Source organism: Callorhinchus milii, unplaced genomic scaffold (genome assembly GCF_018977255.1).
Source record: "Callorhinchus milii isolate IMCB2004 unplaced genomic scaffold, IMCB_Cmil_1.0 Scaffold5, whole genome shotgun sequence".
In the NCBI taxonomy this organism is placed as follows: Eukaryota; Metazoa; Chordata; class Chondrichthyes; order Chimaeriformes; family Callorhinchidae; genus Callorhinchus; species Callorhinchus milii.
Genome location: NW_024704746.1, coordinates 31,561,018 through 31,801,869, shown reverse-complemented (window position 1 = coordinate 31,801,869; position 240,852 = coordinate 31,561,018). Strand labels below are relative to the sequence as shown.

Sequence of the window (240,852 nt, the reverse complement as noted above, 5' to 3'; positions counted from 1 at the left end):
AGCTTGCCAGGAAAGGTGGTAGGGGCAAGGACATTAGACTCATTTAAAAAGCAATATATTTAGTGGGTGTTCTGAAGGGGTGAGATCAGATGGCTCAAAGGGCCTTCTTAATGCAGCCCAATCTTGTGATGTGACGTTCACTCTACACATGAAGTAGCTTTACTCAACATGCAGAGGGATACCTCAAGGTGATGGGAAAAACATCTACTTGCAGCTTGCCATGCTTTGAATTGTTGTCTTCACATTGCAGAGCAGCTGCACATCAATCAGCCTTGAAGGCATAGACATTCATCATCCCCGCACAAATTGCTATACTACTTTGGTACACTCCTGTTTGTATGTAGAGGATGCGGAAGTTTATTCAAATAAAGTGGTAGATCAAATTTAAGCTAAGTGAACTAATACTTGATGCCTTTATCGCATACGCAAATGACTGATACTGCAGGAAATTTTAAGGCAGATGTGAAACTATGGCATATACACTCACACACATATGAACTGTATCATGTTTCTTCGTTGTCCCAGTGAAATGCCATCAACCATTTTGATATCTTTATACAGTAATTACACCATTTGCACCCAGCTCACATCTTCCACTGCTTCTGGCAGAACTATCACATCAAAGGAATTGATTCTGAACACTGTCGCAGCGCAAATATCATTACAAACACCATACACCTCCAGGTTTCTTCAACTTATTCATTCCAATAAATATTTTCTTGTAAAAACTCGCCTCCATTTCTGACCTGCAGTCATCAAGCTCTGATCTCTCCTCGCACACAGACACCACCATCAGCTATCCTCAGTGGTCAATGAGAATCTAACTTTAATCAGTATTTGAAGTGAAAAAGAACACAGCGAAGGCCTAATGTTTGTAATTCTATCTTAAATTCCGATGGCTTTACTCAAACGGACCTCTCATTTACATCACCTGAATTCCTCCCTGGAATTTTTCCAAAATCAACTCCAGTTCCAACTCGTGTTCATTAGACCAGAAAGTCTCCATGGCCACAGCTGTACTTTGTTACAAAACAATTCGACTGCACACACTGGGTTGAAGGCAACACATTGTATTTATTTACTGCTGTAAACCTCATCTTAAGCAAATATTTACTTCTACAGCAGTCACTGATTTGTGCATACTATTTATTGATAATTATTTATAATAAAAAAACATTTCCTTATTTTATAGCGCGTTCCCACATTGAAGCAATTATCATCAACTATAGTGACCAATTTTGATGAGCAAATAAGACAGCAAAGTTCAACAAACATCCAGGTGGTGAATGGTCACTTAATCTAGATGATTGTTAACCAGGATACTGGAAGAGAATCTCTCGTCTTTTTCAATAGTAGTATGGATTCTTGACTATCCACTTGAATGGTCAGATGGCACCTCAGTTTAACACAAGGTCCATTCTTTAAAGGGGAAAGTTTATTTTATTTATTTTGTAAAAAAAAATGAAAATCCATGATTTAACATAGCCTTGGTGGCATGCAGGAAATGCATGCACTGTATTGCTCACCCAGGTTATTGTCTGTGAAATCACGAGCGCAAAAGAAGTCTAGCAAGTCCAGATCAGAGCCGAGAGGAGTCACTCACTCACACGATTAGCTGGAAAAATGCTGAGGAGAAACAATGTTCCTAAACAGATTGTGGTAGGTGACTACTGCTAATGGTGGAAGAAGTCAACCACTATTTCAGGAAGCTAACCAATAATAATAATAATAAAAATAATAAGCTCCTGATTTGTATGCTAAATTGTTTCGAAATCTGCCATACATATCTCAGCAGACCAACATGACAATAATGAGTTACAAATGCAAGGCGTACACTGAATTTGGCACAAGTTTAGGAATTTTTTTTCCTCTCGGGTTATCATGGTAAAGCCGAGAACAAACTTGACAAGCGTAACCATCTTCAAATTCCCTGAGCCGGCAATTCCATTGTCAAACAGAAACCTTTCAAAGTACCAGTTGGTGGGTCAGCAAAACAAATCCACCACTGCTGACTAAATAAATTGCGGGGGTTATTAGGCTGAGGTCTGGAGCCCAGTGTATGACTCACAAATGGTTCGAGTTCAGAGACATGAGCTTTTGGACTAAACAGGCCACAGACACACAGGAATTCCCATGCTTCAAGGTATACCGCACTGCAATCCCCAAAAGCTCCCCACAAATTGCCGCTCCAAAACTTCCAAGAAAGAGTGACTAATGTTCCCTCCCTTCCCCTATCCGCAAGTGAACAGGCAAACTGCAGAAACTGTCAGAGGTGCAGTCTTTCAGATGAGCTGTTAAACCGAGACTCTTTGTCTGTTCCGATCCCATGACACTATTGGAAATGAGAGTTGCTACCAGTGGTGTCCTGATGATGTGATGGGTTTCCTCTAGTGTCAGACATTCGGCTGACCCTAAACAAATGTTGAAAAATTTCACCATAATAGCGCATTATAACAATGCAAGTTCTTTCTTTTGATTTCATCTAATCACCTCGCAATATTACTTTGCAAATAAGGCAAATGTTAACCAATAACAATACGCTTCGAAGTGTTTTGAGATGCAAATAAGGCAAATGCAAGGATAATTATTATTATTATTACAGGCCCCCGATGGTTATACATTCCTAATGTTTTGATCCTAGAATTCAATACTTTTTCCTAGAACCTCTTTATTTGATAATTTCCAAACCATTAGTTCCAGTGATTGATGAAGGCGACCAAAGTAGTACTTATACCTAATTTAGTAACAAAAAGTCCTCATATGACAATCTGCTTTAACCTGGAATATATACAAGGCTCAGGTACAATAACCATAGATAATGGCAAGTAAATCACTGAGTAGCTCTGGGCCATTTTGTTCATGTACATCTCAAACATGAGGGAGGTTTTCCAAATGTGCCACGAATGATTTAATTTTCACAAACCACAAGTTGCTGGCACGGTATTTTGTTTAGACCAGTTGTCTATCTGGTGCCTGTTTGATGGTTTATTAATTTAAAAAGCTTACGTCATTCATTTCTATCATCACACGTTCAAATGCCTCATGTCTGAGTTTTATTTGGGCATTTAAAGATTTTAACACGTTGTAGGTACCATATGGGCAATCCCACACAAAGCCATAGTTATTTATTCCATCCATTATATGTAATATAAATCCAAAAATGCCTTTTGCGAGTGATTTTATGTCTTTCGTTGGCTTACCGTATGTTCATCTTCTGGACATCACAATAATAACAGGGATTTTGCCTCAAAGAAACTAGTTTCAGTCTCCAGTTCAGCATTATTTTATTAAGTTATATGGCGTTTCCCTGTTCATGAAATGCAATTTACTCCGCATTAGGAACTACTGTTAACATGCCTCTTTCAAACTGAGGTTACTGCTTGAGCATTCAAGCTTTTTTATATATAAAATAAGATACTGTAGTTGTAGTTTATACTCTTCACAAATAATTAGGGTAAAATAGGTTGCATTAAACACTCCCGAACTACCTAACCACTAATCACCATCTCCCCGTCTCCCTTTCCCAAGCTGTTTATTAGAACCACCAAACCACTAAATTATATACATTCCTGAAAACTGCAATAAATTGCACTTGGCAAGTATACTGTACACTTAAAAAGATACTTTGAAATAAAATAAAAATCCATACTTAGAAAAACATCAAAAGAAACTTCTGTGAAACGAAGTCAAAAAGGCTCCTAGCCAAAATGTCTTCTGACTTTATGGTCACAGTAAGTTATTGGATTTGGAATGCCTACTTACTATCAGAGCTGTGTATCCTTCAGGCTGCAGAATGCTATTGAGCTTCACCAAGATTTAGACTTCACTCCAACTTCACTGATGATTCAGCACCAAAACGATTAAAAGCAGCTGCCTCCTATTTACAACATGGCTAACAGTAACAGGGAACAGCACGCAACACAACACAACAGTAGTTTAGAGGAAATGAGGTTACGTGTCCACTCTTCACTTGCTTTCAATATCCTTGAGTGAAGTTAAACCCTTGAGATCTCTTATTGTAGCCAATCTCTCAGACAAACTGCCTGAATCATGACCAGTAAGCAGTTAGCTTCTTTTTTCTCCACATATGTAACTCATGACACAGTATGGCCCGAGTCATACCCACCCATTTAGTTCAGCAATCAGCAGGCAAGCTTTCAGCCACTTTCTTTTTGGCAGCCGGGTGTCTGTCATATGCGGAAGCCCATCACCAAGATTGTAAGTAACTAATCCAAAGTGAGAGGTCCATGCATCTCATCTACACATGGAAATTCCCGAGATATTTATTGGAATGGAATGCATACTCTCTCCCTGGGGAAATGCATCCTGTTTCCCTAATTCCAAAATGTATTAGGCGCAGGTTAGCGATATCCAAAGCCTGGGGACCCCAGGGTGTGTGTAGGGGTAGTGTTGGAGTCTAACCAACTAAAACCGCATAGCTTGCCATTGATATCACTGTCTGGCAAGCATTCTCGACAAGTGGAGGTTTGGGCACTTACCAGGTGGATGGCAGGTACTAGGAACTCCCTACGAGTTTCCTGGAGGAAAACAGCTCAGCATGAAATTGCTAGTCACTACTTTCAGTCACTATGCCCTCGCCCTCTGGAATTCTCTTGCAAAATCCCTCCACCTCATCTCCTCCTTGCTTTGAAAACCTTTGATTGCACCTTTTGCCACCTCCCCTCATCTCCCTCCTCGCTCAAGCTCCCACTTTATCTTTGCAAAGCGCTTGCGAATGGCCCAATAAGAGTGCAAATTGATGCACTTTGATGCAAATTTATTACAAAGTTACAAGAGAAATCTTTATACAAATTCTTATATAGTCGATACCATGTTTGTCAAAACTCTGCTTCACATGCCACCCACCCTGAGATAATTCACTCCACTGAATTTGGGGTGTGAGGGGAGAAAGAGATACCCGTGACGTGCACAATACAACTTCGCTTACTTTCTTATACATGCAACTGAGAAGAGGTACAATCATGTAGTTTCCAACAATAATGGGTCAGCTCCGATCTTGATTTACTGCAGGAGATGAGAAGGTAAAAGCATGTCTTAGAGGAGTTACTCTTCCCTGTTCTCTTTCTGTCTGGACCATTTGATTTCTGAGGTAAATCCTCAGCAGTGGTTTGCCTTTTAAGACAATAACTGACAGTACATTGAGCTGTGCAAGCTGTAGTTCTAGGCACCACGCCAGAAGTGTTCCAAGATTTTTTGGTGATCTTTCAAGACTTTTAGGTTGGCTTGAACTTGCTCACCAGAGTGCTTTTGCCAAGAATGTTAGTTCCAGAAAATTTGGATGTTTACAGGAACCCTGAAATTCTCAGAAAATTTAATCTCTGCATCCTTTACCCTTTCCTGTTACCTCTGTAGTAGAAAGTCCAATGGCTGGCTCAAGCATTTCCACTAAGGACTGAGGTCAGTCTTGTTCTGTAGCTGCTTTACTCTAGTGACTTGTCTGCATATCAACTTTACATAAGAAATGGAATGATATTTCTGCCTTCATTATCTAAATGTATGTTCCTATGAGCAGTGAATTTGGCTTAAAAACTCACTGCTCATTTTTGGACATAAAAATATTTGGACATAATATTTTTATGTTCAAAATTCCTTCTGAATATTATCTACTTATTCAGGCTTCTGTACAATTTGTGGAGGAATGGATGCTTTGCCCTATATGGAGATATTTTATGTGAATGCCACTTCTGTTCTATTAGAATTGTGCTCGTGGATTGCTTTATAAAGCCCACGACAAATATTATACTGTAAAAGGAAATGGTTTGTTTTACAAGTTCTGCCGACTGGTCTTGGTCGATCTGAGGACACATTGGATTGTATTCTTTCTGCTTTCCTCAGTGGATGGGATGAATTGACTTCTATCGGTGTCTTGGGATGCCATTCTGTGGTCTCAGGTAGAAACTACAGCTGTTCTGTATTGGTATGCTGTTCGTCTTACAATGTGGAGATTTTGTCATTCCTGTTGTGAAGATGAAGGTAAAGCCATATGATTTGGGACAAGTTGTGAAATGTGCGATTATAGGCATTACTGCTGATAGTGACTTGATCTGAGGGTTTACCATATCATTTACCAAGAGCTTGTAGTATTACAAGGATTTTTTTGCAGCGGTTGACCAGAGATTTGGGAGCAGACCTGAACACTTGAAAATGCATTATAAATAAAATAGTCTAAATAATTATTTTCTTTTACTATTTTACAATAATATTCCAAGATTAAATGCCATCTTCGCCAAAATATAACCACAACTTACCTTCATGATCTTCTTGTGCCTGTTTGCCTGGACAGAAAATCCAGTTTAACTTCCACAACTTGAAGATGAATAAATTAACCTTCTTTATTAGTTATATCAAAGCAGTTACTTAGCTCTTGAATATCTGTTAGAACATGAGAGGGAGTAAAAGAGATTAAAACATTCAACAGTTCTCATTTAATTGCAAAAAGGTCCAGTGGTTTTTCAATTTCTTCAGGGGCACAGCCATTTCCCATTCGTCATTTTACCAAGATTCAATAGAACAGTGGACACGACCACTGAGATGAAGCAGTTTACCAGAACAAACTCCAAGCAGTAGATGCCCGTTGACTCTGCATCACCTGCAGTACAGAGCAAGCTTTACAGAAATCCTTTAACTAAAGCACATATTTCAACTTTACTGGCCAACCGACATACAACGCTTCTACCTTCTGATTCCATTACATACAAATAACTGATTCACTCTGCAGACAAAGCCAGATGGTTTCTGTCTGGGCAGAATTTCAGTTGCCATCATTGGCCTAGTGTCTTTGCACTCGGGAGGAGATAAATCTACAAAACTGGTTTTTCCTGTTCACAATCCAATGACTCCGCCTGTGGGTACTTCAACATCGAACAACAACATAATCATTTCTTAGGTGTAATGCCCTAGGGCCTACATGATTGAATGGTGTGCTAACCCTCATGGGTGACAAAAAGCCTTGTGAATGCGGTGCAGGAAGGCTGCCTTGGAAGCATAATGTAGCTTAAAACAGCAACTTCAGGAGAATAAATTGGGACTTTTTTTTAAAAAAGGTGGAAATCAAATTTCTTAGGCCACGCCATCTCTCGCAACAAAAATGAAAAACTACATTTACTAACTGTTCGACAAATTGTGCAACTGGAAAGGAAGGGAGATTGAGCTCTGAAGAGGAAGCTTGAACCCTGTAACTGGTCAATCAAAGCCACTGGAACTGTTGCAATTGTAAACACTTTGGGTGTGGTGGTACATAATGGCTCCCATGAACGACTTCATTTAAATTGCAGGAGCTGTGCTACTAATGATAAATAGATGCACAATGCACATGTCCCATTACACTGCAGATCCACCCAAAATGATAATACAGCTGACTGCCTTGTTTTTAAGTTGTGTTCATTCAAAGAAGGGAGTTGCTCCTGGTTGCCTGGCCAACAATCCTCCAGGAAAATGATTATTCACCTTCTGGTTACTTGTGGAGCACTGCCGTGTGCAAAATTGGTTGCTGAGTTCGTCAACAAACAGTCACTTTGTTTTCAGAAAAACTCTGTGAAGCGCTTTGAGACATTGACAAAATAGGGTGAAATATCAAAATGGAAAGCTTTTGTTACAGCGCCTTTACAGTTGCTGAGTATTTTAGCATACAAATACCTCTCTGCCTCTTGAGAGCCAAGAGGTGAGAGATGGAGGTGAGAGACAGAGAGATTAAAAACAAGGAGGGAAAGAGACAAAGACACAAAGTACAACAGAAAATTCTAATATAATGAGTTAAATGTCAAGAGGCCTGGAGAGAACAGTAAATGGGGAAGAATACTGCACAGGAAGCATGAAAAAAACAGCTGAAGAATGGGAAGCAATAGCACTTTCTGCAACAATACACTGAAAAGCAGTTCCCAGCAGGATTTTTAATGCTTCAGATCTAGAAAAATGTACCTTTCACACCACTACAGGTTTCACCTTTGCTGCTCCTTCTAAAATGTGTCAATTTTACCAGCTGGATGTACTGTGAAATGCTTTTGAATTGTTTTGTACTTCAAGGTTGACTGCCTTTTTAAGAAAATTAAAGTGGTAGTTGTCAAGACAAATTAGTACTTCACCATTAGAAAGAGAGGAAAAATGTCAACACTATTGTACAGATCTTAAGTACTGAGATAAACCTGCCATTTTCTTTGTTCTCTAGCAATTTCATCCACTTTATGTGGGCACATGGATTATGAACTCTGTTACTAACTTTAAAAGCCAGCTTGATGCTGAACGTTTAAACTTGCTCTGTGCCTCATATGGCTCTTTTTGTTAACAATTAAGAAGTCAAAGCAACTCCTGCAATAACTATTCGCGAGAACAATCCTCAGTTATGAGAACTGAAGGTGCACAGAATGATGGCTGAAATTCTTTTATGGGATGAAAAGTAGCTGCCAATGGCAATTAACCACAACAGTAAAATAATAGAATAATAATTAATAATCCTTGCATTTGATATAGCACCGTATCACTTCGTCAAGACGTCTCAAAGCACTTGACAGAATATATTGTGAAGTGGATTGACTGTGTATTTATGGGCAAACGTGTGCAAAACTTTGTGCAATTAAATGCTTTGTTTTTTTTGGTGGGTTCATTTGAAAAACAAGTGCCACCTGTGAAAATTAAAAAGTAAAGAGACAAAAAGGAAAAATATGAACTGTTGATTTTTCCTCACTGAATACACCCGAGATAAAAACTATAACGCATGAGGTTAACGAAATCACTAAGATTGTTACTGTAAATTTAAACATGCACATTTCATGAAATTGTTGACATTTGCTAGCAATATAATCTTACTGCTGACTATAACTCAAGTGACAGCAAAGGTGTTCATCTTTCAGGTCTATAGATGGCACTATTGTAAAAGCAGCAATTTTATATTCTATGGAATCACTTTGGATTCCTGCCACATGGTGTATTGAAATGTCAATAAAAGCACTTACTGCAAATAAAACTCAAGAGCTCACATATCTTAAAACAATAAGAAAACAAAAACATATTTTATAAAATTTGACTTTTTGGTAAAATAGTTCAAGATATAAATCCTTAATCTGATTTCAAATTGATGGTGTTCAGGGTAAAGACCATTTCTCTTACAAATTATTATGGCATAATCTATATTTCGTTGTGTTTTTTTTACCTAATCTTTGAGCTGCTGAACTGGATATGCAAATTCCTCTGAGGATGGGCACATTATGATAAGGAAGATGGGTGTTTTCCGTACATCACCTACACGGAGATCCTTGAAAGGCCGTGTGCTTACAACGTTCCCATGGTACATGCTGTGACTATTCATGAGCAGAGAAATGGTTCAATGAAAAGGCACAAGAGAAATTTGTCTTAGATCATATGGAAACCAACTGGACTGTATTTTAAAGAAACAGGTATATCTTCTTGTGCAGAGTGGATAAGATATGTTGCACATACATTATATACCAAGATTATTAATGGTCATAACAGAATGCTAGATGAGAATTTGTTAAAAAAAGTTTATCATAGTGGAAAGGGTATTAGAATTCAAAATAAAAGACTTATGTTCTTGTTCTCATGGTCTATCAGACTTCTAAATGTAATAATCTCTTTGTAGAGCAAAGAAAATAAACCCATGGTATAGCAAAAGGAGTGGAACATTTTAAAGATTGTTCTACATAGGGTCATAGTTTAAATTCTTGCTGGAAACGCTACTTCTTGCCAGATTCTTAATGATTTTTTTTTAAAACTATATGCCCTCAGGACTGAATATTTATTGTGATAATTTAACATTTTCTACCTGTTGGTTCAGATTATTTCCAAGTCAGTCAGAGGATGTGCCTGGTGAAATGAAGAACTCTATTGTTTTCAAATCTATATCCATGTTGTAGTTTAAAATAAATCAGCGTTTCATGTAACAATGAACATATACTGTTTATGGATACAAGTGCCATAAGTGTTCAATGGCTTCTGGAAGTTATAAGACACGGGACAGGTATTCATTTAGCATTCAATTATTGTTGCCTTCTCTGACAAAACTCAATTTGCTAACTGAACAATGGGAATGCTACATTGAAAACAGGAGCATTCTTCATTTCATTTCATAGGTGTGCTTTGTGGCTAATATTATAAATGAGATGAAAGTTAATGCTGTTCCTCCTATACCAACTTCTAAGTTAAAAATGAACATCAGAAACCTTTGATTATCGCCACATTGAGAATTCACTTTGTTCAAAATCTCATGTAGATGATTATGCAGCAGGTAGATCATGTGTGGAAAATAATGATGCTTCTTCCCTTGACCCCCACCAATCCAATTGAGGAGTACATTTCACATTCTTTATTTTCAAATATCCCAAATTGGATATCTGTAAATTGGATCACATTAAAGAGATAATATACAATAATAATCCTAGCATTTGATGTAGCACCTTATCACATCGTTGAGCTGTCTCAAAGCACTTCATATGATAGAGTGTGAAGTGGAGTGGCTGTGTATTTTATGGGAATAGCAATAATACACTGCAGGGAGCCACGGAAGTAAAGTAGCAGGTCGATTGAAGGTCTTATGTTTCAGTTAGACTGTCCAAGCTAAGTTCCCAGCTATGATAAAGGCACCTATATATTATTGCTTAATAGGTGTATTGTTGCAATCAGTCATTTTCATACTAATGACAGGTCATTCCTCCTCCATTTAATTGTATGAACAGCGAATGGATTACAATAACAAAATTAAATTTTATAGCGCCTTTCACGTCAGGCAGACGTCCCAAGGCGCTGGACAGACGGACCCGAGCTGAGGGTCGGGGTGGGTGAGGGTGGAGGGCAGGGATGGAAGCAGGGAGATCGAAAGCACGGTCGAAGACGAGGGTCTTGAGGTGGGTCTTGAAGGTGGTGAGACGAAGGGACTGCGGAATGGAGTTCCAGAGGGTGGGTGCAGAGTGGCGGAAGGCCCGCCCACTGATAGTGGGGTGAGCGAGGCGGGGGACGTGAAGCAGGCCGAAGCCCACTGAGTGTAGGGAGCGAACAAGGCGGTAGGGGGTTAGGAGGTCGGAGAGGTAGGGGGTAGCAAGACTGTGGAGGGCTTTGAAGGTGAGGACCAGGATCTTCAACTGTATCCTCTGTGTGATGGGAAGTCAGTGGAGTTGGGCAAGGATGGGGGTGATAAGGGTCGCGGAGCCTAGTGCGGGAGAGGACACAGGCTGCAGAGTTCTGGATGATCTGCAGCCTGTGGAGGGAGGAGTTGGGGAGGCCGACAAGCAGTGAGTTTGCATAATCGAGCCTCGATGTTATGAAAATTAGCATAACATAACATGTAGGAGCAGGAGTAGCCCATTCGGCCCTTCGAGCCTGCCCCGCCATTCAATCATGGCTGATCATCTAATCTAACTCCAGCTAATAACCTAACCCTGCCTTATCCCCATATCCCTTAACCCCTTTTGCAATAATAAATCTATCTATCTCAGTCTTGAATATGTTCAAGGACTGAGCGTCAACAGCCCTTTGGGGTAGTGAGTTCCATCCATTCACCACCCTTTGAGTGAAGAAGTTCTTCCTCAACTCAGTGCGAAAGGGTTGGCCTCTGATTTTAAGGTTGTGACTCCTGGTTTTAGTTTCTCCAACCAGGGGAAACAATGTCCCACTATCTACTCTATCATGCCCTTTAATGATTTTATAGGTTTCTATAAGATCCCCTCTAATTCTTCTATATTCTAGAGAATATAGGCCCAAATTGGTCAGCCTGTAGGAAGATCTTGAGTGAAAATATTTAGAATGAAACAGGTTATGTAGGCGAGTTTTACATATGGCTAGAATCATTTCAGAATAAGTTAGATATATAAATTAGAAGTGGCTTGAAATGGACAAATGTATAATATTAGAGACTTGAAAACACAATGAATTAGTTGGTATTGAAACATGCACAGAGCAAATTAAACTGAAAAGCATATATTATGATGTAACTAGACCTTCTTTTCTTCCATCACCTCCCCTCCAAAAAACTAAAGGATTTCTATATTTTCTTATACTAATCTACATGAACACAAACCAAACATGAATGACACAATACAAATTGTAATGTGCTGCTGACTTTATTTTGCATAATTTTATCTACAACAGCATAAACAGCTTATAATGTACCATCCCTTATGGTGCACTAAATTAAGCTAAAACAGGATTAATGCAGGTCACAATTCTTAAGAATTTTATCTTAATAGCAATCAAAACTCATTCCCCGCATTGTATATTTACATGCTTGCCTCTATCAATTTAAAAGCTCCAGGCTTTTAATTTTCTACTGAAAAGAACACAACTGAAAACAGTTTATTTTTTAAAAAGTAAACATTTTTTTCTGTGAGATTATACGATTGTTCAATCTGGTCCAAGAACAGGTCACACGTTTAAATAAGGCATTCAATCTAAATAAAACAGGTTGATAAATTCTGATGTAGTATTCATATGCTTACAAAATGACAAACATTTAACATTGTGGATTGTTGTACGTGATATAAGTAAACATCTTCCTGCTTTTGGAATGCATTTATTCAATAAGAAAAGCTATGAAAGCAGCCAACACTATCCTGTAAATGGAATTTAGTAAAGGTCAGATTATAGTGATGGTCTGTATGCATAGGCATAGCAGATAATTTTAAGATGCATTTTTTGCTTAAGAAATTCCTATCCATACCTTCATTAAATAGGAAACTATCTTTTCTTTATATTTAACCATATGATGTTGAATACACAAAACAAGATATAATTGTATATAAATGATATACATCACATACAAGTGCAAAGATTTATCCATACTGTAAATGGAAGGCCTGCTTATTATATGAATGCTTCATATGGTTATATTTCTTGGGATCAATGCTGCCTAAACCTATTAAACTGTAAAGCAACTTTAATTTCTTAGTTTTAACCATATAATTTTGAATACACAGACAATTTCTTAAGATAGTGGTACATAAATGATCCGAGCATACACTGAAATACAAGGTTTTTAAATCCATAATTTAAATGAATGACCTGTTTACACTTACGAATATTCTAAGAAAACTTTGAAATTATCCAAAAAAATCCAAGTGTTGGTATATGAAATACTGAGACACAATTAGCCACTAATTCAAAATGTTCATGGTTAACAATGGTTAACAGTTCTTATAGTAGAAGCACAACACTCCCAGGCAAGAGTAGTGTGAACTCGGAAGGATTTTTCTTCAAAAGTCTGTGCTTTTTCAAAGCTAATTCTGGGATAATAAAATCCACATTATCAGTTAAACTTACTTGTACGAAGTACAGTAGAAATGACTTGCATCAATAGCTTCTACCTGGTTAACTGTCCGACAACTTTCAAAAGGGTCTTGTTCTCTTGTTTCAGTTGATCATTTTCATCTTCTATTTCATCCAAATCCTTTTTGGGTGGGTGGAGAAAGCATAATACATTTTTATACTCGCAATTCAAAGCATTAGTGAACTAAAGGAATTTGCTTCCTGTATGCAGACTAATAAGTGACTACATTGTAATTTGAGCAGTAGCTTTACTGTTTTATTTACAAGTTAATTGTACAGATAATATGGGCTCGTCACTCCCTAATGTTACTCAACTGCAAATCCTCTAAAATTTCAACACACACAGCAATAGTAAGAGGAGGAGGAATGTTAGATTAATTACTTCTGCCCTCTCAATCTTTAATTAAACTTCAATCTCCACTACTCATATTATGATATGAGAACATTACAATTCAGCAAAGTGCTTCCCTCACTTTCAACTGAATATATATATATTATTCTAAACCCCTCTTCAGATCTTTAAGGGGGTGGTAGCACTAATAATACTATTACAGCAGGAGCATTGGAACCTAATACAATGAAAATATGTAGATCCAAATCCTGCCAAATCAGAGAAAATAAGAGACAGACAGAGGGAGCTTTATATGTGGAGAATGAAACCAGAAGCCAAGGCATATATCATACCTGCTGGAACTCAACTAGACAATCTACCTGAATTCAGTTTTGCTTCTGAACTGAGAAGATTAATTTGTTCAGTACCAAGGAATGTGCTGTCAGAGGCAATGAATGCTAGCTGATAATCAGGGTGCGCTGGTTATTTTGCCTGGAATTAATCTCATCAAATGTTGGACTAGTCTGAACCCACTAAGTTCACTAATTTCTGATCGATGCCTTCTCTTTGGTCACTCAAACAGACATATAATAAGTTTTATCAGTTCAGCTTTAACAAAATGATCTTGTGAATGTTTTCTTTTGTGTTTAATTTCATGCTTAATCTGTGGGGGCAGGAGGAATGTTTCTGTGCTGAGCTGCACTCCAAGGTCTGTCCATATTGAGACTAAACAAAAGCATCAACATTCTTACAGCCAGGATCACTTTCCCATGAATGAGTTGTTTGTGTCAAGTTCTTTTATTCAGCCTAAAGCATTGCAAAATTGCTGAAACAGAAGACACTGCAGCCAGGTGTCCTTTGGAGGAATATGTGGCACTCCAAGGCAAGTTTTAAAACCAGGAGCTAGGATCAGCCGAACAGCGTCTGCACCATTTAGACTTCATCAGTGCATTTCATGGCAATTGTGCTGCTTGATTCACAGTACTTGCTCAGCTATTATTACTTGCCCAGCTGGGACCAGTGTACTCTGCCCATTATAACGTTGGTTGTAGGCTGTGGGACATATCTTCACCTTCAAGACTAGATCAACAATGTTTAGACAATTACTGACCTTGGAAGCAATTATTCCCCTCTCCCGCAAAGATGACCTTTCCTTTTTTTAAAAAAAAGACAATCTACCCTTTTATCCCATTTTGAAAGGACAAATGGCTGAATGGTTCCACTGGAACTTAAGCACAGGATGGGCCAAATAGCAACATTCTTATGGATCTATATGGCACTGTACTTTAAGTCCATGGTGCTGTAATATAAGAGCAAAGTAAAAAGCAGATGGTCTAAGGGAAGCCAATCACCTTTTCTGGTTGGCCAATAAAACGATTGTTTCTTGATTGAATATTTCTTGATTTATGGCATAAATCTATGCTAGTTTGTTATTTCTATGATTATTTAATTGGCCAAGCNAAAAAAAGGTTGGTCCACAGTGATCTGAAGTTTATAAATCGCTTTAACCTTTTTACTGATAAAAATAACCTTTTTACTGGTTCTGATAAAATTTGAAGGTTCTTATAATTAAAGAGATCAATCATTTACTAGATGCTATACTGGGCATTGAAATCCTGCCATGGTTAAAACAATACTATTTAATGGCGGTGCCAAATGCATAACAGGAATCCACTAATTGCAATTGGGTTAACCAATTGCATGGCTCAATGATAAATTCAGCTTAGGAAAAACCTACAAGTAAGTCGAAAAGAGCTCCTGTGCTATTCTCTGAAGTATAGATTTTCATTCTGATATAGATTGAAGGGTTCCTCTCAGGAGTAGCTGATGCACAGACCTATCAATCTGCACAATTGGAAATGGGCAAAGGGAAGAGTTATTTTGGACCCTACTTACAAGTTGGCAATTAAGACATAGTTCAGAGATTGAGGTTAGATCAATTTTGACAAGTGAGGAGGAATCGCAGGCTCTTATGAACTCCTGGCACCCATCACTGTACCTCCCTGAAGGGCTGTGTGGTTTTAATCTCAAGTAGGTATGATAAATGGTCATTAAACTCATAAAAATTCCATTGATCTGTATCAACAAAGTCATCGTATTGATCTAACTTTAAATTACCAGAATTCTCTAGCACTTTTCTCAATTTGCAACTCAAAGGGAGAAACTCACTAAGTACTGAAATGTGGTTAAAGTACAATTTCTAACTGTTGCAGACACAATTATGCACAGTAAGAAATTAGGATTGATCAATAGTACAGAAGGATGGATGCCTGACCAGTTACTGTACAAAGACAGCATATCTAACTTTATCTGCAAACCTCCAGATAGCCCTGTGAGACTAAAAATAAATCATATCTTTCACCCCTGCATAATTCTAGAGAAGTCAATTATAGGGAATATGCATGAGGTTTCTGCAAACTATCAATCTGAAATGGGAAATATTCATTTTTACCAGATGTAAATTTATAATTAACTCTTCAGTAGGTATACTGATGGTTAAACTTTCAGTGCCAAGTACTGTAGTAACAGACCTGCTGAACTTTGCTTGAGATCCCAGTGTTTTTTTAAAGAGGATTTTTTCATGGATTTTTTAGACTGAATTGAGACAAATAATTAACTTCCCAAAACCATGCTTGAATCTTTTTGCAGACACAGTGTACTGAAGCCACTTAACATAAATGATGGGAGAGACAAACCTAGCAATTATGGGCCTGAGATGTAGGAAGGAAAAGCAGCACTTGAAAACAATATTTTAGGGCTATGGCATAAGGCAATTTGTAGACATAAACTTCTCCATACAGCTGAAGTTTTGCAGCATCCTTACATGATCAAACTGAGATTACAGACAGGAAGTGAAGCATGCTTAAAAGATCAGAAATTGCCAGTCTCTGTGGTTCTCCAGACATTCCAGGACAGAATTTGGCCACTGAACAAACAAGATCTGGAATTCCACAGAATATACCTCATAACCTTTTACTATTCATTAACAATTTAACCGTACAGCTAATGTTTAGCTTTGTCTCATCATTCAGAAGAAAAGGTTGTTAAAAAAGAAAATGCATATAAACCTTAAGGTGAAGCATTTAAAAGCATTTCCAAATTGCACACATTTCCATAAGCCATTAGTGTTTTAGCAAACATGCGAACCTATCCCCAGTCACGTGGGCTAATTAACTTGACACACAGAACAAAACAATGAACAAAGCAAAAATAATCATGAAAGGTGCTAAATGTTACATTTTAAAAATGTGAAAGATGTCATGTGCCCCACAATCATCAAAACATATTCAATTAACAGACTCAAGAGTATACATTTGTACCTTTGATACTGAAAAATAACAGGATACTAGTGATTTGATGTTTAGGTAAAGAAATATTTATTGATGTTTAATTATACTTGGCTGTTTTTGTTAAAAATAATTTTGTATCCGCAAAATGTATGTTTTTGAAAAAGACTAATGTAATGCTTTCTCAGCTTGAGACAGTTTCAGCTCTGTTGTCTAGAAAAAGATTAATCTTAGGCTGTTAGTCACACCTCTCTCATCTACCCTTTGAAAAAAGTGTAAGCTTGGAGTCTGAACATCATTTAAACCATTTAAACACTTGTTTTTTAAAAAAAACAGATGTACTGAGAACAGTACACCCTCAATATTAATGTTGCACTACCAATGATAACAAATATAAAGTTTAGTGCCTCTCTAAAAACAAGCTTCATACACGTTTTAGTACTTTCATGAATGGTTTCAATATAAGTGGCTCTTACTCTGTTAAGCAGGTCAATTTCTTCTCTCAGCTTTCCAATAAGGTCATCTCTGTCCTGTAGTAGCTTGACTAGTTTCTGATTTTCTTGTCTCTCCTTGGTGAGTTCCTGATAAAAAAAACAGAACTAATAATGTCTCCAAATTGATACATAATAAACTTACTTACAATCTAAGATAAAATCCAGAAATACTACATAAGACAACTTTTTTAACATCTTCATAGTCTTGTGAGAGCCAAATGATTTCCTCCCATTCCAGCACTATATACATATAAATATTTATTTTCTGGTTAAAAATTGTAAAGTTCATAAAGAACACAGAAATGGATACACATGGCTGCTTACATATTCATTCTAAAGCAACCAAATTCAGTGCAATAGGCTGAATTTATTTATTGTGAACAATAACACATTCCACAACACATTTGGCAACAGGACTTTTCCAAATAAGCTTACCTATTATCTATTTTATTTAGGTAAAATAGCCCCGAGCAAATGGGCTCAAAAATGTCACAAGAGTTTTTGAAGGACAAGGTTCAGATTCAAATTGCCCAGCAATCTTTGTTGGCAAGCAATGACATGATCTAGAGGTGTTTCCTTTCCCCAGCTAATGTCACTGCCTGGGAGACATGAACTCAGGTATGAAAAAACCCTTGGAACAACAGTGAAGTAATTAGAAGCTAGAAAATGTCATTGAAAATACATGGAATGATTCTATTGTCGCATTTGAATTTCTCCAGAAACTGCACCACAAAATCGCATGCATTTGAGATTCTTTTTATATGTAAAATGTTGTATAAATGTTGACCATCTACTACATTGTTCCCCAGACGTGTTAACAAATCCCTCTTCTGACTCAAAATGCTTATTCCTCTTTGGCCTGAAAACTATTTCTGAAAAAGAGCTCCCTTTCACAGAAGTTGTATAGTGGAAAACAAGTGAAGCATGACAAAATCTGAAGAATTTGAAGTTTATTGTAAGGGTGGACTGAAAGTCCTCTTCCAATCTGATAGAAAGCAGGTTTAAAAGAAAACCCATTGATAGCTTGGCCCATCAGTTGGACACTGCATTGGTTCAAGTTGCTAATAAGAGTTATGTTGTAGGATACAGGCTTGGCTTGAAACAAAGAGCTTGTTTGAATTATAGGTTTATGAAACATATTCTTCAGAAAACTTTCCAATATGAAAACGCAAAGACGAGAAATCAGCATATCCGAAAGCTTGAAATGGGCAACTCTCAACACGCATAATCATCATTCTAGAGATTTTAATCAGGAAAATGATAGAGTTTCTCTTGGTTGCACACTTGCAAAGACATATTATACTTGTTCTTGATTTTTCTAAATCTATTTTGTACCTTTTCGAGTTCTTCTAGTTTCTTCTCTAATGTACTGCCAAAGGCAGGACTCACAGAAGTGTTTCCAAAGCGGTTGTAGCCAGGCCTCTCTCCTCGGCCAGAATACCGACTGCTGGATGAATACATTGCAGCATCATCTTCAGGTGCAGTGCTACAGTGAACATGTAAACACAAGTATTATGAGAAAAAGCACTTTCCTGTAAAGTGTAATTTCAATACAGAATAAAAAATTGCACAGAATTGAAGGCGTAGCTTATGGGGTTAAATTAGCTTTAATGGATAAATATATGATCCAATATACAAGCAGTGCTCCGCCATTGTCAAGCGCTCTGGGAAGTTACCCTGCGTAAGGGGCGCGATATAAATGCAAATTGTTGTTGTTTTAGTTTTTAACCTTTAACTATATTTATCCAAGTTTTCTCCTTTTTACTGCTTCCTAGTTTAAACTACTTATATTCTTAGGTTAGAAGGCAGATTGGGCTATGTGGTAGTGTTGAAGGTAGATGAAACTAAAGCACAATCCTATGTGAAACTCTTCCCAAATCCACCTTTTTGTTGCCAGCCAGTGATGACCTTGATTCCATTCAGCACTTCAGCTCTGGTAACTTGTCATCTGAATGGAGGGGGAGGGGAAAAAGTGCGGAACAGTCTCAATAGGAATTCAACTTCCCTGAGGCTTGAAATCTTAATCCACAGGACTGTTCAGTACAGGTTTACAGCATTGGACTACCCTGTATTTAGAGGTTTAAACGTGGAATTTGCAGGGCTCAAATAAAACAAGTGTTTGTTAACGTTTTGTTTACCTTTTCCATCGTCCTGTCACAGTTCGAGAAGTTTCCTAAAAGGGAACAAACATTTTAATCACATACTTTACAGAAAACAGTTCATACCCATTCCAAATATTTCAATATAGAGCCCCAGAATGGCCTAGCCCCCTTCAGAAAAAAGTGTGTTGATTCAAAAAGGCTTAACATTATTAAAGTTATTCACTTCAATAACTGCTTCAGGCATTTCTTTATATCTGAACATAGCACTCACTGAGCTTCAGCTCCCAATAGTTTAATTTTCATTTAAAAAAGGACAGTCTCAAGCAGGTTCTGTGGGCAGATGCTTACAGCAAAAAAATGGGTTAATTGCGCGCAAGTGCTTGTATATTGTTCTGGGCTTATGCCAGAAGACATGGATCTTAACTCTGCAGATGGTAATGCTACACCTGCTTTGGAAAGCTTGATGAATACCTATAATGATAAAAGTGTTTAATTCTTGGTGAAAATATCCTCCACTTAATAAAATCTAAATTCATTATGCAAACAATAATAAAAGGGAAATGATGGTTCAATTGAGGCATATCATGTGGGGCTGCGGCAATTTTGAAGTCAACTTTGATGTATGATTTGTCAACCAGCATTAGTATACTCAAACTTCATTATTACAATTCCATATGGTTTTCAAAGTAATTGACATCAGCGTTCATTTCAACCCTTCTTGCGACTGAACTTCAACTGAAAGCTGGGAAAGCATTTTATTTAAGGCTTTGTTGTATCATCCTGATGCAAAACTTCATTTAATTTGTTTTCAAAAACCTCTGAATTTCACAGATGTATCACGAGCACCAGATTCTCACCTGCAAGGATCTTTAATTATTCTGTCTAAGAGAATAATAAAGTATTTTAATTATCACTGTACTTCTTGAACTTCAGGGTGGAAATCAGATAGCAAATAAATTAAATAGGTACAAGTTTATCACATGCATTTGTTTTAGCATCCACACTGTGTAAAATAAGAAGAAACTGATCCAATGGACCAAATGCTTGTTTTTGCATTTCTTTCATATCTTAACACACAAATAAAGAAAATGGTTGTACAAAACATAACCCAGGAATGATTCAGGAGAACTGGATAGCCTTGAACAGGAAAACAAATGAGGCTCAAGATTAGATCACAGGTCAAGTTGTTTCCAGCTAAAGTTTGTGATTTTCACTAAAAATACCCAGATTTTCAAATATTTCCCTAATAGTTTTATTAATTCAGATATTGAGCGTCTCATCATATCCGGTATTTTAATAGCACACTGATGTAGCATTTAGTGTAGCCTTGCTGATTAACTGATCTCAACTATAATCTGTTAAAACACAAGCGATGCAAATCAAATTATTGCTTACCGATATTAAAGAGTTTCTTTTTCTAGATAATGCTTTAATCACAGTATTCAGGGGGAATTTAAGGTATAAATTTAATTAAATACTCTTCAGCAGAACTGCAATTCATAGAATTCCTTTCGATTGAATTATGGATGCACAATTCCCTCCCAGATATTGATTTAAAAAATGACGTATAGAACTTCCTGACCATCAATACATAAATGTTTTGAAAAACAAGAATTTTACAATGTTTCTTCTTCATGTGTGAATATCACCATTGATCAAAGTCGTGGATCACATAAGCAGTTGAAACCTGTCAAGACAAGACTGGAACAAAATCTGACCAAGTGCAACAAATCCTTTCATAAGATGTAAGCATATCTCTAATAAACAATAGCAGACAACAGAAAGTGATGGCAGTTGTAATATAATGTCTGGTTCAGGGGAGTTATCAGTATCTAATTTAGATTGTATCATTGGGGATGGAACCAGGGGGTGGAGAGGGGGACTTAATGCCCTCCCAATGAAAACGTTGGGGGGGGTGAAAGTATGTTTCCACCCCGCCAAAGTAAAAAGCTACCATTAAATACAGTTTGCACATTCAGCCCAGTTCGAGAAGGGTTTGAACTCAGCCTCGTGAGGCTGTCACATGTGAACTTCCCATGCTCACTGGTAAGGATTTTAAAATCTTTGTATGGGAGGGGTGGGCAAAATTGACTGGAGCTTGACACTAAACAGCGGATATGGAGGAACGGATGAATATTCTGCAGTTTTGGTTGAATACCTTTGACGATTAGGGAGTTTTTTTTTCCTGAAGGGATTAGGGTGGATTGTAGTCTGTGGAATATTGACAGAATGACATTTTTATTTCCATACTTCTTTCTTCTCTAAAAGGAAGGTGCAATGTTTTTCTTAGGTTAGGAAGGCTCACTGTGACAACGTTTGAGAACCCATGGTCAAGAGAACCCAATCTCTGAGCCGGTCTAACTCATTGCAAGTGTCGTGCAGCCAGTTTATAAACCTTCCGTGCCACATTTCTGTAACTGCTGTTTATTTGGGATGATTTAGCTTTAGCCTAGGCGAGGCAGGAGTCCCTGGGGTCGATTTCACATCGAACATGCCGCCATTGATGGTGAGGATGGACACGTCAAAGGAACACGTCATTCACGCTTGTGTCTCTGGTCGTGATTTCTTAACCCCAGTTTACAGCTCCCCCCATTCTAAAAATCTTCCACCACCAATGGAAGTTTTTTTTACAATGAATTGGGGGCAAGAAATGATATCTTGAATGATTTCCACTGCAATCATTCTCATGTATCCATTACTCTGGGTACAATATAAGCTCATACGACATGTGAACTTTTAAATTGACTGAACATCTGGGGATTGAAAGCTCATAATATTTTACAAAATAACATTGGGAAGAAATTTGTGGAGCCAAAAAAGTTTCATAAAAATGTCCCCTGAGAGTTTGAAATTTACCACTGCTACATTTAGGATAGTTGATGAAACAGAATTGCTTATAACACTGATTACCTCCCAAACCATCATGATCTTGTGAAATGTACTTCAGTAAAGATCCATTTTATACTATATACAATATATAATATGAGAGACCCAATAACACAGCCAGTTCTGTACCATAAATTCAAAATCTCTCCAAGCTGCACCTAACATACTATCATGAATGAAAATAATAATACACATTAGTAAGAAAAATAAAAAAAATTCACTATAGATATATTATCCACCATTATAGATGCCATTAAATGAATACAGGATAATCCAATGATTTTTTCCAGATGATTTTCTGGATGAGGAAAATAGACTAAACAAAGTTTACTGCTGAACGGATAAAGGGTGTACTAGCTTGAGAAAGTGTTTGGAAAATCTTTTTTCTTAGTTTATAGAGAAATAATTACTGATTCAGTTGCAGGTGACATTAAGTTAGTAGTCCCATAAATCATACTGAAACAGAAACAGATCCTGGGTCACTTGAATTTGAGAGTGTGCTAATGCAAAATGACGATCGACTCTTTCTGCTTTGCAAAACAAACAATACTGGCAAACACTTTCTAGAATGCAATGAAATTGTGATTGAATTATTGCCTCATAATTCACCAAGAGTTAATATCTTTCAAGGGGAAAGTCCACCTCTGCTAATCACAGCTCAGGTTAAAACCCTTCTTCTCACAAGGTCTGTAGAACCTCTTTCAGATCCCAGCTGGGCTCTTTTCTCAAACAAAAGGCAAACTATTCAAACTCTTCCTTCTCTGGTCAGTCACCCATCATTTCTATCATAAAATAATCTCCGCTTCCCCACCACAATCTGCCTTAATTGTAATGTTAAGCCATTTGAAAATATAACTGGGCACACGTTACAGACAGAAACAAAGATATATATATAAGGAGCAGAACAGAGCAGTAATAGGACGAGTAATTTCAAAATCTCTCCAGCTCAATATTGATTCTAAAATGGACTTAAAAGGTCCATGTACTGCTCCACAATCTCTCTCTCTCTCTCTCTCTCTCTCTCTCTCCCCTCCCATCCCCAACACCCCTAACCCTCGGATAACTCTCTTTTCTATTGGGACTATGCCATTGCTATTAAAAACTAGAACACCACTAAGGTTTTTTTCCATTCCTAACCAATAACAAAGGTCTTACTCAAACATTTAATTTGAAACATTGAAATTCAAAGTAAAGGGGCATTATTAGAACATTAAGAAACTCTTTCTGCAAAACATCTTTCCATTATTAGACATCTTCCCAGCTTGTTTGGCCACACAAGGCCCAGTATAAAGTATAAAAAAAGGATAAAAAAGTAAAAAATAAAGTAAGGGAAAAAGTAAAGGAGACAAAACAGGAAAAAAGTCAGTCATTACATCCCATAAACTCTGGAACTCTGCCTCAATCTCTCCACCTTATTAATAATAATAATAAGTGCTGTATAAAGAAAGAAGTATAAAGTGAATAGGAACAAAAACTGACATACAAATAGACAGAAAAATAAAGGACCAACTGTCAAAATTGAATGACTGCAGCATTACTGAAACTAAAGTCTGTATTTCAGGTTAAAACAAATCGTGCATGAATACAAGAGTTCATACAAAGTACTGTATGGGTTCCTATATCCTGGTGTACTTTTAAAATATTTGACTGATGCCAATTTTCTAATTTATTGTTTCTGGGAACAGAATGTGCAGAACCGAACAGGTGATGAAAAGAATTGGATAAAAAATTCTTCAACCAATTGCAAAATTATGAAGATCTTTGAAATTGAAATGAGATCCCACTTCATGGTTGATATAAATTATGATCTAGATAATAAGTTGTACTCCAGTCTATTATTTACTTTTCTCAATAAAAAATATTGAACACAGATGATATACTGGAATGTTTTCCATTCACCACTGTTACATATGTAGTGCAAAATGTTTTCCAGATTTAAATACATGGTGTTTTTCCAGGTTATATAACAGAGATCATGTCAACCAACATGCAAATTCCAAATTGCACAGGAAGTAAAGACGATCTTGTACTGATGAAGTACACAAAAATAAGATGTCGGAAGCCATGACAAATAGTAGGAAAAGTATAAAGAAGGTTTCAGCATAAAGAGCCATAAGTCCTTTCTTTCAATTGTAATATTAAAAAACAATAAAATATATTTTAAAAATATTTTAAAAACTGAACACTTTCCCACTCTATTTTCTATTTGGTCTTTTTTAAACAAAGACATTTCTTTTTATAGTATCAAATGCATCAAGCAATTATTGTGCAAAATAGTAAACGTTTTGCATTTTCTTACTACTCCAAACTTTTTCTTCCAATTTCCAACAACAATAAAACGTAAAGCTCTCCTAACTGCTTCCAGCTTCCACCATCCATTCTGGAAGATTGGAGCAATTTAGAAAAAAAAGCACTTTCCATTGGTGTGAGTATCAGAGTTTTGCAGCCAATGGAAAGTTATTCATGGAAACTTGATAGGTGCACATGTGACTTGATAAACCCAAAAAGCAGTTTGCACATAAAAATCAGGAAACGTGGGGGGAAAAGGAGAAGGAGAAGAGGAGGAACATGACAAACAAATAGATTTATCAGCGGCCTCCATAAATCAAATGTGTCCTGATGTCCTCACCTGTGATATTCCAAGGATTAAATTCAATTGGTCCAAATTGCCCAGGTGGGCACTTTCTCTCTGAGAGCATCCAACCTCTATAAACCAAATCTGTCACCATATGGACACTGTCCAGTTATTCCTGCACCATTCTTGGAAATCAAATTTCTTACTTAGAAAAATTCCATGATCTTTTTCAGTAAAGACAGATGTCAAATACTAAATAACTGCTAATTCTTTCTCCCCAAATTCCAGCTTCTCTCAATCAATTTTATAACGCATATTTGAGAAACCCCATTCCTTGGGATGTTCTCAGCAATCTCTTAGAATTTCTCTTGGTTCTCGAATTCTTTTTGTTTTACCTATTACAAACTACAGTGTTAGCTGTTAAGATCTGCAAAGTGAAAAAACACATTTGTTCTTTCTATTTAGTTTGCACATAAATTACCATTGTGTGACACAGTAAACTTGGCTCTAATTCCAGAGCACTTGGCGTGCGCGCAAAACAAAAGCATAAAGCTCTGGGGAGGTCAGTACTGACTGCCATTCAGATCTGTTTACTGACCAGAAGCCATTTACCACATCAATTCCTCACATTCCAGACAAGTTTGTTGGGGGGAGGGGGGGGCATTCTTCCTTCCATGTACGATTCAGCTATCTCAACAGAAAGCCAGCTTTATCATTTTAAAGTGACACAGAAATGAGAGGTATATTTGACTGAGTTCCTCCATAATCATTCACAGTTATGAATGGTGATAATTGAACACTTTATTGGGGAACCTCAACATCCTTCAGCTGAATGTCGACAAAACCCAAGCAATCCTCTTTGGCTCATGCCTGTGTCTCCTCAGCTCATGTTCTGATTGAGTCTACTTCCTTGGATGCAAAGAGCCAATGCATAATCCTGGCATGTTGTTCCCCCCTAAGCCTTTGATCTGGTCTTGACCAAGCCGATTTTCCTCCATCACTGCACATGCCTTCTTCACACCCAGACTCAATAACTCCAACACACTCCTGCCACGCTATCTAACTCAACCAGATCATCTGGAACATTGCAGCCCATATACTTTCTCCTATTACCCCATAACGTGGCCTTCTCCCCAGTGGATTCACTGAGTTCCTTGTTCTAACTTTCAAAGGCCTCCACGCCCTTGCCCCTCCCCATAAAATACAACAATTAATTTTGCCAAACGGACGTTACTAATGCGTTTGCTACGGAATACATTTAAAAGGAAGCTTCATATTTGACTACAAAACGTAGAGACAAAAAAAGAGAGCCTTACAGGTGAAGTTCGAACTACAATCAAAGAATGATTTAGATCGCTGAAACAGCAGATGAGTTAATGCATAGGTTCCCAATTATATTAATTTACCTCAAAGAACTCTTTGTCTGAGATCTAATAAAAATCCTCTGGTAGATAGAACATGTAAGGGCTCGATAAACCACTTTTGCAGTCTGTTTCCAAATTGTGATTCACCACTCAGGAATCCCTGATTTACTATCAATTGTTCAGCTCGTCACTTTTGTTATTTTTCCTCCTCTTCACTAACTCTGAATTTTTTTTAGTTTTTCATAATTATTTATCTAGTGAACTGTTTTTCTCCCCTTGCTCAGTCTGACCCATTTCTCATACTGATCACACGTCCTTTGCTCCTTTTGATTATTGTTATTTCATACTTTGATTATTTTTTTTTCTGGCATGCCTCTTCCCTATGTCAAGATACGGAAGATGTTTCCACTTGTGGAGGCCATCAATATAAAATAGTCACAAATAGATCAAATAGGGAAGTTAGAAGAAATTTCTTCAGAGAGTAGTGGGAATACGGAACATGCTACCACAGGGAGTTGTTGAGGCAAATAGCATAGATGTCTTTAAGAGAAAGCTAGATAGTTACATGAGGGAGAAAGGAATAGGTTATGCTTGAAGGCTCAGTTGAGGAAGGGCAGGAGGAGGCTCATGTGGAGCATAAACACGGGCATAGACCAGGTTGGTCCGAGTGGCCTGTTTCTGTGCTGCATATTTTAATGTATTCTAATGTATTCTCTTTGCTTATTATTTGTTCCCAGTCACTCTTATTATTATCCTTGGGTCCACTCTGTTTCACCTCTATCCTTCACTTTCTCTGCGTTACCTCCAGACAATCACGTCTCACCCTCTCACACTGCGCCCATGCTCACCCTCTCTCAGGCCTCTCTTTGCCCATTCCTTTCTCGTTCTCAGAGGTGTCCCTTCCTTGTTCCTGGAATTAAAACTCCTCTGCCCTACTCCTGCTGATTCCATCTTCCTGCTGTTAAACTTTTGCTACTTCCCTTGAGGCATTTTCCCACACAGTCCTGCTCAATCCACGTCATCATGTAAAGAAACAACTTAGGTTGAGCAGATTGCTATCAGAAAACTAGTTTTCAGTCTCACTTGAAATTTCACCCACCAATTTTTATTCAGCGTGTCCATACACCTACCTACATCAACCAGTTACAGTACAGTATGTATCATGTGAGTGCTTTAATTTCACATTGAAGCATTGTCCCAACAAAATTCATATTGATTTAATCAGACTAAAATCACAAAAAAAAATTTGGATATAGAATATTTCAGGAAAAATTAAATGCTAAAAAAACTGAGGTAGATAATAAATGCTATAAATGCTTACAGAAAATGTAGTGTTTGCATCTGACACAATCGACTCATTCTGGAGAGTATTTTGTTGAGTAACGACATCCTCCCTCTGCCGATCCTTTTGTTGTGAGCGGTCATCATCATCATCAGGACTCTGAAGAAAAAAACAGTGGAGACAGTTTAAGACAATTTTCCACAAAAAACTCAAAGTCAGATGATGTCAGTCCTGGAAAAAAAAAGGATTTTTACACTCTGCTCTGAGAGCTGGTCCAGACTCAAGCTGAATGGCTTCCTTCTACGATTCTATGACTCTAGCCACACAGCAAAGAGCATTCCTACTGAGCCCACGACAGCCAGAGCAAACTTCTCGAGTCCCATTCAGTTCCCTATCAAACCACTTAGATTTCTTTGCACTACTCATATTAATCACCTCCTAACTCGTAACACTGCTCCCCTACATTACTCACTCATGTTGGTACCGGCTGCATTGAATCGTGGGAAATGACGTCCCGACTACTCGATGCATGAGCCCTTGCTGGTCGGCCGCAATGAATTGTGTACGCGTAGTGTAGATCAAGTCAGATTTTATACGACTTATAGTTTGCCTGCAAATCAGACTTTGCGTAAGTCATATTAAATGTTATGGTCCTGACTGATACGACACACCTGAATTTTATTGTATTTCATTTTATTGGGCAAAAACAAAAACGGTATTTTAAGATCACGTGTGGAAAACATGAATTTATATTTTTGGGGCATTTTGATGACAATGTTAATACTCTGTGCAATCTTCTGTATTGTTAAAGTGGAAAAGAAATTTGACACCAGAACATTTTCTAATAATTTGTGGAGAACATTTTGTTTTGTAAAACAGTACAAACTTTATTGATACCCATTTCTAAACAGGCTTAAATAGATTTACTTTTCAAACAGAACCACATCTAATACAGTTTTCATGGGATCTTTTAGCTATTTCACAATCTCTTATGAAATCACATTATGGCACACAAGCTGCTCTGATGTCTCAATGTTTCCCCTAGGACATAAACAAGCAGTTTAAAATCCTTCACGATTTCCCTCTTCCCACTCAACAACTCCTAAAATACACTTCTAATTCATGTAAACGGTTTCCATACCAAATAAATGACTAGCTATCAGGGGATATATTATGATGTGTTTTAGTTATGACGATTGCTTTAGAAATTTATTCATGCAAAAGATACTATTTCACAATTCCTATATAAATTACAGAATTCTCTTGCATGCATAAAAAGCATTTAATGCTTTACCACTTAACTATTTTTACGAAATCTGCCTAGTTTAATTGGTAGCTTCTGAATGAGAAGGATGTTAGTTCAAGCCCCACATTGGGACTTTTGAACTCACAGTTCAGGTGATAATACAGTCACTGCACTTTATAGTCAATTTTATGAAGTGCTTCGACACATTTCAACAATGTGATAAGGTGCTATATCAAATGTAAGGATTGTTATTAAAATTTGTAATAATGCTTGCATTTGATATACTGACTTTTCACATCAGAATGACAGTCCTCCTGACGTGAAAGGCGCTTTATAAATGGAATCTTGTTGTTGTTGTTGTTGTTGTTGACAGCTCAAAATCCTTCACAGGATTTACTGTAAAGTTGAGTGATTGTGTATTTTGTAGGCAGAAAAATTGTGCACGGCAATATCCCACAAACAGCCAAGGTGTGAGCGATTGATTTTATTAGGGGGATTATTCGCCAGGACACCAAGAAAAACTCCCTTCTCTTTTTGAATAGTGCCATGGGATCTTTAACGTCCACCTCGGTTTAACGTCTCATCTGAAGGACGGGCAGTTTAAGAAAACTATAGATGCAGATGATCAAACACTGAACAAATTATGATTCCTGTGCCTCAGGTGTCATTAGTCATTTTGTAGAATGCGACAGGTCACTGCCCTTCCTATAAATCTTCAGCCCTAGAAATTTCATGGGGTGAGCAGCGGGGTGGAGGGGGGCTGAAGATATGAAGTGAGGCTGAAGAGACGGACTGAGAAAGAGCCAAATAGATAAGCTACCCCTTTAAGAAAAATCACACCAAACATCACACTAGTGTCAGGTTGTTGCCCAGGCTTTGCTGTTTTATACTTTGTCTCACTTTGAAGAAATTTCTCAATTAGTTTATTTTTTTAAAAAGGGTTTAGAAACCAGAGAGGGAGAGTTCAAGGTGGAAGAATATATGGAAGTAATTCCAGAGAGCGGATCACCTTAAATGGAAATGTGAAAATTCAAAGGAACAGTGTTCCCATTGGATGGAAGGATTTCTATATGATGTTTTAATCAATGAGGAAGAACTGACCATTCTTCACTAAATCAATTTTCACGTACAATTTGAACAAATGCCAGATCAGGACAAAAAACTCTGGAGGTGAGTGTCTGTGGACTTGCGTCTTTCAGCCAGTGTGGAGCACAGCAGTGCCAAAGTGTTCATCATCCTCAGTAGACAGGTCAAGACAATAATTATTTTGAAAAAGGGTGACAAATTTCTAGAAGCTACTTTACAGCTAGGCTCCCCAGAAATCCAGTGTACACTGTTCCGAAGAGTTCAATGAGCAACCTAATTAAGTGGCTAGAGCTCAAACCTCCTCTGCCTGGAGTCAAAACAAAATAATCACTCCACACTGCTATTTATTAAACATGGTTTAGTAATACGTTTTCTGAATGTATTGTTTCAGCTGCCTGCAATAGGAAAAATCATTCTCCCACTTAAAGAATAGAGAATTTCCATTTTCATAGCTCCTTATCACATTAAACTTAGTGATTCACACGTAATTACTGTCAAGTGCAAAGGGTGCATTTGAAGGTAAAATGCGGACAGACAAAGAGCCAGTAGAATAAGTAATGAATTGATCTAGAGGAATGCAGGAAAACATACAATAATATAATAATAATAATAAACAGCGATCTCTGTTAATGGGATCTTGGGTCCGCTTGGCTCAACAGATAATCTTGCCGCCGGGTCACAAGTTTTTGTGTCAAATGTCCGTGGGTTCAAGCCGTATTTTATGAGTTGAAATCGTAGTCTAGGTTTGACACTCAGTGTAGTCCTGGAGGACCAATGCATTGCCAGAGGGTCAGTCATTCAACAAAACATTCAGGTGAAGTTTATCTACATAAAGTCGCTAAAATGAGAGTAATTATCCGGGAAGTACTTTTGAGGTGTAATAAGGCATTATAAATTGAAAATGAATTTTCCATTAATGCTCAACTGAGTTTAATGTCACTTCTAAAACTGGGTAACTCCGACACAGCAGGACGCCCCCCAAACTGAAATCTAGATGAAAGATTTAACAAGATTACTGAAATATGGTAACTGGATAAACCTTCTCTTCGTAAGCTGGTAAGCTCAGTACTAAGAGCTTGAATGTTAGCATGTGATCATTTATCACACTTGCAACACAACTACTGAAAGAGCTACCAGAATTAAAAAGAGAATCCAAAGACATACAAAATGTCATCACAGAATGTATCTTTTACGAATATTATAAATAATGTAACATCTTATTTCTATTAGCCTCAAATATTTTATTTGGGGGCTTATCACACAGTGAACACCGATAGCCCACATTAAGTGATCTCTCTCTCTTATGAATTGATACACTATTAAAATCACTGAGAATTTCAGTCCATTTCCAGTATTTTCTGTTATTTTATTTTGCAGTTTTTCTTTTTATGTTTTCTGCATTTTTCTGCTAGTATTTTAAATCAACAGTATTCATCTGCAACTTGGTGTAACAGCAGACTTTGAAAAATGTTAATCTTCTTAAACAGACTCCTCTCGTTATATGCTACTGGCACACTACAATACCTAACCTGTCTGCCACTGAAGTACTTATATTCTATTGAAAGGAAAAATGTCTCGATTTTCTCCTTTCTACCCTGAACACAGCAACACTTATTGAGGCCCGATTTGATGGGCCTCAGTAGACTACGGCACTTCAACATAAGGGACGAAAGCCAGTGAACCACGACAGTCAACCTTGATTTAGGTTGAGAGAAAGAGCAAAAATAGAGCTACGGTGCAGAACCCAATGTGCTTCTTAGTTTAGGCCCCTACACATACATTTTCCATTAGTTTAGTTTTGATTATGGTAATCAGGAATAGGAATCTCAAGCATTTTGAGACATCTCAGAGATGTGATAAGGCGCTGTTTCAAACGCAAGGATTATTATTATCATCTCCAAATGTTTTTCCCTTCTAGCCTGAAAAATAATAAGGTTAACTGTAGTGGCCCATTACCTCAGTTGACATCATCTAACTCAACAGGAACTGGAGATGAAACCTGGTAACCAGACACCACATGGTGCAGCTATTTATTAATTGCTGTTACACAAGAAATGGAATACTCTGGGTTGCAAATCATGTCTCCAAAAGAATACATACTAACGGGATCCGTTACTGTAAAGCGCTCTGAGACGTCGTCCGGCGTGGAAGGCGATATATAAATCCAAGTTGTTGTTGTTGTAAAATGATGCCACCAGATTAGAATTCCTTTAGTGGTATTGCTATTACATATTTTATCTATAAAGACTCCATTTGGAACCGACTGAAAGTCTTACTCCCATAACTTTAAACGGCACAGGTGAACGCTAGTAGTGGCAATGAGCTGAAACGATCAGATACTTCACATTAAGCTTTAACGAATTGGCTTAAGAGAGTATAAGTGAAAATAACACGGTAAATTGTTGCTACATTATCTTTTTTTTCAAAAATTGATCAAAAAGGTCAATATGCGGAAAGGTCCTGTGGAATGAAGCCCTATTTTTATGAGTTGAAATCATAGATTTGGTGTCCATTTGCAAAGCCTATAACAGATCAGGAACTCTGTCTCAAATAACATTTTGTAGCGACTTCTGAAATACATTATATCCGATATGTTAGGAAGATCTGGATGCGATTGAATTCTTATTACTTGTGTAGAATTACATAGAATGTTACAGCACAGAAACAGGCTGTTCGACCCAACTATTCTGATCCAGTGTTAATACTCCACATGCCCTCTGCCCCTCCAAACCCCTTTATCATCCTTTTCTGCCCTTCTCCTTCATGTATCCCTGAAGTTTCCTCTTAATACACTGATGGTTTTTGCTTCAACCACAGCTCGTGATAAGTGGACAACTTCTAGAACTCACTCATGTGTCTGCCATAAACTCAAGTGTCAGATTTCGTCTGTCCAGACTAATGGATTAATGTGGGTTTCTGACACAACTGGTTGGTTTCTTTCATTGCTTTCTATTCAGATTGCTGTTTTTCTGTAATATTCAAACTCGCTTTGGGAAATCTGTTAAATCTAAATGTTTAACAAACCAATGTTAAACAAAACTATGAAAAACTTGCAGCCAAACTTAGATGGAATGGAAGAATTTTTCCCAAATTCTATACAATATTAAAATTTAAAACAATGGTCTTAACAGTAGACCATGAGAAATTTCAGAACTCAGGTTTCGTGCCTTTGTTCATATTATTCTTCAAAGAGAAATTCTGGCAGTTCCAGTGCTACTTTATATAACATTTGACCCATTTACACACTGGGCTGGATACCACAAAAAAGCATCAATACTCAAACAAGTGAATCAGCTGTATATTTAAAAATTGTAAGTCTAGCTTCAGAAGCTATTCATAACAGTATAAAGCTCTCCTGTTGTTTGACTACCTTTATTTTTAAATTTGTTTTTTTCAGGGCTCAAAACTTATAAAAGCTATTTCTATGTAGTCATTATAGCCTTTTCGGTAACAGTCTGAACATTTTCGTGGAACACACCCACATATTGCCAATAAGTTCACCCAAACATTTCTCTTTCCAGCTTTGTAAATGGGGCACCAAACAACTATATAAAGGGCAATTTTCATATTTCCTAAAACTACATGGTTCTTTACCTTCTATGGTCATAGGTCACTTGGAATGAGAGACTGGCAAACTTGGTGCACTTTTAATAAATCAGTGTCAAATTTGCATTCTTTTAGTTTTCTAACAGATTAAAGCCGACAGGGGTCACAGCAGAACAGACTTACTGAATCAAGATTCTTACAAATGCTGAAAGTATTCAGAGCTCTGAAAATGTTTAACAACCAAACCTAATTAATGAACAAATTAGGCAGTCATCTGAACTGAGGAAGGGGGGAGCACGGAGGGATCAACGTTTTAAAAAGTCTGCTGTTAGTTTGGTCACGTGGTCATTGTTTGTCCAAGTAAGTTGCGACTCAACATTGGAAAACTATTTTAGTGACAATTTCCCACCTCAAATTCTCTCCTTTTACTCCTAGTCATATAATGTCAACTCAAAATATAACTGCACAAGCATCAGTGGTTCTGCAAAATCTCTACTGTAAGACCATTCTTCATGTGCAGACCTCAACAGACAATGTGCCCCACGACTATGTGGTTAGCAAAACCCTCTCCTCAACAACACATATGTTTTTCTATAAAGGGGGCTTTTGTTATGTATTGGTATATTTCTTTGTGTTAAAAGTGGGGAGAAATGCAAGTTGATTTCTATGCTAGGAGATTGAGGTATCCATATTATAGATCTACGTGCATATTTAAAAGGGAAGCAGCTTGCACCACTGACAAGCCTTCTTTGATCACTGCATTAAACGATATAGGTCATATAAACATATCCTATTAAATTGTGGCAAAGTAGCTTTTGAATCACAGGTCAACATCCTCCATTAAAGGAGTAGAATCAATGTATATACATTTATATCAAACCTCTGGTTTTGAAGATTAGGAGTATTTTTTATTAATTTATTGAGATATTGGAAGGGGAGAAAGAGAGAAAAAGAGGCACTTCTCTGTAGTTTTAGTCCCATTTTACAATGAGACAATAAAACGTACCATCTCACCCATAACAGAATTACTAATATTCAGTTTGCTTCCTAGCTGGCAAGTTTAAGGCTTTTATTATCGTCTTGACAAATCAGACTTAATTTCAGGCAAAACTTGCCTGAGCAGTCAAAAACGAGACTGCTTCCAGTCAGCCCTCTGAGCGAACTATGTTGCAAACAAGTAGTGACAGGAGTAATACCAAATGATGCCACGGCAGATCTGTGTGAAAGGTCGTTTCATTGTCACTTTTGCTCATCTTCATTAAACTAATTGGTGTATGGTGTCTAGTATCGCATTTTTCTACAAGCCATTGCAATCTAACAATAATAGGATGGAAGCTTGCCTTTTATGACTTCCCGAAAATCATGTTCTTTTCTACCGCCTGTTCCATTTTCAACATTCGCCTCTTACATGTTGAACATTAGTATTGTTTTCCATCTACACTGATCTACAGAATCAGATGAATCAGCTGCAGCTAAACTACGGCAGTCATCAAATGAATAGCCCTCAAAAGCCCTTGGATTAAATATTCACATTGCATTCGGGTTAGAGTTAAATACGGGTGCAATCAAATTGAATAAGTTGCTGATTCCTCAGATCTAGTGGAAAACTGCATGCATCCTGAAATCGTAATAAACAGGGCTTTGCAATAAAAAGTGGTTAAAATGAATAAAATTCAGGCACTAATCACAATAAGTAAAATTGGCTTCAGGGTTTCTGGTCTAATAAAGATACTGATCTCAAAGTCACTGGCCAGCAAACCATGCAATAACTATACCTAAGCAAGTTTAATTGTCTCTTACCAAAATAAAATTAACAATGGTACACAGTATTACAAATGCCTACAATTGTTTTTGCTGCCAAAATGCTTCTTTTGAGTCTCAGATCACAGAAATGATAACAATTTAGTAATAAGCCATAAAACATAAATTCAAAGATGTAAGTGTAAGTCAGCTCAGCAAAAGAACAGACAACTGGGAGAGACAACTATTGTTTAAAAAAGTTGTAAAAGTTTAGCTGTTATTTACTGACCCTGTATGGTGGTGGGGTGGGTGAAGGGGGGAAAAGAGATGAGAGATGTCTTCCTGATATGAAAGGCACAGTATCAAATGCTAGGATTAATATTTTTATTAAATACAGAATGTATGCTTTTATCCCAATCTGTACTATAAAATATGCCTTTTTATTTATTGGGTTTGTAGAAACTTCAGGCAAAGTGTAAACATTCAAATGTGTATATTATATGCTATTTGGAAAGAATTACAAGTACCCTTCATTATGTAATTAACAACCAACTATTAATTGGCGAATTAAGCGGACATAAATACCTTCTTTACACATGTTTACACATAGGTCTATACATAATAGACCCACCTTATACAGTCTCTGGCTTTTACCGTACCGTAATATGCCTAATTAACCATTCACACTTCCACAAATAGGCTGAATCCGAAACTACAGTAGGTTCAAAGCCATTATGATTTTACTTCTATTTTAATACATTTAATAGTTCTTCTGTCTGATCCCAAAGAATGCCCTCTAAATAACAACAACTTGGATTTATATAGCGCCCTCCACGCCGGACGGCGTCTCAGAGCACTTTACAGTAACGGATCCCGGGACGAGCCAGGGAGAGGGGGAGGAAGGTGACCAAAGGCGCGGTCGAAAAGAAAGGCCTTCAGCAGAGACCTGAAAATGGGAAGGGAGGGAGCGAGACGAAGGGAGTGAGGAAGGCAGTTCCAGAGCCTCGGGGCATAGTGGCTGAAGGCACGGCCGCCGAGGGTGGAGCAGAGGACTCAAGGGACGAGGAGGAGGCCAGACCCGGAGAACGGAGGCAACCGGTACTGTTTTGAGGAGAGAGGAGGTCAGAGAGGTCGGGGGGTGCAGAGGAGTGCAAGGACTTGAATACAAGGGTGAGGATCTTGAAATCGATCCTCTCTGGGATAGGCAGCAGTGCAGTCTGGCAAGGACTGGGGTGATCGGGGAGCGGAGTTTCGTGCGGGTGAGAATACGGGTGCAGAATTTTGAATGATTTGGATTTTATGGATGGTAGTGGATGGGAGACCGGCGAGGAGGGCGTTAGAGTAGTCCAGCCGAGAGGTGACAAAGGCATGGACCATAAACATTTCCTAAATGTTCTTTCTTCACAACTTGTGTAATTTTCACTAGTTTTGGATTTCTGCAGTGTCTACTTCTGCTCCAGTTTTGCTGTACAAATGCAAAAAATTTGCATCTGTAATCCTTTGAGGTGACCTGCAGCTGAAAGCAAATTGCTAACCACGACCATCTGCAAGGAAATATTTCCATCAATCAGCATGTGATAACAATTTGGCACAGACACACATTCCTGAGAGGATTCCAATTAATTTGCAGAACAGTAAAACCTACATTATGGTCATTCACCTATTACAAGCAGCCATTTCCCAAATCCCAGTACTTCTCAGTCTAACCTGAAAATTGCATTTACCCATTTCCTTCTGTCATAGAATCATAGAATTATACAGCACAGAAGGAGGCCATTCGGCCCATCGTGTCTGTGCCGGCTCTTTGAAAAGAGCTATCTAAATCAATCCCACTCCCCTGTTTTCTCCCCATAGCTCTGCAAACTTGTCCTCCCCAAATAATTAGCTACTTCTCTGTTAAAGTTATAAGTTACGCCTAATAATAATCCCTCCAAAACTAAAAACAATAATAAATTGGTCATTTTCAATCCACGACTGTTTGTGGGACATTGCTGTGCGCAATTGGCTGCCGCGTTCGCCCACAAATATATGCTCAATTCACTTTACAGTGTATTCTGTGAAGCTCTTTGGGACGTCCTCCCGACGTGAAAAGCGCTATATCAAATGCAAGGATTATTATTATTATTATAATCAAATCGGCTTCCACCACCCTTTCAGGTAATGCATTCCAGATCCGAACTCGCTGTGTGAAAAAGTCATGAGCTATGTAGTTTATGTATTGCAGATCCTAAGACTATTGTCATATCATGCTGAAAAGTATTTGATTTTTAATGAAAACTCTATTCAGCCTACGGTTAGCGTGTTTTACAGCTACATTTTCCTGGTTAAGCCACAAAAGATGTTAAGAGTTCTCTCCAGCCGCATTTGGAAATTCTCAGGCTGGATCTGTTACTATAACGACCAGGAACTGCCTATTCCAAATAAAACCCTATCAAGTTGGTTGTCATGAACTTAATGCTGCAACACAAATGTCTGCCAAGTGCCTTGAGCTTTGGTCATTGTCACACTATAGAGTGAATCTCTCACTTGCTGTTTTACAGCTTGAGGTTTGAAACTGAAAGCGCCTTTCACGTCGGCAGGATGTCCCAAGTTGCTGGACAGTCAGGGATTTGGACCCAAGTTGGGGGTCGGGGAGGGTGGAGGGTGGCCAAAGGCTCGGTCGAAGAGGAAGGTTTTGAGACACGCCTTGAAGGAGGCATGGGAGGGAGCGAGGTGAAGGGAATGTGAGATGGAGTTCCATAAGGTGGGGGCAGAAAGGCTGAAGGCCCAGCTGCCGATAGTGGAGCAGGCCGGGTGGGGGATGTGAATCAGGCCAGAGCTGGCTCAGCAGAGGGAGTGGACAGATGATTGAACACCTTCAGCAATCAACTGTTCTCCATTAATTAAGATTACAAGCCTAAAAAAAATTAAAACTATTTTTGTATTGAATATTCTAAATGAAGACCTTTGTAAAGTGATTAAAATTGACATACAAGAACCATGGATGGGCTACTTAATGGACTAAAATTGAAATTCAGGCACAACTGAAAAGCGCCTGTTATAAGAACATAAGAATTTGCTTGGCGAAAGAAGATCAAGGTCCATCCAGTTCGCCTTCCACCATCCTGGCAGTCGCATGTCTTGCCCCAAAATATATATTGTATCCCACGATATTGTTTCCTATCAGAAATCTATCTGATTTGTTCTTGGATTTATGCATAAGGGCCATGTCCATGTGCCTTATACATAAACCCAATCTCACTGGCTTTTGTCAGTTCAGAGAAATACTGAGTTGGAGAAAAAATAGCAAGGTATTCTAAGGAACATAAAATGGGAACACATCTGCACACAATTAAATGGTAAGCAGCATTCTTTCTCCTTCAAATAGCATCTTTCACAGGCAGATATTTCTAAATAAATTCCTAATGCAATATGTTTGGAAGAGAGCATGACAAATGAGAAAGCTCCTATGGAGGGAAGCTCATTGACCCTGATGAACAGACATTGTTTTTTTAAAAAAGGCTAAAAATACCTCTGCAACACATTCCTCAATGTGACCTGATTGGCAAGGTTAAGATTCAATAGGGTGAAACAAGTCTGCAGGGTGGAATTGTCACAAACATTTCTAACAGTGGAACAATAGCTTTTTTTTTTGCGAAATGTCTCCCCTTCTACTCTTCTGAAGTGACTAATTATGAATGAGTACAAAGTGATTGGCAGACTAGTTGACTGTGAAGTGCATCATGGCTGAGCTCGATTTTCTTCTCAAGCTGTCCACTTTCAAGCAGGGTGACTGGGTAGTGATCAGAATTGAAAAACAATTACTGATTTTTTTTCTAAAAGTATGGCACGATAGCTAAATGCATCACCAAGTATTCCCCCCAGCTGAGAGCAGATAACTCAGCAGAAAAAAGCAGTCGACCACAGTTGAAAGAACAGAGTACAAACAGAGACAAGAACTGAAGCAGATTGCAGAAGTAGGTAGGGTGGGGTGAAGTTCAGGTGGAGAATCTTGAAGTCAATCCACTGCAGTAATGGAGCCACTGAAGCCTGGCAAGGGTAGGGTAAAGATGAATGTGTGGAGGAGAGGATATGAGCTTCAGAGTTTAAACCAAAATGCAGTGGAGAATAAGGGGGCTTGGAAGGAGAGCTTTGGAAAAGTTTAATCCTGAGGTGATGAAAACATGTTTGAGTTTTTTTGCGGGGAGGCTTCTGCTGTGAAATGGTGAGATAAAAAGAAAAATTACAGAAATGGAAGAACACAACTGATTCAAAAATAAACTATGCAAAGAGGGGTCCTTTTTGAGGGCAAGATTAAAAATTATATAATTTACACATGAAAAGAGAAACAGAAATAAACTTGGGAAGTAAATCGAGTGGGAGGGGGCTTCTGCACAATTTGTTTCTGCATTTGCCTACAAACAAAATCACTACACTTGACAGGAATTACTTGTAAAGTGATTTAAGAAACTGAGTTGATAAAAGTGCTGAAAACAAAACACGTTCTTTAACTCTATACAATAAGTAGGCAGCTCAGAAGATGCAAGAGATTCTTGTTTCATTTATTAATTTGGAGGATAATCATAGAATTAATGTAGATCCGCACATATATATTCTATCAGGTTGAGCCCCAAACTGGAATTTTAGGGACAGCGAGTTAGGGTAAACTTCTGAATTAAATGCATCAAAGTGAATCAGGTGTGAAGCAGAGAATCCACATCCTGTATCATTTCAAAAGGATTAAATAGAGTCAGCAAGAATCTCAAGATTTTGAGACCAACAACAACAGAATTACATTTGTATCGCGCCTTTCACGTTAGGAGAATGTCCTGGATAGTCAGTGTTTCGCACCCGACCTGGGGGTCGGGACTGGGGAGGGTGCTGGGCAGGAGGCTGATCGAAAGCAGTCGAAGAGGAGGGTCTTGAGATGGGTCTTGAAGGAGACAAAGGTGGGAGTGAGGCAAAGGTACTGCTGGGTGGAGTTCCAGAGGGTGGGGGCAGAGTGGCAGAAGGCACGCCAGCCAATGGTCGAGGGGGGAAACGGGGGACATGAAGCAGGCCAGAGCCAGCTGAGCGGAGGGAGTGGGCAGGAAGGTAGGGGGTTAGGACGTCACAAAGTTAGGGAGGAGCAAGGCAATGGAGGGCTTTGAAGGTGGGGAACCAGAATCTTGAACTGTATCCTCTGTGTGATGGGAAGCCAGTGTAGTTGGGCGAGGATGGGGGTGATAGGGTCAAGGAACTGTTGCCTTAAAAGGTTAAAGGTTGTTCTCCCAGAAGATTTCCTTCTGAGCAAAGTTCAGAATTTCAGCTTCTTCCTTCATACCACCATGGAGTGGTTGGAGTGCTCAACCAGTGCTCTTAAAATAGAATAGTGCTGTGACTAACATGTCCTCCTAAGAATTGCTCAGTCACTTAATAATAATAATCCTTGCATTTGATATAGCGCTTTTCACATCTTCTAGACGTCCCAAAGCGCTTCACAGAATATACTGTAAAGTGAATTGACTGTATATTTGTGGGCAAACGCGGCAGCCAATTGCGCACAGTAGCGTCCCACAAACAGTCATGGATTGAAAATGACCAATTTATTATTGTTTTTTTTTGGAGGGATTATTATTAGGCACTGTGTGGAGTAAGGAAACTTGCCCAAGGTTTCGCCCTCTGCCTGGAATTGAACTCAGGTCTCTCACTTGCAAAGCGAGTGCTCTAACCACTGAGCTACAGGACTCCACTTCCACCTCTAGTTCTTTTCAACCGTTTCAGTCAAGTCTTTTCTCAGAGACAATACATCTGAGGCTGAAGATATCTAACTGCTCACCCAACCCAGGAATTTAAAAAGTGCGGCATTGTTTGCGTCAACAAGAAGTCAAGGAAATTTGTCAGAAGCAGAACAATTGCTGAGGCCATTAGTAATGGAAATGAGCAAGGAGTAGTTTGAAATGAGTAAGTTGGATCAAATAGAAACCGAGTGACCCAGTCAGTGAGAAAGGGCTGAGTAAATTCATAGGAAAAATATTGTTGAAATTGTTTCGTCAAATATTGCAGTGTGCAAAACATAATTGTAATATTTTTGAACCAGCATACATTGCTTAGGAATCTGCAAATAGTATCTATCACTAGTGTTATTGATTACTACAAGATAACATGAACATTTGGAACCTTTCTTATCTCATACTGATACTGTTTGATAAGAACAGAATGTCTGGCACACCTTTATTGCGTTTACCATCTGGTGTAACTTAACGGTAAGCTTTGGGAATATTTTGAAATTGACACTGTAAAAACTTCAGTGCCACTGGCTCAGCATTATATTCAAATATTTTAAGTTGAAAAATATGCAAGTCTTTATCTTGAACCCAGCAAACATTAAATAGGCCTACAAACTGAGCACGCAATGTTTTGATCAATTTTATTGAGATATTGAATTCTTTTTTTTATTTTTTACATTTTCTATTAAAAGAAAATGTTTCTGCCAAAACCCTCATACACGCCTTCATTACATTGAGGCTCGACTATGCAAACTCACTGCTTGTCGGCCTCCCCAACTCCTCGCTCCATAGGCTGCAGATCATCCAGAACTCTGCAGCCTGTGTCCACTCCCACGCTAGGCTCCGCGACCCTATCACCCCCCATCCTTGCCCAACTCCACTGGCTTCCCATCACACAGAGGATACAGTTCAAGATCCTGGTCCTCACCTTCAAAGCCCTCCACGGTCTTGCTCCCCCCTACCTCTCCGACCTCCTAAACCCTACCACCGTGTTCGCTCCCTACACTCAGCAGGCTCCTGTCTCTTTCACATCCCCAGCCTTGCTCACCCCACTGTCAGTGGGCGGGCCTTCCGCCACTCTGCACCCACCATCTGAAACTCCATCCCACAGTCCCTCCGTCTCGCCCCCTCCAAGACCCACCTCAAGACCCTCCCATTTGACAGTGCTCTCGATCTCCCTGCTTCACCCCCCCGCCCTCCACCCTCCCCCACCCTGACCCTCAGCTCGAGTCCGTAACTCTGTCTGTCCAGCGCCTTGGGACATCCTCCCGACGTGAAAGGCGCTATACAAATGTAATTTTGTTGTTGTTATTTTTATATTTGTCTGATCAAACAACACTTATCCAGAATCAAAACAAAAACACAACCATACATTGACTCGGCAAACATTTATTGCAGAAACCATTAATCTAGACAACTGGGAATAAATCCAATTTGCTGGGTTTCACTTACTTTTATCAGAACCAAATTCAATGCAGTTCCATTGCACAAAATTAGGTATGAATAACCAATATCATCTGCACACAGGGAAAAAATAGGCCATGGAGGGATTCAAGTTGAACACTAATATGTCCTGCCAAATGAGGCTTGTGCCATCTTTGTGGCATTTTGTTGTGCATTCTAGATGGATTTTAATACCGTAGTTGGAAATGTGGTTACACACATTCTGATGACATTTGACACGACAGCATTAGCATTGACAAACATCTTAAAACCATTTTCCTAGCATTAAGCAATGCCTGGTGTCATAATTTGCTCTCAAATAGACATTTCTAAACATAGAAAATTGAATAATTAATGCTAATGCTTTTATATCAATCATCATAAAATGCTTCAATGCTGAAAATGGTTCTCATGATCATTCCTTCATTTCTACCCGAACTATTCAAATTGATAATTACAACATTGCAAAATCATGACAGATTCTGTAAAGTTATAATGATAATACTTGCATTTGATACAGCGCCTTTTCACATTGTCAAGACGTCTCAAAGTGCTTCACAGGATATATACTCTAAAGTGTAGCGACCGTGTGTTTTGTGTGAGAAAAGCAGCAGCCAATTGCACACAGCAGTGTTTCCAATATTTAAAAGACTGTGTACTACTTTATCCATATGTTGAAAACATACTTTTCATGGGTGTAAAACGTATCCTTTTATTCCCATAAATACTGTAAATGATGATGAAAGTCTTTCACAAAAGATTTCTGTCACGCGAGGACCAGTATCTTACATTCTGCCGCGTTTCACCCACAAATATACAGTCAATTCACTTTACAGTATATTCTGTGAAGCGCTTTGAGATGTCTAGAAGATGTGAAAAGTGCTACATCAAATGCAAGGATTATTATTCTCTACATCTGAACTGTTGCCTTTGTAGGATATTCCTTAGTGATGTTTGCTAAGATATTAATATACCAGAACGCAAAATATTGCAAGTCTGGAACTGACAAAGGTCATGGACCAGAAACATTGACTCACTTTCCTTTCTCCATAGATGCTGCCTGACCTGCTGAGTGTTCCTAGGAACTTCTGATTTTGTTTTTTATTAATATACCAGGTTATATTACCTTCAGGAATGGGATGTAACTTAAGTGCAACGTGTATCATAAGATCATTATACGAGGAAAGCTTGTAAGCAGGGAACTGTCTGAAAAACTCAAAAGTAATAGATTACTATAGGACACCCGATATGTAGTGTCTTTCACTTCAACGTGGGCTACAGATAGGCATACATTCCTGCACAGCAAGATGAGTCTGTTAACGGCCAATTTCAACACATCTAATTCACTACTGAACTGTGACAATGACATTTTAACATCTCTTTGCAAACTGCTCCTAGAGGAAAAGTTTGACGACGCATAACAAAACAAAGCTTGACCGATCACCAAGGAAAGGAAGGATGTGGGTTTTATCTTGCTGTTTCCCACAATAAGGTCTCAATTTCAACCATGGAGAGGGGAGAGAAACCATCAAGCAGTAGTCAGAGGGCAAAAGGAGAGAATGGGATGGGGGAGACATACACTTGTGATTTATGTTGCTGAAAATGGGTAGCAGAATTATACACAAATTGTGTATTTGAAGCCCCTACCATGGATGACGACTTTATAGATTGAAAATTCAAACTATTTAATAATCTAAGAAGCAAGCAAATATTGCAAATTGGAAATTCATTATTGAACAATTTTCTAAAAGCTTTGATTTTTCTCTCTTTTGAAAAGAAAGTTGAATGCATTCTCCAATGAGACTCCTCTATCATCAAAATAAAACATACTGTGTTGGTGTTCTCAAACATTCCAGCAGCGGTAAACAAGCCAATGATAGCCAATCTTAGTTTTGCTTTCCATCTTATTTTTCCAATTTGACTCATTATACGACCAATTTAAACCTTGAAGTTATGAACAGAAACCTTTTTGTATCACGACAGCTGAATATGCTTGACGGGTTTTATGAGCTGTTAACCACAATCGGAGAGCTGAAGTAGACAACTTCAAATCTTGTCTGGTTCAGAAAATAATCACGCTTCAGACATGTACAGCTCCTAGCACGCCCAATTTTGAAAGAACTAGGTAAATTAAAGGAAAGAGGTCACTTAAGAAATGAACTTGAAAATCTACCAAGGTTTTCCAAGATGAAAAGAACTGAATGCTGAAAATCTGAAATAAAAGCAGACTCATTAGAACTATATGTATTGCCATTTTGAAAAGGATTAGATAAAGTTTGGAAAAGCATTTAAAAAAAGCATTCCTTTTGGAAGAGACAAGATAACTTGTAACTTTTACTATGCAAAACCTAGTTCTTGTTAATTTGAGCCTTGTAAACTAATGTGTCTAATGTAAAATGTTCCCCTATTAGCAATGTAATGATATATAGAATTTACTTCTAAATAGCTGTATGCTCCTTCTGACGTGATACACCGCTATACCAAATGCAAAGATTATTATTATTATTTGCACCACTGAAACAGTAGCCATTGTATCAAAGTATCTGCTTAATTATACCACATATGCACATTGGATATGTGCAGCCACCATCTTGAATCCGGTGCTGTTTATGACTCCCAATTCAGGTAATGAGGGCAATGTTGTAAACTATTCTTCTTTGTTCATATGTTAAAAAAAACTTACCCTCAGCAGAAAATTATTTATCTTGTTCATGCCCAGATTTCTCCAATTATAATTTGTTCTACATTAATAAATACTTGGCTGGTTGTATACTACTATTCCATGAAAGTTGGCAGGTGGCTCGTTACATTACACAACATATTAGAATATTTTGTGACCTTCTGCTGGATTCTAAACTTAATTGAATGCTAAAATCACATACTCATTTTTTAAAGGAGACACAACCAGAATTCCATATTCACAAAAGTACAATCATGACCGAACAGGTGAATGAGCTCACAAGATCCACTTTTTCTGCTTATGTGTTTATGGGAGGAAATTGAACAGACTTTATTACCTCTTAGGTTTGCAAGATTCAGAGATGGAAGCCTACATGACTCACTTCGGGCAAGATTGAATCACATTGGATATGAATCACTGCAAAGTTTAGTATCTCATATCCAAGAGGCACCACAACATTAGTCCACAAAACACACAATCAATCCACTTTACACTATATCCTGTCAAGCATTTTGGGATGTCCTCTAAACATGAAAGGCGCAATACCAAATGTAATGATTATTGTATTATCATTATAATCATATGTGTGGGGAGAGGGACTGTAGCTAGATTCAATCTAATCTTTTCGGTGAATTATACACATATTCCAGAATTCTTTTAGTTTGATAGCACTATTGTATTACTACAACAAAAACAAAACTGAACTACTATTTCCCCTCCTCCTCTGTCATGGAGGCAGTTGATTGCTCAAAAATTGCTGGCGGTCATTCACACGGAAGCCAAAACAAACTAAACTGCAGTAAAACTCAAATACTGAACCAGAATTCTGAACTCAAAATTCGATTTTGTTTTAGTGTGCAATCCTAGCAGAATGCAACAAAAATAGTACTGTTGTAGTGAAATTGAATGTTGAAAAAAACAATTACATTCTCTGAAAAGAAGAAACCAGGTAACGTTTTCACTTTGTGCAAGAAGAAAACTGATCACATTCAATTTCTAAATCATTATCTTGTTATAGTACAGCAGGTCACAAGCTACAGTGATTCCTCAACAGTTGATTTGCTTCCAATACAAGCCTGCAATGAAGTTCAACGAAGTAAGTGAGACATTTAAAGATGTGCAATTAGTTTTTAATCGAATTGCACCTAACCCTAAACATTTCACAACTAAGTATTTTGTCATGTTTTTCATTACAAGTTGTCTATTTCAAAAGATAAGTTTTCAAACAAATGCACATCTGACCCTTAACACAATACTCTTCTCCGGTTGTATGCTCCCTTTGAAGTTCGAATGTCAGATTTCTGGCATGAAAAGTTCAAAAGAACAGGATCCAACTACCAATAGAGATTGAGCCAAGATAGTGCAGGCCAGCACACTGAAAAACATTTTTAAAAAGCACATTCTTCAGCAGAGCAATCTTCTCCTAATAACACCATACTGATTCAAGTTTAAAAAGGGTAATGCAGTCACATTGTATCACGTTGATACCGCAAGGCATAGATAATAATTTTTAAAAATGTAACTTTTCGGATGAATTAATTTACAGCTGTAAATTTTTTTTGGGAGGACACTGAGAGATTACAGCTATATCCATTGTTTATTTTTTCCTCCCCACAAATAAGCATGGAACAACATCAACTTGCATTTATGTAGCACAGTTCACACAGGGTAGTACCTCTTAACAGCGCTTAACAGTGGCGGAGCCCAAAGCCAAGCCAGGGGAAGGTGACCATAAGCACGGTCAAGCCTGCAATCTCGAATTTAAGCACTGGATTCTAGTTTGAAAGAGAAATCATTTATATAATCAGAAAAAACAAGAGCTGAGAGACAGATTAATGCTGGGAGATACTGTGTTCAATAGTAAAAAGAGAGGCCCTGTGAGTGTTGATAAATACTAGAGCTTTGGCAAACATACTTTTCCTGTTCATTCCAATTTTGAAACGAAATCATAGGCTGCTAATTAAAATAATCTGTAGAATAACAACAAATAAAAGTTTTATTTGGATATCATAGAATGTAAACTTGAAATGACAGATTATGTAAAATATAAATGACACACACCTAAATATGAATAAATTCCAACTAGATACCAATTGGTTTGGCACAGTTTTAATAAAGCTAGAAAAGAAACTGCAGGCCAAATAAGGAAAAATAAGTTTGTAGTCTTTGTACTTTAAGTGTCAGTGCCAAATTTTAAACTACATATTCACTGAACTGGCCCCAAAATAAATCAATTTCCTGTAAATTTTAGAGAGAATTATAGCATCGAGATCCATTCACGACATATTAAAAAACTCAAAAAATGTCCAATGTATTTTTCCCTAAAGGTTTGAAAACTACAAAGAGTACTTACCAGTCTCAGCAGTATGTATCCAAGTTGATACACCAAGAACTTGGGACTTTCTGAGCAAGTTAGGACATGGCTGTTTGTAAATAGTTAGATTAGGGCATTCAACAAGTGCTCTTAAATTATCTTTCAGGCTTATGCACACAATTTATAATATGAAAAATATTACTTAACTTGTGATTAGTTATTAATAAACTCCTGATGCACTTTGGAATCTCTCTACTCAGACTTGATTGTCAATCATGTCCATTGTTATAACAAAAAGCAATAAAAAAAATCAGCATTTTAACTCCATTTTTTAAAAAATATAACTATTTTTATTCTTGTACTTTGCACACAGTTTGAGATTTGCGCCACGAGCACTTTCTGCATTAGATCATAAATCATTTCTGAACTGTATCTGGCTGCCTTTGAGTGTTAAAGGTCAGTTCGGGATTGGTGTACTAGAAACGCATACTATAAATTTATATTGTGTATATAAAAAAAGAAAATTTAAAAAGAAACTTGGGAATGTTGGAATTCTGAAATAAGTTTAAAAAAATCATGCAAGTAAACAAATCACACTCTGAAAGACATAATATTTTCAAGTGAAACCCATTATTAAGGGTCAAGCCCAAATTTTTAATCTACCTTTCTCTTTCAGTTCATAACAAATCTGCCATAAATTACAGGCATTTTGGATTTCCAGTTTTGAAAAAAATACTTATAACATAATTTGGAAGAGAAAAACTAGTATTCCTATCTAATGAAATGACTTACCACATTGATTTAATACATTTTTGTATATTCAAATTATTCAATCTTTGTGAAACGCTATTGGTTAAGATTGAAATATCACAATTCAAGGCAATCTTGATGTGTCAGTGAATAAATGCACCGCTTTATGTGACCAAACAGATTAGGAAGATCCTAGTCTTAATCCTTGGTTTAGCTACCTTGTTTGCCGACATGCAACATCCACTTCATTTCTAACAAATCTCATTTGGTAAAGTACTTTTAAACTTTTTACACAAAAGCTACAATATAAATGTAAATTATTATTGCAGTTATTTGTTTTAAATTAACTGATCTAACCTGGGTAACAATTGGACTAGTTATCCTCATAATTTTAAAGACCTCTATCAGGTCTCCCCTCAGCATTCTCTGTGCCAACAACAATAAGGCCAGTTCCATTAGTTTCTGTTCATACATCAAACCACTCGTTCCAACAGTTTACATTGGTTCTATTACCACAAGGCCTTTGCAAATCCTGTTTTTGCACACCACGAAATGAGTGATGGTGCATCTTGGCTTTACCAGATATTTAATTGTCCTTCCATATATGGGGAAGTACCCGACCTCCACTTGACACTTCTCTCTGATTGTTTATTGAGGGCAACAAATTGCCACGCGGGCAAGTGTCTGCATCCCACATCTCTGACACTACATGCCAATGATCCATGGTTGACAGCTATACATAGTCTTCAAATGCTCAATATACAATGACAGACCTGTTGGTGGTGGCAAATCCACTTTGAAGAGAGACTTTCTGACCATTTGCCTGTGCCATTTGTATTTGTAAAATGTATTATTTTTAAAAAGGAAACATCTTTTCGTGGCATACCTGATTTTATACATTTTGGTGACCAAATGTTCCGAGTGTGTAAATCAAATGAGGATTGATATTATAGGATTGGCCTCTGGAAGCTCAGGGTTTAAATACCAACTCCTGATGATAACCAGAGATGCAGCAAGCGATTCCAAAAGAACTCCGCAATTTGTTTCTGAGCACATCAGAATGGAGTTCCTGTGGGTTCCAGTTCGTGGAAGAAGCTTCTACTTTTGACTAGAAGTTACTATTAGCAAATCCCACATTTTTATCTGATATGGAAGCCGTTTCTGTAAATTGTCATTGAACCTTTAACTGATGCACACTGCTTTAACAATGAAGCGTCTGGGAGGGCGCGTGCAAGTTGTTGTTGTTCAGTGCCCAGCTCCTTAGGTTACTGCACCCCATTACACACAGATGATGATGATGTTGCATGAGAAAAAATACATTGAAGCAGCTGCTCATGTCTCTCTTGTCATGTAAGATTAATCCGGTTAGTGCAGATAAGATAATAAATTATCTTTGTTAATTAATGCAATTTAATTGCAAGTAATACATACTTAAGAAAATGTCAACCCGGTAGATTATAAGTCCATGATGTTACAGGTAGTAAGTTTAACAAACCCACAAAAGTGCATGCAACAGTACTGCCTTGTAGCACACATGAGGATACAATAACATAAACTGTGTATAAACATACTCCATTGCAGATTCAACATGGAATCTTGTGTTCCAGATTTTGTACCAGCTTAATGACTTGATAGCTATACTTTGTTTTTCCTTCAGTTAATTAGATTCTTTATTGTGGAACAAAACAAAGAACTGAAATTGGTTTACCATCAAAAGACTTTTGGAAAATCGATCATCTTGACAGCAAGCAATTAGGAAGGCTAATGGTATGTTGACATTTGTTACAAAAGGGTTAGAATATAAGAGTAGGCAAGTCTTGCTGCAACTGTATAGGACCCTGGTGAGACCGCACCTGGAGTATTGTGTGCAGTTTTAGTCTCCTTATTTAAGAATGGATGTACTCGCCTTGGAGGGGGTACAACGTAGATTCACGAGGTTGGTACCTGGGATGAGGGGGATGAGTTATGGGAATAGGTTGAGCAATTTAAGTCTATATTCTCTAGAATATAGAAGAATGAGAGGTGATCTTATAGAAACCTATAAGATTATTAAGGGGCACGACAGAATAGATAGTGGGAGACTTTTTCCCTGGTTGGAGAAACTATAGTCACAGTCTTAAAATTAGGGGTACGCCCTTTCGCACTGAGTTGAGGAAAAACTTCTTCACTCAGAGGGTAGTGAATTTATGGAATTCTCTAACCCAAAGGGCTGTAGATGCTCAGTCCTTGAACATATTCAAGACTGAGATTGATAGATTTCTTGTGGATAAAGGGATTAAGGGATATGGGGATAAGGCGGGTAGGTGGATTTAGAATAGATCAGCCATGATCTTATTGAATGGCGGGGTAGGCTCGAGGGGCCAAATGGCCTTCTCCTACTCCTAATTCTTATGTTCTTTCTTATGTTCTGTTATGTTCTTCTTGTACGAGTTTTCACTACAGTACTGTAATTCTATAAAATAGATTCTAACCGACTACCACATTATCTTAAGAATTATTCAGAGTAAACAGCAACATGGTGTGCTTCAATTTTCATCTTGGTAGAACTAAGCAATGTTTACAAAGCAGCAGACCAGATTTGCCAGCATTGACTTATAATAAAACAGGAGAAATTCCAATGTATTGATGTCACATCAGCACTCAGGTTATCTTGCTGCTCAGAAACTCACAGCCTAACCTCAAAGTGCTTTGATGCAATTCTACAAATACCCTGAATAGGGTGGTGGCTGGATGGTGGCTTTGACCCAAAGGCATACTTAAAGCACCTATAGGAGAGACTTCTGTTTACTTTTGTAGAGAAAACATAAATGAGGGCTTCCTTTAGATATGCGGAAGAACAATAAAGCAATATTATTTGAGCATTAAGAAGTACACCGCTGAACATCAAATTTGTTTCAGGTGAGAAGTAAATTCCTCTGTAAATAGGCACAATCAAAGGCGAATACAAATATAGGTCTTTCAACTAGATTTTCAAACGCAACTCACTAGTCTTTTAGCTGAGGACTTTTAAAAACAGAGATCATCAAGCTCAGGAACCCGATATTAGAAGAGATCGCATGAGGTTTTGTTTAAAAAAGGATTACATTTAAAGTTATGCATGTGACTAACATTCCATGACCAAAAATGTTCTCGCTTCTACAATATCACATTCACATGAAATTCCAATCAAACTTATCAAAGTCATTAATGAAAAAATATAAACTGCAATTCTATAGTAGTATCCAATGATACCACTAAAGAAGTTAACCAATGTGTTTGTACAAACATCATGCTAAAATTAGTTCAGTAAAACACAGGTGTTAGATAAGACAGAAGCAAGAGGCTTTTTGCCTGTAAGCTGATCTTCCGATAGGGAAGAAAGGAATGGTTACACATACTGAAAAAAGCCTGAAGAATTTTAAATGGAAGCCTTCAACCTCACGTTGTTTCTTTGCTCCTGTATAAATACTTTTTATTTGGTAAATTCAAATAGTCTCTACCAAAAAAGACAATTTAAACCAAATTTTAATTATTACATTGAAGTTCAAAAAGCTGTGTTTTATCTTATCTGAAGTGACATGTTCTTAGATCATTTATAATAGAAGTTGTTACATTTGATATAGTTCATTTCATGTTAGGAGGACGACACAAAGTGCATCACAGGTGTAGGGTACTGTGAACTGTAGTAATTGTTTTTTTGTGTGAATTTTTGTTTGCACCCAACTTGTGCACCAGTAATGTCCCAAAACAACTGCCAGTTGGTGGAATATTATCCTGAAGTATCTTCTAAGAGGTTTGACAATAACAATTTTGGAGACTTACACACAACATTCACAATTTGTAGGATAAGCTGATATATACAGTTGATACAAACATAATCCAAAACCAGAATTTTATAACCAGCCCAATATATACAATAACTAAAATATATTTAATTTCTCCATCTTTTCTCAATTAATACCTTACTTCCCAAGTAGCAATTTCCTTTTAAACAGCCCAAACACCCACGTGTAGTCTTCTGGGGCAGTGCATTCCACAATCCTTTGCGCGAAGAATTGTTTTCCATTTCCCTTGTAACCTTTTTAAACTCTAGATTTGTAGATGTCAGCCTGGCTGACTTGGTAGCACTCTCGCCTCTGAATTAGAAAGCTGTGGGTTCAAACTTCACCTTGGGACTTTTAACGCATTGTCTAGAATGACACTCCAATGTGTCATAAGACTGACACTATGCAAAGAGATAAGCTTCTAATGGTGCCTTCCGGATACAAATTGATCAGTCATTTGCTGTGCACAAATTGGCTGCCACGTTTGCCTACAAATACACAATCATTGCACTTTAAAAGTAAAAATGATGCTTTGAGATGTTTCAACATTATGATAAAACACAACATGGAATGCAAGGATTATTGTTTATCCAATTTTAAGTTTTAATTCTTCTTGTTTTAAAACCCTCTACCAAGAGGAAGAGCTGATTACCCACCTCCCCCCCCCCCTTTTTGCTATTAACCCTTATTATTGTAAACACTTCAGACAAATCACTCCTTAAGATCCCCAGCTCTACAGAATATAATCCAAATTGAAGATTTATTAAATTTTCATTCCACTGTCTCCCAAAATAAAATGGAGGGCACTATCAACATGCAGCATATACATGCAGACAGAGGCATATCACTAAAAACTGCATTCTCCTTCGAACTAAAAATACAAATGAGATGTTATGGTTTTAAAACATCTCTACCAACATGGACGAACAGTACAAAATCTCACATTACTGGCTGATTTAACCCAACTATATTTAGCACTTAAGTTTTAAAAAAAAGTTTTTATTGGCAATAAGATGTTAAATATTTGGCATAATATATTACATATTTGGCATTACACAATAAAATCTATTTATTCATCCCACCGTGGTTCTGTTGTACAAAGAGAAAGCCATAAAGTTCATTTCTGATATTGTAATTATGAAATTTCTGCCAAGTTATCTGTTTGGGTGATTTACAGGCTAAATCTTGAAATAATCTACTCTGCTACAAAAGAGTGACCACTATAACAGAAGTCCCATTCTAGAAATCAGTTCCAATGAAAGTTGAATGATTATTTTTGATACCTTCTTCATTGTTTGGTTGAAATTAACTTCTTCACAGCATCTAGATCTATTGGGGGGAGGGGGAAATCATATGATATATAAACATTATCACATTAACCCCAGTTCCTAAAGTTTGAATATTTTGAGCAGTTATTTCATGGATATCACAATATGTCTAATTCAACCCCACCTCTCTCTATACTGATATACCAAAATTGTACAGAATTTTTTCTCCCATGCATTGTGTTTTCATTTATGTGGCATATTCATATTTTTATGCTCCCTGTAGATAGCCCTTTCCAAGCTGTTTCTTGCCATTTTTCTACTACAACTATTATCTGTTTGATTCTTTGTTTCTCACTCAGTCCCAGCTTTATTTTCGCGCACTTCCTAGCACCCTATGTTGGTATCGGAGATGTGTATTTCTGTCCAGCATGCAAATTGGAACATCCTTGAAGGAGCTGCAGATTATACATGCATCGTCATCGCAGAGGCTACTATTGTGCTACTAGATATTGAGGTTATAGCATGAATGCTAATCAAAAATAATCATCTTTGCATTTGATATAGTACCTTATCTCGTCATAAAAACATCTCAAAATACTTCACAGGATTTACTGTAGCATGCAGTGACTGTATTTTGTAGGCGATATCACTAAGTGATAGGAAAAAAAATCTTACACCCTAATGAAATTAGGTACATCAAGTGGTACACAAATTGGGTAAAGGAAGAAAATAAAGAAAACATTTGGCTCTAACAGTAACTTTGAGAAAAGTTGTTACACTACATTATAAAGGAGCTGACTTAATAACAGTGAAAATAATAATAAGTTATTGACCTAAAGAAACTTGTTTCAAATGAACACATGAATTTATCACATTATCAAAATACTTCCCTCTGATAATCTATTAAAGAAAGTTCTGATACAGAAAACATAATATCTATCCTATTTATGAGTTATGTTTTAAAAAAATATTTTTATTGTAGTACATATGGTCCAAACGATAAAAACAAAGTTCAGGCGTATTTTATGTAGTTGGAAGAAAGGTCCTCTGGGCATATTTCACCATGGATATTATAGTAAATCGATCTGTTAAATTGCACAAACTATGGCTACAGTATAACTTGTTAAGCATATTCCTATTTCTGTTAGTGATATGGAAAGTAATTATTGGATACAAGACCGGGTACTCCTGCTATTGCAGGAGTTATAATACAGTATTTATGAATCAATTACTCCAAAGTGTTAGTTTGCTACTTGTATAATTTATGCTCATACACAGTTTCCCTCCCTATCTGCTCTGCCACTGGCAGGTGCGCTTTCAACCTTTCTGCCCCACTCTTTGAAACTCTATCTGAAGTCTCTCTGAACCCCTCCTTCCCTCCCCACATTCAGAGCCCATCTGAGACTTACCGCTTTGTCCATACTTTTGGTCATCCTTCCCCTCCCCACCCTCTTCGGTTCCCACACCCCGGCTTGGGTGAGTAGTAAGCAGTGTGAAGTGCTTTGAGATACCCTCCATTGAGGTGAATGGCAGTACAAAAATGCAAATCATATTGTAATTCACTGTCACGCTCTGAGCAACTGCCCTTCTTAAAACATCTAAAATACTATCAGAAAAGCAATTTCAGCAATACATGCATGGCTGTACACAACCACTCAAAACTAAACCAGAAATGGCAAGACAAAACAAAAATCCTCTTAGGCAGGGATTGCCAACAGGCTCAGATCTGAGGCTGAACATTTTCCTGTCATTAAAACACTTTTCCTGACTCCATTTTGCCCACACAATCATTAGCGATTCTGAAACAACAGTAGATCCCAGGAGAAGGGAATAAGCAGATACACAAGAGTTTATCTGAATTTCTCAATGGGAGAAATTCTGCAATAGTTTTACCTGGTGGAAGGCGGTTCAAACTCTGCATTGTAAACCTTGTATAACTGCCCACAGTGTGAGCTAACTTCATTCTCCCATCTGCAGGGGGTAAATGGAAGAAATGGGGGAATTGGGGGGAGATTAGACAGCAGGTGGATCAAGACAAACAGTTGCCTTGTTTTCCTCACTGAAAAATGCAACCTTGCTCAAAGAGAAGGAATACAATTTTTTCTTTAGTTTCATAAAGTTTATGTTTCTTTTAAGAAAAAGTTCTATTTGGCAGATTGTTAGATATGGAGTATCACTATCAGGAACTCGACCAACAAGTCCCTTAAAAAAATATTAAAACCTAAGACTGAAATGACCAAGAACATCCAGGATCAATATCACCATTTTATATAACCTAATCTGAGCGAAGGTTTTAAAGAATTACTTCAATAATATTGATATTCATTTTGAATCCTGTAACTAAAGGTTACAACTGCAAGCTTCCCTGCCCCCCCCCCCACCCTACTCCCATTTCCGCATTCCTTAGAGGTTCTCAATCAGCACACGCCTCAGCTGAAAAGCATTGAATTCTAAGGAAAACCTAATATGGAAAGCTTTCAGGCAAGAACATTTGAGAACAGTGACTGAAGGTTTTTCAAGTTTACCCATCCCCATTCCCCGAATCACAAAAACATGTTTTTTATCCCTTGCAGTTACATAGTTAACAGTTCATTTTTAAGCAGGTATATGCATTCCATGAAAAGGATATATGTATTTTGATTTGTTTCCTGTCATTAAAATATAATACTGAACATAAGTTTGCTTTTGCAAGGAGATTGTAATCTTGCAATCATTTAAGGAGAGATTACAAATGATACATAAACACCTTTTGTTAGGTAATGTGGTCAACTTTAAAAAAACACATTTGAATGCACCTCCACACGATAAAAGTATTCAAAATTATTCATATTTAAGTTGGTTTAGCACATAAGTTTCTTTATTATATTAGAATTAGACTATTCTACACACTATGGGGTTCCTATCTGTAGCATCAATGAAACTGGGTTTCTTCAGAGCACTGCGCTACACTATCCTGAATCCATATTAACAATTATCAAAAGGTTGCTTTTGGGCATGTGAATATTGATTTAGCTGGTAGAACATTTTAAATAAGCAAAGCTTTAACACTAAAGAAAAACATGCATTTACTTGTACCAGAATAGGCAACAAAATATAGAGATGAAAAATTGCAATACTGAAGATTTTTTTTTGCATTTGGTACATTAGATGCAGGCTAAAGATCCAACATCACAGTGTAACATGTAGCTATCTTTTTGTTACATCTTTATAATGGAATTTTACATGATATATAAAAAGGCTCATTTTTATACAATGAGATCAGGAAGTTCCCAAACCAGTGTTTCACAACTGCATGATATTTATGTTTAAAATACAAAAAATCCATACTTAAAAACTTTCAAAAAAGGTTAATCCACAACTCAGTCCACAAACTTCCCTTAAGTTAGTTATTTCCCATTTACTGTACTTATTTATATTCAAAACCTGTTCAACACAAAAAAGCACCAAAATATTCACTAGTTAAAACAGTTAAATCTAGTTAAAACTAGATTTGACTTTTACAGTAATGGAATATAGTTTTTATTTGGTATTAATTAAATGATGTTCAGATTTAACAAGTATTATCTGTATTAACATCATCTATTAATATGTTCAAATAACTGCAATTTGACAGCTCCATCCAAAGTAAAGGTTGAGACATATGGTTCCAATAAACACATCAGAATCAAGATGTTAAAACTCCATGATGCTGCTCCTTTGCTATTCCATTCCCTCTGCAACAATCATCAGTCATGTTACACTGCAATACTGACACAAAACCATCATTAGCAAGGCAAATTACATTGGCCCTTTCAGGAAGTGGAAATTATAACTTTCTTTGCAGTAAATGTGTTTTAACAAACCAAACAAAAATATAATCATTCAGAATTTCTCATGTTCTTTGGTATCTGAAATCTCATTTCCATGACCAAATGATAGTGTAATCCTGACCCCTGACTGTCCAGCGCCTTGGGACGTCCTCCCGACATGAAAGGCGCTCTATAAATGTAATTTTGTTGTTGTTGTAATAGAAAGAGTCCACAATTCCACACCTACAAGGTTGGGTACAAGCTAATTTGAATGGGAGAGCAGATAATGGAGACTGCTGCGTGCTAACAGAGCAGGTTGGTATAGAAACATATTTATATGGATAAGGAAAACAACCCACCAAGAGGAAAACGTTTCCCTTAATCAGCAGTTACATTTCAAGGCTGGCCCTTTCTAACAGCCTTATGCAGATACCTTTGAAACAAAAGTTGGAGGAAAACACCTAATGAGGAGCACTTACAAACTGAAAACAATGATAAACATCCCACAACTATTACTTTAAAAGGCTTGAAACACTGCACTTTTTGTATAGGAGTTGTCAAATTTGACTATTTTTTCATTTAAATCCCAATTCATTCTTCTCATCTGGAAAAAAAGACTGATAAATAGTAAACTAACAAGTTTGCAGATTATAATGTGTAGCTAAGAATTATCCACCGAAAAGAACTGTAATAGCTCACAATCCTCAAACAACGTTTTTCTTCTGGTGGGGTGGGGGGAGGAGGCAAAAAAGAAAGAAAAGTAGAGAGGAATTGACCATTATTGTTTCAAACTCGATGTCAAAACATACCTGTTTTTTAATCTTAATAATTCAAATTATAAATAATTCAAATTATCAAAAAGAAAAAAAACACGCTTTGGAAATTTTACTTATAACCTTGTAAAATCCCACAGCACGTTGGGTCTTGATGCTTATGTTTAACACATGTCTTAATATGCATTGTTGTATTCACAAATTGATACTGTCTTCCACCTAATTTCATTATCCCTGCAGCCAAAAGGCAGACAAGCAAACTGGTTCCAAGGTGTTTGCCAACCAGTTTTGCATAATGAAGCATTGAGAGGTCTTCCAGTTAAATCGACCTGCAATTTTTTTCAGGGGGAGAAGAGTGAATATAAAGTCACAATTGAATAAACATCATTCTATCAGAGTCCAATGTTAAAAAGAATCAGATTAGGGATCCATATACTACTCCCAGGGAGTGTACCATGCTTGAGAATGAATCACTTTGGAACCAAACAATTATATTTACTTAATTACATTTTACTCAAAACTGGACGATTTTGCAAAGCTAAGCATTACACAGAAGCAGTCACAAACACCTTTAAAAATGTGAATCTTGGTTGCACAGCTAATGAATGAAACAAGTAAATAGCAGCATTCGTTTTAATTCTGCCTCAATCTATCACTGTCCAATACGAAATTAAAAACAAATTCACATGTATATTTTACTGTAATAAACAATGGCTGGTTCCGTGATGAGCTCATTTATTGCTGATACATTTCTGTTCATCGCTCTAACTTATCTATATACACAACCCTCCATTCATGTCAAATGTTATACTGTAACCATGAACAGTACAAAACATTCACTTTCGCCTCTTATTGTTTATTTATGCACGGTAAAGATGCAAAGAAATAACGTCAAACTACTGCATTATTTTTAAAAACGGTTTCCATCCAGAGTTAACTCAACAGGTGGAACTGAATAACTTGACAAAGGATTTCCAAAATAAAAAATTGTGCAGTTTGGAAATAAAACTGCCTTCGCCTTTCGGGCGGTGTGGGGTGTGTGTGTGTGTGGGGGGGGGGGGGGGGGGAGCTAATGACATCCTGAAAGCTGAAGATAAAACACGATACGATTTATCACAATATTACAGAACTATCAAAAGCCCTCCTGCAGATGCTGAAACTGTTTACACAACCATCTGATCTGACCTAAAAACGTGGGAGCGTGAGCAGAAAACAGTGCGAAAGTTAAAAGTACACCATTGCGATTGGGTGTAACGTTGGTAACATTATCTATCAGTGAAGCACTGTCGTTAGTTAATTAATCTGTAGATAGCTTTCTCTCTCTCTCTCTCTCTCTCCCTCTATCTCTATTCGAAGAAGTTTTTAATCCAATCCAATCCTATCCAGCCTTGTAAAATGAACAGGAACATGTGGGAAGGCTACAGAGCTAAGCGTACAAACTCTCTCTCTATTAACAAAAAATGGTTTGGGATGGCAGTGGACGTTGGAGCTAAAGTCAACGATAATAATAATAATAATAATAATAATTCACTATGTTTTCATTTCAGCCCCAATTCATTCTTCTCGTCTGGTAAAAAGGTGCTGTGGGGGTGGGGGGGGGAATAAAATGACTTGTTAGGCAAATAATTCAACTCAGAAAGTTGGCAGATGATAATGTGCATTTGAGGTGACGCAGCGCTTTGATCACATCGTTGAGACGTCTCAAACACTTTGGGGTTTTTGGTTGCAATATAATAATAATAATAATATATATATTAAAAAAAAGTTTGTGACTTAAAAGTGGCTTCATCCCAGTCCAGTCCAGTCCAGTCAAGTCAGTCAGTGCCGGAGAGAGAGAGAGAGCTGACAAACCCAAGTGTCTTCTATAATAAACATTGCGATGCCGGTCGTCGCACAGCGTCGAGGGCAGAGAGAGAGAGGAGAGAGAGAGGAGAGAAAGAGAGGGGAAGGAGGGAGAGAGAAAGAGAGAAGAAGGAGAGAGAATTCAGCTGTTGTCCGAACACGTTTCACCGATCACAAACGCGGCGAATCCGGGATGAAAACGAAAGTGCTGCGTTATTTTTGTTTTTATTTTTTGTTTTGTGTCGTGTGTCTCGGTTTCTCGAGAGCGCTCACCTCTGCCGACGGGATGTTGACGACACCTGTCGACCTCCTCTTCTCCCTGAGTTTTCTCTTCTCGATCTGCCCTTTGCCCTTCCTGGCGCTGGGTCCCGACCCTTTGCCTTTGCTCTTGCTGTTGCCGCCGCCGCTGGACGGAGAAGCCTCCTCTCCCTCGGGACCCGCCGGCACCTTCCCGTCACAGCAGCCGTCGGCGGCGGAGGCGGCGATGGCGGCGGCCTCGGTTCCCGGGGGAAGCGCCGGCTTCTCGGTGGCGGGGGGGGTGGTGGTGATGATGGCGGCGGCGGCGGCGGCGGGAGGACCCTCTTCCTCACAGCGCTTGGGAGGGGGTGCGGGAGGAGGGGGTCTGTTGCCGCCGCCAGCGGCTGAGGGAGTCGCCGTGGCCGCCGTGGCTGTGGCCGCCGGTAGCCGCTCGCCGCCGCCGCCGCTGTTGCTACTGCTGTTGTTGTTGTTGTTGTGCTCGATGGCGCCGCCGTTACGGCTCGGAGCCGCTTCGCTCAGGTGGTTGTTGTTGTTGTTGTTGGAGGTGGTGGTGGTGGAGGAGGAGGAGGAGGAGGCCGGTATGGCCGCGTAGCGCGCTCTCATCTTCTCCCGCTTGGCTTTCCATTCCTCCAGGAAGTCGGTGGTGTTGCCGCCGGGTCGGTAGCCGCCTGTCGCCATGATCGCCCTGGGGTGGCCGGGGGAGGAGCAGCAGCTTTCCGGGACTCTGCGCACACTCCCTCCCTCTCTCCCTCTCTCTCACACTCACTCCCTCCCTCTCACACTCACTCCCTCCCTCCCTCTCTCTCCCCGCCTCACACTCGCAGCCTCTCGCACTCACACTCCCCGCATTCCTCAGGTGCTCAGATCTGCCCCGCGCGCCCCGCCCCCCCCACCGCGCGCCCCGCCCCCCCCCCCCGCGCGCCCCGCCCCCCCCCCCCGCGCCCCGCCCCCCCCGCGCCCCGCCCCCCCCCGCGCGCCTCCCCCCGCGCGCCCTGAGCCTCACCCCCCCCACCCCACCACCGCTCACCGTCACCGCCCCCGCGCGAGCTCCACCCCCGCGCGAGCTCTCCCCCCCCCCCCGACCAACTGCCATCCCACAGCAGCCAATCACACACACACACTAACACACAGACTCACACTAACACTGAGACACAGACTCACACTGAGACACAGACTCACACTAACACTGAGACACACACACACAAACAGAGAGCCTTATACACTGACATACACACTGAGAAAGACTTACACTAACATTGAGACACACATACACTGAGAGGCCTTACACACTAACACTGAGACACACACACACACACACTGAGAGACTCACACACTAATACTGAGACACACACACACACAGAGAGAGACTCACACACAGATTTACACTAACACTGAGAGACACACTTAACACTGAGATACACTGAAACACTCACATTAACACTGAGACACACACAGTGAGACACGCTAACACTGAGGGAGACTCACATACACTCACACTGAGAGACACTCACATACACTCACACTGAGAGACACATACACTCACACTGAGACACACGCACTAACTGTGAGACACACACACACTAAGAGAGATACACACACTAACACAGAGTCACACACACTCACAAGCACTAACAGCGAGACATGCACTAACACCGAGAGACGCTCACACAGAGATACAAGCAAACGCACACACTAACATACAAGGAAGCAGACACTAACACACACTAACATACAAGCACACAGACACTAACACGCACTAACATACAAACACACACACTAACATACAAACACACTAACACGCACTAACATACACACAGACACACACTCAGAGAGATACTAACATACAAAGAAAGACACTAACACACAATAACATACAAACACAGACACTAACACACATTAACATACAAACACTCAGACACTCACACAGAGATACACACTAACATACAACCATTAAGTGAGAGATACATCCCAATATACAAACACAGACACGAACACACAGTAACATTCAAATACTAAGAGAGAGACACACACACACAGATACACATAAACAAAGACACTAACACACTAACATATAAACAGACACGCACTCACAGAGATACACACTAACACATTAACAGATCAAACCACACATACGAACCACACATACGCTAACTTACAAATACACAGACACTAACAGACACGCACTAACATACAAACACTGACACTAACAGAGAGGACACACACTAACATAAACACTGATACTAACTCAGAGAGAGAGACACACATATACAGAGAAACACACTAACATAGAAAGAGAGACACATAGATATACTAACTGACTAACAGAGAGAGGGACAATAACAACAACAACAAGATTCCATTTATAGAGCGCCTTTCACGTTGGGAGGACGTCCCGAGGCGCTGTACAGTTGGGTCAGGACCCGAGCATTGGGGGGAAATGGTCAGGGTGAGGGGAGGGAAGGGAGGGAGCGAGGAGGGGGAAGAGAGTCGAGAGGGGAGCTGAAGGCTGAAGGTCAAAGAGAAAGGTCTTGAGACCGGCCTTGAAGGAGGAAAGGGAGGAGGCGGCGAAGGCACTGGGGGATGGAGTTCCAGAGCCTCGGGGCTGAGAGGCTGAAGGCCCGACCACCGATGGTAGGGCGGTTGGGGCGGGGGGTGTGGAGCAGACCGGAGCCAGAGGAACGGAGGGTACGGGCAGGACACACAGACACTTAACACAGGGATAGATAATAACAGAGACTAACAGACAGAGAGAGACACAGACTAACAGAGAGAGATATACACAGAAATAGACACAAACACAGGCAGAGAGACACAAATAAAGATACAAGAACACATAGAGAGGGAGAGAGACATATATGCAGATAATAATGTAATCCTTAAATTTGATGGAGCACTTTATTATGTCCTTGAGATACACTGTAAAGAGTGTGTCTGTGTGTATTCAGTGAGCAGAAGAGACAGAGACATAGAAAAAGACATAGGGAGAGGTGTGTACCCAAGCAGTTACATGGACACGCACATACACACACACACACACAGAAACAGAGATGCACAGATAAAGATACAGAGACAATCCTTGGAAGCTACCATTTGTGAAATGGGATGCACCTTGCTTACCTATTTTTGGAGAGTATTAGGTGGGCAAGAGCCGAGTACATAAGGGTACTGCTGGAGTTTATCTAGTGAAAACCACATAGCTTGCCAATGAAAGAACAGTCCAGCTAGGACCACCTCAATTAGGGCTTTGACTATCAGGGTTAATGTTCGCAATTAATGCTCAACATGCAGCATAAGCAGAATTCATTCAGACCCATGATAGAGGGTTCATATCCTTCCATTCTGTTATTTAGGCTTTCAATGTCACAGAACAATCAAATGCACCTTAGCTGATCTTGAATGAGTTAGCAAGTCAGCCAGATGACTGAATATCTGATTTAATTATTTTTCATCNTTTTTTTCCTCGTGATAACAAATTAATGCTTCAAGAATAAACAAAATGTTTGCTGAAACAGAGTGGTTCTGTGTAAACTGACCATCCATTTCTCTACAGATATAATTCATAGGCTATTTCTTTCTTGTGCCATTTGACCGATGACTGTGACCCCTTGAACATCAGCCTTTTACATAACAGTAAGGATTTTTTTTAAAAAAAACTTATAATGCCACCTTTAATGGGAAAATAATTAATAACATACAATCATACGTATTTTTACTGTTATGTTGAAAAAAGATATTCACAAAAAAAAGGTTTTAAGTTGTTTTGAATTTGTATAACTGCAGCTTTTCCAAGGATCAACATAAATCAGTGACTAACAGAAGCATCAACCACTGCTAAAAATGGTGTTAATAAGCAGCTATGCCAACATTCTGTCAATTAGACAAAGGATGATGGAGTTTCTCCAAGGCATTGACCCCATCGTTTGTCAATTTGCATTTATATATTATATATAAAAATAACTCATAATTCAAGTTAAAAGTTCAATTGACCTTTGAACACAAAGCTTGATGTGTGGGTTTTCATAGGTCGTGTGCTGTATATGTTGTGCTTCTGATCGAGGACATTAAGTGTTCACTCCCAAATCCTTTGTGCATAGATTCTGTAAACTGATGCAGTAAACTAATGACTTTTTTTTTATATATATATACACAACTAAAACCCTTATCTTGTTCAATTCCCTTGACAATCAAACTCCTCCCTATTTATGCAATTTATTTCAGCCAGATTCTCCTAGATATATTTTCTGCTCTTCCAATTGTCTTGCGTTGCCCATTCCTCATTATCTCTGTACTACCATCGGTGGCCAAGCTTTCAGCTACAATGCCCCTGGCCTCTGAAACTCTTCTAAAATCTGTTTGTCTTACTTTTTCTCTCCTCTTCAAAGCCAGTGATCCTCGCTGGCAACGCAGTGGAACACTTGCCAGACAATGATCTCAATGGCATGTTTTGCAGATTTAGCTAGTTTAACCTCCAGCAGTATCCCAACACACACTCCGAGTCCCCCAAACCTTGGCTCTTACCTACTTAATAATAATAATAATCCTTGCATTTGATATAGCGCTTTTCACGTCGGGAGGACGTCCCAAAGCGCTTCACAGAACACACTGTAAAGTGAATTGACTGTATATTTGTGGGCGAACGCGGCAGCCAATTGTGCACAGCAATGTCCCACAAACAGTCGTGGATTGAAAATGACCAATTTATTATTGTTTTTGGTTTTGGAGGGATTATTATTAGGCTCTGTGTGGAGTAAGGAAACTTGCCTAAGGTTTCGCCCTCTGCCTGGAATTGAACTCAGGTCTCTCACTTGCAAAGCGAGTGCTCTAACCACTGAGCTACAGGACTCCACGACTCTCCTATCCAGAATTAGGTAAGCAAGGTGCATCCCTCCAGGGAGTAAGAACACACTTATTGTATATATATATATATATGTGAACTGTTGGTTTCTTTATTCTTAAGCATGGTGATAGATGATCGAAGGAAAATTCTCTTCAAAGGCCAAGATATTTAATTTTCCCTGCCTGGTGCTTCCCATCATATCTGTTAAACATATCAAGAGGTTTATCCTAAGTGAAAGGCACCATAAAATGCATTTTGTACTGTAATTTATATATTAAATAAATTCTACAAAAACAATAAGATAGAATTTGCACAAGAGTCCACCCGTTAAGACCACATTGAGGAGGTGATTTCGTAGCACATTGAGTTTCCAGCCCCACCTCCACTAAATTCAATTTCTTAAAATTCACTATTCACATCGGACTGCTTCTGCCCAAATGATTTCCACATTTTGTGAGAAGCCCTTCATGCAGTTGTAACTAGTACAATGTCAGGCTATCTGTACAATCCAAAATAAAAATCCTTCAGTGTACATCTCTAAATCTGATAACTTTTTTTTAAAAAGATCACAGGAACATGTTCCTTTTTGAAATCCTTTATTGGTTCTTGTTAGCTCTCTTTTTACCCCCAAAAATTCTCCTGCACTTCCTTTTCTATTTTTGTCCTTATTTGCCTGATGAGAATTATCAAATTAGCTGCTCGTTTATTGCCACAGGGCAAGTCCCTCCGAAATTAATTTGTAAATAAAATGAAAATTAATTTCCAAGTTTGAACTTCACTAAACTGAAAAATCACAAATCTGCAGCTACCTGATTTTTTAAATCCCCAAATTGCATACCCTTCTTGTAATTCATTATGTTTGTGTTTGATTAGAAATGCATTAATTTTTAACAGCTCTTGTAAAAGCTTTTTGGATCCAAGTGTCCTTAAAATAAGTGATCGTTGAAGGATCAAACCCAAATTTCTACACCCATTTACTATCTGTTTCAAAAACAAATTACAACAACTTGCATTTATATAGAGCCCTTCACGCCGGGTAGCGTCCCGGAGCGCTTAACAGTGGCGGAGTCTGACCCCGAGCCAGGGGAGTCGACCGTAAGCATGACCAAAAAGTAAAGTCTTTAGGTGTGATTTGAAAGTGGGAAGGGAGGGGACAAGACGGAGGGATTGGGGGAGAGAGTTCCAGAGCTTTGGGGCGTAGTGACTGAAAGCACAGTCGTCGATGGTATAGCGGAGGGGGAGAGGGACAAAATAAGCTTCTTGTTGACATTTCAGTATGTAACATTGTAATGTAAAAAAAACAAATCCCCAAGGTTTGATTACTTCAATACATAGTTTTCTTTGTAAGCAAAAATATGGAGCAAACTGTTTAAGTGACACTATGTGCCATTTAAACAACATATTTGGTAATACAAGACTAACTTTGCTGTTAAATATGTGGCTGCTTCTTCAGTGAGTCATGTTCCAGGTCAACACTAAAATTAACAAATATTTACAGAATTGTTCACTTCTGTCATTTAGCATTGTTGCTCTCAGCAGCATTCCATTTCTGTTCAGTATAAACAGGATGAATGATACATTAACAAGACCTCAATTTACTTTCCCCCCCCCCCCTCAAGTAACATAGTTACAATAGAAATTGCAGTAGAAATTGCAGACAAAAACAAAAAGCACAGAATTGTTACTTCAGCCTTTTGGGATACCAAGAACACATCCTGCAGGTCAATGACAGTACTATTCACTCAGAGTTACAAGAACATTCAAAGAGCTCGCAGAACATTCAAAGAGCTACAAGAACCTTTTTGGCATTTAGCAATGGGCTGGATACCAAAAATACGCTGGCGTATTCAGTGAAGCGTCAGACCCCATATTATTCGTTGTGAGCCTTGTGCATTACACAACATCGTTTATAGAACTTCGGTGGTCCAGAGTTCTTGCGACTGGTTTCATTTCATTCCCCACATTTTTTAAATAAAAAAATCCCTTTATGTTCTCTCCCAGCACTAGACACCAGTCTCCAGCCAAGAGTGTTGGCAGGCAACCTACTCCAAATTCATTACAATGCTAATCTGTAGCTGAGTGTATGAGTGTGTTGGGAACAGAGTAGGCCATTCATCCCCTCGAGCCTGTTCCACCATTCTATCAGATCATTGCTGATCTGTACTTCAACTCCATTTACCTCTTTGCGCCATAACCCTCAATAGCTTTACCTAACAAATATCCATCCACCTCAGTCTTCAAAATTTTAATTGATCCAAAACCCACAGCCTTTTGGGGGAGAAATCTCTAGATTTCCACCAACCATTGTGTGAAAATGGGCTTCCACATTTCACTCCTGAATGGCCTATCTCTAATTCTAAGATGATGCCCCCACTAGAGAAAATAGTTGCTCTGTATCTACCCCATTGGATCCCTTCTCACTTTAAACACTTCGACCAGATCAACCCTCAACTTTTGTCAAGTTTATGTAACCATTCTCGTAATTTATTCCTTTAAGCCCCAGTATAATTCTGGTGAATCTGCACTGGAGCCCCTCCAGGACCAATATATCTTTCCTGAGTGTAATAACAAGTGCTGGTTGATTTTATATACTAATGATTATTCCAAGAACAGGCTGGTTGAGTTTCAGAAATCAACATGCAGGGAGCTCTCGGTTTAGAGCAATGAAGAATGGCCATTGGAGGGCTGCTGGAGCCTATAGAGCCAATTTGTCACAAAATCTATATTATCCGCAGACATTCAATCTTCCCCAACATACACTTTCCTCATCTATTTAATGTTCTGAAGAATATTGTACATGTACTGATAACCAGAAGTTTGTGGGTTCAAGCCCCATATCAGGACTTTGAACTCGCATTATCTCGGCTAACGTTCCAGTGCAGTGCTATATTGTTGGAGGTGCCATCCATCGGACGAGATGTTTCACTTAAGTCCCGCCTGCCTGGTCAGGTAATGTTAAAGATGATATTAATTGAAAGACTTTTTTAGGGTGTTTTGGCCAAGAATCCCCCAAATAACATTGGCCATTCACTTCAAGACTGTTTGTAGCACATTGCTGTGCACAAATGGGCTCCTAATATAATCACATTTTATAGTATATTCTTTGAAGCATTTTGAGACATTCTCCTGCCATGAAAGGTGTTATATCAAATGCAAGGATTATTATTAAGTTTGGTGCACCAAACTTCACAATGTAAGAGAGCTACTATCCATGGATTAGTGAACAAAATTGTATGAAGAATTTTCTTTCCCTGAATGGCTTAACAGTCCACGTACAAAATGTGTGGGGTGGGGTGGATTAACTACATGTAAAGATTATAGCGATGCTCTCAAATATGTAACTAACAGTCAATGTAAAGGATTACAGAATTACATGCAATCTTTTCACTGGTTATCACCTAATTAAGGATCTGAAATTCCTTCTGTACACATGCAAATGGTTAATCAAACCACACATTTGGCATACTAGGATAATCCTCAGATTTGGTCCAAATATTCACCATTCTTGTTGAAAGGGTGAAATGTATTATTCAGCCAACCTTTCCCAAGTGAGGTCAGATTTATGACATCTACCATTTCCTCCAACACCAGGCTGAGAATTGAGCAATAAAGGAAGATTGCTTCAAAAGACCTTCCATCAGAGAAACCAGTGGAACACATCCTTTGGTGGGTAAATGTAATTAACTGTGTGGCTTACAATGATTTCCTGCAGATAATGCAAAATATAAAAGCCAATAACTCATGAAAAATTCAAAATACTTATTTTAATCATGAGGGTAACAATAGTTATGTATATGCAATGTTCAATTAAAATGAATTGAAGCAGGTATGTGAAAGCAAATATCTTACAGGACACAGTAAGGGAAAATCTTACAGCTTCAAGATTTAAAAATTCTAGATGCAGGGATCAGATTATTCTCTTTTTTGGAAATCTCATCCTTTTCCCTGCTTTGTGACAAACAACTGAAAAGTATCTGGACCATTTAAACAATAAGCTTTAATGCATGAGAGATTGTTCTAATGCTTTTGAGTTCAAGTTGTATTTATTGTATTTAATTGCTGAGTTTACAATGAAATAATTATCACACAGGCCAACATTTTAATTTTTATTTGTATATGTCAAAATACAATTTTCTTAAAATAGCTGTTTTTTGCAATCAGATTTGTGCAGATACAAGGTCTGCTCAGTACTACCAATAAAACTGACATAGCACACTAGCCATATCATTTATTCAGATATAAAGAATAAATAACCTAAATATAAAACACTAAAATATTAGAAACATCTACGTTAATTTTGCACATGCACCCAACTTAGCGGAACATATTCCACAATCTGCTAGTTATCAGTCACACAATATGACAATTGCTGTTATCCAGCAGGCCACTACATTCAATCAAACCTCTGGCATCTCCATTTATGTATAGAATACCACAGTAAGATGTCACCACTGAGTATCTCAACCCAACAATCACTTAGTCCAAATACCACTTTAATGTGAAAACCCGAGTTCTCTTGGTACCTTAATAAAATCAAGACTCCTGAGAGTGGTAGTAAGAACATGACCTTGCACCTGCAGAGATCCGATTCACAGAAACAAGACACAAGGACATTATGCCTCCTTTACCAGAAAACTACAAGCAATGCAACACAATGACCTTGTTTTTTATGAAGGGGTATAAATTCACATTTAATATATTTAATGATAATACAATAACTACCACAAGCTTTACAATGTACATTGACTTTGCATGTTTGAACTCTTCAGTGGTTTTATTTGACATAATACGGCCGTATGAAGTCGTACGGATGTTTAAATATATTCAAAATAAACTAGGGGTAATGCAAATATTGATTTAAAATAAAGAGTGTTCACTGAAGACATTTTAAAGGGCCACCAAAATGTACAACTTAATATCTGATTTCAGGACTTCATACAATAATGGTGTTGAGCCTTTTAATTATTCTTCACGTGGCCTCATTACCCCCAATAGATTTAGAAGCAGGTGAGGGGCACAAGTTAGCTTTCCCAGACAAATGCCGTTTTAGTGATATTACTTCAGCTAATACTATTGGCCTGGATGCGGTGCTCAGAATGCAAAACGCAGTGAGAATGTCTCTAGTTATTTACTTTGATGCACATTTTGCAGCTGTGAACACTTAAATCTCAAATCATCAGCAAAAGAACTGTTTTCATTTCAGACACCCAACTTTACCAAGAAATCATTCCATGTATACATGCACTTTTTAGCAATAAAATCTCAAGTTTCTTTAAAAAAAAATGCACCTTTTTGGCGCAATCTGTTTTCTGTAGCCATTATGTAAATGTGGTGCTCTGAAACTTAAAACAGTACATATACATATACAACAGTACCTGCTAAAATGAAAGTGGAGATTACAGATTTCCTACAAACTTACACTACAACTTAAAAATGGTGACAATGAAGGCCAACAAAATGTTCATAAAAAACTGCTTCAACTGACTTGTTAAAGCGTCTTAGAAGAAATGCATATTGCACATACAGTGAAAGCAAATGTTCCACCAAGTCTATCTTATCTGCTCAATACGGAGGGCAAATTTTAATTTGAAACTACCTCCTTTATCTGGCTTGGACGCACTGTCCCCCAAACTTGATAGTTCTTCGAACACAGTCGAACTTAAACTGGCACATGGGTGGTTAGCACACATTTCAAACACTTCTAAGCTTGTAAAGAAAGGAAAAGAACACAATTCTGTGGCACAATAAAATGTGTTGCATTCTTAACTGTCTTTGATGTGACATTTTGAAAGCTGCTTGTTGAGCAAGTGTTTATGTACAGGTAAGGCGTATTGGTTTAATATCCGAGGCGTCTCTGGCCTTAAACACTTTCCTCATATTGTAAACAAGATTTTTCAGTTGTTCCATTTCTTCAGCAGTTGTAGCTTCTGTTAAAATAATGACCGTATATATTTTATTTATTTTATCATAATATATAGTCATTAAAACAGGTGCAGGAAAGAGGATTCTCTCAAAAGGTGGTAGGCCCGGGCGACCGAATGTTACAATCTCCTTTTGCTGAACGAACGAATGCAATAAGAATCCATCAGAGCTGAGTGATCAGTTAACAATCATGCAGTGGCAATAACAGCGGGTTTAATCCGGTTTACTTGGAAAGTTTGCTGATGACCCTGATCAAGGCTCCGTTTTCATCTTTCAGCCTCTGGTTATCTGCTTTCAGGTCTGGTAACATCTGTAGTGAATACACAGACTGTATTGGATATACGTAGAAAAAAGTTAACAAAATAGTAATTACCTATTATATCCCATAAATTGAAATGTAACTAGAATGTGGAAGGAATATGCAATTTCCACCATTCATTTTTAGCTTTTAAAGTACACAGGACACAACAACAAAACATATTAAAAAGAGGTTGTATAAATAGGCTGTCTAAAGTTCCAACTGCATTTTGGTAACCTTCAGAATTCTGAAGTGTTATAATGACCTGGGATAAGTTAGGGAAAAAATACAGAATGACTACAGTAAGCGTGTTACATCTGATCTTCACTATTACTTAAGAGCCAAATCCAACCATCCTAAATACACACTGAGCATTTCAAACTACATTGCAACGCATGCAGAGAATTACATCCCATCAAATGGGACGGTTAGGAGTCAAAATGGAATTCTCTATTCCTCCCACCAGCCACCACAAATCAGTAAAAAAAACTACAGCTTGCTGTGCAGACATTTCATGCTTATTTTAATTACACTGAATTGTCACAATTTTGACATATTTATTAATTCATACAGTAGCAGCAATATAATTTCTCCCTCTTCTAATAAATTAGCCCGATGCACACTGATCACCCAGACTACCAATACTTAGCTCACTTTTTTTGGAACAGATCAAGAAGGTAATCATCTTAATTTTCTAACCAACTCTGGATCAGTACTGTGATTTGACAAGCACACCTCGCCTGAAACGGCTTTAAAGGCAGTGATCAGTGTAAAATGGGCTAATTTATTAGAAGACGGAAACAAATATATTACTGCTACAGTATAAATTAATAAGTCAAAATTGTGACAATTCAATCATATTGAAAAGTCTTGCACTTGTATTGCAAGATCTAATTAAACATTTCCCGCACAATATACAATCCATTAAGAAACACACAATTGCAAATAATATCTACTGTTCAGTTGTTAAAGGAAATATTGTAAAAATGGAATATAAAGACTATTTATGACTAATACACAAGATATTCCACACTGCATCAATATCTCACCCATCCCAAAACATACCCAATTGATAATTTACATAAATCAATCAACTCATAACTGACCAGGACTCAACATTTTTACAGCAATGTCCATTTGACTCGTAAAGTAAGCTTCATAACATTATTACATTACGCTCGTATTCCTATGTCTATATAAGTGTGAATAAGCTGAAAATACAATAAATATTTGCTTGTAAGAAAAATTCGCTGAGCCCTTCACAATTTTAACCACATTGAAAACAACAAGCTTGGAAAACTCTAACCCTAATTTTAAACAACCACAACTGAATGTTCCACAAAAATAAGATGGCAATTTAAATGTTACAGACATAGCAATTCCAGTGAAATTAAAAGCCATGCATTTTGTCTTGGCCTTGTACAATCACCACTGATCAACGCAATACAACTATAAGATTTGTGGCTAGATTTTACTTACTATTCAACCTTATGTTGCGTTCCTGGATTAACTCGGGCAAGTTTACTTACCAAAATAAAATGAACCACATTGGAGTACTGGGATAGGTAGGAAATCACATTAGGAGCAAAAATGTACAAGTTATGTATAACTGCCCAACTCACAAAGAAGCAAGACATGCACAAAGCAGAGTTTTAGATGAAGCACTGTAGCAAAGAAAAAAAGCAGTCCTCACCCAAAGGGAACAAAGGTGGGACCAGAAAGCTAACTGAAGGTAACACCTGCCTGGCTGTGAAGGGAAGCAGTAATGAAGTAAAGGAAAGGAGCTACAAGTCCACAGCATGGAGCTGCCTATAGGACTCAGAAAGCTTGGTAACCACTCTGGTCAGAGCCCTATTCTCAGCCAGCAGCCGTTCATTTAACTGCTTCAAAGTCTGAATCTGCTTTACTTGACGCAGGTTCTGCAGGGATCAAAACAGAGGGAGAAGAAATAGAATTGGAAAGCAGAATGAAAAGCAGGCATAAAGAAAAAGGATTCAGAATAAAATGATACTTGAGGCCCGATTTTCCATGTGGCACAATGTCACGCATGCAGTTTCGCATAAATAGTGGCAAAAACATTCTTACAAGAGATTTTCAAGTCGTGATTGGAATTTGTAATGTGATCCCGGATTATATACTATACCACTTTATAATCTAAGGTTTCCCTGCATACCTGAAGTTTGGGTCTTCTGTCCATTTGGATTCATAAATATCTCCTTGGTATAATAGTCACTGCTTGTGAAATTGGAATGCAACCACTCCAATTCAGTTATCACCATTGTTATTTAACGGGTTTGGGGGGTAATAATTATGAGTTAAATTGAGGAAGAACACAATGCTACATTCAAACACAGGTTAGATAAGTTTTCTTTTAGGAAATATCAGTATGGGATACAGTACATAGGTAGTTTGGGGCATATGTACATGCGACTGCTAGGAAGGTGGAAGGCAAACTAGATGGACCTTGGTCTTTTTTCGTCTAGCATTTCTTATGAGTGATAGTGATGTATTGTTTTCAGAGGAAAGGGTTCACAATCATTTAAATGTACAAAAATGATCAAGTGGTTACCTTAGTTCTTAACAGATTATACATAAAACCACAGCAGTATGAGGTGCATGGACTTTCCTCTTGTCTGCTGATTACTAATAAATATGTGGAGTCCTGTATCCTAGTGATTAGAGCACTCTCGCAAGCGAGACGACCTGGGTTTGATTCCCGGGCAGGGCGAAACATTGGGCAAATTTCCTTACTCCACACGGCTCTGTTTACCTAACAGTAAATGGGAATCCGGTTGTTAGACGATTGACGGATCGCTTTTCCGGGGGTAATAATCACTTCTAATTTTTTTTTAGCACAATTGGCTGCAGTGTTTCGCTCACAAAATATAGTCAGTTCACTTTACAGTATATTCTGTGAAGTACTTCGAGACGTCTCGAAGACGTAATAAGGCACTGCATCAAAATGCAAGGATTATTATTATTATAAATGATTGATAAGCACTGGCTGGCATTTTTATATTGATCTTTCATAGACTCTCGACAAAACTGAATCCACATTCCTACATACTCTGGTTCTCTACAGACAAAAGAGTGTCAGCCTAGCTCGGTTGGTAGCACTCTCTCTGAGTCCGAAGCGTTGCCCCACATCAGAACTTTGAAATCATCATAGACACCCCCAAGCAGTGCTGTGGCTGTGCTGCAATGTCAGGGATACCATCCTCCAAAAGACATTAAACCAAGATCCCATCTGCCTGTTCAGAAGGATATTAAGGCACAAAGTACTATCAAAAAGAGAACAGAGTTTATCCCAACCATCTCCCAGATAGAATTGATCATTCGCTTCAAGGCTGCTTAAGGGATATTGCTGTGTGCAAATTGGCTGTGGTTTTCACCTACAAAATAGTCACTATGTTTTTGGAAATCCAGCGGTTTGCTTTGTCACTTTGCCTCAAGTGCTTTGAGACATCCTCTCAAATGAGGCGCTATATTAAAAACAGGGTTATTATTAGTATTAATAAAACATGTTCTGTGCTCATTAAAGGTATTTTTCAGGTTAAACAGGATAATAATGCAGTCAAATGTCTTTGGATAGGTAAAAAAACAAACATTTAAATCTTAGATAAGACATGAGATAAGGTCCCATACTCCCCCTAAAAAATACTGCAGATGCAAAAGCTTATATGTTTTGTGTGTTTTGCTAATTTTTTCACTGACATGAAAAGAATCAGGAGCAGTCATCCAAGAAAGATACTTAGGGCCAGACATCAATTGGTTACCATAACCACCTTTTGGATATTTTGTTTCTTGGATATGCATTAATAGCCCAAAGTCACATAATTGACTGATGTATGTCAAAGCACTGGTTGGCTCGCAATGTACTGTGAGAAATTTCATTGATGGATGGCTTGCTTGATCCTATCAAAACACTGAAACCCTAAGAATAGAAATGCGATAGAATTCAGAGGGCAGAGCAACCACGTAAAAGTTGACCAAAATGTTTTCTTTTTGCAAAATGCCAGGAGCTGTGGATTTTTTTTAAAGCTCCCAAGGCTTGACCAGCATGCATCTGGAAGCAATCAGCAGTAAAAAAAAGATCAAAGCAGTTTGATCATTTCAAATGAAGCAGCTTTCATATGCAGTAGAAGAAATCTATGGTATGGTTATTATTAGTATACTCTACTACGATATGGTAACCTATCAAGTGTTTTGGGATGCTACTCTGCGTGAAGAGGGCAGTATACATTCCAGTTGTTATTGCTGAAAGCCGCAGGTGAATCCCAGCATCCAAAAGAATGGATATGTTTATGCAAGAGAGAAAGAGTTCTCTCTCTTTGTCTTAAACCATTAATTGTAACACTTTTTGCAAGTCTCAAGGAGATCCTCAGTCACTTTATAGACACTGAAACAACTGCAACAGGAAAAACCTAGCATAGCTCAGCAGACTCGGTGCGAAATGCCTTTTAATATGTGAATGAAAATTTGGTAGCTATATAATCATTCTGTTGAGTACTAGTTCTCAGACCTGTAAGAAGGGGATGAGAGAAAGAGAAATTCCACCTGGGTCCAGAACTTTTTTCAGAGGTGTAAATTTTGAACAATTTTTAATTTCAGTCAAGTTTGAAACTAGTTTGTGTAGGTTTTTAAACAGCTCAATTAATCAACAAAATAACTCAGTAGCCAAAACCAGATCAAAGTAGTTCAATCATTTCTAGAGATAAAAAGCTTTCATAACAGATAGAAGAAAGCAGCTGGTGGAAATTTCTAACAGCTAAGGTATTGTTTATACCCTTTATACCTTTTACACCGAAAGCAATCACTGTTCGTCTTAAAAAAAACGTTTGTGAAACTGACTTGAAGATGCCTCCTCATTTAGAGTCTCACTTATAGGAAGAAATCTTCCAGATGTATGCTGGTCAAGCCAAACATTCTGTCGAAGACCTCGAGTTACTAGTATTATGAAATGGATCAGAAATCCCTTTCTCTATTTGACCAAGATGAAGGGATTACCTTAAATAAACAGCATGGTGTTGCACAGAGGGGACAAGACAACTGTTGAATAATTATTCTCCAAATGGACAAATTGTGCTGAAAAAACCCTCACTTTACTTTTAAATGGGATTCCAAATCTTGTCAAATCCAGAGTTCAGAAAAACTTTGAATTGTAGCTTGCACTAAATATTCCTTGGTAGACAGTACGGCTACTAGACGAAATCAGCTCAATTGAGTTACATAAAAATGGTTGTGGCTTATTGTGCTGTGCTGACAGAGGAAAATCAGGGCTCAATTCTGAATGCATTACAAAGCAGCTGGTTTTTATCTAAACATAATAGAAATAATTAATGGATTGATGCTTACTTCAAGATCAAACAAGGGGATTATAAAATTCCCGAGTTAATAACAAACCGACCACTTTATTAAATATCATGACAGTAATGATATTTAGCACAGTGGTTGGTTTATTATTAATTCAGGAATTGTATAATCCTTCAGAGTAAGAATACGTTTTTTATTACACTAATGAGCATGGTTTTACAATCCCAGCAAACTGTTTAGTCTGCCATTCAGCGAGTCCCAGGATAACTAATGTTCCTTAATTTTAAGACGATTAATAGTTTTTTTTTAATAACCTCCCACATCACCTTCTCAGAAGCTAAAGCAAGAGAGTCCTGCAACAGCCCTCTGATGTTTCGGCTCCATAAAAACACAACAAGCTTTATAATGGGGCTTCCCCCAATACAAATGACCAACTTCCAGTCATCAGGTCTTCACTAGCGTCACTGCTGCAGGAAACAGCAAACACCCAATAATCTAGAACTTGAATTGATGTTTTGAAGTGGAACAGCAAGATTTGAAGTGAGTCAGGCAGTTTTCTGCATATATTTCATTTTTTTTGGTCAGTAAATATTGGGGTGCACTTTGCTTTCATGCTTTCAGCAAATTTGTGTTATACCAAAGCTCACTATAATGGGGTATCTTATTTTGCTTACATTATTACACCCAGGGAATTACGCAATTATGCGCTCACGTTTCATTTGTAGGTGCATATTATTGCATAATATGGCCGAATCTCATCATACATCCCACTCCACATCTCTTCCTGTTACTTTCTGCACTTCCAACGGAGGCAGCTAATATCTCCTGCTTCATATTCTCTTCTGGGCTACAACAGTGTTATTTTGTATTTAAATTGTAAAAAAGTGTAATTATGCATAATTTTCATTTTTTGCTTGCAGAATTTTTATTTTTCTGTGCATAATTCCTGGAGTATACATTATATTTCTGCAAATGAAAACCAGTTTCCTTTTCATTTTGCTTAGTGCCAATCTAAACTTACTTTAACACAAGAAGCCTTCGACAGGCTTTTTACAAGACATAATTATCATTCGTAATTAACCTATTTTTCATGCATTAAGTTTTGTTATAAAGAGAACATTTATCAAGAGGAACAAGTGTTTACCTTGAGCTCCTCTTCCATTTCAGATATCTTCCTTTCTAAAGCTCTTCTTTCCTGCTTAACAATAGCAAAATTGTTACACAATTTGTACTTTACATTTGAAAATACATTTAAGGCTACTTAGTCGAAAAAAAAATCTTCGGAAACAATTTTTATAAAGAGTTGCAACCCCAGCAAACATAAAGTAGTTTTTAAACAAGCTTCACGCAATGTAGAATATCACAACATAAATTGAATGAGAACATTGGAGTGCACATTTGGAGAATGTGAAAGAAAAGATTTATTTTCATCTCTTCCAATTGTAACCTTCTGAAGACATCGACTTTTGGTGGGATACAATTTTATGGATATTTCCCACGCTACAGTATCTCATCTAAATAGTTAATCTTCAAGTGTGCACCAAAACAATGTTAAAGTTCAAAAAATTTCAGCAGACTTAACAACAAATACAATCTCCAACATGTTTACTTACCAGCAGAGTCACAATATATAGAGAAGAGGAACTCTAGGATAATTTTCCCTTTTCAAGCAGATGGGGGGCTGAGGCCAATTGTACCAACCTTAACCAACAACTGCATGACTGAGATCGCCTCACTCAGTATGGAATGGGAATCAAACTGCAGCCTTCCTAATCTGTATGATTCAGTTTGGCACTATCAGCATCTTTATTAACCATTTTTTTACAAAAAATTCCCAGTTAGGCATTCGCTACAGATCCATCACTCTTGCTCTCATCTATGTCACAGACATCTATCTATCTGAGGTCTCGAAAGATGTTATTACTGCAAGGATGCAATGTTCATTTAAGCCATAATGATAGGCTACTTGGTAGCTTACCAACTGGCAAATGGTTCGTATTTTTATGCTTTCCTAAGATTGAATAATGGGAGGGGGAGGGAAACAACAGCAGCTGCTAAACTGAGGTGAAACTCTATGATATTCCATTTTTTGAGCAAAGTGATTATCTTTGCTTAAGAAACCAAAAAGGAGTGATTTGGCTCTCTTTAGGTTATTCTAACCCACATAGTTTATATGCAACTTGCTTCGTCAGTTCTCTTTCAAGCCTCTGGCTGAGTTAATTTTCCATATTCAAGGGTGTATGCCTACAAGTTTGAAATTTTGATGGCATTACTGTGATCCAGATTAAAAGATTAGAATCAAGGACAGGGAAAATTACTCCTGGAAAGGTTTCAAAGTTGACTTTAAAGTTCAAAGCCAAGTGAAAAAAATCATGACTTTTGAGACTTCATTACACTACAGCGAACAAGCCAACTTCTCTCCCACCCCCAAAAAAGGGAAAAACAGAAAAACAAAAGTAAGATGGCTAACACTTAAGTTTCTTCAAGCTTACTCAGTTAACTTGTCAACAATATTAGGTATAATTCAATCTCCAAAACGTATTATTTGGAAGGATAAAAATAAAGTCACAGTTTGGCACATACAACTACTGTATTTTAGAAATATTTGAGATTGATGATCATTCAAACAAGAAACAGAATTCTGGATTGGGCTGTATACAAAAAATAAAAAGATTTTCAGAGAACTTTGATTGCTCAGCTGGTAAAGTTATTGCCCAGTTTGAAAAAAATGCATGGAGATCCCAGAGTTAGTAGCACTCACAATGTCTCCTAATGTCACATTCCCTCTTAATACTCATGTCCAATCTCGTGCATAATGAATAGCCACTTTGCTGAGGTACTGGAGGGTAGTTGGTGCTTGTACAACCACACCCCTGCTTGGATGGATAAGCTGCTCAAGCAGGCTTTGATTATATCAAAAACATTTTTATGTAAGTATACCACTACATGGAGGGAGGAGGAAGACTAAAATTCATTAAGATCATAAAAATAGCATATGCAGATGCGGATTTCAAGTATTTTACATTCTTTTTTCAAACCTGTAACTACAATTTATTCCTAATAGCACATCTGGTCATTGCTAAATTTGCACAATAGAATGATCAGGTGAAGTAGAAGTTAAATGTACAGCAGGTAACTCATATGCTAAGAATCAACAATAATAATTTACACTCAATTTACATCAGGAGGCATTGTGAGATCTACTTACATACCACAAACCACAAAGACTCAGCATGAGCCCGACTGGAAAAGATCTAAGAAAATCACATTTTAAATTGTGCTATCAAGTAAATATCGGATTGCAAAGTTAACCTTTTGAAACTATACAATTATTCAAAACGAGTTCAATCGATTCACTTCAATTTTATTTTTATTTAATAATGTGAAGTCAATCAAAAGGAATCTGATCTAATCAATAGCATAGGAACAATTTGGTAAATCAACTTAATTGTCTATGCAACAAAGTTTAAAAAAGTCTGTTAAATTACATTTCAGTGATATCAGCATATCTAATATAACTATTACAACATTTTTGGTACAAAACATACCCTTTTCTCCATCTCTAGCAGTGATCGATCAGCTATTCTTTCGTGCCTCTGTAAAACAGTTATTAGATCACAAGTTTCCATTACCTCAATAGCTCAGGTGATGAAGCCACTGCCTCTAGTAGAGACATTCACATTGGAGAAGTCTAACAATCAATCCCAGATTGTAGTCCCATTTCCAAAACCTGCCCAGTGAACCCTGTTGCAAAGTGCACATCAAGTAAGGACTTTCCTCAAACTCATCAGATGAAGGGTGTCAAGCTTGTAAAGTAAAACAATTCCTACCGCACTGATTTATTATTCAGTAATAATTAATACAAGTTCCAGTTTAAAACTAAAGGCAGTTTACGGAGACTTTGGTATAGTGCCCAATGGTATTGTGGTACCTCACTTCAGGTTAAATTAGCTATTGTTTGCACTTCACTTATAATGAAGCTATTGGAACCAGACTGCATTATAACAAGCTTATTCTGTATCAATATTGAAGTCAGCGTGATGCTAGACTCGCAGCTAAAGAAACTAAGAACCTGAGGAGATTTTAAGTTTAGTGAAACATCTGATAAGATGAAAAGTTAAGTGTTCTAGCACTGAATGTTCATAGATACAATGATTTCATGAGTCTATTTTGGAAATAAAACTGATAATGAAATCATTTAAATTATTAAGATGCATCATTTCTTAAACACAAGTCAAACAATCAGATTTGTTCAATATCATTTTTACAAGGGCATCAGTCATGAGGGAAAAACAATTTCTGATTTAAGTTATAATTTATAGCAGTGAGAAATTAGTGTTCACAGGCAAGCAGGAAGCATCAGAATATAATGTGGAAAAAGCTTCCAACCGTCCAGCACCTGATAAACATCACTTTGATGTTCACAAATAACCATAATTTTCTCTTGGCATAAATGATATCACCGATGAAAATCTCATCATGTTAGACATTTTGATTTCTCCTCATCATTGAGGTCTAATTTACAGGTTAACATGTGTAAAATTTCACACAGACACATTGAGAGAAAGAACAGTCAGAACGAGGTAAAGACTCAGAAAGAAAAACAATGAGACAGAGACCAAGAAAAAAAATTGGAGAAAAAGAGAAAGGCAGAGAAAATAAAGTTGGCATAGTGTGGTACTACAGTGACAGTATAACACTCAATGGAAAAATTGTTTGGTTAACAATCTAGCCAATTTATTTTTGTCTGATGATTAACTAACCACAGTTTACTTATCCACAATGGCTCCTAATTAGGCTCTACTGTATTTGCAATTGTGATACAATGCTCATTTAAATGATACTTAGGAAAATTACTTTTGTTCTACCTTACAGAGGCATAACTTTTTACAGGTTGATTAAAAGTGAAAAAATCATGCTTTATAAAGGGAGATAATCCAGGTACCTGAGTAGCCTTCTCCAATTGCACTTTCAACTCGGTCAATTCTAAGTTTGTGTCATGTAGCTTAGCCTTCAGCTTCTCATTTTCACTCAGGAACTGTTCATAAAGCTGTGAAACACAGTAAATTTCAATCAATGCTAAACCTAGAACAGCAAAACCAATGGTTCAAATTCAAAATCTCAAGCATTGTTCCTTCCAATAATCTCACAAACAAAAACACTAATGACATTTCTCCACCAAAGGCTTAAAGAGTACGTGCAGTATGTTGAAAGATTTCAGAGATAGTGCTGCATTATCAGATTTGAATCTTAAGACTATTCAAATACAGCACTATTGTAACAGTTTAATGCAGAATAAACCATTTCAAATGGGTACCTTTTTATAATCCAACGTATCATCTTTTTCTGCCCTGCTCTGTGATGAAAGCCTTCCCTCTCTGTAAGAATATGAAGTTGCTCGACCAACCAACAGATCAGATCCATCATTATGTCCCGTGCTAGAGTATCCTGTATGAAACCTGAAAGACAGGCAGTTATTTGATAATTAGACTTTATTAAAATAATACTTTTTGGTGAATTTTTCTTCCTTTCCTGAAGGTGCTTTATCAGAATTGTTCTAATGAAGGGTCATCTACAAAATGTTAATCTAAGAATTGAGTATACTGATTGACTTAAGAATGGAGTATGCTGATTTCCAACTGTGGATCTGCAACAGGTTGTGTTCAGGTTTCAGAATGCCTTTGGGAACTATCTTCAATTGGTTGGGATGTGTATCCAAGCTATGGGCAGAAAGATGGTGGCCATGCTCTCACGCATTTCATGCTGAGCTGTCCATGCTGAGCTGCCCATCAGGAAGCTTGCAGAGAGCTCCTGGTTTCTGCCATCCACCTGCACTTGTCGGATGTCAAATGATCAACTATGGGGCAGGGGAAGAAGAGGTAAGCAGGCACTCCCTGGAGCTGAAACAGCCCCAAGGCGACATGCCTGGCAACGGAATTTCAAAATCCAGTCTCCTCTGTGGCAGGAAATAGCATAAAATATTGCAGAGACTAAATACAAACACTCAGCGACTCCTCCCAACACGAAATGTGTTGTATAAATGTAAATTGCAATGCACAATATATTGTACAACAAAATTAAAAGACACATACCTTGAAAGTCTGTCATTCTGGAAGGAGAAAAAAAATGGAATATTACAATTACAGGAAACAATTTAAATACATTCATTACCAAAAAAAAAGCTTTTGGAGGAGACTTGGGAAACAAGTGTTCACAATAGCAAATTACATGGTTTCACCTGGTTAATTTACAGCAAAGAAGCCCAACGCATATTCTGAAGTCACCAAGCCTAAGCTCTTGCTAACCTATACTTAATACTATGAGATTAGTTTAGTAAGATGCACCTCTTTGAGGGATGAGTGCATATTCTGTTCCAGAGGAAGGGGAATGTCCATGCATATGGTTCATTCTGGTGTTGTTAATTCCAGGCACAGTTAAACACTCGGCCAATCAATCAAAAAAATAACATTTAAGATAATTTCCACCATAATTTGGAGCGCTTAATACTAACCACAGAATATGAAGTGGTTTGAAATTTTAGCTGGTTAGAAATAGTGTGCAAACATCTAACCGAGAAATAATGAATGATTGAGTTTCAAATAAAAATATAGCAACCATAAAAATAAGCATATTTTATGCTAAACTACAAACATAACTTAAATACTAAGCAAAAAATAGCACAATTCCAATGTGATTGTACAATGGTAAATGATTACTTGCACCAAATCCATCATAATTCACCCGTTAGTGATGGTTGATTTAGCATGGATTTTCAGGTAAATTAATTAGCATGGTCATTGTACGTTTTGCAGATGTTATTCTTCTACCGTGCCCCATTTCCATCAAAATTCAAATGTTTTATCGCATTAGCCTGTTATAGAAAGATTAATATCCATTCCCACAAAATATTAATGAAGAAACTAGCTGAGTACTTGTCTTTATAGGGTGAGATAAGGTCAAATTTTATGAACACATCTTTTTCAGTCAAATTAGGTACATTTTAAATACTTAAGAATTGTCAGAATTTTTTGGATTGAACCTTCTAGAAGTTAACTCAAAATATTTTCATATTCTCACAGTTGTAAAGCAAAATTTTTCCTACACTTTTGGTTTGAAAACATCTTTAGACAATTACTTGAGATGTGAAGCTTTCCAATGTCTCTATTCCAGCTCAGTGACATCTGCCTGGAAATTAATGGGCAGTGATGCTGTCAAATTCTTACTAGTCTGGACTTCTGCTGAGGCACAGTTCTATGGATGGAAGGGATTAAAAGCCGACTTTCTATTTTGCCACAGGCGTCAAGGTAGCTTCCAATCTCATTATTCCACCCTATGTGTCGCTTTTCTCAGATTCAGAGCTCAGATTCTTGAGCATATGCCAAGACCATCAGTCACTGACTTAGCTGATGTCATAACCCATTAAAATCAAACTAATCTTCCTGAACTATTTAAGAACTAAAATCTGCAAAAGAAAATGGCCTGAAAGATCATTTCATTCCTACAATGCAACAATCAGTGGTTTCACTTTAATCAAAAAGAAAATCGTAGTGATCCAATACGATGATCAGAACAACATGTAAATTGGNAAAAACATCCTGCAAATTGGTCAATCAGTTTACAGGAATCAGCAGTTCAACACAGTAATAAACTGGCAACAATGACATAAACACATATCCCATTGCAGTAACAGTTTAATTAATCCAATTTAAAATCTGCCACCATTAAAAGCAATGCTGGCAAAGGACAGAATGGAATAGGTATAATGAAAGCCAAACCACAATAAATTTGCATAATATTAAACCACATTACTCTGAACCCTTACGATTATAGTAAATTTAGCATAAGATTTCCATCAGAAATTCTGGAGAACCTTCAAAGTAATCATTTTGAGGAATCAATATTCCTCCAAATTGTGCCATTTCACTGTGAGTATAAAGAATATCCATAAAGGTTTTTTAAACCATAGAGGCAACTTATTGAAATCTACTGGCAACCCAGTGAGATTACATTAATGGAAATTTGCTGATATGATTTGGCAGATTTCTATTCAACCACTTAAACAAATGCTGCATATTGCAAAAATGCTGGATATTGCAAAAATATTCACAACTTGAAAAAGAAATGTAGTTAGTGTAGGAGTCCAAATAACACTAGCTCCAAAATAACCCATCCCCCAAATAAACATACAAGTTAACCCAGAGGGCTATGTTGATTTATGCATTCCAAAATTTGTTTCCATTCCAAAATAAACAATTCAAGGCCTACAGCATGGAAGAAAAAATTACCTGACTCTCTTTGCTTGTTCTATCGTCTGTATCAGACTGCTGTTCTTGATCATTCTCATCACTCTGAACAAAACAAAATTAAAGTTAGGAAATATTTTAAAAGATTTATAAAGATTGTTATGTACTACAAAGGAGCAATACAACGAATGTACTTTGATATTGCGCAATGTGTTCCTTTACTATAGCCCTACAATTCATTAACTGATGGTGAATTGTGAGCTTCGGTGAACCAACCTACAAATGGAGGAAAAACTATAGTACAACTGAAGTATATGTAATACGTTTTAAAACTGGACTAAAACATATGGAAACTACATGAATAAATAATTGAGCAACAAGACATTTTAAAAAACAACAACAACAAGATTGCATTTATAGAGCGTCTTTCACGTCGGGAGGACGTCCCAAGGTGCCGGACAGTTGGGTCGGGACCCGAGCAGGGGGGAAATGGTCAGGGTGAGGAGAGGGAAGGGAGGGAGCGAGGAGGGGGTAGAGAGTCGAGAGGGGAGATGAAGGCACGGTTGAAGAGAAAGGTCTTGAGACCAGCCTTGAAGGAGGAAAGGGAGGAAGCGGCAAAGGCACTGGGGGATGGAGTTCCAGAGCCTGGGGGCTGAGAGGCTGAAGGCCCGACCACCGATGGTAGGGCGGTTAGGGCGGGGAATGTGGAGCAGACCGGAGCCAGAGGAACGGAGGGTACGGGCAGGTAGGTAGGGGGATAGTAGGTCGGAGAGGTAGGAGGGAGCGAGGCCGTGCATGGCCTTGTAGGTGAGGATGAGGGTCTTGAATTCGATCCTCTGGGGGATGGGGAGCCAGTGGAGGCGAGCGAGGGTGGAGTGATGTGGTCCCGAAGCCTGGTGCGGGACAGTACACGAGCTGCAGAGTTCTGATTGACCTGCAGCTTGTGGAGGGAGGGCCGGGAAGGCCGGCGAGGAGAGAGTTCCCATAGTCCAGCCTTGAGGTGATAATGGCGTGGACCAGAGTTTCAGCAGCGCGAGGGGTGAGGTAGTGCCATAGTCTGGCGATGTTCTGGAGGTGGTGGAAGGCAGTGCCAGTTGTGGCGCGGATGTGGGGAAGAAAGGACAGCTCAGGGTCGAACAGAACACCAAGGTTCCTGACTGGCTTTGAGAGGTGGGGAGTGCAGCCTTGGATGCTGATGCTGTCAGGTGATGCACGTCTTACAAAACTTGATTGTAAGACGTGCATCATCTTTAGCGATGTCTGCCACTAATGGGATTTCCCCTATAAATGCAAATCGCCAAAGGCTCGGCAAGAAATAAGAACTTTCTGTGTGGAGGTTACAGTAAGAACTGGTGCTAACTAGAGAAGAAATATGCAGGTTTGTTTCAGAAGGAAGCGCGTATTTGAATATTCATGAGTATATTGCTGTAAAAGTTTCATGAACACATAAAGCACTTACATCCTGAGTCCAATAAGAAACTCCTGTAGATCTCCGTTTTTCCCTTGGCCGCCGCCGATCTCTTATTGATGGTTTGTTTTGTGACCTCTCATCCAATCTCTCTTCTCCGTCTTTCTCATCTTCCTTCCTCTCTCCTTCTAGTGAATAATGATTGATATTTGTCTATGTGAATTACTGTATGTGTATAAACTCCATTTCCACATCCATCGAATTAAAATAAAAAGGTGAATCAACGCATGTTAGCAATGCTGTCAAGTTTTATAAAGGGACTGATCCACATCCAATTGATTTCTCGATTTAAACTACTGTCGTATTAAGTATTATTTCTGACACTTGAATACACTTTTACAGCCAAAACACTGATTAAGGAACTGGGTTTATGGGAAAAATTATCGAAACAAGAATTGGGTTCCTGCTAACATGGGACATTCAGATGTCATCTCTGGCTGGGATTGAACAGGCCCTAAAGAGACATACCTAGAACAAAGGAGCGAAAGCTACAACAGGTAGGGTAATCCTTGGTGGACAAAATACTGTGTTAATAAATTACTTATTGTTGCAAAAAAAGAAAGTGCTATTGAAAGTAGGGCCTTGTATTCACATTATAGTCACCTGTAATGGTTGTTTTAAAGAATACACACAAACTGCTGGATGTTACCTTTATCAATATCTCGAGAGCTCCGGGAGTATGGCGAGTAAGCTGACGTAATACCAATAAGACTGTTGGGTCTATTTATCTGAGACACTGAATATATGGAGCTGCTGGTAGTAGAAACTGGGGCAGTTGAGGATGATGTAGTAATCGGTCTGATGCGTTGATAAGGCTTAAAACAAATAGAAAAAGATTGGATTGTGCAACTATTTTACATTTACATTTTTTTTACTTGTTTATACTTATTAAAATCTATTTTTAAAGCAGCTTTTAAATGTTATTTCTCACTTATTCATGGATATTATTGACATTTTGATTCAGAATCTCAATTTATTCATGGTACTAATTTTCACTCCAAATGTTTCATTCCAAACATTATGCAATGACTGAAAAAAAAACTGATACATCTTCAATGGTTCTGTGGCTGAATCCACCTAAATGTACAAGGTCACAAGAGAGATTCAGACAAATAATAATTATTCAAATAATTTGATCTCATTGTTCCAGAACACCCACCCTACTGCCTTCCGATTATACAAATTGGTTAATGAATCCAACATCCTATCTTCAATCACCCTTCCGAGTAATCTGCTCCACTGTTGTCTGAGACAAAGACCACAAAGATTCCGTGGTTTGACCTCCACGGTTTTCTGAGTTCGCTGAACCTAAATCATGATAGGAGCACCGTAACAGGCCAGAGCTGCTGGATGGAGCAGGCGAGGACAGACTTGGATTCAGTTGCAAAGCCCCACAGTTGCACATAGGCTACTAGTGCTCAACGTTCTGAGCTCACATATGAAAAATATATCAATGGCAAGCATACAGATGTAATCCAGCACGAGTCTGTATAAGCAAACAAGATTTTGAGGGGATGGGGGAGAAACTTTGTTTTTTATATTAAAAATACCTCTTCAAAATTTCTAGTGAACCTTTGCCTATCATCTCGTGACTCCATTTCTTTCTTGTCTTCCTGCTTTTCTCGGTCTTGTTTTTCCTTCTCCTCCTTTTCTTTCTCCTCTTGTTCTCGAGTTCGACGATCTACACGGCTCCTACCTATTGATTTTTCAGCTTCTTGTAGGTCTGTCAGCGTTACACCCTGCAATAATTTGTATTCACCATTCACTCTTAGGTCATAGCATTTTTTTTTAAACAATGCAATTAACATTCAATTCTAAATGAACAAATCATTTTTAAGTGCCAAGTCTTTTAGCAATGAATGTAATTTTAAAAAAAAACTTTTTTTGATAGAATTTTACATCAGATGCACACCAAAGTACGCAGACCAGACTTTTTCATGCAACAGCAAGAGCGTTGAGTCACCAGATTGAATGAACATATTTGAGCACATCAGCAATAGGAATTTTCAATATCACAATATGCGTGCAGTAGTGCTTGAGATTTAAAATTTGAATGAATACTGAACCTCAGACAAAAATCCAGTTTCATCATAATCCTATTTGATACAGAACCTTTCTTTATATATAACCTATGAATTGTAATCCAAGTGAAAAAAGTGAGCAATGAAAACTTGCCTGAGTTGATCTTCTTGACTGCCTTGCTTGCCTGGATCTGGCTTTCCTTTGCGATTCAGACTCTTCATCTCGGACAGGGGTTAAATATGACCTATTATATTTTAATTTTAAAAGGTCAGAGAATAAGATGTACGGTGCTTAAAATATTGAAAGTTAGTCAAACATTCTATATATTTGCTTAATTTACTGTTGTAACAAGTGCAAAGAAAGTTCCAATTTCAGGCTTTTTTTTGAAATGTGAAATCAACTTTTCCTGTTAAAACTTAAAAAATATATTCCATCTCACAGGTAGTTAGACACTCATAACAAAATGTTTCTACTCAATATCTAAAAAACTGTGTGACAGTCAACTACCCTTGAGAATTAGACTAACATGTAATATGCAGATCATCTGAAGGTGATGGTGACCATTTATTTGCCTTGATAACTGGTCAAAATTACAAGAGAAATTCAGATAATACTGCTCCTCTTATTACATGAAAACTGAAATAAGTTGCTTCTATGCATAGCATTTATGATGAGTCACTGAAGATTGTAGTGTACTCAGACTGTTCACTATGGCAAAAAGCTTTGATTTAAACGTTCATTAGACATGTGGTTGGACCTATAAACTATGCTATACCAGGTGGTCCTAGTTTAAGGAATTAACATTGTATTCTTCATTGACATTCCAACGAACTTGCTGCCGTTGCCTTCCTTTGTCTGCAACAAAACTATTTTGTACATGCCCTATTGAGGAATGTGGGCTTAACATGTAAAGAGGAAATAATTGGAATCTCTGAGAGAACTAGAAACACACAAGCAATCATTCAAAATTAAAAAAGACAGGCTATTTTTTTAGGTGTCCTCCTCATCAGACAATTCAAGAAGTCAGATAAATAAATAATAATCCTTGCATTTGGTAAAGGTAAAGGATCATACACGCAAAACCATCATTTTCTTTCAGATGACCTGCTGTGCGATTCCAGCATTTCCTGGGGTTATTTCAGATTTTCAGCATTTCTATTTTTCTCATCTGTAATAAACTTTATTCCACTATTTTCTACTGTCTTCCATTGTACAGAGACTGAGAGAATTATAAAGAAAGTAAGTTATAAAGTAAATGTTATCCTATTATATCTCAAATCTATCATATTGTTCCCTCACCTAAATACCGTGAATGAAGGTTACATAAAGATCAGCAGGCTAAAGGGCAATATGCAAATGGGAACGCTCCCAAAGACAAATAGGGTACTTACGTGTTATACAATGGTCTTGTTCAAATCTTACATTTTCTAGGTTCAGATGACTTATCATCTGAGCCTTACAAGCAGGTTAGAACCTTGTTAAGTCACAAACAATGATATTCTTATATTGAACACAAAAAGATTGACCTTTTTGGTCAATCTTTTTATTTTCTTCAACTCCCCAATTTAATTTCATGCAAAAACTTCCAAGATCAAATGCAACAAAATTAAATAGGCCACAACAAATACTAGTTATGCAGCATATTATCACTGAAAGAATATCAAACTCCCCACTTTTCCCTGAAGCTGTGTGAACAGTCTTAAACTGCATTGTAATATACAATGACTCAATTCCTAGAAAGATTGGTTCCTTGATAAAGCTTGAATGATTGAATCAGACATCAATCCTTCAGTGAAGTCCTTGGACACCCTTCAACTGGAGTAAAACAGACTCAAAAGGGTATATTTCCAGAGATTGCAAAGAATGTAAGTACTCCAGAAAACTGCAAATTTCGAAAATAAGACAGAAAGTAAGAAATTTGCAAAATTCTGCAGAATCTTAATTTTTTTTTAAAAATTTAAAATCTTATAACCACGAGAACTTTTGTGCCTCTGATGATGTGGGACATTATCCAAATATTGCAAATTACACCTTTGTGTTCCCTCTTGAGCGTGCCACTATTCTAAATTTTTCTGTATACAAATTGTAAAGCGTACTTATTAATTTGGGAACACAGAAAGTTTCTAAATTTTGCAACCAAGCTCCTGAAGCTGAGTAACAATGTTAGCAGCAAGACTACACACCTGCGTCTCTCCCTGACCTCTGTTGTTGACCCAGTGCCAGTTGAAGCAAGCGCTGAAGGAACACTTTCTTTTTCTCTTTCAGCATTGTCCCCCGTCGAAAACCGATTTGAGGTACTACAGCACATTAAGCAGCAACACAAACAAGAAAATAAGCAAAGCTCAACAAACATGAAATTAAAACAAACCAAAGCAATGAAACAAAACTTTGTATGACTTAAGGATTGGGTTTGAACATTACCATCTCTCACTGATCAATGAAGCTTGGTTGCCAAAATTTAAAATTTCTGGAAACCAATAATATTTTCCAGCATATATTTGAAGTCCTTTCAATTATATTAACTAAAGTGTTCTTTTTGAGGGTGGGGTGAAAGAAAAAAATCAGTCAAATAAATGTATTTACTGAGACATGATAAAGTGCTAGGAAACTAGACTGATTAATTTCTCCAGTTTATTTAATTGAACAGCCCTATAAGTTTTCATTCAGTATTTAGAATAAACATTGTTTTTTAAAAATATCAAATTGTAACTGGAGAATTCCAATTGTAAAGCTGCTTCAGTGGTCCCTGCTAGTCTCTTCTTTCCCTCTTCCCTCCACCAAACTTTATAATGTCCGCTATTTCTTTCTCTAGTTTGAGGCATTTTATGTAGGATGTATGTTACAGGAGCTTTACTTGTAGTGGAGAGGAAGTTACTATCCAATAAAAAGTCTGTAATAGGATGCTTATCTAATTAGTGTGCCCTGTTTCCTGTGCTCACCAATCAGGAAAGAATTGCAAGTTGTGGAATTTGTGTGGATGCAATGTATTTCGTACATCTTTCTGATTCAGGTCTCATTTGTTGCTACAAGTCACGAGGGCTCACCATCACATTCTAAGCTACTGCTTCCCTTAGGTAGTAACCGAGGCCTTTTCAAAACCCACTGCAGTTTTTTTTTCTCACAGTCCACCATCATGGAAATAATGCACATAGTGTTGTACTTGTGTACAGTATTGTGCTTGGAGCACAAAGCACCTGGAGAGATGAATGTCTAGCAGCTGGAAGGCAAACTCAGCTCAACGTCTAAATGATATGCTTCCTCCAGGACTCACCAATGTCCTGAATGTTTTAACATTCCTTCCATTAGAACTGTCTCTCCATATTTGGGCAAGTCCTGGAAATTTGGTTCAGATCTTCGTAATACAAATCTGAACTATATAACAACCAGTCATTGGTATTTAATTTGGATGCAAGAGTTAACAAGGAAGAGTCCAAGTGTACAATGAATTAAGTCCCCGCATCCTTATGGCATACAAAGAAAAAGCATAAAAACACAAAAAAAATGCAAAGCCTAAAACTTTGTTTGAATGTTTACCTGCTAAGTGACGTGGTGGCAGGAGTCTTTGTGGAAGTGGTAGATTGCAGGCTGTTTGATGAGGTAACAGTTGTTAGTGTTGTAGCTGAAGTTTTGTTACTTGGAATAGGACCGATGAGATCTTCTTTCCGTTTACCAAAAGAGCTACTGAAGAAAAAGAAAGCACATCAACAAAACATTTGTTTTAATGACACCAACAATTTAAAAGACTAATCTCCAAAGATAGAGTACTTTTAAAGCTTTTGTTGCGCTATTAAAGATTTTGCTGTATAACTATGCTGTATTCAAATGTTTTATGAGGAGTATTGTTCACCTGTGCCATAGATCATGAACGGCAGGAATAACTGATTGTTTGGGCATCATCTCTATGGAGAAGTTGTGTGTGAAACATAACTTTCCAGAAAAAGTTTTTATTTCCTCTAGTTTTAAGCCAAGAACATTTTCTCGAGTTCATTAGTCAACATGCTCCCCCCAAAAAACAGCTCACTAGAAGAGTGAACGATACTTATACAAATTGCGGACGAAGTTCACTAGTAGTGGAATGGAAGTGGAATTAAACAATTCAAATATATTGAGCAGGAAACATTTGCAAAAGTGCAAATATTACTTTCAACAAGAAAACCAGTGTCACTCTCTTCTCTCATGTAAATCTGCTTTGGTTGAGAAAGTTTCAACAAAGCCGCTTTCTCTCTCCACAAATCCGCCTCCTCCCAGCCCTTGGTAACCTCATTATGAAACATGGAATAATGCATCAACCCCAGTGGAACATCTATAGCTAATGGCCAGAATCCAAAGCACATTGCCGGACAAATACTCTCAGTCATGAATCAGTAGACAATTCACCAGGACCAGGTTATAAAGACAACAAACCTGGGCCAATGTGACTGAAGCATTCTCAATATACCTTACTCAGACAGGTATTACAAGAGCTTAGAAATCCCAAAATAAATAATTGTTTTCTTCTCCAATGAGTAAAGAACAAAACTAAATGTTTGTCAGAGTACACTTTTCTTACCGTATCAATTTTAACCGAGAAGACTTAAACGATGGTAGGTATAACTGACACTGTGCCAAAATATTACTTGAAAATACTAGCAATACAGAAAGCAATGCTTTATCTGAGACCAAGCTGATGATGGTTATTCTGTATCTTAGTCAAAACAGAAGCAAAGATAACACAATATTCTGAAAGAGAACACAAACAACCACACACATGCACCATAAAGCAGGAAGCACTCTTGCAAAAGTAAGAAAACTGCCTTTTCAAAGAGGCTGGGATGATACCTTTTGTAGATGTTGTAAGATGAATAGTGAGCTGACGGTGGGTGCCTAGATTTAAAATTAGTAGAATCCAAGCTGATGGCTGAGGACGAGTTGGCTGGCAGATCTCTGGCACTGCTACTTCTGCCTATTGCTAGCAGGTACGAATTACTGCATGCATACCAAGCAAGAGAGCACATCATCAAAACAAAAAAAAATGAGCAAAAGAGAACAAAAGCATTAGAAACACATGCTATCATGCGCACAACTGAAAAAACACACAGAAACGCAAACCAAAAATTGTATGCAAGCATTCAAGTTAAACAAATGCTAAATACTAAACAAGTGCTTTTCAATATTTGACTATGAATGCCAATATGCAAAATCAACAGTGTGTTCCAAATGCTGCCACAGAGCTTTTGGTAATATAAATTACTTAATGCAAATCCACTGTTATCAAAATCAACTAAATTCTCTCTCCAATATTGGGATGTCCTCCTGACGTAAAAGGCATTATAAAAATGTAATTTTGTTGTTGTTGTGGTTGAAAGACATGCCAGCATTCTAGCATTAGATGGTGACACATGTGTTCTGAAAATTTGCATAGTAAACTTGAAAATTTCTACAGACTTTCAGCTGTTAACTGATGAAAAGTTGGCGTTTCTTTCTTTGCTTGCTACATAACACAAATCTGATTTAGAACTAGCATTTGGTGCTGTCAGATATTGTTACTTCTTATTAGAAATCTGATTTCTACTGTAAGTTATTATATTTAAGTTCCTTTCCTTGAGAATTTGCCAGGTCAACTTTAACAGAATCATGGTTTACGATAACATTAACCATTGCTCTATTTTCTTCAAACTATACCACTTAAGTTTACAAGTAGTTCAAGACAATGCAAGACATCGGACATAAAGCAGAAGCCATGCATTTAGGAGCAAGATGCAACTGTACACAGAATATTGCCCATCAGAGGTACTTGGCTAAGAACATCCAAATTCCTTGAAAATCACATCTAATATAAAACACATTAAGATTTTCAAATTACAGAATGACTTCTTTGCTTATACAATAGCATTTTACATTTATATAGCACTTTTCACGTTATGAGGGTCTTGATCCTTCCATCACCTCCGGAATATCGCCAGACTACGGCACTACCTCACCCCTCACGCTGCTGAAACTCGTCCACGCCTTTATCACCTCAAGGCTGGACTATGGGAACTCTCTCCTCGCCGGCCTTCCCGGCACCTCCTTCCAGAAGCTGCAGGTCATTCAGAACTCTGCAGCTCATGTACTGCCCCGCACCAGGCTTCACGACCACATCACTCCCACCCTTGCTCGCCTCCACTGGCTCCTCATTCCCCAGAGGATCGAATTCAAGATCCTCATCCTCACCTACAAGGCCATTCACGGCCTTGCTCCCTCCTACCTCTCCGACTTACTATTCCCCTACCTAGCTGCCCGTACCCTCCGTTCCTCCGGCTCCGGTCTGCTCCACGTCCCCTCACCCTGACCATTTCCCCCCAATGCTCGGGTCCTGACCTATTTTCACATCCTCCCGACGTGAAAGGCGCTCTATAAATGAAATGTTGTTGTTGTTGATGTCTCTTAAAAGTCTCTTTAATGCAAGCTTGCTAGCGTTAGCCTACAGTACGTGGGACTAGGATAAATTGACACTAGGCTTTACAATTAAAATTTTTGGAAGAGTATAAAAGAGAAATCTAGAACACTTCAAAAAGACTCTGAGAAGGAGAAATCTAGCACATAAAAGTTTCAATATGCCCATGACTGAGTTAGTCTTTTAGATGCACGTTGCATTTCACCCCCACAAAATGCAGTCGCTTCACGTTACAACATATTCTGGGAACGCTTTATGAGACGTCTCAACGACGTGGTACGGTGCTATATCAAATGCAAGGATTATTTTTTATTATTATTATAGTAAGAATACTCAAAATAGATGTCAATTCATCACTGAACTCAAAAAACACACAGGAATTGTTGACACAAATGCCAAGAAAGCATTTCATCATCCAAGGGAGTAAATGGAAGACCCAATGATACACTTTGGTCTCTTTCTGTTGAGCAATGGGCTCATTCAAATTCATATGGAGAGAAGAATTAAGTACATTATCACTTCATAGGTTCATGATCCTGGCCTATAATCTAACAGTAGCCCCCAAAATATCTTTAATCAAGACAAATGGAACTCACAAGTGGCTCAGTCAGAGCACCACTAGAAGCAATTTGTGATGGGATGGGAGGAAATGAAAAAATAGTTTATTCATTTTAGTGCATTAAAATTGTAAGCTTTACCTATTCTTCCTTCCATATCAACAAAACCCATATAAATCAAACAGCTAGACACGATTCTCACATTGACAGCTTCCAATTACCTTCTTTGATAACTAGGCACTACAGGTAAATTGGTAAAAGCAGCATTTTGTGATGTAGATCCTTCAGGGGTAGAAGTATGATTTACTTCTTTCTTCTTCAAATCATCTTCCCACCGTCGCCTTGTGTAAGACCCACATCGCGTCAGAATAGTAGCAGAATCTCTGTGGAGCAATCATGATTTGAGTATTCACGGAAATAAATACTTTAAATGAACAATACAATGACCAAGTTTAACAGGATGTCACCTGGTTTCTCGATCATCAACATCAGATGTACTGGCCAGTCTTCTTGATGGGATCGTAGGTGCAATATATGCAAATTTGGTTCCTTTCTGATCCTTCTCCTTGGGAAAAAGATGGAAATGAAAATGTGTGACTGCTTAGATCTGTAAAGCATTTCTACTGTGCATTGGTGACATTAATAGAAATTGTTTCAGTTTAGTTGGCATTTTTGGTCCTTAGTACAAATTGGTCTTCAGATCGTCTGGTCTCAGTCTTTTCCCTCCGCCTTGGCTCCTCTTCCACCCCCCCCCAAAAAAAACACTCCTCAATCTTGTCAATCTGAGGAGTGAGCAAGTCTCCAATAGAGGAGAGTAGAACATATTGCTACTCTGGTAGTGGCTTGGAACTTTCCAGAGGTCTTAAATATTTTTTTTTAAAAACTTCAAATATTTTTGCATTATGGATTCAGATTTAATTATTTGGGTATGAAGAGGGGACTGAATCCAACTTTCATACTTCACCTCATTTGTTCATTTAAGATCCCACTTTCCTCTGGTAACTCAATACCAAACCGAACGGACTACAACATATTCTATTAGATAACATATACGCTAGTTACCTTATCTTTGTTATCTAAACTGGATGAGAGTCGTGGACTTGAGGCTGAACGCATCACACCTACAGGGTCTCTCTCTTTCTGTCCCTCTTTAGAAGCACTAATCTCAGCCAATGCACCATAGCTCCCAGTCTTCCGCAGCCCTGACCGCCACGATGCTGGAGATGCATCTTTTTTCTCTTCATCGTCTTTCCTCTTCTTCTCCTCCTCTTTAGGTTTTGTGAATGGAGTGGTAAACTGTAAACAAAGATTGAAAACTAAAGTGGCATCATATTGCTTATTGATCTTCGATCATGGTGTAAATTAGGTATGTATTTGATGGCTTGATAAAAGGTGGTCACACACTATCCAACTCTATTGGTGACAATAGTAATACTCAACCAGCCTGAGTAATATCAAACTCAAAAGTATTAATATCGAAAGGAACAATTCTGATATTAGTAATTACTAGGTTTTAATAAAACCACATGCTTTTTTAAGAAAGTTCCTATTTCCACAGTGAGGAAAACACAGAAAACACCTACAATCCCATCCAGAAGTGATCAAGGACTGCACAGTATTTCTTCACAAATGAATTCAATCCTGATCCCACAGCTAGCTAGATTTAAATCATTCTAATTCCAACAAGACAATAATAATAATCCTTGCATTTGATATAGCGCTTTTCACGTCTTCTAGATGTCTCAAAGCGCTTCACAGAATATACTGCAAAGTGATTTGACTGTATTTTTGTGGGCGAACACGGCAGCCAATTGCGCACAGCAGTGTCCCACAAACAATCGTGGATTGAAAATGACCAATTTATTATTGTTTTGGAGGGATTATTATTAGGCATGTGGGATAATATATATAAATGACTATTAAATAAATACAAATCCATGGTTCCTTTGCCAAAGGGCTTTGGAAACAAAATCTCACTTGGGATTCTATTTTCAAAAAAAGACAACTTGCATTTTGTAAATCAGCGTGCGTTTGTTTCAGCTGATCATTACAATGGTACATTGAAGTGTTTACAGCATCCAACACATGAATCTCTAAAAACCCATACACCAAATGAATAAAAATCATTCCCTTCACAAAGAGGATAGGAATTGATCAATATAGTTCTTATATAGCTCACATAATAGAGCACATGAAAGGTATAGCACTACACAATTCACACTTTCACAATTCCATTGTCCCTTTATTTGTACATTTTCAATTTATTGCAAATATACAATATTGTCCATGTAATTCTCATCAGATAAATACAGATTTTACCACTAAAACATTAACTGAAAAATTAAAAACAGGAAACTGATTAATCATAATTTGCAGCAAAGTGGTCATTTCCAAATCTTCTCCCAAATTAAATACATGACCCAACAGAATAAAACTCACCCTAATCCAATTTATTTTACCCTATCCTTAACCTTTTACACATTTTAAATCCTTCAAACAAACAGTTTGATGAAGGCAAAGGCTTATTAATACTACACCATTTTGCAAGACAACACTGAAAATGCAATGGCTGCATCAGTATCAGTTCTGCCAACAGGGGGGGAAAAAAAATCAAAAGACAGAAAACAATTAGTGGTTAAAAAACTGATGGGATGAATTTCCTAATAATTTTTCATGCAGCTTCCAGAATAGATTAAAATAAAGGAAGCAAAACGTGCGCAAAACACACAAAACGCAAAATCTTTACTCAAATATTCACACATCAGAACTACTTCTGTTGAAAATACATAAAAATAAGTGAGCACAACATGCAAGAGTGATGTGGGATATCTCTGATTCACCATTAAATGTCAAACTGCACACGTCTGCTCACACAAGGCAGCTCACCATAACTTTTTCACCCTTTTGAGGCACAAGAACAATGCCAGTTTTGCGCAAGCCCTGACGCCAAGATGCTGGATCCGCCACAGGCATGACTGGAGTAATGAATTCATACTGAAGCCAATTAAAACAGAAAGTATAATGAGAAAATGGCAGACAATCAAGCTAGGCTGTCTGTCACACACAGAGATAAGTTGATCAGGATCCAGCAGGTAATTAAACAAATAGCGTTTAATGAATAGCGCCAACATGAATCTACAACCTTTCAGATCTTTAACAAATTAGGACCACAAGTTGGACCAAATTTATTATGCCTTTCAAAATTGTCGTCTGGATTGCAGATAGCTGTCCATTAAAGAATTTCTCTGTACCGTGTACTGAAAGGTTTCAAAATTACAAGTTCCTCATTAGTTGAATACCATTCTAACATCTTCAAACTCAAAATTTGTCCATGATGAAGATAAGCTAGTCACTAAAATATAAATTTCACCAAATACATCAATGCTTTATCTAATGTTACTGCTGGTACCTTATGAATAAACCATGTGAAGGAAATCTAGTTTGCACTGAATCTCCCTAAACTACTAATTAAAACATTCCAGATATTGTAGAACGTTTGATTATCTGATGGAAAATTGAAGGTCCACTGTTTGAACATACAGGTATTATTTTGGAATTTTAAAAAACATCCCTTATCAATAACTTATTTAAAGGAAAAGAATAACTCAACTCATTGCAACATATGGGTAATTTACAGATCTACAACACTGACAATGTGCCCTTATACAGAGCCGTACACATAAAAATAAATAACTCAAATGCTTTGCAAAATGACTGATAAATGAAGTGAATATTTTATAGGTAATGGCTCCTTTGAAGCAGATTCTTCATGTTCAGCTCAAAAGTTCAACTATTGTCAGATTGACATGCCTCTCAATTATCATCAACAGTTGTTGTAAGACTGTCCAATTTAAAGAGGCAAGGAAATCAGGTTCTGCTTTAGCTTACATGACTGGATGGGTAAACCCTTGAGTCCACAGCACAAACTGACAGCAATATTCACTCAGCAACTTCTACACAAACAACAATTTAGCTGGGCCACCAAAACAAATACATCACTGAGTATCCTCGGGGAGCTAAATTCGTTAAACAGTACCAAATGGAGATAGCAGGATCCGTCATCTGCTTACAAACTCTTTATACAATGGACCCAGCCCTAGCCAAATACACGCATAAGCAATCAGCAAACATTACTCCATCACCATCGAGAACTTCAATCAATAGGGAGAATATTTTTTTTACAATGACTGAACAATGTATCCTATTCAGCAGGCTACACAGAAACCTAGGCCAAAGAAATGCTGTAGATGTTGAGAATGCATTACACCATTTCAGTTTTTAATCTTCTCCAAAATACTGTAATCAGGTTGTTAGTCTTCTATCAGAGAATGGCAAGACGCTGCTTGTGTATGAAGCTGTCCTCTTTGTGTAGCAGCTGACACAATTTCAACTCAATATTCTGCCCATTTCAAAATATTCAGTGATAAAGAACCACAAACTGCTTCAATAACATATGGAATCCTATGTATGAAATTATGCCCCTTGTAAGCAACTTTAAACTGTGATTTACTGATATCTATACAGGGTGACCCTGTTTTGTGCAGTGTTTTGGGTCTATAAAATTAGACCCAGTCATAACAGGTCCATGAAAAAAACACCACGACCACTCTCAAAAGCATTTCTAGCTTCTGGTTACTGAGGGTCCACAGACTTACACTTTAGCAAAGTGCCATAAAATGGGATCACCGTAAATATCATGAAATGCCAGAAATACTAATACTTTAGTACTTGGTATTATTCCATTATGTAATGTTACCGATATATATTTGTATCCATTCAGATTTACCACCCAAAGGCCCTCACTGACTCTGCCTAATGCTTTACCTTCAGCCACAAAGGTAGCAAAAATTATTGAAGGCATTAAACTGGTGTTACTAATATTGTGCCAGGGTTTAAGCAGGTCTCATTTGGGAGCTAGTGCCCAGAATCTTACAGTGTGAGTGATGGAAATGACCAACGAGTACGAGTGACCGATCATTCCTCAGAAAATGAGTTCCTTGCTTTTTACCATTCTGCATTCGCAGGTGGATGTTTTTGCTCAGGAAGAACAAAACAATTACCAGGTCTTATAGTTAGATCAGAATAAAGTACAATCAAACTCTGCTGATGGTGAGGGAAAAAAAACAGCTTCTTGCATGCTGGTAAAGAAAGAGGAACCCACAGTTGGCCACGTTATGATTAAGCCCTAAAGCATAGGAACACCAGGTCTGCTGAGTGCCAGCAGCGATGAGGAACTGACTCATACTCAGAATGCAACACCTTTCATCATTGCCATCAATACCATTACATAAATTTGTTAACAAAAAATTAACTTATGCAGGTCAGTATTTGCCTTTCCCTCAGGAGAAAGGCATCCCCATCTTCTAGTGTCCCATCTACTGCCTCTAACAGTAACCTGCCCAACAGAAGATGCTGAAACTTAGGTTTAAAAAAAAGGTTGGGATTCAAATCTCTAACAAATTGTTAAGTGTTACTGAGCTACCCCTTTTGTTATATAATGTACAAATTTGCTCATAGTCCATACCTTCTTAACCGGTGATGTTGGTGCAACTTGGTTTGTAGACACAGTTGAGGGAGCCACTGATGCTGACTGTATACTACCACTATTGGTATGATTTACAATATTTACAGGTACTGTAGGTTTGCTTTTCTCTGAAAAAGAATAAATTTATGAATGAAGAACAAATAAATGCGTAAGTGTCATCCTACAAAGTACTATGTAATACAATTTGCTATAAACTGATTGGCAACTTCTAGTCAGTTGCACATCTTACAAGAAAACTAGAACATGACATTCATCCAACTATAATTTACTGATACATTTTTATTCCAAATCAGATTACTGCCAAAAGCAATTCACTTTTAAATATAAAACAATCTGATCAGGCATTTTCAAAGTTACTCCACATGATGTAGACATCTTGGTGAGAGTGAAATTTCAGATGGTCTAACAATTCAAGTTTGTCTAAATTTGCAGACAAAATCAAACTGCTGAACAGCATACCTGACTCGGCTTCAGACTCTGAGTCCTCCTCCTCTTCTTCCTCACTGGAACAGCTAGAGTCATCTTTTTTGCCCTCTTCCTCTTCATCCACTTTCTCCTGTTCCAAAGCCTCTATGTGGGCTGCGTTCTTTTGTTCATTCAGTAGTGCTTCTTTGCTGATAAGAGTTTAACAGATCAAATCAAATTTTGTAAACAAACTTTTACAATCCATAAACTGTAGCATTCAAAAGAACAAAAGGAAAGGTTGATAAATGATGCAATTTCCTAAAGAAACCTCATTTATACTTACTTTTTAACTAACTTTACTTGTTGATTGTTCTCCAATGTTGTAGTTGACTCAATAAGTGGTGATTTAGTTGCTGGCTTCTCACTGAGCAGCTGTGGAAATAAAGTATGACCAGCAGGGATGACAATTGTTAATACTGTATCAATTTTCTAAAGCTTATTATAGTAGATCACACAAGTTTAATATTAATACATTTTTAATTAAATCCTGGGTGAATATATATCCAAAAAGCTAGTTTTTTTGAATTGAAAACAATTCAAACAGTTAATTTGCCGCCATCAAAAGCACTAAAAATAAATTCAAGCAGATCCATTTAGAGGGGGAAATCCTCATCTACCTACACATTATGATGAAGAGCCTAAATTTGTGGTGGGAAAAGTCATCAACCCAATAAACCTCAGACACATTTTGACTTTTCTCACCCAAATGAAGCACCTTTTTCACCAGATATCTTAATCTAACATAGCGTCGTTACTGTATTAACATTACAACGTAGTTGACCTGAGCTTCTGGGATATCGGGGTTAGGTAAATGAGAACCCAATGACACAGGTCAACTGTCTTCAGGCTCCGCAGGGAGGAGCCAGGTGTAGGGAGAAGCCAGGAGAGTGACAATCACACTCAATGTCCAGAAACAGCACCCTCCAGTGGATGTTCTTCCTAAATAGAAACTCCTAGTCATCCCCGCAAAGGGGAAGTTATGTGGGATGTCCCATGAGTATTGTGTAACATTCCTACTCATGGGAACACTGAATGAGGTTAAGAGTTTGGTAAGTTTACATGTCATTCAGTGACCTTCCCAACTCCTTGTGCAAGATTTTTTTAAAAAAATCTTTCGTTTGGTTTGCGTCTCACTAGCAACTTTTATTTATTTTAACCCTGTGCTCCAAGACGTTATCCTGCATGAAGAACTTTACATAAATTCAAGTTGTATTTTCCCTTATCCCCTGAACCCACTCCAGTATTACAGTATTAACAGAACATATATAGTCTCCATGGTAAATACTTAAGAGCTATATTGGTGTGTGGAGATTGGGTAGATTGCTTTATTTGCTGCTACAGATATATTCATGATAAAGCAATTATAGAATTGTATTTGAGGACTTTTCCTGCCTATCCCCACTCCTGAAAAATATGTAAATAGTCAAACATAGTTCAATAGTTTTAAAAACTCACCACAGACTGCTTTTTGTGTAACTCTTCTAAGTACCGAAGAACATCTTCGTCTGCAACATCAAAAGCTGTTTGTCCCTGTGGAAAGTTTAGGCGCTCAGCAGATGTTTTGGGGAACCAGTTCTCTACACAACATTGCTATGTTACGATAGCTGTGATGAATGCTGTACAATGATGTTAAAAGATTTTCAGATTTTAACACAACTCAGATACTTGATAAAACTACTTGGAAGTGATAAAATCAAAATGGTGGCTGTGGAGCTAGCAAGAAAAATGATTATAAGTATTTTAAGTGAAAAGTATACAACATCATAGCTGCTAATAACCATAGGAACATCACATGAAGCATTCATTTCAATCAACTTATCTGATATCTGAATTCTAAGTCGAGAGGTACAATACTTGCCAATGGATACCCTATAAATTCCCTTTTACCTTCACGTCCTCTTCAGTCTCGCCCCAAAAAATCTACAATAACTTGATAATTTGCTGATTTTATTTTTGATAAGCTTGCAGCCATTATCAAAATGTAACTGGTAACAAACCACTTTGTTGATCGCCTCCATATCACAGAAGTGTTCTACTAGGATGCGGCAGGCTTCTGCTTTACCCCAGTGCGCAGAAGCATGAAGTGGTGTCCAGCCATCATAATCCTTGATATTTACATCATACCCTGCCTGGATTAGAAGCCTGTGAGAAGAAACAAGTATTATGGATAAATAACATTTTCAGATGGATTTTAAATAAATTTTAGTTGTCCAGTATTTGCATTTAGGCTTCACCATTTGAATAAGTAAATAGACAATCTAGCAATTTTATATACGTACTTTAAAACCTCCGTATAGCCCTTAGCTGCAGCTACGTGAAGTGCTGTTCCCCCAGATTTTGGGTGTCTAACGTCATTTATCTGCCCACTGTTTAACCACTGTCGTGCATCACGAAGCATTATTCGTTCTTCTTCTTTCCGAGCTGATTCTATATCCACGCCTAATGAACAAACCAATTTAATAAAAGATTAATAAAATTGTTTTATATATGTATTCTTTACTAACATTCAAAGTTAGCATATTTAGAGGCACATGGACATAAAAGGAGCCTCACTACAGTAAACATATTTAGAAGCACACAGACATAAAAGGAGCTTTCGTACAGTAAACAACTTCCAGTACAAACACAAGATAAAAGGGAACGGTATGTAATGTGACAATTCGAAACCAAAGATATGATTCCCAAGATGATTACAGTCTGGCCAGAAATCTTAAATAGAGCAGTCTTATTAATTGAAGATATTGCTTTCAAAGTAATGGTCCTTTTAGAACACAAATAGTGAGGTAAATTCTGCAGGTCTGATAAGCATGTTTTGGAAACCCTCTGTTAGAAAGGTGACAACAGCCATGATTAACCAAATGATGCTCAACATGATGAGATTTAGCTAAAATGAAGCACTAGGTAACCTTGTGTTACATTCCCTAGAGTTGAAGAGGGTAAATGATGATCTGGATGAGTTGTGTAACACAAGAGACTGAAGGAAATTACCAAGGTAGACAGGGAACAATTCATCCCTCTGGTTGCCAAATCCAGAACAGGAGACCATAATCTTAAAATTAGAGCTAGTGGTTAACAGGCAAAAGAAAAAAAGATAAATGCACTGCCCATAAATAAACACTCAATCAAGGTGCTCAAAAGGGAGATTATAGGTTTGTGAGCTAAAGATACAATGGGAGTGCAAGAAACTGGATTTAAAACTATAAATGGCTGATATGACTTAATGAGACAAGAGGATAGACTTGAACAGATCAAATAACTTAGGAGCTCTTGTTCCAATGCTGTTAAATATTTCTCAGCAAAAATCTTTAATTTTGCCAATGTCTTATACTACCCAGAAGGATTACAAAATTATGTTGGAACATGAAAACCGGTGAACAAATAAATGTTGGTTTGCAAAATGTAGTTTTGCCGCAATAATTCCAAGCCTTTTCACGAAAACAGGTTTATTGATTTCACATTTCCATTACACGATTTGAAAATGCTGTTGCTATTTCAGTAAAAGTAAATGATTATCGTCAATGACGTAATTACCTTAGAAACTAAAAGCGAACACTTCCAAGGAGACTTGCCTGAAGAGGGCAATGTTGCTCACTGCTATTTTAGTAGGCATTGCTTTATGAAAGTGAACTTTACAATTTCATTATGATAAGGACAATCAGGTGTAACTAAGATCAGGTATGACATTAGAACCAAACCTAGTACTACACTATTGTTTAAAAATGAACAGTTTTGAATAATGGAAACCTACATTTCACAAAGTTGATTAGCATATGCACTCAAATGAGTTTCAACCTTAATTAAGGGTTGGTTCTGATATAAAAATTATGCTTACAGAAAGTTTATTTAAAAATATGTTAAATCCACAAAATTGTCACTCACCCAGCACAACTAGTTTGTGAAGTTTTTTTTAAAAACTTTTTTTTAAAAAATGTTTTCACTTTCAATGTGGTTTTCTGGTTAATTTATTTCTTATATTTTATGTCCTTTATTCATCTTATTTAATATGCCCATCAAGAAACAGATTAGAGATCTTCAGCAGAAGAGACAATGTTAATAATGCTAAATCATTACAGGAGTACAGCCTTCAGTTGGAAGCAGAGCTTAGAACATTACATTCTTGCATTAAGTTATTCAAATTAGGCCCCGTTTGTCTCATGATTCAGGTAAAGGGGCCATGTGCCATTACTACTTCAAAGAAATAGCTTGCATTCCCCTTCTCATCCTAAATTGAAATTAATTTACTACTCATCTGACTGCTTTTGTGGGTCATTGCTGGCACAAATTACCTGCACTTGATTCAATTATAACATTTGCTTAATACCTTATGAATTAGATTTTGTAAAGTGCTCGGAGAAATGTATTTTTACGTGAAAGGTGTGCTATTGCAAGTTGTTGTTCATTCATTATGTGAAGTGTCAGGCTCCACATGCCTAATGCACTCCAGATAAATATAATAATCCTTGCATTTGACATCATGCCTTATCACTTCAAAACATCAGTTTTTCATAGTTTTTGTAAAGTATAGTGATTGGAGTCCTGTAGCTCAGTGGTTAGAGCACTCGCCTTGCAAGCGAGATACCTGGGTTCAATTCCAGGCAGAGGGCGAAACCTTGGGCAAGTTTCCTTACTCCACACGCCTAATAATAATCCCTCCAAAACAAAAACAGTAATAATAAATTGGTCATTTTCAATCCACAACTGCTTGTGGGGACGCTGCTGTGTGCAATTGGCTGCCGCGTTTCGCCCACAAATATACAGTCAATTCACTTTAGAGCATATTCTGTGAAGCGCTTTGAGACGTCTAGAAGACGTAAAGAGCGCTATATCAAATGCAAGGATTATTATTATTGTGTAATTGTAGGTAAATTTTCACATATCAATGCCCTGCAAACAACCATGAAGCGAAAGACCATTTTTAGGAGGGATTATTGGACATACTATTGTATATATATTACATTATACTATCAAATATACATACACACACACACAGATACATACATTCAGGTCACAAACTAAAGTGCATAGTTCTGCCTGTCTACCATCTCTGGAACGTACACTTTTCAAAGGACTGAAACATTTTAACTTGTTCCCTGTATCTTAGTGAAATTCTGCGACGAGTTTATTACTGAGCCCAAATTTCTGATTATTCTGAAATAAAGGTCAAAATTGAAACATATACTCCTATTTCATCAGCAAAAAAAAACAGATCCCAGCTCAGCAGTATGAAATGGTCACTTTAGGTGCACTTACAGAAAATTATGTACTTTTGTTGACTACACAAAATGTTTAAATGAAGGAAACACTGAAATCTAAATGTACCAAACGCTGGCATTATATAAGATTGTTAATAGAAACTGAATAAATACAAAACGCAAAACGATCCACACATTAAAAATGTCAAAGCAGCACAAACGGTATAAAACAACTGCCTTGTTAAAAAGGTTTGGTTGTTGAATGTTTAAAGAGGCTCTGGTACAAAAAAACTCTTTTTAAGTCTGATTATAGATTAAAAACTAAACATTCTTAGAAAACTAATTATTTACTTGCATCCACCTGCAATAATATTAATATTAATAAACAATGCAAGCAATGGCTTTTTTTCATGTTACCATACCACATGACATGTGAAAATATATTTAAAGAAAAACAGAGAAATGTCTTTCCATCTCCTTATGCGACGTGACATTGGTCACTTTGTCCAAAATACATATCCTTGTACAAGAGCTAATCTTAACTGCAGGAGGTATTTCAGCACAAAGTTTAGTGATGAGCCTGAACATGTCCTACTTCACCAAAAAGAGGATAAAGTGGAATATGGTCCACGGCACTTGCATTCAGGGGAAAGAGTCCAAGTGAATTGCTCTGAGGCAAACTAAAATGTTAGCTGAATGTGGTGCCCTCGATTCATGAGAAGAGGGTCCCCTCAGTTGCAGAACCCATTGAAGAGTATTCAATGTGCTCAATTTGCTAGACTGATAAAAACAGAGGAAGATAACAATTGGAACCATGAAGCTTCACCCCCAAACTTTCATTTTGTTCTTCCAAACATGTTGGCTATGTGTCATTTCAACTTAAAAATCATCCCAAGGTAATACACTTCTGGAAACCCAGAATTTGGACGAGGCAAATTTGCCACGGAGGTGATACACTAAACGATATTGAGCATGATGAATCATGCCACAAAAATGACCTAAACTAGAGGCAAAGTTTAAACCCAAAATAAATCAAAATTCCAGGGAACTATAAGTTTTAGCATAAAATGCTTGAACACAGCTGCAAAGTTGATGAGCAGGCTGTTCGTGCAAGTCGGCAAATCTCAGTGCAACAAATGCAGATAGCAGGAGCAAAACTAGCAGCTTAAGTGCAAAGCAGAATGGCACTTTCATGCGTTATTGGAAAGGACAGATGTTACTTTCCTATTTGAATGTCTGATTATAGTTCAAAAACATTTATTGTTAAAAATTACATTAAATGCCTCATATACTGAAAGTAATCCATACAGAGGGTACTATGTGATCAGCACCAGCTGCAGTAACAATGCTTGGTGGTCCATTATTCCCCATTTTCTTACCTTGCCTATTAATTTCTTCCCGCAGGAGCTCTTCCATTGATTCTTCTTCAGCTATATCTAACGGAGTTTCTCCTTCACTGTTCACTGCCGCTACATTTGCTTCATGACTAATTAGATACCTGCAAAATTACGTTTAAAAATATTAATCTTGGCTCTCTCACATTTCTGTGAAAAGTAAAGAATGTTATTGCCATTATTTAACTAAGGTTTCCATTCTGATTTGATTATAAAAAGAACACTTTTTGGACAGAAAAAAATTATCCTATTAATTCAAGGTTAAAATATTAGATTCTTTAGGGAGCATAAGCTGCAGGTAAAACAAAAAATCCAGTTTTTTTTACACTATATTGAAATAAAACCTAAAGCTTCCTGGTTTCATGATAAAACTTCTACCTTTTGCAACATATTTTCCAAACATTGCACAGATTTTACAGTTATGTAACATGAATTTGTGTAAATCCTACTTATAAACCAATCAGCAACTGACACTTCCCACACCACCCTCTTTCCAGCAATCCACTGATGTTCCAACATCCAACTTAAATACTTATCTAGGTGCTAGCATTTTTGTTAATGAATCATATTGCGCTACGTGCCTCCTCCCTTTTAATAAACCTTCCTTTCTTCATAACTGACCAAATGTGCTTATTTTCACACTTATTAATCCTCTGCTTTATACCAGGGAGGGAGGGGAGAATAAAGGAGTGAATGAGAGGGGGGGGAAAAGAGTGAAAAAGAGGGGAATTGGTTTTCCTCATCACTCACTCACAGACAGTATCAGGTGTCACCAGGCTGACTGCAGTTCCCACAGCTTGTGTAAGCCTAGGGCTAATTCTGGAATTCTTGTAATCAGCTCCCGAGCTATACAAGGCAACACAGAATATTCCAGACTGCATGTTGATTGCACTCAATTCCCTATTTGAGCTGGAGCTGTGCTTCCTAGCAGAACCAGAACTAAACCTTACCTAGAGCAAATGAGCTTGGACATCCTAATCACCACAATAAAGATTCCAAGAACCAAGTCAACTGCAAACTTAACTAAAATGCTAATAGGACAAAATGGTGACAAATCATCCATGGAAAAGGGGGCACAGGAGGTTTAGGGAAAGAGGAAGGGAAATTAAGAATCATAGAAAGGTCGCTCAGCCCATCGCGTCTGTGGCACTGGAATGGGTTTCAATACCCATGGTGTCCTGTAGCATATTGATTTGAGCACTCTCCTCGCAAACGGGAGGACCCGGGTTTGATTCCCAGGCAGAGCGAAACTTTAGGCAAGTTTCCTTACTCCAGACTCGTCTGTTTACCTAGTAGTAAGTAGGAACCTGGCTGTTAGTCGATTGGTGGATCCCTCAACTTGCCCCAAATAAATAAATAAATAAATAAATACATGATTTGGTCAATCAATCCATGGCTGTTTATTATGGGACAGTGCTGGGCGCAATTGGCTGCCGTTTTTCACCCGCAAAATACAGTCAATTCACTTTACAGTAGATTTCTGCGAAGCTCTTTGAGACATCTCAGCAATGTGATAAGGCGCTATATCAAATGCAAATATTATCATAAACCATTCAATATTTGAACAGCTCTCTGTATAAAACATAAAATAGACACTGAAAAAAAAAGCACAAGGGCAACCCTTTATGGGTGCATAAAATTACTGGTGCAGTATTATAACTGGTCTGGTAGAAAAAAATAGCACTGATCCCATTTCTGGGTCTCAGGACACTTCTGACATCTTGCACTAAAAACAGAAAGCACTAGTGGCTGACCAGCCGGCTTCCTGCTTGTAAGATGCCGGGGGAGTATGTGCCAGTAACCACAGGTCCACTGAGCACCTGTATTGTAAGCAGACTCAGACTCTAGCACGGTGCCTCATAACAGGGTTACTCTGCACACAGGTTTGGCCATATTTGGCCATCTTCTGGCTGGTGTCTTTCTTCTATTTATAAACCTCAAAGTAATAGCCTTTTGTTACTGGATTGCCAGTCAGTAAAAAACTGTGCCTCCAGTTATTTGATTAAAAGCATTCAAGAATTTGAAAACCCATTAGATTCTCACCTTAGGCTCCTGCATTAGAGTGAAAAAGTCCCAATTGTTCCAGGCTCTCCTAATTATTATATCCTCTTCTTTCTAGCATCACTATAGTGAAAATCCACTGAATCCTCACCATGACCAATATACTTTCTGAAACTGGGTTTCCAAATCTGCTTGTAATACTTCAAATATGGCTAAATCTATGTATTGTAAAAATAATTGCTTTGCTGTTAATACTCAAATGTCCCATAATTAAAACAAAAAATGCAACTGTTTTAGTCATCTTATCCGGAGTCCTGTAGCTCAGTGGTTAGAGCACTCGCTTTGCAAGCGAGAGACCTGAGTTCAATTCCAGGCAGGTCAGGGCGAAACCTTGGGCAAGTTTCCTTACTCCACACAGAGCCTAATAATAATCCCTCCAAAAAAAAATAATAAATTGGTCATTTTCAATCTACGACTGTTTGTGGAACATTGCTGTGCGCAATTGGCTGCCGTGTTCGCCCACAAATATACAGTCAATTCACTTTACAGTATATTCTGTAAAGCGCTTTGAGACGTCTAGAAGATGTGAAAAGCGCTATATCAAATGCAAAGATTATTATTATTATACACTCTTGCCTTTAAAGGTTTCTTGAAGGCCATTTGATTCTTTTTGACTGAAGGTAAAGGCCCTTTTAAACACCGACATTGTAAAAATAAATTTCAATAGATAAGATGAACAACCACAAGTCGCACAGATCCCAATACCATTTTAGGATGTGAATAAGCTGCTTTATTCTTGTGCTAAATAAGGTAAGAGTCTTTAATAACTAAAACACTCTAAATATTTGCCTCAAGTTCACCAACTCTCTTGGCTGAGATAAGAACTAGAAGAATGCAGTCTTCTGATGAGATCCCATCAGAATGGGGGAGTGGGGTAAAGAGAAAGGAAGGTTGGAGAGAGAAGAGATTGAGAGGTGCTAGTAAGAGGGAGAAGAATGGTGAGAAAAAGCTAGGATACAATACTAAAGAGTTTCTCGTCTTTGTAGGTGAAATGCAGAGATTTCTGTGGCATGTACCCATTTTTACAGCTGGATTTGAGTCTAACAAGTAAATCCATCAAATCTTTCAACACACGAGTCACTCCACATGATAACATGTAGAAGGTGTCAGCCTACTCTATGAATTTGTCTGCCAAACAGAAATGATTGTATAATCTGCATAATTGTTTTCTAAAGTCTGTCGTTTTTGAAGACCAAAGGACACTTAATGTGGATACCAGAACAAAATACAGATTATAGATACAAGATTTCATTCCAATTCATACTAGAAATATCCTGACAAAATAATTGTACTCTCAGCTATAGTCTACTGACAACTCACAATTAGTTCAGTACCCACATGCACAATGTATTGATGAAACTAGTATTTGAACCGTGTTATAATTAATTTTTTCCTGAATTGAGGGTTACTTCAACATAGATTTGCAGTGGACTCATGAGGATCCAATGCATTCTGTAAGCTTAACTTTTATCACTGGAAATGAAACTGCAAATCAAATAAAACTATGTTCATATGAATAATTAAGTAATCACTTCTTTTAAAAGCCTAGATTCACAGGTTCCCCAATGGGTCAGTATGTAAATACATCAGTGTGGCAACTTAACCATACAAGAACAAATTTTACACATAGTCAGTCTTTCACATCAGGATGACATCCCAAGGTGCTGGACAATCAAGGATTTTCACTTGAGCTGGGGGTGGAATCAGGAGGGATGGGGGCTGAAGGGGATGGTGGTGGGAGGATGACCGAAGGCACAGTCCAAAAGGAAGACACCTTGTGACATGCCTTGAAAGAGGCAAGGGAAAAAGGCAAAACAATTCTGGGATGGAATTCCAGAGTGTGGGGGCAGAAAGGTTGAAGCCCCAACCAACAAGGGTGGGGCGGACACAGAGGAGGCTCGGAGTGCCTACTGAGTGGAAGGTTAAGATGTTAGTAGGTCGCAGTGGTAGGGAGGAACAAGACCGTGGAGGGCTTTGAAGGTGATGACGAAGATCTTAAACTCAATCCTCTGGGGATGAGGAGCCAGTGAAGCCAGGCAAGAATGGGGTAGATGGCTCATGCAGTTTGGTGCAGGAGTGCTGCAGTGGTCTGAATAACCTGCAGCTTGTAGAGGGAAGAGTTAGGAACTCTCATACAATGAAGAGCTAGCTTGTTTTGATCAAGGTTTTTTTTGGTCAGCCACGTGCAGAAACCTATCACTATGCTTAAGAGCATCTAAAACAAACTGAGAATTCCATGCATCCACCTCCACAAGGAAATCCCCACAATAGATTGTTGGAATGGAATGCACACTGTCTCCTGGAGGGATGCATCCTGCTTACTTAAATCCAGAACGTATTAGATGCAGGTTGGCAAGAGCCAAGGCTTGGGGACTCCAGACTGTGCATTGGAGTCCTGCTGGAGTCTAACCAGCTAAAACCACATAGATTGGCTTTCCCGCTGCTTGTCCGGAAAGGACCACCCTATTCATCAGGGCTTTGCCTGGCAGGTCTAACTGGAGCTGAGTGCAAAGATTCCCTGCCTCCAGTGACTCGTCTGCCCTTGCAAGTCCCACCAATGAACCATGCCACCAGCAGTACATTGGAACACTGCGGACCCACTTGGCTAAGAAACCGGACTACCAATACCCCCACAGAGGGCTGACTTGATTCCGACATTCCATTGTGATGAACAGTTGAGAGAAATTACAGCACATTTGTAGGAACCAGACCGCCATATTCTCATGCATTTCAAGTGGAAATGACTGTTCAATGCCACAACTATGTATTTAAAAAGTTATGTCACTTTGCAATTCTTCTTGGCCGAAACTGAACATCCAAAATCATTCAACGCGTAACCATTTAGGGTCTTAATGAGGGATTTGCAAACTTTGATTTGTTATTCGTAAAGTTTACAAATGTCCGAGAATTTTGCATTGTATATACTGCACCTAAAACTATTGATGTCATCCACCGTTAATTTGGATGGGTGTTAAAAACTGGATTATCGAAACATTCCGTGCTCAAAATTGGATGAACACAATATCATTCAAGAGGTTAAAATACAAGTCTAAAGTTAGCTAAAATTCACTCCAAGTCTTAAGTTATTTTTGAGACCCAACACTATCTAATTTGCATACCAAATGCCACTAATTACAATGTTTGCTCTCATCAAACACCATCTCGTCCTACTTCACCTCAAGGATAGGATTCCATCACTCATTTAGATACAGGCCTTCTGTAAAACTTTGTGAAGTGTAGCAAATTGAAGCGTCTTCAAAGTTAAGTTTACAAACAAGTTTAGAATTGGCAATACAATTTAATATCATGCCATCAAAGCACAATTTGTTTCTTTAAAAATTTGCTTGTTTAAAAATTTGCATTGCCAAGTCTGAGCGACTCATTTCTGGATTGAAGACAAGTCTACCCATGAACACCTAAGATTGAAATTTAAGTGATTGGCAAATACTTAGTTTTATACACAATAAATGCAAACATTGATCTGTTGGAAATATGTCAATACTGTATTTGAGAAAACGAACAACCAAACTGTATATGTCTGCAGAAGTAAAACCATAATGGTGCTGGATTAAAACACTATTGAGATAGCTTGTACGGTATCAAGAGTAATAGTGTCAATGGGAACTGTTCTCCTTCAGACTGTCATCATCTTTTACACAAACAATATCTTAAAAAATGTCATTGTGGACTTTTCCTGGGTTGTTTTGATAAACCATAAGTGGGACGACTATATCCTATTAAAGGCACACCATAATTCAAAGATATTTTTGCTGAAAGATGAAGGGAATGCGATGTGTTATTTAGACAGTGGAATGGCATTAGAATAGAATGCTCTATGGGAACTCCAATATTGGAGTCATGATGGACTGAATGACCTTCTCTGTGTTGCAAATATTCTACGACTGTAACTCGTGCTTTGTTTTCAACTATCAGCACTTGTACTTCTTGGGGGGAAAAATAATCTTCACGCAGTGTTCAGTAATGTCTATCTCAACTCTTGGGTAAAGGAGTGGAAATCTGGTTCCAACTTTTTGGCAGGTTCTCCAGTGCAGTACAATGCAACTTCCCATTTGTTAAATTGCTCAATTTACAGAGCTAAAATAGCATTTTTGTTGAACAGCCATAATGTATATCAAAATGTATTTAGCAGCGAATGGAACTCACCATGTTTTAAATATATTCAATAGATGGGGGAATCACAATACCAGGCACTAAGATTTGTTTCTTTTAAACAGAAAACTCACAGGAATGGCAATCGAAATATAGAACAAATGCTCCTTGAGATTGGACTTAAACCATAATGTATTAATATCTTAGGGAGACAACATTGGTGCTATTCCCCACTTATCTGCATAATCTTATACAGAAGAATAAATCCAGCTCTTCCTAACGGCCTGAAAGTAACCAGTGGACTTCAGATCATGATTTATCCCCAAATAAACTGGTCTTGAACTGCCACACTAACAACCACTGTAATAACATAATCAAACGTCAGTCAGTAAACCAAATATGAAAACAATCTCACTTGCCTATAAGTATTTCGTTATATTGTATCAGTATTTCAAAACTACAACAACTGGATGATTTTTAAAAACTGGTCAGCTAAAGAACCAGGTTATCAGGAAAAGACAATCAACTGTGTTTTATTCCAAAACCTTCATTGTGGTCATGACTATTTCAAAGAGCATGCCTTTCTGGACCTAAACTGAAGTCTGGGGAGATAATTTAACATAATTTTAAACAAATCCATTGTCCTAAAAGGCTGACAAGAATTATGAACTGCTGAGTAAAAATGTAAACCTGGGTTGGAGGGGAGGGTGATAGAGAAAAAGCCACGTCATATGTGTCTTGTTCTGTATGAGAAGGTTCACTGATTTTGACAGACTGTAAAATGCTGTATGACCAAGACACTTCTGGGAATCACATTGAATGAATGCAATCTGACCAGAAGTTAAATTTGGTGAGACCTGATACCCCAAACCCCATGGGTCACTTCTGTGGGGCTGCGGAGAAAACATTCCCAGAATCATCAGATCACAATTTAGATCCTGAAAGCTAGAGTCAAGGACATGATCAATAAGGTCATGAGGCAGAAGGAAACCTACCACCACTATCACATAACTGGATTGCAAATTGTGGTGCGTCTTGAAGTCGTGTTGCTTGAAAAGACTTCAGTTTTGCTTTGGGACAGTTCTATTAACTTTATAAATTACTGATAAGAGGATAACTAAATTTCACCACTAACGAGAATTTTCTAGACAGCGACTCAAATCCTCTTATGACATATCAAATATTAGAGCATTTTTTAGTCCTTTATCAGTACCATTATAGGTAACTCAAAAACCAGAATTCCAATCAATTGGTATTTCCTACTTGGTGTGTAAAACTAAAATACTAATCAAATAGAACATTTTAAACCAAGAAGGTTGACTATATCAGTACTCAGAGATGCTACTCTGCATGAAAGGCGCTACATAAATCCGAGTAGTTTTTGTTGTACACCAGATACAATAAGATCACATTCCTCATCACGTGCAACGTAATAGAAATGTAACAAATTCAGAGCAACATTGGAGAGGTTGAGTTTCTTGCCAAGCAGATACATGGAGCAAAGCTTATTCCCCACATTGACCTTTCGATCTCAAATGTGCTGATCACATAGATTTGATAAGTGGAGGCCAGGGAAGAAAAAGAAAAGGCACCAAAATTGCATCAAACTTCTGTAGATCTGACAGCAAAAACCTGTTCCTCTGACTGAAAAGGAAACTTTTAGAGGGGAAACACGAGTTAATCTGAAGCATGCAAAGAGAACTGTGCAGATGTGTACTTACTCTGCTATGTCTACATATCCACAGGAGGCAGCTGCATGGAGAGGAATCCAGCCCTCATTATCTGGCTGATTAATATTTGCACCATGTTCCACAAGGAATTTCACCATATCCAAATTGTCATCTATACAAGCCTGCAAAAAAAGTGAAAAGTAGTTATCAGATATTATACACACAATGAAGATATTCAAATACACCGTTAAATAGATTACCATAGAGTCCTGTCTAATTGCATGTGCAAAATGAATGTATTTAAGTGAACTACTAATATAATATTAGGTTTATTCTATAAATAACCTAACCTAATTGTTTTAATTGAATGACTACCATATATGTGGATCATGCAAATTTTACTTCTGTATGCTGAATTGGCTTATTCATTAATATTCCAAATCTAGAAACTCATGTGAAGCCACGAGACAAAGTCTAACTAGAAACTTATTCCACCTTCAAACAGCACAGCATTTGATAAACATTGCAGAATGTCAGTGCAATGTTATATAACACTGCAGCATAATCACATTGCAGAGTGAAATGATTACACTATCAGAAATAGTGCATCAGATCATATACAAATTGTAGCCCAAAGGAATGGCAACCAAAATTTGTCAAACCTCCCTCACTTATTCTTGATATGGTGAGCATTAGTCTCCCATATGTGAAGTTATATTGGATGACAAAAGAAAAGTATTTACTCTTAACACCAATCGATCTGCCTCCATAATATAATGACAAATTCAACCAAAACAAATTACTCACAGCCTGCCTCCGCCACTGATCTTGGAAGACCAATAATGCAATTCACTAGCCCATATTCCAGTTACAAGAATGACTACATCATTTGTGCATTTAAAAAATGGAAAGAACTTTAAGACAGCATTTGATTCACCCCATTTCTTCTCACAGAATTAGTCTTTCTCAGTAATGTGCTCAGCATTCTCCCTGATGCGCTGTTTGTACTAAGATGTTTGCAGGCACACAAATTGCAATATAATTTGGGGATTAAACAGCAGGATTTGTTTGTGGAGGTGCTTTAACAGTGTATGATTTGCACCTCCACATTATCAACACACTGGATGCGAATCAATTCCAGCTCACTTCAAAATAATCTTTACCATATTCATGGGTGGTCTAATGGGTTCACAAACTAATATTGTAGACGTACACCTAACTGATCATTAACACGGATGCTTCACTTACTGGGGCTCAATGTTCATTACTTTTAGCATCATACAAGTGGCTTTCAAATTTATCTGCTTATAATTTTCAGGTACATGTAGTGATCAATAGGTTCAACATTAAGTGCTCCCGAAACACCACAAGCAACAATTACCTTTTCACGCAAAATGCCCTGCAACCTTGCACATGTGGAATAAATCTGTAATCCTTGGAATGCCTGTATACTCATACATATGCAGCAGCATGAACATAAACTAACGTGTACTATAACTTCAGTACGAAGTGAATGTCTACATGGATTAAAAAATATTTAGTATGCCAACAGGCATAGAAATGGATGCCAACAGGCATAGAAATGCATTTGGTAGAATTTATAATTGCTATTTTGATTCTTCTAATTTACAACAGAAAGCAAGACTTAAACTTAAATTCAGAATACAATCTGTGTGCAAGATTAATCACATGGCCTCACAGTTGCACAGTGACTTAGTTGAACTGAAATTGGCAAGTAAGACCTGATTTATCAGAATTTTATTAACCTTGGCATCAAAGATCTGAAACTACTTCACCACATTGTCAGAACCAACATCTATAAAACCTCTAAGTAGATGCTGGCAAAATGCTTAAGAATTTTCCATCTGAACATTTAACATTAAAAAAGAAGTTTAAGAATAAAACCCCAAATAAATTTCGTAAAAAGCCAACAAGTTAAATATAAAAAACACTTTGGTTATAAGAAAGACTTAAGATACTTGTGACTGAAATGCACAAATTCCAAAAGCCTTTGATAATAGAATCAATCCAATTATAATAATGGCTTCCAGAATCAAGTTTAAAGATTTATAAGAGATTCATCTCAAACAATAATTTTCTGCATTACAGTCCTTTATTTATCAAGCTAGATTATTTCTAACATAGGTTTAGCTTTGGGTAGTAACTATCCCAGTTTCTTTTATGTTTAATTACATTTCCATGAATAATCAGATAAAGTTGCACTATATTTGATTTTCATTTTTCTGGCTTTACTCTCGTGAAGTTTGAAGAGTTGAAAACGGGATATTATATATTTATATATATATATATATACACACACACACACGCATTGTACATTTTTATCTGAACTGGTGGGATAGATCATGAGAAACCCAACCATTTCCCTTCTTACCAGTTATTTCTTACGAGTTTCTAAAACTACAGGTTGCCTTTGCGACTAGAAAATGGAGAACTGAAGAAGTTAAATTAAGAGAAAGCTGCCTTTTAATTTCAATCATCTGTACAGTAAAACTTATAAAGATATGAATGTGGGATGTGCCAATGATTCAGATTCAAATAACATTCTGAAGGCACTGCAGCTTTAATTGGAATATTTTTGTATACTACATAAGTAGACAGTGAATCCATCATGACTGACAGGAAATGTAGTATTTTATCTAAATACCCAATATAAACATGAGGATCCAGACTGTTCATTCAACAGCCACAAAATTGAATTCACTTTTTTAAAAAAGGTTAAACCCAGAGATGGGAGCTTCATAACAACATTTCCAGCCTCATATCAGGCATGCTGTAAAAAGAATCACAATACCTTTTAACGTATTCAACGTTACTTAAATTGTCCACGATAAGAAACACAACCTAAAAAAAGCTAAACTGTAGTCTAACCCAAAAACGTTTTTCCTCCATGATAGGAGGGCACATATTTCTTGTGGGCACCCACTCCTAACTCTCCAGTTGTCCTCTTCAAACAACTCACCAGGATCATACAAACATGACTGAGCACAAAAACTTTCCTCTTCGACTGTTCCTATTGTCACATTCCCTCTCGCCCAGGCTCAGTGTCAAGCTCCACCATTGGTAAAGCACTTCAAGACTCTACCCTATATGAAGGGCATTATATAAATGCAAATTATTGTTGCTTTCTCTTCACTTCCAGATACACATGGCTCAGATGTTTTGCCTTTGATTTTGTTCCTGTCCTGTTTTCTCCCATTATGCGTTTTTTTACTAAAGGCTGTGAAACATGCTGGATAATATTCAGCCGAAGAGGTGCTGTGCAGTTACTAGCAACTGGTATGAAAGCAATCACTGCAGTTAGGAAAAGGAAACAGAACTGCACTAATTTGTACAGAAGCAGCAGCTGTGTTGAGCAAGTTATGATACTTCAAAATGACAGGCAGTGTTCACATCCTAGCTTAATGAATGCCATGAAATTCCTCTGCAAATAAGATTTAGTATGCAGAAGGAAGTGAAGATATAAAAACATTCTACAAATATGGACAAATATATAGAAAAGAAAAAGGGTCAAATTTTTGCTGAAGCAGGATCTTGCCAGAGTCACGTTTTTACAACCAAACTCTTGTATGGGTTCAAAACTAAAAAGCACAACACAAAATTGCTTTGCTCCTTGGGGAAAAAATACAGCGAATGTTCAAAAACAAGAGAATGAACAAACAAACCTTTTGAGCATTAAGTTACACTAATCTTACTAATTGAAACATTTTCATTGACTATGAAAAGCAATTATTCAGATTCTAAAAATATTGTAGTATCATTCCACTGACAGAATAAGGAGATGGTCACTCAGCATGCTGGATGCTAATAGATTGAACTATGTTGCACAAACACCCTCTTATTTGGTTACACCAATAATGCCCAATTGGTCAGCTACTCAATGGTAAACCAAGTTTCAGGATATCGGTCATCAACTAGATTCTGTATTATGAGCTGTCCATGCCTCCATGAATAAACGACCATGAAAATTTAAACAAAAACATTGCAGCTTAAAAGCTAAACTATGTACACTGCACTGGTAGAACTTGTGGAACACTGTATACGTTTTTCTACCGATTTCCAAAAACACACCATAGTATTATTAAAGTGCCAGATGTCCCTCCCTGTGAACAACATTCCTTTCTCTCCAATGTCTATTCTTCCCATCCATTCTCCTTGAACCTTTAACTCTTTGACCTACTCCCCTAAGTATAGATCAGTGATTGTTTTTTTTTTTGAAGAAGCCAATCGCAGAATCACTGGTTTATGAAGTCATAGGTGCTACCAGGAATTGTTTTTTCAAAATCATATACAGTAGGTATGAACAAATCATACATGTATTATCAACCCATTTTCTTACAAATACTTCATATTCAAGTAAACCAAAACTTTACATTGCAGCTTCTCTCAATGGCATGCAAAACCGAATTCCTTTTTGCTCAAAAAACAAGCTTTAATCACAAGGTTTCATACAGTGGAAACATACTATTAAAGGCAGCCAATTGATTGACTTATCTCACACTCATTAGTGAGTTTGATAAACAGTTTCAAAGACTTAAAAAGTGGCATGAATAATGAGTTAACTGAACTACTGAAGGTTCTACAAAGCCGTTTTCGGCTGTCGCCGTATAAATCATATTTGGATTTCAGCATTAAAAATGATCCTGTAGTTAGAAAAGCATCAAAAGCCAGAAATAATAATAATCCTTGCATTTGATATAGCGCTTTTCACGTCTTCTCAACGTCTCTAAGCGCTTCGCAGAATATGCTGTAAAATGAAAACTATTTAACACACAATCCAATTTCCCCACTACCTTCTTCATTAAACCATGTACGAAATTGTGAATTTCAGTTCTGTAGGTCAGAACTGGTTTGAAATACCAGATTTGAAAGGCAAAGCCATATTCATGCCCAAATTAAGCGTAACAAAACAATATAGGCTAAACACATGAAGATTTCTCATCTTAGTGTAATCAAACGGGCCTTGAAGTACTTCCAGAAAAGGAATTTCATCCACCAATCCTATAGGGCAGCAAGCCTCAGTAAATTAACTGCAGTACTACGCTACTTCATGAGGCCAAAGAAAGGGCAGAACTGATGCTGCAGCAGCTTAGATTCTCTTCAGATTTGTTACAAGAAAAAAAAGCCATAACCCAGTTCACTGTACTGTATTACCATATACGGGAGAGGGAATTGGGATTCCCATCAACATGGGGTCCAGATGAATCAGAACCACGCATTTACACCATAACAATATCTGGAATGTTGACGGCTGTTTGTTTCCACTGGCTGCATTTTGCCAGACGTTCAGTGCTGAACAGAATTTTAAAATAGCCATTACTTTTCTTATAACGTGAAAAGGCACAACAGCCAACTTTATCTTTTTTAAAAAAAGCAGTTCCTAGCAGCACCGACAGCACTATTCTTTCCATGGATTATTTGATCTTAGTTTGCGCCCATCTCTTAAAATTACATACTTGCATAGTAGTTTTTGTCGAAGAAGTTGATTGGTATGAGTTGGTGGTTTACTGTACTTACTTCATTGGTATGTGTTTGGGGGTAATACAAATGAAAACTAAGGGATCAATTTAGCCAAACTAATCGCACCACTTTCCTCTTAGATCTGGATCAGGCAATGACAGACACATTTGCAAACTACATGTGCATCACACAATGCCTGGGTATCTTGTCACCCCGCAAGATGGGGACAAAGGTACAGCTATAGTCCCCAGAGTTCACCCAAACAGTGTAGAAGATCCCTGACACTATTTGAGAAGAGAAAGTGTCCTGGTCAACAATCTCCACAACTAAAATTAGTCATTCACTTCATAGCTGTTTGCAGACATTGGAGTCACAAATTCGCTGCAGCATTCAACTACAAAACACACAGTCACTACATTTTACAGTTTACCTGTGAAGCACTTTGAGACATCTTCTTGACATAAAAAGCACTATACCAAATGTCAGGATTATTATTAAATTGAAAATTCAGTTGAAATTATCATGGTCGCAAGTTATGATTTGGCCATGTAGCTATAAAAGCAAACAAAATAAACAGCAAAAACAGGACAGGACAATTAAAAGGGACAGCAGGATTCTTAGATTTAGAGATAGAAACATTATGTACAGATACATAATCTTGCAGGAAGATGGACAGATCAACTGCTCCTGCCTGGAATATTTGCTTACTAACAGGACAAGTAAAATCAAAGATTTAACTTTAATTTAGTGTAAATTATTTATTATTTATTTATAATAAAATCTTTCTTGATATTTGAGTAGCTTCATGACTGTAAAATTAGGTTAGCATTTCTGTAGGAGCTGCAAATATACAGAATTGATTAGACCAGGGTAATAATAATAATCCTTGCATTTGATATAGCACCTTATCAAGTCTTCGAAAAGTCTTAAAGTGCTTCACAGAATATACTGTAAAGTGAATTGACTGTATAGTTTGAGGGTGATCTTTTATAACTGTTGGACCAGCATGATGAGGGTCCTCACACTGCCACTGCATACAATATTAAATAAATGCTGCATCTCCATTGGCCACCTAAAGGTTTAAATATAAATACTGCAGATTGTCAGTGGCAAAGGCAGAGTTTTTTTTCTTTTTAAAATAGTTTCAGGTACTGTGAAGCACAATGCAACTATAAACAGAAATTCAGCTACAACCACAGAGATAACACAGAGTCCTGAACATTTTCACAAGGGAACTTCAATCTCTTTTAATTTCCCCAAAAGTTCCTGCACAAGAATAGCAGTACTCTTACGTCAAAACAAATTTGAATGGAAAAAAAAAGCAGTTCAGTCCATGGCAAACATTTCCTCATCTCAACTGTTTTAAAAAAAATTGCAATCCTCCCCCAACCCCGGAATAAATAACCAGTTTTGCTCTCAGTATCACTAAGGTAGCTAAAGATAAGATAAAGGACTTTAAACTTTGATAAAATAGTTTAAGATATGGACATGGTCCAGTCAGGTATAGATAGCAAGAGTTTTGGACTGCACTCGTTTTGGATGCTCAAATGAAAAGAATTTCACATTTTCATAATGCAACCAGTTTTCAAAATGCATTGTTGAAGCTTCCTTCAGGCAAGTTCAGATTGCTGGTTGCACTCTACCCTGCGTGAAAGACACTATATAAATGTAAATTGTTGTTGATGCACTGCTGCGGCCATGGGCACAAATTAGGCTTTTTAGGTGTTAAGAATAATAATCATCATAATCCTTGCATTTGATATAGCGCTTTATCATGCCTTTGAGACATCTCAAAGCACTTTACAGAATATACTGTTAAGTGAATTGACTGTATATTGTGTGGGCGAAATGTTCTGAACCAAATGTAGGAGGAATTTGACCAAAATACATTCGTACCTTACAACACTGAGTGCTACAACACAGGATATTTAATGAATATCAATTTGTGAAATTTCAGCAAGCCTCCAGCCCAAAATATACAAACACAACTGAGTAATCTTTTGCAACTTATTCATCTCAAGAAGAAAAGTAGCGCTGGTGTACCTATACTGCTGTGTTATGCTCAATAAGATAAGGGACTATGTAAAATACTTGTATGCGCATAGACCAGTCCTGACATATGCTGTTACAATTGACTCACTTCCTTATGCATCTAATGCAAACTTCTCCTTCTCAAAACAAAACTCTCTCAATGATGAGGTGAAATTTTGGTAAAAATAGGAAGCAGCTTCAGCAAGGGTTCCAGCTTTCGTCAAACTGGTTGCTCAGCACCCTGGAGGTTTCATGATACCCAAGACAGGCAGAACCACAGACACTTTTGCTAATGGTCCAGCCAGGCTGCCCAGCGTCAGAACTTAAGAGTAGCAAACCAGCCGCTGAGAGTTTCTTCTCAATCGGCTCCAAATAACCCTGTAAGCCCAAACCCTGGGCTTCACACCACATATAGTAATTTAGTATTTGATCTCAATTTCACTCCTTTCAAACGCTTTACATTTAGATGAAGTAAGCTAAGTAAAGGCAAAGGCCAGGTGGGTGGGGTTTATTTTACAAAATAAAACCAGGGCTGTGCCAAATGTGAGAGAAAATACAGTGCAGGATTACTGATGTCTTGTGCTGATTGACCCTGTAGCTGGCATATTTACATTCTGTACATGAAAAAGTGGACTCTAATTCCTTACTATAACCCAGTGTTGTTTCAGTACGTAATACAACTTACAACTGAGTTGCAGACAAACTGTATAAACGTGCACATGATAGTTTGTTACATGTGTATGTGGCAACAGGTCAAGGCTACATTTCCCGAAATGCAATGAGATTTGACCTGTCGCCGAATTTGCACTTACCAACAATGTTGGAATCGTATTAAATCACAGGAAGTTCTTCTGCGCATTTGTCAACGGATCAAGACTGCATTTCCTGTGATTTAATGCAGCAGGCTGGGAAGCTTGCATGGGTCAACGGGTAATGACATAATTTCCCGCGATTCAAGGTAGCCGCTAAGTGCGGGAGTAATGCAGGGTAGGGGAGCGGAGTTACGAGTTAGGAGGTGATTAATGCGAATAATGCAAAGAAATCCAAATAGTTTTGATTGGAAACTGAATGGATGAATGCAGAACTTAGGCGATTTTACGATCTAGAAAGATAAGACGTATGTGACTTTTACTGTATTTATCTGTTTCAATCATCCAAAGATTTACTGAAAAGATGTATACCAGCTGAGTTCCCCGCTTGCTCAGTGGATGAATGAATCAATGTTATCCATATTATGTGCTAAGGTAGCTGATTTCAGCAGGGCAGCAGTGTATTACTACAATTAGTTTTAATCTTTGTGGAAAGAAATGGGAAAGTTGAGAGTACAGCACACATTTAATGTCCTATTCATTCAGTGCCAGTGATGCACTTCGCTCTCTACAACAAAAGTAAACATACGTCTCTGGCACAAATTACAGTATTAGTTAAAAGCCACAGATACATTTCTTGGTGTAAGTGCACACCTGGAAAATGTAAACACAAGTAATCAAAAAAACGTAGATGAAAAAATACCAAACACAACAATTGTACACTTTATTCATGGACACCACAGTCAACCATAACATTCAAGATTCAATGTTTGTATTGTATTTTTGTCCACATAGAGCAGTGTTACTAATTTTTGTCAGGCACTACTGTCACAAGCAATGTCTTGATCAGGAATGGTCACATTGCTCAAAAGCATCCAAACCAAATATGTTCCGCATATCCACTATATGTAACATATGCATTTTTGTGTGTCTGGAATGGAGCCCTGAGAGGGAAGCCACTGCCTTACCTCATTCTAGAAAGTATTCGGCACAATGGAGTGTTTGGAAAAGGGTATCCACATTGTGAGTCTTTCTACCACTTTCTCTGTCTTTAATTAATTATTCCACTCCATAGGTACAAGGAAATAAAGGGTTTCAAAAAGGAATTAGACAAGTTCCTGGAAATTAACAGGATTCAAGTAAATACCAGGATCAACAACAAGAAAATGTTTATTCCTATAAACCACAATTTGCTAAAAACATTTACACTGAGGCTGAATTTATCCTTTGAAAATTGTGCAAGTACAGATGAGGTCCATTGTGCAATGCTCACATAACATACACAAAATGCAGCAGTAGATTTTTTTATTGTACCCCAGCATCATTCTGTGCCAAGAGAAAATCAGACAGTTCAATTGACTGTTAACAGAGATGATTCTGATCCTGTTATTCATGTTCACTTTCCAGCAGAGATCACTGACAATCAGGAACAAGATCTCAGGATGATTTTTCTCTTTTGTTGTCCATTGAGAATCCTTACTGCTGCTCCGATTCAGATCAGTTAATTTTACAAATAACTGGAACTGTGTCTGTTTTATAACTATTCTGCACACTTGAGGCATCCTTGCTCACCAAGCAATCAAGAGTTTAGAACTTGTATATTAAATTTCCTGGACTTAGGTTAGAATATTCAACAAATCACACCAATGAAATAAGACTAAAACCAACCTACAAAATGTTTTTTTTTCGAACTTCAGAAACTTAATGAAGTTTCATTTATATCATCACAAGTCTAATGTGAGACCTCAGAAACTGAACCTGACCAATGGTCATTATTATGCTAACTCTGCTTGTCGGTACTCCCAACTCTTCCCTCCACAATCTGCAGAACTTTGCAGCTAGTGTCCGTTCCCACACAAAATTCTGTGATCCTAGCATCCCCATCCCCAGCTGGCTCCACTAGCTCCCCTTCCTCCACAGCCTTGCTCCTCCTCTGTGACCTGCTAACTCCATATCGAACTGTCCTCTCCCTCGCTTAGTGGGCTCCGGCCTGCTCCATGTTCTGCGCCCAGCTCACCCCACCATCGGCAGTCGGGCCTTCAGCCTTTCTGCCCCCATCCTTTGGAACTCCATCCCACAGTCCCTTCACCTAAGACCCTCCTCTTCAACTGCACCTTCGGTCATTCTCCAACACCTACCCTCCCTGCCCTTCCACCCATCCTGATCCCAATCCCCCAGCTCGGGTCCAAATCCTTAATTGTCCAGGACGTTGAGACATCCTCCAGATGTGAAAAATGTTACACAAATGTAATTTGTTGTTGTTGTTTCTGTTATCTTATAATGTTTGCATATCCGGAGTTAGCCATCAATGTAAAGCAGCCAATAATTTTCCATGTGTATTCTCAGATTTTTTTAAAAAAAAGTTAACAATAATGAGGTTGGAAGATAACATTAACATAGTAGTTCAGTTGGAATGGCAAGACCACGAGCAGAACATACTGTACTGGTATGAATTTAGCCCCATTTCTTCTAACCACTACCTCAATGAGTCATTTTGAGGAATACTCACTATTCAAGCAACCATTCAAAACACAAGTTAGGAAAATACAAATTCTTCACAATTTTACTAAAACAAAATCCTGACAATTTGAACATGGACGTCTAATCTGTAGCTGCTACAAGGTATACACTAGATTTAGATATTATAGCTTTGAAGTCTTGGCAGTTCCATTTTTTTTGTAACATTCAGATAGTGTGTTATCAATAGTAACTCGGGAACACGAGCAACCATTGAAAGATACAATAAGAAAGCTAAGAAAGATGCACTTTGGGGGTAACTTTTTGGAAGATAACTTATGAAAAGCAAAACTGGAGCAGCGGCTTCAGAAATGAGCCTAATTCCACACTAATTGCAACAGGAAATGACACTTAACCGCCTTTACTTTAACTACACTTCAAGAAAAACAGGAAGTTAATGCCCATTTCCAAATGTCCACTATCCCTTTTTACATCCTTAATTTACAAAATCCCTATCGGGATCCCAAACAATTCCCACAGCATGCAACATTTAGGCAAATTAAGATTGCATTTTATGAAATCAATATGAAGTCAGCACCAAAAAACGTTCAAAAAGACAACCGATCCAACCCCGTGTTCCAAAATAAAGTGAACTTTATGTAATAAACTCAAACAAAATATATAAAACTTTGAGAAGGGAAAGACAATGGTTGCTAGTTACAAATAATAGAATCAGAATATAACATTTAAATTTAAACACACCAATGACATATTGATTTCAGCAAAAGCTGGTTACAATGTTAAACTTTCTCTACTTTGCTTCAAAAGAGCATCTTTAGTCCTGTGGAGTCCTGTAGCTCAGTGGTTAGAGCACTCGCTTTGCAAGCGAGAGACCTGAGTTCAATTCCAGGCAGAGGGTGAAACCTCGGGCAAGTTTCCTTACTCCACACAGAGCCTAATAATAATCCCTCCAAAAACCCAAAACAATAATAAATTGGTCATTTTCAATCTACGACTGTTTGTGGGACATTGCTGTGCGCAATTGGCTGCCGCGTTCGCCCACAAATATACAGTCAATTCACTTTACAGTGTGTTCTGTGAAGCGCTTTGGGACGTCCTCCCGATGTGAAAAGCGCTATATCAAATGCAAGGATTATTATTATTATTATTATTTAACAACCATTTCATAAAGCATCAGACAATGATTCCATCAGCATAACATTGCCATTTCCCACACCAGTTATATAAACTGGATAGGACAGCCAATTTGGTAACAATCAGAACTGAATTCCATGCAATTTTATAGTGTCAAAATCTGTCGGTTAGAACCTTGGTTTAAAAAAAACCTACCCAGAAATAATACATGTACTACTTTTTGGCAAGAGTACTGCATACAGTTCTGGTTCCCATGACATAAGAGGGAGCTGCTCAGACCCTAGAGACAGTGCAGAGCAGCTCCATGTTAGAGGGATGAACAAGGAATGATTCTTCAGCTTTAAAATGATGTCTCAAGAAGGGACCTGAGAGGTATATACATGTTAAATGAGATTGAGACGATAAAGCCAAATGCACCTTCAGATACACCAAGACAGCAGGACACAGGTTTAGAGTTGTGAAGGGCAATTTCAGGACAGTATTTCTTAACACAGAGGTTAACAGCTAGAAAAAGGAAAGGTAGTTGAGGCCAGGAAGTTGGATCATTTAAGAAACCCCTTGATCCTATGTTGGGAAAACACGAGTGGGTATTCAAAAACTTGCATTTATATAGCACCCTTCACACAGGGTAGTGTCTCGGGGCACTTAACAGTGTTCAAGGCGGAGGGATTGAAGGAGAGCTCCAAAATTTCGGGGCGCAGTGGCTGAAAGCATGCCCACTGATGGTGGAGCGGAGGGGACAAGCAGGAGGTTGGAGCCAGCCGAGCGAAAGCTACGGGTCATGGAATCAACAGGTCGGAGAGGTAGGAAGGTATCATGGCGTGAAGGGATTTGTAGACGAGTCCGAGGATCTTGAAGTCGATCCATTCTTTGGTAGGATGATATTCGGGAAGGATGAGATGAAAGGGGCTAAAGGTTCTTCATTCAAACACCGTGAAATATCCTTTCTTTTATTTTAATACAGTATGGGACGACCTTCCAAAGCACGGGTTAATCTTACATTCAATGCCATTCAATTAAAAAATGAAAATTGATCTTCTCCAACATAAAGACAGTTCATAATGGATAGGAGTGATTTTATTTGCAATCAACATTTTTACTGGTGAATAAAACCATTTTCTGTGACGTCTTTTTGACCGTGCCGTCAGCCGTCTTCCTAACTCTGCCCTCCATCACACCAATCCTGCTCCCCCCCATTCTCGGGTCCTGATCCTCAACTGTTCAGCGCCTTGGGACATCCTCCCGACATGAAAGGCGCTTTACAAATGTAATTGTTGTTGTTTTTCTTATTCAAGTCTTGTAGTTGGATATTTACAAACCAGAGCATTCAATTCAAATACAATCAGGTATACTAACAGTATCACAAATGCTGAGGAACTCTTCGTGAAGCTCTTTCCGGTGAAATGCCATTAAAACAGATCAATAAATTAAACTTGCGAAAAATTGTATTGCAGATTTCATTTACTGAACTGCATGAATGGTATTTCAACAGAAGAGCTTTGTGGAGAGTTCCTGAAAATGTAATTCAAACAGATTGTCAATATAGATAGGACAATAAAACCTGTACGTTTATTTTAAAACATTCAGATTAAATACGTGTCCAACGCAAAGATTAAAGTTCTTGACCAATTCTATACAACTATGACTAAGCACCACAAGGCAATCTACAAAGTACAGTAATTGTCATCGACTTTTTGGGAAGATACAATTAAAACAAAACAAGTATAAAATACTGCAAAATCACCATCAGTGGAACCAGCTACAGTGCACCAAATAGATTCTAGGAAGTATATTTACTATACTTCACAGTAAGACTACTACTGAACATTGTTATGTCACAACGGAACCATGCAGGACATACAACAGTTTAAGCCCTTTTATAGTACTGAATCAGTTTTCCCCAGCTATTAACAATGTGGAATAAATCAATAATTATTAAAAAGCACAGTGGTTCAATATTAGTTTGTCAGGAGAAATCAAAAGCACACTTGATTAAAAGAAAGTCATCAAACCAAAGTGACTGCCAAAAGCTTCTATGGCTAAAATACCATTACGTTTCATTACCTTAATGCCACAACCAAAAGGTCAATTCACAAAATTTAAAACTGAACCTTTCACTAATGCCAGTTGTCCAGCTGTTCAATAATTGCTTTATTTATTATGGCGACATTTGTAGAGGCCTAGAGGGTCTAATTTGTAAAAGGATACGATAAAACTTAACACAACCATTTAAAAAATGCTCATAAGTCATTCGACTTCCAAACCTACAATCATATTCAACCTCATCTCTACATTCTACGCCCTAAAGTCATACAAACCACTTGCAGCAAAGTGAATATGGTCTCGTTTTAGTTAGATACCCAAGTGTCAGCCTCGCTCAAATGGTAGCATTGTTGCCCGCAAGACATTTGAGGGTTCAATCCCTTGTTGGGACATTCACTTCACAGTCTAGCCCGACACTCCCAATACAGTACTGGGAGAACACTGCATGTTACAGGAGCTGTTCTTCCGATGAAATGTTGAACCGAGATTCTGACCTATTTAGGGAGACGCTAAAAATTCCATGGCACTATTCGAAAAGCAAAGGGAGTTTTTCCAGTTGTCTTGGCCAACAATGCTCAAATAAAATTGGTCATTCACGTTACTGCTGTTTGCAAATTGGCTGCCGCATTCACCTACAAATAGTAGTCACTATAACATATCCTGTGATCTCTTTGAGCCATCCTCCTGACATGAAAGACCCTATGTCAAATGTAAGGATGATATGATCATCCCACATTCTGAATAAATTTCCAATCAACTACATGGAGAGCCTTCAGTAGCAGTTATAAATTTATTATACATTATTTTAATTTATCAGAATACAAACAATTTGTACAAAAAAACAAGAAAAAAAGTAGTTAGAATTAAGACTGCTGAGAAAGAAGCTCAGTGAAAGCATGAAATTAACAAAAAAGGTTTTATTCATTCTGTGGTACAGATACATGCAGCAAGTAATCTAATATTGATTTACACCCCCCACCAGATGTTTTATAGTTAGTCATTTCAACACCCATTTATTCTTGAATTTTCAATAGTTAATTGTCTATCAATGAGGCAGTTTTAACACAACTAGTGGCTCAGCGGTGATCAGAAAAGATGCCTTCAACCTCGCAGCGTACAATTTGGATAAAATCATCTAGGAATATTTTGGAATACTCAAGATGGTGATGTGATTTCATACATTGCCAGATTATAGAAAAAGGCCAAGCGCTTTCATGGTTCTCAAATTACTTCTCGAGCATACAATGGATTTGCTCCCATTTGTCAATCTCCTCAACCCATGATCCATTCCCTGGCAGAAGGTCACCAGACCCTCAATATTACCCTTGAACATACTCAAAGCAGCTATTTTATTTCCACCTGGTCGCTGACACCTAGGCTGTCAGAGAACAGGCCAAGGTTGATACTGTATAAAGCAGATTAAGTACAGAATAAATTAAGACTGCCAAACAATGTTAATCTAAGAAAATTAAAGTATTTGGGGGCATTTCACTAACTGTTAAAATCAGAGCCATCAGCATTCAGGGTGCAAAGTCTACAATTTACAGCAAAGTCTTTCAGAAGATGTTTGGCTCATCTACAAACATGAAGAATCACTTCTTCTATTTGGCAACTGAGAATGAAAGTCAAACTGAGCCACAGGAAGAATCAAATGAGAACACACAAGAGTTTACATAATGTAAAGCTAGAATAGTTTTATGGTATAGAATTCATTAATTGCACAACCACTTCAATTTAGTGATTTAAGACTTAAATAAAAACACTTTTCCTATTGTGCAAAGACGAATGAGGCAATAAAGGCAGATCCACACAATGCAAATTTTAAAATATGAACTACAACTGCCCCTTCTAGTAAATTATCAAATGAATATAAGTGATACTAATAAACGTCGCTTATAGCAGTGCTGGCTAGAGAAGAGTGGCAGAAAGAATTTACATTTTTATAGCATCCATCACCTCCTCAAACTGTCTCAAAGCTATTCACAGGTTATTAGTCAGGTGCAGTGACTAGTGGGCAAAGGCAGCTGCCGGTTGTGCTGTCAATGGTGCATATATGGCAACATGTTAAACTTTTTCACCTGTTTATTGTACTATAACTCAACAATGTGACTTAACATCTTTAAAAGCAGAGAGAAAAATCACAAATGTCAGGAACTACCTTATTGAAATAACAATTGTTTCCAAAAACAATGACTAGAAGTAATTTTCTGAAATTGGTTGTACTGTTTAATACCACACCCATGTACTTCATATCGAGCTTTGCCTAAAAGCTCCGATGCCAAAACCATACCATAATGGCACTGCAGCATTCAAGCTTTTTCCAGCAACAGTCCAGAAAAGCAATTCAAGACAATTAAGACAAAAAGTAACATTGAGTATCAATTCTTACATCGAATACAAAGTTGGTTTATGTTATTGAGCAGGGGGACTATTTTGAATCAAAAATATGCCTTTGGGTCAATATTTGTCACAGCTTCATTTTACCAGTGTTTGATAACCAAAGTGTTCCGAACATCTACACAGTTAACACAATGTGTCGACGTCTCAGTTAAAACCAAAAACTCAATTATTTCAAGGTTTACAGTTCCACTATGTTAAGAGTATAAATCTCAAAATTAAGAGTCCTCAAACTCTGAGTAGAAGCTTTTGTGTTGAGACTTGCAGGCTCCAGTACTGCTTTTCAACAGCTGAGCGCTGAAGCTTTTGTTAGATCTGGATCCCCAGGGTTCTTTAACTGTCAGAGTGTTTAGAAACACGAATATCTAAACAAAAGTATATCTCCTGAAAAGTTTATTTAGTTCGGGAGGCAGACACTACACTTTTAATTTCTTGTGCTTCTCATGGTTAAAAAAAGAACTGAAACTCACTGAGTGCTGTAATTATAAAATGAACTCTCCCTCAATCCCTTCGCCTTGCCCCCCCCCCCTCTCTCCCCTTTTCAAATTCTGCCCGAAAACCTTCCTTTTCGGCCATGCTTACAGTCACCTCTCCCCGATCCCCCCCCGGCTCGGAGTCAGGCTCCACCACTGTTAGGCGCTCTGAGACGCTACTCTGGGTGGAGGGTGCTATATAAGTGCAAGTTGTTATTGTTGTTGTTGGAATATAATTCTCCACCATTGAAACTGTTTTTTTTATATACTTAGTTCTCCATTAGGATCGACTCACAGCAATAGAGGCCAGCACACAAGTTTGTATTTTACAAATTGTAAACTGCTCAAGCCAGAGACTATCCAAAACCTGGCATTATATAAAATCACAATGAATATGTGACTCAGGTAAAGGATGATGTCTACAAGGATGAAGGAAATGCCATATTACAGCACGTTAGCCAGTTACAGTTTTAAAATAACTCAGAAGCCAACAAATTTACAAAGGAAATATAATTCCTAAGTTCAGGTATGCATTCCTAATTAGATAAATGGTCCAATCCCACGACTGTTTCACATGAATCTGCCGAGAGGCTGTGATAAGATTTAACTTGTTCTTTACGTTTCAAAACAGAACAATATTCTTGGAGGCAGGGAGTATAAACTTCACAATCTCACTTCCAAAGTCACTAAAACGTCGGCAACCTGATTCAATAACAACTTACATTCACAGAACACCCTTCACGAAGGATAACATTTGAGCATTTCACAGTGGCAAGGTTGGACAATGAGTCTGGGAGACCGGGAAGGTGACCATAGGTCGAAAGGTAGGTTGTAAGTTGGGATGTAAAGACAGAAGAGGCGAGGCCAAGGGACAGGGACTGGGTTCCAGAGATTGGAGTCATAGTGATCGAAAGCATTGGGGGGTATGTAGTAGATCTATGTTAGCTGAGTGAGGGGGCAGGCAAAGGCGTGGCGTACAAGCAGATCAGCGAGTGTGGCATGAAGGACAGTGAGAAATGTGGAGTCCAAAGGACAGTCAACCCAACCTCCAAGGTTATTTACTGGTTGGGTAACTTTGAGAGAAAGTCAATGGACATTGAGGTGGTCGAAGATGAAGGTGAGGAGATGTTGGCAGGGGTGGAAAGAATGGATTCTGTATCATCCATGTTAAACTGCAGAAAGTTAAGTGTTGATTGAGGTGCATAAATGTTCAAACCAAATGAAAGAAATAGGCTAAGCATGCAGGAAGAGCCCACTTTGTGGCCTGTGGTCACTAAAGGATTTTATTGGTAATTTTGTATAAATGAAACAACCATTAAAAAATAGAAAAGTATTTCAGAATTCCAGGAAGATTTCACAACTACATTAAATTGTGCCTTTCAAGTAAAAGACCATAACAAATGGGGGTTGCAATCCCAGGATTTCGAGAGCATTAACATTGGCTTTTCGAATGTATTTTGAAAGCAGGGAGAGAGATAGCAAGCCAAAAGGTTTTTGGAAGAGTACCAGGATAGCGCTCCAAGATGCTATCCTGCACGAAGGGCACTTCATAAATGTTGTTGGTGTTATGCCAGAGGACACAGACATGGCGGCTGAAGGTTTGGTCACCAAATAGTGGATAAAACTGAGTGATAAGTTAGCAAATGAACAGCGAGAAGAGTTGAAAGTATGCAATAAGAATTGACGACTGGAGAATTGGTAATGTGGGGTGTGAGAGTAGAGAGATTCGAATAACAAGATTGCAAAAACCAATTTGAAAGTTTAATGTGTGCTGTATCCTACATCACACTGTAAATATGACATTTCACAGTACATTTGATGAACTTGCATCTAGTTCAACAGGATAAGAGGATTTATTATTTTAGAAGTGGTTTTGGAGAAGACAATTCCCTCTGAAGAATTCAAGCTTTCAACCATTTGTAATTTGCAATTTTGCAACACAATACTAAACAAACTGTTGCGCAATCTGCCAACAAAAGAAATAATGAAATAGACTGAACTGTTCAACACGTTAACATTCAGTCAAGTTCAGCCCTACTAGCTCAAGTAATTCTTCCCACAGAGAGAGAAAATGTTCACTATGAAGTTTCAATCATTACCAAAAATATGCTGCTTAAAAAGGTTGAACTGACAAAATAAATGAAAACTATAACCTGGGATACAATGATGTTAGGTTGTGACCCTCACGAAGATGATAACTGGAATGCTGACTGTCTGAACAAACAAGTTTACTATCATTAAATCAAAACAAAAGTTTATCATAATGAGTTCAAGTAAAAAGGATCTTGCATTAAATTGGATGTTATCAGTCATAAATTTAGCCGCATTCCATGCTTTAGTACAAACTGCTCTTTACCAGTTTACGCTTCAAAAATACATAAAACAATTCACCAGAATCTGGCAACTGTGCAGTTAGAAATACAACTACGGTATACAAGAAATCAGCATAAACTAGCTCCATGCTAACATGCAAGAAAACAAGACATTATTTGACTTCCGTATCATTGCTGCTTTCCAATAAAAAACTGTATTCTCAGCTAGAGGTTATTACAAATTTGGCAGCTGAGGAATGCTTCCACTCCTATGCCACAGTTTCAATAGGCTGTCATTTTAGGAATGCACGTTGCAAAGCATGACAGGTTGGAATGTATCCACCCATCTGATATCATCAGAACAGGCACCTCACACTACACACTAAATTACAAGGCCTTACACTACAAGCCTTGGTTGAATTAAAAAGAGAACAATTACAGATCAATGTGGACAGATCTATTACGCAAGTTTACACCTTTGCATTTTAAGCTCACTTTTTTGCTAAGAGAACCAGATTTGTTATTTCACAGATGTCACCATCTAATCGTAGAAGCTTTGTAACAATCAATGAGGATTACTAAGGGGAAAAGTTTGATAGTAAATAAATGCACTTTACAACAACAACAAAATTACATTTATAGAGCGCCTTTCACGTCAGGAGAATGTCCCAAAGCACTGAACAGTCAGGCGTCGGGGCCCGAGCATGAGGGAGGGGTGGTGTAGGGGTGAGGGAGGCAGAGAGGAGGGAGGGAGACCAAAGGCACGGTCAAAGAGAAGGGTCTTGAGACCGGCCTTGAAGGAGGCAAGGGAGACGCGAGGCGAAGGGACCGTGGGATGGAGTTCCAGAGTGTGGGGGCAGAGAGGCTGAAAGCCCAGCCACCGATGGTAGGGCGGGTCGGGGGGGAGACATGGAGCAGGCCGGAGCCCAATGAACGGAGGGAGCTTTATTATTACAACATTATTACAACATTGGAGCTTTATTATACGGTAAAGTTATCTCTCTGAAATCACAAGGACCACTTATCTGTAGTCTTGACACACATTTAAAATTTAAGTTTTATTACGCTAACCTAACCTATTAACCTTGTTATCCAATTTTTTGACCAATGTGAACTGTAGCTTATATGACGAACATGATCCAGAGTTATCTTATTCAGTCAATTCTAATTGGCTGGCTCCGGCCTCTTGCTTGTCCCTTATCCCTTTTGCTCCCCCATCGGGGGTCTTGCTTTCAGGCACTACTCCCTGATATTTTGGAACTCTCTCTCAATCCCACCCTTGTCTCCTCCTTCATCTTTTGCAGGTCATGTTGAAGACCTTACTTCCCCCACCCCCGACTTGGCATCAGGGTCCGCCACTGTTAACCGCTCCGAGATCCTACCTCACGTGAAGGGCACTATTTTAAGGCAAGTTGTTGTTCGGAGTGCATAAATTGTGAGTATTTTTTTCAAAAGATTTTGAGAATCATGCAGCGAGTATATCAATCCTTTATGAACCTCATATGGAGATTACGCACACAACCAGATATCATGACAATGACAGCTGTAGTAAGACAAAATCCATACACACACATATACACACACACACATATATATATATATACACACAGACATATATAACACTGGAATAATAACACACATCTTACAAAGATCACAAAACTATAAATTAATCTCAAAGCTCGTCACCTGAGCTCCTCAATCAAAACTAATGCTCTGCAATTTATGAAATGCATACTTATTTCTCTGTTTACTCATTTTCTTTCGCCAAAAAATTGTTTACGGAGACTAACAGTATAAATATTTATTTGGGGCATCCCTTAAAATAGGCATTACGACGTGTAAACCGGCATCACACGTTTTCATTTAATTGGTGGAAATCTGTACCTAACGTAACTGGTAAACCAGGGCATTCATAACAAATCCACAGGAAGGCACAGAAAAGATGCTGAGGGATCTGCCGCAGTTTTTTTTCCCCCCCAAAAAAAGGGGGGGATTTTAACCGTATCAGCAACGACGCAATTTTCAATCAGTCCAAAGCTTTTAATCTAATACTCTTCACCTTAAGCCTCAACGGGAGACACCAAACCCCCAAACAACCCGACGAAACGAAGCACAAATGTGGACAGATCGAGTTAAGATGGAGTTAAGATAGAGATCGTCCGCCACACAAACACACACCTCGAAATCGAAAGAGCAGGCGGTGGGGTGGGTGGGGGGGTATTTTGTACGATTGCAACAGCTAACGATAGAAATAGGAACAGAAACGAGCTTCCTCCTCGCATCACTGTCGTGTGTGGGTCCTGGGCTGCGGGGGAGCCGAAAGTTAAGAGAAACCTAACTGACAGCGGTCAAGCAGCCCGACCCCAACCCCAGCCCCGGCTCCACCCCAACCCCGACCCCAGCCCCGGCTCCACCCCAACCCCGACCCCAACCCCGGCTCCACCCCAACCCCGACCCCAACCCCGGCTCCACCCCAACCCCGACCCCAACCCCGACCCCAGCCCCGGCTCCAACCCAACCCCACCCCTACCCCAACCCCACCTCAGCCCCCTACCCCCTACCCCAGCCCCAACACCAGTCCCAGCCCGGCCCTAGAGAGAACTTCATATCCCCAACTCCGGCCTCGGGCTGCCATCAGTTCCCGACTCACAGCAGCACAACACACACAACAGGTAGAAACACCCCACCATCAGTTGGGAGCGGAGGAAGAGAGAGAGACAGAGAGGGAGGGAGGGAGGAATGAGCAGTTGGGCGCTGCTGCTGCTTTGGGGACACTCAGTATTCGAGCCCAGACACCGCCGAGAGCAGCGGCCGAAGAAGACCCAACGGTTCTCCCCCGCGGCCCCTCTCTCCAACCTTCCACACAACAAAACATATCGGGAAGGAAGGAAGGAGGAGGGAGGGGGGAGAGGGGATAAAAGGGTCGTGACCGGAGCTGCCCGCGGCCTGGGCGGCCTCTCTCTGTACATGGGGCCTGGGCCGGTGAGGCGGCGGGGGGGTGGGCGGGGGCAGTGGGAGCGAGAGGGGCGCGGGGCCGGCGGCGCTGGTACCGACCTGATGGAGGGCGGTCAGCCCGTCCACATTGGCGTAGTTGATGTCAGAGCCTCGATCCAGCAGCTTCTTGACCTCGTCCGTGTCGCCGCTGGAGCAGGCGGCCAGGAACACGGCGCCATTGTCGAACTTGACTTTGGTCTTCTTCTTCTTGAAGACGGGCGACTCGAGCTCGGTCTCCGACCCGAGCCACCGCTTCAGCTGCTCGTTCCTCTTCTGTTTGGCGTCCGCCATCTTCTGCCCCCCTCAGCTCGGTGGCTCCTCACCCCAGAGAGCGGGGAGCCATAGCGCCGCTCATCTGCATAACGTCGCGAGATCAGCCTCCGTCTCCCTCCCCCCCCTCCCCCCACCCCCCGCGGGCACAAACGCAAGTACGTACCGCACAGACGTACGCACGTACGTACGTAATGCGCGCACAGCGTGGGAGGGGGTGGTGGGGGGGAAAGGGTGTGACGTGTTACGCAGCTGAGATTGCCTGGAGCTGGAGCATTCATTGAATGAATGGGCAGAGGGAGAGGGAGAGGGAGGGATAGTTTGGGGAGTGGGGATTACGGAGGAGCTGAGTTGGAAGAGTCCTGCTCCCGGCCCGCGCTTTGCCCCCCACCTCGCCCGTCTCCGCGTCACATCTCGAAGACCTTCGACCGAAAATGCCAGTGGCCGCCCTGGCGCGCCATCGGGTTCCGCCACGTTTAAGCGCTCCCGTGCGCGACCACGTGTGTAGGTGCCACGTGAGTGCAAGTTCTTGGTGGTGTCCTACTTACCGACCAAGCTGTCCGGTGGTCAGTCGTCAGCGGTGCCCTGGGAGTATACTCCAGACCCCACTTGGCTCAGGAACTGGATTACTGCGACCGCCACAGAAGGTTGATTCGTTTCGAGAGGAGTTTCTCTACACCCCACCATCATCAACTATTAATTTTTTTTGGGTCTGACACCTGTTTATTGGTCTGACAGCCTGTTCCACCATTCTATAAGATTGTGGCCGATCTGTACCTCAACTCCAATTACCCGCCCTTGCCCCATATCTCTTGATACCCTTAACTTCACAGAAATAGCCTTGCCTTTTCCCAACCTATACCTAATACTCTCTGGACTTGTAAAGCACGGTGGGTCCTTACAGGGAGAGAGTAAGCATTCCATTACAGACACATTTCCATATCTAGGTGGAGTACACATATGAAAGCTTTGGAATACTCATAGTGATGGGTTGCTGCATCAGACATCCGGTAAACCACACAAAAATGAATGGATAATGGTGACGGGATGCGGATGGGGTGGTTGTGCAAGATTCCTTTCATCCCACTCCTTGAACAGATAACTAGGGTTGCCACACTTTCCAAAAGAAAGTCAAACAGTGGATTGTATAGTATTAGGGTTTTGTGAAATCAATGAAGGGCATTCATTTGAAAAAAATTATAGCCGCAACAATAATTTAAAAAATTATATTATAATTTGGTTTACATTTCCAAGGAGACGATTAAATAATGAAACAGACGGTCTAGTCCGAAAGTCAATAGTTGGCAGCCCCAAAGGGCTAATATACCTTTACACGTCAATTTGTATTGTGTAAACAGGGGCAGTGACATCTTACACATGTGCATTGAGTGTTCTGACAAGACCGTACATGCTTAAGTATGTCATGTGGTTGGAGCGGATGGTTGACTGCAGGCAAATGGGCTTTACTGACAGAACCTTATATGCAACGCATATGTATGCTTGTTGTTTTAAACAATGTTCTGCAATGGAAATAAATTGTTAACAATTTTTTTTACAATACCGAAGGTAAAAATTTGGGAAACAAATGGATCAAAACATGTCTAAAATGGATTAAAACATGTCTAATAAAAGGGAACTTGGAATGATTCAGAGGATGAAGAAAGGCCGTGTAATGATTCAATAGAGGAGCCACCTCTGTCCATTGCCAGTACAGGAACAAAGAGTTAATGTAGCCTTCATAATTTTATACAGGCAACAAATGTGTTTGTCATTTTACTTCTGTTTTGTGTCATCCTTATGGAAATTTTTTTTTAAATAAACATTGACGAAAAGGAGAAAAAATCAAATTCCACCCAACTCCAGTAATATGTATCATTGTATTTGGTGTGTTTATTCTGCCTGGGAATTTTCTTTCTAAAAAGACAACTAAAGATTAACAGTTACAATAATACAGTACAATTTACATCTATATAGTGCCTTTCATGTCGGGAGGACATCTCAAAGCACTTCATTATGCTGGAAGGGCACCCGAGCTGAGGGATGGGAGGGGGAAAGATGCCCAAGAGCATGGTCAAAGAGATTAATGGATAAAAGTGGTTTTGAAACCAGTTTATGCATGACGTGGGAGTGGGTCAGATTAAACCATAAAAGAAATTGAAAGCTCTGGCAGTTTATTAAAAGAGGCATCTTTATACTTTCTGTGCTAGTACTCTTTCATTTGTATTATTTATAAAAAAATAAACAAGATATCTCATACTTGTCTTAGTTGTAATAGTATGTTTTGCCTGCAAGGGAGAATAAACTATTTTGGAGCTCTGTTCACATCATGAACCACCCCACTAATGTATATTACAATCTTCTTTCCTGGCATGAAAAGCTGCAATTCAGCCTCCAGACTGATATGGAGGGATGGTTCCCATTGAAATTGATTGAATGGAGTAGCTCCACATAGTGTAATGGTATTCCTTGTAATACACTTCACAGAAACAGTTCACTGTAGCAGGTCATAGTGACAGGAAATTTGCTTAATTTAAAAACTGCAATATCTCTTAATAGGTAGGAGAGGTATTTGTTCATTTTAATTAATATATGGGAAAATACTGTAATACAAAATGCTCACCCACACTTCTTTTCCTTTCAGGTTATTTCAATCCCTATGTTGCGTTATATTTTCAAAAGTATAACATAAAAAATATTGTTGTTCTTCCCATTGTGCAAGGTGCAATATAAATGTAATTTATTTTTTGTTGTTGTTGCTTATTTCACTAACCATGGGTTTCATTAGCCTGTCATCTATACGTTTTCTAATATGTGCAATATATTTCATCACATTAACATATCATGGCTTATCCCCCATATAGGTTCATGGTACAGTGTTGTACAATACAAATGTTTTTTAATTGTGAAAAATATATAACTTGAAATAATTGTGCAATTTTGAGGAATGACAAATTACCAGTCATATTTAGTATAAACATTTGATTTGTCTAACTAAGTAGCATACCTTATTTTTTGTGTGATTTTAAATTATGAGCACCTTTCCTAAGATATTTTGTGTCCTACTGACCCCAATCAAACCAGCCTCCACTCTGATGTGTTGCATTACTTGCACATTCAGTAATAAGCCTTTCACGTACCTTTATGACTTACTGGTTGGAAAATGGGTTGGGCTAAAGATTAGAGTAGAAGCAGCCACAACCTATTCAGTTGCCAGCTTCCGGTAAACATTGTGGGTGTGATGGAGATCAGCAATTCTTATCTTATTTTAAACAGTTTTTTTTTAAATGATTTTTATAAATATGTTTTAGGTTGGTAGTGGCAGGTATTTCAATTACAGCAGTGAAACCAAGAGAAATTAAATAAGTGAAGTGCATTGACTATATTTGTATGTAAACTACCATTCTATATTGAATATTATTTTAATATAGTCTATGTGTAAATACTCTTGAATTACCTGTATAATATCTATGATATCTTCTCCTTTGGATGCAACAAGAATGAATTATTCCTGCAGAGCAGATGTGATATAAATTACTGAGGCAATACCAAAAAAGGCAAACGGCAGCTTGAAAGCAGTTTCCTAAAGTGAAGGTCACACTTTGTCTTAAGTTCATTTGGAAATGTATTAATCAATTAACTGTTACATGTATAACTAAATTATTTTAAATATTGTGAATTATATTTGCAAAATAAACTGCAATACAATGTGTCTGAAAATTAAAATGTTACATTATTACATTAATGTTTAATTAGTCACTTTTATTTAGCTAATATTTGTTTGACTAGCTAACACATTTTCATTATTTATTTTCAGCAATGATAATAATCCTTGTATTTGATATAGCGCCTTATCATGTTGTCAAGATAAAGCGCTTCACAGGATTTTGTTGTGCATTGTAGCAGCCGATTTGCACACAGCAGTGTAACACAAACAGCCATGAATCTGATTGATCATTTTGTTTTATTTTGGAGGATTGTTAGTCAGGACACTGGAAGGAAATCCCTTCTCTTTTTGAAAAGTGCCACGGGATCTTTCATTTTAGGCTCCCTATCCTCCCTATTATCTTTAAAATCTTTATCCTCACCTTCAAGTGCTTGCACAGCCTTACTCACTGTATTTCTGTGATCTCTTGCAACCCTACTCTTCTAGCCACTCCCTATGCTCCACCAACTTCCACTCCACAATCAGTAAGTGAGCTTTCAATCACTTTGCCCTAACTTCTCGAAATGTCTTCTGAAATTCCTCCATCTCACTCTCTCCCGGTTTGCTTTCCAAACCTGTCAAGTTTTTCTTTGTCTTCAACTTCAGCCATCCAGCATACTGTCCTCCCAATCTCCCTCCTAGTCCTGACTCCTGCACCATCTTTGTAAAACATTTTTTCTGTATGAATCATATAAATGCAAATTGTTATTGTTATTAAGCAGCAACATTCCAATTCATATGTACTTTAAACAGATTTTCGTACCTTGGTTTAAATACTAATAATTAAGTTTATTCCTATCTTCTAACTATATAAAATCCCTTTAATTCAACTGCATTGTTGTATCCTAGTAATGAACAATAGTGAGGCAAGGCAAGTAACTCACCGTTGTTCTCTTGGACAGTATCACTGCTAAAAATGCTGTCTTTTGTACATTGAAGGTTATCACCAAAATTAACCCCATCTTCTGAAGCAAGATTGCTGAAGAATGAGTTTAGCCACAAGAAGGCTTTAAGCTTGCCCCTTAGCATCCAGCACAAATTCTCCAGAATATTTTTACTCTTAGCACTGCCAGGATCAATATCCTGATGCACTTGTCATGAGACATTGCCATCTCTTTTTTATGTCACTTAATGTACAAAAATAAACCACCTCCTGGCAGCTAGACAGAATTGCATTGGCAGAGGCATGAGAGCAGATTGATTGCCTGTACCAGGTTTTATGGTAGTTCAACTACCAAACAGTGATATATAAGAAAATAGTCATTAATTCCATAATACTCAATGAAGATTTAGTTGTAGATGATATGTATGCACTATGGTTAGTTTGAACATGCACCAGTAAACCATTTGACCAATGCAATAGCAGCAATTGTATATTCCAGCTTTACAGTAGAAGATTGTGACATTACTTCCAGCAGTATGGTGATTCAGAGTGGAAAATCAGAATTACACTGCCCATTCCAAATTCCCGTCACTCTGAGCTGAACTCAGAATGTAAGCCATGTTGAGACTTCTGCTACCTGCCGTCTTCAATTTTGTTGAAATTATTAGAGTCAAGAATGCACTTTCTGGAGGTGGTTTAAAAAGTGGAGCTCAAAATTGAATCAATGCCACTTGAATAGGAATGGTTCTATGTTTTTAGTGTCAATTCAGTGTGGAAATTATTTGGAATCGACATTAAAAGTGCAGGTATAACACTGAATTCAGAAAAAAAACTTTTGCTGATTTTCAGTTCACATTTCATTTTTGTTTCGTGCCACTTAAATATTTTGGATGTGGATGTGGTAATAAACGATATCGCAAACACTCAACTTCCTTCCTATGACAGGGAAATGCCTGAAGTAGCTCCTACAGAAGCTTGTCCTCTTAAAAAAGTCTTCTTTCATGTTTTTAAATGTCATCCTGTGATTCATTACTATTGAAGAAAATATATAATGTTATGAGTTGGTACCATATTACTCTTGCTAAAGGATAGCTGATACTCATGGAACTTTACCTCAGATGATATAATTGCTTTCACATTTAGAAGGTGAAAAAACAGTTGAAAAGAAAGTAAAATAAAATAAATATGCCTTCTGCCATAATTTTTAAAATTTCAATAGATCTTTTCCATTGGGTGTGTTTTATGCATATGGTTAAAAAAAAGTGGAGAACAGTCATCGATGTAAGTACTGTATATCGAAAGGAAATTCATAACTGAGTCTGATAAAATGCATGTTACATTGTTAGATGTAATTACATTGTTATTATTATTATTATATGATATTGACTACTTGACTTGAAAGAAGATACCACACAAAAAATAAATCCTCCAGAAATACCACGGAATTTACACAATTTTTCATTTTAAATGCAGACAGTGTTTTTTTATGAGTATGATATCATAAAATATGTAGGCCACAGCCAAAATTGGTGCAATATCAGTCAATAAATGAGTTGATATGTTTTTCAACATTTAGCAAACATTTCTATGTTCCTGAAAAGATCATTTCATGAGTGGAACACATTCATTTGGAACACTGTCAGGAATATGCAGCCTTTCCAATAATTGTTCATAAAAAATGAATTTCTCTACCAATGGAGTAGAAGTGTGATGTTTCTTAACAATGTGATAAATATTGCACAAAATCTGTTATAAAACTTTCATATTTCACTGCCATATTTCTAATTAACTGCTCATATCATCAATACATTTTTACTGAACATTTTCCAATTTGCAAACATTTATTCCAGTCTGAAAATTGGAATTATAGTACTTGGTCGATACTCTAATTCAATTCCTAGAACTACTGTGATTAATGCTTTGAAATAATGCATTGTAATAATTTGCTATAAGAGTTCAATTTTAATCTCCAGGGTTCTCGGCGCTACATATCTAAAACTAATTATCAATTTGTTAACAATAATTGGAATGGAGAATGTCTAATGCATTTAACATTTGAAAAATAAGACATGGACCTTGTTCTTCTAATTATTGAAATGTCTAAGTTATAACTGCAGTTATTTGTTAATTCTAGACAATTCTTGTCTCTTAGTTAGCATTGCTTAGCAGGATGATTCCAAACAGAACTGCTGTAATATTTTTGTATTCTTAATATTTAAGAGCCCAAATTGAATGAAGCCAGAGATTTAAAACTCATAAATTCAAAGAAAATGTACAAATATAATCTTGTTGGTCTGTTTATTTCTAATTTTACTCCACACTGATATCATTTTCAAGATAGGGACACATAATCTGGAGAGGAAATTAACTTCACAGAATCGCAATGGATGGATTAAAGGGAACTCTGCTTTAACCCCATAAAATAGTTACAGTAACAATAGTAAAACTGAATTCTATCAGAGCATGTATAGTATAAATAGAGATTGTCCAATGATAGTCAGTTAAAGGCAGAATTTTTTGTATAAATGCTGAGATCTCCATAATACATTTTGTGTCTACATTGCCGAGTTATTTTTAATCAATCTCACTTGTAAGATAAATTCTATATTGATCAAGTAACCTCCATATAAAAACTTGGTTATTTAAATATACATGATCCATAAATGTTATTACAAATGTTCTCATTCCATAGTTAATTCAGACCTAAGAATAGTTTATCTCACTTCTTGAGTTCGTACAACTATAAATAATAACATTACAAATATATTTTAGCATTATAGTCTTACCAGAAATTAAGTCAATGGAGGCTGGGGGCAGGTGGGGGGCAGATAATGGAATAACGGCGAGCTATTTTTAGTCAATAGTTCCCAATGCATTATGACTTCTTCTGGAATACAACTTGCAATTATATAGCGCCTTTCATGTGGGACAACGTCTCTATTTCACAAGATGGCACTGAGCAAAGTGGTGGGAGATGCATCGTCAAAGAGGTATTTTTAGGCAGGATTTAAAGGATTTACAGATAGAGGTGGTGGATCGTGGTGGGAGTGGGAGGGTGGTGGGGGAGGGGGGGTGGGCTACATGATGGAGAGGAAGAAGGAGATCGAAGTTGAATAATAAAAATGTTCCTATGAGTTTCACATGGGGATAGCTACACTGATTATAAACGTATCATTAGATTTCTATAGCTCTAGAGGAAGGAGGCAATTTGGTTCAATTGTTTGCTTCAATTTACATGTTTATTTCTGTATGAAATATCTTAATGTGTTCCATTGTGCAGACGAACGACAAACGTGTGCCACAGTGTGGCAGGCCACAAGCTCTTCATTGAAATTCCTCACTCAATGGATTTCAGATCTCTTCATTAATTGATTATTAATGAAATCCAAAGATCAATGGCATCATTGGGGAAAATCTGCAGTATTCTCTTATGATATTCTTTATAAATTAACAAGGAAAAATAAAAAAAATTCTACCTTATGCTCAAAACCTCTCAGAACTAGAACATCTTATCTTATCAAGCTCTCTGCTATACACTGATGATTGTTTTTGTTGAGCAAAGTAAAGGAAAGCACCATCATACTTTCACAACTTTCAGGTTAGCATCAATTTGTCTGCTCAAGTGAAATCTTTAAATACAAGGCCAAGCTTTCCTTATTAGGACATGGATTTCTCCTCTTGGCAAGCAGTAATGGAATGGTGGAAAATCTGCTTTGCTCTCTATCTCCAATATTCAAATACTGTGACTGCTCGCTGTCACTGGTGGCCGACTGGCATTCATATCTTTGTGACTAGCTGCAATAGGAAAGAGTAGAATGTGCAGAGTGAGAAATGGTGACCAGGTTCCCGTAAGGGAAATACATTTCTTTCTTGTAACCATACCCTGAAATTCTATTTGAACACACAGCTGGATTCTTGTCTGCCTGAAGAGAGGCCACAAGCTATGTTAGAAAAAAGATGTACAGTATTAAAAGCAATTGGTTCACTTGGATGGAGTAAGTTATTATCAGGCTATTTGACAGCAACAAAAACTATGCAGTGTGTCCCCATGCCCCACTGAACAACGTAATTCAGGCCACTCATTTTCAGTTAGTGCAGTGAAACATTTACCGACTTAGCTGAGGTGTTCGAACTTAACAGTAGTAGCACGGCAATTCCTAATTGCATGGCCTAAGTATTGCACTTGATGTAGGCAGTGATTTAAGTTTCAGATTTTATAATAATAATCCTTGCATTTAATATAGTGCCTTTCATGTTATGAGGATGTCTCAAAGTGATTCACAGGACTTACTGTGAAGTGTAGTGATTGTGTATTGTGAACACAGAGACCAATTTGCACACTCATTTATTGGGGGTGGGGGCGGAGGATTGTTGGCCAAGACCTAGGAAAAACTATCTTCTCTTCTCGAATATTGTTATGAGATCTTTAACGTCGACCTGAAAAGGCGGATGGGATGTTGGTTTAACATTTTATCCGAGGGACTTCCAACAATGCACAAAACCCCCAGTACTGTATTGGACTGTCAGGCTAGACTGTGAGTTCAAAGTCCCAATGTGAGACTTCAACCCACAACCTTCTGACTCATAGACAAGACTGGCAGAAACTGAACCAGACTGACACATTTTGAGTCCTACGTCACTGAGAGATCATTACCAGATCCAGTTTTCAATTTAGATCCAAAAAGAATTAGGTTTATGTTTAGGAATCTGATAAAAACACAGTTACTACACTTTACAATGATTCCTGCGGAGTGCTTTGTGGTGTCCTCCCATTGTGAAAGGCTCTATTTCAAATGTAAGGATTCTTCTTATTATTGTTTAATTCATTTGATCACCTATTCAAAAAGTGCACAGCACTTGGGCTGTTGATCTTTGAATCATATCGTAATGTAACTTCAATTCAAAAATTCCTTGGGTCTTAAAGCAGTGACTCTATTGTAAAACTGCCATTTCAGAATTGCTATTACTATAGTGTCAATGTTCCCACCCAAAGTAACTTTCTCTGCTACTTTGCTAAACTGAACACAATGAATTTACTTCATTAAGATTATGATTTTTTTCTGTTTTTAGTCACATGCGTGTCATGAACACGTCCACCTACAATACGCTTGTCAAGTCACAGGGGAGTGACACGATTTAGGCTGTTATTACATAGGGCACTATGTAATTGAAGTAACTAACCATTTTATTATTTTTCATTATAATCTTCCATTAATCAATCATCTGCCACCCCTGATGATACACATTAACCATTAACACTTCACACACATCCCATGTGTTTTAAATTAAATATTCCCTTTCCCTGCTAAATTTACAGCTTTCTTGTTTCCTCTTGATTATACCAGTTAAATAAATACAATAAATCTTCTGAAGTACTTGATCTATATATGAATAGACCAAGTACCTCTCCTTCCATTACAAATTCCTTTAGCGGCTTAATCATTTGCCCTAGGGTTTTGCAGAGATCAGTGTGCTCTAGTGTAGAGTCCTGCTTTAGATTGCCTGGGGACAGCAGGTGTCAACACTGAAAATCCGGAGTCTGAGCAAATGGAAGGTATGTGAGGATTGAGCAGCTGGTGTGCTGATTTTATTGGTGGACTATTTCACCAGAGAACCTGGTTGCTGTAGGAAACAACAGGAGAGAAACAAAGAGGCACCAAGATATTAGGGAGAAAGAATGACAGGGACATGGCAACAAAGTCCAATAAACATTTCTACGTAAAGTAATATCAAGACAGACATAATGTAAGAAACAAACAACCTTCGTTTCTTTAAAACAATTAAATATTTGCTGCTCTGCAGGAAAAAGAGATTGCAGGCTAGAAGATCCACATAACATTCTATCAACAAAATAATTCAAAAGTAATAGAATTTGGGAGAAAAATTTTAGACTCTTTCATCAAAACACTTACCACGTTCTGTAAGGTTTTTGAGTAAAATGTTACCAGATTTCAATTCATATCCACCCACTTGATTTTTACTGAACTGGGTGGAGTTTCAAAGGTCATGTAAAATTACATGCATTGTGCATTCATTTCCTTCCCACTTCAGCAATGTATTTAATATGGATGATAGAAAGAGGCATATAATACCAACACACCAAATATTTCATTTATTTAAGAGAAAACCGGAGAAGGAAAAGTCATTAGAAAATGTTTTGTCAGAGATTGTTTATAGGTACCTGCTAACAGGACTTTGCCAGGTGTTGTAATTTGGGAGATTTACTGTTCCAATGGGGGAACTTATACATAGCCTTAGAGTAGTGGTGGCCAACCCATGGCTCAGAAGTGGCCTGTGGAACCCTCAAGAAATGGCACACCAAACATTTGCACGAGCTTAGGTGAGCCTGTTATAAATCAATGTTTTGTTTCCAGTAGCTACCGAGTGGTTTATGGTGTTGCCATAAATCAAGATAATCAATCAAGAACATTTATTTGTCTATTTTAGGTTCTACATTTAATTTTGCCATATTTAGGATGTCTCACGATTGATTGGAAGGTGGTGCATTCTTTGGTATTGCTGGAAGAAACAAGATGTTACCTCACACCAGCTATTGCACAGACTGATATGAAGAGAAGGATATCAAGGGAAGATCATACAGGTGCCTTTAAAAATTCTGAAGGAGAAGGAGCTTCAAGGGCATGAAACAAATACTCAGGTCATTGTTGAGGCTATTTTTGCAGGTTTTAAAACAGTGCAAGAAGGGCAGGGGAGGGAGGGGTTGTTTGCTAATCATTATTTTTCTCTTTTTATAAAATGACATGTGTAATTCTTGTGTGAAGTATGAACTTATGTTTTTTTAAACAAAAAACAAAACAAACTAAACCCAAATAATATTCTTTACCATGTGGTAGTTTGGTTTTTAATATCAAACTTATGCTGTATGGCTTTTGGGGTGTTTTTTTGTACATTGTGTCAAGAAGTTAACGTATCTTTTGGTATGCTATGGACTCCTCATCTTCAATCTGAGTTGTTTTGCCTATGTTAATAAAAGCTACAAGTTGATTTTAGCTATTGATTGGCATTAACATTCCCATGTTAAATATTTTCAGTCTTTTACCTTAAAAAAACTCTTTAATTCAGAATTTTACACAAGACTTTTGACCCTTCCATCTCTAGACCTGATACTACTTGTACATCTTAAAAACATTCTCATTTATTGTACTTCAATTCTTAAATGCTTCTGAGGGAGCTCATGTTCAATTTTCAGGTGTAAATGTACACCAGGATTCTGAGGGATCTCAACTGGTTGAAGTCTTGCCATTTGTAGGCTGACAGTAAAGTCTCTGTTGCACCATTGTGGCTGCAGCACAGCCTTCACAACACTGAGATACAGCACTAGGAAAAGGGTTCCACCAAGTGGAAATTAGGTGAACCACAATGAGAAAAATTAGGTCACAAAATCATAAGATTGGTTTGGATGAAGAAGGCTCTTCAGCCCATCCAATTTCATGTTTCTAGAACACCTACCCTAGCATCTCTCAATCACAGCATCAAGGAGGAATAGACACTAATTGGTCATTTGACATCGAACAGATGTAGGTTTGAGCGAGAATGAACGAGAGCATTACCACCATCCTACCCACAGCATGGACATGCATCTCTATCCAATGAGTGATGATTCCACCAGTTGGAAGATTGGAGCACTCTACCACAGAAACCTTTCATTAAAATTGTATTGCCCATTTTTTTCCTTCTGCACTAATTATTATTCACTTTCTCAAACTAAGATGGGTCCCTACCTCATTGAGAGTTTAAAACGTTTTACCATCTTTTTAAGATCTAAATCTGATTCAAGAAATACTAGAGGCACAAAACAAAATTTTCCATTCTGACTGTTCTAATCCTGAACAAAATACAGATAAGTTACCTTCAATCTTATGGATGTGCCTGCTGCTTAGGACCTTTTGACCATTGTTATGGGAATGATTGTACACCATTCAAGATCCAAAGCAATGATGTGTCTCTAAAGCATCCAGCTTTCATTATTCCTCCTAAAAAGTAAAATGGCTTTTTAAGGCACCTTTGAGTAGGACATGTTTTCCAAATTTTGTGAATTTGCTTTGTTAGTTTTTATGCTTTTGCCACAATAAACCTGGGAAATATTGTAAGTGCAATGTTGCAGTCACTAAAATAAAATTGCTGACAATACAGTAGTTTTAATAGACTATAGCAAAGGTTTTGTACAAAGATATTTTGTATGTAAAATTATATGTAAAATACCATGTGACGTTATGCTAGTAATACTGTAGTAATTGCAAATAGTAACTGTAGACTAAACTTCTGCATTTCCCCTCCAGTACTGTACTCTGTGCACATAAGCCTTTAAATTCAATGTTGCCAAATGTGATGGAAACTTAAAAGAAGTCAAACATATTTCTATTTTATTTCATGAGTTCAAGTTACATATCTGTCATAGGACCAAACCCATGAACATCAATAATCTGCTTTTTTACAATATAAAAATAATCTTGCTCTTAAACTTTTGCCAAGTTGAAGCATATACTTTTCTTGGCATCCTTGTGTAACATATTTAACCAATGAAGTTTTAATTTCAAACTTATAATCACAGAGTGCTGTAAGCAGAGTTCAGATACAACCCAACTGACATGATTTACAAGCCTTTTGCTTTTCCAAACTTGTACATAGTCCAACTGAAATGCAGTGCTGACCAGCTATTAATCATTGTTTTCTGATTTTCCTTTTGCCTCGGTTTATGGACAGGAGAGTACAATGTTCACCTGAAAACACACCCATTAGATTTTAGACAGCTCCACTAGGTTTATTCCAGGAAAAAAGGCCAGGGATATTTGTAGGAAAAGAAACGTTTTGGTATTGTAGTAAATGTTTATTTTCTGTTTCCCAAATGCGATTTACAAAGCTAATTATAATAATAATCGTCCTTGCATTTGATATAGCACTTTTCACGTCTTCTAGACTTCTTAAACTACTTCACAGAATATGCTGTAAAGTGAATTGACCGTATATTTGTGGGCGAAATGCGGCAGCCAATTGCGCACAGCAGCGTCCCACAAACAGTCGTGGATTGAAAATGACCAATTTATTATTATTTTTGTTTTTGGAGGGATTAATATTAGGCGTGTGGAGTAAGGAAACTTGCCCAAGGTTTCGCCCTCTGCCTGGAATTGAACCCAGGTGTCTCACTTGCGAGGCGAGTGCTCTAACCACTGAGCTGCAGGACTCCACATAGGTTACAAAATAAATAAAATATACTTGGTGGGTTTTATTGTCCTCCAGAATCTCCAGATGCTAACCCACAAAATACACACAGTCACACTTTCACATATTCACACTTTACAGTATATCCTGTGAAGCTCTTTAAGATATCTTGATAAAGAACTATTATCAAGTTCGAGGATTGTTATATTTATATCTATGTTCATTATTTGAAAACAGTCTGACCTACTTCTATTGGAATTTCTTTACAGATCAATATATTTATTCTACTCCATAATCAACTAATTTTGTGCATCTTCAATTCATAAAAGAGGAAATGGCATATCTAGTTGATGCTTATATGTATTTTAGAAAACACTAATTTTATAATCATTTCAAAGTATTTACAAACCTGGTAGGGTTCTTATTGTTTTACTTCCACAGTTAGCCCAGAGGAATTGAACTTGCAGATATGGCCTGATTAGTTTAACTGTAGACAAATACATTTTGTATATCTATTATTGAATATTAAATATAACCAACATCAAAATTATGAGCAAATAAAGAATGCATCCCTATCATATTTTCTTGCTGTTCATTTGTTTTATTAATCCACTCACTGCATGTAAAGCGGCTGCAGTAAATTACAGGCAGCTCAGTACAAGCTTCAGGTTGGTATATCTCAATTATTTTAGAGTATCTTGCTCCATTCTATATTTGGTCAAAATGAAATCTGGATTGCTGCAAGTTTTATCATCAGTCTTAAAATGCGCAATTGCTAGGTCATGGTGAGCTTTCTGCAGCATCTTAACCTCAATTATTATCAATCAAAGGAAACAATCACAATCTTTTAGGCAAAAAGCCATTTTAAAATCTAAAGGCATTATCATTTATGGCAATTAATCTCACTGCTAAATGTTTGCCTTAATACAGCTGATAAATACTAAAATGTCTAGAATTTATTAGTTTGACTCTTTCAATGATACATTTGCATGCAAGCATGTTTGCACAGGTTTACGTTGATACTTAACTCTGGAACAGAACTTCCTCCCGTTTGGCTCATCTTAAAACAATGTTGATTGCAGATTGGTTATTTGCCTCAAATGTTGAGATACATTTTAAGGGCATTTGATTCCAAGTCAAAACAAGTCATATTAACCGTGGAGAATTCACTGAGGATATGACACTTTGAATTTTGTGTGGTGTTTTACCATCTTCCGTACACTTTCATTGGATGATTAAATAAAATAATACTTGCATTGAACAAAGTGCTTGTTGAAACATCGCAAAGAGCATCACATACAATGAGCTTGTGTTAGAAAATGAAACTAGGAATTAGATACAATAAACTCCTGATAGCTCATCGCTCCAAGGGAAAAGGGTTCCGATGATTTTAAGGAGTGCCAAATTTGGCAATGTATAAATTCATAAATAAATGTGTCCGGGATATTGACATCATAATGACTTGGGAGTGACGAGTTAAGTCAGGATTGAATTATCATGAGTTTCCCGTAGCTGTTTGGTGAAGAAATCAATTGCAGGGTGGAAGGGATACAGTAGTGTATTTGCTTTATTTCGGAATTGGGCAGATAATAGTAATAATAATCCTTGCATTTGATATAGCGCTTTTCATGTCTTCTCGACATCTCAAAGCGCTTCACAGAATAGACTGTAAAGTGAACTGACTGTATATTTATGGGCGATAAGACTTCCTCTACATTCCTATCTTTCTATGTAAGTACTGACAGTTGAGAAGTGTCATTTGGAAACAGTTTTTCTTAAATAGATACAGTAAAGCTAGCTTCTGAGATAAGTAGTCTATCCCACATAACAAGACACTCACTCAATATCCTGGCTATTCGGAAGATTCAGTGTGTACTCTGGGTAACTAGTCAACTGTGATGAGTAGTCATTTGAGCTATTTCCCTTGGGGTGACGAGTTACCAGAGTTTCACTGTATGTAAATTACTTTCTGAATTCATACATCACTACTTACTTAAAAAAATCAAATATTGTTTGCATGATTGAGTTTACAAGCATAGACATAGCTGATCAAGTGTTTTATAGTCTACCTATTGCTATGATGAAGGTAAACTATGAAATTCAGGAAGATTTTTTTTGCACATATTCCAGATATGGACACATTTTAGCTACTCTATTGGCAATTGCAAATCAGTTGCTTCTGATCCTTTACTATCTGTAATCTAAACATATACATACAGGACAACTCTCCCAATCCATGTCTTCAGGAAATTAATACTGTAGTCCGCAAAATAAATAACAGTGGCAGGAGTCCTTGTAGAGGATTGGTGCCCACTCTGTGACCGGACAAGTTTCTAATAATGCACAAAAGTGAAGTGTAAAACAACGTGCTTAAACAGGTACAGTATTTTGAAATTACGCACCCTCCTTAACACAACACAACTTTGAGAAGCAATGTTTAGCCACTGTATTCAAATGACTTTTTTAGTTGGGTCAATATTGTACTGACTCACCCCACATCTGAGGACCATGTTATACACTCCTGCGTGTATAGAGGTTATTATTTGGTTATAAATAGGCTGAAGTGCATTGAGAAAGCATCAGTTTAGGTACAGATCAGCCATGATCCAATTAAATGTTCAGGAAAGGCTGAACATGCTTGGACTCTTTTCCCTTGAAAAGAGGAGGGTAAGGCGTCAGGTTCAACCCCCAATTATCCTTCCTCCCCCACATCCGATCACTCACCAGCACCGCTTTCTTCCACCTCCAACGCATCGCCCATCTCCGCCAAAGCCGCTGAAACCCTGGTCCATGCCTTTGTCACCTCTCGGCTGGACTACTCTAACGCCCTCCTCGCCGGTCTCCCATCCACCACCATTCATAAAATCCAAATCATTCAAAACTCTGCCGCCCACATTCTCACCCGCACGAAACTCCGCTCCCCGATCACCCCAGTCCTTGCCAGACTGCACTGCTGCCTATCCCAGAAAGGATCGATTTCAAGATCCTCACCCTCGTATTCAAGTCCCTGCACTCCGAGTCCTGCACCCCCCGAGCTCTCTGACCTCCTCTCTCCTCAAAACAGTGCCCGTTGCCTCTGTTCCTCCAGGTCTGGCCTCCTCCTCGTCCTCCACTCCACCCTCGGCGGCCGTGCCTTCAGCCACTATGCCCCGAGGCTCTGGAACTGCCTTCCTCACTCCCTTCGTCTCGCCCCCTCCCTTCCCATTTTCAGGTCTCTGCTGAAGACCTTTCTTTTCCACCGCGCCTTTGGTCACCTTCCTCCCCCTCCCCCTGGCTCGGTCCCGGGATCCGTTACTGTGAAGGCTCGGAGACGCCATCCGTGGAGGGCGCTATATAAATCCAAGCTGTTGTTGTTGTTGTTGTTAAGGGGTGACCCGGTAGAGGTCTTTAAAATGATGAAAGCTTTTCATCGGGTAGACACAGGGAAGATGTTTCCACTTGTGGGGGAGACCAAAACCAGGGGCCATCCATATAAAATAAGTCACAAATAGATCAAGTAGGGAAGTTTGAAGACATTTCTTCACACAGAGAGAAGTGGGAATGTGGAACACGCTCCACGGGGAGATGTTGAGGCAAACAGCACAAGATGTCTTTAAGGGAAAGCTCGATAGGGGGACATGAGGGAGAAAGGAATAGAAGGTTATGCTTGAAGGCTCAGGTGAGGAAGGGCAGGAGAAGGCTCATGTGGAGCATAAACACCGGCACAGTCCAGGTTGGGCCGAATGGCCTGTTTCTGCGCTGTATGGGTCCTGATGTAATCCAAATGGCGGAACAGGCCGGAAGGGCTGAATGGCCTCCTCCTGTTTCCCACGAGACGTCTCGAAGGCGCGATAAGGCGCTCGATCAAATACAGCGATGATTATTATTCGCTATTATACAAGAAAAAAAGCTGATCGTCTGCTTGTAGAAAAGTTATCAGGTGATATATATGACCCACACGTCGCGGTAGCGGAGGTTACGAACAGGGCGGCGGCGGCAGCGCGCTCAATGCACGGCGCAGGCGCGGGTTGACGTCAGCGCGAGGCGCGAGCGAGGCGGTCGGCGGTTGGCCGTTGGCTGACGTGACGTCAGCGGGAGGCGCGAGCGAGGCGGTTGGCCGTTGGCTGACGTCAGCGGGAGGCGGTTATGGCGGTGAATTTAACGCCTCGGTTCCGGAGGCTGGAGAGCAGCAGCTCCCTGAGGGTGAAACTGAGGCGAACAGGTGCGACTGAACCCCCCCCCCCCCCCCCAGCTTTACCGTCTCTCCCTGTTTATTCTCTCTCTCTCTGTCTGTGGGTGGGTGTGGGGGTGTGTGTGGCTCGGGGCTGCTCGAGGATGTCCGCTCGCTGCTCCGTGTTGGAGGAGCAGAGAGAGATGTGCTGTGATACTGCATTTCGTGAGCAGTGGCGGAAGAAAAAAAAAACCCACTCGGACTCACCGCCACCTGCCAAATCTATCCAGGTGAAAGCCTGCTCGGTTACTCCAGCCCCTGCTTCAGACACTTGGTTATAACCAAATAATAACCTCCATTTCAACCACTTGATAGGATACCCATTAGACCGTGACTTCAAGTAGACATTCAGGGACAGTCCAGAGAGCCTGAGTTACACACAGGGGCTATTTCAGCAATGGTTATGAATTGCTGAAATTCTTTTTGAAAATATGGACTGGGGCTTTCATCCCACACAGGATGACAAGAGTCCCGTGGCTCAAGCGGTTGGAGCACTTGACTCGCAAGCGGGTAGACCTGGGCTTGATTCCTGGCCGGGCGGAGCCTTGGGCAAGTTTCCTCACTCCACGCGCCTGAGAGTAATCCCTCAAGAATTTTTTTTTAATAAATCGGTCACTTTGATCCACGACTGTTTGCGGGACGCTGCTGTGTGCAATTGGCTGCTGCGTTTCACCCACAAATATACAGTCAATTCACTTTGCAGTATGTTCTGTGAAGCGCTTTGGGACGTCCTCCCGACGTGAAAAGCGCTATATCAAATGCAAGGATTATTATTATTACTCTGTGAAGCGCTTTGAGATATCTAGAAGACTTGAAAAGTGCTATATCGAATGCAAGGATTATTATTAGAATATCCGGAGGAGATTGCTTGTTGATTACTTACCAAACGCCTCAGTGTTTTAATTGTTTGTTTAGTTTAAAAGTTGTTTGCAGTGCCCCCCCCAGAGTATTTTATTAATCCATTGGTAACAACTGATACTTCATAATTAGTAGTCAGAAAATGTATTAAATAAAACGATCAGATGCAATCTGTCTCTAAAGAGATTATAAAAGCTGCCAATAATTATTTTGAGCAATGCAAAGGGATAAACCCTAATCTGTCCCTGCAATATATCCACTCTGCTGTAGGTAACAAGCAGTTATGTGCCGGATTCTCTGAGTTGTCAGGTATGATACTCTCACCCAACCATCTTTCCATCTATTTTCAAAAGGTACTTAATTATAGCTTACCTCTTTACCGTGCCTACAGTCACTTCAGTAATGAGCACACCAAGATGTTACTTTACACGAAGGGGGCTTTATAAATGGAAATTGTTATATTCTCAGATTCAGAGTTTATTTCCTGTTTTATTTTAGGATTAGCTGCCAGGTGTTGGATCATCTCCATTAACATTAGGTGGTCATGCCATGTCAGAGTATTGCTGCACCCCACATAACATCAATATTTTCCAGACAAATCAGAATTTTCAGAATTAAAGCCAAGAGTTGAATTTAAGATTTTTTGAGAATCTTAAAGAAGTACTTTATTTTGATGGAATGAAGATCGGTCTTGCTGGTAGAATGTGGATTTTTCTAGAAATAATACTAATATTCCATGAGACAACACTGTTGCCTCTACTATGCCATTTTTCAATTTATATATGTTGTTTTATTTTTCAAAATCAGCAAGTACAGTGGAATGATTATAGTAATTTGGCCACATTTGTTTGTTCCTTAACTTGTCTGTTCCTTCCTTCTCACTTATAAATAATTGCTCATTTGACAGTACTTTATGATTATAATTCTTCTAATCCAATGTTTTAATTTTCTTTTAGGTCGTTCAGGCCCTTTCTGTGCAACGAAGCTCTGGAATAATATTATTCATGCTCTCCAGACACAGGTAGAGGTGAAGCGACACAGACGATTCTTGAGAACGTACAGTGACTGCTTCAGCGGTTCAGATGCTGTGGATGTGGTACTGAGTCATCTGATGCAAAATGTGTACTTTAGTAATAATGATATATCACGCATAAAGGCCACACGTCTCTGCCAAGCTCTAATGGATCACAAAGTGTTCGATCAAATTGGCACAAAGCTGTTTACGCAAGAGTGCAAGATAGTGTTTGAGGACAGTAATAGCATGTTCTACAAATTTTTGGATAACTCTACTTTACTAGGAGCTGAAAGAGATGAAGAAATTGAAAATGTTTCACCTGGAAGAAAACTGGTTACGAGGAAGAAATTTCCTAAGTATGTTTCGAAAACTCATTATGATCACATGTTGCATTTCATTTAAACTTGTATTCAAATATCTAGTCACACTATTTGGTAAAAATGTTTGGTTTAAAAAAAACTCACCTGTACAGATGAGATTGGGACCTACAGTGGAGAATCATTGTTGTAGCCTATGTTCTAACATTCTGAGCTTCAGTACTCTAACAAGAACATTTATTCTAAAATATATTGTGTAAAAGTAACTCAGTAGTTCTCTTGCTTTTATGTAACTTTTGTTATTTGCTTTAAGCAGACCAGACCAAATAACCATTTCAAATCCTGTTGCGCTCGAATCCTGTGACAAAAGAATAGAAGAGCTTTTTCAAACTATTAACTTGCATCCATCCCTGCCTCCAAACCTAAAAGTAATTAAGACTGCTAGCCTGTTGTCAACCAAAGGTAACTATTTTTATATTGTTTGCAACATGTTAAAAAAAAAAAAATCTTTTTCTGTGTATGGATCATTTTGTGTGTTTTGTCTCACTGTTGACATTTAAAGATCTGAGGAACTAAAATTGCATTGTCTAAATCTTCCAATAATCTTAGTAGGTATCCAAGTCTTGAATGTTTACTGTTTGTCCTGGATAACCTATTTACCTAACGTTTAGACACACTTCACAATGGTAAACCTTGACAATAACAGGAAAATTCCCTTCGATGTATATAAATTAACACTATCACTACGTGAATGTTTGTTTCTAACTCAGCATGTAAACTCTAACCATGTTTCTGCCATGCTTCTCTTCTACTTTTTGCAATGGCTTGTTCTATTACAGTTGTTAACGATGTTTGGAAACAGGAGACTTTGTTGCTGCTGCTACGTTTAATTGATCTTCCAGTCTTGGACAGTATTCTGGAGTCTCCGTTGAAGGTGGAACCTAGAAGAATAGCTCAGTGCAATCAGCAAACTGACCTCATTATCTCCAACACGTTCCTGGACAGAGAGGTTACTCAGAGCCTAAACCTATCATAGTTAGTATTTGAAAGCAATACTTTTATAGAGTTTATCATTTAAATTGAGGTAACATGGAACCTAAATGTCTAATTGCAAATCTAATTCGGAGTCCTGTAGCTCAGTGGTTAGAGCACTTGCTTTGCAAGCAAGACACCTGGGTTCAATTCCAGGCAGGGCGAAACCTTGGGCAAGTTTCCTTACTCCACACGCCTAATAATAATCCCTCCAAAAACCCAAAACAATAATAAATTGGTCATTTTCAATCTACGACTGTTTGTGGGACATTGCTGTGCGCAATTGGCTGCCGCGTTCGCCCACAAAATATACAGTCAATTCACTTTACAGTATATTCTGTGAAGCGCTTTGGGACGTCCTCCCGACGTGAAAAGCGCTATATCAAATGCAAGGATTATTATTATTATTATTATTATTAAATGTGGGCTTTTTCAAAAGATGGAAGATTATTCAAATTGAACTAGTTGGTGTAGGCCATTAATGTGCTTTTATGTGTCTCAGATGTTTACTGTAATCAATCCAAAGTAGCCACAAATGCATAATTTTTCTCAATATGCCATTTGTTATAAAGTCTAAGGAGGACTTAGTGGGGCCCCGGTTTAGCCAATTTCTTAGCATCTCTGTATTCAAAAGCAGTTTAAAATTATGGAATTAATTCTATTCTCTCTTTTGGCTCTAATAGTTCTGCATTCAATGAGGCTGGGAAATTTTAACTCTGTTCCTTGAGGACATGAATCCATAGAACAAAACTTTGCATCAGATGTCACAAATTAGGATTGCCACTGTAATTTAGTAGTGTGGGAAATTGAAACTTTGGAACTGGTCTAGCATCAGCTACTCTTCTATGTTAGTTAGAGTGAACATATGTACTTATAAACTCATTGCAGGCTTGGGACATCCTCCCGACGTGAAAGGAGCTATACAAATGTAATTTTGTTGTTATATATTTATCTAACTAGCACATGATCCACTGTTTAGGCATAAACAAAGGAGGTTTGCTCTGCATCTGGCAATACTAATATTGACCTTGGAATGTTTGATGCTGAAATTGGGTACCGAAAATGAAATTGTTCCTTTCAGCAACAGTAATCTTTCACCATCAATATAAAGAAAATCTTGCAACTGGTTTGCAATTACATTAAGAGTCCTCTAATAAAACAATCCTAAATGTGACTAAAATGAATGTAAACTCTGGTCAAAATGCAGGTAAGTTGTATTTTTAACTACATTTTGTGTTTTTTTTGTCTTCAGTGTTGATAAGTGGCTCCTGGTTGCCATTGATTGCCTGCAGTATTTCCCAGATCAGTTGATAGTACTGGTCAGCCAGCTATTGCCTCAAACCAGCAATGGTAAAAAGGACATAGAAGAACACAAGAAACTGCTGTTTGAAACTATAGCCAAGTACTACAGTCAGGACAGAGAGCAGCTTCTTGCCAGCCGGTATTTTGACATTCATTCAGGCATAATTGATCTTCTAGGTGAGGAATTCTTTTATTCAAAGATATGTAAATGATCTTTAATACCTGTAATCCGACAGATATTTCTTTTCAATCTTAAAATGTATAACATATTGCTTTAGCTGTGTGGGTGTGGTGATTCTTATTGCACAAGCAGAAGGAAGCTTACCAGTGCTCTGTAATGGTATTCTGTAATAGTTAAGCTCAGCAGTATCCCAAGGTGAACTCTGAGGTCCACGAGTCGTGGTTCTTGCCAAATGTGCCTAAGCCTTCTGGGATTCGGTAAACAGGGTTCATTGCTACCAGTCAAATGGAAATCATATGTTGAATTCTGGTTATTTGGAGACTTGAGCACGGTGATGGTTTTTCACATATCTTATACTAGCTGTACCCGTTGCCACTATGCTTGCAACCAAAGGATCCAATATGGCATGTAGATTTTAGTGATACCACTCACAAACCATTTAACATGCCATAAACACTGTGTACACCTTTAGCAAAACTGCCATACATGTGTGGTGAGCTTGTTTAGGTCATAGCTCATCAACGAAAGGAGATCCCCCACCACCACCAAAACATATGCCTATGACACTCAGCCCATAAAAGACCTTTCCGATGAGGTATAAATCATGTCTCTACATCAATTGGTCATGGAGTTCTTACAGATACAGACATTACGTCTTTATTAGTATTGTTGATAGATACCTGGCTGACCAAAGAAGATCGCCTGCAATATTAATGAATCAGTTGGTCCAGGTCTAAATCATCTATACTAAAATATATAAGCAGCACATGAAAGTAAATCCCAATCCAGAGTCAAGTACGTTTATTGTCATAAGTAGAACATAAGAAACATAGAAGTATCCTTAATCTAACTGATTTATAGTGGAATTTGAATTTTCAGTTATAGTATTTGTTTTTAAAAAAAATCTAAACAACAACAACTTGCGCTTATATAGCGCCCTCGACGCAGGGAAGCGTCTCAGAGCATTTACATAATTTAATCTATACATAATTTAATCGATACATAGAAAGATTGGAAATACAAATCAAATTTAATGACTAGGTAACTGGAAAATTCTAAGGTATGAAAATGCTAAGTTTAAAATCTACTTATAGCAAACGGGTAAAAAAAAATTAGTCAAACCTGTTGCAGCAAGTAGCTGCAGCCTGGACAGGCTAATAAGTCAGGAATAAAGCTAAGTTTAATAATGTGCACTCTGGAAGACTATCAGATGGAAACCATATATACAAAGTTTTTTGCATTATACTTGCTTTGTACACAGAAACACCTCATAACAGTGCCACCTGTTTGTATTTTTTTATACGTAATTAATACCTCTTTAAACAACAGAGTGTGGAAAGACTGGACAAGCTCTTGAAGCTACACAGCTTTGTCTTCGTTTGCTGGAGCCTAACTGCAGAGAGGAACTGCACAGTCTGTTGTCATTCATGGCTGTTGGAGCACACCCTGAAGCCTACAAACTACAGAAACAGGTCTAGTTGCATTTTTACAGCAAGAGAATGCATCTAAAACTCTTGATACTGCTGGTAGAGTCTCCCAAAAGCAGACATTCTGTGTAAACGTCACATTAAAGAGGCTTGGACACAAAATGTCTTCACTGTATTGATACTGTAGTATTTTACCAATGTCTTGCAATATGGGTCAACACTTCAACATATACATGTATATAAATATGTGTCTCAAGATCGACCTTTTTAACTGCGTTTTCGGACATCTTTTCCCTCCCACCCCCAGCTCGGGCGTCAAGCCAGGATTGTTAAGGAGTTGGGGTGTTATCCCAATGTGAAAGGTGTATTTACAATATAAATGGAAGTTTGTATTGTGATTAAATGAAATCTTGTTGTAAAATTTTAAACCTGTTAAAGTGCACATTTCGAGATATTCTAATTGTGTTGAACTTATGCTTATTTAGATAAAGGTTTAAATTTAACTTGCAACCTTTCTGTGAACTATGGTGCTTGTTGCATTAACTGCCCATTGAACAAGCATTAAGCGGTATTTTTGGGTGGTAAGTGAAGTTCATTTTAGATTTCCACTGGCTTGTTTAACAATTCAGTTGATCTCAGCAAACTTGTCTTAAATTGGCTTTTTACATTTCAGTGAGATGTACAAAATAAGATTCTGAGTGCTTATTAAAATTCAGACTCGTATGCCAGTTAATATCAAATCTCTAAGGTCAGACGTGTAAATGAAACCCAAATGGCCTTGTCCTTTGTGTTATTTAAGTTTTCTATTAACCTTTATACCCCTTACCATTAATTCTTGTTGAAAATATTAATAACCATCTCTTGTTTTGCAGAATGACAACAGGACTGTAATGATAAAAACATTTACCAAAGCTATTATACAAAGCAAGGCTCTGTCAAAAATACAGACCGAGGAGCTGGTCATGTTCCTCATGGATAATCACACTGACCTTTTCAAGGTATAATTTACAGTAAATATGGTAAGATTCCATTTTGCATAATGTTGGGGAGAACTAGCTATATATTTTCTGTTTCAAATATACAGATTCCTACTACTCTACTTCAGATGGTCAGGAAGAAACTTCTTTCCCTTCAAGAAGGAGAGGATCCAGATTATATTTCAGGTACCATAAGGCACACCCGATCACGCACCTCACAATGCAATTTACATTTATATAACACATTTCACATCAGGAAGATGTCTCAAAGTGCTTTACATTGCTGGCTGGATACCTGAGCCCTGTTTTAGATAGATTGCTCATTACAATAGTTTGAAGCTCAATACTTTAGCCACAACACTGGAATCAAAATACTATTTCAATAAGCACATACTGCTCGAGAACCCTTTTGCTGAAAAAAAACTGTACGTAACAAAGGAAAATCTTTAGTAATAATCCTTGCATTTGATGTAGCGCTTTTCACATCTTCTAGACGTCTCAAAGCGCTTCACAGAATATACTGTAAAGTGAATTGACCGTATATTTGTGGGCGAAAAGCGGCATCCAATTGCGCAAGGCAGTGTCCCATAAACAGTCGTGGATTGAAAATGACCAATTTTATTATTTTGTTTTGGAGGGATTATTATTATTATGACTGGTATGTTGAAATTCAGAGTTACAAACTTGATGTCTTTATAGCATGGGTCTGAAAAATATATAAATCTGGTCAAGTTCCACTTTGTTCTCTTTTAGGTTTACAGTGTTTCCAAAAATACATTTTATTAGGTTTAAGTATTGCATACATGTAGGGGTGTGTAGCCAATGATTCATAGAAACTTGGAAAGTGTTTTAATGTTATTCAAATAATAATCCTCACATTTGATGCAGTGCCTTTCACCTCAGGAGGATGTCTCAAAACGCTGCACAGGATTTACTGTAAAGCGTAGTCGCTGCATTTTGTAGGCAGACGCAGCAGCCAATTTATACATGGTGATTTAAGAATAGAAATGACTTTAAAAGTTTTGCTATAATTAGGATTTTATAATTATAATTATAATTTTGCAGGTTTTCTCTAGGGCATCGCCAATGAAAAAGCCTAGAATAATGTACTATATTAAAATAATGTATTTTGAGGCAGAAGTTTAGCACCATTCAATGGTAAGAATTAGATTTGTTCAGGTGTCTGTTATAAAGTACTCAAAAACTTGAAATCTGATTTTGGCATTCATGAATAACACAATTCCATTTTATTTATTCTGGCATGTTTGGTATAGAAATGTGTATTTTTTTAAAATGTATTTTTTTGTAGGCTTCACATTCTGTCAACACGTGACTCAGCAGGAGTTTGAGGAGCAAAAGCATCAGATTACCACAGAGCATCTTCAGCACTTAGTCCAGGATATCAGTCAAAATTCTAATACATCAACAAAGAATAAGAAGAAGCTGCTCCGAGAACTTCAGAAACACCATCCTTTGGTGTTTCTTCAATATTTTGAAAATGTCACTTAGGAATACTGCAATAGGAACATTTTGGAGTACTCTTGAAAAATCTAAGCTTTTGTGTGATTCAGTGGTGTTAATTGTATTATTCTTGGATCTGTTTTTAAATCTTAACTCTAATTTTTTGCATTTTAATTAGAATTTCATAGACTACCACACTGAAACAGGCCATTTGACCCAACTGGATGTTTTGGTATTTATACTGCACACAAACCTCCACCCCTCCGAATCCCCTTTCCTCCTTCCATATCCCTCAATTCCCTTCTACCTCAAGTGTGCATTGAGTTTCGTATTGCATTCATGCCTTCTGCTTTGATTTTGCACTAAGTAACGCTCTTTATTTTCAAATTTCTCTAGATTCTTAGGTTCTAATTCTACCTTACCCTAAAGTCTTAAAGTTGTTAGATATGCCAGGTTAATAGGAGCACATAAATGTGAACTACATTGAACATTTCAAGGAAATGTTTTAATTAATAATAATTCTTGCATTTTGATATTGTGCCTTGTCACTTTGTTGAGGCATCTCAAAGTACTTCACAGGATATACTGTAAAGTAGATTGTAATTGTGTATTTTTAAATTATGTATAGAGTACTATGAATTATAGTGCAGCAATGGTGCTTTTCTGAAGCTGTCATTAATAGACTCACTGCTGACATTTGCTGTCACACTTATTCCATTCCATTCCTTGGAATTTTATGACCTTCATATTTATTTACAATCTCAGATTTAGAAAATATTCTAAATATAGAGATTACACTGATGTTGAAGGGAAATAACTGCACTTTGTTTATTCCTTGGGAAATTGTTAACACTGGAGTGAACACGTACATTTAACTGAGAAGACCAATTGAATGCACTGAGCATCTTTGTTCTCGTGTTTGGTATTTGTCTTTGATTTAACGTTGGGGTGGGCTCCTGCAAGTTAAATGTTTTGAAGTATAGCTGCTTTCTGTAGGCTTTTAAAAAGGTGGATAATTGCTTCAGTTTAGATAATATAAAGGTGTACATCTTTTGATGTTCATTTCCCACCCTTGTAAATGCTCTAATTTAAGAAATAAATATGTTATGACACTATTCATAACATTTCAATGGGTGTTGATGAATTTTTTTAACCGTGTCTAGGCATCATTGAAATTGAATAAAATACCTTTGTGGTACTAGACTTGTAATGCTTTTGGATTTCTTGTTACTAATCATTTTTATAACAAAGTTTAATCCTCAATCTGCCAACAGCTCTCTGGAATGCTGTACTTCATTCGTGTAGCTCGGTTTCTAAAGGCAGTAATTTATCCATTGTGAACATAAATATCTTAGCTCCTTAAATATTAGCTTTGTAAATAACTATAATGTATTAGTATGTTCACAATATAAAATTTCTAACTATTCTAAATCTATTTAAAAGAAATTCTCTACTCTCCCCATTTTCCATATTCACACTTCTATACTTACTATTTGAACTTTTCTTTGATCTATATAATACATATTTTATGTTTAAATAATGTACTTGTCTGTTTTCTTCCGCAACCTCCATTAATTTGTTTACTGTGACCCGTGCAATTTTCATACTGGTCAACGACTGACTACAAACTGTTCCAAAATTTCCACTCAGCGGGAATCTGTCCTGATAAGAAAAGGAGCAGAAACATGTGGAGACTTTTTTTTACTCCCTAGAGATCATTCCTAAGTAGGTGTACAGTATGTTTTAATGACTGATTTCTAAAAAAAAATTCTGAGTGCATAATTTTGGCAAATCACAAAAACAAAAAACGCCCTTCACAAATAATGCTCCCAAAGGTGCAAAAATATCCCTTAAACTTCAGGAACAAATCTCCTTTGAATATATATATATATATATAATAATAATCATCCGTGCATTTGACATCGCTCTTTAATCACGTCTTCGGGACGTCTCAAAGCGCCACACGGAATATATACCGCAAAGCGAATTGGCCGCAATATTTTGCGGGCGAGAAAGGCGGCAGCCAACGGCGCACAGCTGCGTCGCCGCCAGCAGTTCGAGGGCTGAGTGACCAGATCCCTGTTACGATTCTTCCCTCGTTTGGAAGGGAGTATCACAAGGCGCTGCGGGGACGCCATCCCGGGCGGAGGGCGCTACGCAAACCCAAGTCGTTGGGGATCATTGACCCCCTCCCCCGCCCACCGCCGGAAAAGCCATCCGCTGTCAAGTCGACCAACAACTGAGTTCCTACTTATTGCTGCGAAGGAGTGACAAAAGGAGTGGAACAGAGAAGAAGGCGATGCGCGAGCAGCTGCTGCACCCTCACTGGTGACGGGCGTGTGAGGCCCACACAGGAAACGGCTCGCCGGTTGCCTGGCGACCGGGCTCAGGGCGGAAGCGGAAGTGAGGTCACCGAGCCAGCCCCCGGGCTGTGGTGGAGGCGGCGGCGGAACCTGGGCTGTTGCTCGTCACGTTCACTGACGTCCACCGCACCGCCCCCCACCCCCCCCCACCCCCCCAACCCACCCCGTTGTCTTGACAGGCAACTCCGGCCACCGCCAGCTTCACCTTGTCACACCCCCGCCGGCCCCGGGTCGCCGACACCGTCAGCCTGTGACAGGTCTGTCCGTTTACTGTTTTGCATTGGATTGACCCGACCGTCAGGGCCGAGCCGGGCCTAGTCTGTCAGCAGCAAGAGCAGCAGCTGTGACCAGGGCACACTGACTGGGGCTGTGACCAGGGGGGGGGGGGGCTGTGACCAGGGCACACAGACTGGGGGGGGGCTGTGACCAGGGCACACAGACTGGGGGGGGGGGGCTGTGACCAGGGCACACAGACTGGGGGGGGGGGGGGCTGTGACCAGGGCACACAGACTGGCGGGGGAGGCTGTGACCAGAGCATACAGACTGTGGGGGGGGGGGGCTGCGAACAAGCCCCACAGACTGGGGGGGGGTGAGGTCTGTGACCAGGGCACACAGACTGGGGGCTGCTGTGACAGGGCGTAGAGGCTGGGGAGGGCAAGGTCTGTGACCAGGGCACACAGAGCCTGGGGAGGGGTCTGTGATCAGGACACACTGTCTGGGGGTAGGGGGCCTGACCAGGACACGCAGTCTGGGCGGGGTGGGGGATGATCTGTGACCATAGAGAGCGCGGGGCTGTGATGAGAGCAGGGCATAGCGACTGCAGTATGTAGCCACAAATGTATTATTTGCTAATTATCAAGAATTTGAACTGTTTTACCCTCGACTTTTCATTTTTCTTTATTCCTTTCTTTGCTCTGGACATTTTTCACTTAGACGGCAGCTATCAGTATCCGAATGTCTTCTCTTGTCATTTATTTAACCATTCTTTACAATTGCATCTCCGTTTAAGAAAAACGTATGCGGTCAGATTCATTCATATGCATAGAAAATTATTTTTTCTTAAAATAAAATCTGTAAAATACAACGCTGGCGATAACTCTTGGAGGGCTGCTGCTTTCATTTAGAATGTCAGTGGAAGTTCACGCAAGGCTGAGTAAAGTTGTAGAAATATTCAACAAAACTTCACAAATTGATATCCTGGAATTTTATTTGATGACGATCAGAGGTCAGGGAGAAATTTTACAGGCTGATTTCAAATGGCTTCCAGTCTATCTCAGGAGATTTTTATTTGTGTGGTGGGGTTCAAGACAAGGCAGTGAATGTGGAGTCAATTGGACTGTTGGGGCCACACGTTTTCAACTTTTATACTCAAATCTGTATTCTTATGAAAGTGAATGCCCAATTTCATCAGGGGGATTGTTGACCAAGGCAGCACGAGGAACAACCAACTCTTTTCGAACAGTGCCATGAGATCTTTAACAGGCAGATGGGATCTCAGTTTAAACACCCTGCAGTGCTTGTTAGCTTAGTCATATTAAATGTTCTATATGGAAGCTGCTCCTTTACATGAATAATTTACCTCAGATCTGCTTCAAGAGCACAAGCTTACATTCAACCCAATTTCTAGATTAGTAGAGTGAAATGTTGGGCAAGTTTCCTTACTCCACACACATCTATTTACCAGCACTAATTAGGAACCTGGTCGTTAGTCGAATGGCGGATCGCTTTTTCGGGGGTAATAATTCCTTCCAAAAAAAATAATAAATTGGGCACTCAATCCTCAATCCATGACTGTTTGTGGGACACTATTGTGTACAATTGGCTGCAGCGTTTCGCCCGCAAAATATAGTCAATTCACTTTACGGTATATTCTGTGAAGCGCTTTGAGACGTCTTGAAGATGTGATAAAGTGCTATATCAAATACGAGGATTATTATTACTAGTAGTAGTATCACTATTTGAAACAATAGCTGTAAACTGCTAATAAATTTTTAAAAATTAGAAAAGCAATCTCTGGGATCTCTATCCTTAGTTCCAAAGAGATTTTTCCATAAAATAATGAAACCCATTTGTAGAAAACAAAATAGTTTGTAGAGATTTTGCATCATAATCTATAGGTATCTGCAGTAACAACTCCAGTCCAGGAAAACTCAGCTGATCATTTTCTATCGAGCTTCTGCTTTGCCCCTACCCCCAACAGTCTGACAGAACTGGAAAGTCAGTGCTTTATCCAGTGAATAGTGGCAGGGCATTCAACTTCAAGGGCATTACAGTCGAGCTCGATCGAGTCGTCAACCAACGTCCACAGAAGTTCTCCTCTGGTAGAGTTGTAGGATAGTTATTGTGAAGGAACCCTGGTTGATTTTGCTTCTCTATAACCCAAAGGTCACAAGAGAATCTAGTACCCAAGTGTGATCTGGCTGAGAGCTAATTCAGCACAGAGCAAAGATTGAACCTTGGACTTGAACCTTGTGTGTATGGCTCAGTTACTCACTGGAGAAATCCACAAAGCTGTCTGAGCAAGTTTGTTTTGAGAATAATTTTTATTCATAACCTTTCAGGTATCCCTACCTGTATCTATAGGTGTATGTAGGAGAGGGCCTTAGGCTTTACACATGTAATTTTGTTGTTGTTTGTTGTTGTAACAAGCTGCCACTTTTGTGTTCTGCGCCTCCAAGCTGTAAATTGTTGTGCCACTGAACCAATTGGAAGCTGTGTACTTTGAGCAAATTCTAACAACCCAAATTCAGCAAAATCTTTTCAAGTAGAATGCCACTGTAGCAAACCACTCTAAATAAAAGTGGGAGTGTAGATGGGGGTCAGGCTGGGAATACAGTTAGGTACAGAGGGTCAGGCTGAAAGTGGACCTAATGAAGTCCTGTATAGTTGAAGGGGTTGGGGCTGGAAACAGTGTCAGACTGAAATGAGTTGTCAAGGAGTTGATTTGAGGGAGTCATACTGGGAATAGTGCTCACTTTGCTGGTAAGATGGGGCTTAAAGATCTGTGCCTTGAATATATATGAAGGAACCCTGTTTGCTTTGGTATTAATTCTTAGTTTATAGTTTGTGGGGAAATGTTAAGAAGACAACTAGTGGAGTGAAGTTGCTTCAGAGGATACAAGATAATTATGTTACATTTATCATTAATGTTCATGTTTGTGGAAAGTGTAAAACTGTAAGTTAACTTGAAAGGATGCCATGAAGTTGTAGCTCTGAGTTTTTCAGAAAGTTAAATGTCAGAAATCCTTCCAGAAACTGGATAACTGATTGCGTACTGTTGTGCAATGAGTTGAAATGCTACAACAAAAAATAGGTGGAATAAAGCAAAGGATATATTTTAAGTGTGTGTGAGTAAATTACATATAAACATGGTTTAAGGGATTAAACCAGCCATGGACCATTGATAAGAATAGTAATTTACTGATGCTTATTCTTCACCTAAATAGTTAACTGAATGGTAGTCAGCTAGTACACCTCCAACCTCCGGAATCCCCTCCCACTATCCCCTCTATCTATCTTTAAATCCTGTCAAAAACCCAAGAATACCTATGGTCATCTTCCCCTTCCCCACTCCCCCTGTCCCTTGCTTGACATCCAAAGTGTCATAAAATAGTGAACCGGTGCAGAATCTCTGGCTGATTTCTTACACACACACACACAATCACATACTCAAACACCTTGGATGAGAATACTTGAGTCCTACATTAACTTGGTACTGTTTTTACCTCCTTAGTCATCAAAGGATTTAGCATATCATTTTTAAAACTTCCTGGAGAAGTGTGTCACCTAATAGTGTTTCCATGTCAATTTCTAGCTTTCTTACCTGTGGGTTAAGACTTGATGGAATAGAAGTAAGTAACTTTGAAAAGAAGAACTGCAGAGCTTTCAAGCTAAATCTATACTGTGATGTTGAATCTCTCTCTCCCCCCCCCCTCTCTCTCTCTCTCTCTCTATATATATATATATATATACACACACATTGTCTTAGCAACTGGGGATTTTCTATTGAAATCACAGTGAGAATACCATGCGATATACTGGAACAACAAGAATGTATGGAGTGGAACACAATGGGGATGCCTTGGACAACAGGATAGAAATTAGTGTATAAAAGGAAGCCATTGAATTGTGCTAGCCCCTCCACCGCAGCTGACTGCTCCAAACCTTTTTGAAATTTATCTTAGATTTTTCTCACATCAGAGCCCACTATGGTCCTGTTGGGTTCGCTGCCCCAATCTACGGGATAATGCCATCCACCTGACCGCTCGCTCCCGGTCCCCGCGTGCGCACTATGGCTGCCGCTTTGACCCGAGCCCCCTCACCCCCTCCCTCCTGCCCCCCTCCTCTCTCCCCCCAAACCCTCCCCCCTCTGCATCTCTCCCGCTCTCTCCTCCTCTCTCTCCGTCCCTCTCGTCTTCTATCCCCACTTGACCCTCCCACAACCTCCCTCTGCTCCAGCCTGGGAATCCTCCGCCGGGCTCACCGCGGCACTCGGCGTTGGCTGTCCAGCAGCAGCCACACCGACTGCCCCATTCCCCACCACACTCGCCAGCCACCCCGGACACAGACCCGGGGAGCCAACCTCTCCTCCCTTATCCCCATCCCCCCACCCCTGCCTCACAACCTGGACCCCCTCCCCTCCCACACACCCTTCTGTCAACCGCTCCCTCCACATCGGACTGCAAAATGTCCGCTCCCTCTGCAACAAGGCCCTGGTCATCAACGATCTCATCCTTGATGAGAACGTTGATATCATGGCCTTAACAGAAACCTGGCTCACCCCAGGCGACACCTTCCCCCTCACGGAGGCCACACCACCCGGCTACACCTCCCACCACATCCCCCGCCCCAACCGCCGTGGCGGTGGTGTTGCCCTTATCTCAAGGACACCACTTGCCCTATCCCCTACTCCACTGGCTCTTTCCCCTCCTTTGAGCACCTCACCCTCTCCCACCCCTCATTCCTCTCCCTTAAAATCCTCCTCCTCTACCGGCCCCCTAAAACCTCTCCCACCTTCATCTCTGACATTTCAACACTCCTCACATCTCTTTGCCTCTGCTCTGATCGCCTCATCATCCTGGGCGACTTTAACCTACACTTCACCCCCTCCTGCTCCATCTCCACAGACTTCTCTTCCCTGCTCTCCTCACTCAACCTCTCCTTACACATAAACTCCCCCACTCACAGTCACGGCCACCCACTCGATTTGGTGATCACCCGGGGCCTCAGTGTCTCGGATGTCACTATTACCGACAAGGCCATCTCTGACCACTACTTCATCTCCTTCACCACCTCCACCCCCCTCCCCACCTCCACCAGACCCACCACCATCTTCTACCGCCCTTGGAAGAAGTTACCCCCACAATCCCTAACCGATGCCTTGGAGTCCTCTGAACTCCTCTCCCTCTGGCCTTCAACCCTCACCGACCCCTCTTCTCCTCTCTCCCTCCTCCACAATACCCTCTCCTCCACACTCGATACTCTTGCCCCCATCACTTCCCGCACTGTCTCCTACTCCCGCTCCTCCCCCTGGTACACCACCCACCTCCGCTCACTGAAAAGCCAGGTGCGGGCTGCTGAACGCACCTGTGTCAAATCTGGCCTAACGGTCCACCGACAAATCTGGCTGGACCTCCTCAAAATTTACCGCTCCACTCTAGCCTCGGCCAAGTCGTCCTTCTACTCCAGGATAATCCTGGAGGCGAAGAACAACCCCAGGCTACTGTTTTCCACCACAACCCGACTCCTCCGTCCCCCCCGCCACCCCGCGCAGGTCATCTCCTCCAACCTTCACTGCGAGGAGATGCTGGATTTCCTTGAATCCAAGATCAAGGGAATTCGCTCCGCGGTCACTTCCCCTCCAACATCCACCAACCCCCCACCCCCTCACTCCCACACTCCGACTGCTACCCATCCTCCCCTACTCACTTTTGTACCCGTTTCCCCACCCTCTGTCACCAAACTCATCCTATCCCTGAAACCAACCACCTGCTCCCTTGACCCCATCCCCACTCCACTCCTTATCTCCCAGCTCCACTTTCTTGCCCCACATATCACCGACATCGTCAACCTGTCCCTCTCCTCTGGCTCTGTCCCCATTCCCTTAAAAACTGCCACCATCACGCCCACCCTGAAAAAACCCTCCCTTGATGCGTCGCAGCTATCAAGCTACCGGCCCATCTCCAACCTCCCCTTTCTCTCCAAGGTCCTGGAAAGAGTTGTCGCCTCCCAACTGCGCTCTTTCCTTTCCACCCATTCACTTTTCGAACCCCTTCAGTCAGGTTTCCGTGCTGCCCATAGCACAGAAACTGCCCTGGTCAAGGTCACCAATGATATCCTGACCATCTGTGACCAGGGCTCCCTCTGCCTCCTCGTCCTCCTCGACCTATCGGCAGCATTCGATACGGTCGACCACGCTATCCTACTCCACCGCTTGTCCTCCCACCTCAACCTTCAAGGCACTGTCCTTGAGTGGTTTAGGTCGTACCTTTCTCACCGTCTTCACTTTGTCTCCACGAATGGCTTCTCCTCCACCCCCCGCACTGTCTCATGTGGTGTCCCTCAGGGCTCTGTCCTCGGTCCCCTCCTCTTCACCCTCTATATGCTCCCCCTCGGTGACATCATCCGCAGACATGGAGTTAACTTCCACATGTATGCGGATGACACCCAACTCTACCTTTCCTCCTCTACTCTCAACTCCACGACCACCGATGTCCTGACAGCTGCCTGTCCGACATCGAGTCCTGGACGAGAGACAACTTTCTTCAGCTCAACGTGCGAAAAACCGAGGCCCTCCTGATTGGCTCACGTCAGCGCCTCCGCACCTCAGGCGCTGACACCATCAGCATCCAAGGCTGCACTCTCCACCTCTCAAAGCCAGTCAGGAACCTCGGCGTTTTGTTCGACCCTGAGCTGTCCTTTCTCCCTCACATCCGCACCACAACTGGCACCGCCTTCCATCACCTCCGGAACATCGCCAGACTACGGCACTACCTCACCCCTCACGCTGCTGAAACCCTGGTCCACGCCTTTGTCACCTCAAGGCTGGACTATGGGAACTCTCTCCTCGCCGGCCTTCCCGCCACCTCCCTCCACAAGCTGCAGGTCATTCAGAACTCTGCAGCTCGTGTACTGTCCCGCACCAGGCTTCGGGACCACATCACTCCCACCCTCGCTCGCCTCCACTGGCTCCCCATCCCCCAGAGGATTGATTTCAAGATCCTCATCCTCACCTACAAGGCCATTCACGGCCTTGCTCCCTCCTACCTCTCCAACCTACTATCCCCCTACCTACCTGCCCGTACCCTCCGTTCCTCTGGCTCCGGTCTGCTCCACGTCCCCCGCCCCAATCGCCCTACCATCGGTGGTCGGGCCTTCAGCCTCTCAGCCCCGAGGCTCTGGAACTCCATCCCCCAGTGCCTTCGCCGCTTCCTCCCTCTCCTCCTTCAAGGCCGGTCTCAAAACCTTTCTCTTTGACCGAGCCTTCAGCTCCCCTCTCGACTCTCTTCCCCCTCCTCGCTCCCTCCCTTCCCTCCCCTCACCCTGACCATTTCCCCCCCTGCTCGGGTCCTGACCCAACTGTGCAGCGCCTTGGGACGTCCTCCTGACGTGAAAGGCGCTTTATAAATGGAATCTTGTTGTTGTTGTTGTTGTTATACTGGAGTATTTTTCTGACGCAATGAGGGATCACACATGCATCTAAGTGACAGAGGTAGGTTCTGAAGCTCGCAGGATCATGCTGCAGATTCCGATATGGTATTTATAACTAGCCTTAAACCTCCATCCTCTGGCTCTTGGGACTGGTGCACTTCTCAGCTGACTCAGGAATTAACTGGAGTAATTCAGAGATGAAATTAGTCAATACATGCTATCAGAGATTTAGGGGATGAAATATGTTGGGTGTATTTTTACTGAATATTAAAAGCCACAATTATTCAAAACATGGACAATAAAATGAAAAACCTGCAAAAGGATTGAAGAGGTTGGCTCTTGCCAATGCTCTTATTTTTGGGCCAAATAAAATACATTAAAATGACTCTTGTTTCCTAAAATGAATTATGCATTGAGCATGCTCCAGATGGAACTACCTCGTGCTATTTTGGTAGGCTCATGAATAATGAAAGCTGAAAGTCCATAAGATAGAGCTGATTCTATATTTTTTGGGGTCAGTTTGGTGCCAAACATGCAAAAACTTATCATGATGCTTAACTGAATCCAAACCAGACAGAGTTCCACATACCTACACATATAAATTTCCCCATCTCTGGAATGGAATCTCCCTGCTTACCTAATGCCAGAGTATTAAGCACAGGTTCGAGAGTCAAGGCTTCAAGACACGAGAGTGCGAGTTGGGGTACTGCTGCAGTTTAACCGGCTAAAACCATGTAGCCTGTCATTGAGAGCACTGTCTGACAAGCTTCCTGCTGCTTGTTCAACTAGGACCCTACCCTGTTAGGGCTTCGGCTGGGAGGGTTTCCAGGAGCTGAGTGGAAAGAATCCCTGCCCTCCCACATCTTGCTAATGAGCAAGTCTACCTGGTCTATTCTCAGCAGTGCCTTGGAGTACCACAGACCTGCCTGGAGCAATGGGTAGTTCCTGTTGAAAATGGGTAGTTACTATTGAGCTATGAATAGTTGGAAGTGCATAGTTGGAGCAGCAGCTGCTAACCTCTCTCTATACCAATCAAGGTGGGTCTGTGTATCCACAATATACTCACATATGAGATTGATTAGTTGTGTGTGTTCACAAACCCAAGTAACACCTTCCAGCAGCTGTCATTCTAAGCCTCAGAGTTTCCCCATCGGCTTTTGTGGAGTCCTGTAGCTCAGTGGTTAGAGCACTTGCCTCGCAAATGAGAGACTTGGGTTCGATTCTCCCAGGGCAAAATGTTGGGCAAGTTTCCTTACTCCACTTGCCTCTGTTTACCTAGCAGTAAGTAGGAACCCAGTTGTTAGTCAATTGTCGGATCGCTTTTCCGGGTGGGGGGGCGGAGTAATTCCTTTTTAAAAAAATTGATCACTTCAATCCACAACTGTTTCTGGGACACTGCTGTGCACAATTGGCTGCCGCGATTTGCCCACAAAATTTATAGTCAATTCACTTTACAGTATATTCTGTGAAGCGCTTTGAGACATTTCAAAGACGTGATAAGGCGCTATATCAAATGCAACAATTATTATCCTCATAGAGGGTGCTGGCAGGGCAGAGAATACGTCAGAATCTTTTACCCTGATTAAGGAAAACACGTAAAAGGTTCAAGTTGGAGAATTAGACAAGATCCTACAAACCTAGACAGAGGAAACTGAGTGCCAGACTCCCTCACATGCTTTTAAAAGGTCAAGAGAAAATCAAACATTGATGGCACAGCGTAAAACAAATTACTGTCATGGATCCAGTGGGACCTCACTGCCAGCACCAGACCCACAACTAAGTCCTCGTGAAATGGCAGAAAGAGAGGATGACTTCATAAGATCTGAGTAGCTGCAGTAGGTTAGATCACTGTTTATCACCTGCTAACGTTGTTGTGAGATACTTCCCAACCAAGAATATAATGAGGCGGTGACACCAAATTAGTTTCTGAGCCATGATATTAAAATAACGTCATTCATTACTTTTAGTTCTTTCTTAAACTTCATTTCTCCTGAGAATGTGGTTTTGATTTTAAAAGCAACTGTTTGGGCGCCTCTCACGTCAGCTACAGTGATGGAGGTGAGTGCGAGCCTTTCAATTATGCTGCATGGTGGGGTAGGAGTTTGACTACAGTTGGTGGGAAGGCACGCCCCAGGCTAGTGCTTTTGGTTGATTTTTAGGAACTGCTTGGATTTGAAGAAAAAAATAAGATGTTAGCTTATGTGGTGATTCAAAAACCGCACTTGAGGTGACCAGAGGATAAAATTCCCCGAGTTGCTAAAGTTATGGGCCTTGCTGGTTTATGAATGCCAAGTGACTAGCATAAGTATCCATCAGTTGTTTCTTTCTTTTCATAATGGTTCAATATTCGTTCTCTTTTTTTTTCTCTCTATCTTTCCCCCATGCAATGCTTCATTGCCAGAGTTTCCTATTGTCTCTCCTTCACATGAGTGAGAAATGAATCACACACCTCAGCAAGCGTCTGGGTAAACATTAAGCAGCATTGATAAGTATTGCTTCACGAGCACAGCACAGTTGATTTTAATTTTCACCTCCCCTTAAAATGAAAAGAGCGATTAATGAGCCCGTCAGATAAACACAAATATGCCTGTTTGTGCTTGAGCCAATTTAATGCCGAGTGCTTAGATGCTGAGGACATTTTAATAGTGTTCTCTTTGACTCATTGAAATCCATTGCGAGTCCCTCACGGTTCGATTCCTGTAGGCAGTTGCATGGAATTGCGTATAATCTACATCACCGAAACAGGCCATTCGGCCCAACTCAAGTTTCTACAACTAAGGGACTGTTCCACCGAGCAAAGCCAACATATGCTTCAAGGTCCTGAATTGCTGACAGATTGTCTTTACTCTTATCTCCAGGTCCCCCATTCATCTGGAACCATGGAGTCCATGCTCAATAAATTGAAGAGCACTGTTACCAAGGTAACAGCAGACGTTACCAGTGCAGTGATGGGGAACCCCGTTACTAGGGAGTTTGAAGTGGGACGCCACGTGGCGAGTGGTGGACCAGGGTTAACGTGGAAGATATTTAATGGTGTGAAAAAGTCAACCAAGCAGGTGAGTTCTGCACAGGAGGGAATTCTTACCAATGTTTAAAATGTATGGGAAATAATTGCTTTATGAAGTAACTGGAACTTCAACTTCAGTTTGTTTCTGCGCAAGTGGGCAACCCTTTAGAAAGTGCATCCCCACCAACCCCTCCACCCCAATTGAGTGTGATAACGATTACATTATAATGGGGCTGTCCTGAATGTGTATTACTTAATTATGTATTGAGCAAACTGTTTATGCGGGGCACTTAAAGAATTTTCAGGCTTAGGGGACATATACTGAGTTCGATTATTAGCTAGAATTTGTACAAATTCCTTGTTTGAGGACATGTTCGTATTCTGTTGGTTTTATCATGACCTCTTGCTCATTCTCTTGATATTGAGTGAGCTAGAAGTTACTGAGCGTTGGCAGCTTTCAGCTCCTAGTCACTGACTTATGACTTCAGTGGAATACCTTCAGGGAGTTATATGCTTCATTTCAAATCATGAGATAAATTAGAAATGAATGTGTAATAATGAAAATTATGACATGATAAACTTTTTTTCAGAAATGTTCATTTTCCAATATTGTCAGACTTTACATTTTAAAATGTAGTGTCTAGGTGTTGTAACATGTATTTGATGTGGCACCACAGAAATACTTCTGTGCACTTAAAAAATGATTGTTACATCTACAGATAAAAATGTGAGGATCCAAGTTCAACAACAGTGATTAGAGCAATAATATTATTATTATTAATAATAATCCTTGCACTTGTTACAGCACCATAACGAGTTTCACAGAATACACTGTAAAGTGGATTGGCTGTATGTTGTGGGTGAAATATTATAAATAAAGAATAAGAGCCAAGTCTCAGGAAATGCTGACGATCTTTTGCAGAGCACGAGTCTGTCCACACCTAGATTACCTTACAACTCTGGTTGCTGTGTTACAGTAAGGACAAGGTGGCATTGAGAGGGGGCAGAAAAGAGAAACCAGATTGGGCATTAGAATTAGGCACCTTAGTTACTAAAAGAGGCTACGAAAACTGGAAATATTTACACTGAAAATGAGAAGGCTCCCGTGAGTTCACTTTGAAATATTTAAAACCCTAAATTTATAAACTGAACCTTAATTATATGTTTAGCATAGGCAAAAAAATAGAATTTTTTTGAAATAGAATTCTTATGAGCTGGACATGAATTCCAGCTCATAAGAGGGAAGGTGAGCAGACAAAGAACAGCAAGGATTTCTCCCTATGCAGATCAGTTGCCAGGTTTTCCTGCATTCATTACATTTCAAAGTAATTTATTGTATGAAGTGCTTGCTTTGAGACATTTTCACATGACAAGTTGCCAATGTAAATGATTATTGCTTTTCGAAAGTGTAGAAATATTAAAATAGCACAAATGTCTTAAATACATTGTGCTAAATGCTTCTTTCCCTGTTAGTGCCGTTTTTGATCATTCTACTTTACTTAGCTAAGTGAATTTCCTCTCTGTTTGTGAGAGGTCATCACATGACATCTTGACTGCTTTCGAATGATTTCCACAGAGCTTTCTTTCCACCCCTTTCATAGGAAATTGGTCAGCACAGCTCACACTGTTCATTTATTGTTGTTTATAAAAAGTTTATAATTAAAGCTGGTTTAATTGGGACACCACACTGGGAATGTAAGCATCGCTATTAGGAGGACCCATGGGAATTAATTGATGCTGCAGAAGATGGCCTCATTAATCATGGTCTCAGAGTGCCCAATTTCTGCACAAAATATAATCATTGCTTTCTCCTCTTGCAGTCCAAACAGCTACTGTTGAGTCATTGGAACATTTTCAGATTCGGTGCTCTCCTCACTCTCCACTGCTGCAGAAACCCTCACCCGTGGCTTTATCATGCCTTGGTGATGGACATTCCTATTGTACTCCTCACTGGCATCCCTAACTTTACTCTCCATTAACTCCATTTCACCCCAAACTCTGCAGTTTTTATTTTCTCCTGCACTAGGTTCCACATATATTATGCTCGTCAAGCTCCCCTAGCTACTGGTACCTCAGCAAATTGACTTTCAAAATCCATACCCTTTTTTTCAGTGACCTTCATGGTATTGTGCTTCCCTACATATTGAACCTTATCCAACAACAACAAAATTACATTTGTATAGTGCCTTTCACATTGGGAGGACGTCCCAAGGCACTGGACAGTCTGTTTCGGTGGGGGTCGGTATCGGGGAAGGTGGAGAGAAGTGAGGGAAGGAGGGTGATTGAAAGCATGGTCAAAGAGGAGGGTTTTGAGATGAAGGAGGCAATATAAGAGGTGAGGCAGAGGGACTGCGGGATGGAGTTCCAGAGGGTGGGGGCAGAGTGGCCTCAGTGGTGGGCCGGCGAGGCGGGGGACGTGAAGCAGGCCGGAGCCCTCTAAGCGGAAGAAGCAGCCAGGATAGTAGGAGGTTAGGAGGTTGCAGCTGTAACGGGGAGCAAGGCATGGAGGGCTTTGAAGATGACCCTTTTGTCTTCTGCTCTTCCAATTCTGGTCTACTGTTCACTCCTAATTTCATCTGTCCTCCCATTGTTTATTGAGCCTTCAGCCACCATACCCTTCTCTTCTGGCATTCTTTCAAAGTCCATTTGCTTTGCTTTTTAAGCAAAGGACCTTTTCGGAGAACCTATAAATAAAATAAAATATCAGTAGCTGTTACTCTACACCATGTGTCTTACAGTTATGCCTAACTGAGGAAACAGGAAGATATTGAGATCATCTTACCTCTTACTCTGATTAGGTCTTTGTTTAAAAATCCATCCTGGTTAGTAAGAATCTGGCCTTTACTTATCACCTTCCGACAGCACCCTGGAATCTGTCATAACAGATTACCTTACCTTGGCTTATTGCCTTTGGGTACCTTGCAATAAATTCTTAAAACTGCTCCTTTGTATTGTGAGCCTTTCTCTGAGCTATTCCAGGACTAACTAACACCAATTCTTTCTCTGTTTCACAGCTAGTCCTTGAATGGTATCAGTTTGTTCCTTTCCACTCATTCATAACTTTGATAGACTGGACTTCACGCAATTATTCAATGGCCTTTCCATTCAGGGTTAACTATGAGGAACTGATCCTCTTGTGTTTAATTCTCCATCTCACTTATCCTTAATGGTCTCGCGGGTACTTAGTAAGAGGTAATGGAGATTGCATGGCCTGGTTACTTCTAGTCAAGGCAAAAGACAAACTGTAGAGCTCTTATCATCGAGAATGTCCATCTCAAGATACTCGCTGGTTCCACTGGCCTAACTAGCATTACACATAAATCCAACAATGGTTTTGTTGTAAAGTAGCCAGCCTATTGCCACATATTGCCAACATTTGGTTGAGTAATACTGAGGCTGAAACTAAAGATTTATAATTTTATTGCACATTCTCGCCTTGTTTCAGGAAGTTGCTGTATTTGTTTTTGACAAAAAAACAATCGACAAGTATCAAAAATTTGACAAGGACCAGATTATCGATTCTCTCAAACGGGGTGTCCAGCAACTAACCCGATTGCGACATCCACGTCTGTTAACTGTTCAACATCCGCTGGAAGAGTCCAGGTAAGAGGCAAAAAATGAGGCTTTACGTCATATTTAATTCATTACCATCACGTTTATGAGAATATGTAGATTCTCTTCTGGTGATCTTAGAAGTTTAGTTCATGAGCCAAGCAGGTCTGTAGTATTCCAAGGCATTATTGATGGACCAGCCAGCCTGGCTTGTTAGCCGGACTAAGAGGAGTAAACCAGTTACTGGAGGCTATGATTCTTCCCACTTGGCTTTTGTTAACCTTGCAGGCCAAAGCCATAACAAATAAGGTAGTCTTAGCTGGATGGGCTGTGGGAATCTTGCCAGTATTCACACACTGCAAAAGAAACCATTCTCTGCCCCAGAAAGCTACTGAAGTGGAATCAATAGGAATGCGTGAAAGAGAGATTGGTAAATACTTGGGTAGTAGACCTATACAGGGATACAGTGAAAGTGGATTAAGCTTAATGATCTGAATGGTCTCCTGTTCCTGTTTTCCTATGTTCCAATTTGTGAATAAACTGTCTCAATTTTCTGTATAGGGACTGCTTAGCCTTTTGTACGGAGCCAGTCTTTGCAAGCTTAGCCAACGTTCTTGGTTGTTATGACCATCTACCATCCCCTGTACCTGTGGAAATTAAAGAACATAAGCTTCATGATGTGGAAATCAAATATGGTTTGCTACAGGTGAGTTCGTAATGTGGAAACGTTTTTCAGGATCCTGGTTGACGTTGATGAGTTGAGTGGCTGAGAGCTACATTAGAGTCTCTGAGTTACGGGCCACACAAGCTCCATTGTTTTATTTGTATGAGTGCTGTCCATTCTCAGCTGGTTCAGTGGATGGAGTTCCATGATTTCACCTGTACGCAAAAAGATAGATCGTTTTCATTCCTCCTTTGGCCTTCACTGAGTAGTCCCTGCAGACCAACTATGGGAGAGTGACAGAGAAATCAATGCTCAGACTGCTCCACTCTTTCCTGACCAGAGGAGGATGTTTTATGGTTCAATATCACAATTTTCTACATACCATAAAAATCAAGTATACAGTCTTCAACCTCAGGACCCACAGAGCTGAAGGTGCGAGCTACAAGTTGTTCATATTAATATTTTTTTCTTTGTTTCTCTAATGATGGTTCACTTAAATACTATTGGCTTCACTCTGCGGATGTTTTTGACTCCTGTTATCTTTCTTCTGCTGTTGATCTATTTTTCTCCATATTTAGTAGTTTCTAGTTGCAGAAAATAAATAATATCAGCTACTGTCCACGCAGTTGGCTAGAAAAAGCTAAACAGCTCCTCTGAATTAAATTGACTTCTGATAAAGCAGCTGCTTTGTAGAGATTTCTGTATGTCTGACAATCTGTTACTGCCCATCTTGTGATAAATCGCAGCTTGTGATGAGTTATGCAAAATAAACTCTTCAAGTCAGTGCTTATAAGTATCTACGGTTTACTGTTGGGATTACATCAAAGGCAGCAAATCTATCTGGATTTGATAACTGAAAGACGTCATTGAGCTAGAATTTTATTTGGTGTTTTGCTGATGATACAAACCATGAAAGGAAAGCTTTGGTGTTTTATGATATTAGAATTCTCTTAATTGAGTTCTCTGTAAGCAGACTCAAGGTTTTATAGTCTCTTGGAAGGTTGACTGGAACTGGTAATGCTCATGAGAAGTTGAGAATATGCCATGTATAATTTTAATAGTCTTTCTGAGGAGTTGAATAAAGCCAATAAAACTGTTGCAAAATCGGCTTTAAAATATGGAATTAACAGTTACTAACGTTTGATACCAACAAAGATATTGACTGAAAGTTAATGTTCAGTAATACTGAATTATGTATTTGTATGAAAATAAGATTTGAAGCCAAGGTATGTCTCACGTAAGATGTCCTTTGCACTGTGCTCAAGGTGTCTTGATGGCTTTGCTCAAGGGATCTCCATGCAAATGGATTTGCGTGGAGTCCTGTAGCTCAGTGGTTAGAGCACTCGCTTTGCAAGTGAGAGACCTGAGTTCAATTCCAGGCAGAGGGCGAAACCTTGGGCAAGTTTCCTTACTCCACACGCCTAATAATAATCCCTCCAAAAAAAACCAAAAACAATAATTAAATTGGTCATTTTCAATCTACGACTGTTTGTGGGACATTGCTGTGCGCAATTGGCTGCCGCGTTCGCCCACAAATATACAGTCAATTCACTTTACAGTGTGTTCTGTGAAGCGCTTTGGGACGTCCTCCCGACGTGAAAAGCGCTATATCAAATGCAAGGATTATTAAATCACCCGCAGCCTATTCTTTAGTATATTTCATTTTGCATCTTGAACCATCAGAATTAGTATGCCTTGTCTAAATATTTAACCTTACCCCTTTATTATCTGTTTATTTTTGCTTGCCAAACACATTCAAAAGAAGCTGCTGGAAGCCAATCTGGAAACAGAACATTTGTTCATTCACTTTTCTTCTGTAATTGAAGCATTGGGGTGGTGATGGTGGTGGGTGGGAGAAGAAGCACCCATAAGTGAGGTTTAAGAGGTTTAAGAGCACCCTAGTTCCCTATTTCAATTTGATTCAACAACAGGCCTATGTTATGTTTTCCATTATTTCCATTCTGTTGTGCCACTTCATATTCTGTGAATAGGTACGGTAATCATTTCTACCGATGTATTGCAATTGTAGAGTCTTTCGAATGAGCTTCTCATTACTTCGGTTTGATGCTGAAGAGTAGTGAGCTGTACTATCTTTTCAATTTACTATCAGCCAAAGACTACAATGCCGACTGGTAACGTGGTTGATTTGAATTGGCAGGTCTCTGAAGGATTGTCCTTCTTACACAGCAGTGTGAAAATGATTCATGGAAACCTGACCCCTGAGAATATCATTCTGAATAAAAACGGTGCCTGGAAGATCATGGGGTTTGATTTCTGCATCTCTTCAATCGATCCTTCAGATCAAGAGGTGAGGACACTTCGAAACACCCAACAGAGAAGGGTGACTGTTTGGAGCATCTTGTTCCTCGTATTGGTTAAGCACCAAGTGGAGAGACACTGCTGCAAGTGTTGGGAGATGGGTAGTGTGGGAGGCTATAAAAAGGGATAAGGGTTGGTGAGAGGGTGATGCTGTGAGTAGTGTGTTGCTGGGACTGAGGTGGCAAGAAGGGGCTGCTGTAGAATGGCTGCTCTTGTCAGTGAGTACATAGTAAGTAAACACTTAATTTCTCTGCATAGTTAATTTGATTGGTTTGTAGGATGATGATGAAAGACAGCAGTGTTAGAAGTATGACTCCTCAGACCAGACACTAAACCAGACTTTGCTATGGATTTTATTAAAACTAACAAATTAATTAAAACTTCAATACAAAAATGTAACTATATCTGTTCTAAGTGACATGCTTGCAATGTTATTGTCATTTTATTGGTAAGGGTGAAGAATGGTATGGTCTTGGCAGGTACCTGGGTGATGCTCATACTCCTATGATATCTGGGGAAGGATAGAATGCATCAATGGGCTCCAGCTGCTAACGTGGTGACATTGGAAAACAATCTGGAGCATATTTTGCTTTTGTTTCTGCCTTTCCTGCTTAGTGCAGCTCAGATTGGGAGCTAAGAGTGGGGGGGGAAGAAAATAAATCTGTGCATGCCTAATTCATTGCACAGGGCACCACCCTACCCATCCCTATGAAGCTAAGAACTTTATTTGGAGGCTTTTTCCAAACCTGCATTTAGTTTTTTGATCTTTTGAGTCAAGGAGCAAAAACTGCTTTACTCATTCAGAGAAATAAGAAAAGATCACTAATTATACATAGAGAAAAGCAAGTAATGCAATGATTTCATCCCAATTAATTTCCCCGTCATCGGAAATCTATATTTAAATAATAAAGATAAGTTTGCCTCATGCATATTGTTTTAATTTGATCATTCAGTGTTTTGCTTGCGAATTTTACAGCTTAAATTTGGTTGCAAGGAGTGGGATCCGAATCTACCGCCCTTGTGTCTCCCCAACCCAGAGTATGTGGCTCCAGAATACATCCTGTCTGTGAGTTGTGACCTGGCCAGTGACATGTACTCATTGGGGTCTGTCATGTATGCTGTGTTTAATGAGGGCAAGCCCATTTTTGAGGTGAACAAGCAGGATATCTTCAAGAGTTTCAGCAGACAACTGGATCAGGTAACTAAATGCCATTTAACTAATATTTTGCCTTGCTAAAGTTGGTGACTTGTTTATCAATTATTTTATTGCTATCCTATTATACTTCTAAAGCGTGTGTTCTGCGAGCTTAATGATGTGCAAACAAATTGATTATCCTGTTTATTAGGGTGCATGTTCAAGGTGACACTTTCTTAGATACAGGTCAATTTTCTGATCATTATAATGAGAAAAGCAAGTTTATAAGAAAATGATTGCTACTTTACTGGCGCCTGAAGACTTGCAGTGATATAAATCTGCTCAAATCTTATAACTTCAGTGGACACCAGAAAATGAAACTATTTAGGTGTAATTACAGCATTAACATGACTTCATTATCTCAGTCCCACTTTGGAAACCAGCATGTTTTATCATTTATATTAGATGTCAGCTGGCTCACATTCTTGCCTCCAATTTAGAAGGTTGTAAAGTAATATTTTAACCCACATTGGGGCTTTAATTTCATAATCTAAGCAAACATTTTAGTGCAGTGCTGTGGAGTGCTACATTGTTTGAGGTGCTGTGCTTTGGATGAAATTTTAAAAAAGACTCCTGGTTGCTTGTTTAGGCAGACATTAAAGATCCCATGGCACTATTCTAAAAGAGAGGGAAGGTCGTTCTGCCGTATCCTGATCAACAATCACATTCATTTCGTGGCTGCCTGTGGTACATTGTGTGCAAATTAGCTGCTGTGTTTGCCTACATGTACACAGTCAATATATTTTACAGTAAAATCCTGCCTGTGAAGCATTTTGACGACATAAGATGTTATATGTAAGGATAATTATTATTGGTCACATAATGTCACTAAAATCAACAAGCAATTATATGTTGATAAGCTTGTAATAATCCCTCATTTAACTGAACAATTTCATTTTACCGGAGTTTGGGGGAGAGAAAATAGAGCCACGTGGCTCCTTTTTCCAATTATTCCTCTTCTTTCTGGGCCACAAATCAATTGAACTTCACAATAGCAGATTGGTGTGCTGCTCTTGTCTTCTCTCTCCTCTGTTATTCTTGGGGTGACTGACTTGCACCGTACTGAAAAGCAGTCCAGTACTGAATTGTTCTTCCATCCCATAGAGAAATCCTGTATCTTGGTCTGTGCTTGAGATTGACAGATGAGTGGCGGGAGGGTTATGGACACATTCCCCAATGTTGTGGTGCTGTGCATCTCCACTTTGCTGTGGTGTCACACTGCCCTCTTCTGCTGGGTTTCATTTGCAGAACTATGAAAAGTTTGATGCTCTTCCATGAAAGCTGATGTTCCCGTACTGAATGGCATGTGTTGTTTTTGTTCACAGCTAACTCGGATAGGCCCCAATATACTGCATAAGGTCCCTGAGGAAGTCCGCGAGCACATGAAATTACTGTTAAATGTAACTCCCACTGTCAGGCCGGACCCTGATCAGCTGACTAAGGTAAACAAGGAGGCACAATGAAATGTTTTAATTCTATTATTCACCAAGTGACTGTTCGTCTCAATGTAGCCTGCGGAAAACAATAGGCATAAGTTGGTGCAATAAATTGTTATAACCAGTACTTTATTGATGGTTTCCTGTGGGTCTTTGCAGATTCCCTTTTTTGATGATGTAGGAGCGACAACTCTGCAGTATTTTGACTCATTATTCCAAAGAGACAACCTCCAGAAGTCACAGTTTTACAAAGGACTGCCGAAAATACTTTCCAAGTTGCCTAAGGTATGATTAACGTTATGATGCAACAGTCAGCTGCCACTTCAACCACTGTGCTGCCACCCTCTGGAACTCCCTTCCTCAATCTTTCTCTCTCTCCCCTGATCTGTCTGTTCTCAAAAGCCACCTAAAATCCTATTTCCTCGATGTCACCTCCCTTCTGCTTGACAGTGTCCAGCACCATCTCCTTAAAGCCCTCTGAGATGCTACGCTACCTGAAGAGTGCTATATAAATGAAATTGATAAAGACAGAGCAGACCTGAGCCAAATACACCTTTCTTATTCTGGTATTCCTATATAAGCCATTGCCTGCAATGTGTTAGGACTATAATTTAACTACTGACCATAAATGTTTCAGATGTTACTGATTGAGAATTAAGTACCAGGTGGCTTCTCTACATGCTTGTAAATTTGAATGTCTCAGAGCAATAGTTATAACAAAAACACAGACTCCATTGACTTAACCTTCCCAAGGTTCATTTTTTACAAAGTTGTGGAGTTGTGACACCATGGTTGACATGAGTGCGCTAGGGTGGGGAAAAAAAATGAGGGTTGTTCCTGATCACAGTCCATTGGTCTCTGTTGAAAGAAAGGTGAGATCAGGCTCGACTGATGTGGCCAATGAACCATAACCCCAGCATGAATCAATGGCAGGGGAGGAAGAGGGTTGACAAATTGGAAAACCAGAGCTTGAGAAGCACATGTTCTATATAAGTAGAAGCTTTCAAAACAAAATGGAGGTGCATTTCGAAAACTCGCAGTAGAGTAGCAATAGTAGTGATGCAAATGTCCAAAATCAAAAGCAATTGAAGCTTTTTTTTAAAGTCATATAATTCTGAAGCTAAAACTATACAGGAAAACCTGTGTGGAGAGACCATCTGTTTAAGGAAGCCAGTTAATCAATCCCAACCATCATTAACCAGTCAGATTTGAATAATAATGATGATAATAATCCTTGCATTTGATACAGCACCTTATCACGTTTTGGAGACGTCACAAAGCATTTCAAATGTGCATTTGGAGTAGTCTTATCTGTGAGGCCCATCCCTGGATGATCACCAGATCTTTTTCCTAGGATTCTAGTGAAGATGGAAGTTTGAGCATTTTATAGCTAACTACGTTGCTGCTTCTTTATGATTTCAGCGTGTTATAGTGCAGCGCATTCTGCCTTGCTTGACCTCCGAGTTTGTGAACCCAGATATGGTGCCCTTTATCCTCCCCAACGTTCTCCTCATCGTTGAAGAGTGCACTAAGGAGGAGTACGTCAAGCTGATCCTGCCTGACCTAGTCCCAGTCTTCAAACTCCAAGAGCCTATTCAGGTGTGGAAACTTGAGCTTAATGGAAACTGCAAGAGATTGTGTTGCGTGCATGTAACAAAAGCTGAACGGAAAAGAAACCATAGATTGATTGCCGCAGTTGTATGCTGGCTGCTGAACTCGCCTCATACATCTTCAGTTTGTACAGCTGAAAGATTGTGCTGCTTACCCTCTTGAGTTATGTTTAAGTGGAATTTCAATGCATGATTGTAGCGAGAATCTTCTCAATCATCTTTGTGTTGTGTTCAGTTTGAAATGTTTAGTATAAGAAGAGCTGTTCAGAGTCATTACAGCATGGTGCTGTCCTCTTACTGACTAGCGTGTGGTAATTGTATTTCGGCATTCTGATCAGAATTATGTCTTGCTTTCCATGCCTTCAGGCTAGCAACATGGTGAGTTAGATGTTTATAAAAATTCTGACTTTTTTTGCCTGTCACACTTCAATGTGATGCTTGAAAAAGAATAAGATTTGTGTTTATCTTTGTTTAATTCAACATATTAGGATGATTGTAAAAATACAAAGGCAATTTGAACAATTGCTTCGTGTTTAAGCTTTATTATGTTTGCTTTAGGTTCTATTGATCTTCTTACAAAAGATGGACTTACTGCTGACTAAAACTCCACCAGAGGACATTAAAAGTAATGTCTTACCCATGGTGTATCGAGCCCTAGAGGCACCTTCCATTCAGATTCAGGTACTGTATAGTGGTATTCAAAGAGGATGTGATGTGTCCTCATTGTCACTTTGTGAACGTAAGCTTTAACACATTTTGGTTATGCATTTTTAGAAAAAAACAGCGACTGTACTTTAATTTTCTGATGATTCTCGATATCTTGTACTGCAGCCAATGGGGCAGACAAGCAATCTTCTGCTAATGGTAGTCTGAAGCCAGCAGCACATAGGTATAATCCTTCGGTCTGGGGATGTGCCTGGCTTCTGCTAGTTCCTCTTTACGGCTTGGCTACAAAGATTGCTCAAGCTTAGTAAGTTACTGAGGGAATTCAAGTGACACGTAAATGTAAATAGCAGCGAGTGTTGGGATTCCAGCTCATTGCACAAAGAACAATCCTGCGTTGCAATAACTAATAGCATTTCTTTAGCGTTTGTGATGAAAACAAAACCACATTGAAATGCAATTTTGCACAACCTGCTAGTTTTTTTTTAGTTCAATTAAGTATTTTTATTTCACTTTAGGAACTTTGCCTCAACATCATTCCAACCTTCGCAAATTTAATCGACTATCCCTCCATGAAAAATTCTCTAATTCCGCGAATTAAGAATGCAAGTTTACAGACATCTTCCCTTGCAGTAAGTATACAGCAGTATCCCTACCCACCTCTGATCTGGTCATTAAGATTGAACAAGTCCATATTGTGGAATTATATTTATTTTGTGTATAAATTGTGGATTATAAACACTGGCATGGAATAGTTGGGCCGAATGGCTTGTTTCCATGCTATATCACACTCTACATCTCTATGTAATACTTGTCCATTATCTGGAAGTTAATTAGATCTTTGGTTTGTTTCCAGGTACGTGTCAATTCTTTGGTTTGCTTAGGCAAGCTTTTGGAATACTTGGACAAATGGTTTGTCCTGGATGAAATATTCCCTTTCTTACAACAAATCCCGTCCCGGGAGCCTGCTGTTCTCATGGGAATTTTAGGTAAGTTTGGTAGATGTCTTTTATCATCTCTCTATGGTTTCCAAGTTTCTGAGCTTGTGCTTCAGATGAATTTGTTATTTTATATAGGTCTGTATTGGAACCTCTCTGTGGTTTATTGTGATTAAGTGGAAGAGTATGCTTTGCAGTGAGTGGGTTAACCAACTTATGATTGCTTTTTGTATGACAGGTATCTACAAATGCACCTTTAGCCACAAGAAGCTGGGTGTAACCAAAGAACAATTGGCTTCAAGGGCTCTGCCACACCTCATTCCCCTCAGCATTGACAACAATTTGAACCTGAATCAGGTTAGCTCACCTCTGATTGTTGCAAGACTTTCTGTCACAGCCACCTTAAAAAAGAGTGGTGCATTTTTAGAATCAATGCATTGTTTCTTATTGATGCACTGAGTTTGTAGGAGTGTTTTACTTTTTCATTAAACTCAGGAGTGTTCTTAAATTCTCAAAAGATGCCACTCCTGCCCTGAATATTTATGATTTTAATTACTTATTGGTTAATTGTAAACTTCGCTTTGAATGAAGAAACAGGACCTTTTTTTGAAAAATTAGCTGAAAGCTATTTGGTTTTAAATTACAGAGAAACATGTGAACAGTTTGGAAGCCAGAAGTTGCTGGTAACCTAAAAAAGGAAAATTTATCTTAAAACATTAAGCAGATGTTGTGCAAGGAAGCAAATAAAATATAGTGGAAAAATATCTAGTTTCATTGGCGCTTGAAGGAATTCTGCCATCATTTTGTATATACTGTACATGTGTTTATAAGATTTATTTACAGTAAATGGTACACAATCTTGTAGTTCATGAGACGAAATTGGAAAAATTTAAACTGTTTGATATATTTTAGTTATATGTCCTTCAGTTTCTCGAGATGATAGGTAAAAGTTGCCACAGATAGTCTGTCTGAGTTTTTGTCCTGATTGCTTTTTAGGTGGTTGTGTTCAATAAGAACATAAGAAATGCTGGACGAAAAAAGACCAAGGTTCATCAAGTTCACCTTCCTGGCGGTCACATGCACAAATGTCCCAAACTATCTATGTACTATATCCCATTAATGATAATTTAAAACATTTTCATCTTTTCTTTTGCAGTTTAATTCCTTCATGGGAGTGATAAAAGAGATGATAAATAAAATAGAGGCTGAGCATAAAACTAAACTGGAACAACTGCATGGCATGCAAGAACAGCAGAAGTGAGTCGTGCTTGAGGCTTGTTTTCTCTCTGTGTGATCGTCTTTGTTTTGAGTGAGCTATGAGAATGATGAATCGTTACCGGATAAACTCATTAGCACAGAGTCTAGGACTCTGGCAAAATTTTCATGAATTACACACAAATCCTGATAATCTGGTATAGGTGTGAGCGTGATTCAGTTGGCAGTATTGTCATCGCTGGGTTGGAAGGTTGTAGGCTTTAAATTGCTAGGCTGACATGACTGAACTGTTGGGATGGATTGCATTGTCGAAGGATCCATCTTTCAGATATTTTAACATGATACCAAATAAAAGGATTATTAATATTGTTTCCCTGCCCTCTATAAGTGCACTTTATTAATGTTCTCTGGTGCTTCCATGTTTTCTGCCATTTCCAAGTGATTTCCAAGAGTGAAAATCTATCACCTCCACTAAATGTTTTGTACTTGCATTTTTAGTTAATGTATTTCCTAACAACCCACTGTCTGGGAAGGAAGGACACAACCTTCTTGCTCCATGTTGTGCTTTCTTACTGAAAAGATTTTTAAGATCTTCACCGGCTTTGAAATGAATGCAACTTGTGCAGCAAAGAGAATAGATCTGTCTCTAATTTGCACAATATTAAACCTACCCACTGTTATTCTAAGGAACTGCATTGCACTCAATTTGAGTTAAAAGTTTTGGTGTTTTGATACTTGAATGAAAGGGAATAGGAAGTTATTAGAAGGATTTTCCATCAAAAGTAGCTGCAGGGTTTGTGGTTCAGAGACACAGAGAGCTCAAACAAAGGAATTTGTTTTTATTAGGAAAAAAGATTGAAAGGAGAACGTGATTCAGGTCTTCAAAGCAAGGAGCATATTATTAGGTTTTCTGGCTAATAGAGCACTGAGGTTCTGTCTGTTATTTTTAGGAGTTTGGATCTACCCGGACAGTTTTCAAAAGTTGGTGATTCGAAGGAAAGCTCAGACAATCAGGTAAAATATGCCAAAAATAAAAAGCAGAGAAAACATAATAGTTTACTTGAAAACAATTTAGTCTGTTCTAGAGGCACGGATGTAAAACTTGCACATTGCAGTGATATTAAGACTTGTGTCTTTACCAACATCAGCTTTTTAAACAATCCATCTTGTGTCTGTTAATTACAATAATCCATATAAAAGTGCTGGAGTGTTTAGTACTTGTACGGTAAGATAAATAACTTACCAGGGAATGTTAATGCTTGAACCTAAGTCTCAATATAATAGAAAGCATATGCAGAGTTACAGTTCGGTTTGGATCAGTTACACTTTTACCCCAATTTAAGCTCTCCGAGACACCGTCCAGCATGAAGGGCACTATATAAATTCAAGTTGTTGATCTATTGTATACCACTGTTAATTCACTGTGTTCCGTGACCTGTGTGTCTTGCTGAATAGATTGACAAGATCTTCAACAACTTTGGAGTGGGTGCAGGTGGTGCAGGAAATAACAAAGAGAATGGGCCAGTTTCCAATTCACACAGACAATCCAAAGTAAGAATTAATTCACTCAAAAAGTGTTACATCTAGAATCTGTTGTTTCATAGAGTCTGGATTGACCTTCAATGCAATGGTAGTTTCCTCTTTATTTTCCTGTCAATAAGCTAGTTGCAAGCAATTCATGTTGGTCTCTGTTTCTACTTCAGTGATGATCTATGGTCACCAGCAACAGTTATTTGGCAACCAGAAATAAATTGGTGAATGTGTATATAATATGTATAAATCCAGTGCTGCTTCATTGAAGGCATTTTCACACATTACTAGATTCATACACAAGGTAACACATGCAGTGTGATTCACTCTCAATCCCTGTACTAAGATACAGTACTGATTGCTTGGCATATGAATCACAGGGAATGGTTCATTTTGTTTTACTTCTGCTCAATTTATCTCCAGGTTGCATTATTCCCAGGAAAAAGAAGTGAAATTCTCCCAGTGTCATTCTTGAAAAAGTGTCTACTTAGTTTAGAATAGAACCCAGGTGGGGTTACTGGCATCTTAACTTAAACCACTGAAAATATACATTAAAAATATGAAATGTAGATTGGACAAGAAATAATTGGATTACTTTCATCTGTCTGTATCTAGGTATCTCTTACATTGGAAGAAAAACAGCGACTGGCCAAAGAGCAGGAACAGGCTCAAAAACTTAGAAACCAGCAACCTCTTGCCCCTCAAGCTCTCCGAGCTTCACCTGCCAGTAAGCAGGTAAGTCTTGCACAGCCAGATCTACTTCGAGTGGTTTATTATATCATGTTCACTGTGTTTTCAAATTGTTCCGTTTAAATAATTAATCTGTTCAGCGGCAGTGAAAGGTGTCTCTTACAATTCCAGTTTTTATTTCTTATTCTTAGTAAATATGGAAACTATTAAAATGTTATAAAATTTTGTATTGAAGAGTTTGTCATGCAACTGACGATGTCAGATTTATGCTACGTATTTAGTTGACAATGCAACAAAGAATGGGGAGTATAAATAGAGCTTCATTTATTTTAATAGTTATATATTGATGAGTTATTCTATTTTAATAGTTATTTATTGATGAGTTATTCTATTTTAATAGTTATTTATTGATGAGTTATTCTATTCTAATTTATTTTAATACTTTTGAATATTCGGCATTATTTTTGTTTACAGACCAAAGACCTGACAAGCAGTTTGTTAGACAGTATGACCTCCATGAACTCACTTTCCATAAACACATCCAAGCCCAGTACTGGTTCAAGTGGGTTTGCCTCGATTGGTCCAATAAACAACAGGATGGGATTTCCATGTCCAAGCAGTAACATGAACACTTTAGGAAATGTGAGCAATGGTGCAGGTTACAGCACTGCAATGACATTCCAACCTTCATATGTGAACAGCACGGGAGTGGCTGGTGCAAATCAGAATTTCTTCAACGGTCGAGCTACAGCTGGTATGAACAGAATGACTATGCCAAATGCTACTAGTATGCCAACTTTCTCCACAATGGGAAATATGAGCCAGCCTGGAATTCCACAGATGCCCCATCACTCTCAGCAGCAAGGTAAACCTGTAAACTTGACGGCCTTGGATAATCTGCTTGGACCGCAGAAATCTAGAGTCAGCATGAACCAAATGCTACACCAGATGCAGGCACCAGCAGCTGGTCAGAACCAATGGGTCAACCAGTTTGTTCCATCCCAAGGTTCACAGGTCGTCAACAGTCCAATGGGAGGAACTCCAGCAAACGTGATGGGACAAGCTGGGTTTGGTCTGCCGTCACTGCAGGCAAACCCATTTATGTCTCCGAAGACCTTTATGCAGCCAAGCTTGCCCACGAACTCCATACCACCGAGCAGTTCAGCTAACAATGACCTGAAGGACCTATTTGGTTAATGTTCACCCACTTCTTCACAGAGTTTTGGAAGAAGATTGCAACTTCTGAATTGTTCAAAGCATTTATTGCTTTTGAGTTTCCGTGCTTTATCTGGCCAGTTTTGTTCCTTTTTGCTGCTGGAAATACCCAACTGGCCTTACATAGTGAATGTTACCCAACGTGTCCAAACCAGCAGGTTTTCACAGGTTGCAGGTGGTCTTATAATATGAAAAGCATGTTCTCTTTGCTGCCTTTTACAGGTATTCACTGTGAGAAGACTTTCTGCTCAGTGCTACTTCAATTTTAGTTCACATGATAAAAAAGCTGGCTGTCTGGGACCAGTTCTGCAGCCTTAATGAATTTGCAGCAATATTAGGCGAGACAATTTTAATTTATTCTAATTTGTTGATATTTTGTTTGTCAGAAATGACGCTGATTAATCATTCTGCCACTTTGCCCATGACAGATTAAAGATAAATAGTTTACAGTTAAGTAAAGTCTTAGTTTACTTTGTTAGGCAATTGGTAAACGTGATGTATTAGATGAAGACTTATGAATATGATTGATCAGTTGAGCAGCATGTTTAAGTTCTTTGTAAATATCCTTTGTCTTGAAACTGTTGCCTACGTTTAGGGCAACTGCAGTGTATACTGTCCAAAGTTATTCAACATATCAAAATTCCTGTTATTTTGAAGGCAACTGTGGCTTCTTGAAATTCTTTATTTGAAGTGTTTTCTTAAGACTGTTGTATTTTATTGATCTGACTTAATTGTAAAGGGTTGGTGAAATTACAATATATGGGGCACTTATTTTAGGCATTTAGCAACAGTTTTCTTGCCTATCTTGATTTTCTAGTGTATGTTTGATGTGATAATTTGTTGAAAGATACTTTCTCTTGGCATGACATGGCATATCATCTTCCTGAATACTATAGGTATTTAAAAAAAACTATTCTTATACCAAATTGTAGATCAATTGAAGTGGAATAAATGTACAGTAAGTGTTTAGACACTTTAAATCACTTTGTACTGTAAAATTAACCAGTGTTGTTTTAGAAGGTCAAAACTATAGATACATAGAGGAAGAAACAATATTATGATGTTTTAGCATTAAAATCAAGGAAAAAGAGGTGCAGTGTGTGCGCGCATTTGTCAAGAGTGGGGGCGATGAGGGAATTGTGCAGATAATTAACATGAACTTGATGGATTTCGCCAATTAGCAGATTGGTTTGTATCATTTTATGGAACAGATGAGACACAAAACAGAACTTAATTTCATTTGAAATGTGAAACTGCTGTGGTTGATCACATTCTGAGTTTAATTGTAACAGTTCTGATGGAATGGTACAGAAGAGAGATTTACCTGAGAAATTCAATGTGTATTGAAACAAGCCGCCCTAAACTTCAAGGATCCTGCACAAGATATCACATTTTGATCATGCAGAACCCCAAGCTTCTGAACCAGAGCTGAGAGTGGAACCAAGCTATAACACAAGAGATGGACTCAGGTTTTATCCTACATCATTGGCAATGAGAGCTATTATAAACACAGCATCCACTGCGAATGAGATGTCATGGAGCAGATGACTTCAAGATCCTCACTTCGCATCCCGCCTATCTCTCCAACCTCTCTCCTCACTGTCTCCCCTCTACTGGCTCCGGCCTCCTTGTCCCTCGAATCCCCCACTCCACCATTGTGACCATGCCTTCAGCCACTATGCTCCGAAGCTATGGAACTCACTCCCTCAATCCTTTCACCTTGCCCCCTCTTTCCCCATTATCAGGTTGCGCCTGAAGACCTTCCTCTTCGACCGTGCCTACGGTCACCTTCTCCCTTCCCCTGGCTCGGCATCGGGCTCCACTTTTGTTAAGCACTCTAGGACGCTGCCCAACTTGGAGGGCGCTATATAAATGCGAGTTGTTGAGATCTGAATCAAGCAGAACTATAAAATGCAGATCCATTGAAAAGTTTGGTCAAATCTTACACTTTTTATTCATATAATAATAATGCCTGGCATTGATCAATGTTGTGGCCTATACATATTCACTGGGTTTACCAACATTTTTGTCAGTTAAGCAGCCAGGATGTTCTTGAAAGGATCTGTGGAAACTGGCATTGGGCTTCATGCTTGAAATTTGAAACTCAGGCCCTCATTTCTGCTTGAGCCAAATCATTCCCTTTTACCACACACATTCTGAATTACATCTCACTGAGATGCCTTCTGCGTGCTTCCTACACTCCACCTCTCATTGTCCTCTATTTTACATGTAGTCTCACATTTTAGATCCAGACATTAGCCTGCAAAAGTGTAATATTTTATGTCTCGGGAGTTCTAGCTACTCCAAGTAGAGTTTCTGCTCAGACTAGTTTATGAATGGATTGAGTGATGAGCTTTTTGATGTGATAACTATGTGCAGTGCAGTCAATGCCATCGCACCCAGTTGGAAAACAGGGCAAAGCAGCTTTAACTTCAGTTCGTTTTAATTTAATAAAATAATCCTTGCATTTGATATAGCACCTTATGTCATCAAGGCATCTCAAAGCGCTTCACAAGATATACTGTTAAGTGATGTGTCCGTATCTTTTGGGGTGAATTTGCACAGCAACATCTCACAAACAGCCATGGAGTGATTGACCAATTTTATCTGGGGTATTGTTGGCCAGGACATTCGGAGAAATTCAGTTCTCTTCGAATAGTGCCACGGTATCTTAAACATCCACCTGAACAGGCAAACGGGGCCTCAGTTTAACCTGTCATCCGAAGGATAGCACCTCTTAACAATACAACCCAGTACTGCATTGGAGAGTCAACAAAAACTATACGGGTTTCAAATCACGACATGGGGCTTGAACACCCAACCTTCTGACTCAGGTGAGATTGCTACCAACTGAGCCATGCTAACACACAGTTTTTGAGGTGTGGCTCAAGGAACAATTTGCTTTATAATAATAAACTTTCCATTTTCTAATACTGTAGTACCTATAACTTTGATACATCTCAAAGCACATCACAATTAATTGCTGTCATTTGCTGTGGGAATATTTTAGCAAAGGGGATAATAATAATAATATACAAGATTTAGATTTGCAGCCTGTTTCCCAAATCTTAGCATATGTAATTATCTGTTCACTTTCCTACGTTACATTCCAGTTAAACGTAATTAAATTATTTTTTAAATGATATTTCTCAAAAATATTTATTTACATTTTTGTTGATGGGTTTACCCTACAGCAAAGGGTCAACTTAAGTGCTTTGAGACATCCGCCTGATGTGCATGGCGCTATATAAATGTTACTTGTGGAGTATTGTAAACTTCAGTTTACGCTTCTGTGTCTTATTATCCACAAGCTTCTGTATGGATGGGCAATGAGACTAGAGCAGGTACAACAACAACAACTTGTATTTATCTAGCATCCTTTATGCGGCATTAGTGTCTTGTTTGCTTCAGGGGAGGAGCCAGCAACACCATAAACACAAAAGTCCTGTAAACCTTTTGAACCTTCTTTTACAGATAACACTATTTCTCTTGTCCTGAGCTCCAGTGTTACAGAAACCATTGTGAATTATTTGGTCATCTCAATTTGCACCTATGCCAAGTTCTCCAGTAGTGTTCTCAGGAAAATATTTATCCAGTTTGTTTTCTCAAGAGGTTAGCTATTGTGGTAACACTTGCTATTGGAATCTGTTCCACATATTCCTTACTGCACAGGGGAGAATTATTCTCACCTCTAAATCATCTTTCAGACTTCTTTTTAAACATGTAGCCTCCAGTTTTGCTCTCACATTCTGAGCCAAATAGGCCTTTTAAATCTACGTAGGCTTCATCGTGTTAAGGATCATGTTCCAACTTTACTCTTTTTTTCCTAAAGTTCAGTAAGTTCAGGAATCCTGTAGTTCAGTGGTTAGAGCACTCACCTTGCAATTGAGAGATGTGGGTTTGATTCCCGGCAGGGTGAAACCTTGGGCAAGTTACTTTAATCCACACGCCTGATAATTATCCCTCAAGAAAAAAAACAACAATAAAATTGGTCACTTCAGTCCACGACTGTTTGTGGGACACTGCTGTGAGCAATTGGCTGCCGCGTTTCGCCCACAAATATACAGTTAATTCACTTTACAGTATATTCTGTGAAGCGCTTTGAGACGTCTAGAAGACATGAAAAGTGCTATATCAAATGCAAGGATTATTATTTTACTTATAAGCCTCATGAGCCCTGTGATTCTCAGAATCATCCTAGTTTGTGACGTGTTTGGAGCATGAACAGGGGTTGGTTCAGAAGAACAGTGACCTTGTAATATTGACAAAATAGACCTTGATAGGAATTATTTGTTCAAAAGGTTCAAGGTGTGCCGTATTGCCTTCTCATAGTTTGTCACCGAATCTGCTCACAAACTTAATAATGTGAGCTTAATAATGTGACTCATTACAGTCTTACTGTGTATCCTCGTTTGTGAGCAGGTTCAGTGACTGAAACTGAGGAGGCAACAGAGCACACATCTTCAATCTGTGTTTCAAACAACAACTTGCATTTACAGAGCCGTCATGTGGGGTAGCCTAATGGAGCATTTAACAAGTGATGTAGTTTGACATCAATAGCATAGTTTGAAAAACCTCATTCACTGTTAGTAAATATTTAAAGGAGCAAAGGCTTGCTAAACTTTTCCAATATATACAAGGTGAAAGCAATGACTTCTCAAAAGCCACAGCTAATGCTTGCCGTATGAAGAATGAAAACAGGAATCCAGCCACACAGTACTCATGTGCATGAACAGCCTTGTAATAAACAACCAGTGCTGGTAGGCAGGACAGTGCAATTTTGAGACAACTACATAAAGTAGTTTGGGGGTGAAAATGATGGGTTTATTCTATTTCAGGTGATTGCACACAATAGCACTTGTGGAATGACTAGAGTTGGAGTTTTGGCTATGTTTTCTTTCTTGCAAATGGAGATTTGTTCAGTTCTGATCCACCAGCAATCCACCGCCGGATCTCAGAGCTGGTCCTGTTCAGCAGTCAGCAATAGTTCTAAGTATTTCCAGAGCGTTCTGGTCGTTGGGTGAGGACTCAAGTGATGACCCCACTGTCAAACACTCTGCCAACTTTCACGCCTCACACCTGAGTACTGGCAAAATATTGGAAGGCACCAGACACCGATGGAACCTTACCCTAGTAAAATGATTCAGGTACTTTCCTGGGAGAACCAGGAAGGCAGCGAATGAAACCATTCACCGGTGGAACGTTGCTTGATTTGGCGCCTGAGCGTATCTCGTAATTCTACATTGACAAATAACCTTTGTTATTTTGTAATTCAGGGAATTGTAATGGTTCGATGCATTCGTTACCCACAGGGTGGCGATATTGCCCAGGTTATGTGGGATCTTTGCCACTTACAGTGCTTGACCTTCTGCATCACAAGGCAATTCCATTTACTTTCACTTAATTATAAGCAGCAGGGGATGTGCTCGGTGCACTATTGGTTGCACGTACCGTAATCGATTTGACGCTTTTAATAATAATTCAATCAAGCTTTTATTTTTAATGTGAACTTGAATCACACTGAGTGATTCACTCCAATGGTTCAGTTTGGTGAAGACGCCACCGGATGTGAAAATGAACCAGGTATCATCAAATGGAGAAGTGTTAAGGATGTAACAATTGGCTTCAGCACCCTGGGCTAGGGAGGGAAAATTAATCAGAGTTCTTGCTCTCGATCCCTGGCTAAGAACTCTAGCTGGAACAGGACATGTGTCGACGCTGTGCAAGTATTGGCTGAGATGTCCTTATAATCATAATATTAATAATCCTTGCATTTGATATAGAGTCTTATACTGATATGATACACTGTAAAGTGGATCGACTGTGTATTTTGTGGATGAAACGCGGAAGCTATGTATCATAAACAGCCATGGAGTGAGTGACTGATTTTATTTGGGGGATTGTTGGCCAGAACACCGGAAGAAACACTCTTCTCTTTTAAAATATTGTCAAAGGATGTTTAACATCCACCTAAACGAGCAGATGGGGCCTCGGTTTAATGTCTCATCCAAAGGATGGCACCTCAGAGATTGCAACACCGCCAACGCTGCAATGGAGTGCCAGTTATGTGATACCAAGTCCAGACGTGGGGCTTGACTCAGAGGTGAGAACGCTACCACTGTGCCAGGCAGATACACAAAATCCTACATGACTGGTATCTGGAGAACTGTACCCTATCGAGAGTCGGCATGTTCAAGAGAGAGAATGCAGTCATCCTATATTAGTGACTGCAATAATCCATCCACAATTTCAGTCCAGTCCTCTGCTAGGAAACAGAATACAACCCTTCCAACTTATCTGCTATGTGCCCTACCTGCTGTATGAAATTGCCTATAGCAACTATTCGATTCCCTCCAGTTAATGTTGGTGGACAAACTTTGCTCTAATCAACTACTCTTTTGGTGAGATAACATTAACAACAACAGTATGTTGAATCCTTTCCACCTCCTGTCTGGCTTTAGTTGGTGAATTATCGTGTTTCTGATGTCTGATTTGGCTTTTTATTACCTTGCTCAGCCTATTCTGCTTGTCAGATAGTATTTGGCTGTTCAGTGAACTATCTTTTGGCTTTGTCAATCTTTGGAGCTGATTTTCAGTCTTTAAATTCTATATTGGAATAAATGTTGCTTCCATTTCTGAAGTGGTGCAAAGTGAGGGAAAGAAAAAACAGGTAGTTCATTTAAAGATATGTTAATAAAAGGATAGCAGTTCAGGATAGGTGCATTAGATTGCATTAAATAGAAAATGAGGAGGGAAAAATTCAAGTTAAAATAATTGAAAAGAAGAGAAAACGGGAAAGATGAGAGATAGATACTGTAGTATTACAAGTAACAAAACTCCTGATAATTGAATGGCTTTGTTACTGGTGTTGTTTCAGTCAGAACTAGAAATTGTAAAACAGAAGCATTTTGCACCAGGTGCCTGGAATTACTCTGGATTTGCTGGCAGTCTTAAGTGTTAAGAGAGGCAATGAAATGATTGAAGATATACTTGCATTGTGAGGTGCTTTTAACAGAGAAGACTGTAGCATGGAAAAAATCAAACCGATTAGTCCCAAAGTTGTAGCAATATTGGAGCTAAAAGGTTTACAGCATGAATCAAAGCGTTCACTTTAATAGCAAAGAAATTGCCACCACTTTTTGGATTTGCAGAATTTGTGCCAATAATTTCACCTTCAAAATAAATGACGCCTGGCTCATGGTATGAGGTCCTTTGTGAAAATTGTTGAAGCCTTATTGTAGTTCTGAAAAGGAGTCACAAAACGAGTCTCACCAAGAAGCAGTAAATCATTTTCTGATTGTTATCAGATTATTTGTGAATTAATGCGTAAGGCTTTACATTAAAGAAATTAAACTCCGCTCCTTGAGGTCTAAGGAGGTCAAACTAGCGAGAGACTCGCAAGAGCGACACCATCATCAAATGGGTCCAATTCAGGCCCTTTCATAGTAACTGTGCAGCCCAGCACGCCAATAGTGACCTTTTACCTCTGGGAGCACGGATGTAACCCGAGCACACATATAATGGAAAAGAGCTCTTCTTTCTCTGAGGCCTGCCAAGGGCAGGAAAATTGGATTTGGAAATTCTCGACCTAGTTCCCAAAGAAAATGTGCTCAGCACTCGAATCTACACCCATTCTCACTGTAGGATACAATGCAGAGTGAACAGATTATGACTGAAAGTGTTCTGGTAGCATTTATTAAGAGGCTTTCTTTTGGGGATGAGTTGAACGACAGCTGCTTTGTAACTGACCATTAGGGTGTGTTTTGCTCTGCATGTTTCTTATAGGAAAATATTGTTAGAGAGATTTGCAAAGAATGTGTGACACAGAAACACCATGCAAATGACAGGATTATTATCTTAGCTATTGGCATCTGAAACACCTTAAAGTGTTTGATATCACTTAGCATCTAAACTGTTATTTTTGCATTTCCCATCATAGATATGTCTTACTTGTGTTACATGTAAACAAAATAGTACTCCGAATCCAATTCACTGTATATTTTAATACATTTTCTATTCAGGAATCTTGCTTCATAGGTAGAAAGGATCGTGGAAAAGGTAAACCGAATAGTTGGTTTTATTTCCAGAGGCATAGAATAAAAAATTAAGGAGTTAATGTTGAACTTTTACAAGACCTCAGTTAGAAGTGATATCAATTGTAGCATTCTGTTCAGTTTTGTGCACCCCTTCGTAGGAAAGATAAGAAAGCAATGGAATTTATGGATTCACCTTGATTTTACTAAGGATGAGGGGCTTCATATATCAAGAGAAGTTTGAGTAGTTAGGATTTTTTTACTACGGCCGAAAAGTTTAAAGGGTGATGTGATAGTGATTTTCAAGATTATAATAATAATAATCCTTGCTTTTGATATAGAGCTTTTCACATCCTCTAGTTGTCTCAAAGTGCTTCATAGAATATACTGTAATGTAAATTGACTATATTTGTGGGTGAAATTATGAATACCTTGTAAATTTTCCACAATTTTACACCGCCTTAAATTTTAAGACTAAATGATCTTACAGCTATTTCTAGACTCTGATCTGATCGTCTCTATGGTGGTGATAACGGGCACTTGCCAGCAGTACCCAGGGAAAATTCTTCCTTTAGTTTTTCCCGGCTTCTGCTCACCAAATTCAAATATGTAAGTTTCCAACCTAAGCAGAAGGATCTGATCCAAGTAGTAAGTGCTGTCATATTCACAAAACATTTTTTATATACCTCACTATCATAAGCACACATGCTGGAGTCTTGCCCTGGTAATAATTTGCCTCAAAATGCCATCTCCCACATGGATAATGACCTATTTATCATGCCCATTCTTATTTCAGCAACAAAGGTACAGGTAATAACATTGAAATGATCATGCAGGTTTAATACTGTGTCCCAGTTCTTCAAACTTTTTTATTGGGTGCGATTTACCTCAAATTGGGTAGTCTAGGCTGCTTACTTCCTGCAATTTTTCACAATAAATACCACTTCTGCCATTATGAGAACTGCTGCTGCCACATAATGTTATGCCTTACAAAATGGGTGATAGTTTTTAACCTGAAGTAATGGGAAAGTTACATTAAGATTGATCGTCGACATTCCTTATGTAAGTGTGTAACTGAGTGTGTGCCAAAAGGATTAGTTGGTAGAGTGGGTTAGCATCCTGCCCTTTTACCTCTGGAACCTGGGCTAGAATCCAGCTCAGACTGATGGAAGGAAAATCTCCCCCCTTCTCTTTTCGTCTACTAGCTGTGAAGGGTCCGATGTGAAATGAGTTTGGGCAGCGTCAGCCTGTGCTCAGTTAATTGGAGTCCACAGTACAATACTATCTCTGATCGGGCACTAATTTGTATGCTAACAGAGAGCATAAGGGAAGCTGGTGTAGGTAATGGAGATGTCACGCTAGTGCAGTAGGGGATGCTCTTCTGATGTCAAGATTAACTCTTGGAGAGCCACGGGCAAGTTCAATCAATTGTCGCTGCAATGTTTGTTACTCATTTGCAGCTCTCACTTTCTGCTTTACATGTAAAATTCCCATCAGCGATTGATCTACGAAGTAAGCGCATTAGCCTTCCATCTTCCAGTGTTTTATTGGCTGGACCCCACCAGCAACAGGATCTGGAAGAAAGATCAGACACAAGGCAGCTCCACCCAGGACCTATGCTAAGTCTGACACCTGTTAGTATGCTGTGACTTTGAATGTGATCTCGACCCATCATTGACTTTGACCTCCCTATTTAGCTCAACATTATTCAATCAAGCCACCAAAGACTGGGACACAACAAGATTGCTTCATTTATTAATATTATTAATAAATATAATCATTCTCGCATTTGATATAGTGTCTTGTCATATTGCTGAGACATCTCAAAGAGCCTCACAGGATGTACTGCAAAATGGATTGACTGTATATTTTGTGAGCGAAAAACCCCAAATATTATCTCCAGTCGGGGTATATGAGAGATACCTCGTAAATGTAACTGTTCATCCAGTCATTGTTGTCAGTTACACAGATACCGGATTCTATCAAACTGAATTAGTGGCATCAACTAAACGGTTTGGGCATCATCTGGCTATTCTCCAGGATTGGCAGCAACTGATGGTCCATGTCCCATGATCAACTGGGATAGTTTATAGCTTAACTGGTTCATGTCATGCTTTTAGCAAATAGACAGGCAGAAGTAGCTGGGGGAGAAAACGGCTGAAGGATTTCAAGCTTGATGGCTTCCTTTGAAATAATGACCTATGGCCCAGCACAAGCAGCTTTGTCATTATACCTGTTATCATTAGTTTGACCTCTGTCGACCCTTTTAGCCCCAATTACTACTCCTGTAGGCACTATAAATCAAATGCCTTGATAAGGCTGGCAATATGGTCTTTCAAATCACACATTTGATTTCGAAATAGTTTCCATTTTTTCAAATTGATTTCCTAACTCGAAACATTAAAAAAAGTTTATGTTCACGATGATACTATTCAATGCTTGTATACAGTGCATAGAAGCGCACATTATTCTACACCAAAGTGCTTTTTAGTGACAGTAATCTTGATGAAAAGAAAGTGAGAGGCTAGTTTTGAACAGATTGTGGAAGACATGTTTCCTTCCACATGACAAATGACCTGTCTATGGATCTTGGTGGAGCCTGAATTTCACAACAAATCTTATTCAGCCAAGTATTTGTTTCAGCAAAACAAGGCACAAATAATTTCATTCAGTTGCAATTTTTTGTGCGAGTTTTGCATTTGTGCTACATTACAAAGATCTGTCAGAAAACAAATTTTCCAGTGTATCGTAATTTACTGTTAATTTTTGAACTGATATTTTTGACTAGGGCTTTCATAAGATTGTCAATTGAAAACAATAAAACGGTAATAATCCTTGCATTTGGTGTAGTGTCCATAACTTCAAAATGCCTCAAAATGCTTCACAGATAATTAATGGCTGCCTTCACAGGTAGTTAAGGCCTTAATTTAATATTTCATCTAAAGGACAGTGCCTCCCGTCATTGTGCTTGAAGCCACAAACTTCTGAACCAGAAACACGAATGACACTAAATGAGTAAATGACCATTTATGAAAAGAAAATTGTTGTCAACATTACTCCTTCTCAAGATACAAGGCAAAATTTCGCCATTGAAAAACAGGAGACTATACTGAATCAAGTCTAATGACAACAACAGAAGGATGAGGTGTCCTAAACACAGTCAATTTCACAAAGGCCTTTTTCCTTCAAGGTACTGAATATTGGAAGTAAAAATAAGAGGCATAATGCACTCCATGAATGGGGCAGAACTTGTCTATAAAAACTGAAGGAGACCTAGAGGTGTGATTTGAGTAATCACTAAACCATGTCCAAATAATTTGAGGCAGCAATAAATAAGGGAAACAAGATAATGAGTTACATTACCAAATCAGTTGAGTTCAGATGCCTAGATTTTATGCTAAAGTTATACAGTGCTTTGGCTGGGCCGCTCCCAGAATATTGCATACTAATTGCTGTGACATAAAAGGGACACCCAAGTTCCAGAGACGGTGCAGAATTGAGCAACAATGTTGATTTGCAATGTTAAAGAGATGAGCTATGAGAAATTAGTGGACAGGCCATTCAGCCCTGAAAGTGGAGATCTTATGTATGTAAATTGCTTAATAGAATAGAGAAATTAAAGCTGGAATAATACTTTTAAATGTGCTAAGACCACAGATTGAAGGTTGTACAGGGCAATTATAAGGCAGAATGAGGAAGTATTTTGTTACACAGAGGGTAATCAACAACTGAAATGGATTAAGAGGAAGGGTTGTTAAAGAATTCACCTAAAACAAAGTTTGATAATGATTTCGGAAGATGGCAGGGTTGTTATTCAGGAAAGATGGAATCAAATGGGCTGATTGACCCTTTCCATTCAAACTTCTGCTCTGAATTTCTGAATTAAATTGAAAGATGAAGAAAGCAAAAAAAGAGTTGTGTTCATTTACATTTACAACAGGTGTTCAACAAATTATGAGTATTTTGTTTTTTGTGTGTGCAAAACAGTATTTACATTGTTTTGCACACACAAAAAGCAAGTATTTACATTGTAAAGTTAAAAGTGAGACGCCCCCAAGTAACATTTCAGGCCATAATCTTAACGGAATCCTCCTTTCCCCCTTTGGAGAAGACTCCATTGCACATGTTTGTTACATTTGATGTCCCACTCCCAATGGATGAGCATTGTCACCTATATTGACCTTGTTGCTTCATTTAATGTTCTCCTGCCCGCCTCAGGCTCCCTGTGTATGTACCAGTCACTGCTGAGAGGGCGAGTCGGTGACCTCCTCTGATGCTGACGATCAAGGTTCATTCATCCTCTTGAGGTTTTTTTTTATTCCCTCGAGGGGAATTGTTTGGCCTTTTTGTGATTCTTTTCTCAATGGCTTGTAGGAAATATTCAAGTTACAGTAATAAATACCTTCGAGCGATTTTTAAAATAATTGGAACAAAACGTGTTAATATGATGACTCAATGAAATGGACAGATAATCAAATAACACTATACGTTTGAGCCTTTCTGGCTGCTATGAAGCAACTCTGGTAACACCAAATTTATTCTAATAATAACAATAAATAACCATTGGATATACTGTAAAGTGTAGTGTGGCGACTATATCTTTTGTAGTCAAATGTGACAGCCAATTTATGCACAGCAATGTCTCAAAAGCTGCTATAAAATGAATGACCAATTATAGTCGGGAGAATTGTTGGCCAGGATGCTGTTTTCTGAGAATTTACAGAGTTAAAAGTAACTTGATGACTGCGTAATTGTTTGTAAATGACTAGGTAACCTGGGGAGTTGCTTTCAATGTTAGCAGTTTAGCTATTCACAATGATGGAAAATAACTTATACAATAATTTAATCACAATAACATTAAATCAAGATACAAGTCCAATCAATTATTCGTATTCCTGCATAGCACAGGCAAGATCATAAACTGAATTGATATCGATACCTCTTAGCAAAGCCCAGATCTGTTCCCTCTTCTGCCCACTTTAAGTCAGCTATTTTAAACATGTTGGTGGTAATAATAATAATCCTTGCATTTGATCTAGTGCCTTATCATATCGTTGAGACGTCTCAAAGCGCTTCACAGAATATACTGTAATGTGAATGACTGTATATTTTGTGGGAAAAGCGGCAGCCACTTGTGCACAGCAGTGTCCCACAAACAGTCGTGGATTCAGTGACCAAATTATTATTTATTTATTATTTTTGAAAGGGATTATTATCCCTGGAAAGCAATCCACCAATCAACTAAAATTGGTAAGAGAATAATGTGAGTAATTTGCCTTCTGAGTTTCTCTTCACCAGCAATCTGAGTTCAGACTAGGCATGCAGGAAATACATATGAAATTTAAAAGACAAATCCTGTCTTCTGTACAATGCAACAGTGCTTTACACTATTCGGCCCACTAGCAATTGCTAGCATTAAGAATGAAACTAAAGTTAATCTAGTTTATGAAAACAGTGATAATATTGTGTGGAAAAACATGAATGTAGAATGCTTCTCTTATGAGAAATGAAATGTATTCAACAGGACAAAAATGACTATTGCCCCTGTACATTTTGCCTTTCTGTATTCACTATTGCCTTAGGATGATTGATAAACAGACAACCATCCATCATTGTGCTGAACTGCCATCTTTACATTGATATTTTCATGTCAATAATTATGATTCATTGAGTACTAATCAACTGTACTGAGAAAAGTGTGTTCAATGTGTAGAATAAAACACTTAAGGAAATCACATAATGGCAAGATAAATGACTTAGCCTTTAAATGAACTGTTATTAGATGGACATTAGTTCCAGTTGTTGGTGCTGATGGACAATAACTCTTTGTCTGTGTGGTCGGGGTATACCTTGCCTATGGGAAACTGTAAGCCATGGCGGTTTGATGATCCCTCTTTGAAGCTCAGTGAATGAGTGTAACCCTGCCATATAATCTGTGATAATAAGGTTTGGCAACAGAGCAGACTTTCACTAAAGTAATGGCTACTGTACTTATCCTAATTCCCTACATTTTCATACATAGTTAGCATGTCAAACATATGAAAAGAGGTACAGAATTGCTTTTGAAAGAGCAGCACAATGGCATGTTATACTCTATAGCAGGTGAAGCCGTTCAAGGCAGACAGTTGCGTGGCCATGTTTGAGTGGAAGCCCATTTAGGAAGCATGCAGTTTGAGTGCTGTATCTGGACACAAATCTGTTTGCTGCACTTGTCGGCACTGCAAGTTTATTTTCAGCTTGGTGGCAAGATAGCCACAAGCAAGAAACCGCTCCAGGCATATCAAATGTATGAAAAGAAACACAGAACTTCTTTTTAAAAGGCAGCACAATGACACGTTACACTCAGCAGCAGGTGATGCTGCTTAAAGTTGGCAACTCCAATATTTGTTGCCATCTTTGAATGGAGCCTCATTTAGTGAAGAAAGCAGCTGAATACAATGTACAGACACCAATGTGTTTGATGCACTCTGAGTTATGAAGGACCTTACTTTACAGTACACGGGGAAGAGAGCTGTAAGCACCAAATCACATTAGCATTTCTATGAAGATAACTAGCATGACTGGTTGGCGTCTGGAACTAATTCATTTATAAATAACAAAATATAAATAATTACAAAATGATAATTTACAACCCTCAATGAACTTTATTGACAAAGAAGGAGAGATTGATGACAATATTTGTACACACATTGTATCTGCATTGTGTCTCTCCTTGGTTACTACACTGATATAAGTGTAAATGGTTGTGAGTTTGGCTTATTTTGTCCAATTAGTCTCATTTAATTTAATTACTGTTCTTTTCATCCAGTTTTTTTTTCTGAGATTATTGTGGTTGGCTGATGTAAACAAAATCTAGGGCATGAATGAGAAAGACCATCCAATAATATCCAGTTCCCAAATATATACATTTTTAGTTGACTTTTTTTTCCTTCTCTCCTATTTTCCTTCTTACTGCGGCTTTGGTGTCAGCAAGGGCACCGGGCATTCTTTAAATGCGACCCGTTGATAGTAAATGTCAGCAGGTTATTTAACTATGGAGAAGCATTACAGCAGAGTCCAAACCTGTCTTGGATCAGATGCCCACACACTCCGATGATCCAGCCTCTCTGATTCCCCGCCTAATCCATTTGCTGATGCCAGAGTCCCAGCTGAGATCAGCTAAGTCAGCATTGATGGACCCGAGGATCTTCCAGTTCTGTATGGCTCAGCTTCTCACTGTACAGATGAACTTTCTATTGAGAGAGGTGCATTTTATATTAAAACACAATTTCAACAGAAATTGCTGCAGATGCTTTTTCCATTGGTTATGTGGTGTTTACCCCACTTAGTAAATTTTCAACTGAGGGTTTGCAGCCTTTTCAATCATGGGTGGGGGAAATTGTAGGGAGATGGTATAACGTTTTGTCCACAAAATATACAGCCAATTCACTTTACAGTGTATTCTGTGAAGCGCTTTGAGACGTCTCGAAACCGTGATAAGGCGCTATGTCAAATGCAAGGATTGTTATAACACTAAGTCTGATTCTGTGCTTACCCGAACATCACAACATAGAGTTGGTCAATGGATAGGGATTGATAGTAGGAACTTTAAGTTGATTTTTTTACTCTCCTGCCCAGACTGAATTTACTTTTATTTATTAATATATTCTGATCTTCATGCATTCCTTTTTGAGTTTATAAGTCTACCCTTCAGTAAATAACTCCTGATAGGAAGCGTGCACATTCATGAATAGTGAAAGTTAGTTGTCATTATGCTTGTGTCAGCTTTGTGTCCTGAAGAGAGACAGATATGCAGGAGATACTTTGGAAATAATGTAGTTCTGCAGCAAGGACATGAAGTGCAGGCTAACCTTTTTGTAGCAAACAAAAGCAGCCCAGGCTTCATGCCCTCAAGTTCTTCTGTGCTCTAGAAAAACAGCCTCCAGCTTCTGCTCGGAATTATTGATTCACAACAATTGGTTTCCTCTTCCACTCAGAGATTTGAGATCCTTATGGAAATTAGATTACACTGAAGTTAAAGACGACTGCCACACAGTTTCAAGAGTTTAAATGAACTCTGCTTGAGGTCCAGATGGCTGGCTGTCAAACAAAACCACCGACCTTGTTAGGCTGAAGTCACAGGCATTTGTTTTTAATGCACTTTATGGAGGTGAAATAGCACTGTGATATTGGTGATGTTAATTCTGTGGAAATATTAGGAAGTTAAGATGAATTTTGTATGAAAAATATATATGCATCTTCATAATAATAATAATAATAATCCTTGCATTTGATATAGCGCTTTTTACGTCTTCTAGACGTCTCAAAGCACTTCACAGAATATGCTGTAAAGTGAGTTGACTGTATATTTGTGGGCGAAACACGACAGCCAATTGTGCACAGCAGTGTCCCACAAACAGTCGTGGATTGAAAATTACCAATTTATTATTGTTTTGTTTTGGAGGGATTATTATTAGGCTCTGTGTGGAGTAAGGAAACTTGCCCAAGGTTTCGCCCTTCATGAAAGCAGTGAGAATTATGAATTATTGCACAACGATATGACATATAACAATATATGTAACAGTTAGGTAGAGTATAGTGACTGCTACTTCTACTGAAAACAATATTGGTATTCCCTTGATAAACTTGAAGTATGGCACAATCCGTACCTTAAATGTAGGGCAATGTCTCAAAGCAGAAGATTATAAGGAGTATGGATTCTTAGACAAAATAATTGAATGACTCACACACCTGTATGAAGTCATCAGAGAGATTCACAAGCTTAAATTCTGTATTTCAAGCAGGAATTCTTCAGCTCTGGAAATATTGCAACTTGTTGGTAAATTACATTAACAAGGCTGTATATACTGTATTGTGATTTAAGTGAATACAGGAGCTGTAGCAGCTAATTGCTTTCATGATTGAATATTCCATAAATGATATGGAAATGTTAAGTCATATATTTAAAACTGTAGATTGTTCGTATTTTTATATGTCAAAATCGTGAATCAGTGAACTAATGTAGTATAAAAACAACAATTTACCTTGGGTGAAGGTCTCAAAGTGCCCTAGAAGGTAGGGTAGGACACGGCCGTGGATACATTTGAAGGTGATAAACAAATTCGTAAGCACAATCCATTGGGGATAAGGAGCCATTGGAGCCAGTGAGAATGGGAGTGACATAGAGCCTGGTGTGGGACAGAATTGGGCTGCGGAGTTCAGAATGAATTGGACCTTACAGAAAGTAAGGGAGTAAGGTATTGGAAAAGTTGAGTCTGGAGATGCACTAAATGACAATAACTAATAGCTTTGAGCTTTCAGTTTCTTAAATTTCCAACTTCACCACCTCTCCTTTTTACAATATTTTCAGACACCCTTTTAGCCTTTTTTTCTAGCTTTTGATGCCATTGAACCCATTGATATTTTAAGCACCTCCCAGCAATATAACTGCTCACTCTGTAGTCCAGTATTCAATGTGTGTGTAAGTACAAATGCTGTTTGAATGGTATGCTTCATTAGTGACATGTTAGATCTGCTCCATACAAAGGGCACCTTTTGGGGGTGGGGGGGGGAGGGGGGGGGTCACAGTACAGATTGATAGATATCAGTCTGCTTTAAGTAATGAAATCCATAAACAAATAATAAGGAACAAAGGGAATGAGCCAGAGTTATCCAATTTTGTAGAAAAGACTTGTTGCATCGATGAAACTTAAGATTTTTACTGTGTCCTGTATCACTGCGTGAAGACATTCCCAGTGATGATATCGAATAAATATAACACAATGTCTGGGCTGACAGCTTCCTCACATCTGCAGTTTCCCCTGTGGCACATGTGTCAGTGCTAACCCTGACCCTCATCTGTGAGATTCCAGACCCTTCCAGATCAGTGCTAACAGTGCTTAAAAAAAGGAATATGTTGTTGTATTCTTTCACTGCTTGACCTTTCCCAGAACTCTTGACTGCTGTCTGTCTGTCTGCTGCATGCTTTGCTTTAATTTGCTGAGGGCATGGGACGCTGGCAGATGGGACTAAAGCAACTTATTCACATACTCGGGGTGTTCTGTGTCCCACAAGTAAAACAAGCTTCCAATTATCCAATGCGTTCAAGTGTTGCTCTCAATAAAATACAGCATCTAGTTTCTGCAACATACTTGATCCAGTAATTTTTTTAAATTTATTGCTCCGAAAGTATTAAGTGAGGGAAATAGTTATTGGGTGTAAAATAAACATTTAAATGTTTTATTATTTTAAAGAATTTTCAGTTCATTAAAATGCCAGTATTAGTATATAGATGTGCAGATTATAATGGTGTAAAAGGTATTTTTCTGAACTAACAACACAATGTAAGCCGAAAAGTCAAGAGCCCTGATATTGAAGAGATATTTCCAGTTCTATAAACTGAAAGCCCTATAATAAGGGTGGAATATTTAACAATTCAAAGCAGTAATATGCATTGGGAATGAATATCAATGAGGTTTCCTCATAAAAAGCCTGAAATACACAGTCCTGGCTTCTATATCATATCTAATTCCTGTTAAACTTTGAAGGAAAATATCTTTTACAAGATGTATTTTATAAGATCAATTCCTATTTAAGACAATGAAGCCAATTGTATGTAGCTGTCATAATTCCAAAGTCACTTGTGTAAAACATTTTCAAAGCAATATATATATGTATATAACATGGGCTTTAAACCGGTTTAGCGGATACTTTATTAATACAAGTAAGGAAGGTAGATGTCTACAACATAAGATGCAGATTTTCACAGAATTTTCATATCTACTGATAAACTCAGCTTCAAAGAGTAACAACCTTATATCAAAGAAACTTTTCAGCTTGTAAAGTTACACATGATAGCAGTCCTTCAGTTCAGCTACTGACCTAGTCTGGTGAACCCAGGATTTTGTCATATACAGCAGTGATACTGGACATGAGCACTATTGCTATTCAGTCTTTAGAAGATAGAAGACATCATCTCCTCCATAGTTATGTACAGTCCATCTGCCAAATCAGTCACAGGTTTGGTTTTATTTAGATTATATCAAAGGTAGTAATGTCTCAGAAACGATTTTCACCATCAAGACCTAACAAGCAATCGTGAGGTGAATGATCATATCAAATGTGCAGTAAACCTGTTATATTGTCACTGAATCAGAACTAAGTTCTGGTGTAGTAAAAGATTAATGCAGTGTTTGCAGATCAGTGGAGTCCTGCAGCTCAGTGGTTAGAGCACTCGCTTTGCAAGCGAGAGACCTGAGTTCAATTCCAGGCAGAGGGCGAAACCTTGGGCAAGTTTCCTTACTCCACACAGAGCCTAATAATAATCCCTCCAAAAACCCAAAACAATAATAAATTGGTCATTTTCAATCTACGACTGTTTGTGGGACATTGCTGTGCGCAATTGGCTGCCGCGTTCGCCCACAAATATACAGTCAATTCACTTTACAGTGTGTTCTGTGAAGCGCTTTGGGACGTCCTCCCGACGTGAAAAGCGCTATATCAAATGCAAGGATTATTATTATTATTATCAGGCAGCCAGTTCCTCATGTACTGTTTGCAAAAAGTGTTCCACTGAATGGGTCCTGTAAGCTGCAGCCTGTTTGAGCACAAGCACACATACCCCGCTCTTGCTTGATCAGAGATAACGTGGGTACTTGGCAGATTGTTGCTTGCGGTAGTTTTGCCGGATGAGCAGCGGATCCATTTGTCCATTACTGAGGTGCGTTAAACAAACTTGTTACAGGCAGACCCCCTGTCAGCATACTGGTTATGTAGATGAGAAGTAGCAGATACACATGCTGTCAGCACCTGTCGAGCTTTGATTCTGATGGGTTTCTACCCCTCCCTGTATCACGCTGTCCTATTCCAAATGCAACAGGCAGCAGGTTATTCCAAGGCTGCCAAACAATGGACAATACAAGCACATTTCACTTGTCACTTAGTCAAACTGCCATGCTACCAAAAGTATTTAAGAGGCGCAGTCACAAAAAAATGCAAGGTTAAATTTCTGCCATTTATTTTCTAGGTGTAGCACTTGACTCAGACAGGAAGACACTAGTGCTTTTGAAAATGATGGATAGGTTGTACATGGAAATATAATGGGCTAAATGGGACCCTTGAAGATTGATGGCTCAAGTGGTTCTGCTTCGTCAGGACTCAACAGGGTATCATGCGTATAACTGGGAAAGTGCACATGGAGGATGGGGCTTGCATCACTGCAGCCACAAACTGTGTCCCAATGGATAAGAAGTCAACAAGGATTAAAGGCAAGGCCAAAGGTTAGGCCCCCAGGAACAATATGCTAAGGAGAATGTCATACTGTGCTTGGGCTGAGTGCTATGACTTCAAGTCACCAAGCCTAAAAAATACCAATATCTAATCAGTAGCTCTGTCTTTAAAACAATGCAATGCAGTAATTAATAATCCTTGCATTTGATATAATCCTTGCATTTGAAGTAGCACCTTTCACAGGAGAGAACATCTGAAAGTGCTTCACAGAATATACTGCAGAGTATAGTGACTGTGTAATTTGAATGTGGCAGCCAGTTTGTACACAGCAGTTGCTTTAATCCAAGGTTTAAAAAAAGGTTTGCTTCCATAAAAGATGATTGGGTTATCATGAACAAAAGGGTGTTTGTGTATGCATCTCTGTTTTCACTCTTGTATGTGTGTATGTGTATGTTTTTTTGGGGGGAAGAGAGTCTCTTAAACTGACTTTAAAATATTGTCTTTAATGTTTCTATCTCTGTCATTTAAATTGATTTGTTTTTAATGCTTAATTTTCCCTGCCTCAATTCCTCCATCTTGCCGTCTCTTTGCCGGTCACCTTCCCTCTGTTTCCAGCTCATGGCAATTCTGGAGCTGAATTGGCTAATACAATACAGTACAGATTTACATTTATGTGGAGCCTTTCATGTCAGGAGATGTCCCAAAATGTTTAACAATAATAGCCAGGCACCTGAGCTGAGGGTGGGAGCCAAGAAGGGGGTGGGGAGGGGATAGATAATAATAATAATCCTTGCATTTGATATAGCACCTTATCACATCTTTGAGATGTCTCAAAGCGCTTCACAGAATAAATATACTGTAGAGTGAATTGATTGTATATTTTGTGGGCGAAACATGGCAGCCAATTTACCAAAAGCCGTTTCTCAATGCCCATGTCCTGGAATCTCACACATTTAAGTTCTAGCTTGTGGATCACTGCTCTCAACTGGAAGAGATCATGGCTTTACCCTGAGTAGTTTGTTTAGCATAAAGCCACGATTCTGCTAACCAGGACTCAACAACTGTGGTCCGCAAACCAGATGTCAACATACAACCTGGCCTCACAGAGACCGGCATTGAGAACCGTGTCAGCGATCTGTATCCAGCACATCGGATTTATTCCTATCTTAGGAAATTTATAAATTGAAACTGTATGAGAGTGACCCCCCCACCACACACACACACCACACACTCACACCACAAAACAGTATCAAAGGCCCACAATAGTCGTTTTACAGCATCGTGCTGCGATTTTCAATACTCTTGATTCCCTGTAGCAAAACACTTCAAAATAGCAGCACTGATTCTTGGCAAAAGATGGTATCTTGTTTTAAAGAGCAGTGTCAAACTGGTAGAATTAGCAATGCAATGAACCCTTTTTGAGTTCATATTGAATGATTCATTCACTTCCTTCCTGAATAGCCCTTCTGCAGAATACCACCTCTACAGATTATCCCTTAAAATTATCCCCACTTTAAAGGCTTTGCAATCTGATATTTTCTGTACCAGATTAAAAAAAAGTCTTTTCACCTTTATGTGAACTAAAATATGGTCAGTTGAAACAATACTGCAAACTCTCATTGATGTTCTCCACAATCTAATCAGGTGCATATAGCATACTAAATCTGAAACAATTCTGTACAATGACTGCACTTTTCTATCAGGGAGTTATTGGGATATGTCTGTGGTGTTTTATAACCCATTCCTTGCATTAATTAACACAAGCAACACATTATAACACTTGCCCCACTATTTTCAAAGTGAGCCCACACACAGCAAAGTGGGAAGTGAGGAGAGACGTCAAAGGGTTAAAGACATTTAATAGCTCTTTTACAGTCTAGAAATGATGACTAATTATCATATGAAAGGATGTTTAACCAATGATTTTCAGGACTTTGCTGGAAATGAGTTAAAACATACTTGAAGCTGAAATTAATGAACCGGCCAAGGCTTAAATTTCACTGGTTGCCAGAAGAGGGTGGCAGTTAACGTACATGAGGTGACTTAACCCCATTCCTTGCCCATCCCCCTGGACTGATAGCACAAGCCTTCCACCAGTCTAACCTCTGATTTTTAATCCCTACACCCACTGGTTGCTCCAGTAACAGGCCAGACAAGCAGGTGATACATTGACAGCGAGCAGATGGTGTCCTGCAGAGGTAAGCAAGGCCGAACAATGAAACCATATTGATCATATTGCTGCCTTTTCTTACCCTTAATTCTTGAGTTTTCAGCAGTTCACATCTCCTCGCAGTGTCCCAGCATCCCCCCATGGCTGAGCAGACAGTATGTGATTCATACCGAGCAGGGGGATTGCGAGGGAGCAAAAGCAGCCCTCCATCCCTTTCAAACTGTATGGCAAATTGTAGGAGTTATGCTTGTGGCATAAAAGCAGGAGGGACAATTCACTGATTTACACTAACTTCATAGCTGTCAAATAGATTCATTGCCAAGCTTGGGTTGTGATAGCAGGGGAGAATGGAATGGGGCACATTTTGTTACGGTTTCTATGTGTACAATCTGCAGGTGTTTTGAAACCTTGGCTACAGTAACTCAGTGGCTGCCTAAGTAGCTGCGGAAAACCTTTCCCTCATGATAATGTGCTGCTAAGGCCTCTTTTACTTGTGAATAATCCACAGACAATGCACGGCTACAAAGCTGTCTGAACCAATGTCATAGTGCTGCCGCTCGCGAGGCTCACAGAGAAGTTGTTGTTCCCCCCCCTGATTTTGATGGAGATCAGTTAATGCACGTAGGATGCTGTGACCAGGTCCAGAACAAGTGGCAAGAAACTGTGCGTTACAATAAACCTCTTCCAATTCATTCAGATCTTGTGCCCACAAACACCTGTGCCTCATAATAGAGGGAATGCAAGGCATTGTTTGTAAAGTTCCACTGTATCTTAACACTTTTGGTCTGCGAGCCTGCTCAGAGTCTTTTGTCGGGCTGGAATGTCATAAAGATTCAGAGAGGTCTTATACCACACGTATAAGATTTTTTCCTTTCACTCAGATCGCTCCAGTCTGCCTGCTCCCCGCTTTCAGCCGAGGTCCCAACAAAGCGAGTGGAGCCAAGTTATAACTCACTCACCTTCCACTAAGATGTTTAGCGGTGACTAATCAAGAATTGTGCGAACCATATTGTGCTGAATGTTTGACCAGTGAAGTGACAGATTAATAGGAAGAGCAAATAGCAACGGACCCAGTGGTGGCACGGTGTGGGCCGGGGAGATTGACTGCTGCCAGACATTGTTGTATTTGCTCAGAGGAAGCTGCAGCTTGGCCTGCTGTGGTAGGGCAGCCCAGGTCGCTGGCTTTTGTTTGTCATCTCCATAGAAAACAATTGGCTTCTCAATGGAGATGGCTTTTTGAAATGATGCAGCTTCCCCGACTCGGGGAGCAATTCAGAGGCATGATCTGACAATAGCAAGACTGCGGAGACATTACTCAGCTTTTGTTAGCCGCTTCTTTGCATATCCTAACATTGGGCACGGAACGTGGTTTATAAATTAATATGTTTTAGCAAGCTGGAGGGAACACTTAAACTTAAAGGTCCTTTTAAGTCACGTGGAACTCTCTAAAATGTGTTTTCTAAAGTGGAAAAAAAATCCAGATAGTTAAATGCTTGGAATATTTCCTCAGTGTTTCTGACTAACATTGAAACGCACCGAATGCCATACGTTAGGTGCAGACTCCAAAGTAACAGTCTATGAAGCAACTATTGGAACATACCTTACAATTGGTGTATTTACTTCACATAGCAATCCATGTGACCAAAACATTTTTACTTTATTTTGAAAAAATGCTTACATCAGTAATCTGTGTTGAATAGTGGAGCAAAACATCTGTAACACTTCACTGCAACTGTGCCACAGGATAGGTAGTACTGTGATAGAAAATAATATGCAAATCTCTTACACTGAACATAAAAACAACTTTAATCGTTTCTATTTGTTTTATAGATAGTTTGAGTTCAAGTCAACAGTGGTGGTCACACTAAAGGCACGATCTCTGCTTTATGAATTCTCTGTGCCATCATCAGTGTAACCACTTGAACCTAATGACACTCTTAGTTTGACTGAAAGGCACCACTTGGTAGCTTATAAACTGCAGGGCCTTTAGCTGTGCTGTAGCACTAAATGTACATTATCGTGCAGAACATTTTGGCCTCAACATTTGCAAAGTGTACTATGCCTTGGGGCAGTTCATCAAATAGTTGATTAGTTTGGGGTTAGTTGCATGTCACAAGATACTGTTTTGACTTTAATTTTATCATTGTCACTGTTTTCCCCTGACTCTACCACTGAGACCAATCAAAAGGCCAGTTTGGAAGAAATAGAATAAGACCCCCTCCACACACGAGAAACAACTGAGGTTTAAGTTTTCGCTGAGTCTCTCCTTCCTGACAGCAGTATTCTGGTCACATAATGCCTGTGTTGTAAAGACATCCATCTAAAGAAACTTAGCCACCGCTTTCATTCAACTTCCTCATTTTTGGCTAAATTCACTTTGATATCATTTATTTGTGCAGTCATCACTTTTCCTCGCAGCTTCCCACAGAAGTTTGACTCCGACAATGTTTTTTCCTTTAACAGGCAAAGATTTGCAATAAAATGAATGGATACAATTTTCATGCAAATTTATCTTTTTTTAAACGTAGAGTCCTGTAGCTTAATAGTTAGAGCGCTTGCCTCGCAAGCAAGAGGATCTGGGTTCGATTCTTGGGCGGGACAAAATGTTAGGCAAGTTTCCTTACTCCACATGCCTCTGTTTACCTAGCAGTAAGTAGGAACCTGGCTGTTAGTCGATTGGCGAATTGTTTTTCCCAGGGTGAAAATCCCTTCAAAAACCAAAATAATAATAATAATTTGGTCACTCAATCCACGACTGTTTGTGGGACACTGCTGTGCCCAATTGTCCTTTGTGTCGCTGATATTCACCTCGAAAATGTCAGCAATTCCACTACTTGTGCTGTTCCTCAGGTGGAGGTGTGGATTCAACATTGGTGACGTTCTGGCTGAAAGAGACAATTGAGATGCATATGGCCAAGTTTCATCAGCAATCTAGAGATGCCACTTTAGAGTTCGTTATGCAAACAAACCACAGCTCTGCAGTTGTCAGCTAAATGATTGTTAAAAACACAGCATCCAGTCTTCCATAGCTTCACGCTACTCCATTCTCCTCTTCTCACTCGATGCCGTGATTAGTGTCTGTATCTGCAGTTCCTCCACCTATTCCCTTACATAGGCTGCAAGTGTACAGCAGTGTCCTCTGATAATAAAGTGTACACAATATTTAATTTCTTCATCTCATTTTTATTCACATAGTATTTTTCTTCTCTACATCATTTACGAAACTCCTAACTGAACGGCATCCATACACTATTCAGAATACTATGGATGAATAAGAAGCAATGGTGGAACCCCCAGGTGCAATGTTGACAAGATGGATTTCATCCAGACATGTTCAGAAGCGTTTTATGAATAAGTACTGACATGAAAAAGGATTCGGTTCCTTTTTAAAAGGAAACATTTTTTAACAAAAAAAGTAGAGACTAGCATTGAGAAAGACCCTTCAATGATTGCTGCTGTGGATAACCATTCCTCCCTACACTGTTGTGAAACACAATCTTACTGGGGCACACTGAAAGGTGAGTTATATTTAAAAACCCTGATAAAATGCAGCAGTGCAAACCATTTTGTGCATCCTCCTGATGTGAAATGCATTATTAATATAAATCTGTATTATATTGTAAAATTATCTGGTTTGTGGAAACTGGATTTTGACCAGTTTTGTGAAGAAAATCCACTTCGCTTTCTCAGCTGCATTCAACATAATGCTGAAATTCTGCTGGCAATCCATAACCAGACCAGCAGAAATGCTAAGCTATTCAGTAAGAACGTGACTTGTGGTAAATGTATTCACCAGTGTTAAATAAACTATCAGAAGGGATCTTGTGGACCTGTGGGAAAGTGCAATGCTACGGGTGTGCAGCTTTGTCAGAGGTGTTGCTCTTCAGATGAGATGTTAAACTGAGACTGTTTACCTGTTCAGGTGCATGTTAAAAGATCCTATTCAGAAGGGATACGGGAGTTTCCTAGCCAACAATCCCTGAAACTAAAAAAAGGGTCATTTATTTCATGGCTGTTTGTGGGATATTGCTGTGCATAGGTTGGATCTGTGTTTCTCCTACAAAATACACAGTCACTACACTTTACAGTCAGTGCTGCAATGCGCTTTCAGACCTCCTAACATGAAAGGTCCTGTATCAAAAGCAAGGATCATTATTATTTATGAATGGGATGCTATTATTATTTAGGCATGTGATTCAAACAGCGAAAGGCTGTCTCCCTACAGTGTTAATGTTGATTTGTGTGCTGAGCTGTTTTATGACACACACACACACACTTTGAAATGCAATGCTGGTCTCGTTGCTAGCTTCACGAATATAGACACCCTCTGCTTACATGGAGAGAATCTGTCTGTATTGCTGTATAATGAATGCAACAGTTTCCAAAACATTGTTTTCATCGGTTTCGAATGTAATAGTGACATAGAGGCAGAAAAAGCAAGAATGTGACTCCCTCAATGTGGATTTTTGACAGGTTTGCAGGATCATTGCTTGAGAATAATAGGATGCTATGAGTGTTCATCTAAAGAACATGGTGCCCATATGGAGGAATGGGTATAGATTTAGAAGCAGTTTTTTCATGCCTCACCAATTTCCTGGAATTCTTTGAGGAGGTAACAAAACTTGTGAATGAATGTTATCTGGATGTATTATTTACTTATATTTTCTATAAACCGGCAGCTCAAAGTAAAGTCTACCTCTACCCTAGTCACTGAGAGAAAGTCTAAAGTTTCTTCCACTTATCCCTGTTTCCCCTGTTCTAATCCATCATCGCAATATTTACAATACTACCGGGATCAGAAAATAGCACTGGTGAAGACTATGGTTAATTCCTGTCAGTGGCAAATTGTGCTGCACTCCAGCTGGGAAATTCCGTCTGAAACCTTCGGAAGCTTGTGAAACAACAACAAAAAAAAATTTATAGAGCGCCTTTTCACGTTGGGAGGACGTCCCAAGGCGCTGGACAGTCAGGGGTCATGACTCGAGCATGGAGGAGAGGTGGGGTAAGGTTGAGGGAAGTCAGAGAGGTGGGAGGGCGACTGAAGGCACGATCAAAGAGGAGGTTCTTGAGACCAGCCTTGAAGGAGGCAAGGGAGGAAGCGCGGAGAAGGGTTTGTGGGATGGAGTTCCAGAGTGTGGGGGCAGAGAGGCTGAAAGCCCGGCCACCGATGGTAGGGTGGGTCAGGCGGGAGACATGGAGCAGGCTGGAGCACGCTGAATGCAGGGAGCGAGCAGGTTGGCAGGGAGTCAGCAGGTCATAGAGGTAGGAGGGGGCAAGGCCATGGATGGCCTTGAAAATGAGGATGAGGATCTTGAATTCGATCCTCTGAGGGATGGGGAGCCAGTGGAGTCGGGCAAAGGTGGGAGTGATGGGGCCACGGAGCCTGGTGTGCGAGAGCACACGAGCAGAGTGCAACAGTAGGAAGAACAGACAACTCACATCCAGCAATTATCCTGCCTTAGTGTTCAGGGCCTTCACTGTTCGAGGCACCGTACTGCATGAAGGGCACTATATAAATGCAAGTTTATATAACCCACCTCACGCCCACCGGCTCGGAGTTAGGCTCCACCACTATTAAGCGCTCTGAGACTCTACCCTGATTGGAGGACGCTATATAGGTGCAAGTTGTTGTTGTTGCTCAGGGCCCAGAGCTACCACTGAACATAAATACACTGTGTCACAGCTAACGACTACCACTATTGTCGTAGCTTGCTTTTTTTTTCTTTAAAAAAAGAGCTTCTTAATATTTTACTCATTGTGAAATTTTCAAGATAATGAGCAAGGCAGAGCCAAAACTGTTCACTCAGTACCAGTGAGGAAAAACACTTATCTTAATGGTTTGATTGGAGCGGTTGATAGGCTCTGCTGTTTCCATAGCGCTCCCCCTAGATTCTCCTTTAATGTAATTAGGACTTAAGATTTATGAATACAACAGGCCAGAACTTGATCCATGTTCATTTTCAATTACTGCAGTGAAAGGGTTTCGTCCAGATGTCTCTATTTACAGCATTCACATAGGCAAGGCCGGGGTCTAGGGGGAGGGACAAGGAATTGTCACACTTGTTAATTCTTTACTAGGGACACTCTGCAGAGGTCTTGGCTTTGACCTCCGACGCAAACCACAGGGTCCAGTGGAGCAAGCGTGTCAATGATTGGGAGGTTGGCCTATGACCTCCTGGGGTCCCATGTTCTGCTTTGTAGGTATTTGTGTTTCAACGGAGGTCACTCCGTATTTTTTATTTCAGTTACATTTCTGGGTGTTCAGAGAAAAAAAGATGTGTGTGATGCGATGTGAAAGACAAACAAGCATTTTGATTTAGATCTGACCTGCCTTGGCAACAGTCGTGGCCTGTGAGATGCTACAGGGGAAGGCAGATTGGCTGCTGACCCCCATGATCTGTTGTATTTTGGATGAATTGTTATGCTGCTCTTTTGAAGTTTTTGCATTTCACAAGTTGGTCTTTCCTGAAGTGACTGATCTCAGCCTGCTCTGCTGTATAACAATTCTACTGCTTGTTCCTGTGTCTCATTGCTACTTCACACTCCTCACTGCCTCAAGTGTTTGTAGATTTCCATTTTTATTTCTGTGAACTATTTATTCACAACCAACATTGTTTCCGTTTTTGCTTGTACTGTATCAAGATTAGATCTGAAAAATGCAACACTTTATAACGCGGGAATTACCACAACTACCACATCAAATGGCTGTGGGACATTGCTGCACACAAGTTAGCTGCTGTGTTTGATTGCAAAATACCCAGTCACTATAATTTACAGTATATCTTGTGAAGTGTTTTGAGACGTCCTTTGATAACAAAGGCTCTATACCAAATGTAAGGATTATTATTATTAAATCTCTTACGAAACGTAACATTTGTCTCCTCTATTCTTTTCCTTCCAATATTGTCTTTGAAGCCACATGTCTCTTTAAGACAATTGGCTTCCACTTAAATCCATCCTGCTTCCTGGTCTGGTTGTTCTAGAAGTGATTTTGTAAATATAGTACTATATAATTATTCAAAAACTTCACATTAAGAAGGTTAACTTCACAAAGTGATACAGTCATTTAGGATAAATGACCTAAGGGCAAGACACTGTGACGATGGCCTGGAACAGTCGACCAGGAGACTTGTGAATAGCATTAACCTATCCAAGTGTAGAGGTGACAAGAACATCTTCAAACTAGTCCATTTTCCACGAGGCTATCTACAACAGCCTTAAGATGTACAATCTGTTTATCATGACATGCAGTGCAAGGTAGGAAGTCTTATCAGTGAAATCTTAATAAACAATGAAAGAGATGAACAACTTTCCGGTATTGGACTTGAACCTCCCAATATCCATGACATCAGTGGGCCTGGACTTGTTGGTAAATTTAGAATATCCAGGATACACCGTTACCACTGTAACTTCCAAAACACGTTTGGAGAGCAAGGATTGAGATGTGTAGGTTTAGCAATGTAAATTGACTTTCTCAAACACAATTAGACATAAGCATGGAACATGTAAAGAAAGAGATGAATATCAGAGCTGTTCAACTCGAGGCATTCTGCTTGGCTTAGTTGAGTGGGCTGGTGCTAGTTGGATTCATAGAAATCATGATGAAATTAAACTGAGATGATCTCCTCTGCTCAGATGAATATACAGTAAGTATTGTGCCTCTTCCAGTGTCATAACTTCACATACAGCCTCTGCGAAAATGGAGACACAGAAAAAGTTGCCATTTTAATGCAATATTGCCCCTGTATCCTCTTTTCAATGCTGCTTTGAGAAATTATCTCTCTTTTTGCAGATCACCAAAGGAAATTAGCTAAAAGTAATTCAAGGTGACGTTGACATTGGATTTGCTTCTCTTGGCTTCTGCTGCTTTTCTCAATCAACCTGTGACACTAATCATTAGGTATTTTTAAAGTGCCCTGTCAAGTATTGCCTTTGTATTCCACAAGTGAACACAGTCATGAAGTCATCGCAAAGGGCAAGAGTCTTCTTGTACGACCCATTACTAAAATATTCTGTGCTGTGCTGCTTTGTTGATTAGCTAAATAACCCTTGTGGGAGATCTGCATTCCTCCCCTGGTTTAACATTTACAGACTGATCTAATAGCACCAAGTACAGATATGTGTACTGTTCTCAGTGGACCGGTGGGCTACAACTAACCCTCTGTGCTTTTTCCATCTGGGCGATAACATTGCGGTCTGCATGGGTGAGTTTGTGGACGAGCTGCTTACTTTGAAACTTCTCCGCCTATTTCCTGCTTTTATTCACTCCCTAAAAAGTTCTTAAAGGAATCGCTAGTCTAGAGTATACAGGGTCCAAAGATGAACCGCTGAGATGAAACGCTTTGAAAGGCAGACCAAAGCACCCATACTCCAATGCTGTACACACAATGGTAGTCCCACGTCCAAGAAGAACAAGTTAAACAGCTTTATCGGTGGCAGGGGACAGCTCATCCCCTATCCAGGATATGAACGAAAGCCGTGGAATCAGAATGAGAAACACCTAAAGCAGCCCTGCCCTCCTTTACGTGAAAAACATTTCTCACAGCTCCTTAGCAATGCTCCCGAAACAGCCGGAGCCAAGGTAGGTTTAAAGTTAAGGAAACTTGGTTGCTATCAGTGCTGCTCTTTGTATGTGACCACACTGCTTTGGGTCCAGAAGGCACCTTTTAGGCAAAAGAGCACACATCTGTGCAACTTTGGAAAGAAATGAATGTTAAGTAGTTTCAAAGTTATTTATGGTTATAAATGAGACGTGGCTATTGTAAGAGGGACGTCCAGTGGGTATAACTTTTTTGATGCTTTTTTCTTATCTCTTCCCTTTTCAATGCTGGTTCAAGCATCTGTAACTGTAGCATTTGTCCAGTCTCTTGTCTGAAGTCAAGCAGCCATATTGCGCTGATTACTAGCAAATGAAAGCAGAGAGAGACGAGAACAAATGTGGAAACCCATCGTACCAGCAGGGATTCCTTCATCGTTTAGAGTTTGTTTTGAGGTCAGAAAGTCATTGTTAGGCATCTGACCCCTGATAACCTCAGCCCGGGCACAATACGCAGTTCCTCTCTGGAAGAACTTAATTAAAGACAATTGAATTTTCTTGCTTACATTTGTTTTTCAAAAGATCCTGGGTTTACTGCTGGTGTTGTTGGCCAGAAGGAAAGAACAGGCTTTTGTCTGGAAGTGAAAAGGTAGTATGAACTATGAAGGCTCATTTGTGGTTTCCCTGATTCATTACGCTTCTGCCAAAGATTCCTAGTTTTATTGGGGTTAGAAAACATTCTGGACAGGTTTTCATTCCGAGCAGTTAATCAACGGACCTCACATATTGAATAAAACACCACAGAAAATGTTTCACAAATTTCCGAGAACCCAAATGCAAATCTCTAAATCTTTCACAAAGCACACTGAGGCAAGTGCTGTTGGTTATGTTGTATATCAAACAGCCTTTCATAAAAAGGGCACACATCAGTGAGAGAACGATCTATCAGCTCACAATTAAGTAATATAGGTATTACATTTCATGGCTTTCATTCCAGCTAGCTAATGACACACATGGCAATTTTTTCAGTTGATTTTATGTGATTTTGTTAAAGGGGTATGATCACTGCGTTAACCGTTACAGTGCTGGCATCTGCACGAAATTCCGCATGCTCAGAGCTAGCCATTAAAAATAAACACTTGTTCCCTTCACTGCACCACAAGTCTTTGGAATAACTTTATTAAATGCCATTGTGTTATTCAGATATTAGGGGTAGCTTTATTACTGTAATGTTAATAAAACAAACTTTAAAACCTGATCCTATCAAAAAAATTATTATAAAACTATTGCTTCTGCTCTGGCTGTCAATTCTTGTTCTCCTCTATCGCCACAAAACACACAATCACTCCACATTACTGTATATCCTGTGAAATTTAAATCTCCTCTGGCACAGTGGGCAGAGCAATAGTCATGTATTCCTGGCACTGGTGGAGTAACACTGAAACTGTTCAAAAAAGGAGTTGCCATTTTTGGTACTCCACCAGGTTTTGTGTTCACGTAAACACTGGACAGCAACTCCGAAGAAAGCATGGTCAGGTCAAAGCCTTTCTCTTACTCCTCTCTCTCAAAACTACATTTTTTCAATCTGTTTCACATTTACTGTATGTCAGTTCATGGGTACAGCTTAGGTTCACATGATTAATACTGTAGATGAGGGGTTACAGCTATGAAGATTGGATCAAAAAAAGAGGGGGATGTTATCGTTGGAATCAATGAGGGTAAGAGGGGATCTGATGGCGGTCTTCCAAATTTGGAAAGGTTTTGAGAAGACAGTGAAAGATTATTCCAGCTGTTTGTAAATTTGTGACAAGAGGGCATAAGGTCAGGATTGTCACTGAAAGAGTTAAGAGGGAGGGTAGAAGATTTTATTAAAGTGGGTTATTGCAATGGAGAATGCTTTGGCACAACAGTATAAAATGGGGTTGCCATTCCATTATAAAAGGCTACGGGGAAAGAGTACATAGACCAATTGAAAGATGTGGCTCTTATTTTTTTAGCTTTGGTCTGGTGTTTTCTGGCTTTGGCACAGATCCTTATTTGCATCAATAGCAGACCCTAACCCCACTTAGACCGGTTAACTTTGGAATCGAATGCTTGAAATGAATATTTGGCTTTATTTTTGACAACTAAAATATTTCTCCAGACAATAACATTCATAAACTATATAAATTATGAAATTATAAATGTATTATTTACAAATTGAACCTGAGAGTAAATGGAGGAACATAACAGAGCCAAGCTTATTATGCCCTGTTATAGAAAACATGTTAAAACCTCAAACAGTCCCTCATTTTGCTTGAAGTGTCACTCATTAAGTCTGCGGCACACTTAAGAGGTCAAGAAAGATGCTTCCATTAGAAGTGACAGGACTCAAGTACGGGTGAAACAATAAAATAATGTAGATGGAGCTTCACGTTGAACTGATTACAAGTACTGTATGACAGACTAATTATTTAAAATGGCTCCAGTAACCTCTTGCTTATTCTAAGGAAAGATCGGATGTGCATCATTTCAGATTTAACCAATTCCATTCCAAAATAGCCAGAAATATGACAACCCAGATTTGGTTCAATAATTACAATCTCCAATTCTGAATACAGTGAGTTGTTTAATTTGCAAGATTCATAAAACCGTAAAGCCCAATAAAATGCTGTTGAGTGTCAGGATGTAATAATAACCTTTTGGTATTTTCTTCTGCAGAGAAAAAAATTGATTACAAAGGGTTAAGTGTACAAACAATAACATATTGTGGTGCTCTAGGTTACTCTTGCTGAACCCAAAGATTTAATTACCAAGCATCATTATGTCGGATATTTAGTCACTCAGAAAGCAAAGGCCCCACATCCTCTGTGGTTACATTTGAGGGTCCTGTTACATTCTCATTAGAGGAAAAGCCTCTTGAAGACTCAGATGGCAGACAAACTAACTTTCACTCTTCGTGCACCTGATCATTTAGGTGGCCTCATTTATAACAGCACGCACAGCCGTCAGGCTACTTGTGCTTGTCTTTGTATGGGACACAAAACCATTAACCCTCTAACGGACCATCTGTCATCACCTAAATGTTAACTAGGCGGTATTTTCCATTCTTCCATTGGCAACATTCCCTCTGGTTTTGTTTAACTATCACCATTGTGCTTCGTATCGAGGCTGTTAGATTCTTCCCATCTGATTAGATGCTGCTTACTCATAACATTATGCTTGTAGTTTCCCCGTTACGCAGTGGTTTCCTATTCTTCTGTCATCGTGTATCTTCAACCCGTTTGGCGTCTTTTGTTTTGTTCTAAATATACTTGGTTTGGCCTTCAGCAGCTAATTAGTTCCAACAGGGTAATTGTTTCCTAAGTACCCACAATTTTGCATTTAATTGGCTCTCATTTATCAGTTTCTATTAACCGACGACCATTCACTTATGCCCAAGTGATTATAATTCATTTATAATGTCATATTTGTGTGAATTAAGGAGCAATCACAATAGTTAATGATGAGCTGAACAATTCTGAACTCTCTGACCTCAGTAGGTACTAAACTGCACGTTGAAATGTTAGTCCATTTCAGCATTCCTGCAGCTAACAAGAAAATAATTCTAATTTTTATTCATTACTTCTCCATCTTTGGATTCTTTGGTGTCCAATGGCTTACGTGGTACCGAGTCCCAATGATTTATATTCTTGATTCTTCAATTTTATGCACCAAACTTTTAATTAATTGCCATCTTTAAAATTTCATTCTGCATTCTTTCAGTATATTATTCACATGTTCAATGCGTTTCTTTAACTATTTCCATTATTTATTCTGAACTGAATGATCTAGTTTGGGGGGGGGGTGGAGGCATATGAAGTGTTTTTCTGTTACGATAATAAAAGAAACAGCTAGAAAATTAGAATTGACTTTTGTGCCAACATTAATTATTCTTCAAGTGATCCTTGAAATCAGTGCTTCCATTTTTCTGATTTTTACATAAGCCTATTCATACAATCATTGTGTTTTTATCTGCTTTCACTATCTGAATGAGAAGCAACAGGGCATTTAAAAATGTACATGCGGGCAGGTGGAGTGGGCTGCTTTCCAAGCAGATGGCCAATGGTTTGAGTGCCAGCACTGGTTGTCACTTCTATCAGCCTGTCACGCTTTGGACTTGAGAAAATGGGCTTCTTCAACTCCTGGCAGGACGAAGTGGACTGCCTCAATCCAGATGAAAAGTGACTGAAAAATCTCCCTCTCAAATGATCCCAACAAGTGGATTATTATCATTAATAATTAATTAATAATTAATAATGCTAGCATCTGTACAACAGTGGCGATATGCCCAGAGACACACACACACAGAACATTCTGAACTATTTGCTGGTTAGTACAATTGATGTGAAAATTAATTCTACACCTTTCCACTCTGTTTGCCACATTGCGCTATTCAGGATATTTCTGGTCTGGGTTCCATTGGCTTGGAGACCAACTGTTGCTTCATGTTCTAGATTCAATCAGCATTAGGTCATCTTTCATCTTATTGTCCCGAGCCAAGTCAACACCCCATTCTCTGGAGTTAAACATCCTTGAAGTTCCCTATGAAAGTAGCTGATGTTCCCCATGCAATTAGCTGAAGTTGAATCATTTTTCAGGAGTTTTCAGTCCATTGTGAACTTTGCAATTACATATTGTAACAGTAAATTTGGCACACCAATGTTTAAAATGAACTGATTCACCAAAAAACACAATTGTTTTTTTTTCCCCCGCAATTAGAACTGACCTATGATCTCGGCCTCCAGCTCCTGGACCTTTAAATTGGGTGGAACTATGGGTGCAAAGAAACAATCTTTGATAATTAATCTGTGGTGCAGGACAATTTTAAAAAGGACAGAGAACCTAGGCTTAAAATGGTCCACTTGATAGTCAGAATGTAATAAATCGAAGCTGATATTTACCGTTAGGGAAAGTCCTCCTTCGGGAGTGGAGTGGAGGGAGGTGAGCAGGATCTCCTTGAAGCTCTGCTGGCTGCAAGTGACATGCTTGACAATGGATTGCTGAAATCAAATCAACCCTCTGTGACGGTCTTGGTGGTTCGTCTCATGAGCCAGGCCTGTCATCAGGAATCCAAAGCTCTGCTGATGACTAGCCAGCCAGTCTGGCTCATTGGCAAGACTCGGAAAGACAGATCAGCCATTGGGAGCAGGGATTGTTCCCCTTAGCTCCTGTTAGCCATGCAACCAAAGCCTTAACAGGTAGGATATTACACTCACATGACTATAGTTGCTTTCTTTGTCCTATTCACACTTTTGAATATTGACATCATATTTGCGGCCGTTCAATTCTCAGGTACTATTTTCAAATCTATTTAATTTTGGAAAATAAAAGTGTTTGCTGTGTTTTCCTGCAGTTGACTTTCTATTTAATTTTGTCGCTAAGGTTACAGTTCTGGCAGCGATATTCAACAAAGATAAGGCCTCCTATTCATAGACATTACTGCAACTTTGTACTATCAGGAAGTGTCTGATAATTTAGTAAAGGATTTTTAGACAAAGAAAGAGAATGTGCTAGACCTAACCCCTTGCATAAGTAAAACTTCTGAAAGCACTCATTTGCCATGAACCTAAAAAAAACTTAGACCAAATAGATACAAGTTTCACCCACAAAATATACATTGAATTCACTTTACAGTATATTTTATGAAGCACTTTGAGATGTCTCGAAGATATAAGGCGCTATTTCAAATACAAGGATTATTATTATTATATATTCTACTCCAGATGTATGCGTCTGATTCAGTCTGAAATCAAAATTTGCAAATGTGCATATAAAATACATGTGTAATTGGCCTAGAAATTAGTGATTAACACAAGCTTGTCTACTCAATAACAGTGAGCCTCTGAATCGAACCGACTGGAGGAAGAGTTCTTACAATGATAGGGTAATGGTATTTAAGTGAAATATTATGGTGTTGGCCTGGCTCTGCAGCAGCTGACTTCGATAAACTGATTTGAAGAAACAGCCCCGGTGCTAAGGGAAAGATTGCAGCAATGGGTATGCCTGTGGGGCTGCGATGGGCAGCAGGGTATGGAAATGAGCTACAATTAAATGAAGCAACTTATGATTGGGACTGCTGTAGCTGGAATTAAGAGATCCACAAGTTGCCTATCCTTCACGACATTTGTGCATTATCACTTGTAATCTGCTGTGACTGGAACATTCACATTTTGCCTCTGTTTACCCAGCAGTAAGTTGGAACCCGGGTGTCAGTCGATTGGCTGATCACTATCCTGGTGTAATAATATTTCCAAAAAAATGTATTAATTTAATCACTCAATCCACAACTGTTTGTGGGATAGTGTTTTGTGCAATTCGATGCTGCATATCGCCCATAAAATATAGTCAATTCATTCTATAGTATATTCTTTGACCCGCTTTGAGACGTCTCGAATACAGATAAGGTGCAATATCAAATGCAAGGATTATTATTATTATTTCCAAACTTATCATCAATAGCTCAATAGTATTTTTGAACTTCAAAACTGAATTTCACATTATTGTCTGCACTATGCCTCGTACGGGCTCTACAGTATAAATTAAATTGTACATTCACTTCATGGCTGTTTGTGGGATGTTGCTGTGTGCAAATTGGATGCTGCGATTACCTACAAAATACACATAATACACTTTGCAGTAAGTACTGTGAAGTGTTTTGAGAATCTCGATGATGTGATAAGGCGCTGTACAATACAAATTTACATTCATATAGTGCCTTTTATTTCAGAAGGATGTTCTAAGGTGCATAACAATTTTGGTTTGCCATCTGAGCTGAGGGTGATTGCCGAGGGGTGTGATGAAGGGAAAGATATTCAAAAGAGGTAGGTCTTGAGATGGACCTTGAAAGAGGGGAGAGAGGGAATTGGACAAGATGGACTCTGGCATGCAGTTTCAGAGAGAGTGGTGGCAGATCAGCCCGACAGCCGATGGTGGGGCAGGTAGATGAAGTAGGCCAGTGCGCACTGAGCTATATCAAACACAAAGATTATTATTAATGAAACATTGTTAATGCGATTACATTGCTCCTCATGCAAATACTGCAGTATTGTCAGTGGGACCGCACTGTTCCACATGTTAGCGCTGCAGAGTAGCTGGCTTTGTGCTGGGTGGGATGCATTTGTGAAAATTGGTTCAAAATTGAGAAATACAAATGTATTGCTCACATTGCATCTCTGTTAAGCAATTTGAGATATTTTCCTATATGACAGGTGTCATATAAGTGCACATTGTTGTTGATGCTGTTGTAAGGAATATGTTATTTAATCTAACTGTATTTTTTTATATTAAAAATCTGTATTCTTAAGCATTGTGTTAACCTTAAACATGTAAACATTTTGAAGCTAAAAGACGGTTTCGTTTATGGGTGTTTTGGGATAAAGAGTAAAGTCTTGTACAATGGGTTACTGTGGTTCACCCAGACTTGACCCTGAAAACAGAAGTAAAGTCTTTCAAAGGCTTTTTATAACCCATTCAACAAAGTGACCGAGTCAGTAAAGGGAATGGTGCAATTACTTTAAGATTGCTTTCTTCTAAATTATCAATTTTAGGAAGTAGAATAATACGAAGGAATATGAATTGTAATTAAGTAAACTGCAGAGGTGTGTGATGTGCATATCGAATCCAATAGAGAATAGCAATGTGGAGTATGTGTTGTCATGAATGTGTAATAAAGAGTGGTCATTAATTCCCCATTTGTAGAACTGAGTGTTCTTTTTCAACATCACTCACAAAGGACAGACCATTGAATAATATGTGAATTATGTAAGGAATCTCAAAGGATGCATTACATCCAACAACAACGTATTTCCAGACAGAGGGAAGAAAAGAGGATGGGCCAGGGAGAAGTTGTAACCTAGCAGAGTGTCCTTAGGAGATCACAAGAGATAATGGTACAGGGACTTTGACACAAACCTCCTCGTCTCTTCTTTGTCCCCAAAAGCCCAGGATTCTCTCAAAATCATTTATGTTTTCTTTGGTCAGCCAAGTGTCTGACACATACAGAAATCATTCACCATGCTTAAGAGCATCCAAACTAAACTGTTGAGTTTCACACATACATGGAAATGTCCATTTATCTGGACCTGTGTACCACTCCTTCCCCAGAACGATGCACCTTGCTCAGCTAATCTCAGAAAGTAATGGGGTGACGTTCACTCTGTCATCAAAACAGTGCCACAAAAAAGGCAACCAATAATGTTGCTTGGAGTATAATCTGGCATTAGATTCTGAGTGTTCAACATGTTTATTTGTTCACAGGGTCATCCATATTACCTCACATTTGTGAACCGTGCCAGACTTTGGGACCGAGGAGTGTATCATTACCTTGTAAGTACTGTAATGCCAGATTCCAATGCATATCCTTTGCATAGGTAGACATTTTAATACACAGTAATGTAAGATTACCAGTACAAAGTTTCATGTTACTATTTCTGTCGTCAACTATTTGATCCAATTTTTTAATGAAAAGGACTATGCTACACCATCTATTTCAAAGTCAGTACAGATTGACTGGCTAAAGAAATAAAAGGGAAAAGAGAGATGACAAACATTCTGCTATATACTTTTTTGTTGTTTTAAAAAAAGGCTTCTGCTATATAAAAACAATATCACCCTTTGATTGGAATCTTTAAAAGTTTAAAATATAAATTGGGTGAGCGAGGAGCCTATCCATTTCTCAGCGCTTCAGTAATTTCTTAAATATGCAGAGATTAAGTGTTACATCAGTGCTGGATAATGGAATGCTTTTCTACTTTGGGTATCCAATGTCAGCATTCGCTCCCAAGTCAGGTACCTAATGATCAGATACAGATTAGGACACTGCCTCCTCCTCCCTGAACACAGTAAAACACATGCACCAGTGCAAGATTTTCCATTTACCTCACCAACCATCTTTACAGAGTCATATCACAAGTTTCCGGAGATTAGTATGAAGCTGGCATTCCACTAACTGACAGTGGAAGACTGTTATCGTTGAGCCATAAACCCAAAGTCACAGGCGCTGGCCAAGTAGAGTGTGCTAAATATCACAGAGACTATCAATTTGACCTCTCTGTGCCCTTATATGCTGAATTATGGATACTTTTGCATGGACTCGTGCCCACTGGAAAATAGATTGAGACAAGACAAAGTCTTTATTCACTTTGGACCTTACAGCCAATTGAGACAGGAGACCTTAGCTCATTGGTGTGGATCAGATCCAAGACCCAGAGATGAAAGTATGCTGTGCTAATCCAATGCCCCATTCAATTATTTTCCATTTGTTTGATATAAACTGGAGCAATTAGGTGCAAATACCTGAGGTTGTTTAACGCTGAATACAAACAGGAGAGTTTTGACATTACACAAAGAACGCTGAACAATTTTGCAAAATGCAAACTGAGTGAGTTCTGAAAGAGTTAAATTCGGACAGGATGATAGTGTTATTTGTTTTATAATTGAACAAATGGGCACAATTGATTTCATCTATTAGTCATTGACATTTAATTAGCACACTTCAATGTGAATCATCTATTCCAAATGTCAAAATTGAGTTTCTATTTACTAAAGGTTAGGGCAGAAAAATAAAGAAAATGAGTTGTTGATCTAACACAAACAGAGCACAGCCACGCTTACACAGTCCACAATCATAATTGCGTTTTTGCAAAATCTAAATAACTGAAGCCATCAAGGAAATTGCAGCCAATTATGTCTTCATTTCTTTTACAAACAATTCTCCCATATTGATCTGCAATATCTAGAAGGCAGGATCAGATGCGAACTCTTGTGACCTTGGTTAAGCCTCCCTGTGCAGAAAGAAGCAGTGTTTGTTGATGTGGACGGTTTGGGTAACTATCAGACGACATCCGTGGGTTGCCATGGAGCTGTCACTGATTTTTTTTTAAATCTAGGGTTTCTGTTTGGCTAAGCCAAGACAAGAAGCAAAGTTTTTTTTTCCCCTGCTGCAACTCTAATTTACATTAAAACTGTTTAATTATTCTCATTTCCTTCCTTTTTCTTTGCACAACGTAACCTCTTCCGTGCAGACCAGTGTCTCTTCTGTAGCAAGACACTGACAAGAGTTCTGTGCGTGGCAGTGGTGTAGACACTGGCAGACAGCAACTCCTTTTTATCAGTATGTTTAGACATTGCTGCTTCAGAAAACGTCTTTGCTTTAAATTCCTTAATAGCTTTAAATGCTGTATTATTTTAGTTACCGCTTCAGCTTGGAATAAAACATTTTATTGTCTAGTTTCAAGTTATTTTATTCCTGCTCTTCATAAAGCATCCTCACAGAAGACTGATCAAGTAATGGTTTCCTAGGACTCTTGTCAAAGCCACTTTACAACCAGCGCAAGTTAACTTCATTCTGATTCTTCTTCTTTTCACTATGGGGTAGCACCTTGGTTTCACCCAATGCTTCCTCCAAGCAAACAATAGGGGCTCACTGAGGGAATTCCAGGCAGGAATCTGTTCTGTGCCAGTCAGGGATCCAACACGTGAAATACTAATGTGCCTCACCACCTTCGTGAGGTGAATTTGTTTTATTATCGTTGCTTTACACTGTCTCCTTCACTTATGGGCCCAGAGAGAATGGTAGGATTGTGGAATTCTCTCCCATGGTCGGTTGTTGGGGCAGCACCGTATGTGCACATTCAATAAAAGACTGGACGCATGGTTAAGAGAGAAAAACGTTGAGGGTTATGGGGGAATGGCCTGTTGGATGGGCTGAATGGCCTGTTTCTGAGCTCGACTGTGCAAACTCACTGCTTGTCGGCCTCCCCAACTCCTCCCTCCACAGGCTGCAGATCATCCAGAACTCTGCAGCACGTGTCCTCTCCCGCACTAGGCTCCGTGACCCTATCACCCCCATCCTTGCCTGACTCCACTGGCTTCCCATCACACAGAGGATACAGTTCAAGATCCTGGTCTTCACCTTCAAAGCCCTCCATGGTCTTGCTACCCCCTACCTCTCCGACCTCCTAACCCCCTACCACCCTGTTCGCTCCCTCCGCTCAGCAGACTCCGGCCTGCCTCACGTTCCCTGCCTCGCTCGCCCCACTATCGGCAGGCTCTCTGTATCCACTCTCTGGAACTCCATCCCGCAGTCCCTTCATCTCACCCCCTCCCTCACCACCTTCAAGACCCACCTCAAGACCCTCCTCTTTGACCATGCTTTCGATCTCCCTGCTTCCCCCCTGCCCCCCCCCATCCTGACCATCAGCTCGGGTCCATAACTCTATCTGGGACATCCTCCCAACGTGAAAGGCGCTATACAAATGTAATTTTGTTGTTGTTGTATCATCTACGAATCTCACAGATAAAGTATGAAACATCAGTGCCTGTCAATACAGTATTTATCAGCAGAAAAATGAGTGTTATAAATGTGCCACAATATAAATTTCCAGACTGGAGAGCGAATTGAGCCCTTACAGTGTTTAACAGTACTTAGTTAAATGTCAGGAATGGAAAAGAAAATTCCATTTGCGTCTCTAAACTTAAATCCCTTACTTTAGAGCCTATTGTTTTCCAATCCCGTAGTCAGAGTAGCAAGTTTCAAGCCAGTATTTCAGTCAAGTACTTTCTGTTTAACGGCACATTCTTTTTGGCTAATTGGACTGCAATTGGTTTCTGTAACGTTACAAAAGAAATCACTTCTCCCTGTTACTGTCCACGGCACTGTTTGTTTAAATAACACTTATGTCTGTATTGTTGCTGCAATAACATGTTGTCTGCAAGCCAGATTCCTGGCAGTGTCCATCAGCAGTGTATGGTCCCAGAGAGGCGCGTGGGTCAGTTATTCATTTACTTAAAGCGCAACAGCCTGACTTAAAGACCAAGACTAGTTTCTGTGAGGTTACTGGGGCTAAGTTAATTTAGTCACGAGATTCAATTGAAATAGAAGAAAATATTTAGTCAGTGTCTTCATTACCTTTCTATTTGATATTTAAACGCAGAATCGCCCTGACGCCACAAATATACCCGGTTGTTAGTCAATTCACGGATCGCTTTCCGGGGGTAATAATCCCTTAAAAAAGTAATAATTTGGCCACTCAATCCATGACTGTTTTTGGAACATTACTGTGTGCAATTGACTGCCGCGTTTCGTCCCCAAAATATACAGTCAATTCACTTTACAATGTATTCTGTGAAGTGCTTTGAGTTGGCTCAATGACGTGGTAAGGCATTATATCAAATGCAAGGATTATTATTATTGTAAAGATGACAATGATGGTGCCATTGTTGACTAAATTAAATCTAGTTGAAACCTATATAAAAGGAATGCTTTAGTTCAAAATCATGTTTAGTCATTAGTAATGTGTTGCCACATGATTTTGCTGAAATGTGTTGGCTATTCTCAAAATACAGGTACTCCGATTCCGGAATTTCCCCAAAATCTGGAATTTCTATGAAATCAGGAAATGGCTAAAAAGTCTACCATAAACACAATCTATACCCTTCAGTGAGACATTTGGCTATTTTTAGTTTTCTGTGTTTGATAGATCCCTGTTCATCCCCCCAGTGGCTCTGCCCATCAAATTTAATGATTAGTTTACAGAATTAGTTGGCACACACCCTGACTTTTGCTAAATAACCATTAACCCGTCACATAGTGTAATTCAACAGCAATAACAACTTGTATTTATATAGCACCCCTCACACAGGGTAGAGTCCCAGAAATGAGCCATCAGAGGAACAAAAGCGGTCAAGAAATTAGGCACAAGCAAGATTGTCTTTGGGTTAATTGAGTCCTTCTGCTGGCTTTGCTTTACAAGATAATTCATTGGCTGATCGCAGGAAACTAAATAAGCAACTTGAATTTGCACACAGTCAGGGATTTAATATTCATTGAGTATCCTGTAAGTCAGTAGCAGAGATGTATTTATGTAAAACCTAAAAAAGGACATTTATCTTGGGCCAGAAAAAAAGGTCTGAATGAATGCTAAGCTGCATTATTGTCTGGCTTCTGACACAAGCTGATAATCAGATTTCTCTGTTTAAAGCCGCAACCTCCTAACAATGCCACTCTCTGTCTGTGCCTTCTGATATTAGCGCTAATTAGAAAGAACAGAAACACAAATCTCAATGATTCAAAAATCTGTTTGTCATGGTCAGTGCGAGAAGTGGGGGTGGGGAGAGAGAGGGAGTTGTGGGGGTGGGGGGGGGGCTGGGTGCGGGGAAGAGTAGGAGATTTAACCTTATTATAACTGAAGATGACTTGACCAGCCATTGTCTGCAGAAAGATACTGAATAACTTGTATGTAGGTGAAATGGTGTGAAGGAGAGGACCGCAAATTATATTAAATGATACAGATATATTATATTTGAAAGTGTTTCTTACCATTAATTGAAACCTAAAGGGTCATTCAGATCATGTTGGGTTCCAAATGTATTCAGTCTGGTCCTTGTGTAGCAGAGGAGCTCTAATCAGCTGAGTAGCAGGCTCGGGATCAGTAAGTTCTTGGTGTGAATCTTCGTGGCTCCACAAAGCTCTTCACCCTTTTGCGGCCATAAAATGACCAGGTCTTAAAATTATCCCCTGGAAGGAGGAAAGCAATGTCTTGCTGGAGTAGGTCTTGGTCTGAGGAGACAAGGCACTGCAATTCTAGCTAAACAAGGAACATAAAACTTACCAGTGCCTCAACGTGCAAAAGCTAAGAGTGAGGCTGGTATTTCTAAGTATACCAGCAGAACAGTGGACAATCATAAAAATTGATCAAATGCCTGTGTTTTCATAGTTCTGTAGCAAATAGTCCCAATGATCATACCTAATCGAGTACTTCTGCTAGGTTGCCACAAAATGATTTGAATCAGTTTAACTGATCATATCATTGAAATCTAACTCTTTAAATCTTTGGAAAATGATCGGGCAGGTGTGTGTGTATTTGGAGAAGAGAATAGTAAACAAATGGTTCACATTTCACCCTGCAGGTGCTATTTCTGACTACTGTACTATTGATATTTTTCAGTAAAATAACATGTGACCCCAAATGTGGCAACTGTGTCATGGTGCTCAGTGTAAATACTGTAAAATACCTGAATGGAGGTGGAACACAATGCAATTTAGAAACACTGCAAATAAAACTGTGACTCTGCAGAAATCCAAAAATATTGCAGCTTTTAAGTCTTTCCCCATACCAACATAACAGGCAGACGGGACCTCAGTTTAATGACTCATCTGAAGAGCAGATAATCTCTTGAATCTTATTATTTTTCATAGTTTTTCATAGTTCATTGGCTGGTTAGTTCATGAATCTCTGCTGGTTGGTGTGTTTACTGACTTCAGCTGATGGCTTCAGCTTACAAAGCAATTTTCTCACAGGCTTATATAGCAATATGGTCAGTAAATTTACCGGATCGCCCTTTGGTATTCGCCATAATGGGCAGTGCGAAATGTGGAGTTAGTGTTGAAATCCATATTAACGTGAACACCAAGTAGAATGGTTCCATCCCACATTCCCTTCGCCTCGCTTCCTCCCTTGTCTTCTTCAAGGCTGGTCTCAAGACCCTTCTCTTCGACCGTGCCTTTGGTCTCTCTCCCATCTCTCTGCCTTCCCTCACCCCTGCACCACCCCTCCCCCATGCTCGGGCCCCGACACCTGACTGTTCAGCGCTTTGGGACATCCTCCTGACGTGAAAGGCGCTCTATAAATATAGTTTTGTTGTTGTTGTTATTCCCCTGCTGTGAAAAGTTTAAGAGTCATTCTGTTCTAGATATTCCATGCATTTCTCTTATTTATTGAAGGGAAGAGACTGTATCATTTTCAGGAAATCTTTCAGCAAGAGGTTACTAGTGCGTACATCTCACTTATTGCTCCTTGATGGCATTGCTCAGCCACAGTATAGCAACTGAACCCCAGCGCAGTGCATTGGCTCTGCAAACAAGGCCAGGATATACAGGTGCCGTAGGTTTGCTAAGGCCTAAGTAAATGCCCTTCACATAAAGGAGGTGTCAGTTCTTCAGAAAAATTATTGTACTTAAATATTTACTCTCTCTTACTATGGTCACCGGATGCTTTGCGAAATTGTTTTGTGCCAAAAGGTTTGCATAAATTTCAAAGCCGATTGCTTAGGCTGGCATCATGACGTGACGCACATACTCCTCCAGATGTCAATATTTGCTATTCTGGTATCTCCACTGTTGAGTTGTTATGGTAAGAAAGCGTAAAAAGGTCATGTGTGATATTAAGTGGTGTTCTTACTGAATTTCAGACAATGTTGAGTACATTGGACTTATAGTGGAGTATAAGAGACAAACTCCCTGTGGTCAGGTACACACTATGTAGACTGTTAGTAAAGCAAATGGCACCTTCTTAGTTTCATACTTCTGCATAAAGCATTACACCTGTGGAATTGGTTGCCAAATGGACATTTTGGTGCCAGCCTTTAGCTGTTCTGCAGTTTGTTTGAATTTTTCTGAGGACTCTATTGTGCCGTAACTGAAACCGAGAGCACTTGATAATGTCAGTGAGCACAATTTGTCTCACTCAAT

The 240,852-nt window shown here is 38.9% G+C and overlaps 4 protein-coding genes across 7 annotated transcripts; 2 read left to right on the top strand and 2 right to left on the bottom strand.

The window, feature by feature from the left end:
• Window positions 1-12,070: 12,070 nt before the first annotated feature.
• pawr (PRKC, apoptosis, WT1, regulator) lies at window positions 12,071-60,668 on the bottom strand. The gene is made up of 7 exons (XM_042335050.1): window positions 60,346-60,668; window positions 59,908-60,228; window positions 27,648-27,767; window positions 19,538-19,572; window positions 18,735-18,885; window positions 17,382-17,486; window positions 12,071-13,408 (listed from the first exon to the last, which is right to left on the bottom strand). Exons 1-7 carry the CDS (start codon window positions 60,568-60,570, stop codon window positions 13,322-13,324), a joined length of 1,044 nt encoding a protein of 347 aa, XP_042190984.1. The 5' UTR covers window positions 60,571-60,668; the 3' UTR covers window positions 12,071-13,321.
• Window positions 60,669-68,753: 8,085 nt separating this feature from the next.
• ppp1r12a (protein phosphatase 1, regulatory subunit 12A) lies at window positions 68,754-137,942 on the bottom strand. Of its 3 annotated transcripts, XM_007895359.2 has the most exons (28): window positions 137,614-137,942; window positions 115,456-115,586; window positions 107,549-107,667; window positions 103,257-103,416; window positions 102,975-103,119; window positions 102,433-102,507; window positions 101,261-101,349; window positions 100,972-101,126; window positions 100,492-100,619; window positions 96,030-96,263; window positions 95,435-95,532; window positions 95,189-95,350; window positions 92,814-92,960; window positions 91,530-91,676; window positions 90,179-90,292; window positions 88,149-88,239; window positions 87,524-87,712; window positions 86,623-86,788; window positions 85,965-86,101; window positions 84,548-84,610; window positions 82,355-82,371; window positions 81,580-81,721; window positions 81,208-81,312; window positions 79,811-79,858; window positions 79,475-79,516; window positions 77,407-77,457; window positions 72,693-72,868; window positions 70,904-70,961 (listed from the first exon to the last, which is right to left on the bottom strand). In XM_007895359.2, exons 1-27 carry the CDS (start codon window positions 137,842-137,844, stop codon window positions 72,734-72,736), a joined length of 3,321 nt encoding a protein of 1,106 aa, XP_007893550.1. In that variant the 5' UTR covers window positions 137,845-137,942; the 3' UTR covers window positions 70,904-70,961; window positions 72,693-72,733. The 3 variants fall into 3 exon arrangements, with proteins under 3 accessions (XP_007893552.1, XP_007893553.1, XP_007893550.1); XM_007895361.2 differs by lacking the exon at window positions 72,693-72,868 and having other exon boundaries at window positions 68,754-70,961; XM_007895362.2 differs by lacking the exons at window positions 72,693-72,868; window positions 79,475-79,516 and having other exon boundaries at window positions 68,754-70,961; window positions 137,614-137,941.
• Window positions 137,943-155,707: 17,765 nt separating this feature from the next.
• Window positions 155,708-164,819, top strand: depdc4 (DEP domain containing 4). 2 transcript variants are annotated; one of them, XM_042335510.1, is made up of 9 exons: window positions 155,708-155,790; window positions 157,614-158,028; window positions 158,306-158,451; window positions 158,829-159,024; window positions 160,274-160,500; window positions 161,834-161,976; window positions 162,804-162,929; window positions 163,016-163,094; window positions 164,218-164,819. In XM_042335510.1, exons 1-9 carry the CDS (start codon window positions 155,715-155,717, stop codon window positions 164,415-164,417), a joined length of 1,608 nt encoding a protein of 535 aa, XP_042191444.1. In that variant the 5' UTR covers window positions 155,708-155,714; the 3' UTR covers window positions 164,418-164,819. The 2 variants fall into 2 exon arrangements, with proteins under 2 accessions (XP_042191444.1, XP_042191443.1); XM_042335509.1 differs by having other exon boundaries at window positions 158,303-158,451.
• Window positions 164,820-177,261: 12,442 nt separating this feature from the next.
• scyl2 (SCY1 like pseudokinase 2) lies at window positions 177,262-195,506 on the top strand. Its single transcript, XM_007895366.2, has 17 exons — window positions 177,262-177,438; window positions 180,835-180,992; window positions 181,503-181,647; window positions 183,764-183,913; window positions 184,901-185,122; window positions 186,445-186,561; window positions 186,715-186,840; window positions 187,978-188,154; window positions 188,724-188,846; window positions 189,347-189,460; window positions 189,685-189,817; window positions 190,005-190,123; window positions 190,923-191,023; window positions 191,932-191,995; window positions 192,437-192,532; window positions 193,127-193,246; window positions 193,676-195,506. Exons 1-17 carry the CDS (start codon window positions 177,262-177,264, stop codon window positions 194,396-194,398), a joined length of 2,865 nt encoding a protein of 954 aa, XP_007893557.2. The 3' UTR covers window positions 194,399-195,506.
• Window positions 195,507-240,852: the final 45,346 nt, after the last annotated feature.

Excerpts from the sequence above, each read along its gene's own strand:
- pawr (XM_042335050.1), bottom strand. The coding sequence starts at position 60,570 with ATGGCGACAGGCGGCTACCGACCCGGCGGCAACACCACCGACTTCCTG. Across the intron at positions 18,886-19,537 it reads GTGACAGGACGATGGAAAAG|CACTGCACCTGAAGATGATG; the intron begins GTAAACAAAACG and ends TGTTCACTGTAG. Across the intron at positions 17,487-18,734 it reads AACTAGAAGAACTCGAAAAG|GAACTCACCAAGGAGAGACA; the intron begins GTACAAAATAGA and ends TTTTTTTATCAG.
- scyl2 (XM_007895366.2), top strand. The coding sequence starts at position 177,262 with ATGGAGTCCATGCTCAATAAATTGAAGAGCACTGTTACCAAGGTAACA. Across the intron at positions 183,914-184,900 it reads TCGATCCTTCAGATCAAGAG|CTTAAATTTGGTTGCAAGGA; the intron begins GTGAGGACACTT and ends CGAATTTTACAG. Across the intron at positions 192,533-193,126 it reads ATTCACACAGACAATCCAAA|GTATCTCTTACATTGGAAGA; the intron begins GTAAGAATTAAT and ends GTCTGTATCTAG.
- ppp1r12a (XM_007895359.2), bottom strand. The coding sequence starts at position 137,844 with ATGGCGGACGCCAAACAGAAGAGGAACGAGCAGCTGAAGCGGTGGCTC. Across the intron at positions 103,417-107,548 it reads GGAAGAAATTAATAGGCAAG|GCGTGGATATAGAATCAGCT; the intron begins GTAAGAAAATGG and ends TTTGTTCATTAG. Across the intron at positions 86,102-86,622 it reads CTCTCGAGATATTGATAAAG|AAGGAGAGAGGAAGGAAGAT; the intron begins GTAACATCCAGC and ends ATTATTCACTAG.
- depdc4 (XM_042335509.1), top strand. The coding sequence starts at position 155,715 with ATGGCGGTGAATTTAACGCCTCGGTTCCGGAGGCTGGAGAGCAGCAGC. Across the intron at positions 155,791-157,613 it reads GGTGAAACTGAGGCGAACAG|GTCGTTCAGGCCCTTTCTGT; the intron begins GTGCGACTGAAC and ends ATTTTCTTTTAG. Across the intron at positions 159,025-160,273 it reads CAGAGCCTAAACCTATCATA|TGTTGATAAGTGGCTCCTGG; the intron begins GTTAGTATTTGA and ends TTTTGTCTTCAG.